Source organism: Molothrus ater, chromosome Z (assembly GCF_012460135.2).
Source record: "Molothrus ater isolate BHLD 08-10-18 breed brown headed cowbird chromosome Z, BPBGC_Mater_1.1, whole genome shotgun sequence".
Lineage (NCBI taxonomy): Eukaryota > Metazoa > Chordata > Aves > Passeriformes > Icteridae > Molothrus > Molothrus ater.
This window is the reverse complement of record NC_050511.2, coordinates 8,671,094-8,903,606: the sequence shown is the minus strand read 5'-3', so window position 1 is coordinate 8,903,606 and position 232,513 is coordinate 8,671,094. Positions and strand designations below refer to the sequence as shown.

Sequence of the window (232,513 nt, the reverse complement as noted above, 5' to 3'; positions counted from 1 at the left end):
CGATTCGGAGGGGTGTCTGTGCAGGGGGCTGGAGCTGGCACTGTCAGTGGCGTGCTGGGGGAGGGATGGAGTGGGGATCTGGACTGTTTTTGGGCCACCAGCTCCGAGCAGAGCTAGAGAGCTGCAATGTTGGGCGAAGAAGGAGGAGGTTTGACAGTGATGTGGGGTGTGCTGGATGAGCAGGGCACTTAATGGGGCTGCATGCACCTGGGGGTCCTCGGAGCGGGATGTCCCTGGCACAGGGCAGCACAGACATTGCAGCTCTTCCTCTGCTCCATCCTCAGGCTCAGATGAGGATCATGGGCTCCACACACCTCCCGGCTCCTCCTTTCTGCTGTGGCAAAAGGACATGTTCAGGTGGTCTGCAGCATCCTGTCCAAGAGCTGGTCTCCTTCTCAGCAGCCCAAAAGGACGGAATTTAGGGACCATAGGGTCTCTTCCCCTTTCCTCTTGAGCAGAGAGGAAGCGGACAGCTCTTGTCCAGGCAGATCAAGGCTTGGACATGTGAGCAGTCATCTGGAGGTTGAATTACACTACCACAAACCCACGCAGGACAAGCTGAACTGGGCCATCACATAAGAGCTGTGTGCTGCCCTCCCTCCCTGTCCGCAGCTTTGTGTGCCTTGCTGCTGCTGCTGTGTGCTCAGGGATGTCCTGAGATCTTTTGCCAGAAGGAAGCAGTCACATCCATGAGCTGGGCTCCCATGTGCTAGGCTGGGTGAAGAGATTGAGAGGTTTGGGATCATGATCTTGGGACCTGGAGCCGGGCCAGACTTGAAGTGAGATGCGTCATGCTGATGTGCAGGTGCCCTGCCATGATGATGTGCTGAGGGATGGGGACGCTGGTCCTCAGCCCTGCTGGCTGAGTTAGCACATGCTGGATTTCTGCCTGTGTGATGTGAGGGGAGCAGATGCATGGATGGAAGAGGACTATGGGGACTGGAGATGAGTGCATCTGAAATCTGTGGTGTCCTCTCATGGTTTCTGTGCAGAGGGGACTGCCACAGGCTGTGTCTCCTCATGTGCAGGCCTGGCTGATGGTGTGAAGACTCTCCCAGTACCCATTTCAGAGCTGCCTGTCTGAGGATCCTCTACAACCCTGCAGCCTGGGCAAGGATGGGGCACGCACATGCCCTGGAAGCCAACTCCAGTGACCATTCCTGACATCCCAGAGACACAGGTGATCGTTCCAAAGGTGCAGGTGCCTGCTGGATGAAGGGCATCTTGGGGCAATGGGGCTGTGCCCTTCAGCACCAGTGTATTTGCCTTGTGTGGGACTTGCCCTGTGAAGCCTCCTGCTCAGTGGCTTTGCTCTGGCTGGCTTGGCATGTGTCCAGGCTCTGGCTGACGTGCTGTGGGCATGGCCCTGTCTGAAGTGCAGGCTTGTTGTGTGTTTACCCTGGCCAGCCTGAGGTGTACAGGAAACCAGAGAGCTCTGCTCCCTGGCTGTCACTTTATTTATTATGGTCACAGTTTGGGCTGCCCACATTGTGAAATGAAGGTAGCAAAAACCCCAAGTGCTGCAGTGCTTGCCCTGCCAGCCCTGCTCTGCTCTGATTCACACTATCAGAACTATCACACTATCCTGGAGCTGGGATCAATCCTGTCCTGGAGCAAAAGGCAGGAGGCTCAGTGCTGTGCAAAGATCATCCTGTTTGAGAGTAGGGTGGCTTCTCCCAGATGTGTCCAGCCACACTGTTAAGTATTAAATTCCTCTATTTTCCTGGTGCCTTCAGGCTCAAGACCTTCATCTTCTCATGATGCTGTGCCATAGAGAAATTGCTGATGGGTGACAAAACCAATGTCCCATTACAGTCATTACCTGTGCTGACAGCTGAATGTCTCAGTCTGGCTACATCTTCTCTGGTTCTTCACTTCCACTCTGCAAAACAGTAGTGAGCATTGCCATAGGTCTGCACTGCTGCTGCTCCAGGGATTTTCATCCACCTCACCTTGAAAGGGGGTGTGGGGAGCACTGCCCAGCTGCCACTGCAGTGTGCAGAGCCTGGGCTCACTCTTTGGACCCCAGTTTTTTGTTGCCTGTGGTCCTCAGCTTCACACAGCCTGTTCCGTCCCTGCTGCTGTGGCAGGTCCTCACCCTAGAGAGGACACCACAGTAGTGACTACAGTTGCTTTAAGGGTGGAGTTTAAGGTTTGGAGGCTGCTGAGGACTGGGAATACCTCCATGTGGGGCTGGGGACAGATGCCTTTCTGGGGACTTGGGCCACCCCAGCTGCTCCCACCACTGTGCACTGCAAGCAGCTGGGAGGCAGCATGTGAAGTGCAGCATGCTGAGAGACACAGGCGAGCTCTCAGCTGAGGAGTGAAGCAGAGAGAGGTGACTTACAAACATGGCTGTTTACAGGGACTGCCCTCCTGCCAGGGCCTGACGGGCAGCAGCAAGGGCTGGGCTGGCATTTAGGGAGCGCAGTCCAAAACCACCAGCCAGCAACCTGGGAACATGAAACAAAACCTCCCCAGCCCTCAGAGGTCAGTCCCCGCAGGGTCACATGGCTTGCTGGATTGCATTGCTATTAAAGGGAGAAAGTGCTAGTGAGCTGATAAACAGGGGAAAGCCAGCCAGCTCCTGAAACCATGGACAACTTGGCAGCCCTTCTCCCAGAATAGGCAGCTGGGTGCTGGAGCATGATAAACAAGGCTCAACACTTGGTCTGAAATCATTGACGCAGTGTTTTGAGTCACAGAGAGTTAAATCTATTGAGGGGAGAGAGATATTTGCCTTTTAAGGAGGATTTTAAGAGCTTGATATTAGTTTTGTTGTATTTAGGCATCTTAAATTTCTGTGTTTTTTACCAAAATAAAGTCGAGGCAGATATTCACTGAAGGACCATGGCAATATTTGAGTATGACTTTTTGAATGCATTAAATTTACAGGGTGAGATAGCAAGCAAAAACCAACCCAAAGAACATGAGAATTTATTTACAAAGGAAAAACGGGAATGTTCTGGAGGGTGGATTTTCCTCCTGGCTCTGGGCAGCATCTCCCTGGTGCCAGCCCTCAGCATCTGGATGCTGCCCATGGAGCCACCTCCGGGGCACCACACGAGGAGATCCTGCCCATGGGCAAGCTTGGCTGCTTCCCACAGCCTTTAGTGACAGTGTGCAGACTATCTTTTGGTTGTTCAGACCCAGGAATACACCAGTCACGTTCCTGCTCCTCAGACTCACGGCAGAGTAACTCTTCATCTCTCCAGCAAACCCCAGCAGAGCTGAGATGCTGCTGATCCTGCTGACGCAGCCATTCCTGGTACCTGCTGACATCTGTGAATCTGGGCAGGATGGGGTTTCTCCTTCAGCACCTGCCCCTGGAGGCTGCTCCTGGTTTGTGGCTCACATGGGATGGGAAAGGTCCTGATGTTTCCTACAAAAAGCCCCATTGCTCCTGCCCTCCACAAACCCCATTCCACGCCTTTGGAATGGGGGTGACGCTGTAGCATGGAACAGAGCTGGGAAATAGGGATAAGATGGGGAGACTGAGAGCCTGGTGGTGAAAACCCTCTGCCCTGTAGGATCCCGGCTCCATCACCACGCAGCGGTTTTGCTGAAGGAGAGGGCTCACCTCGGGACGGGCACGGCGCTGGGGTGCGCATCCCGGCGGGATCAGCCGCCCCTCGGGCCGGGCGGCGGCGGGGGAGAGGGAGCAGCGCCCGGCGAGGCTCGGGATGCCGGCATTCCTCCCGGCCGCGCTGCTCGGGCTGCGGCTGCCCTCTCCCGGCTGCCGAGCAGGGCTGAGCTCCACATCCCGGGCAGCGTCCGCCTGCTCTGGGCTCCCGCACTGCTGCAGACCTGCGGCTCGCAGATCCCTGTCCCCGTTACCCGCCCCATGGGACCTTTAGCACCCAGCAACTCCGACCCATCAAACTGCAGCTTCCCTGGGCGTTGTGTGACCCCACTTTTACTGCTGAGAAAGTCACGGCAGGGGCGAGGGCAGCATCAGGCTTCAAATGGCCAAATGCTGCTCCTTGCACTTGATGACAAAGAGTGCTGGGATGCCTAATGGCAGGGATCTCGTAGAATTACAGAGTGGTTTGGGGTGAAAGGGACTTTAAAGATGACCTTATTGCAGCATCCCCCTGCCCTGGGCAAGGTCACCTTTCACTAGGCCAGGGGCTCAAAGCTCATCCAGCCTGGCCTTGAACATTTCCAAGGACAGGACATCCACAACTTCACTGGGTAACCTGTGCCAGTGCCTCACCACCCGCACAGTAAAAAGATTTCTTTCTAACATCTAATATAAATCTTTCTTTTAGTTTAAAATCATTCTCCCTTATGCTATTACTATCTGCCTTTGTGAAAATTCTCTCTTTTTAAAAGCCAAGCTCCCTTTAAGCCATGATGTTGTAATGGCTTGTTCTGTAGAAGATAACAGATGCATGTCTCCTTCATGCTCCAGGTCTCCTGGTTTCCAGGAGCTCAGGGGCCCAGTACTGCTCAGGGGTACACGAAACCCTGAAACAGTCAGAGCACTGCAGACATCTGTTGGGAGTTTTTTACTCTGAGCAAGACCCCCCCAAAAACCTCTGAAAAGCCAAAGTTTTGGAAGTGAAAAATCAGGAAAACTATGGTGGAAAGGGCAGTGGTGCTGTGTGGACTGTGTCAGGTATAATTATTGTCCTAGACAGAATAGAAATGGGCTGGGGTTCAGGTAGGCAGCACAGAGGATGTCTTTGAGACAGAGATTTCCTGAGAGGGGCCAAGCCACACCCCATCCTCACTCAAAACTTCACCAGGGTTTTGAATTTTGCTGTTATATCCTCCAAGAAGTTCCTTCAGGCAACAGCTTTCCAATATTGAAAAAGGGAAAAGCATCCCATTTGACCATTTTGTTTCAAGCTGCTGCTGCTGCTCCATGTGGCTCCAAGCAGAGTGGGACACTTGGGAGAGAAGGAGCATAACAGCTGAGGATAACAGCATAACCTCTGTGGCACAGGGTCACGAGAAGATGAAGGTCTTGAGGCTAGAGGCACCAGGAAAACAGAGGAATTTAATATTTAACAGCAAGCATCACTAGAGCAAGGACAGGTCTAAATGGAGAACAGACCACCCATAGGAGAAAGAGAGCAACAGCCACCCCTGCACCAGGGGGAGATGCTCTGGGCTGGGGATTCATGTGAGGCACCAGGAAAATCTGATGTTTGCCTGTGTGTCACTGGGTTCACACCTGCTCCCCATGAGAAATGACACCTGTGGAGCAGAGGGTGCCACTTGCAGTGGCAGGAGCAGCATGGCAGGGCTGTACACGGGGAGGAGGGCAGCAGTAGGGCAGATGAAGAAGTCTGTGACCAGAAAAGAGGGATTTATGCAATATGTCAAAAGCCACTGTCTCAAGTAAGTCCCTGGAATATAGGTCATTGTGGAAGCTGGTCTGGGCCTCTTTCTTGGAATCAGGATGAGAGGGTGATGTGGGAGAGGGGGAAGCATCTCTCCTTTGGGGATGTGTCTGCCCCTCACTGGGGAGGTGTGTGAGCTGCCCCAGGGCAGAGCACCTCCTGCAGCTGCCACGGAGTGTCCCCGAGGCGGGGGTCCCTGCAGACATCTCACAGCAGGGTGGCATTGTTGGTAAATCCACGTCTGCTCGGGGTGTGTCAATCCACGTCTACTCGGCGTGCCCTAGAGGCTCGGTGGTAGCCAAGCAGCGCAGCCTGTGTTGGTGCCTTTGCTCGGTTTGGAGAATCCTTGGAGCACTCCCAGAGCAGCCGTGCGAGGGCAGCACAGACCGCCGAGAGCAGGAGCAGGAACAGGAGAAGGAGAAGGAGAAGGAGAAGGAGAAGGAGAAGGAGAAGGAGAAGGAGAAGGAGAAGGAGAAGGAGAAGGAGAAGGAGAAGGAGAAGGAGAAGGAGAAGGAGAAGGAGAAGAAACAGGAGCAGGAGTAGAAGGAGAAGGAGCAGGAGCAGCAGTAGCAGCAACAGCAGCAGCAGCAGCAGCAGACCAGAGCCTGCACACCTGCTTGCCAACAATTCTCTGCACAGGTCCTCTCAGACCTTGCCCCGTGCTCCCTCGCCCCAGCAGCCAGGGCTTGCTCAGGTTGAGTGGAGCTGCTGCAATTCCTGCTGCTGGCTCAGGAAGTGTTTTATCTCCTTTCTCTGTGGTGGGTGAGATGCGGTGACCATCCTGGCTGGGCACACGTTTCTCCAGGTGTATGTCGTCTGCCTCAGGCTATGTGAATCCTGCTCATTCATTAGGGAAATGAGGTTGAAAATGGGAAAAGACATGAGAAAACAAAGTCAGCTCTTTGGACTCTGCATGGGGAACCCTGGTCACTGAGAATTTACGCTGTGCACCAAGAGGCCACATCTCTACATGACAATGGGGAGAAGGACTGAAAGTTTCTGCCAGTTTCATGCTGGCAAAACCCTTGTGGGTTCTGGAAGGGTGGATCTGCTCAGCCCAGTGCCCCCTCAGAGCCCTGTGGAGGGGAGGAGAGGATGTCCACAATGACAGAAGCCTCTCCACTGTGACAGGAGACCAACTTTGCTCCTACAAGGGATGGGGAAAGAGGCTGGGGAGGGTGACAGGGCAGAAGACGTGTGGGCTGTGAGCTGCAGCGGGAGCAGCAGGCTTTTGGGACCAGCAGCAGTCAGGAGGCTGAGAAGGTAAAAGTTTGTTCAGGATATGGCTGATAATCTGTCAGGTATTCCTTGTTCAGACACGGTTCACTAGAGACAGGAAAGTCCAGGGGGTTTTCCAATGTTTCCGAGTTCCAGATGGTGTCTGGGTGACTTTTCTCGCAGGAAAGTATCCCTGGTGGACAACAGAACTGGACTAACTATTTCTGGAAGGAGAGCTAGGATGGTGTGAGGATACCTCTCAGAGCCATCCCCTGATCAGTCCAGACTGATCAGATCCCAACAGTTTGTGATGGGACAGACTCTGCTCTCTGCCTTTGCCAAAGAACACCAAACAGAGGCACTAAATTTGGGCAGGGATAGCTTTATCCCTGATTCAGTTACTGGGAAACTTTTGGGAAATACCCATCCTTCCCACTACAACAGCAGGCAACAGCACCAGGGGGGTGTCAAGAGCCTGGATAAGTTGTGGGTGCTCCATCCTTGTAAGTGTTCAAGGCCAGGTGGGACAGGGCTTTGAGTAACCTGCTCTAGTGGAAGTTGTCCCTGCCCACGGTAGTGGGATTGAAACAAGGTGGTCTTTAAGGTCTCTTCCAACCTGAACCCCTCTATGATTCCATGGTCCTTATGCCAAGTACAGAGAAGGCTGCTCCATTTTTGCACCAGGAGATCATCTACCCATCAGCTGCAGCTAACCTTGGTACCTGCCTGGGTTATGAAGTTGTGCAGAATTGCAGCAGCTCCTCCCTGGATTTGACCTTCCTTTCTTTATGGTTTCTGGAAATATTCCCTCACTACAGAAAAAAGTGCTCTTGGGAGTATGAGATATTTGAGGATATGGTTCTGCGTGAATCTAAGAATACATGCAAAGTAAATACCAGCCCTTCACAGCATGGTGTGTGGATGGCAAATGAGGGTCCTCCCTGCTGTGATGTGCCGCGGCCATTGCACAGCAACTCCTGCCCCAGCTGCTGGGCTCAGGGACAGGGCATCTCTGAGAGCTGCCAGCTCCAGAAAACATCTGGGCTTCTAGAAAACCAGGTCTGGTGCTACACATAGCCTATGGATGGGTGAGCTGAGAGTGCAGCTATGGGCCCATGTTTCCACTGGGATCTGCAAGGGGCTGCTCTGGGGTTCTGTGTCTTGATCCCTTTCCCCTTCTCTACTGGTTGACTTTTTTCATCCCCCTACTCCACTGAAGCATAAAGTATTGCTCCGTCCTGCAAACCCCTCCCCTGAGGGAGCACAAGGCAGTGGAGAAATAGACATTTGCTACTGCCCCTGTTCCTAAGCCACAGCCTTGTCCTTACTAAAAGCTCCAAGGTGATGTACATGCAAGTGGTTGATCACACCAATTACTCCATTAAAGACAGAGCCACCACTCTTGTCTCAGGCATGTCACTGCCTGGCATAGCCTGATAATGTTGCTTATCCCTGGGGTTTGTCAGACACTATTCAGAGAACCTAATTGTGGGGCAAACAGCTCCTGCTGGGCAGGTACTGTCAAAATTCTGGCTGAGTGTCTGAGACTGGGGAATCCATGGCTTCCCCTGATTTCCCCTTCCAGGTGATTTGCAGATCATGATGACACCCAGGATAGTTTATTCTCAGCCATCTGATGCTTTCTCTCTTGAACATACCCCCATGCTGAGGTAGTGTTCAGCAAAACATACTTCTGGAAGAGAGTCCCCTGAGACTGCAAGAGTCCATGGGATTTATCTCTGCAACTTATAAAAGTTTTACTACAAATCTTCTGGCCCAAGCGAGCCAAGAGCTTGCTCCATAAATTACTACCAAGCTAGGGATTAGGAGCACTAAAACAGACGTACTTCGCAGCTAAAAATAAGGCACGGCACAAGCTTGAAGATTTGTTCTGCCTGGAAGTTTTATTGCACCCAAACTGTATGAGATAATGTGCAAGAAAGAGCCGCTTAGCGGATCCATCTGCTCTTGGACACATTCGCCTGCTCAATAGCTCTGGAACGAGGTAATGAATCCGTGGAAGAAAGTGGAGTTAGACGGTGTTACCCAGTGCAGCAAAACTTTCTCCAGACAAAGAGAAAGGCTGTCCTGTCCCACTCCCAGCTCTGCTCTGGGGATGCTCTGAGGACCCTGAGCTTAGGTGGTATTTGGGGTTGCTGACAAAGCAGTGAACCCCACCGGTGCTGGTGCCAGGTGTTGCTCTTGCTGGGCTCGTTTAGCCTATGGATGTAAACAGGCTTTGAGGAAGTATTCTCCCTTCTGCTAAGGCTTGGCCATGTCTCCAGAAGTGCCCAAGTTCTCCTGGCTGGGTAACTGAGTGTAGCCCTGTCAGCCTCCAACCTGCAGGCAAACAAAAAATACAGTGCAAAAGTTGTAATGCATGTAAAATTTGTAACATAATGCAAAAATTGTAATGTCTGAAAAGTTGCTCACAGAATCCCAGAATGGCAGATGTTTTCAGGGACATCCAGAGCTAAACTTTGTTTAATCAGGGCCCAACCAGCTAGAACTGGTTGGCAAGAACCACATCCAGGAGGCTTAGAATATGTCCCAAGATGGTAATCCACAGTCTCCTTAGTCAATCTGCTCCTGTGGCTGGTCACTTGGGCAATAAAAGAATGAGTCCAGTGCTCTGGTTTGGCCCATTGCTTCTTGTCCTGTCACTGGACAAGTCTCTCCCATCTCTTCATCATAGGAGAGGTAATCCAATCCCTTCATCATCTTGTGGCCCTTTGTTAGACTCTCCATTATGTCTTTACCTCCCTTTTATTGGGATTCCAGAACTGGATACAGGGCTCCAAGCTGTGTCCTCACCACTGCTGTGTAGAGTACAGGGACCTTCTCCCTTGACCTGCTGCCAGCACTTTCTGCAATTCAAACCAGAATAAGTCTTTTTCAGCAAGAGCACAATATTCACATTTACTAATATTCAGCTTGGTGCCCACCAGGATCTCCAGCTCTTTCCCTCTGAGTGGCCCCAGTGTCCATCAGTGCAGGGGGTTGTTGCTCCCCAGGATCAGCTTCTCCTTGCTGAATGCCATAAAGCTCCTGTTGGGCCCTATCTCCAGCCTGTCAAGGCCTTTTAGGATGGCAGCGTGGTCCTCTGGCATTCCTGCCACCCCTGCATCAGGACCAGAGGTGGGTGAATTCCTCTTGCCACATTCCCAGTCTGGACCAGGGATGCCTGCGAGGAGTGGGGTGGAGTATTGTGGTGCTGCCACCATGCAGGAGGGGTGAGGCTGGTTGGACCCCGTGTTTGTTGGGTGTGGGTGTGCATGAACTGTGGATCCCTCAGAGATGGAGTCATGCTGGCTGGTTGCATACTGAAGGTCTATATTCTTGTCAGAGAACCTCTGGTGGCACTGACAGTTCTGGGAGCAAAGTCCCCACTTTAATCAGCCTCTCTGGGGTCCCCATGACAGAGGCAGGCTCCACGGTGTATGCCTTTGACCAGAGGACCCTGTTCTCATAAGGAGAAGCAGGCAACAGAGTGACTTAGGGACTGCCTGTCTGTATGTCCCTGGCTCCTCTGCCACCTGTGTCTTACTTTACATCTCTTAAATGTCACTGGGCCTGAGCTTTTCCAGCAACAAATTAGAGGGGACAGCAGATGTGTGGCTGAGACCCCAGTCCTGTAGTGAGGGTCAGGCCAGGCTTTTTAATACTGCAGCAGCTTTTGAGGAGCCCTGAACATGCCCTGACAGGAGTTACCTGTCTCAGGATGAGTTTGGGATGTGAACCTGGGCACAGGGGAAGGTGAACACTGAAGCAGCCAGGGGGTATGTGACTTTAATTGAGCTGGGAATCACAGCTGCTCTGTTAACCTGTCCCTTGTCTGGGACAGAGACAGCCCTGTCCTGTCACCCTGCTGAATGACAAATGTGCTAGCAGCATTGCTGGAACCACAGCTCAGGAAATGCGGCACTGTTGGACTTCAGCTGGGGCTGTGCTGCCCCTCGGTGTGAAGGAGCCCAAGCACTGATCTGTGGTGGTCCCTTCGGTCACACCAACAGGACACAAACGTGCACCTGAGGCACAGCCCCCTGTGCATCCTCGTCATACATCTGCATGCCTTGTGCCAAAGGGCAGAGGAGTAGGATGAGCCACTCTTCAGAGTGTCTGTGTGCCTGTGAAGGGGTGGAGAGAGGCAGAGAGGCAGAAAAGGCTTTTCTGGGAGAAATGTAGCAGTAAATGACACCACAAGCCACCTCCCCTCAAGAAAGCTGCCAAGCATCCTGTCAGCTCTGGAGGCTGTGAGCTCCTCCTGTGTGAAAACCCAGTGAGCAGCAGAAGGAAGACAAGTCTCCTACTCTCCTACTACTGACCTGCAGACTGCCACTGTAGCCCCAGTCCCACAGCAGCACTCAACCACCTGCACAGACCCTCATGTTGGCCACAGCACTTGCTGCTGCTCCAGGGATCTGCAGCCTCAGGTGTGCCCAGGTGTTCTTCAGGGCCACCATGAAAAGGGCAGCCCTGGGAACACAGCCTGCACTGAGACCAAGCTGTGGCGCACGGTGAAGCCATCTGTTTCCATCCTGCAGCTGCTGTCCTTCCCATTGCAATTTACTCGGCCTCCTATAATTTATTCATCCCAGGATGCAGCTTGTACATCTGCAGTATCATTACTAGAGACGCCATTAGCTTTAAAATTTTATAAACCTCGGTGCAGGTGATAAGTTGAAAAGTTAAAGAGGGTAATTGTGGCAGGAAAACAGGGGTATTTGCTCAGTGTTCATCTCACACCAGAGATGCAGACTCTGGGGGGGGCTTTGGAGGGAGATCAGCCGACTGGTGTGAGCAAGTGAACTGCTGCCAGCTCCCTGTCAGCTCACCCAGATGTGAGCCCATCCCTGCTGGATCCATGCACTGGGCAAGGCACCTACAGGGATTTCCACATGTTTCTCTCCTGCCTTCTCAGCTGCACAATTTCCTTGGGTCAAGGACGAGAGGGGCTGCACAACCAGATGTTTGCATCTGGATGTGTTGCTCATGCTTCTGTGAGGGACTTGACAAGGGACTGGCAAGGGTTAGGACAATCCTGAATCATCTGCCTGCTGTTTGTTGGTCTGGATGCTTCAGGACTCTCCAGCGAGCCGGGAGAGTCTCCACCGTGTAGATACTCACCACTCTGAGCATGCCAGAGTCTCCCAGGCTGCATGTCCTGCCTGCAGTCCCCTCCTGCCTCTCTGCTTCCTGACCAGGTTCATGTGCCCTCATTCAGGAGCACAGCAATTAAGTCATGCTGAGCAATTTTCCTAGAAAGTTTCCATGGCTGGGGCACAAAGGTTCGGCAGGGAAGCAGGCATGGGAGACTTCCCTGGAGGAGCGTTGCACCCTTTGCAATGAATTAAGAGCATCCTGATCACTTCTGGCAGCTAGAGGTCTCTGACAGCTGAGCTAGGGGGATAAATTCCCTCTCCCCAAGGCCAAGGGAGATATGTGTACAAGGATGATTTACAGGGTGCTCACAGGGAGTGATGAGCTGGAAGGCTGTGGGGAGCAGGGTCAGTGCCAAGCAGGGTAGGGCATAGAGGAGTTTGAGGAGTGGTGGGATCCCAGCTACCCAGTGAGGGGTGGCTGAGACCAGGGATGGAATGGAGGAGACAAGGTCCCAAAGGTGTCCTGCAGTCTCCAGACAGCTTTCCCTCTCCATGCTACAAGTGGGAACATCCCAAATCCCCCCTCCCACCCTGGTGAGCCTGCAGCTCTGCTCAGTCTCCTGCAGCCTGAGAACTTGGGCACTGTTGTCTGACCCCAGGGTATGGTCATGGCACAGGCAGCTGTGAGTGCTGGGGACAGGCTGCTCATGGGTCTTGCTGGCATTATTTTATCCCATCTTGTACATATTTCCATGCTGGCTAATGAAAACAGCCTGTAGCTGGGTAATTTGACTTCCACCTGTCCTTTTTGTGAACCTCACCAGTCCCTCATTCACAGCATCACTCTGTGTCCTGTGGGTCACTGTCCTGCAGGATAAATTAATCACACTCTGTGCAACGGTATTATCCAAGCCCTGAGCCCTCAGTGAGCTTTGCCAGCAAGCAGTTGGTGGCAGTCCTGGTTCAAGCTTCAGGAGGCATTTCCCCCTCCATTCTGCAGGCATCTTGTGCCTCCTTCCATAGTTATGTTTCCTAGGATGCTCCAGCACCTACTGTGAAAGGATACAGGATCTGAATGCTCAGCCAAAGGGAATTCACAAACCCTTGAGCAACTGGAGGGGAATGAAGCATGGAGAAGTCTGGAAGACACATCAACCCCATCAACCCAGCTGAGACTGACCAGTTCCCAGCTTGTCCTGCTCTTCTGACATAGCCAAATGCCCTTTTCTCCTCCAAATGACACCCACACACACATTAATTTTGCTGCTGCCCATTCCTCTTCACGGTGACTTTCTGTCTCTGGTTTACTGTGGGAAATTAGCTTGAGATAGGACTGAGAAGCCTAAAATGGCTTTAAGTAGGAGGACAGGCTCATTCTGCTGCCTGCCTTAGGTAGCCATGATCTGCTGGGGTGATTTTGCCCCATGGCAGAGTTCCCATTTGCCTTTTGGGGCAACATGCCATGGTCTGTAAGCATCATCATTCCCACATTCACAGACCTTACACTGTTGATACCAAAACAGCTCAGCCTTTCTGACAGGCTGCATAATTCACCACAAGGACCTTTTCCTGGTTTTCTCCACAAAGTCCTGGCTCCCTGGGATAAGACAGTGAGTTCCTAGCTCACTGTCTGGTCATTGTCTGCAGAGTGTAGTCCTCTTAAGGACTTTACAACCCTCAGCAGCTTGGATGGCCCTGGATTCGACTCCATGCATCCTAGGAAGTTATGTCAGAGATACACCCCTGCACAGCAATTTCTTCTGGAATGTGAAGACCAAGCAAGACCACACTCAACAGCCAATTTTGGCAGCCAAAGCTGGCTCCTTGCTCTTCTGCTTCATTGGCTTCCTTCCCCCCATGCTGCTCAACTTCCATCCCCTCATACACCAGGATGAAGTCTTCTCTAACTGTTCCTGACTTCAGCATGCTGCCAGGTAAACAATGTGGAAATTAGTGGAGACAAGTAAATAATTTGTAAACAATCATTTATTCATTACTTTCCCCTCCTTTCCCTGCGCAAGCAGATTGCAAGGTGCCTCAGAAGCACTCGCAGTTTGGAGTGAGTTCTCTTGTAAGGCATTTCCCACTCCCCATGAATAACTTATGAACAGATCAGAGTGAATATTAAGGGCCTGAAAATCCAGAGACTTGGGCTGCTGAGCTGAGTGAGTACCACTTGAGCTCCTCCAATAGACAAGGTCTCTAACTAAACAGCACTAAGTGGATTCACTGTGCTGTAATTAAGGGGTGTGCACATCTCTTAGTCAATGGGCTGCCTGTCAGGTAGGGTAAAGTGGCCATGCAGCAGGGGATGGCATGCCTGAGAGATGTAGTCTGTGACTGGGATACCAAGTCTTAGCATTTACTCTTGGGGTTGATTCATATTGTACAGTGTTTCTACTGAGCTGTGGATGAGAGGCAAACATGACCCGACCAGCTGGACTGGGTTCATGCAAGATCTTCACAGAAAAAAATTCTGAACAGCCTCACATGTCTATAAATTACCCAAGCATTGGTAGAAGGCACACACAGAGGGCTTAAGCCCAGACTGACAGGGAGCATAAGAATGTACTGACTTCAAAGAGTCCAAAGTTAAGCTTGTGCTTGGCTTCAGTCAGGTGCTCTGTGATGGGCATTTATCCACCTTCGAGCTCAGCCACCTGCTTTGTGTTATTTTTTTTTTTTTGGAAAGGTGATTATAATTCACTTGGGGAAAGGTTCCCAACCCCCTGCTTGGCTCCTAAGGCAAGGATTCAGATCCTTGAATGGGGGAGGTGGGCTATGAGCTAAAATCCCTTTTGCTCTTGCAGAGGTCGCTGCCAGCCCTGCACATGAAGTTCCCCATGTCCCAGACTGGCAGGACCTACTGCCCAGGTGCTTGTAGAACTGAGGGCTATGTTGATGCCAGGTACCTTTTCCAGTCTAGGCCTCAAGCATCTTCCAGTGTTGCAGGGAGGTCAGGAGCCCTCAAGGCTGGAGACATCACCAGTATCCTCTCTTGAGGCCTTTGGCATATCATCTTTCATGCCACCATGGCTGAGACATCAGGCCAAATAGGGACCTAATAGGTGATCTCCTGTTGCCTTCATTACAGTAGCTAGGAAGTCCTGGATAGGATTTAAACCAGGGGTGAATGTGAGGCACTAAGCTATGGATTCATGTTCCAAGCACCTGGGGTACCCAGGGGATGCTGTGGGTAGCCCCACAACGCCATGAGTCTCCTCTGGATATCCTGCAGCACATCTACAGTATGGTGCAAGACTTCCTGCATCCCTGAGCTTCTCCATGGCAGGCTGTGTGCAGGCAGCCCTGCCAGGAGCAATGCAGCAATGCAGAGCAATGCAGCGGGCTCCGGAGCAGGCAAGGGAGATGGACCCAAAGCAGCACACAGCTTGAGGCCGGCCCCAGCTCCCCCTTGCTGGATCCCCCATGCATCTGCAGTCTTTTCCGCTCCCCGGCAGCCTCGTGCACCTGCACTCCTAGGCCAAGGGGGATTTATCCTGCCCCAGGCGCTCAGAGTGAGGGGTCAGCCCTCATAAACCTCTCCGGCACAGGAGCCCGGCCCAGCTGCCTTGCTTGCGCCCACAGGGAGAGCCTCTGCACCTCGGGAGGGCTTTTCTATCTGTTCCCCAGGCCAGCACCCATCCGGCTGGGTCCAGGGCGTGGCATGGTGGCACATGGTGAGGATGGGGCCCTGTGCTCCTGTGCTCCCCTCCCCACACCAAGCACTTTGGGTAACCCCCGGTACGTGGGAGGCGGCATGAAGTCATTCTGGTCCTCCAGCAAACCCCTCCAGCTGTCTGGAGCCAGTGCAGATTGTGGGACGTGTCTGGTGACTGACGAGGCCTCAAATCCACGTTTGTGAGAGATGATATCTAGAGTTTTAATTTTTTTACGAGCGAGGGGTCGGGGGGAGGCAGGGACTTGCAGGGGAGGCGGCAGTGTGTGCATGTGCGTGTGTGAAACACTTTTCATCCCACAGCTGCAGGAGTCCTGCACAGATAAAACCAACATCCTGATCCTGTCACCTCCAAGCAGCAGGGACCAGCTGGGGAGGAGGTTGGACAATGGCAGCTAACAGGGATGTGTCAGCAGGGCTCAGTGGCAGCTCTTGGATCAAACCCTCTGCTCAGTCCCTCCTGCACATCACCCAAGTCCTCTCTGGGCCTTGCCCATGGAGTTACTCCAGCCTGGGCCCTTCCTCAGTAGATGAGCTCCTGGGAAGTGTTTTTGGAGCTGGTCTCCTCCTTCCCCACTGCTGAGACCACTTGATGGAGTACCTCCATGTGACTGCTCCACCATCCAGAGTCTGGTGAGATGCTATGGCCACTGTCAAGCCCTACTGATGCTCCTGGAGAAGCTGCTCTCCTGCCCTGCAGTCTCATGGGCAGCTTCTGGTGCTTGCTGGTGGTTTCCACAGGAAAACCCTGTCTACAAACTGCTCTGCCCTGCCTTAAACCCAGCTAACCTGCATCAAACCTCACCACACCATTGAGGAGTAGGTCAGGGTCACCAATGCTTTCCAGCTGGTCAGAAAATTGTCTGGTCTTTCATCAGGCAAGAGTGAGGCAAAAAATGAGCCCAGGTGAAGCCATGATGACTGCTCCCAAGTGCACTCTCTAGGATGGGATTCTGCTGGGAAAGGACCTGGAGCAACGTCTCAGCCAGGAAATCTTAGAAGAAGGCTCTTTCCTGCTGCACACCCAGGGTCAGCGTTTGAACCTGTTCCCACAGCTACCTAAGGTGACTTCCAAATGTGGGGATCTGGCAGCCACTTGCCATCAATGTCCCAAGGCCAAGGTGACCACCAAGGTCACAAGCTGCCATCCATGACTGCAGGGTGGTGCCTGGCTCTTTCAGTGGGAAGATCCTGTCCCCACTTCCCACAGACAGTGGGGATGGAGGAACCTCTCCTCGAACTGGCCAGAGTGCCTGCATGCAGTGACTCTCACCCGGAAAGGAGGAGGGGGGCCGAGGCCTCTTTGTAACCCAATCTCGTCTGCATGGGCCCCTTTGTTGTTATTACATTTATTTATTGATCCCCCTTGGGAAAAACCTTAGCGGTGCTGGACTTGCCGGGGCTTTATTAATGGGGATAGGGAGAGAGGGGAGGGAAGGGGGGCCGAACAGAGCGCTCGGACCATCTGTTCCCACCAAAGGGATGGAGCAACAATAGCCATGTTTATAAAACTTCTCTGCGAGTCATTGTGTTTGCGAAAGGAGAGCTTCCACATCAAAGGCCATTTCCGCTCCCACTGCTCAGGGGCCCCTCCATCTTCCAGCATTCTGCAGGGATCGCCCTGTCCTGGTCCCTTCTCCTCCCAGCCCTGGACACATGGTGAGGTGATAGTGGCATCGCCCACAGAGGGACCACCATGACTGGGGACATCCCTGCCAAAGCGAGTGTTCGTCACCTGCCCGTATCTGTTGTTCAGGGGGACTTTCCAAGGAGGGGCTTCTCCTGGAAGCAATAAAACTATCACAAGGCATTGGATAGTGTTTGCCAAGCACTGGTGTTGGGAGCAACAATATGTCCAGTACTAGAGACCTGTCTCCTGCATGGTTTCTTTCAATCCACTGAAACAGCAGTGTTCATGAAGTTGCTTTGGTTTTCCTCAAATTTCATATGTGGTGAAAAAATAAAGGAAAAAAACAAAAAAAGGAAAGGAGTGGGGTTTGGCCACGTCAAAGCTGGCTGATGGGGTCCTTCATAATGAAACAACTGTGTTTGGCTTTGCTTGAGGCTTGTATTAGATTATCTGCTACAATCAGACATGAAATAAAGACCATTAAACAGCTATGAAATATTTTGACTGAACCAGTATGTTGTTTTTTCTTCTCAAACTGATCTTTATGGACAAGATGAGGGTTTAGTTCTGGCCCAGATCAAAGCCAAATGCCTTCGTGAGGACTTGGAGTTGTCAGCCATATCCTGACCACGATCCAATCCTGCAGTTGGGGACAGGCTGCTCTGGGGTGAATTTGCAGGCTGGAGGTTTGGGACATATCCAGGCTGTCACACATCCACAGCATGACCCTGAATGATGGCACGTCACCTCCTGGGACTGCATCTCCTTCCCTGTTTGTTGGTGCTTTATGGCTCCATGGGGTAATTCACATGTGAGCTCGTGACTCTGCTGGGGTTTGTGACCACTGGGTGTGGCAAACAGAGAAACTCCCTAGGGATGTAGAATTATCTCAGTCCAACTTTGGATAAAACTGAGACCTCTGGAAGATGCTGCCAGCCTGCAGATGGGCACTTTGGGGAAGGCTTCTCTCTGCACCATGTGTTTGTGCAGGGCCCTGATTTCCAGCTGGCAGGACAGGCATCCTGACAGCAGGCTGGTGGCTGGGCAGGGTTCAGGCTGTCTCACACCTTTCAACCATCCCTTCCATCCTGGAAGGGGGAAACCTTCCCAGAGACTGTGTGACGCCTTCTCAGGAAGCAGTCCAAGTCCCTGTTGGCTGTGTCCCCTTGGCCAGGCTGCAGGAGGAGACCTGAGCATGGTCCCTGATTGCTTTTGGCAGGGCGCAGGGAGCATGCTGCTCTCTCCCAGCACTTAGCAGCTTCCCTGGGAACCACGCAGGAAAGGAGGAGAGGAGCCCAGACTTGTGGGAGACACTTTTCATTTCATGCCTAAGCCACTACTCTGCTGCTCAGCCACATGGCTCCATTAAGTCCCTTTCTGGCTGTCTTCTTTCCATCAATCACTCCGTCTCCGCAAGCAGCCCAGACACCGGATCTGGGTTATAAATAAGACAATCAATCAGCGATGCTATTAGATAAACAGAGTGGCAGAAGCCAAATTAATGCTTGGCTTTTTCTTGAAAGGGAGGAAAAAAAGAGTCAATTGCTTATTAGAGGACCCTGGTGTGGTCTGGTCTCCACGCTGCAGCTGAGCTGGGTGGGCTGTGCTTGGCTGTTGTGTCTGCGTGTAGGGAGGTTTGGGATGCTGTGAGCACATAATCCATGTGGGTCACCCTGCCCAGATCAGGGAGGGGCCTGGGGCAGACTGGAGGTGAGCAGGGAGGTTGTAGCACTGGGGCAGTGATGGGAGATGGGAAAACAGTGATGGGAGCTGCCCATCTGGGCAGTGAGGAGGTTTCAGGGTGGATCTAGTGGGGAGGGAGGGGATGAGGCTGCAGGCAGAAATGTGTGGGGACCAGGAACACAATGCCAGGACAGACATTGAGCCAGTCAGGCTGGACACAAGGAAGAAAAGCATCACTGCTTGGAGGCTTTTCAAACAACAGGCAGTTTCTTCTGGAGGTGAATCAAGTTGTTGTCTGGAGCCACCAACAAATGAGATGGTCCAAGACTGTCATTTGTGGTTTGCTGCGACGATCTGTTACCTCTTGTTGCTACAAACCTCTGCCCTACAGCATTGTGAGGGTGCCCAAGGCTGTTTTTACCTCCAAGGTCTGCACCTGCAGCTCCATCTGCTTCTCTGTGTGGTGGTGACTAATTAACTCAAAGCTCCCGGGCTCCTTCCTGCACCAAAGGTGTCAGAGAAGAGGCTTTCCTCATGGTGGGATCTTGTTGCCTGAGCTACCCCTCCTGGGGAAGAAAGCCCTAGGAGGAAGGCTATAATCTGCCAGAGGCATCTAGTGTACAGGAGACATAAGCTCTGTACAGGAGACATCAGCTTCTTCTGAATGAATACCCTGTGCTTTGGGCTGGGCCCTTGTATTTGCTGGACTTGACACTAACTGCAAGTTGAGGACTGGGAGAATCTGGGCTTCTCCAAGTCAGGCTGACTCTGTTTACAGTCTCATCCCTCACAGATGCTGCTCTTTATGCTTTCATCCCAGGGACTGCCTTTCCACCAGCTCCTGCTGCTTTCACCTCACCTGACACTTCTCCCATTTGTTGTGAAGGAGGAGGGTACCTGCCCCTGGAGGACCAGATCTTCCACTGTGCAAATATGCAGCAGCTCTCCTCTGCCAACTGGCTCAAAAGATCCCACCTGGAATTTCCACCCGGCCCAGCAAGCTCTCAGCTCGGTTCTGGCAATGCAGCTATGGGTGTGCTTTCTCAACAGCTGAGCCTGCTTTCATTCCCCATTCTCACCTGTGACTGTGCCAGACTGCAGCTTTGCCAGAGCTGAAATGCACAACACAGTACCCACTGCTCCTCCTTCCTCCACCCCATCACAGGCTGCACAACACATTCCTGTCAGCCTGATTTGGGATAAATAGACTGGTTTTTGTCCCCTGGCAGATCCAGGCTGTGGATGGGAGGCTGGTGTGGGAGGAGGCAGATTTTCTGACTATTGGGTCAGGGAGAATGAGGTCTCTGCTAGCACCCGCTTAAGGGAAGGATGCAGGAGATGCATTCAGTCCCATTCCACTGTTCAGCTCCTTGCTCAAGCATGGGGAGTTCCTGCTTCCTCCAAGGCTTCAAGTCCAGGAAATAGCTCCTACTTTCCAGTCACACTTCTGATCCCTCTTGCAGAGCTTGGGGAGCTCCGTGCAAGGCTGCTCTCACATCAGCAATAGCCCAAAAACAGCACCTAAGGTGGGATTTACTGCCACATATGTGCTGGGAAGATGCAGGGACCCATTGCACCCGGGTGGTGTATTGGATTTCAGGTTATGTGATGCACAGGTTTCTCTGAGCATTGTAATTCCCTCTTTCTTCCTGTATGGATTTATACTGCTAAGTGGATGGATTTTCTGCTTGGCAGGGATGCTCCCCTGGGACCTTCCCCAGTTTGAAACATCTCTGCACATCTGTACATAATATTTCTGGGGCACTTAATGAGTGGGCTTTTACGACACCCCTTGCTTTATAGACTGCTGCTTAACGTGGCCAGGAACCACGGAAAGGCTGACAAACAGCATCTCAGAGCTGGCAGAAAGCCGAGTACCAACTCCAGGTGCTGGATGATGCCTGGGGCTCTGTGTGAAAGCCACTGCTCTCAGATGGCTTCTCACACAGCTGCCCTGAGCAGTGGAAGCACCACTCCCTTGGTTCCTGAAACAGCTTGAGAGGGACGGGTTTCTTTTGCTTAATAACCTGAGGCAGCATGCCTCTGGACCAGCTATGGAAATCCTGGGAGGAGATGAAGGTGATCTGTCTGTCTGGGATGATTCCCCCTAGCAAGGGCTGGGCCTGACATTTTCATCTCTGCTAAGAGCTGTCCCTTCCCCCTGCCCCAAAGAGCCATCTGCTATGGTAGATTACCCCAGCTTTTAGCACTATGAATCCATAATTAGTGCATAATTAATTACCAGATGTTTTTAACACTAATGAAACATTAATAAATGACGGAGGCATGTTGTCTGGTAATGGAACATTAACCAGTGAACCAAGTCAGCGCTGCCGCCAGCATGGCCAAGCCAGAGACAGGTCTGCCTCTGACGGAGCTCTTCCCTAAATAGAGCTCCAACATTGTTCAAATCACAGAAAGTGCCTGGTGGGAGCAAGTGACCAGCTTGGTGCTGCCTTAAGGCTTTGCTTTGTGGCTCCTTCACCTCTGTCTTTCCTTCCTTCCTTCCACCCACTCACTCATCCATCCACCCCATTCATGTGTCCATCCAGCCAGCCAGCCAGCCACACACACATCTCCCTGCTGTAGAGACTTAGTTGGGGCACCAGAGAGGTAATTTTCTAAAAAGTGGAGCTTTTCCCCCTGGGCATTGCTTGATGGCACCCCTGCTCCAGGGGGTGCTCCCAAGAAAGGCACATAGGGAAAGGACAGACTCCAGCAAGGTACTTGGCTGCATCCATTGCCCCCACACTGGGTCCCTGTGAGCTCTGCCCTGACAGAAATTTAATTCAGAGCATTTGGGCCAGTGACATTTTCCTAACATGAAATTATTAATCAGACATGGGAAGTGCATTAGTTGTGACTATATGCCACCTCCAGGCTACAGTGAGGCTCAGGCAGGTCTCCATCCTCCTGCCTGCCCGAGAGATGTCAGGGTGCAGCCAGAGCTTGGGGACACAGGGGACCCTCCGGGGCTTATGAGTGGGGAGATGTGGCACTTCCCCATCACAGCAGAGGTGTCATATGGGGTGGTGACAACCATCTCCTTTCCCTTACCAGGAGTCTCCAGGCTGGGCACCTTCTCAGCATGTCCTGAAGGGCAGCTTTTGGGTCTCCCACCCCTCTGGGAGGATGGTGCTATGGTCTCAAACACCAGAGCAGGCTCCAGGGTGTGTGTGTGTGTCCACTCAATGCTGTTCCCATGTCTTCCCCAACTCAGCCAGCACCAGGCATGGAAGAAGGCAGCCAAAACCCCCCTCCCCAGATGGAAGGGAAATGACACCCAGAGCCGCCAGTCATCATGAAATGAACATTTAATGAAGACAGTCTCTCCTGGTGTGTGTGTGTGTCTGTGTGTGTGTGCGTGTGTGCGTGTGCGTTGTCTCTGTGAGCTTAGTTTTATCCCCTCTATTACTTTTTTTTTGATTATTTTTCTTTTTTTTTATATATATACATCTATAAAAAATTCAAATACAGCATGTCAACAGTGGGAATACTAGGACGTATGGTATTAAATACTGCGCTTGGGTCCAGGCAGGGCCAAGAGGAGGTGTCTTTACAAAACAGGACTTCGGGCAGGATGGGGAGGAGAGGAGAGCAGAGCAGGCATGGGGACAGCCAGGGACAGCGGGGGACAGCGGGGGACAGCGGGGCACAGGTCTGCAGGGCTCCAGCTCTAAAGGCAACAGCAGAGCTATTCTGCTTTTGTTGGAATATGAGACAAAGACATCAATGGGGGTGATTCCCTGTATCCAACACGGTTAAAAGTTTGGGGGTGATGTTGGGTCGGGGTTGGGGGTGGCGAAGGCTCCTGCAGGGTGCTGTGGAGGGGGAGGTGGAGGGACAGCTCTCCCAGGTGCTCAGCAAGGGGCAGGGGGGTTTTTATCGGTGTTTCACTGGCTTTTTTTTTTTTAATCCCATTAAAACCCCGCCAGCTCCCTGCTCCCCATCGCACTTGTGAAAGCCACCAGCTCCCCCCTCCACCACCCCCTCGGAGGGGACCCCCCCCCGCCGCCCCCGATCCGTGCGCCCCTCCAGCTTCGCCACGTGGTCGAGAGCTCAGGGGAGCGAGTCCAGTCCTTGGGGGACCCCCTTTTGCCATAAGGGGGTACAACAGCTTGGAGCATCATTCCCCTCACCACCCCCCCGTTTTCATATCCCCTTTTCTCGGTGCGCGGCCGCGGGGGCGGCGGGCACGTCTTTGGCGTGGGGGGGTTTAGCTGTATGAGCGGGACCCTCGGCTCGCTCCCCTCGGCTGAGGAAAGGGGCACGGACGCGTGTCTGTCTCCTCGCTGCGGGCCGGGAGAGGGATTTTGCGGCTCTCCAGGGGGACGGCAGCAGCTCTGTCCTCCTCCGAAGTGGCGGCGAGAAGCGTGGTACGTCCTCAATGTGTGCAAAATCGAAGAGCGAAGAGACTCAACCCGGGAGCGGGGCGGCGGGGCGGGGGCGGCGGTGGGCGGTGGGGAGGCGGCTGCGCTGGGCGGCGGTGGATGGACAGATGGAGATCTGCAAGCAGGGAGAAGAAGGGTCACGGTGTCGCTCCGAACTCAGCTCTGCTCAGCCATCGGTGGGACACACCCAGCAGAGTTTCCTTTTTCCCCTTTTTTCCGGCCTTTTTCCGCAGGAGAAATTCACTCAGGCACCCAAATTTCCACCTCCTCCTCCCAGGGCTGGGCCCTGCCCACCCTGCCCTGGCTGCATGCCACCACCCCTCCTGGTGTCACACGAGACTGTCAGAGGGGAGCAAAGAACCCCCTGCCCACAAGGATCTTATCTCTGGGCACCAAAGGAGGGGTGGCTTATCCTTTATCTCCTAAAAGTGACATGTGTGGGTGTTTCCAGGATCTATCCCTGTCCTTGGGTAATATAGGGACAGAGAAAGGGCATTTGGGTGTGACACCCATGAGTTAGCAGCCCTGGTCTGTAGAGGAGAGGGGCTTTTATGTGGCTCTCCAGGCTTTCAGCTCCATCCTAAGCCAAATTAAGGACATTTTTGAGATGCAATCTGAATTTTTTGATCTCAGACAATTTTTCTTTCATCATTAAGCAAAGGCCTTAGATTTCCATGTGGCTTCTTTGCCTCTTAAAAACGTCAGCAGAGAGGATGGGAGAGGGCTGCTGAGAACAAGACATCAAAGACCGACCACTTTGCCAGCTTTGCTTGAAAAGCCATTTTTGAGACCTCCAGCCGAATATCTATCTGGAAAAGCAGTCAGACTTGGTACATTTACAGAACTGCAAGAAAAACCCAAATGACTTGTTCCCAATGCCCTTCACCCACAGTCTGGCCAGAGCATCCCCTTCCCACCCACATTAGAGCCCTGAGGGTCCCCATATCCCTGCCCCATCCCAGCACCCACCTCCTGCCTCTTATGCCTCAGACTTGGGAGATACTCACTAAATAAAGAGGACACTATAGGCAGCCACGACCAGTCCAGCTGTCCAACACACTGCCATGGCCCCGCTGCCCACCATGGCCCCCTTGTCACAGATCTTGGTTGTGGGTGGTGCCATGAAAGAGGAGGTGCTAGCACTTGTTGTCTCTGCAAAAAAGAAGAGTGGGTGGTGAGGAGGGCTGGGATGCCCTGGGATTCATCCCATAGGAGCAGCCCTGCTCGGCTGCTGGCGTGGAGCGGACCCGGCTCCAAATTGCCCTTTTCAGTGCTATACCACACTAGGGCTGAGGTAGAGGGCTGAGATGATTCAAGGGATGGTGTGATCCATGAGACCTCCCTGGCTGTGATGGTGCACCTACTGCTTGGAGATGTTTCTGCCATCAGGCAGACTTCTCATCCCCATCCTGACCAGCTGAGCCACTCTATGCACCAGGTCTGTGGGAATCTTAGCTAGGAAGTCACAATGAGCCTCTAGTGCTCAGCTGAGAGCATCCCTCGCCCACAGAACACGCTACACACAGCAGGCTGCATCTGCTGGGCTGGCTCACAAGGTTTGTCCTGCTTTGTCCTGAACCAGATGGATTGTCTGTGCCTGCAGAGGGCTGAAGGATTGCAGGGAGTGCTTGGATGAGCAGTGAGGCAGGGGCAGCTTTGGCTACATCCAGATGGCCCCAGCATGTCCAGGCCAGACCGTCCGGGCTGATGCTGGGGACCACAGAGTTTGTCTCATCATCTTTCAGACTCCACAGAGGCGTCACAGTGGGGCTCAGCGTTGGAGTTGGGGTGTCCCACATCAGCCCTGCCTGTCTGCACCAGGCACACAGGGATGTGTGTGTGAGGGACACAGGTGTGCCTGCACAGGGCAGGTGACACTGACAAGGGCATTTGTATTTAGCACAACGCGCGTGGGAATGGAAGCAAAACCAAAACGCTGACAGTAGCACTGCTGCAAAGTGCTCCTGCACTCCTTGTGGGGGCTTATGCACCTCGGAATGGTGGGCAGGGCTGCAAATCCCTGCTGCTGCCTGAATATCCAGGTGCTCTACCAGGTGCTGTTTTAAAAAGGGGGTTTTCTCTGCACAGGAGCCAATGAAACCAGTGCAGGGTCTGCTCCATCTTTTCTGGGAAATGGAGGGCTGATAACACTCATTTGGACACAGTCCCAGCTCTTTCCTAGAAACAGACTTGGTGTTAACTTGGTGGCTTTTATTTTGAATTGGCATCCCTTTGAGCCAGTGTGAGGGGTCAGGGGTGTGGAGGGGGCAGGACTGGAGAGGGGGGGGAAGGCTGGAGGGAGACAGCACTCCAGGGAACAACAACAACCACCCACAACCACAACAGCAACAACCACAACAACAACAACAACAACAACAACAACAACAACAACAACACTAATACAGTGGCCAGCCTCATTGTCCTGCCCCAAGTATCCTGGTGAGAAGGATGCTGGATCCAGATGAGCTGAGTCAGCATCCTTCGGCCATGGTTGCACCTACTGACAGGGCCACAGGAGGGGGCAAAGTGCAGCGTGAAGGGCTGCAGCTCCACGAGTTTTTTGGGGCTATCCTTGGCTGTGTGCAAGACTTGCATGGAGCCAAAGAGGAGATCCCTCGGCCCGGAGTCCTGTGTTCCTCCTGCATGAAGCCTGTTTGTACTGGGAGGAGGCTCTTACCTGTGATCTGGGCCTCCGTGGTGAGATGCTTGGGCTCCTCTGTCCAGGGGGTGGCATGAACAGCCACGCTCCAGTCACTCCACGTGCCGATGTCGTTGTCTTTGGCTGCCACCTGGATGATGTATTCCTTGCCAGCGTAAGCATCCGTGATGGTGTGCGATGTCCCATCCGACAGCTCGACCTGAGGGCAGCAGCAGGGAGAGGAGGGGAGTCAGAGGGGTCCCCGGGAGGTGTAAGGCAATTTAGCTCGGCTAAAAGATGATAACAAGGCTTTTGCAGCACTTTTGGAAATACTGAGGCGTTGTGGGCAGAGGCACAAGCCCAGGACAGGGAGGGAAGTTGAGGGAGATGCTCCAGCTGCAGCTCCACTAAGGGTTTAAAGACCTGGTTCCACTCCCAAACTCACGGCGTCAGAGTGGAGCAGCTTCCTCTAGAGGTCACCAGAAACTAGCAGATGTGCGTGCGGGCTCCCTCGGACACGCCAGGGCGGAGCTGGGAGCTGGGTATTGCAGGCAGTGGCTGGGACGCGCAGCGCGCTTTCAGGGCACCGCTGCCAGTGCTGGGAGGAGGCTCCCCCACCAGCAGCACCTCTGGCCAGCCTGCTCCCGTGCCTGCTGGCATCCCGGCGTTTTGGCTTGCATCTCTCCAGCTGGGCCCTTGGACAAGTATCAAGTCATGATAGATGGTTTCTTCCTAGAAACCATTCCCTCTGCCTCTGCTGTCTGAGCTGTCTGAGCTGTAGAAGACCCTGCTGTCCTTTGCTGCAAAGTGCAATGGTTTAACCCCATTTAACCTTCCAAGGGATCTCTGATCCATTTGGAGCTTGGCTCCAGGACAGAGGGATGCAGGTGCTCAGCAGAAATACACCCTGATGGCACTGACCCCGGTGAGCAAACACACGTGCCTGACAGAGGGGGAGGGCTCAGCATCCAAGGGACCAGGGCAGGAGTATCTGGAGAGGCTGAGTGGGATATTGCCCTCCAGCCCACCTCTGAGACTGAGGGCCAACATGCTGCCCACTCGAGTACCCTCCCGTGCTGCTGCTGTGCATGGTTTGGGGGGCACACAGGGCATCCCCTGTCCAGACACATTCCTAATAAAGATGCTGCAGGATGAGGGGTGGATTGGGACTGACACAGCCCAGCTGTGAGCACCAGTGCCCAGCCAGGGGCTCCAGCAGGGCAAGCATCACATCATGGGTGGGGGAAGCTCCATGGTGCTACACACGTGGGGTTCTCCACATGTCCCCAGCCAGCCAGGAGAAGGTCAGGCACAGAATCACACTGTCCTGGGGAGCACCAACAGCTCAATGACAGGAGGAAGATCCAAACTTTTTCTTGGTCAGGAAGAGAGGGGGGGAGGATGGGAGGGCTGCACCACTGGGGTGCCCAGGAGGTACCTGGGCCAATGCACCTGTGGGGTGAGGCTGCCCTGGCAGTGTGGCTGTACACACACAAGGGATGTGTGCATGCCAGATGGGCAGTGCCATCATCCCACAGCTTGCAGGGGTACCTTAAAAGCAGGAACCCACCCTGAGAAAGAGCCAGCCCTTTTCCAGTGCCTTCTGTGCAGCACATGTGACAGCTCAGCACAGATGCAATCCCTTTGGCATGAAAGCTGCAGCCCCCTCCAGGCTTTTACTGTCACTCTGGGGCATTCCTAACAGGAGGAGGGGCATTTTTGCTTTCTTGCTCCAAGTGAAAGCCTTTCCTTTCCTATTCCCACTTCCAACCTTCTGCCCAGGACATCAGATCCCTTGGGTTCTGCGCTCCCAGCTGCTCCTGCCACCTGACCTGAGCCCCACATCTGGAGCACATCTGGATGCAGGCCTGGCTGGTATCCCCCACAGCCACTGGGAGCCCGGGCACCTTGGGGTGGGTAGGCAGGAGACCCACCAGGTTGTGAATCATCTGATCTGCTAGGCAGGGCACCTCCCTACAGTGTAGTGGCACAGTGAGGCTTTCTGTGCCACCCAGACCTTGGGAGCTCTTTGGTGGCACCCACCAGTGTGGATGGCAACACCAAGGGAATCAAGTTAAATTAATTCCTAATGATAATTAAATGAAATGAAACCTCACAGAGTGAGCTGCCAACACCCTGCTGATTTGACTTGCTCTGTGCTGGGGTATGGCTTGGAATTGGAGAATGGGGACAGGGCTCTGAGAGACGCTGGGATTATCCAGCTGGTGTATGACTCTGTCCAGGACTTCCAGCATGCTCTGAACCCCTGGCTCCTCCCTGGGACCTGCACCAAGCAGGCTGCAGGCAGGCCAGCCCTACTAAGGTCCTGATGACCTGCCCAGGCTGCTTTCCCATCAGGAGCATTTTCCCCCATCCCAAAGTCCCTCTCAGCTTTCCCTTGGGAGCAATTCCTGCCTCTTCCCACCCACAACCAACCAGCAGCTGAGTGTTTGTAGGTGGGCTGTCACAGGCACAATGAGGTTAAATCTGTGCTTTGCCTGGGCAGGGGGAGGGTCCCCCCAGGACCCAGACCTTCCTTGTAGGACCTGGGAGGATGTTGCCCTAAGCTCTGCTTTGCACAGCAGTTAAAAAGAGAAAGCATGGATGGTATCATCCATCTCTGCCCACACAAACAACCTCTGGATGCAGAACTTCTGAGCCGGGCAGCCATGGATACATCCAGCATTTTATCATGGTGGGGAGAAAGCCACCACATGGGTGCTCATGACCCAACACAGAAATGCCACCATAAATGGGAAAGCACAGGGAGAGACAGAACTGGGGGAAGACACACCGAGGAGGCTGTGGGGGGACGGGTGGACACACAGCATCAAAGGCAGAGGGAGAAATTCCTTAATCCATGTCCTCGCCACACAGAGACAAAAGTTGGAGGAAGGCTGTGCATGGTAATTTTTTTGGCCGGGGTGGGGGTTTGTGTGTCGCTGCCTGCCTTTGTGCACCTGCCAAAAGTCACTCTGACTGGCTGTGAAGTGCTGCCCAGATTAATGAGGGATCAGTAGCCAGTGCAATGCAGAGCTATTAGCATTGCAAAAAAAAAAAAAAAAAGAAAAAAAAAAAAGAAAAAAAAATAAAAGAGAGAGAGAGGAGAGAAAAAGAGAGGAGAGAGAAATGAAAAAAAGCCCTTGAACCCAAGTAATTCAGATGACAGCTTGCTGAGGACAACGTGGGCTGGGGTCCCATTCCCTGCCATGGTCACATACCCCCACATTCCTTCCTGGAAAGATTACAGATTACTGCTGAGTGCCCACCCACAGCCCCAAGTGCCAGGATGAGCACAAGGGCCAGCGCCACATTGATGGGATGGAGACAGACTCTTAGGGAGAACTGCCTGCCACTTGGCTTTCCCCCTGTCCATGCTGTCCACACTCCATCACCCATGCCTGCCCTCCTTCCAGTCCCTGCCTGCAGACTGCTGTCCCTGTCTCAGTGCTCAGCACAGCAGGAGTTAGGGAAGCCATTATCCCCTCTGAGCTCCCCTCATCCTGCTCCCAAGGGCCCCAGCCCACCCTGCCAGGCTGCCCTGGCAGTAAAAAAGAGCAATGTGCTTTGTTCCCACCCAGGCTCTGCTCCTGGTGCAGGGTGACCAGGTAGCAATTACTGGTGAACAGGGTGATGCATGGGCAGGTCTGAAGCCCAGATGGCCTTTGGAAGGGGATGGGGAAGGGAGGCAGGGAAGAAAACCCCACCCTCCTCTGCTCTGACAGGTGGGCTGGGGGCTGGTGTGTGTTAAAAGGAGGTGCAGGGGCAGAAGGGGGGATCAGATGCCTCCTTTTCTGCATCCCACGTGAAGATGCGTTTGCTGGCTCCCCTGTGGTGGCAGTGGCTCTGTTTTCCATTCCTTGACAGCTCCTGCTGTCCAGTGCAGCTCCTAGAGTGGGGAGGGAGTGCTCCACTGGCAGTATGGGGACGAGGACTGGCACCCCTCTGTCCCAAGGCAGGGAGGCACTGTCTCTGTGTGTGTGACACCTGTCCCAGGTGCTGTATCAAGCCTAGATGAGTCTGCCTTCCCCAAAATAAAAGGAGCACCCTCCCTGGCTATTGTAAGGTGAAGCTGGTGTGCTCACACAGCATTTGCTACCCACAGCACTCGTGGGAAGAATGGGAAGAAACCCCTTCCAAGAGCACAACCTGGAACTGCCAAACATCTGGCATCCTTGCAACTCCTCCTCTGGATGCTACTGAGTTTATTGGATAATGGGGGAAATTGGAACTAGGATAGGGATGGGACACACAGTGAGTTCTATTTCACAGACACTCTATTTCCCTCCAGCAATGGCCAAATCCTGCCACTGGGCTGCAATGAGCTTTGCAGAGACTCAGCCACAAAAACAACTGATGTTTCAGGTGCCTTCAGGCCCTGCAAGTGCAGGGGGATCCCAGCAGGAATTCCACCTGTCCTGGGGTACAAGATAAAGCAAAAGCAGGAGCAATCTCCAAACAAACTGCCCTGCCATTGGGAAGTTCAGGAAGGTCACTGCAAATGGACAGTGCAACTTGAGAAAAGATGTCACCATGTGGAAAAGAAATGTTTGCTTTTTCCCTTTGAAAGACATGCCTGGAGAGCAAATATGAATGACAGTGATCACTAACAAAGGTACCCCCAGATACCTCCTCCTTCTGCAGAGCTGCAAGAATCAGTCAGTATAACCCCAGACAAAACTTCCTACCTGGACTCTGGGATAATTGAAGGTTGGGAAAAATGAATGACTTCTTATTCTCTGCCAGCCATGTAATGGAAGAGCCACTTTATCAGGGTCTGAGCTGTGCTCTCTGCTGTCAGCCCCTCCTGGAAAGGCTGCTGTGGTGCTGCACAGAGCCCAGGCCTGCTGTTTTGGAGGGTTTTGGAGAATGAGCTATCACGGGGCTCCTCTGCAGCCTGGGCTGTGCCACACCAGATGCAGCTGAACGGATCCCTTCTGGCTCAAAATAAAGACCATCTTTGAAAGTGGGGGCTGTTGCAGGAAAACAAGCTAAGAGGAAGCTTTCTCCAGATGCGCTGGCCCCGTCCTGCCAAGTGACAACTGTCAGAAGTCACTTTTGCTTGTGGCTCTGGGGAAGATGGGATCAGGATTGCTGAGGGCACTCAGCAACAGCTCTAACCTGGCTGGCACTGGCGTATGCTGCCTGCAGATGCCTCCACCATGCTGATATGGCTGAAAGCAGCTTGTGCATGGGCATGGCAGAGCACAGACACCTGCCCAGTGTGGTCTGCATGTGGGCAGGGAAAGTTAGGCTTGCCAGCACCTTCCTATCTGCTTGCAGCTATGTGAGCCTGCAGGTGAGGACATGCACGTGTGAGTGCTCTGCTGCACTGTGGGACCTTCACAGCTCCCAGGTGCTCAGTACTTTCAGGTCACCAGCAGCTTCCAAGGGGGCTGAGAGCTCCCAGGCAATGCCAGCCAAGGGTCCTGAACCTGCTCTGTCCCAGAAAAAGTAATTTCTGGGCATTTCCCACCCCTGGCCTCCTTTGAGAAAACCTCTGCTTCAGCCCTGCCTGCCCCATGCTGAGCTGCGAGTGACACTATTGCAGCCTAAATATTTTGCTCCCACTTATTAATTCTTTGGATTCCATCCCCCCCCCCCCCCCCTTCTTTTTTAATCACTGACTTTGTTTGCAGCCAGGAGGGGAAGGGAGAGAAATGCTGCAATAAAAGCTACCAGGCGTGAAGTTGTAACCCAGCTTGCTCAGGGTGACCTCCCTGCCAAGACTGCCTTACAAAGAGGGGGAGTGCAGGCAAAGCAGCAGAGGCACAGGGGGATGCAAATGGGCACAAGGAGGCACTCCTGCTGCAAAGTGACATTGCCACCGTGCTGGCGGGGACACTGCTGTGGCAGGCAGTGGCACTAATTGCCTTCCTACCCAGCTTGCTCCATCCCTCTCCTTGCCCATCACGGATAGGATATACACATTAGCTCACACTTTCAGGCTATTTCAGGTTGCTCCAGGGCAGGAACTTCTAGAGACAGCATGTAAGATTCACCTCTCTGATGAGAAAATGTCGCTTTGCCCTGGGAGACAAGCCTGAGCCCACCCTGGCAGCCACTTCCAATATGGACAAGGGAGGTCAGTCCAGGGGACAATGCCATCCTTGCACCAACAAACCCAACACTAAGTATTTGGAAATGCCCACAAACTTTTCAATCCTGTCCCCAAACCCCCATCATTTAACTGCATCAGAGCAGGCACAGAAGTCTGCGTGGGGTTTTTGGTTGTTTTTTGCCCCAGCTCCTAAAACCCTGTGATGGTGGGAGCACTTCTGATTGCACTTCCAGAGAAGGACGCTTCCAGCCTTTGCAAATGCTCACGAATATGGCCTTAATGCTTCCAACGCAGAAGAGGAAGAGAGAACTCAACCACATTATTAGCTTTAAATATCTCATGACCTTTTACTGCAAATCTCAAGATCTGAGGTGCAGCCCGCCTCATGGTTCGTTAACATTTCATGTTGTCAGCGTGGCCAATGGGTTCAATTAGGCTTCAGGACGGCATCTGCAAATTGCTGGCAACCCACAGTAGGAAATCCTCCCTCGGTCTGGCCACCAGCTCTGACGCTGCACAAGAAATACCTTCTTGAGCCCTGCCACATTCCTGGGATGTGCATCGAGCTGGCAAGCGCTCAGCGCACGTGATCTCCCTCCAAAAACTGCGAGAAGGGGGGATGCAGCTCCAGAAAATGCCATGGGGAGGGAGCGAATTGGGTGCAAGGCCTGCCCATGGCTCCCCAGAGGTGCTCGGGATGGTGTCTGGCCACCCGGCTGCGCGCAGGGGTGAGCGTGCAGATGTGCTCGCAGGGAGATCGCATGTGCGAGCGCCGCGATCGCTGCTGCTGCTGCGAGTTAACTGAAGGAGCCTGTAAAACCAGAAACAGGCTATTAGCAATCCATTAGGAAAGGGTATCCAGTTCCAGCCTAGGTAAGCCATTAGAGGAACATCTGAGAGCATTAGGAGAGCTCGCTTGGGGCCAGGATGGGGCTATAAAACAGAAGAGGAAACCACGCTAATCTGGCTTGAATTACAAACTTAAAAGCGGGAGAAAAATAAAGGATACCCTAAACATTTAATGTTTTATATTTGGGAGACAGAAGGGGAGATTTTGCCAAAAGGAGAGAATAAAAAACCTGTTTAGACTACAAATATCCATCTCTCTTCTGGCAGCAGAGAAACCACTAGCCCCTCTTCCAGAAAGGGAGGAGTGTGATTTTAAAGTTGCTTGAGTTTCAGAATGAGCTCAGTGCTGATGGGGTGGAGGGGACTCTTTGGCCACATGATGTGGCATGATGTGAGATGGCTGCATCCCCAGAAGCTAAGAAATGCTTGTGCCCAGGTTCAAGGGAGCTGTTGTGCAATCTGGCACATGTTTCACTGCATGCCCATGTGAGAACTCATCATCATCATGCCTCCATGATAGTAATTCCCAGAGCACATCACCGTAATTCCCAGAGCAAACTGCAACATGAGAGCCGCTAAGTGGAAAGGTGCTGCTGAGCAGGGGAAAGGGACTGCAAATGGCACACTGGGGCTCAAACCCAATTTGCAAAGTGCTGGGCAGGGGACAAGGGTGTTCTCCCCACCGCTGGGTTAGCCCCAGAGATTGCTTCATGGCGTGGGGTGCTTGGGCCAGGCACCCCTGGACTTTCTCTGGAGCAGGGGAAACTGCATTTCTGGCCAGCTCACACTGTGGCAGCCTCGATAAGATCCACTGCTCCCGCCACGGATGGCTTCATCTTCTGGTGCCAAGCCCTGGCATTATTAAAATCCTGAAAGGAAGAGCCTGGAAGAAAGCAGACGCTGATTGAATCAGGCCCTATGGTATTCGACAGCTCGACATCCATCTGATCCTATTAGTGCTCATTGGGTCCTGCCTGCCGAGGTGCTGTGCATAAATCAGACCCTGCAAAGATAATGGGAGGTGGAGAGGTGAAAGAGGAGCTGCTTCTTCTGCCAAGAAACACCCACGTATGAGCAGGGCCTGCATGGATACTCTGTCTCTGGGCAGCCTTGGATGCTCCTTTGTGGGAGCATCCTTCCCACAGTGCTGCCAAGTACATGCTTAAAACCCACAGCAGAGGTGGGTTGCCATGAGGAGGCAGGGACAGGGTTCAGCCTGTGGACCCTGGGCAACAGGGATGTGCCAGAACATGAGGTTACCCAACTTCTCCTGACTGCAGGCAGGGACATCTGCTCTCCCTGCTGAGCTCCAAGCTGCCCCATTGTCAGCCTGCAGGTTGTTTGGGCATAGAAAGCAAGGACTTCTCTGTGCCAGCTGCCAGTAGGCACAGCAAGAGCCAAGGTGGGGAGCAGCTCGTGGCAAGAGACCTGCACCTCCACAAGAATTAAGACACCTCCATGCAAGCATCACATGTGTGACCACCTCATCCTCTCTCAGGGCACTCGTCCCTTTGAGCTGAGACCCAACACCAGCACTGCAGGGCAAGAGGGACAGAGGAGCCAGACTTGGAGGTATCAAACTGAGTCCTTCCCTCTTCTGTCTTGATTTGGGGGAGCAGGGACACACTCCAAAATAATAAGAAGGCAAACAAAGAGTGCAGGGAGGCTTGGGCATGCTCTCAGCATGATGACATTGATGGGGTTAATTTTAGGTACAAACACCTGCATTTGCAGGGTCCTCAGCTGGGCTAAGCAGGTTGAATGTACCAGTGGGGTCTGGGGTCAGGGCAGCTCCAGCTGCTGCAGCACTGCCTTTCTCTAGTGTTTGGGAAATGATTGAATTAGGCTTTGCAAATAATTCATCTGATGAATAGTGGCAGTTTTCCTCAAATCATCCACAAATCAGATTTTTCATTAACCAGCCAGCAGGGTAGGGAGTCGGAAAACAAGGCTGGCACCTCACTCACTGAATGCTTGTACTTGCTCACTGAGCAAATTATTCCCCAAACACTCTTCTCCATCAGTCAGTGATGAGGAACATGTCTTTTGCAAGGGGATATTGATTAAAAGCTGTACCCAGGACTGCTGCACCTTCCCGAAATGCTGCCGTCCTTGTACCCACCAGGAGAGCTGGTACCTTGAGGTCTCTCTGCACCTCAGGGTATTTTTACATAGAAGAAGTTACGTTTTTACTGCCCAAAACCTGCCTTTACCAGCTAGGATGGCCCTGCCACCAGTGTCACCAACACCTCCATGTATTTCCCACTATCACTGCCTGCCTGACGGCACTGATGGAGAGGCCACAGCATCCCCTCAGGGCTCTGCAAGAGGGGACTGGCATGGCTTGACTCTGCAATTATGGTACCCCACACCCAGTGATGGAGGGACCAGCCACTCCAAGGGTGTTGAGGTAGGAGGTAGCTCAGTGGCTACCCCACCATTTTGGGTGCAAACCAGGATATTTGGCTGTGGCAGGGTAAAACCATCAGCTTTTTCCACAACAGTTGCACACCTTGTGAAAAAAACAGTGTTGTGTTTGGCAGTTCCCACTAAATTTTCCCCTTTTTACACAGATTCTATAGTATGGGCATTCCTTCCCCAGATGAAAAAAAAACCTACAAAAAACTAATAGCCAATCTCTACTGATGCTTTCTAACTCCTCTGGATGCTCCACAGATGCTTTTCCACTACTAGGAAAGAAGCAAAGGGCAAAGAGGCAAGCAGGAAAACCCTCTTATTTTCAGAGCCATCAGCAAGCAGGAAAACCCTCTTATTTTCAGAGCCATCAGCAAGTACTGCAATTTGTAACACAACCTATGGTGCTGCCTCATCAAAAAGCCCAAGCAAAAGGAAAAAGTCATCGAGACACCTTGCAGAGCCACCAGCAAAGCCTCCCATCCACTCTTCCAACATTCCTCTCCCAAGGAAGTGCTGGCTGGAAGAAAATCCCACTTGGTTCCTTGATGTAGGTACCCAGGGACCCAGTGCTGCCTCTTATTTCACTTTTGGTTCTTTTAGCAAAATCCTTTATCAAGCAAAGCACCTTACTGGTTTTCAACTGGCCCAGCTTGGGCACAGAAGGGATGCTGGATGAGCTATGCCAGAGCAGCAGCACCTCCTCTCCAGCCACAGAATGCTTTCCTACCCAACTTGAGTATAAAAGCAGCACACAGAGGTTTAAAAAAAAAAAAAAAAAAAGAAAATCCCGTTTGTTGTCTTCCTGCAGTAACAAATGAAATCTGTCCTCCAGGCTACCAAGGATTTCACTGACTATTTTTTTTAAAGAAACAAGGAATAAAAGTAAGAAATACGATAACATCTCAGCAATTGCTCAGTGACTGTGCTCTGAGTTATGGTGAGCGGTATTTTATCTCCAGTTCAAAATCTAAATGTGGCAGAGGCACATTTAAATGTGGTGACATTTATACTTTAAATGCCTTTTACATCTCGTTGGCAAGTTTTATATAGAACATATGCATGGAAAGTAGATAGGGGCCATGGATGAAAATACGGAGCAGGAAGAGGCTGCAGAGCCATTTGTAGGCAGAGTGTGAGCCACAAAAAAGGTGGAGAGGAAGGGAAAAGCAACGAGAAAGAGAAGGAGAGGAACAGGCTCCAGGTTGCCTGAGCAGTAAATATACATATTTTTTGTCCCTGAACACTTTTTTGCAATGCAGCTTGTTCCCAGTGAGCAGCTCGCCCCTCTCCCTCGCATCCCAGGCAGCACAGCGTCACTCACATGTTGCCACTGGTCCAGGATGAGGGGCCGATACCGCAGGAAGAACTTCAGTGGGAAGGACTCAGGGTCAGGCCACGATGAGGGGTTTTGCCAAGACACCTCCAGTCTTCGAGGGTTATTGGGCACAGGTTTGGCCACCACACTCTCCGGAGGGTCTGGCTTTACTGTAAGAGAAGAAAAGAGGGGGATTGGCAAAGCTTTGCCTGTGGCTTACTCCCTTTACACCCCTTGGCAAAGCTGACTGGGCTTTGCACCATGTGCTTTCCAAGAGGAGCAGCCAACATGCATCCTTTCCCCAAACTAATTAGATGCAAATCGCTTTTTGCTGTCCAGGTCAGTCATATGGCTGTCCTGGCTCAAAATACCACCATCAAGGAGGTGACAGCACTGGAGACACATGGAAACAACCGGGCCAGGGCAGAGAGCGTCCCTCCTACACAGGGCTAATTGGATAAGGATGAGGAGCCCACCAAGCCAAAATCTTGCACTTTCGTTGCAACTGCTGTGAGCTGTGATTTCTGTGAGTCTGACACACATTCAAGCCTCACAATAATGTGGCAGAGTTTGGCCCCTGGGCTCAGGGCTGGGGTTTTGAGGATTCAAAGCATTGGCACATTGTATTTACTAAAGGGGAAGGATTGCCCTGGTCACCTTCCAACCCAGCTCTCTCTCTCTCTCACTGCCCTGCTCTGCTTTTGGGATATGGGAATATTTTCTTGCTACCTGCCATGTATTTCAGGTGAATATTAATTGGCTGTGAGCTATACAACGTGCTTTGATGTTGCAGCTACTTCCAGAGTGCCGGAAGCTCATCCCAGACAGGCTGTGATGGATGTCACTGCCTGTTGCAGAGCAGTCCGTGCTCCTTGCCAAGGGTTTGATCAAATCCTGACAGCTCAAACTCCCAATTGCAACAGCAAAGCTAAAAAAAATTGTGTACGTCCATGCTTATCCTTTAATCATGGTCAGGAAGGAGCTGGACACATGGAGCTAGGCACACAGCTGTGCCAGAGGTGGATGAGGGCTCTCTGTGCACTCCAAAAATAGCAATGCACATGAGTCTTCCTGTCCTGGGAAGGCACTTAAACCCCCTTCCAAGTCCACATGCAGGCAAGTGGATCCCACCTGACCTGAAAATTTCTGGATTGAACAATGGTCCCTGGGCTCTGACCACCTTGAGCAGAAGCCTGTCAAGATGTCAGCGTCAAACTCCCCTCCCCAGGATGGGGGAGGGATGTGGAAGAGGAGCCCCCTTCTGCCTGGCAGAGCTCCTGCCCTGCAGTCAGAGGTCTCCATGCTGACTCCAGGGTGCACCTGCTGTGGGTGGGAAGTGATGCCCCCACAGGGGCTTTGCTTACCCTGAGAGAGGAAGGAGGTGGTGGTGACTGAGCTGCTCCCAAATCACCCGAGCCTGCCTGCAGCGCTGGCCAGTGTGTGAAGAGCATCTTTCCCTTACTCAGATGGGATCAGGTGTTGATGCATGGCCAGTCTGGGGCAGGTGCAGTCATATGTGAGCTGCTTGCTGCCACCCCTGCTCCAGAATGATGGTGGCATTGCAGCAACTGTCCCTGCACTGCCACCGCTTGCTCCTCTCAGGAGAAACCAGCCTGTGATGCTTTGGGAACACACTTCCTTGTCTGCAGGTAAGGCAGAGAGGGTGCTGAAGTGAAGCCACAGCCCAGCTACCTTAGTGGGACCTGTTTCCCCTGAGACATGGCCCACCACTACCTCTGTCTCCCCAGCCTCCTCTTGCTCAGCACCCTGGCACGCACCCTGCTGTGTGTGTGCCATCATCACCATCATCTTCATCACCACCCTGGCTTTCACCACCTTCCCTCTGTCACAGCGAGTGCCAGGAGGGCTGGATAGCTTCCTCCTTCCCAATGTCATTTCAGGCTCAGAGGCTGCTCCCAGAGACTCTGGCAATGGCTGGTCAGCTGGTGAGCTTGGCCACAGTGCCCAGTTCCACCTCCCAGCTCCCACAGACTCCTCTCTGTGGCAGGATGGGGTGCAATTTTCCATTTACAGCTTTATCCTCGGCAGCAGGAACGTTTCTCTGGGGCTGTGCTGTGCTGAGCTACTCCAGATGGCTCTGCAATTCCTCTGCTCACTCTGAATCCCAGGGCTGGGGCTGGACATCAGCTTCCATCGACAGGGACTTGGAGTCCAAACACATACGGAAAAGTATAAATCCAGCGTTGGCTCAGCAGGATGGGTTTGCAAAACAAAAGTCTGTTTGGCTGAACGAATGCAGATGACTGTGAACTGCAGCTCTGCAGCGAGGAAGTGGGAAGGAAAGTGCTGGGCTAGGGATGGATGCAATGGATACTCCCTGGGGTAATGCAGGGGGCCTGGCCCTGATTTTTAGTATGCCAGCCTGAAGGCATGATTAAATTCAGTTGGCCATGGCAAATGTGCTTGGGCAGCAATGAGAAATACTACTGTGACTGTTAAAGGAAGCCAGGAAAAAAAGTGCCCTGAGGCTGAGGTGGGAGTCACCTGCCCATTTTGCAGGGATGTGACCCCTAGCCCCTCTCCTGTGAGTTGGACACTGTTGCTGGTGCACAGAGGAAGGCTGCCCTGGCTCCAGTTTCATGTTCCCAGCTGCTATGAGCTTTCAAACAGCTCTGCAGGTAAACAGGAAAACCAAAAGTCCCTGGTACCTCCTCATGTGTCCCTCCATCCACAGGATTCCTGCCCAGGCCAGAGAGGACAGCAGGGCCAATCCCCCCAAAACTACAAAGCCAAAACTGTTCCTGCCATGTCCTTCCAAGGCAGCAGGGACACAACAGCCAGGAGAGGGGACCTAACTCTGGCAGCCAGTCCAGAGAGGACAAACATATATCTCTTAGGACAGACCTCATCCTGCTGTGCTCATCATCCAGGGAAACACCTGGACTGGTCCCACAGGGGCCAGCTGAGGAGTGAGGGGAGACAGGCTGTGTCCAGCTTTCTGATTTCTATATGACCTTGAAGGAGTCCTTTATACCCTGCAGACAGGGATGAGTGCACCTCCTTCCCCAGCCTTTGTCTGCCTCCATTCAGCCTGCACATGGTGAGGCAGGGGCTGTCTGGCTGTACATCAGCCAGCATAATAGAGCCCTGTCCTCACTGAGGGCCTGCAGGCAGTAACGTAATAAAAGCAGTAATAGTAATAATAATAATGGATGATGGGCATTAGGCTGAGTACTGGTTAAGCGGCTATAAAACCAGATGTAATATTATCCTGCGGAGCTAAGGGAGCATCATCAGAAATTCCTGGGAAGGGGACTTGGCCAGGAGGCTACTCACAGCTCTTCCCTCTTGGTTTTTGGCTGCTGTGTCTAAGACAGGGCTTGAAGTGCAAGAAGAGCATCAGGGAGCAGCTTCTCCTTAAGGCGCTGCATGCTCACGCCTGTTAACTGTGAGTCTTCAGCTATCCATCGCCCCTGGCTGTTGTCAGACACGTCTCAGAATGAATCTGGTGGTTCAGAAAGGCAGCTGAGACCCTGTGGCATGGAGCAGCCCGTCGCCCATCCCGTCTCTCCAACAAGCACTAAAATGGATCCCTTGCGGCCATTAAATATCCCCTGGCATTTTCCATGAGCAGAGGGATATTAAACTCCATGTCTTAGCCAAATGTCAGTCTAGGTAATTTAATTCTGCCTTCCTAAGTAGTATGAATTGAACTGACCTTCTGCTCAGGCAACTGTATACCTGTGTTCAAACACTCTGAATTTCATACAGACATGGGCATCATGCAGCCTCTCCGAGATGCTCTGCATCTTCATCAGCCAGAGCTGGAATTGGAAGGATCAGATGACCTTCTCAAGGTCACACAAGGCACGGGCAGCACATTTGATGAAGGTATCCACACCTGCAAGGCCCCATCCAAGGCTGCCTTCCTCCTTTTAATGCTGTGCATCTTCTCATATTTTTCCCCAGGATTGTATGAGGAGAAAGGTGCTGAGGCAGGATGCTGATGTTGCTGCATGGTGGTGCTGTCCTGTCTTTCCTGGGGAATGCAAAAACACCTCTTGGGCTGAAACACAAGTGAGGAAGTTGTGGCTGTATCCTAGTCGGCCAAAAATGTCCCCATGCTGTTCCAGCCATCATGAAGAAGGTGGCAGCTCCTTACACATCACCTCACTCCTCCCCGGCATCTTCCTCTGCCTCCAGGTCCTCTTCCCAACAGTCCCTTTTCCTCCTCTCTGAGGCTGGAGCCTGATGTCCATAGGGCTCTGCCGGACCTCCTCACTCTCACCTTTATTAATATTAATACTTTTGCAGAAGATGTAATTATGAAAACAATTTGCAGGAGCAAGATGAGGAAGAAGGCAGTCTGGATCTCCTACCAATAGGAGATGGGGGCCAGAGGGCCGGAAAAGCTTTTCCAGTCATCATTAAAATGACAATGCAGAGTGACCCTTTGCAGCTGGCTGCTAATAACCAGCACGGCATGACTGCCAGCAAGGCACGGGCTCAGGACAGCAAAAGAAAGTACCAGTCATTTTCCACTCAATTAGAGACCATCTTCCCAGCAGCTGGGGCAGGGATTTTCTTCTGGCGACTTCAGGGATGGAGAAAGGAGTGAAGAGGCAAAACCAACGGAGGTCACTCATTCCCAGGGGGTTTTTGTGCTTGCCCAGGATGGATGGGTGGCCTGACCCAGCAGAGGGTCCTCTCCCAGCTCAGATGGCGCTGGGAGGGAGAGCTGCCTGCCCTGCACTGCTCTCTCCTTGGCTTTGGATTTTGCTCTGCCCCCAGCAGGGCATGAGATTCGGGGGGGGCTACATGGTTGCACTTTAACCTCCATGCAGAAGATATGATGTTTTTCTCTAGGCTGAGAGGGAAACACAAGGCAGGCTCTGACAACCAGAGCCCAGGGATTTCTGGAGAAGCATCACACAGGTCCTGGCTGACACTGTCTCTTCATTTTAGCAGGATGTGTGCAGATGTTGCAATGTTCCCACTCAGCATTTTCTCAATGAGCCAAAGCAGTGGCTTTGCCCTGAGCCATAGGTTTTCCACCCTCCATCTAGCAAAGAGAAACCCAGAAAAATCTCCTAGATGAGAGCTCATTGGGCCAGCTGAGATCCCCAGAGAACCTACTGGATGCTAGATCCACACCTCCGGCACTCCCCACGCTGGGACACAGTCCTGGGTTGCAGCTGCAGAGAAGAAAGCTGGAAGAGACACTGAAGCTTCAGTGAGGACTGCAGGCAACCTGGGGCAAAACTGCCTAGCAAAATGCAGCAATGCAGTGCACTTCTTTTAACACCAGGATGGCATGAGGAGAAGTTCCACTTGGGGTGGGTGGTGTTGTCAGCAGCAGCAGATGCTGTAATGATCTGCTAAGCCTGTGACTGCCTGCTTCAGCACTCTGTCACCTCCCTGTCTGTGCTGCTGGTGCATGGCACCCATACCAAATCCTGAGGAGGAGAATTTCACAGTTGTGCAGAATATGGAGATTTTAAGGCCACTGGATACTGAAGTGGTTATGGGAGTGGGCTGGTGCAGGACATGGCCTCTCCTATCAGCATCAGCCCATCACCCCTTCCCCAAATGCCATCCTGGAGCCAGGTGATGCCAGAAGGTGTGACCCCTCAGTGCACTGCTGAGACGTGTCCAGGCACCCTGCACCCTTCCAGGCACTTGTGCAAGAGGCAGCAATGGTAGACCCATGCTAAGGGCTGGCCCAGGGCAGTGCTGGCCTCTGCTCACCACTCCTCCTACCTGGGCCGAGTCCAAACTGCTGTGCTGGATCCAGCTTTGTGCTGGTGTTGGGATGCCCGAGGCTTGCAGCTGGGTGTGCTTCCCCAGGAGAGCTGCCCTTGTGTGCTGGATGGAGGAGCAGATGTTTGGGAAGCTAGGCAGGGCATGGGTGGGATACAGATGTTACAAGAGGGTGCCCTGAACTCCTGCAGGAGGGAATGCAAGGAACTTGGAAAATGTTGCTTAATTGCTGTCCTGGGTCATGCAGGTTGGAGGTTACCTTCATTTTTAAGGAGTGTATCTTCCACAAACACAACAATTTCCATTTAAAGGCACCCAAGTGACTGAAATTCCACCACTTCCCTTCTAAGTCTCTCCCTTGTTATCAGCATTCCCAATGCACTGATGAACACAAGCTTCAGGTATGGGCCATGCCTGCAGACACATAGCAGGACAGTCCCCACTCCAAAGTTATTTCCCTGTTCTGTTCAGAGCTGGTGCCTTGTTAGATATTTTCCAAGATTTGGAGTACAAAAGGAAAATCTGGTAGAGCAGTGGAGCTCCTCTTCCTGCACACCAGTACTTCCAGCTTCTCCATGCTGTGATGTGTAGCACATCAAAGGCAAAGACCAACCACTGGCTGCACTTTAATTATTCACTTATTAGTTTTTTAGGTTCAGTAATTGCTACACGCAACCAGAAAATTATTTTCCAGCGTATTCCTGAACTCCATTCTCTCCTATTTTTCCTCTTCTTTGAGGATGTCACAGCACCAGCTGTAATCTGGCTTTGGATGGTGGAAAAAGCTCCCTGCTTTGCTGTGTTTGGCACTGGATTGCTCAGTTCATGCCCACCCTCTGCAGTCAGGGCAGTTTCTCTGCCCTGGGTTTGGACATGGTTGGGAAGCATCCCTGTGGGACAGCTTGAGACATGGACACCCCAGCCCAGAGGGCCTGCTGCTCCCTGTCCCACACTGCTGTCCTGGTGGGGCAGTGAACAGGTGCAAAAGAAGGAATAGGGTTTTTAGGAGAATATTAGGTAAGGGCCGGGGAGACTTGACTATAGGAGAGCTTTATCCTGCCTGAGGATGGAGACAAGAGAATGGGACATTTTAATTTCTCTTCCAATCGTAATTCCCATGACTCTGCTTCCAGCACAAACACCAAACTTCTCCTTTAGGGACACTCTGAGGGGTAAGAATGGCAACACCATCGGACCTCACAATTTTCACAGCTCTCTGCCCTAATACATGTCAGCTTTTTTCCCAGCACCCCAAACAGGGAAGAACTCCACAACCATGGGCGATCTTGACCACTGGGAGTGGGATCACACATGACACCAGGCCACTGATGTGACCAGCATGGAGGCTGCCTGTGGGCATCCTGCCCGGCTCCCCCAGGATGCTCAGGCACCAGCAGGGCCCTGGGAATGGGAGGGGGCTCAGGGAGGAGGCCAGAGTGGCTCAGGCCCCATCTCCACGGGGTCTGAGGATCCAGAACCTCCACCTGGAGAGCCAGTCCCTTCCCTTTCCCGTCTTCCCAAGGGATGATGCAAAGCAAGCCAGCCCCAGCACCGCCTGCTGCTGCTGTGGAAGTTACCTATGGCGAACTCGTCAAAGGTGAGCGTGGTGAAGTTTTTGCCCAGAGGATTCGTGACTGTCAGAGTCACCTTGTACTTCACTGTCGAGAAGAGCTGGAGGTATCTGATGTGACACCTGTTTTTGGGAACAGCATCCTTCTCACACACCATGTCTTTTGTGCCATGTCTGGAAAGCAGAGGTGAGAAGAGCTGTTACCTGTGGGTGCTGTTACCCAAGTTGCTGGAGGAAGGAGGCAGACTGTGCAGCTCTGCATGCCCACTAAGACAATGGTCCCCATGCACCAGCCCTTGCTGTGGTTGCTTTCCTCCTGCCAGGGAATTGTGTGGGCTCCTGTGTATGAGGTTTTCTCCCAAGCCTACACAGAGGCTTCAGTGAACATCCTCATGCTGGCCCCAAGGAAAGAATGGGACCCTGCTGGGGTTGGGTTTGGCTCTGGTTCTCCCATGGGAGGAACAAGGTCTCCTGATGGTGACACAACCTCAGAAGATAATACATGGCATCAGCCTCTATAAGAGCTGTGCCAGAACTCTGGTTCAGGATAGGGAACGATGCAATGCCATGGCCATGCCATGGCTAGTTCTAGGTGAGAGACACTGCTGCTGCCCAACAACATCCAGCTTACACCAGGAAAGAGCATGGATGTGCCAAATGTGCCAAAAAACAGTGGGCATAACATCCACTACAGACAAGTGGTGCAGGGACAATGGTCTTGGGAAGCACAGAAAAGGGACCAGGGGGATGGGGACTTTCCTGGTCCCTTCTAAGGAAATTTAAACTTTCTTGGTACAAAGTCCTGGTTCCAAACATGCAGTTTATATGTCCTCAGAAAATCCTTCCCCATGCCCATTTCTGGGACACTGATGTCAGATGCTCAACCCAGGTCAGACCCATTGCCCCAAGAATTCATGGCACTACCTGAGACCTGCTCCAGGCTGCAGGGACTGAAACTCACCCTGCTGCACCCTTTATTCCCAGACACTTACATGACAGAGATGTTGAAGGAGTTGGGGATGTAGGTGGGAGTGGGCAGGTGCCAGCTGCAATAGAAACCCTTCGGGTAGTTGTTGGACCGGCACATCAGCACTGGCTCCTTTGGGGGGGCTGCCAGGGAAAGAGAAAGGGTAATTAACCTAATTAATAAGGTTAATTAATTAATAAGCCTACCTGCTGAGGTGGGCTTATCACCAAGTTCTGAGCAAAGGGACAACCCACCACTCCCAGCTGCTGCCAGACTGGGAGGGGAGAGTTTGCAAGGGGAGCCTGGTCTGTGTTTATCAGATGCTGGAAGGATCTGGGGGTCTTTGTCCCATGTCTTCTGCTGAGGTCCTCCATGGCACCTTGCTTTGGGCTCGGCAGTGCAAAGCTCACCTTCTCCTTGGGCAGCTCACTGCTTCTAATAAGGGGTGGAGTGATAGAGATGGTTTGCAGGTACCAGGGGAAATTGTCTTCAAGGCTGTGACACAGATGTTGCTGATGAGGAGGAGGTGCTGCTCTCTTGACCCCATTAATCTACACTGCTCACAGCTTTCTCTGCCACATCCCTGGGGAGTGATAAACTTATCGAGGGATGATCCTGCAAATGATCAGAGGTCACCAAAGGGAGGAAGAAGGACCATTGGCAAGATGAGGAGGAGCAATGCAAAACCAGTGGAGAAAATCCAGCTCTGCAAGAGGACTAACAGCGTTAACACTTTTGGCATGAGGAAGAGCATCTCTGACTCTACTGCACTGCCTCCAAAGAAACACAGAGGCAACAGGAGACAGGACGGGAGCACCCAGTGGGAGCAACCTTCCTCTGGTGTGGAAGCTTTGGGAGGCACCTCCTAAATTACACCCCATTGGCTCCTTCCCCTGCTCCTCTGTCTGAACATAGGTGTTCCTGAGCCACTCCCCCCCATTTCCCTGACTGGCCTTGATCTTTGTACTGCCCTGAGACCAGGGTCAGCCCCCAGACCCCTGGAGAAGGTAAGGGGGACTCTCCATATGTGTGGGCTGGGACCTGAACATCTCACCGCACAGCTGAATTCAACATCTGTGGATATAATACAGAGGCCATTTTTGCTTCTTTGCCTTGGGCTTTACTAGCAGCAATTTAGGCTGCAACACTCTGGCCTTGTCAGCTGATCCTAGAGGTTGGAGGCACAAGGGGATTTTAAATCCAGTGAAGTGTTCACACTCTACTTGGCTTTCCTGGATGCATGGGCAGTGCACTCTGCTTTCTGCAGGAGCACAGCAAGGGCTGCAGGAAATCTCTGCAAAATGCTGAGGGAAGGTGCATGAGAAGAACAAGATTTGATACCTTTCGGCTGATAAATTTTGCCTTTGTTGGTAAAAACCTTACCTGATCTGACACCGAAGTCAACTCCTCTTGGTACCTAGGCACTTGCACTGATAGTTAAGAACAGCACCCTGGCACAGTGTCTTGCCATAAAATGCACTCTCTGGGCTGGATGCGCACCAGGATTCCCCTTGGAAAGGCTGTCTGATGCTGTGGTTCTCCCTCTTTCCCTTCCTTTGTTAGCCCTCATCCCCATCCATCTACTGGGAATATTCCAGGATGTACTCTTCTCTCCCAGCCAGCTCTTTGAATCAAACCGAGCAGACCCGGCAGCCCCAGAGCCCCTCCAGCCCCGGGGCCCAGGTGTCACTGGCATGACACACCAGGGGCACAGCTTTCTCGGGAATGAGCCCCAGCTGCGACTGGAATCTACAGCCTACTACGGTCTACAGCGGGGAAACTGAGGCACAGGCTTTGCGCACCCCCCAGCACCCCTGGGGCAGGGCTTAGAGGCAAGCAGCTGATAAGGGAGCCAAGTGCAGCAGAGCCAGGGAGCAGGGAGGAGAGGGACAGGGAGCGGAGGGGGCCGTCGGGAGGGAGGGAGGAAGGGCGGGCTGTGCCGCTCCGCTCCGCTCCGTGTTCCTCCTAATGGCCATTTCAGCCTTCAGCCGGCAGACGAAGGCCAGAGCCTGGTTAATGAGCCTCCGGGTTAAATTATTCAAGCAGACCCTCCACATCAAAACAGAATGGCTAATCGCAAAGCCAGAGACAAGGGCCTGATCCCTGCTCCAGCCCCATTCTCTTCCTCCTCCCCGCAGGCTCCTTAACCCCTTCCCTGCCTGCCCTGGGCAAGGGCAGCACTGCTGTTTGCGGGGTGCAATGGGGGGGTCGGGGGCTGTCCCGGGGGGGCTGAAGGGGTGCAGGGAGGTTGGGGACAGCCTCTGGGTGCCGGGTGACCGCGTGGTGGCACTGTGGGCTAAGAGCACCTGCCCGGCGCCCGGCAAACCGGGATGGGCTGGCATTGCTGCTCGGGGATGCTGGGGATACCGGGGATGCCACCGTAGGCGACTCGCACACTTTCTGCTGTGCTCAGATGCTCCTCCCGTGACCGAGAGTCGCAGGGAAGCCGGGCTGAAGCAGGCGGGGTTTTTTCGAGCATTCCTGGAGTCCTGCAGGGTGCAGCGCTACCGGCACGGCCCAAGATGCTGCACTGCTATGCGCCACAATTAGTCCACCTCAGGATAATTTATATCTGTTGTCTCCAGTATCACGCCGGATCTGGCTCTTGGTGATCTGTGCTAATTCCTCCGCTGAGGAGGCTGGGGCGGGCTCACTCCTCCAGGTTCGTTTGGCTGGGAGGAGGAGGGAGGGCTGCGCATCCTCATCCCGCTTCGATCCCCACTCTGCAGCAGCCTTTGAAGGTGCCCCATTTCCACAGCATTGAGCGCCGTGAAAATCCTGCCCTCTGCTTCAAGGCTGGCCCCCAACAGCAACCCCAGCCTCTTGTGTCCAGCCTGCTCCACCTCTTATCCTCTGGTGTCTTTCAGCAAGCCAGAGGTGGAAGGAGAGCCCGGGGAAGGGAGACGAAATGATCCTCGCATCTCTGCCCTCCTGATGCAGAGTTCAAGGACAGATGCAGCCGAAGGGAAGCTGCTGTATGGAGCCTGTCTCAGCCCAACCTTTGTCCTCTTTATCTGGGCAGACACAAGCTGTCTCACATAGACACTCCTGCAACCTCCATCTCTGCAGAGAGCCATCAGCCCCAGAGCTGCAGGCATACCCAGAGGGATTTGCCAGGCAGATAGCCCCCTTTCCACCCTGACAGGCAGAGGGTTCATGGCAGAGTGTGAGGCCCGTGCAGTGTGCCACAGGGGCTGTGACCATGACACCACATGGGTGACCATGGCCACCACTGCCAGGCACCACAAAGGATGGAGCTGCAAGCCCCTTCCCAGCTGCCTTGCTGCATCAGGAGGGCTCTCTTTGCCCACCCAGCCTTGGTGTCTTCTCCAAGCTGGTGGCAGGTTCCTCATCCCGCTATGGGAGATGGTAGCCTGCAACCTTGTTCCTCTCCCCTCCTCTCCCAGGAAAGGCGCTCACTGGCACGGCTCATGCTGCCCATCAAAGGCTCTTAAAGACAGCAAATAAAATTGCAGGCTCCAATCGATCCAGCGTGCTGTAATGCTGTCTTTGGAGGTGGGCCAGCCCATCAGGCCAACAGAGAGAGTAAGAAAGGCAGTGGAGGAAAACAAAGCCATCAAGGGAGCAGCGTTAAAGGCTTTTTCTGCCCTGAGGTTTTAGGCAGTGCTGCTGGGTGTGGGGTGTCCTGCTCCAACCTTCTCCATCCTCCCCCAGATGATGTCCAGCTCTCAGCACCTGCCCCACACCACAAACAGCCTAAACAACAGGTTGAGCTACTTGGGCACTCCTCCCTGGGCTCCTGCACACAGCCTCCCTAATTCTGGCAAATATTTACATCTGTGTTGTTTCATGGAGCTGCTGAACTCTGTAAAAGCAGGGCTCTTTTCCTTTTGCCACAAACAGCGCCTGCCCTCTCTAATCTGTCTATTAACCTCTTGCATGGCAGGGAGCCACTTCTCCTATGTGCTCTGCTGATGTCCTCTCTGAAAACCCAGCATGTTTAATGCCTGGCTGTGGCAGCTTCCCAGAGGCTTGGGTTGCAACCAGCCTCGCTGCAAAAGCCCTGGGTAAGGTGAAGAAAGGCTCACAGCTGAGCACATCCCATCTGGGCACATGGCTCACAAACTATGAGATGCTCCTGCAAAATCTGGGTCTGCCACAGCAGTGAAAGCTGGTGCCAGGGTCACTGTCTGCGCAGATCCCTGAAAAAACAGTGGCAGGGATAGAGCTGGCTTTCCCGCCGCACAGTACCCCATGCTTTGCATCCATTTAACTCTGTCTCTACAGCTTTTTGGAAATAGCTGTCACTTGACCAGCTTCAGGACTTCTGCTCAGCTGGGGACAGCACCACGTGTGGTCCTGGGGAATGAAACAGCTCTGGATACACCAGCACAGAAACCGATTTTTGTTTCCCTCCTCATCTCTAAAGCCCAGTTGTCCTTGTACCCTCAGTCCCACTGTGCAGGGGAAAACTGTGACCAATCCATTTTAGAAACCACTAAAAATGATCTACAAGAGCTTTTCCTAGCTCTGCTAGGTCATGAGATAATGGACATTAAAATCATGACACTTTTATATATAGAAAAGTTATTTTAGGTCACTTTTAGAGGTTTCTGAAATGGATCAGTTATAATTTTCCTCTCCTGCTGAGGGCTGAATGCACTAAAGATGCCTTGCTCCACAGGTGGAAGGATACAAAAAATAGCACCAATAAAAGTTTTAAGAGGCCTCTCAAACACTTCTGTAGGAGGTATTTTTTCTGGTGCACTCGGGGCACATTCAGGCGCTGGGCTGATGGGGGATAATGAGCCCATAGTGTGCTTTTGGGGTCACCTGCATAACTCATCATCTCAGTCTGGGGCCAGCAAAAACTCCAGGGTCCATGGCAGCAGCATGTGCTTGAGCTAGAGGTACAGCTGTGACACAGCCTGCCTGCACATGGGCAGGAGCCCTGTGCTGCCCCACACGGGGGGACAGCCCCACAACCAGTGCTGTTCTGCTGCCAAACTCCTGCTGTTTGCACCCCATGTGCCACAGCAGGACCAGAGGGCACTGGTCCAGTGGGCACGTGGGGTGCAAACAGCAGGAGTTTGGCAGCAGGAGTTTGGCATCACCTAGTGACCTTTTTTTCACACCAGTGGTGTGGTGTGAAATACAAAATACAGAGAAAAAGCCACCCAACTGACCAAGAGCAAAGCTGCAGAGGCTTGGACAGCACAATAGGAATCCACCTGGGCATGAGATGCCAGCACTGAGCACGTGGGCACAGGAGGAGCAGACCTTGCTATTCCACACACGCATCCACACAGATGCTTTTGTTATGCACATGCTGGCTGCCAGCACGATGTATTATTTATCTAACGCCGCTTTTCTAAAAGCCTGTTTGTGTACAGGGGGCTGGCAGGAAACAACAAAGAAAACAATGATGAATAAATCATATTTCTACTGCCAGGTGTATCAGGGGGGCATCTGTCTGCCATGTGCCACCTGTGCTGGAGTGCAGCATGGCTACGGCTGGGGACAGTCCCCTCCATGGACCCAAATGTTTGGGTGCAATTGTGTTTTGTTGCTGGAGAAAGGGAGGGAGGTGAAGCTTTGAATTTGGTCTGTTTCCCCTTGACCATCTGTTCTTCTTGGGTAAGTGTGAGGATGAGAAGGGGTGCAGAGGACAGCAGGTGATCCTCCCTACGTTCTGGGAACATCATGCTCATAACCACCATTTCTTCAAGAAGGATAGAGCAGGTGTTTTTAATTTGTTGGTTTTGTGTTTTTGGTTTTTTTGGTTTTTTTTTTGTTTTTTGTTTTTTTTTTTTAGTTGATGCAGCAAAATTCATTTGAGAGAGAATTAGAGAACCCAGGGGTGCAGGGGCACAGGATGAGATGGGTTTGTTTCTCACTGACCTCCTGGGTGACCTGGGCAAGTGATGCAGACAGGGTTTATGTCTCTCCCTTTCAGTCTAAGCCACCCCAAGCTTAGCAAATGGACATCTTCAGGGGGACATTCCTGATCACCAGAGCTGCCCCCATTCAGCCAGCATCTAGCCCAGCCCTCAGACTCAACACTGCAGCACCTCCCTGGTAGCTCCCAAAATGGGCCAGGGACACCTGCAGCTGTAGCCAAAGACCCCTGACCCTGCTGCCACCTAAGAGCCATCTCCCCAGCTGCAAAGAGCAAGAATTTATTCCCCAAGAAGGTGCTGGAGAAAAAAGTGGACTCAGCAACAGATAAATTTCTAAAAGGCCCTGTTTTACACTGATTGGGGCTCATAAACCAAGCTATGGATTTTCTCATTTCCCTTGCAGAAAATTCAGAGAGCATAGCAAGAGGCAATGCTGTAAATTTTTGGGCAAGGAAGAGAAGAGAAGAGAAGAGAAGAGAAGAGAAGAGAAGAGAAGAGAAGAGAAGAGAAGAGAAGAGAAGAGAAGAGAAGAGAAGAGAAGAGAAGAGAAGAGAAGAGAAGAGAAGAGAAGCATCCCACTTTGAGCAAAAGTGGCAGGGGAAGCTCCCAGTGTGATCACAGTCTCACTGGAGTTTGCTCCATCCTGCAGTGCATGAGGCCGTGCTGCTACCAGCACAGCAGAGCTGCTCCTCAAACCTGACCATTCTCCAGCCTTCAGAAAATTATCAAGCAAACCTCACAGCATTGATCTGTGGGAGGGAAGAGCAAAAGAGCAGAGGGGCTCTGGCAACCCTGACACAAGGTGGGCTGTTTGTTGGGAATGGCAGCCTTTGCTGGAGGTGCTCCCCAAGGTGCAGGATGCTACAGGAAGGTGATTTAGGCAGGAGAAGCCACCTGGCATCCCAAACCCATGACAGACTCTCTTGTTCCCATTCCCTCTGGCAGCGCTGGTGCTTGGCAGCATTGCTGTCCCAGGGAAATGCCCATCCCGCTGAGCACACCAGCACTCCAAGCCCAGCTGTGCTCCTGGAGGTGACTTTATTCCCGTGGGGCAGCATTCTAGGCCGGGTGCCTTAGGGAGTGATGCACAGCAGGGATGCAGGACACCTCTACCCTTCACTTGGGACCACACCACAGCAGGAAATCCCTTCTGACCCACCCCAGTCTTCCATCAGAAACCGAAGAGCAGCTTTCCTCTGAAACAATATTAAATATTGAACAAACGAACGCAAACCTGTTATCTGGGATAATTGTGAGTAAATAAAACATTTAACCAAACCAAATGCAGCTGTTTCCACTTGGAGCCGGCACAACAGCAGGGAAGCCAGCTCAGCTACTCTGCATCCTCGTTACGGCAGCTGATTATTGTTTTGTGTATAACAGTAGCACCGCCAGCCCTGGAGCGGGGCCGGGGCCGCGGTGCTCGCTGTGGTACCCCGGGGATGGGTACCCGGGATGCGGTGGGATGCGGCAGCGCAGCGCCGGGCACGGGAAGTTCGCTGCTGCGCTGGGGTTTGCTCATCACAGCCCAGGGAGTTCACGGCGAGGCCGGCTTTTCCTCCCCCAACACCTCTGCGAGGGGATTTGCATGTAACATAAACCATTTCAGAGCCAGGTCACTGGTTCGCACATAGCCCCGGGCAGTAATGACCGAACCTCGTTACCGGCTGCTCTGGGATTGACTGTGCCGGGCCCCCGTCCAGCTCCTGGAGACCTGGAGAGCGGTCTGGGGTGAGGGAGTGTGCAGCAAACGAGGGAAAAGTGCCGGCAAACGGGGCCTTGGGAGGCTCCGGGGATGGAGAGCATATCCCTGCCTACAGCTCAGGGCTGGAGCATTCCAGGATGCCAGTCTGCCATGCCCAGGCAGCGGGGAAGGGACAGCAGGGGGCTGATGTGCTCTCAGTTTCTGCACATTCTCAGGGCTTTCCACAGCTGGGAATTGGAGAGGAGAGCTTCATGGCCCTGCAGATCCCACCCACCCAAATGCAGGGCCTGTCTATTCTAAAACGGCTGGGAAAGATGAAGGGCATGAATTACATGGGGTTTTCCAGTCCCTGCCAAATTAATTTCTCCTTCCAGGGGACTGTTCTCCTCGACATGGGGCTGGATGCACTGTGCCCAGGCAATGCAGGCACAAGATGCTTCCTTGTAACTCACGGGCTCCCCAGCAGCTGCTGCGCACCCCAAGGAGGTGGTGGTCAGGGCACATGGGAGCACATCACAGCCCTGGTCTCCAGGGAGAAGCAGCTGCCTTCCTTGATAAAAGGTTTGACCAGAGCAGCCTGCAGACCCCTGACAATCTCCTTTGGGAGCTCAGCTGGAAAAGCCACAGAGAGGAAACATCCCTGTGTGCTGAGAGGGAGAGCTGTGCCTTTTTTGGTCATGCAGGGGGAATGCAGGGTGATCCCAAGAGTTCTTCAGGTATTGAGGACCCCGAGGGTCCCCTGCCTCCATGTCTGCTCTGCATGCAGCAGAGAACTCAGCACTCCCTTCTCCCTCTTTTCCCAGCTCCAGGCAGAAATTCGCTGCACAGCCTACACCATGCAATGCCCCTGCCCCCTCCACCACCTTATTTAACAGCTGCAAGAAAGCAATCCATCCTCTCTCCAGATGGAGAAGACAGGGAGAATACCAGGTGTGATCAGACACAACTGGGACCATCAACAGCCATGTATCCTTGGCGAAGCTGTCCCACCAGAACTCCTGGAAGTTGTATATTTATCCAGGAGGAGCCTCTGGAGGGAAGCCATAAGCACTTTGTCATGCACTGAGCAACAAGCTAGCCACGAATATTACCAGCTATCTCCCCGTGGGGGAGTGTGGGCTGCCTTTAACAGGCAGCAGCTCTCCAAAAATGCCTCCTGTCTCTTCATCTCTCTTGACATGCAGCTTGGATATGTCCCCTTCCCTGCTCTTCTCTTCCTCAGTGAGGGAAGTACCTGCTGGCAGAGAGGCCTCTCACCCCATTGGAAATGGAGAGGAAGAAGTAAGAGGTTTCTGACTCTCTCAGCAGCAGAGGAGAATATTTTTGGTTTTCTCCTGTCTGGGCAGGAGGAGCTGATGGGAGTGGTTAGTAAGCAGATACACCCCCTTTCTCCTCACACTAGCACTGGCTTTTGCATGTAAAGTTCCTTTCCTTTAGCACTTATTGAAAACCACCCTCTCCTTCCTTTCACCCACATGTTCTGCTAGGAATATGCCACAGTCTGTTCTTCCATCCCCTCACAGGACAGACCCATGGTGCCCTTGAGCCTGTACTGACTGCTCTGCTTTGGATTCAGCCAGGACAGCGGGCTTAAAAGTGGGCATCTGTATCACACAGTGCAACAGATGTGTGCCCAGGCAGAGGAGCCATTTGCTCATCCTGTGTTTGGCCATCCTGATTGAATTTGGGTCTGCTCACACAGACTCAGCATCCCCTGGCCAGTGACACACATCCTTGGGGCTGCCCTTCTGCTCCACACAATGTCCTGGTGAGATGCTGCTCTGCTCCTGGGGCTGATCTGCAGTCTGTGCCTGTCCCTCTGCTGCCAGGACCGTGCTGTGAGTGTGGAGAGCCCTGTCCCCTGTAATGCTGGTGGCTTTGCCCAGGTTCATGTCATTGTTGCAGTCCTGCTGGGAAACCACCTGCAAGCTCCTTGCAAAAACAGCTGGGCTGAAGCCGAAGGAGATGCTGGAGATGGGTGTAGAGAACTGACCCAGGACCAGGACGAGCTACTCCCCATGCTGTTCCCACCCTGGATATGTGAGAGTCCTCCCAGCAGCAGTCAGCCTCCTTTGGTACATCCAGAGAAGTACCTGACTCATCCCACCTGCGCTTCTGCATGATAAAGTCTGGAAAAATCACAGCACTGGAGCTGAGATGGACACCACAGGGGGTGGCTCTGGTTTGTGGTGCTATTCTGGCTGCTCAGGGATGATGATAGCCCAATAATGACAGGCACTTGGGAAGATGCCTAATTTATCATAAGGAATGAGGTCTCCACACCAGTCCTTATCTGCTCACTCTCTGTCTTTGAGAAAATATCAGACATGTCACTAACAGTATGAGTGTTTCCAGTTCAAGCTGAAATCTCCCCTGTGCTGTTGGTACCTTGGGGTGGAGGCAGCAAGAGCATCAGTCTCTGTAGCTCACCCAAAATGTGTCCTTCAAGCAGATGAAAAACAAAAGTGTGTGACATTTCTGGAGGTGTTGGGCTGCAATACCAGCTCAGCTAACAGCATTGCTCAATACCACTGCTCTCTTTACTAATGTCTGTTTTTTTATCCTCAGGCCTCAATCAGACCCTGGCCTCATTCTTTTCTTAAGGCAATGAGGTCCTTGGGATGATGTAAGTCACACAGCTCCGAACTTCACTGCATTTGGAAGTAATAGCCGTGTCCTTAACTCAGCTGGCTTCAAGGGAGGTTCCATTATCCAGCCCATCTGTAAAGAAATCGAGCTAAAAAAAGGCCCTTTGCTTTATGAACATGACGCTCATCTTCCTCAAATCCTGGCTCGACGCTTAAATCCCCACCAGCAGCAGTGGGCAAACCCCAGGGGATGTTTGTGCCATGTGCTGCGGGGCAGCTCCAGCTTAGGGAGCCCCTTCCCATCGTGTGTGAGAGCCCAGCATTTGCAAAGCAAAACGTGAGGCACAAACCAATTCACTTACAGAGACTGTTTCCACCTGCTCTAATCACCACCTTTGCAAGGTTGTTTTCATTTTGCTCCCTCTCTACCATCCCCAGCTCCACTCCACAGCAAGCACCTCACTAAATTCCCCTAATCTCCCCTTTAGGTCATAGGATATCTTTTAATTCTTTAATCAATTTTCCTCTGGACTCCCTGTAATTTATCGATGGTCTTTTAACAATGAAACCCCAGAAGCAAACACACCTTCCCTGGGAGCATCAGCACCGGATCAGTGGCAGTAGCAGCATCCTTGCCAAGCCTGCCCCACAGCGATAATCTGGATGCTCAGCACAGCCTCTCCCGCCTCCCTCGTGGAGGACAGCAGCCTGCCACGCATCCTCTGATTTGCTTACAACAAAGAAGAAATAAAAAGCACTTAAAGCACTTATTGCCATGTAAAAATATTGCTATCAGTGTTTTAATTATTTCCTGAGGAATGGTGGGAACCCCCAGCACAGAGCTCCCCGCAGGGTGGGCAACCTTTCTGCACACTCCAAGCACCACAGCAGGGAAGGAGCTGTGACCCAGAGGATCACAAACATTTTTTGGGCAGGATGAGTGGACCAGGATGCTGGGATGGACACCATGCCCAGGTGGTTGGGGCACTGCTGCTTTTTTAGGGAACACATCACACTGTTCATGCAGCGTCACTGCCCAGCACAGTGGGAGACGCTTGAGAGACCTGGGGCAGAGGAGAGAGGAAAGCACTGTGCCCAGATACCCCACTGATGGTCTGGAGAGATTTCTGGCTGTGTTGTGGTCTCTGCAAGAGGCTCAGCAATGGATCAAGTAGTTTGGCAGGGAAGCCTAGAGCTGCTCTTTCTTCCCCTCCCTTTCTCACCCCCTCCAAGGTCAAACAGTCCTGGACTCTCAATAAACTGTCGCAGGGGCTCCAGGGGATTTTAGGAGGCATTTGCTAGGATTTCAGCAGACCTGAAGCATGACTTCACAGGGATGGGGGGGAAATACCCTAGAGCTTTGGAAAGAAATGTTATTAGAGTCACTGAAGGATTTTGCTGTGCTCTCTGAAGCGTTTCACAGAAAATTACAGGTGAAGAGCAAGCCCTGTGGTCTGGACCTTGCCAGCAGCATAAGGATGCTGTGGTATCTGGGCTCACATGAGCCCCACTTCCCTATCATGAATCAGAAGCACACTGCAAACACCTCCTGCAACAGGGACTCTCCTCTTGGTGCACACAATCCTTCTGAGATGAGGTGAGCAGCTGGGACAGGTCTGAGAGCCAGGTCTTGGCTGCAGATGAGAGCTGCAAGGGTGTGCTGGCAAAAACCAGACAGGGCAGAGCAGTCTGGGTTTATCCAGTAGTTTGCCATCCTCAAGTGGAGCGGAAAAAACACCTCTGACTGGGTTAATGCCAATGCAGTTAGGTCTGTCCTGTGGTGTATAAGTCACCAGCACCATGGGAAGGAAGGCAACACATCTGGAATAAGTGGGGAAATGCTGTGGTGCTGCCAAAGTTTTGGCCCTTTCCAGCGGTGACGAGGTTGAACCTGGCCAGGATCCAGTATGGGAAGACTTGGGGTTTGCCTGCCAGAGGGAGATGCTGGAGGCACAGCACAGGTAACCCGCCCCATGCCCAGAAGGTTGTTCAGAGACGTTTCTGGAGAGCAGATCCTGGGAGAGCAGATCTCACAGCAGCACCCATGGCTTTATGGCAGAGCAGCTTAAACCATGGCCCAGCACAGTGAAACTCAAATGACTTTTGAGGTCCTAACTCACACATGCATCTCGGTGGCTTTCTATCCTGCTTTCTGCACTAATATGGGATGAAAAGGCAAGAACTGGGTCAGGACCCACCGGGCAGATGCACTGTCTTTGTTTCACCCCCATGCTGATGGAAGGGTTTCATCCCCCAACTTGAGGAAGTTTGTAGCTCGAAAGCAGCTGTCTCTATGAGCCAAAATGGGTTGCAAATGTATTGGCATGAGTTGTGTCATCTGCAGTGTTTAATAGGATCCATTTTCCAGGGAAGGAGAAAAGGAAGAAGAGGACGGGAATGCTTAAATCAGCAAAACAAACATTCACCGCCCCTTCCGAAGCACTACACCCAAGGCAATAGATTATTTATGGAAGTTTGGTCTGGAGCAATAACCTGCAAGGGCTTCTCACAACAATGCAGCTGGATTCAGATGTCAAACCAAAATCCTTAGCACTTAATACCTTCAAAGTCTGTACACAGAATGGATGCGTTGCTGGTCCCAGTGGAGTTATTGTGGGATTTGTCTCTCATTTCACCACTAGCCCTGTTAACATACTAATTCCTGCTGCCCTGGAACTGGGCAGTGGGCCTCCCTTCCTGGTGACAACTACACCATGCCTAGGCTCTGAAATGATGCAGGAGTTGCTTGCCCATGTGGGAATTGCTGCAAGGCTTGGGAAAAGTGGGAGATGGGAGGAAAGCATCCTGTGCCACCTTACAGTCACCTTACAGGGAAATGGAGGCACAGAGCAGTCAAAGGAGGGCTACTGAGGATGGAGAGGCTGGCAGAGGATGCCTGTTAAACCCCTTAGCCCTGAGAGCAGTTCCCAGGTGCTCAGACACCTCTGCAGGCATTTGAGCACTGCTGAGCTCAGCACCCATGGGTGGCTGAGCTGCCCAAGCCTCTGTCTCTTGCCTGGCCCCAGGCAAGGCTGGGAGATCCCTCCTTGCCTGCCTGGCTTCCCTGCAGCCCAAGCAGATGTTCTGGGTCCTGTGTCCCGGGACAGATCCCAGCTTGATTTATTACTGGACGTGACTTCTGGAGTTTGTCAAAGGCACCCGCTCCCCCTCCCCTGACTTTTCCCACACCCTTCCCATTTTGTTTTACGTTCACTTTGTGGTCTCCCCACCATAGCTTGCAATAAACAGAAACTCATTTCCAGTATAAACAACTGCACACTCTGCCCCAGCGAGCCGTACGATCCTGCCTTTCCCGCTCCCCACCCCTGACTGCTTTTGAGTTCTGGGAAAACAGCCTCTTTCTTCTGCTTTTTTTTCATGCCCTCCCTTACACCCCCCAAGTCTCCTGGCCCTTTGCATTTTTTTTTTCCTTTCTGAGATTTATAACGTGCCAGCCAGAGCTGGAGTGGTCTATCCCACTCCACATCACGTACATGCTATTAAAAGTAAAGCTGCCAATAGATCTCGGTAAGGAAAACCACCTGAGCTCTCCCTGAGCTGAGGGTTTACAAGATGGGACTGCTGGCCCTGACATGGCCAAAAGCCTTTCAAGATGTGGGATGTCTCTCAAGGCAGAATTTAAAAGAGTTGAATCATAGAGTAAAGACGTGAAGGGCAGATCTTGTCCTCCCCAAGCCCTGAGTCAGGAGAGATGCCAGCCTGATGGGAACCAAGCCTGGTGAGAACCTTCACAGGAATGCCATGGAGAGCTGGATAGTCACCTCTCTGAAGGGCTGGGCTGATGCTTTCAGTTGCTTTTATCTATCTTTAACCACCTGGAAAGGAGCTGGTTGGGCCAAGCAGTCTGTCTTGACTCTTTTTGTGCCTGATGGGGACAGACAGACACTTGGGGACAGCAAATTGAATCTTTCCTTTATATGGAGTACACACCTGTCAGCAGAGTTTTCACAGAAGCGTGGAATATGCTGAGTTGGAAGGGACCCACAGGGATCACCAAATCCTGCTCTTAGCTCTGCAGAGGATAGCCCTAAGAATCCCATCATGTGCCCAAAAGCATTGCCCAAATGCTTCATGAGCTCTGTCAGGCTTGGTGCTTGCTCTCCACTTCTCTGGGGAGCTGTTCCAGTGCCCAGCCACCCTCTGGGTGAAGAACCTTCTCCTATTATCCAACCTAAATCTTTCCTGACACAACTTGAGGCCATTCCCTCAGGTCCATTCCCTCTGGGCACCACAGAGAAGAGATCAGTGCCTGATGAAAATGCATAAAACATTGTAAATGTTTTTGACACCTGGAAGAGCTTGCTGAAGGCTCAAGAGGATTCCCTGCCGTTGGAAGTCTTCATATCAGGGCTGAATGCTTTCCTCACAGGAAAAGCTGCCCTTCAAAGAGGGATCTATTCAGGGCAGTGTCCTGCCCTGCAGGGGCCACACAGCAGGGCAGGCAGCAGCCTTGGGCCCCCAGGTCTTCCCCACATCCCACATCACAGGGATGATGCAGGGGGTGCACACATCTGCCTCTTCCCATGGCACAAGGATATTGGGGTCAATCATCTTTTAATGCTTGAGGACAAAGCTGCTTGCTTGGCCAAAGCTCTCTGGTTGCAATTTTATTCTCTATTACCCCTCTTTTACTCTCTTCTGCCATCTGCCTAGGACAAGCCAGCCCATGACCACCAGTGGCCAGCAGTTTGTCATTTAATTCCAGGCAAGGAGCTGGTCAAAGCAGCCAGTGGTTTAACTTTTTTGCTGGGAGATTAAGAAAAATGAGGAAATGAGGTGGGTTAGTTAAAATCTGAACCCAAGTGGTTTAGCTGGAGAGAATCCCAGCATTGTAAGCTGGCCTCCAAGAGCGCTGGAAATATCCTTACCCCTGTTGCAGATGCTGACATTGTGCTCATACTACCACTGGCTTGGACTCACTGACAGTAAGGCTTGTGCAGCCCCACACCTGGATTTTGATTGTGCTCCTTTAGTTTTGCCCCATGTGGGGTTTTCCATGTAGAGATAAGCTCCTTGAGGAGTTGCGCAGAGTGCAGGGGTGCTGCTGGGAGGGCTGCAGCACTGCACCGGGATCCTCACATCTACAAGAAGGTTGTGTTGATTCGGAAAAAAGCCCCACACATGTAATCTACAGGGACATTACACCTGAGTGTCTCAGTGTAGAGTCTGGGTGCAAAGCAGAGGCTGGGGTACCACAGAAAGCAATGGGGAGCTCCCAGCCACAGCTCCTGGCACCTGACCACTCCCAGCAGCCATTCCAGTGCAGGTGAGTTTGCTCATTTAGCCCTGTCCTCAGAGGGAAGCTGATCTTGATCAGGTGTGTGGTGCTGCCAGGACAGCCCAGTGGGCAGGATCAGGGCTGGCTCCAGGCTGGGTGGGTGTCTCCATTCACTGACTGTAATGTATGAATGTGCTGGATTGACCCTTACACATGCTGCTCAATGCCAGAACCAGGCTGTGAGCTGGTCTGAGGGAAGCTGAGTCCTCCCAGAGGAAGGGGGCTGCTCCAGGTGGTTTTAACTCCCTTGAGCAGGGAGTGACAAGAGATCTGGTAATGCAGATCCACCTTGTGCTGTCTGTGCAGCAGGTCCAGCAGATGGGTCTGCATGTATTCGATGGCAAAGCTGAAGGGCATGGGAGGTTTGCCCTGCAAAACTTCCAATTCTCATGGAAGCACGCTGATCAGATGGAACCACACAAAAAACTCCACACACAAAAATCCCCGGAGTGGAGAAACCCTTCTGTTAGGTGCTGAGACCTTCCCTGCCATGACAGCTTGGCTGTTATCTCGCATCACATCTCTGTTTGCTGACAGCACATCATGACACGGCTCCATGCCGTGCTGGGGACAGCTGGTGTTGCAGGTGGCTGTACCCATGGCAGGAGAGTTGCAGCCAGCTACAAGGAGCTGCACGGGCCCGCAGGATTCCCTAACAACAAATCCATACCGATGGATTAGCTGTCTATGGAGACAGTTGGTAGCATTTTATCACCCCTTCACGCCCCATTGATAAAAGCACTCCTGGTATGAAGGGTGGCCAAGAAACTGCTCTGCTCCTCTCCTCTCCCATGGAGGAGCTGCTGAAGCTGTCCCCAGCTGACCTGAGACCCTTTGTGCTGTCCACCCAAAGCGAGCATCCCCAGCGCAGTTAATCACTGCGAGCGTCGGGGCAGGAGGCAGCTGAGGCCGCTGAAGCCCAGCGCAGTTGGCTGACCCTGGGGAGGAATGCAGCTGACTCACACCACGGGAATCTGACCTCCACGGGGGCTGTGCATTGGCTGAGATCATGGAGAGCCATATCCTGGCACTGCGGCTCCCAGCAGAGCTGCAAACAGTGCGGTGTGCCCCCGTGGGTCACGGTGGGTCCAGCCTCTCCCCTCACTGCAGTGATGTTTTGCAAGCATCCCAGTGTGTGCTGCACACCTGGCACAGTGCCCGCTTCCCTGTCCCTGTCCCTGCCTCTGTCCCTGCTCAGGAGCATGGGCAGCAGTCCTGGCTCTCTCCAGCGTGATATTTCCAGCTAGGAAATGCTCTGAGTGTGGCAGCACAGGAGCTCTGCTGCCTCTGATTCTCCTCCAAGTGACCCACAGGGCCCTGTTAGAGCTGCTGTTATGGTGATTTTTATTTAAATCAATATCTCCCGTGTTATCCCTCAAGCGCTCACTACTAATAACCTCTCATCCTCTCAGCATGCCTTCAGTGGCCGTCAGCTTTGCTTTGCTCTGCACAGAGCCCTCAACACTTCCCTGCAACTCCACCTCTCTGCCCACACCTCCTGGGAGTGAGGCTGCTCCCACCCCGGGTGCAATTCAACCTCAGCAGCAGTCACAAATACCTATAGGACTCCCAGCTGGTATTTAAGTTTCCAGTCATTGTGAGGGGAGGAGAAAGCCCTGAAAAATCTCATTTCCAGAGACTTCTTTTTGAGTGCCAGCCCCATGTGGGATCTGATAAGGAATATCCCAAATTGTTTGAATAGCAGGTTTCAGGTCCAGCATGTGGCTTTTGAATCACAACATTTATCATTAATATTCCTGGAGAGAGCAGGGGTTGTTGCTCTGTCTGGAGTTTCTGAGCACAGAGCATGGAAGAAGTCTGGGTCACTTTGCTACCCACACCAGTAAAAAGAGGGAGGGGAATGCCCTAGGGAATGATGCAATCCTGCTAACCACACAGGGCACAAAGAAACACCCTGATTTACCAGCATCTCCAAATTACAATGATAAATCTTCACCTGTTTCATCTGAGCACATAAAGGTCCTTTTCTACCAGAGCTGAAAATCTTGGTGAATCTTCCCCGGGGTGCCAGTGCGGCTCAGCCCAACAACCAGAGTGTGACAGTCCTGGGGCTGGGGACCTGCCAGGGTCAGTCGTGGGGTCAGCAGACAGGGATCCCCCATGGGCACATGCTGCAAAGCCAATCCTTGCTGCCAAGCACCAGGGGTGCTGCAGCCCCTCATGGGAAAGGCCCCTCAGAATAAAGCACCAGCCACCATCTCGCTTCCTCTGTCTTCCCTGGCCACCCTTCCCCAAATCCCTCCCCAACAGCTTCCCCCAGGCTGCAAAAGCCAAAACCAACAGGGGGAAAAAGTGAGGCATAAACCCGCCATTGTGATGGCAGATTGGCATATTATGGATTTCCCATGTCAAAATAATGGATCAAAATTCACGCTGCCACCCTGGCTCCAGAAGGGCACCACTCCTCCTGCCCATGGTTTATGTTTGATGAAACTGAGTTAGTAGCGTTTTTATCTGTCAATTAGGGACCATGAAACAGTTATTAAATAGAGTCAGAGCCCTCCTTGCTGCTCTCCTGGGCAGTGCAGGAGACACATAACAGCCTGTAATGAAGCATTAAGCAGCAGCAGTTTTGTTTCTGATAGGATTGAAAATGATAAGCCAGCGAGGCATGGCTGGATAGGGGGAGCAGGTCCCTGGCTCAGAGGACACATAGCAGCAGCTGCTATGGGGAGGTTCAAGACTGAAATTTCTGCCCCCTGCCCCAAATAAAGTCTCTGTAGGACTGCCATCATGCTGCATCTGCTTGATGGGGGAAAAGCAAAGGCCTGAATTTAATTATCTGCTTTTCCTGGTGCAGCCCTGGATGATTTCCATGGAGGCATGAGGGCCTTCGCCTGTGAACAGCAATGATATCCCAGCCCCAAGGAGAAAAAGAGCTGGTTTAAACAAGTTTTAAGAGATAGGGACTGGGCTGTTCACAGAAGGGAGATAACACAGGCACAATGCACTTCTGGAGGTCATCAGAGTCCAGGGAATGCTATCACTGCCCTCCCTCTGCAGATGAGAATGCCCTAATCAGGCAAAGTTAGGATGTCTGCTTGATCTCAAGGACTCTACGTCTGAGATTTGACACAGGGCAAAGCCAAATTCTGGGCAGAGTGATGGTAGTCCTGCACAGAGAGAGTCACCCATGGATGGGAAGCATGGAAGGGGGCAGAGTTCCAGTGTCAATGGATGAATTTACCTGTGTCCTTCCCACCCTCATGTCTCAGGGTTTGGCAAGCCCTTGCTCTGCACCCACACCAGTCCCAGGTGGCTCAGAACAGCATTTGCTCACCCACCCATGGCCATGGACCCACCCTCTCCCCAGCAGGACCAATGTGCACCAGGGACCACCCAAATGGGTACAAAGCAAACTGTCCTACCAGCACCTTGCCTGGGGCAGCACCACAGATCTGGCTATGCCAAAGGCTTTCAGACATTGTGACTGCTCTGCAGCCTGTTTGTTCGCAACAGAAACAGGACAACAGCAGGGGGTTTTTTTGCTTCTGGTGATTTGAAATGAAAGGTTGGATTTTCAAGGCTTTTCCTTTTGGAGCTCCCTCTGATTTAATTAAAAACTTCATCAAGCCAAAATAAAATGAGCAAAATCTTGAACACAGAGTGCTTAACTCTATAACAACATACAACAAAAATTTTCATTTGGGTCTGACTTCCAGAGCATTTTTCCAAAGTGGCCAGTGATTCGCAAATCCCATTAATTTCTTCTTTCTGGGAAAACTGCTTAGGAATCTGAAGATTAGCATCTCCCAGTGCAATCAGGGCTCCTGCTAACTCCTTCTCCAGTTGCCACCCTTTCAGAGAGCAGGAGGGATGTATGCTGCAGTGTTAGGCTGGCTCACTACACACCTACACCATCCAACCCTCTCTTCTCAGGGACTTTTCAGAGTTTCAGTGTTTGCAAGACACTAAGGGGCTCCTGGAAAAGTTGCACCACCCCACCACACTGTCCTAAGTCCTGCCATCACAGTATTCACATGGCACAGTTCTCAGTGCCTGGCCTCCTGGCTAAGCCCTGTCCTTCCCTTCCAGTCTTGAAGAATGAGAGGGAGACCTCACCTCAGCAGAGATCTGAGCTCTCCCTGCATGGAAAAATGTAGCTGTAGTAACAAATAGCTCAGAGCTGCAAGGCAGTGATGCACAGGTTTCAGCAAGGCAGATGGGAAGGCTGCTGGTGGATAGGATGATGTGAGAGGAGTGTGGAGGCCATGCTTCCCTAGGGAAAGAGCCTCCTCACACATCTCCTGTTCTGCTGCATGCCCATGCCATGGGCATGTTGTACCAGCATGAGGCTCTCCAAACTTCACAAATAGACACAGACTTGCTGGGTATTTACTGCTGCCAAGCCATCTCCAACACCTTCACCTTGCCAGGATGAAGGAGGTGCCCAGAATATGGCTGAAGCATTTGTGTTGCCTCTACAACCTGTTTGCAGAATAAAAGTGGGGAAAAACTTGAAGTGTCAGGAGAAGCAACAGCTGCTGTAAAAGTGAAGGAACCCAGGAGACAGGAAAGGCACAGACCTGTGTCTGCACACACCAGGCCCTCTGAACTGCAAGCTGCTTCCTTGAGACAATGCTACCTTGGCCCCTTACCATCTGTTGGGATGGATTGGTGCCCAGAGCACCAATTTCCATCTCTGTGCCGTGGTGGGATGCTCATGGCTGCAGGCAGCACAGGAGCCTGATATCACCCAGGCTGAACTTTATCCCAGCTCCTGCTGGGAGAGGCATGCAAGCCCCTGGAGTGGTCCAGTACCACTGGAGCTGTCACACACAGCTGGGCTGGGCTGCAGAAAGGAACAAGGGACAGAGCAGGGACAAGAGAATGGGAATCCCTGGCTGCTCTGATAATAGGTGGTGAGAGGTTTTCAGCTCACTTTCCACTTGGACTGTGCCTGCAAGGTGGCCAGGATGGAAGGCCACTGTGGGTTGCTGAAGAGGGGCACATCTGTATCCAGCACACCAATGTCAGGACAGGGGGTAAGGAGCAACCCAAGTGGTTCTCCCAACACTATCCCAAAGAGGATGCAAAATTAGGGCCAAAGGCAGCCCAGAGTCCTTACAAAACACTTATCACTCTCACCTGGCTGGGAAAGTTGGACTTTGCAGCACTGCAGAAGTAGCCTGTTTCCCTCACTGCACCTCTTCAGAATAGAAATCCCACATGCTCCTCAGGGGTCAGTATTGGCTTTTGGAAAGCAGCCAAGTGGCTAAACTAGGCTGGAGCCTACTGCTGGTGCTACAGACCTGATCAGCCAAGAGACAAACATGGAGCAGTGATAGGGGCACCAACATCTGCAGGGGCTCTTTGCAGCAGTGGTGAAAGGGCTCTGAAATGCCTCTATCCTAGTGTCAGCATCCTCCAGCTGGGAAGAGGGGCTGCAGCGTGACCTGCTGTCCCTGCCTGCTTTGCACCCAGAAGGGATTCTGGAACTGAAGTGAGAGAAGGTGGGCAACCCCTCCTCCTGCACCTCCCTGGCTTCCTTGAAATTTGCCCTAGAACAAACTCTCTGGGATTAGCACCAGCCACATCCTGGTGAGAACAATATTAAGGGATTATGAGATTAGAAATACCATTTATGCCTAGAGGAATAACTCTAATTCTTATCTGATTGTCTACAGATGTCAGCAATCAAAGCACCTCTTTCATGCAAAGCAGGGAGCACTGTCGAGGTGCGAGGTGAACACCAGGACGTGGCCCCCTCCTAGCAGGAGCCAGCTCCTCCTGCTGATACTTGCCCTGGATTGTGTTTGCCAGCAGCTGCTGGCATGTTAGTTCCTTTGTGGGGAAAAACTGCTCAGCAGGAGCCCTGTGCTGGAACTGCATCCCCTCCTCTTGTGTCTCTGCTGGGCTGCCCTCCCAGGATATGCACAGCTGTGCCTGCTGCTTGCAGGGTGCTGGTGGAGAGCCTGGGGGAGTGAGTGCTGCTTTGCCCACAGGCAACACCATCCTGAAACTCCAGCTGCAAGAGCACCACAGCCCTTTTGCTACCGTGGGCCACCAGTTCCTCTGGCAGTGGGTAATGGCCCTGTGAGCAATGCCAGCACTGTGACATGCAGGGTGCATGGCCCCCTGTGACTGATGCAAGGCTTTTCCTGCTCCTGGAGGGGTCAGACAACTTCAAAAAGAGACAAACTAACCAGGTCTGACCCCAGACTTGTGTGCTGCCCCACTGTACTCTCAAGGGTCTGCCCTACACCCAGTTGGAGGGGCTGGGATTCTTGGGGCTGGAGCATCACTGGCTTTGTGGCACTACTGCTCCTGGGCTGGCCAAGCACTTTGTGCCAGCTCGCCTGGGGACGCAGCTCGTAATGGGGTGGCCTGGGAGGCTCTGCCTGGCCATTAAGGAAGGTAAGTGCTTCTGGGTGCACTATGCCAAGCTCCTGTCTGCATGCTGGAGGCAGAGTTCATGCTGTTTGATGGCACATTATCTCCATTCGGCTCCTCATCAAAAGCTCTCTGTCAATTCCTCCCTCGAAGGAGGGCTGTGAGAGCTTTCTGTCCTTCATGCTAATGCTTACATGAGTATCTCCATTCTATCTTTCTTCTTCCTTCCCTTTCTCAGACCTGAGCCACCTTGTCCCATTTTGTCTCATTTTCTTTTCATGCCTTGCCCTGTGCCTTGCAGACACCCCAGCACTGAGGTAACATTTGTCTCCTCCCAGCCAGGAGCAGGGCGCACAAAAAGCCAAGACATCACAGAGCTGGGATGGAGCAGGGTGAGGAGCATCCTAAGCAGGGACAAGCAGCATCCTCTAAACACCTCACATCCTCCTGTTCTGCAGGTTTTTCCTTGCAGCCCTGATCTGCACCACCAAACACCGGAGCCACACTATCCAATGAAAGAAACAGCAACTGCGAAGCTAAATCTGCAAGACAGGGATATGTACCTCCCTCAAGTCACTGACTTGAAGGCCATGGGAGAAAATTAGTTCATCTCACCTGACCTCCTGGGTTGCACAGGCCATTACATCCCTCCATTACCCCTCTATTGAGCCCAATAACTCGTGTTTGACAGAACCATCTTTCAGCAAGGCAGCCAGCCTTGCTCTGCAGATAACAAGCAACAGAGGAGCCAACACGGCTTTTGGCAGTTTGTTCCAATGCTTAATCATTTTTTCTATTAAAATTATGAGCCTCATTTCTAATTCAAATGTGGTTGCGGCTCAGCTTCCAGTTATTGGCTCTAGTTATGCCTTTGCTCGCTGGGTTAGTACCCAGTATCTTCTCTGCTTGGAGGTAATTACCAAAAGGAGTCAAGGCATCTTTCCAGCTTCCCTTGAAGTCACTGAACAGACTATTTTAAGTCTTTCTCCTTTTGGCAGTTCCCCCTGCTCCCTTCATGTCCTTCTTTACTCCTGTTTTCCCAGGGTCCTTCTCAAATAATTTCTTAGATAACATCACGGGAACTAAGCAAGGATCTAATATTGTCTTTGTTTGTACATATGCAGCAGTTGGCAGAGCTGGCTCAGTCTTGGATCCAAGAGTCCCCTTTTGGCCAGCCTGTCACAACACAAACTCACTGAGTGGGGCACCTCTATCCTGGCACCCTCCTGCAGGAGCTGTCTTCTGTGATCTCTGCTGTTTTGGTTTTGTTTTTGTTTTTGTCATAATTAAGCCCTGGAGGTGTATAGCAGCACACACCTCATACTGCCACTGTTCCTGGGCAACTGCTCTGCTCACTCCAAGTGGGAATCACCCCTGAGTTTTGCTGAGAGACAGGGAAGTGGGAGAAGGAAATGCTGCAAAATGATGCCTGCAATGACTGTGTCTCACAGCAGCTTTTAATGCCTATGAAAAAACCCACTGCTCTTTTCCACTTCTGGACAAACCCCCCATGGGCTGACATAGCAGTCCTCACACCACCATGGCAAAAATCACATCCATGAACACTGCTTTGGCAGCTAAAAAAGTGAGTGGCACTTCCCCTCCTGAGCCTTTGGAGGCAGTGGGAGCATAGTTGGTGTGGTTATGCTGCTCCAGCAAAGCAAAGCGGGGTTGGCAAAGGGGCTATCACCACTGACACTCGCAGCAAGGAAAAACTTTTGCACAGAGCAACCCAGCAGCACAATCACACCTGCTTTGCATCGATGTGAACAGCAGGGGTGCCCACAGTACCAGCTCCATGCTCTTTGCTCCAGGAACTCAGGGGTTTCTGATTTTGGACCTGATCTGGCCACTTAAGTGCAATGCTTCAGGTCAGCTGGAGATAGGGGAATTCCTCTCTCCCCAGAATTCACAACTCTGTGAGCAGAAGAAGCAGAAGCAAATGCACATGCTGGCCAGGAAAGGGAGGAGGAATGGGAGGGAGGACTGGATGAGGAAGGCTGTGGCAGAAAGGGCCCATGACACATCCAGGCTGGCTGCTTGGGAGCTGTCCCACTCCATGGTGTGATGCAGAAACATGCAGACCTGTGTGATCAGGGGTCCCTGGGGTGGGCTGAAGTGGGTGGGAGTCCTGGAATTGGGGGTGTCCCAACCAACACACCCAATTTGGGAAGCCTTGGAGGATGAGGATGGCACAGAATCACCCCACAGGTTCTTAAGTCCAATTTTGTGGCTTCAGAAAATTTGTCCCCAGTCTGTGTCTTAATTTCCCCTTCTGTCTTTCCATTTAGACTGACATCTCTGTTTTCCACCAAGCTGGGGGAGGAATGAGAGGTAGCTCAGTCTGCCCTTTGTCCCCAGTGCAGCACTGGAGTCCATGTCCCTGAGTTCCTGTAAGGGCAAGAGAGAAAGAGGAGGAAGAGGCAGGTGAGGCCAAAGAGCCTTTTCAGAGGGCAGCTGCACTGGCTGGCAGCTCAGGGAAGTCAGGCACAGAGGGAAGGGGAAGCAACTTGAGTCCATATGGAGAGAGCAGGGATGAACTCTGCACTGGAGGGCTGACCAGCTATTTTCCCAAAAAAGTGAATAGCACCCCATCAACTGCAAAGACAGCAAAAGATGGCAAGTTCTAGGTCATCCACCATACAAACCAAGTATTTCACAGATCCGTGGCTTCAGCCTGCTGGAAGTAGGCACTGGCTCAGACCAACACAGGTCACACAGCATCCAGAAAGCAGCCAAAAGGCAGAGAGCTGCTTGCAACCCTCTACTTTCTTCCCTGACCAAGAGGACACAATGCATCCATGATATGGGACATGCCATACCATGCAAGGCTGCTCCTCGTGGAATGTGCAGAGCTGGGGTGTGCCCAGAACAAAGCTATTCACACTGTCCAGCTGTGGAGAGGAAAAACATCCACGGCTGGGAATGCTCAAGACAAGGCAGCCCAACATGAGCAAAAATGCAGCACCAAGGTCTGAGCTACAGCTCCAAACCTCCTCTTGGTTTCCTGCCATGGACCCCTTGAGTGATCTCCTGTACTCCAGAGGTGAACCTCTAGAGGATCCACATTCTCATCCTACACATCCAAACTCAGCCACACAGGACACTGAGTTTCTCTTTGAACCTGACTCTGGTCCAGTCATGTTTTTGTGATCCCTCTGTCCTCCACATCTGCCACTTGGAGCAAACTGCAGCGCTGGAGAGCCACTGCTGGTCCCTGCTGACACAAGGTTCTGTGCACACACTGCTGGGCTCTGCCCTGCAGGTGCCCAGAGCGAGACCAGGTTTCCCCACACTGCTTGGCACATCAGCCTGTCACTGCTCACTTGCTTTAGGCAAACACCCCCATCGCTCCCCAGCATCATCAGCAGCCAGGCTGCCCAGGCTGGTACCTGTGAGCTGGTGGAGAGAGGGGCACACGGCCTGACATTACCCGTGCTCAGCAGGCTCTGTGTGGCTCCTGTCAGTGCAGAGAAGACCAGCCTGAAGAGAAAACAAGCAGCCATCACCCTGGGGGTGGTATCATAAACCATTTTAATAAGGCACGTTGCTCTCCCTCCCCACCACCCTAACTCATGTGAACGCTGCCTTGTTCAGTTGGCAGCAAATGATAAAGACCCCCAGGGAGCACAGGAGGGGGAGAAAAGGGACATCTGTTTAGAGCATTTCTACTGCATGGCTCTCTCAGGCTATTTCTATCTCTTCTTGTCAAAATTTATCAACTGCGTAATTGTTTAAACAGCATTAAAGTGCTTGCAGCAAGAGCAACTGGAAATTGTCCTGCAGTTGCCTCTGGTACTGATGCTGACAGCTCAGGAAGGGACTGGGGAGGTAAGGGATCCATCGGGCATGGGAACCCTCTGACTCCTTTTCCGGGGGGGGAGACACCACCCTGTCCTGCTAGCAGGAGGAAAATAATCTCACTTTATCCTGGTGCCCTTCCCTGCTGTCCAGGCCCAAAGCTCTGCTCCTTCTCCTCTGCTCCCTGTCCTGACCTGCTGTTAGCACACATTTGGTCTGCTAAATTATTTACAGCAGATGCAGCGGCTCGGGAAACCACAGCTAATGACAACGTCTCTCACGCTGATGTACCCTGGGCCTTGCCCTGACCCTGCTGAGACCTTGGCTGGCACCTCAGTGCATGCTGGGCCCCACTGCTGTTCCCAGCCACTGCCAAAAACTTCAGAGAGCGATGGAAGAGCTTTGCATACTGGTAACTGCTGCCTGCCATCTCCTCTCCTCCTGGCAGGAGGGATGTGGAGACCAAGGATCTTCACTGAGGATCTTCCCATTCCTGGTGACACTGCCTGGCCTGGGCACCTGCAAACATGGGCACATGTGGGCAGTGACAGGCAAGAGTCATACCCTGTGCTGGTGACATTGGTGGGGTTTCTTCTTTCAGCACCCTCTTATTTAAGTACCACAGCCCTTTGGAGCTCTGGTGGAGAAAGGAAAGCAGCATTCACACATGGAGAATCGACTCCTTTGCTCCTTGTCCCATAGCTGCAGTGGCAGGAGGTGGCTGTATCCTGGCCTGTTCCTCCCCTCCTGGGACCCTGGGAGATGGGGAACATTGCTGGTGGGCGGCAGGAAGCTCGCACCAAATATTTTGACAAGGGGCACTTAGGAGCAGCTCAGATAAAATCCTTCCTGGAGCAGAGGCCAGTGCAAACAGAGAACCAGTGTGTGTCCCCCCAGTCACGGTCCCCACGCATGGCCACCATCCCCCAGCCAAGGAGGAGGGTTTGTCTTCCCAGCCCTGGGCATCCCTAATTCCTGGCACTGCAGAGCAAGGGTTGTGGGAAGCTATTTAGGCTGGACTTGGGATTCTTTAATTACAGAGCTGTTTTTGTCATGTTGGGCAGCATAAACAAATCTCAGGAGAGCAGAAGGAGGCTGTGCTCCATACACCCAGGATATGGGATGTTGGTGCTGCATGCAGCATTTGGCAAGGATGAGGAAGGTTTTCCAGGAAGCTGCCAAGCCCCCAAATCCTTTTTCCTTGTCTCCTCCAGCCCAGCAGCTGGAGCCAGGCTCCCTCTTCATCCTATCCCATGATCTTATTCCCAGCCCAGCTGCAGGAGAGGATGCACAGGGGCTCATTTCACATGGAGTTCCAAAGCTCAGGATGCCACATCCACTGAGAGGGCTCTTGCATCTTAAGCAGCCCCTCTCACTGGCAGACGCTCCGTCCCTGGCTCTGGCTCATTGCTGGCAACTCTGGAACTCTGCTACTGAAGGAAGATGGCAAGGGAGTGACCACCTTCTCCCCTTCTCAGTGCCCTCGTGCCACCTGATGCTCCTGCCATGACTCCACCATGAGCTCTCCACAGCATCCAACACGGCATGAGCTCATCGCTCACTGGGGTCAAGTGTGCGGCCACATCCCTTCAGGTACCAGTGGTGGCAGGACATGGGAATGGGACACTGCATGCATTGGCCACCTCCTGGGCATGGTCTTCCCACAAACAGCATTGGCACAGCCAGGGCAGAGCTGCTGGTGCTGTTGTTGGCTGCTCATAAATGCCCAGTGGGGCTCCGCTGGCCCCACCACCGCGTGCTCCTTGCTGTCCCCAACTCCCCCGCGGGAAGAGGGGAGCCGTAAAGATGGGAGAGGGGATATTTTTATTGTTTCTGACACCGGCTGCCCCAGATTATCATGTTTTACAGAGCGAGCCAAGGAAGCATCACTCTGCTATGCTGCAGCTGGGCTGGCTGCCCAGCCCAGCGAGGGGAAGGAGGAGAGGAGCAGCGGGGCGCGGGTGCGAGCGAACGAGTGTGTGCACGCGTGGGCCATGGGGCACGGCTCCATTCAGCCCTTCCCGCTGTGGCATGCAGCCTGCAGCCCACTGCACGGGGAGGAAAGGTCGCCTGCTGCCTGCAAACGTGTTTGTTTTTCTAGTCCGGCTCCTAATTCGATTAGGACTAATTGCATTTGGGAGCGTGGTGGGGTTTTTGGGTGGGTTTTTCTTGGCGTTCTCTTTAAAGAGCCGGGATAGTAATTTGCATACTGTTACCCAGTACGCCTTTTCAGCTCTCAGCCGGGCCAAGACCCAAAATCTGGTCGCAGGCAGCAGCACAGTTCATCCACTGAATTTTCCCAGCCATGCATGAGCAGCACAATGTGGGAAGGCAGTGACAGGAGAGCCTGCGTGCCTTGTGAAATAAAGCCGAATTTCAAAGAACAAAGCATACCTGCAAGCTTGTTGCTGCTCCCTTTCTGTGGCTCTCAGGAATCGGGGGGGGGGTCATGATTGGCTGTGAATCACCCCAGGACCACTGCACCTACCCAGCCCCCAGTGCTGCAGGCACATGGGGAGAAAAAAACCTTCCACAGTAATGAACCCAACAGCTCTGGGGTGCATCTCCTGATTCTGGAATGTCAACTGTCATTTAAATTTATTAGCTCCACCCTTTCCATAGGTTTGGTCCGTGTTGATGTAGTCCTGCCCTCAAGCACTGCCTGGGCACAGCCTCGGGGTTGCCCTTGTGTGGGACTATCCCCAGGGGGTAGGAGCACGCTGGGAGGGAGAGAGGGTTGAATCAAAGGGGTGGGTGCTGCTCCCTGCCAGTTGGCCCTGGTGCCAGGGAATGGTTGCAGTCATGTTTAACATGTTGCTCCTGAAATAGCCTAACTTTACATCACCACAGGAAAGGATTGGAAGAGTTCAGAGGGGAAAAAAATCTATCAAATGGGCTTTCTTAAAAATAATTAAAAAAAAAAAAAAAAAAGCTCTGCATCACAGATACACGAGCAAGGAACTATCTGCACATGCTGACCCCAAGCCTGTGCTTCTCCAGCAGCATCCAGGCAGGAGCACCAGCCTGGTGCCACCAAACTTCTGTTCTCCCAAGCTGGCATGTCATCAGTGCCCTCCTGCAGTTTTCTTCCACCCAACCAAGCCATGGAAACAGGCAGGGACACCAGTCCCTGGGACTGCCTTCCTCCACTGTTTAGCCAGTGCCCATCATGGGATGCTCATGCCTGCCCTGGAGGAACCAGAGGTGCATGCCTTATGTGGAGAGGTCACTGCCTTCTTGTTTTGCTTCTTTATTTTGGATAGGTGAAACAGAAAAAATGTTTTAAAAATAACAAAAAAATATAGATGCAAACTTGCAGCACAACCCTCTGGTTGCAGCTGGAGCCCAGCTGGGAGGAAAAAGACTTCTAAGGCAGAGAAAAGGGAGGCTCTGATTATTTATTAGTGGCCGATGTTTGATTGCTTGCTAATCAGTCCAGAGAACACTCAGGCTCTCCTGGCCTCCCCGCTCACATGTGGTTCCTGTTGCTTTGCCCCTTTCCCCCTCCCTCTCCCTGGTTTTGCTTTGTTTGTTTTTCTGTTAATTTGGTTGTTTTTTCCATGTCATTTTCCGTCAAACCGCATGTTTTTTCCTCTTTCTCTCGCCAGCCACTGCAGTGACAGACATGGAGGAAGCAGGCCAGCCTGGGACTGCCTGTGCTCTGCCAGTCCCTTTCCCACATCCATGGCCTGGGAGGCAGCAATGCCCATGGGACAGTGCTGGGGCTGGCACCAGGCTACAAGACCCCGGGCCACCACTGCAACATGGAAGACAACTCCACTGCCTGCATCCTGATCCGTGTCCCTGCTGCTGGAGGGGATTCTGCTGTATTTCCTCTCCCATGCTTGCACTCCATCCCATCAGGCAGCAGCCTTTTTGGGCAGCAGGCTGAATGATGAGGGTCAGATGCATGTCCACCAGGGCTTGGACAACCCCAAAGCGGGACAGAAGGGCAAAGGGGAGGAGGGGCTGGGTCGGGATGGAGATAAGCAGGTTAGAAGGGGATGGAGGGATGGGAGCAGAAGGAGGGTGCCTGCCCTTGCTGCCTCCCTCCCTTCTCTGCACACAAGGCCTCCCCGCTCTTGTGTGCACTCTCCGGCTTCTGGCAGCCTTTCCGACGTGCGTTTCCACTCCTCTCTGGCCCATTAGCAGTATTTTTATAACATTCTGTAACGCACAGCGCCGTGTGCCAAACCTCAAGAGTGCATTATTTCCCAACGTCTTTGTTATATCCACCCCCGGGCCCTCCGGCTACGCGTTTCCAAATCCAGAGCTGTGGCTTGTGGGGGCAGCCAGGAGCCCGGCACCACACTCCTGTTACCCAGAGCCTTGTGCTCCCTCCTGCCCTGCTCCTGGTGCTCAGCCCTGGGCTCAGGACAGGGATGCCTGGTGTGTAAAAAGAGCTGGACCCATCTCCTGCTTCTGGTGGGTATCTGCTGCTGTCAGGCTGCAGGGCAGGTGATCACTGGAGATAAACACCTGGTTCTTCTCCTGTGCTTCACCTCATGCTCAGCTGCCTGAAGAAGGGGGCAGACCAACAAGTCACCAGGCTGCTCAAAGTGCCCTGGAAGAGGTTTCCCCTGGAGAAATACCAGCTTCCTTCAGGCCAGTTTGTGCTGAGGAGGATGCATGCCTTGCAGGGGGCTGACCTGGGACCTTTAGCAATAGACAAGCCTGGGGATCCCTCCTCGCCATCCCTGAATGCATGTGCACCAGTGCTCCCATTTCTGCAGTGAGTGAGAGAGCCCAGCTACCCCCAGCCTCTGCAGGGTGCTGCTGGGCTCCCAGCCACATCCCCCATGATGTGCACTCAGGTGTCAAACCCATCTAAGGGACCAGATGAGTTATCTGTGCCTTCCCTCCCCCCTGCTGAAGTACATTGTTAAAACACCTCCCCACATTTGTGCCTGCACCATTAATGTAGCATGTTGGTCCCTTCAGCATGAAATCCCCACCCCTGATATCCTCTTATCCCTCCTTAGCCACTGGCATATCCAACCAAAGCCCCTGGTCCCTGTGGGCCAGAGCCATTACAGATAACATTGCAGAGAGTGGCCCAAACACAGTCCAACCATGGTGCCAAAGTTTCCCCGTCCCTTCCAGGAGCTCCCCCTTTCAGCACAATCTGATCCCCTGTAGCTATTTCCTAAGCTGTGTTCCAATTCTCATACTAATCCACATTTTCTCTGGTTTAACTCATAATTTCCCATGTGGCACCATAGCAAATACTTCACTGAAGTCAAGACAGATTACACTGACCACATTTCTGGGCTTAGAAAACCAGTTCCCTTATCAAAGAGAGCTATCAGGTTAATCTGCTGTGATATATCCCTGGCAAGCCCCCCTTATATTTTTTTCCCATTTTCCATTTTTCTCCATGTCTTTAATTGCTCCCCCTTCCAAGTGCACCGTGCGGCCCCACTGTGCTGTGGGGTCAGGCTCTCTGACGAGGACCTTTCCTTCGCCCCGGCACAGGAGACACGTTGCACTGGGTACCACCACTGGCCTCTCAGCTGCTAATGAGCCTTGCTAATGAACAGATGTCCTCACATGGGGATGAGGTGCTCCCCAAGCCCTCAGTGTATTGAAGGTGCCTCCACAACAGAGGGTAACCTCCAGGTTTTATGCTCCCTCCTCTCCCTTAGCCTGTGCTGCCCTGGCTCTTGCCTCTGCATTGCTGCTCAGACCTGTGGGGTTCATTTGGTATCGGGCTCTGCTGAGCTTATGTTTAATCTCCCCTGAAACCTGTCTGCAGAACCAACTCTGCTCTTCTCTCCTCGTTTGCTCCATATTTATATGGCTAACCCCCCTTTTCATTTCCTCTGCAAGGTCTCACTCAGCTTGACTCCTGGCAGTCTCCCTTTATCCCTGTGCTCGCTGACCCCCATGACAGAGCTTGCTTTGCTAATTGACACCCTTTCCTGGTCCTCAACGCTTCTCTGCTCCCTCTACACATCCTTCCTGTGGTGTTGTATGCTCAGGAGCACCCCTGCCTTGCCTGGGGAGCACATTCCAGGTACCATCATTTATTTGATGAGATCCCCAGCACTTCTCCACGTGCAGCCCCAGCCCCTCACCCTCGCTGCAGTCACCTTTCTTGTTGCCCCAGCAAAAGAGAAAAATGCAGGCACAGGCCTGTTTTCATTTAATTTCCCATGCAATTGAAACGAAATGAGTCCAAGATCCCCCAAATCCCAGGCCTGGGCTCCCAATGCACTCAGCTGCAGCAGCAATGCTACCACAGGGCCATGCTGCAAACCTCCCACAAGTCACCCATCTCCACCTCCATGCCCAAGCCCATCCCCATTCCCTGACGGGATGCTCCCAAATCCATTCCTTTGCATGAATCCTCACACCTCCAGGGAATCAATCCTTTCCAGCAGAGCCAGGACACCTAGGGTGGGGTGGGGGAGGCAGGGGCTGGGGATGCAGTGCTGCAAAGAGAAACCTCAAAGAGAGCGTTAAATTAAAATCCAGACAGTTAAATTAATTACCACTAAAAGCATCTCACCTGATTAGTTCCTTGCACAGTTAATTGTGTTAACAGCACCAGACACTTGTTTATTTATTTGTCACCCTCTCTGCGGGGGCTGGTGGCCCCAGCGGCGTCCAACTGGGCTTCTCAGCTGCCCAGTGCTCAGGGGGCTGTGACTCTCCAGCAAATGGGAGCACACAGTAATAGGGAACAGCAGGATTTGGGCTCTAACGCTGAGCAATTCCCACGGGTCCCTGAGCGGATTGACAGGGATTACTATTAGCGAGGTGCTTAGCAGATGGAGGAGCCATTGCAAAATGACAGCGATGCCACAGCTGCAGAGGAGGTGGTTGGAGGCTGTGGAAGTCTCCCCACTCCCCTTGTTTCCTGTAGGCCTGGGCTGCAGCCCTCTGTGCACTGGCTGGGAGCTCTCTGCAGATGGGTTCTGGTGAGCACATGCCCAAGCAGAGGAACTGCACAACCTCCTTGTGCTGCTGCCTGCACTGGACCCAGGGCCTGCCTTTTCTGGCTCTGAACTAGCTGTGAACACCTCCTGAGCACAGTGCAGCTAAAAAGCCCCTGACTCATTTGCTGGGCAGTGGCAGTGGCCTTTTTGTCTGCCATGCTCCCAGCCCCCACACTTGCTCACTGGTGTAAACCCTGCCCTGTGCTGTCTGCTTCCCCTCATCTGCTTCTCACACTGCCTTCCAGCTCCTTCCAGCATCCCTTCTCCTTGGCCCAGACACCAGGATCCATCCCACAAAACCTTAAATGAGTTGGACACTGTAGAGCATCTCTAAAATTCAAATCTCTAGATGCAGTGAACCCTCATGCTTTATTTTCAGGGCTTACACAGACCCTCCTGTGACCCTCTGTCCCTGGAGCATGGCATAGGATGGAAACACCACCCTGGCTCTGTTGCCAGGTGCAGAAGGTGAAATAAGGAGTAGAGAAAGACTCGTCTGTGTCTTCCAAACCTGGGAACATACAGCCACCTACATGACACATCCCTGGATGGCGGGGTTCCCAGCTGGGAATCACAGTTACCATCCCACAGCCAGCCTTGCCAGCTGGTGCTCCCAGACACCCACGGCTGCCAGTTGCACACGCCGTGCTGCAAAACACACAGTTGTTATCTGCTGTACAAACACAGCAGCCCTCAAATAACACAGCTGCTATCAGCTCTCAGCATCATGTGAAATACAGCACAACTTTTATCTCTCCTGCTGAGGCCCGGGAATCAGCGCATCCCATGCTGGAGATACGCAAAATGCTGGGGAATGAGCAGCTGTCCTCCAGCACACCTGTGCACCCAGAATCCTGCAACACCTTTTGGCTGCTCCTCTGAAGCATCCACACTGCTGTAATCCCAGCCAGGGCTTCTCCTTGCTGACTGCAATCCTGTCCGACAGCTCTTTCCACCTACAGAGATGGTTGTTGTGTCACAGGGCTAGAGGAGGAAGCTACATCCCTTCTCAAATTATTCCTGAGGCATCATTTAAGCTGCTAGCTTTGATCCAAAGCTTAGGACAGAATGGCTGATTCCAAGTGGGATTAGTATGCCATGAGGACCTCATACAGCAGTGTTCAGTGGACAACCCTATGTATGGAAGGTAGAGGGGCTGGCATGGCAGGAGGGGGGTCTGTGGGGACTCAGGATGGGAGCAGAGACTGTCCCCCTCAATGTGACATGCTGGGGTACTCACTTCCCACCCTCAGGTTGGTCTGGTATTTGAGGTGCCAGGAGGAGCCCTCGTAGCAGGAGTACTGGCCGCTCTGGGACAGGTCAACGTTCTTGAGGATCAGGTAGGAGCCGTTCAGGTGGGACTCGTCGATGTCGGTGCCGTTGGCTGTCCAGGTCACGGCTGCATCCCAGTCCATGGAGCCACACTTCATGGTCACATCTGCACCTACCCGCTCGTACTGGGTGTGGGTCTCTGTGGGAAGGAAAAGGGGAAAAACAGTGAGCTCAGAGCCCCTCAGCACAGTTGCCTTGGGGATAAGATCTTATTTTCCCATCTGGGAAGTAAAGAGAAGGACTGGGGTGTGGACTGACACTTTGCTGGTGGACAGGGAAGCCGAAGTTCTGCTCCTGTCCCCAGCCATGATTTATTTTAGACCAGCTGACAAACACCAGAGGATCATGGACCACCTCCACCCACAGGATGGCTTCCTCTCACCTTTGCTATGGTGAACACATGTTAGGGCTGCACGTATGGCTCAGCAGCCAAACACCCCACAGCATGGCCAGACACACAAGGCATTGCCAGTCGTGTGTCCAGGTGACATGTTGCAGGACACAAACCAAACACGTGTGTCAGAAACTCCCAGCAGAGAGATGACACAGCCCCAGGATTCGTCACCAGCAAACTCCATGTATTTACTAGCGCAGATGGGAAGCAGGTAATTCTCCTTGCAATTCCCTATCCAGTAAACCAGGCAGGAAGACTGCAAACTAACTGTGCTGTGCTGTGGAAAGTCAGGAAAGTCACAGCTGCTTGGTGCATGCAGGGCTGTTTGTCTCCTGTCTGGGTTTTCTTCCCTTTCCACAATAACATGATGCTTGCTGAGCTGTTTGATGTAACAGAGTGGGGCAACACACCTCATTGGGCACCAGCTGCCTAATTGAATTTTCTCAGGTTTCTGGACAGGAGCTGGAGCTGACATTCATTAATGATCCTTAGCAACTGAATATTTCCTGTGTTGCTACACTTGGCTGTGCTGAGCTGTATGTGGCAAGGATAAAACAACGTGAGTGCGTGTGTGTGACACAGGGTGAAGCAGGACGGGAGGATGAATGGGGATGAGGTTCCTTCAAGGCTTCATCAAGCCTTTGTGCACAGACAAGGGTGGTTCACTTCTCAAAATTCTCCTGGGCTTCAAAATCACATTTGACAAGGTGCCTTCCAAGGAAACTAAGCAGCTCCGACACATGGGGAAAGTCCTTGTGAGGATTTATAGCAGCTAAAGTCATGAGATCAAAGGTGAAAACAAGCTGCCAAAAGTAGCAGTAGAAGATGTCACTGCTGAAGTCTGATGGAGATCCGAGCTGGATCAGTTCAGCCCGACACCCCCATAACTCACAGGTAGAAGGGGTCAGGGCAGAGAGAAGACAGAGTGCTGCTGAGGCAGTCAGGGCAGCCAAAGCCCAGCTGGGCTCCAGAGTGCTGCAGGAGGACACCATGGTACAGACCACCAGGCAGTAACCCTGTGCTGATTAACTCACAGTGGAATGCATGCAGCCTTCCTTCCCTACACACTCGTGGTTTCAAATGTGCCACGGCCTCCACAGGAACCCATCCTGGAGTCATCACCCTCCCTTCCCTGAGAACATCAGCTCAGTGGTGACCAAGAACTCAAACCCAAAGTGGAAAGCACTGTGACTCAAAAGCCATGAACAAACCTGTCCCCATGCTGTTATGAGCACAGTATTCCTGAAGCAGGGCAAAGGAGGGAAACAAGAACAGCTAAGGCTTGAAACAGATTCCATGTGAAGATGGTTTAGTAGACTCTAACCCTTCATCCATAAAAGGGGGAGAACCAAGCAAAGACGTGACAGACACCTTAGCAATGACGAGTGGCATGAAGAGGACAAATAGAGAAGGACTGCTTGCTCTTTCTCCTAATAAAATAAGGGGGAGCAAGACAAGCAATAGAAAGTGGTTTTTTTCTTTTGCACAAATTGTGATTAAATTACAGAAATCTATATCCATCAGATGCTGTTGATGTCAACACAGGAGGGGGGAACAGTGTGTAAATGAATTCACAGCAAAAGATGACCTACAACACCGAGCTGCCCAGTGAGCCTTGGGAGATTGCAAGCAGCTGATAGTGGAGACAGATGGGATAAGCACCTCCAAGGCTTCTCCTCTCTTTTTTCCCTCTCCAGACGTCAGCTCTTGGGTCGCACTGGTAGGTGGGACCACATGTATATGATCCAGCATTCCTTGTGCCTAAGGCCACATCCTCATCCCATCTGCAAGGCTGGCTCTGGAGGAGTGTCTGGCAGGTCTCAGCCATGTTGCAGATGGTCTGTCAGGACACCTGCTTCTGACAGGAATAGAGCACCTTTGGGGATGTTATCCCTGCTGGGAAACAGGGTGCTAAGGACAAGGAAAAAATGGTTCGTTGTGGGTTTTGCTGGTAGGATGCCCCAGGACAATTTCTGACACAAGCCAAGGATGGAGAGCTTTGGGAAACTGTGCTGACCAGAAAAGTGCAATTAAAGGGTCTTTAAAAAAGCTGGGAGAATGTACTGATAGGGAGAAAGAGGGGAGAACATCTAAGATGAAGCATCTGTGTGAGGAGGGATAGCTGGAACAGGACCAGATACATAGACAGATAGGCAGAAGTGGAAAAAGACAGTGGATGGATGGATGAATGTGTGTAACCACAGACAGATGGATGGCAGGCTGGATGGGCACAGATGGAGTGGAGGAAAGGAGGCATGGAAGGACAGTGAATGTGAGTGGTGTTGGGTGGATGGCTGGCTACTTGAATGGCTCTGGATGTGGATGGATGGTTGGATGATGAACGGGTGGACCAGGCAGATGATTAGGTACATGTGTGGAGAGACAAATATAGATACCAGGTTCAGTAAGAATTCATGCACCTTACTCAAGTTCTCTAATTTATTCTATTGCATAAGGTAAAGAGGTTTTGTCTTCCTGTTTCCTGTTGGCTCACAAGACCATTGACTATCCTGTCCTTACACTTGGAATTCTGCTTATCAGAGACACTGGAGCTCTGATACCCACCATTGCACCACCCACCAGCCTTGCACAGAGAAAGGCTCAGTGCAGTGATGGATCCACAGACCTGCCACCCTTGCCTGGCTCCTGCCTGCCTGGTGCTTATTTCCAGAGAAGGACTGAGATGAGGGGAAAGCTCTGGGATGCTCAGCTCTGCCTCTCAGGACGGTGGCTGAGAGCTTGTCTGTAGCTAGTGGCTGAAGGACTAAGTTGGGAAGGAAAAAAGTCACCTTGAGTTATTTCCTTAAACACAGTACAAACACACTGGCATTCATCCAGAAGGGCTGAGGGAGCCATTCCTGGAAGACAGGTCTTTGAAAGTAATGCTCCTTTCCAAGGCAACAATTTAAGGTTCCTGATGAAGGAGAAACCCAAAGCACAGCTTCAGTGGAGGCATTTCTTCCAGGAGGGTTTGCTGAGGATCCTACTGGAGCAGAAACAAGTCCCCATGTCCTCCCTTGTCCCATGCCAGGTGTGGGAGTCCCACCCAACCACAGTGACATCAGATGTGTGGCAGCCCCTTTGGGAAGGGGTACCATGGGGACAGCTCCCTTGGAATGCTGGAGAAACCTGCAGCTCTGCTGTAGGATGGGGATGAGCAGGGGTGACCAGAGCTCTACTGGGACTCTGAACTTTCTGCAGGCTAGGAATGCACCCAGAGCTCCACAGCTCCCTTGAACAGGGAGGGAAGGGAGGTTTGTCCACACTCCTGGTCACCGTGTCACTCACTGGTAACCTGTGGGGTTAATGATCACGATGGTGCCTGTCCTGCAGGGCCAGCCCTTTTGGATGGATATCAGCTGGTGATAGGAGTGTCCTGGTGGAAGATTCAAGCTGGACATGGAGGATAATTTATTCTCCTGGGGGGTAGCACAGCACTGGGACAGGTACCCACAGAGAGGGGGGATTCTCATCCATGGAGTTTGTCAGGGCTCTGCTGACAAAGCCATGGCTGATCTGGTCTTCTGCTGAGGACAGAGCTTTTCCAAGTGGGGCACTGGACTAGACACTTCCAAAGATTCCTTCCCAGCAACATGGACGTGATCACTGGCTAGAACTGACACTTCAAGATGCTGCCCTGCCCTGTGCCAACACCACCCTGCTTCTCCAAAGCATGCTGCCTTTGGGTCAAGTGACACCACAAGGCTGTGATGGCATCATAGAGGGGCTGCACCCCAACCAGCAACATGGCTCTCAGCATCCAAGCCCACCAAGGGCCACATCCTCTGCCAGGCACAGCACACCTGCCAGGCACAGCATGAAGTCCCAGATCTAGAAAGGAGACATGGTGATGCATAATGGGAGAAATTACAGCTTTGCCTACATCTCTGCAAAATTGCAGCGGAGGGAAGATGGGAATAAACATCAGAGCTTCTAGTTGTGGGATAAACATACACATTCTAGTAATGTTAAGCTGGGGCAGCTTGGTGAAATGAGCTGTGAGCTGCTTTGCTGCACTAGCAATGATGAGTGGCAGCTTGATAGGTCCTGCAGCTGCAACAGGGACCAACAGGACAGCAGACAGCAGTCCAGCAGAGAGATGTGGAGGGAAAATGAGACAAAGCAGCTGAGACACGGGACCCATGGAAATATATTCTATGCTTCCCAAGCCCATCCAGCTGGAAATCCAATAGAAACCTCATCCTCATTTTCCTCCTTCATGAAATCTTGACCTACATAGAAACTGGAAGGGCAACAGCACAAGGAAATCCTGCAAAAAGGTGAGCACTGCCCTGGCACGCACTGTGCTAGGAAGAAGCAGATCTCCTCTTGGCACCTTCCATCTCCACTCCTGTGCCGTTGCTCCAGCTGAGGCTCCCACCCAGCCAGCATGGGCAGCTGCCAGGCATGGCTGGAATGCTGCTGGGCACTGGCATGTGTGGAGCCACAGATTGGCACTGGAGGTCTGTGTCCAGACGCCTGAGGGGTCACTGGAACAGCGAGCAGAGGAAGTGGAGAGGACAGTTTGCATTCCTGGCACCAGAGCTCACCACAGCCCTTTAATGGGGGTCTTTCAGCCAGGGCCTGTGGCAAGACAACCTCCAGCAGACACACACAGGACCAAAACCACCCTCTCTGTCACAGCGATTTGCAGGCAGACTGGGACAAATATTCCCTCTGAGCCGAAATGCACTGCAGGCTTGTGGCTTGTGTAAGCACAGAATGAGCAAAAGAAAGGCACTGCAGCATTTCTGGGGAGAGGGAAGAGCACTCTGCAGGTTCCACAGCCTCTGGCTCTGCCCTTCTTTTGCAGATGATGAAACCAACACAGTGAGAAAGGCCAGGTGCCCACTTTCTCTGACAGGACATGGAGCACTTCTGCAGTGGGACAGAGCACTACATACATGTCCTTGGACAGAGGCCTTCACATCACCCCGCTGGCCTTCATGTGTCCCTCCCACAGCTGAGAAACCAGCCACAAATAATTGTCTCAGCAGCTAGTTATATGTCTGTGTACAGAATAAATTACACATTTAATATTTACACAGTGCCAGGGCTATGCCAAGAGCTTTCCAAGCATATAAACCAGAAGGGTCTTTCATTCCTCAACTTCCCATGATAAATGAGATGAATCAGCCCACGGAGGAGAGGAGCACAGAGCCCCAGAGGATGGAGAGGGCAAGGGGACAGAGAGATGGACTGACAGCCTCTGTGGGAGGATGTTCCTGGCCCTCTCCAGCCATGGGGCAGGGTAGTGGCACAATCCTATGGCCTCTCCCTTGCTTCAGGACCCATGCCCACTGGCCTGAGCAGCACCAACTGTGTCCAAGGAATGCCAGTGGTTCCACTCCCCTGTGCAGTCTGACAGCCCCTGAAGTCTGCCCTTCTTGAGATGAAGCAGCTCCTGGCCATGGAGGGGGTTTCCTGACCCCAGCTTCCCAAAGCGCACCTCACTCTTGATCTCACATCTATTCCCTGTGACGCCACTTGGTCTTTGCAGAGCTTTTCTTACCAGCAGAAATCTTCTTTCAAGGAGAAGAAATTTCATGCTTAAGGAGGCACTTCTTCCACAAGTGATTTAAAACTGGATGTATCTTTGTAAGGAAACAAGCATAATTAAGTGTCATTGATGTAGCCAAAGATATGGACTGCTCCAAGTTAATTTTGTCCATTAATGAAGAGTTGCAGAAAGCAGAGACCGCATTTGTTTGCTCTACTTTGGTAAATCCCTGGTGTCAGCAGCTTTGCTCTTGACAAGAAAAAATAATTAGAAAGAAACTTTAATTAAGAGATAACAGATGGGTGCTAAAGGACTTGTACTCAATCACACCACAGTCGCCTGGAAGCAGACCTTGGTTTGCTTCAGGACTGTTGTGAAGGAGGGACTTGACCCCTCTGACATGCTTGGCTGAGGGCAGGATCCAATGCAGGAAAACCTCTTCCCTCAGCCTGGATGTGACCACAAAACATCCTCCTAAGGGTGTTGGCAAAGCCCTGATGCTCCTGCAGAAGTTCTGCTCCAGCTCTGCATCAGCCTCCCCTTTTGCCTCCCTCTGAAGCTGCCCCCAAACCCAGCTGGGGATGTCCATGGTGGGGTGACCAGGGCCTTCATGGCCCTTCTAGCTGCTCAGCTGCACAAGGCTGGTGCCTCTCCCGTGAGCCTTAATGCAACATCTTCTGAGAATGAAGGGACACTTTTACCATCAAATGTTCCATTGTCACAAATGGTAATTCAACCTATGGGCTCCCTCCTAGACTTGATGGTCCAGCAGTGGGGAGGTGTGATGCCTGCCCTGCCATGAGCTTGACACGCCATTGCCCAGGCTGAGCTCCAGGTGACAGGAGCAGACAGGATGGCAGCACCATTAGGACGGTGTCACCTGAATCACTCGTGCACAGGGGCCAGCAAGGCTGTGCAGTGGCAGAGAATCAGCACCCTCCTGGGGAGAAAATACAGTGCTAAACCCAGCAGGAAACCACAGAACAGAGACCCACTGCTGGAAGCAGAAGACACACACTCTCACAGCAGAAGTGAGGGCCAAGTCCTTGCTGCAGCACTGGCTCAGCCCATGGGATGCAGCAGCTCCCCATGTCTTTTGGGCTGCTGGCCAGTGGGGAGCCCTGGCTGGCAGTGACTGTAGGAGGATGGGGAATGCTGCCTTAGCAGACAAGTAACTCAAGTGTCATTTTTCTGCTTGTATCATATCATCAGACTGGCTGAATCAACAGCTTTGGTCTGGTCTGAGTGGGATCTCACCAGTGCAGAGGGTGTTCTCCCTGTGCCTAATTATGTCTGTGTCTTGTCCTGGTACTGCTGCCTTTTCATCACACCCATGTCAGGACAGAGCTTCTCTAGCAGCTCTCTAGACCTGCCAAATCACATCAACCCAGAGCTCCACACTGGCAGTGCTCCTGGCTGCAGGCCAGAAGGGCTCTGTGTCAGAGGCATCCTTGTTTTCCTGCACACCATCAAGCCCAGCTCTCGCTGGGAGTAGCAGGAGCTGTACAGCGATGTGGTGCCCCAAGCACAACTTAACCCTGGTCACAGGGGTCAAGCAAAACTGAGTACAGCAACCAAATCCATCCTGCCTCTCTAAGAGAGTCTCCTCAGCCATGCATGGGCAGGAGAGCACAAAGAAGCTGTCCTTTCCCATGGCTTCAGGGTAGGAGGGAGCTCTGCCAGAGGGTGCTAAGGCTGGTGCGCACCTGCAATGGTCGATACCTCTATACTGGATCATGTTGTGTTGACACAGCTGGGACCAGGAGCAGATGCTGCTACTTCTGCTCCTCTGTCTCAGCAGCTCTACAGCAGAGAGGTCTGGATTCTTTTGGGCTGGTGATCTTGGCTTTTTAGTTTTTTTCCACAGGATGCTTTGGTCTTGCATCCCAAGAGGGGACCTGAGTTCATGTGTTGACCTGTTTCCTAGAAGGTCTTGATAAGGCCATCAGTTGGATGTCTGTCCCAGCTCTTCTGGTCCCTGGGACTCTGAGTGCTCTCCTTGATGCAACTGGCTGAGCTGTGACACCATTTTCATCCTAAGGCAAGGCTGGATGGGACCTTGCCCACTTGGCTTCCTTGCGGAGTCAGCTTGAGATGACTCATCCTGAGGAAGTGCAGTTGCTTGGCAAAGCAGCAGCTCCTCCAGTTCCCTGTACTTCATCAGGCTGCTCCAGCATGTGGGGTGGTGAGGAGGGAAAGGTGTTGGAACACCAGAGGGAATGGCACTAAGGGGAACCAGCACACAGCAGGAAAATCCCACCAATATCCTCCAAGCTTGGCTCACTTGAGCCTTCAACCTTCGCTGCCAAATGACCGGTGCTAGCACCATGGATGAATTAAAGGCTTGTTTTTTGGTCCTGCTTTTTCATGCAGACAGGACAAATAACTCTAAGCCACAGAAGAGTGCTTAGATCAGGCTTTTCAATGCTGTTTAGGGGGAAATCAATACAATTCAGAATTAGGTGCCCAAATCAGAGCCGTAAACACAAGAAGAGCTCATTGTGGTCCAGCAACAGCGTGAAGATGCCTGTATTTACTGAGGTTTGGGGAGGGGGAGGTGGGGGCAGAGCTGGATAGAGACGCAGGGGTGCCTCACTCCCCGCTGACCTCAGCCTGCCTTTCCAGCCTGGTGCACAGTGCACACCTCCCCATCCCTGCTTGCCAATGCCCACACGCCTGCCCTCAAACAGCAGCCTAGCTGCACTCAAATACACCGGGGGCAACTGCTGTTTGTTCACAGAACAGCCCAGCTCCCGTCTCACCCCACTCAGGGCTGCGGATTAGCATCAGGCATTGTGCAATGTTTTTTTATTAGCACAGAATTATGGAAGTCAGAGGCGTAAAAGACCTGTTGGGTCCCACTCAGTCCATCCTCCTTCTGCCAAGACAGTATTGGTCCCTGCAGCATATTTACTATTTCTCCAGTCTAATTTTACATACTGTACAATCTGTGCTGTGCCAAGTTACGATCCCTGTGTGAGAAGCAGAGCTCTCAATTTCCAGGCTCTTGGGTGTGTAAAATCACAACCGCGATGCTAAATTAACTTTTTTTCCCCTTGCATTTAATCATTTAATAGCTCTAAAATTCAGCCCCTCAGGCTCTTTCTGTCTGTCTGTTGGCTTGGGTTCTGCCTGCTGTAGGCCAGTGGCTTTCCCTTACAGATGTAATGCTCACGCCCCTGGGTGGATCGGCAGCAGCTGGGCTTGAAGCTGGGGTAACTACAACTTAACACATGAACTTCTGTGCCTGAGGATGGAAAAACTCCTCTGCTTTTTTAATCACAGGTACTGGGGGTTCATCCTCCTCATTTTTGCTCAACCCCACAATGAGGAGGCACAGAGTGCACTGCACACAGGGACAGGACTCAAAAGCATCACCAAAGCTGGACTGAGAAATCCAAACAGGGGTGGGTGCAGCTTGTAGCACCAAGACATGGGGGACAGGGCACTCCCTGGGGCTCTCAACAAAAGCACCACTACTTTTCTCTCCACCTGTACATCTACTGGAGGTTACAACACAGGGCTTGTTTCTTCCCAAAAGAAGGATTTCTTCCCCCTGCACCAGCACCAAGATTTTATTTGTGCATGTGGCTACAGAATAGAGGAACTGAGCTGCTGCCAGGGCAGCACAATGAAGAGGGTGAGAAGAATAGACACTGATAAAATGGGAACCATTTTACCAAGTTTGAGAGCCTTTTTGACCCAGTCACCATCACTCCTCCAAGTAACACATGCGTATCTGGAGTCTGGTGCTGTTTCAAAACAGTATTAAAAATAAAGCACTCATCTTCTCTCCCCTGTAGGGGCTGTTTTAAGAACTAAGACAAGGCTCGGGATTTGCATTGGTAACAGCAAGATACTACATTCACATTTGATGCCTTTCACTCTGAAGGATCCTCAAGCAAAGCCAGGCCTGGAAAGGATCACCTGCACATGCCGAGCTGTGTCACAGCCAGCAGAGCTGCAGCCCACCCATCACACAGAGCATCTGCTGGCGGCAAAGGTGGGCACATATCAGAACCATGGCATGCTGGGAAGAGTTACTTACCCCAGAGACACAAAATAAATTGCTGAGTATAGCTAATGGAGCATTACAGACCACAAAATAGGAGCCCAGAACAGAGCTCCTGGATCGTGAGCAGAGCTTGGAGACAGGCTCCAGCTTGGGGCTGAATCAGGCTGGAAAGTGTATCTGAACAATGGAGGTCATGATGCAGGATTGTGGTCCCCAAATGGTTTCTGAGCTCCTCTTGGGGGTCAGCGTTATTCAGGAGCCCCATAAATCCACATAACAAAGGCCTATAATTTGTAAATACTCACATAAAGGATATGTGAGTATTTACAAATTACTCTGCAGTCAGAGAGCTATTGAAGGTGGCAGTGTCTTTTGGATTTGTCTCTGAGCAGGTAGGAGAGACAGGGTTTTAGAAGTAGATCCATGAGAGACCAAGGGACTGAAAGTGCTCAATGCTTTGGGGCAGACAGAGCCTTTGCATGCCTTCTTGTGCAGATCACAGGACCTTGGAATGGGTTGGAAGGGACCTCTGAAGATCATTAGTAAAACAGATGTGCACATATCACAGAATCATAAATTCGATACATCCCGTTTGCATCTATCTGCAAAGCACAGTGCAGAAGCTCAAAGGAGATCACACCAACTCAGGACAGAGAAGCTTAAGATGAGGCCAGTGAGCCAGGAGCTTTCAGCAGGGTTGGTCCCATTCTCAGCAGCATCACAGAATGCTTTCAGAGGAGGGAGCATGCAATTCCTTGAGCACTTGTTAACTGAGTCCTGGCCCTGCTCCCTTGTTGGTGCCCTAAGCACCAATGTCCAGGACCCTTTCCATAACCTGTGAAGAAGGTGCTCTTCATTAAGCAGCTCCAGAGCACTTCCAAAGCAACTCACACTGGCTGGCTGGTGGCCTCATCATGCAGAACCCTCATGGCTTCATCATGCAGAGCCCCAAAAAATATTGCTGCAATTTCTATTTGATATTGAGGCCTCTCTGCTTCTAGAAATACATTCTCCTTCTCCCCCTCCCTCTCCTCCTCTTTGACACAGCCTTTTCCTGCCTGTCTACCCACTGCTGTTCCCTTTCCATACCACTTTTGTTGCCATCCATCTGACTAAAGCAGAGAGCAGCGCTGCTTTTGGGAGCCAGTCTGCCTTTCAGAGCATCTCCTAACCTCCAATTACTGATCCTGCCATGTCAGAGAGTCTTCAGTTTGGTGCAGGTTTTTTTATTGCCTTCATTGGGGATAATAAGCAAATGTTAGCTCAGGAGCAGACATTCATTCTTGAACCAATTGGGCATTATTTCCTAAATTTCAGTGTTTAAAAGCTGTAAGTGTTTTACTGCAAAACAACTAAAAGGCCAGTTATGTTTCATTGACTGAAATACAAGTAAGTGTGCCCTGTTCTCTGGAGAGCTCTTGGGTTTGAAGCAGAAGATTTTAGGGAGGCATGTTTTCTGAAAGTAAGACTATTCAGAAGCTTGCCATATCCACAGCTCCAGTCATCTGAAGGCAGTACTGAATTACAACTATTATTAGCACAAGAGATACTTGAAATCTGGAATTTCTGTAAAACGTTTTGAATTCAGGTTCTGAAGCATTTAAAGGACTTGAGAAAATATCTTTGGCTCCAAGTCAGCAAAGCACTTAGGCAAGGCCTTAACTTTGAGCATGTGTTTAAGTACCTTGCTGACTTGGGGCTTTTAACCCTGGCAAAAAGAAATCAAAGAGGAAAGAAAAGCCAAGGAAAAAAATTCTGGTGTACATAGAAATCTCCAGACAAGCCAAAATAATAGAGGAATCTCCTCTGGAAAGTAAGAAAACAAAAAATAATAATGACTTGCTTTAAAATTAAACACTAGAGGAAGCTTTCTGGAGGAGGGTGGAGAAAGACTCCCAGAACAAATGGAGTATTTCAATGTAGCCTAACGCCAGCTTCACTCTCCTGCCTCTTCAGCATTCAGAAATTATTTATTGCTGAAAAAAAAAAATCCCAAACCAAACCCAAAACCTGCTTCCTCCTCCCATTTCCAGACGAAGTGCAATGGGAGAGAGAAAAATCTTGGCTTCGGCAGTGAAAAAAACATCTCTGAAATGAGTCAGCTGTGAGAGACTGTCTCCATCAGGAAGAGGATAAGGGATGAGGGACTGAAGGGTAGTAATGAGGAGGAGGAAATTGCCCAGAGGCAGAAGCCTGCAAACAACCACATGCTCTGCCTGTGAGGGGGGATACCAGAAAGTCCTTAAGGAGAGAAAATCAGTTTAAATCTATGCACACATGCATGGAAAGCAGCTACAAGCAGCAAGCCACGCTTCCCCCACCTCCAGCTTGAGGTTATGGAGAGAAAAACTGGAGCACAGCAATAAGAGCATCCCCTGCAGCCCACCCAGGATGAGCGGCTGCAGAGCAGCCACGGGAGCGGGAATGGGCCGGAGGAGATTCCCCCTGCTGCTCCAGGATCCTGTGCTTGCAGCCCCCGCCCGCCAGCTCTGGCACGGCCAGGGCAGGCTCAGGGTGCCACGAAGTGGAAAATGCTGCTCTGCCTCCACCAGGGCGAAAGCCAAAATTTAGAAATATTTTCTTTTAAAGAGGAAAAAAACACCAAAATGGCCAAGTTCCTTCCTTCAGGAGGAAACCATAGGTTTTCATGTGTTTTAGGGTTGTTTTTCAAAATTTCTATACTGAGTTGTACAAAAAGCTTTGCAAAACATTTGGTTTTTTAAGGTGGAAGGGGGTGTCAATTCAAAGTGAAGAACTGAACCATTTCTGAAAAACACCAAAAAGACAGAGTGCAGACAAAAGATAACTTTCTTTCAACTACACTTCATCTCTTTTTTTATCTCCCCTGACAGAGAAATATGATTTTGTAAAACATTTGGATGTTGATGGGACTTAACAGAAAACTGCTCCCCTGAGGATCCTCCCCATCAGTTTTGCCCAGGACAGATTGGCAGCCAGCGCTTTACTCCCTGATGGAGATGCCCCTCATGGGAAGCACAGGATTCCAGCACAGGCGATGGAGGCAGCTCTTCCTCAGAACTCACACCCTCACAGTGCCTGCATCCCCTTGTGGATGGCCACCCTGTCATCCACTGGTTGGTGCTGGCACCCAGCAAGATACAGCTCCTGCCACAAGGATCTGACAACCGAGTGAGACAAATGAGGAGAGCATCGTTCTCCCTGTCTTACACATGGAGAACAAGTCCCCAAAGCAGATAAAATGACTGGCCCAGGAGAGCTGTTTTCATCAGAGCTAAGGCTCTGGTTTTCCTCCTTCATGTGATCCTATGACACCTGGTACATTGACAGCAGGGTTTGGTGGGGCTCTCCTAACCCTGCTGAAATACAAAACCACAAAGCACTGAATTAACTTCAGCTGGTGCCTTTTTATCCACCTGTGACCCCTGTATGGCCCTCAGGATGCCAGCACTAGGGCACTGCAGGGATGCAGTGCTGTGGGGCTGTGAAACGGCTGCTGCTGTGCACACCAGTGACTCCCTGTGAGGCACCAAAGCAAAAACCTTCCATAAATACTGGTTACACTACAAAACTCCTCAGGGCTAAGCAAGTTAAGAAAAATGGTGCAAACTCACTGGAGGAAGGAAAACACAATTAAATCACCCAACAGCCCATACCCACTAATCCCTTCTGCTACCAGGCTTGACTCGAAGGTCTCTCCCTGCTGACATGCACTTCCCACCCCTCCCCCAGCCCTGGCACTGCTTTTCCAGAATCCTGGCAAGGCGTCTGTGCATTCATGTTATGTGGGAAAGGAAGATCCCCACAGTCCTAGCTGGCAGCACACAGTCCCAGCCCAGCACGCTGTGGGACTATGGGCTGTGCAGGGACAAGCCTCTGTGTTGGGGAAGATGAAACAGGAAAGCTTTATAAATATGATTGTCTGGCAAAAGATTTTGAGGATATAGAAACTATAAGTGAGATTGAAATGAAAGCAAGCTTTGAGATACCTTAGTTACTGAACAACTGGAAAACAATGGTGTGGCCAGCTGAAGGTAATCCCCTTTTGATGAAACAATACCCTCTGCTTGCAGACAGGTCCAAGGGTCAGAGCAGACCCTGCCAGCTTGGCAGAAGGGGTCCAAAGAGTAGGTTTTGGGGTTTAAAATGTAACACAGTATGGTAATGTAATGATTCCTATAGGCTGTGTGTAAATGCTATAGGATTTGTATCTTGTACTAGAGAATTAGAATATTCAACACAGAAGATTTATTGTATTGTAACAGGAACCTCACTCTCTTACCCTTTTATGCTGTTACATTTTTTACTCCCTTACGCTTTTACCCTCTTACTCTCTTACCCTCTCATCCTCTCTACCCCTCTCTTCTCTCAGTCCTGCTCTGAGCTGTGGCTGGCAGCTCCCAGCAGGGCCCTGCACCCAGGCCCTCTGCAACAAACCACAAGCTCCACGACCTGGCTTCAGGGATCTCTCGTCTCCGTCTGTCCCGACCGTCCTACCCCCCGACGCACCTACACCTGGGAGCTGCTGCTGCCCCATGCCACAGCACAAATCAAAGGCACTGAATGTTTTCAGGAGGGTTCAGTATTCACCAAGCTGGGAGACACCTCTGCAACACCAGGTAAGAGCAATAAAAGAGCTGTGAGTGCTCATGGGGGCTCTCGCTGTGAGGTTCTTCATTCTGGAGCTGTGATTTAGGACACGATGAAGAATGTGGAGGGATTAAATCTGTCTACCTAAATCCTGAAGTATTCCTTCTGGGTTTGCATCCCAACGTCCTTCTCATAGATCAATAGAAGGATGCTCAGGCCCACCTCTCTGGAGGTGCCAAGAATAAAATTGCAAAAATATGGGGAAAGAAATGCATCATGGATACAAAAGCCCACAGACTCAGAGAGCTCAGTGGCATTTCTGGATTTGCCCAGATTACAGAGTGAGTGGGTTCACTGGCACAGAGGTAGGGGCTGTCCATGGGGTATCTTGCTCAGGGGGGCAGGAACTCCCACTTTAAAGTCACTGACTGAGCCCTGCAACCTGCTCCAAATTTCCTGTCAGATAAGGCACTTCCCACTTCTTAAACAGCACTTCTTAGTAGCCCGGAGGTGAACTGGCCCTGCTGCCATGCAAAAGACATGAACAGCACCTTTGAAAAGGCTGAGTCAAGCTAAGGCAATGTCAATCACCAGAAAACAAACAAACAAACAAACAAATAACTAAATAAATATTTTTTAAATAAAAAACCAAGACATTTTAAAAACCCCAAACCTGCACAGACATACAGACAGATGTTTCCTCGAAAATGACAGCTTCCAAAGTCCTGTGTTGCTACTACTCCCCCTGGGATTTTCCTCTCTGTCTAACATGCTGCCAATGAAGCAGCTAGGTAACTTTTGAAGAGCACCAACCAGCAGCGTGGAAATAGCTGCAGTGATTATATTGCAACACTTCACTGCTTCCCTGAGCTGCAGCTCCCTCCTCCACTGTTGGAAGTACAATCAATGCTAATTAATTAAGGGCCAGAGCCTGCCAACCATGGTCACACCAACTTCAGCACTGCTTCCTGAATATTCAGGGCTCACACTCCATAAAAGCAAGGATCAGCCTCCAGCAACTTGGGTTGAAAGCAACAGAAACTCTGTTTGCAAACCAGGAGGGATGGACAGGCATGTCTGTGTCAGAGCTGAGAGCTGGAGGAGTCCTCTGAGCTGGGGCAGACCCCGGTGAGCTGCAGCTGTAAATCAGCAGTGAGGCATCCTGCAGGCATCCCTAAAGGCTCTCTGCCAACAGCAACCACGGAGCTGGCACAGCTTTTACACCCAGCAAGACTAAGAGGAGGGTGCTTGTGTGGGGCCAGAGACAGAGCACAAGCACCCTCCAAAACCAAGGAGGAGCAAATTCCTTTGCCTTAGTGCCCAAAGATGAGAAGAGAGGAAGGCAAGGGCTGGGTGTTAACAGACAGAGATAGGGAGGCTCCTTGAGAACAAAGGAGACAGGGCAGAGTCCCAGGAGAGTGAGTGGACTTCAGTGGAGCACCAGTAGGAACAGTACTGGAGCTCACTAGCAGGTGAGCCTGTGGCCATGGTTCCTAACCCTGCCAAAAGGGCTGCTGTGATGCTCTGAGAGTGAGACGCGACCAGTGGGGAATACCAGCTCCTGATCTGCCTCTCCACTATGCCATATTGAGGGACCCTCACACAAAGGAAAAACACAAGACTCTGTGCTTTTCACCACAAAGGTAAAATTACTTTTCAAATCTGCTGAGCACAGGAACTTATGCTATGAATATGAGCACAGGCTCCTGCCTTGCTGCATCCTATGGAATGCTACATGCCCTCCCAACAACAGGAGCTCCTGCAGGGCTCAACAGCCTCCCACCACTCCCCAGCACATCACTGGATTGTCATCACTTTGCACCCAGCCTCTCCAGTTGTCCCAGCAGCTGGCACAGGTTGTGGCAGGTCTCCAGGCTCACAGTTATAGCCAGTCATGGAGCTTCCCATGGGAAATCGCAGGAAAGGTCTAGACTGACAGATATTAGCTTCTGGATTTAACACACTCTCACTCCCATGTGCCTCGGTTTCTCCCTTGCACAGCATCCACTCATCTGGAGCTACCACACCACAGCACAGACAAGCCACGAACTCAGTGGAGTCCAACCTGCCAGGGCTCGTGGTTTGGCTGGAGTCAGAGGCTCTCTGTGACTCATCCTGTGCAGTCTCGAGTTCATGGCTGTGGATGAGAATCCCTTTGAGAGCACTCCAGGCTCAATTTACACTCCCTCTGGGAGAGGATTTGTGCATAAACAATGCAGATGATGAACAAAGCCCAACCACCTGGTTGGAGAAGATCCTCACTTGGATGGATGAATGGATGTGGGGCTGATGAGGACAAGCTCCCAGCAGTGGAGTCCTGTGTGTATGCTCTGCACCACCCTAGTTTTTAGCTGGTGATGCTGTTGTGAACTCCCCTTCATGCCATTCATTCAAGGAAAAGACCCTGATCCCCCCCTGGAACTCTGTTACATCTGTGAGGGATGCTCATCAACTTCCTTGGTTTTATTTCAGTTTGGATACTGGAGGCAGCAAGTGTAGGATCACTGTGGGTGGCAGAGACCAGCTGAGCATGGAGTGGACTTTTCTCCAGAGAACAGAAGTGCCCTTTGGAGGAGCAGGGCATCCCTTCCCCACCATCCCCCTGTGAGCAGAGCTGTTATTCAGCAGCACACTCAAGGCCTGGACATCAGAAATGCATGCACTTGTGGGCACACCTCACAACACCTCAGCAAATCCAGCAGGAATCAGGCAAGATGGGCCACGTGCTGCAGCCCTGCTTGTGCATCCCAGTTAATCCCTCAGTGTGATGGTGCCAGCTCTCCTCTGCCTACAAAGCACAGAGCTCTTGGCTGGCAGAAATCCCACAGGCTCCCGACCTTGCAGGTCAATGTTTTCTAGCATCAGCTCTGTAGACCTCTGGCTGTTTTGCAAAGCTCCAAAATGGATGACTAAGAGCCTGGCTACTGGCAAATGATTTAAATCTGCTAACACAGGTGTGGTCTGGGGGAAATGCTGCAGGTTTTGCAAAACAAAAAAGCTAGGAAGGTCAGATGTGTGGAACCTGGGATGAAAGGCACTACCTTTCTGTCAACTGTGTGCACCCTGAGGTGAGGTTTTGTCCCATCCACAGGGAATTTTGAACTGAAAAGTGGATATGTCTTTCCAGGGACTCTCCCTGCACACAGGTGCACAGAACTGTGTACAGAGAATATTCTATCCCCTTCCTCTTGTCTTAAGCAGAGACGAAGGCTGTTTTATCCCCGTGCTGTGAATCACACCCACAAATCCCTTTCCCCAGCACCAGCCTCCCCAGTGTGGCTCTAATCAAGGGAAGGCAGTGCAATGAGGCTCCAGACTGCTCGGCTTCAATTAGCACCTGCTAACAGCTGAGCCTGTATAGCAGTCTTTTCCAGCAAATTGTACACCAAGAGATCAATGGTTCATACAGGACTAATACTGCTGTAACCCCTCCTGCCTCCATCACTGTCAATTGCCTTGTGGTTTCACTTCACTTCTCCACCTGATGGGCCTTCCAGGAGCAGCCATTACAAGGTGACACACATCGCTTTTCCCCTCTGTAACGAGCCTGCCACCACCCCTCCTCAATCCCTCTTCTCTTTCTCCTTTTAATATGCCACAATTATATTGGCTTCTCTGCATGGATCCACCCCATTTAGTGCTGCCCAAGGCCACTTATCCTGAAAGACGCTCTTTTCATCCGCAGCACAGACTGCACATCTTGCAAGTTGTTCTGTATACTTTTTACACTCCAGCATCTCCTGGACTGATTAGGAATCTGCTATTTCCCTTTCCACAGAAGCACAGTGTCTGCTCAGGGAAATTAACCCCACCAAGGACCCTGATAACAGAGGTTTGTGGATGTTGTGTCCCAGCATCTGCACTCCTGAATATGCTCCATGGTATCTTTGCTCTGTTCCCACCCCAGAAAATCCTGAGGAAGCAGAGATGATGATGTTTGTACTCAAAGTCTTGCTGTGCCTGTGTTTCCATTATCCAGGGCTTTGCTTGCTCCCAGATGTGTCACAGGTGGGCTGAAGTCAGCAGCAAGTGATTCCATGCCCAACACTACAAATGGATGTGCAGGACCTGAATGTCTCAGCCTTTCCTGACTTTTTGGTCCTGGGTTTTGCTACACACAGCTACTGTGACATGCCCTGTGGAGGATTGGTAGCACCCACTGCTGAGGCTGTGGGCTTCTACAAGTGGTGCCCAGAGCTGCCCTCAGGGCTGCCACATTTTGCTCTTTGAGCCTGACTGGAAATTGGCTTTGCAGTCTCAGAGCATCCAGGACTTCAGACACTGGAAACTCTTCAAATGGGATAAATAATGAGCGTCACATTCAGTCCAAGTTCTGTTGGACACATGGGCTGGTGGGAGCAGGCTGCTCTGGAAATATGAGATACTTGGTTCACTGGGATGGCCACATGTGACTTCTGAGGTGAGACCTTTCTGAGCTTTTGGAGGCTAATTGAAGCCAAATCCTTGAAGCACTGAAGGTTTCCACTCCACCTGTTACAGTTTTATGCGATCTTCCATTTCTGCAAGCCTTTGAGATTGTAAGGAAAGGATGAGGATTGCTTTCTCCCCCACCAAAAGGAGCTCAGTGCTCGACAGGACACAGTTCTTTTTCAGCAGTCAGCGCTCACGTAAAGAACAAGGTCCATGGCTATTCCCTCTGTGCTGGGCTAAACCTCGGCTTCCTAAGGGCTGAAAATCTGTGCAAATGAGATTTTGGCTTCTATCAGACTTTGGGGGTTCCAGCTGCTGTGGCAATGTGTCCATTTACCACTACGTGTCAGCAGAGGAAGCCATGCTACTGCTCCATACAACAGGAAGATGCCATGCCAAGAAGGAAATCCAAACCTTTCTTCACAGCCTCTCCCCAGCAAGCAGGCCTTGCTCAGCACTGGGTTTCAACAAGGATTTATTGGCAAGGACTCTCTGGCCTTATGTAGGTGATCCACAAATTTAGTTCTGCCCTCTCTGCACAGCCACAGCCTGGCAGGTCCTGCCCCCACCCCTGGGGTTGTGGCAGCATTGCCCTGTGTTAGCAGAATTCCTCCACTTGAAGCTTCTCCAGATGTCTGGGTGGTGGACTACAAATCCCATTCCTCCTCCTCTGTTGTCTGTTGATGTGTAATGAAGCCTAAGAAACTACTGAGACATGTTTTTCCTTAACACTGGCAGAACTAATGAGTCCTGGCAGACTGTGATCCTCCTGGCAGTTTCTTCTTCTCACCAAAGACATGAACTATTTTCACAGGTTTTGTGGGATCACAGGCTTGTACAAAGCCTGATAGATCTACCCTCTAAAGCTGTGTTTTCTTTTTTATTTTCTGTCTTTGATTCTTTTGCAGATTTGTGATCTGCTTCAATACACAGGACCTATTTTTGGGAAGGGTTCCCTTTTTTGCTAGCATCACAGATATTGCCAGCTAGGTTTCCTTCCAAGCTCTTGGATGGCTCACGTGGGACAGATCTCCACTTTACTCCAGAATTTCATCAGCTCCATTTCAAACAACTACTTCCATTTCCAGAAAGTGGCAAATTCAGTTCCAGTGACTCCAGACAGAATTGTACATGGAAAGCAGGCAGCTTCTTCACAATGTACACAAACTTTGGTAATTTGCAAAAAGCAAGACATCAAAGCCCTGAACCATCAAGCTGTGTTTCCTCTCACCTCACTGCCAATCCCTCTACTCCTGTCCCTCCCTTCTCTCCCCCACTTGCACGTCTAGAACATTTCACCTCCTGCATCTGACAGCACTTAGCACTACAGGATATCAATCTTATTGCTGACCTGTGGCTATTTTTCACTCACAGGTAAGAGCTGTGAGCTCTCCAATCCCTGTCTGACAGGCACGAGCAGTGTGTCCCAGCAGGACAGGCCATGCTGTACCGTGCACCAGCGACTCTCTGCAGCACAAAATTAACAGACAATCTGTGGAAATGAACCCTCTTGATTTCCCAGCTCCAAGGAGGAGCAAGCCTGAGATGTGCTCCTGACAGGGCTATCCTGCATTGCTGGCTGGACCCCTGTGGGATGCTCGGCTCTGGAACCTGTGGAGTGATGAGGCAGTGGGCAAGAAAGCACAGGCACTAAAAATAGGCTGTTTGCGGTAGGGGCTGACCACATTTATTAGCAAGCCTCTGCTCTGGCTGACCACAAGGTCAGCTGCCTAGAGCTTGGCCGTAATTCACTCTGTGTCTGGGCAGGAAATCTACTCGAGCTCAGGGGGATGTCCAGTAATAGAAAAAGTTGTTCCAGGACCTTGGGCTATTTTTGCTGTTTTCTTTTATTTTGCAGGCAGAGAACTTTTCGGGAGATGCATCTTGTGCTGGAAAAAAAGAAAAATAAAAGCCAGGTGCTCATGAACAGAGGTAGAGGTAGAAATGGAAAGGGGAGGATGCAGATGTTTGTGCCTGTTTGGGTCTGGGGTTCTTCTTCTTCTTCTGATTTTCACCAGGGAAGATCAGAGCAACAAAGGGGACTTAAACACCCTAACAGTGTGCAGCAGAGTCCAACAGGTTGCAGCAGGGGTGTCCCTCCAGGTGGGGTTGCTGTCTCTTCTGCTTCCCTGCAGCTGTGGGCTGGCAGGGAAGATGGGGAGGCAGTGGGAAAACCATCACAGTAATGAATTCTCAAGGGTGGAGATGATGGACCTTCCTTGGAAAGACATCAGAGGGCAACTTGAATTACAGCCAGTTTGTACCTCTGGCCAGCATGGGATGGGCCAGCAGATTGTGCCCCAGCAGATGCAGTAATCCCACTGGGAAAATGCTGGTTCCCAGCGGGTGGCCATGAGCCTGGGCTAGCTCAGCTGTGAGTAGCAATGAGCAAGAGGAGGCAGAGAGCAGATGCCTGCCCTTGAATGGCAGCCTTCGGAATGATTTAAGCAGGCTCTGCTGAATGGGGCTGCAGTGTGGAGTGAGGCTGGTATTTTCAGCCAGCTGGATAATGAGAGCATCCAGAGTTATAACAGGAAGGATTAAAAAATGTAATTGCTAATGGGGAATTAATTGTTAATGGGGAATCATCATTGCAGGAGGGTGTTCCCAGTGTGGTCCCGCAGGGATATGTTCTTGGCCAATTGCTAATCACTCGTCTTATCAATTATCTTGAAGGCAACATAAAACTGTTGCTGGCAAAGTTTGCCATTGACACAAGGGCTGATGTATATAATGGGAGGGATGAGTCCATCACACACAGAGTCCAGAGCAGTTAATATACGAGCCTTCCCTCGGCATGAGCATGAGTTTTATGCAGCCAAACACAAGTCCATTCATCTCCAGTGGACGAATGTAGGTCAGACTGGCAGAATGCAGGATGACGGAGGACAACACTGATAAGGCTTTGTCAGGAGCCACCTGGAGATAAAGTGGCAGTGCTGAGAGCAAAACTTGGCCAGAGGCAGAAGGAGGAGGTGTCACGGAGGTAGGAAGGTGCTATGTAATGAGTAGACAGAGCTTTTTCCTGAAGTGGCCCCAGCCTGAGCCTGGAAGAAGGCACCACTTCCAGCCTCTCAGCCAGCCACTCTGCACACACTGTCAGTCCCTTCGACCTCGCCTGCCCCAGAAACTGCCTGTGCCTGGGCAATTACAAAAATTTCAGATCACTCTGTTGCACACGCAACTCACCCTGGGGAATGGGTGCAAAAACAAACAACACATGACAGATGTTTGTCATGTCACTTAATGCATGACTGAAGGACACTGTGACAGTGCCAGGAGGGGAGGAGAGGAGAGAGGAGAGAGGAGAGAGGAGAGAGGAGAGAGGAGAGAGGAGAGAGGAGAGAGGAGAGAGGAGAGAGGCGAGAGGAGAGGAGATACTTCAAGTATACTTATGAATGTATATTTGTAGATAGCAGTCCTGCAGAGCCATCTTAGGATGCATGCACAAGGCCACCCCATCACGCCTCTTGAATCCAGTCACCTCAACTCAACTGCATTTGCACAGCAACCAAAGCCTACACAGATGTCTACAAAAAAACCACACAGCCTGATGTGAATGTACAAACCACCTCCTACATAGCAAATCCAGAGAACACCTCCAAATTCAAAGTGTCTGGTTTAAGCATGCCAGGCAGATGGCACCTCCCTGGCATGGGCTGACTTACGTGGAGGAAGCAGAGTTCAGAAAGAGCTGGTGACACCCCTGTCAGCCAGAAAATGCAACACAGACAAGGCTGGGCAATTCTAGAAGGGGAAAGAGGTTTTCCTATCTACAGCTGGTTCCTCTTTGAAAAGCCAATTTGCCTGGCTTTGCTGTGCATTTTGAAGGCTATTTACTGGTCCAGGCTTTGTCATTGCAGCAGCATTTCTAACAAGGTATGTGCAAACTGGAGCCCCCGGGAGGCTTTGCAGCAGAACCGACTGCAAAAGATTAGTCAGGGCTTAAGAGAGCAAGAAAAAAGGGAGAGCAATGAAACAAAATCTCTCTTTTCCTCGGCTGAGGAATGATGGGGGCTAATTGCTTGTAGCTGGTGAGGAAGAGAGGAGATGGGAATTTCTTCACCCATCAATAAATTAACCCCAGCATGTGACATCTGAAGTGCATTCATTTCCAGAGCCTTTTATCTCTTTGTCTCCTCTCCTGGGTGAAAACATAATTATTGTTTAAACATGAGTTAATTCAGCAAGGTGAGGATCAATAAAGCAGAATTACTCCTCTTTTAAAAGCAAAGAAATCTCAATCTGGGACAGATGTGGACATAACTCTGGCAGGGCTGATGGATGGGGCAGACACCTTGGTCACAGCAGAGCTCCCTCTTCCCAGGACTGCCTTAAGCATTGAGTTTAATAAGAACAGGTAAATCCAGCAACAGGCAGTCACAGCACTCAGTACAAGAAGCTGAAATCACCCATGCATGTACCCATTTTGTAGCCTGACATGTGGTGAGGCATCTCCGCCACTCACACACTTCCCACATAAGAGCTTTTGGGTTAAACCCCAAAGCTTGTGCTGTGACCTGTCCCAGACCTTTGAAGGAACCCAGACCCAGCTAGGAAGGAGGTCACTGCACTGCAGGGACCCTCACCAGCTCTGCTCTCACAGAGTGGAGGCCTTGGACAACCAAAGGCGTGAGTGTCACAGCAGACAGCAATTGCATCCGTGCTCTGCTCTGCTTCCCCCATCACCTTCCTCCATTCTGAAATAAATTGGCAGCAGCCACTGCCTGGAGAACAGAACACAGGAAGGAAAACTGAGCTATCCAAAATAATGGGAAGTTGATTAGAGGGCTAGAATACCTCTTTTATGAGGAAAGGCTGAAATACTTGGTGTTTTTCAGCCTGGAGAAGAGAAGGCTCTGGGATGACTGTCCAGTACATACAGGGGCTACAAGAGACCTGAGGATGGACTTCTCACAAGGATATGCAGTGACAGGACAAGGGGTAGTGGCTTTAAACTGAAAAAGAGTAGGTTTAGATTAGATATCAGGAATAAATCCTTCACTGTGAAGATGGTGAGGCACTGGCACAGCTGCCCAGAGAAGCAGTGGATGTCCCATCCCTGGAAGTGTTCATGGCCAGACTGGATGGGGCTTTATGCAGACTGGTCTAGTGAAGGTGTTGCTGTCCATGGCTGTGGGACTGGAACGTGATGATCTTTAAGATCCCTTCCAACCAAAACCATTCTGTGATTCTTTACAGAGGGCCCAAGGCCCTCCCCTTCTCTCCAGGTCTTCTGCCTGTTCTGCCTGCTGTGTGCTCTCCCATTCTTCCTGCAGCTCCTCTCCATCTGTTGCAGACATATTTTATGAAAAATCCTTTTGCCAGGATCTTTGCTCCTGAGAAGCTGAGAAACTTCAGCTTCTCCATGTTTTGCTGCTTTGGAATGTGATCTGGAGGACTGTCTACCCAGCATGTGAAATTGTTTTTACTTGATGACCAATGACAGCCACCTGTGTTGAGGCTGTGAGCAGTCACACGATTTTATTATCATTACTTTTCATTCCTTGCTAGCCTTCTGATGGAATCCTTTCTTCTATTCTTTTAGTGTTTGTTATAATATATAATTTTCTTTTAATACAATATATATCATAAAATAATAAATCAGCCTTCTGAAACGTAGAGTCAAGATTCATGTCTCTTCCCTCATCCTGGGACCCCTGTGAACACCATCACATCCATCCCTCCATGCCAGCTGGATCTGTGCAGATGGGGACAGCCCTGTGACTGTCCAGGGCAATGCCCATCTCTGCGGGCAGCTTGGCCCAATCTGGAAGCCCCATCTAAAGCTGTTTATTCATACACTGGGGATGACAGTCCTGGACACGCTCTTCCATAGCCCCTCTGCCTTTCCCTGCAGCAGGACACCGCAAACCCACTGCTAGAGCCAGAACATTAGTGCCAGCCTCAGAGCATGCCCCTGGAGCTGCCCTGATGGATGTCTCTGGTCTCCCTCCCCCTGGGAACTTCAGTCCCCAGCTGTGTCATGCACGTGAAACCTGAGCAGCCTGCCAGGCATGCAAAGCAAGGGAGCTCTGTCACCCCAAAGGTCACAGAAACCCCAAATCCACTGACCTCTGAGCCCCTCCACTCCCTTCCCCCAACAGTGGGGATCATCCCAGGCTTCTGCATCCCAGACAGATGCTCTGCCAGCTCCAAAGAGAAGGACTAAAGGTGAGCAGCAGAGGGGTTAATACATGAACAGCCTCACCTTCACCAAGCCTGATGCTGCTTTTATTAATTCATGTGGCACTTTGCAGGACGCTCCAGTAATCACCGTGGTGCATAGGAGAGCCAGGAGAGGGTGGCCAGGCTCCCTCCGCCGTGCTCATGCTCACTTAACAGCTTGTCACATCCTCCTCACTCAAGTATTCAGTGCTAATGCATCTCTTAGAGTGCTTCATGAGCTATTAAAGTCGAACGTGCCTCAAGTGCATGATAAATGGACTCTGTGCCAGCATCTCCCCACCACTCCACCGGGTCCCTGCCACCAGTGGGATTAATCCATCCTCCCGCCCCATTCCTGCTGTGCACTTCCAGCCCCAGCGCCCGGCTGGCGGGGGATGAGCTCTGGGCTTGGCTGGTGAGGAGAGGCTGCAGCAGGGGATGGACTCTGGCTGTGAGGCACAGGGCACAAGCTTTGGGTCTCTGGTGTTGACCTGCCTGTGTGCAGCCTCTCTGAGCCGGGCACGGTGGGGTGGGAGGGAGATCTGCTGCTCCAAAGCTCCTTCCCAGAGCCTACCTCGGAATTTCAGAGAGGTGCCCAGGAGGGACAGATTGAGGACAGTCCTGAAGGTGTCCTACTGTTTCATAAGTAATTTTCTGACTCTGTACTCTTTTTTTGTCCCCCAGTGAAGCTGCTACAGATGGGAAGAGCCCTGCCACACTTCTCACACTCCATTCAGGCAGTTTTTGATGCACACAGGCCTCTGCAGCTTCAGTTTTCTGCTGGTGCCCCAGAAACCTCCCTCCCAGACACAGGCAGGCATAGGAAACAGGGGGGACACGAGGACATGGGAGGCTATGCTGCTGACCCCCTGAATCCTGCTGTATCACAGAGCAGAAGGTGACAGTCACTGCAGCTCTGCACCAGCTGTCAGTGGCAAAATGTCTGGTCCTGCTCACTGGTGAGCAGCAGCATTTGTTCTTCTCTAGACAACACAATTCAAGTGTGTGCAACCCTGAAGTACCTGGCACTCCTGTGTTTTGTGCACCTCCCTGTGCAGCAGGTCTGGGTTAGTATTCAAAGCATCCAAAGGATGCTCTGCTGTCCTATTGCCAGGTCCTTTAAAGCTCCCCAGGCAGTGATCCTGCAAGCACAGCAGGAGAGAGCAGCTTGCTTCTCTGCAGGAAGCATCATGCCACCATCACATACAGCCCAGCACCCAAATGCTTTGAGCAGGCACCCTGGGAAGGGGTTGGGGACCTTCCTGGAACACCAGCCAGCGAGATCCTTCTGTGTCCAGAGAGTGGCTGTCCCCATGCAATGCGGATGTGCTGCCAAACCCTGGCTGCTTTGTGTCCAAGGAAGCTTGTGGCAATGTAAACCCACCCAACTGGATTTAAGGCAGCTCAGTGGGCACTCTGGCTAGATTCCTCAATTTCACAGAGCCCAAGGATGCATAGATGTCTTTACTGGAGTTAATGAGCAAAATTCCCCGCCAATATCTTCTAAAAGGTACTACAGACAGGCTGCCAGAAAAAGCAGGGAATTCTGGAGATTCCCCATTTTTTCCTATTTTTGCAGAGCTTGACTCTACACCAGAACCCAACCATCCTTCATAATCCTCCTGCTCCTGCCTAGACCCCTGATCATGTGGGGCTCCTCAAGTTCCCAATGCCACCAGTGACTCTAAAGGGTGATCCCTCTAAAGCCACCACTAAAATAAGCCCTGAATCCTCTGCCAACCCGGAGAGAGGTGAGCTAGGGGTGGGCACAGATGTGTGGTGGCAGTGGGGATTAAGTCACTCCAAGGAGGTGAGAGCAGGGTGAAGCATCATCCATCATTTTTGTGGGTCCAGGCATCATGGAGCTGTCAAGGGTGTTCAGAGTTTGGAGCTGTCAGGCTGATGCTTCCTCCCAACTCCTGACTCCTTCATGGGCAGGCTGCATGGGGCAGCATCTACAAAAGAGTGGCCAAAGGAGTCCAGAGCAGTAGGGACACAGAGAGCCGTGGGCAGGGCAAGGGGCATCAGCAGAGGGAGATGAAGGATGCCCAAACCCCACAGTGCTGGGCTGGAGGGGACACTTGTCATGGAGAGAAGTGATAACATGCCTGATAAATAATATCAGTCACACATGGAGGGTGCACCCAGATTCCCCCAGGAGAGAGGGGCTGAAGGAGCAGGATTCCCATTTTTCAGGACCCCCAGGGCCTGGGAGGGAGGCGTGAAGGACTCACCCAGCTGGCTGTGCCTCTGAGCGTACACCACCACCACCGCGGCGAGCACCACGCAGCAGGCTGACGGCACAGGGTTAGCCATCTGTGGAAGCAAACACAGGCAGGAGCAGTCAGGGTTTGCCCCCAGGGCTGAGAGCCCCCAGTGATGAGACTGCAAGGAGATGACTGTAAAACCAGCTCCATTGCAGCCAAGGGGAAATTCACTGCAAAATAAGGCATTTTGCTGGGGCACGCTTCATCACTCCATAGCCTGTGGCACTTTCTGTGGGAGGTGCCTGGAGGTGATGACATGCCTTGCACAAATGCTTCATCTTCCCTGTCTCATTTTCAAAGTTTTCCTTAGGAAATCCAGTCCCTGGTGGGGCTCTCTTGGCAGATGCAGCATCATCCCAGGAGCCAACGCTGCCTGCAAATGGGTTGCTGAGGGGTTTTGAGGAGATGGGAGCACACCCAGGTAGTTCACAGTTGATGCTGCAGGATGTGCAAGATGTTGATCACAGCAGAGACCTCAACCTCAGCCATCTGCCATCAATATCTTTATGGGCTACAGTTGTCCCCCATTTCTCTGGGCTGGGAGAGGGGCAGAGGCTACTCTGTCCTGGTGAGCTGTGCCTTGTCCCAGGGGATGCTGTGGTGCAGGGAGGTGTGGAGAGGGTGACAGCTAAGAAAGCAGGTGATAAAGACATCCTGCCTGCACCAAAAAGCCCCTCCAGGAGTGGGCAAATGGCAGCAACAGCTACAAGGTTACCCTGCACGGCCCTGCCAGGCTGGAGATGCTCAAGCTCTCATTTTCTTGCAGCCAGGGCTGGTAGAGGAGACCAGAGCCAGGATGGAGCTGCTGGGGACAGCCATGGGGATGCAGGCCCACCCACCAGGAAGTAAATTGCACCATGCATGAAAAGCAAATTGCACCTTCAAAACCATTTAAGCCTCTCTAATCTCCAGTGCCGTGCACAGGATTGCCTTTTAATCTAGAACATGAGTATGGGCTCATTAGCCAGATGGCATCCATTTTAACCTAAATAAAGGGGGAGCTCCATTGGCGAGAGAAAAATATCCAGCAAAACATATTCCATTACCCAACAGGACTGTTGCAGGAGCCCAGATGGCCTCGGGCTCACAGGGAGCCTTTGCAGGGCTGGAGGGAAGGCAAGAGCAGCTGGGTGGGATTGCACGAGCAGATTTTGGGGTGCAGCTGAACCAGCCTGATCTCAAATGTCTCTTAGGGGCAGGGATGCTGGGGGAGACAGTGGGTCTGAAGAGGATGAGCCTGGAGATGGGTAGAGAAGGGATCCATGTCCTTTAATACTGATCTTTCAGTGCTGAGTTTGGGCTCCAAGGGCTGGCAGCAAGAGCCATTCCCACTGTCCTGGTGCTGCAGAGCATGGACAGGCAAGACCCAGACCCTGCTGATAGCCCTCACAGGTCACCTTGAGCAAATCACTCTAACTGCCTTCCCCGTGCCTCAGTTTCCCCATCTGTGAAACAGAGATAATGAAGGTGACCTTCCTCTGACAGCTCTAGGCGAGGAGCGCCAAGTGCTAATTACAGTCTCCTTATCACTCACTCTTCTTCTTCCCCCCTGCTTCTCTCATGCCTGCTCTCCACTGCCTTTTCCATGTGTCCCCTCTGTGCCCACAGCATGGCTCCCTGACTGCCACCCCACCTGTGCTCCAGCTGCCATCACAAGAGGCACCTCAGGGAGTGGGTGACAGCTGGAACCTGAGGCAGGTGGCAATGCCACATCTTGGGGCACTGCTGGCATGTGGGACCCTGAGCAGCTGGGAAACCACCTGCAACCCAGGAACCAACTCCCCCTATTTACACTCAAATTTACTTTCCACTGAATATTCCTTTTCTACAGCCCTGGGGGCTGATGGGTGGCACCAGGACTTGCAGCAGGCAAGGAACCAGGGGCCATGGCCTCCCTTCACCACAGCCCAGATATCTCCAGCTAGTGCAGCCACCCCATTTCTGGGGACAATGTCAATGACAGGAGGTGGGACAGGACCCCCCAGCAACCAGCCTGCTCCTTGGAAAGTGTGAGATCTCCTTGATGCAGCCTTCAGCTTGGCTCAGTGCAAATATCATCAGCAGCATCACCCGGCCCTGCCAAGGAACAAAGCCACCTGCTGCCCACCCCCTGCTGCTCCTCCCTTGTCTCATCAGCTCTTAAAATAATTACTGCTGCTCCTGCCCATGCACCTAGGCCAGCATCAAAACAGAGTTATGTAGCAGGGAATGGTTCTTGTCCCAAAGCACTGATGGTCTCAAGGGATACAGGTGGAGTAAGAGAGAGCAGAGGAACCCAGATAAGATCCCTGAGGACTCTGTGGCATGGCCAGGACACAGGCAGAGGCTTCCAGTGACAGCACAGAGAATTCACCATTTGGCTGCTTTCACCCTGGAAAACCTCATTTCTTCTTAGAGATTAGCCCTGGGACCAGGGAGGAGAGAAGCTATTTTAGGACAAAAATCTAGCCAGAAAACCAACTTCTTCTCACTTGAATTGCAATTTTCCATGCAGTATTTGCTTTGTTTGACTGTTTTGCCCAAAGCCATGTTGATTTTTTTTCCCCCAAGCACATAAAAAAGCCTTTGCAATTTCTGCAGATGTTTCCAATGCAAATTTCTGTTGCTGTATTTGCTTGCTTATCTGTTTCTCTAGTAAAAGCCAGCACCCTGGCATTCGGGTGCACAGGCCAGTGAGCAGCAGCTGACCAGGTGTGCAGAGTCCTGAGCTATGTCCCCATGGCAGCAGGGAGCAGTTTATAGGTGATGGAGGGGAACCACATTTATTACACAGCAAAGCCCGCAGTGTGAAACTCAATCTTCTGTGCAAAAGGTAAATTTTGCCCAGTAATGAATAATTTCTTGGAGGTAGAGAGGAAAGAGGAGCCTGGGGAGGAAGAAAGGGGGAGAGGGAACATATGAAGTGGTGGACCAGCAGCTCTGGAGCCGTCCTCCCTGTCCCCAGCCTCCTGCTTGGGGAGAGAGCAAAGCGTTGATCTTTCCCTGCCTTGTCCTGGATACCAAGAATAGTGAGGGCATCAGTCATTGTCACTCTTAGCAGAAGGCAACTCAACACAGACATGGATAAGGTCCCCTCCAGCAGCTCTCAGTCGAAACCAAAGGTTTCCAGGCCTGTGTTCCCTGAGCTGGATCAGGACTGAAGGGGCACAGCAATGTGGCATTAGCTGTTGTGGTGTGATGGGGTGAGGACAGTCCCAGGCAGGGTACAGCAGGAGTGAAAGGGATTCCAGGCAAGGGATTCCAGTGAATCCAGGCAAAAAGCACTTTCTGCTGAACAGTCCCAGTGTCCTCTTTTGAGTAGGCAAGGGGATGGATCCCTTCCAGCTCTCCCTTAAGATAATCTCCAAAGCTTTAGCAATGGAGTACCAACTGGCACCTGGAAACAGCAGCTCCAGGGCAGGGCTGGTGAGGGATGTGGGCTGCACCCCAGTCACCCACCACAACTCTCACCTTCCACAGGCTGCTCTCAGCAATGATAAATAAATAAACCCCTCATTCTAGAAGTGTGTGGCTACCACAGAAGAAAAGTGGTAGTTTCAAAACCTAGTGTTTCCATGACAAAGTCTTCCATCAGACAACTCACCACCAGGAGCTGTTATGAGGTCTGGCTCTGAAGTGGTGAACTGGTGGAAAACAAACTCTGTTTAGTCATTTCCTTCCCCTCCAGCTTTGCCCTGAGCCTTCCAAAGGAGCTTTGTAGCACCTGTCCTGCAGGCAGGCACCGCTGTGTGACTGCACTGCCCACAGCGACTGTCGATGCTGTGCTAGAACCTCTGCTGCACACCTGGGCTGTGCATGGACACCTGTGCTGCACACCTGGACTGTGCACGGACACCTGTGCTGCACATCTGGACTGTGCATGGACACCTGTGCTGCACACCTGGACTGGGGATGAACACCTGTGCTGCACACCTGGGCTGTGCATGGACACCTGTGCTGCACACCTGGACTGTGCACGGACACCTGTGCTGCACACCTGGACTGGGGATGAACACCTGTGCTGCACACCTGGGCTGTGCATGGACACCTGTGCTGCACACCTGGGCTGTGGATGGACAGCTGTGCTGCACACCTGGACTGTGCACGGACACCTGTGCTGCACACCTGGACTGGGGATGAACACCTGTGCTGCACATCTGGACTGTGGATGGACACCTGTGCTGCACATCTGGGCTGTGGATGAACACCTGTGCTGCACACCTGGGCTGTGGATGGACAGCTGTGCTGCACACCTGGGCTGTGCATGGACACCTGTGCTGCACACCTGGACTGTGCATGGACACCTGTGCTGCACACCTGGGCTGTGCATGGACACCTGTGCTGCACATCTGGGCTGTGCATGGACACCTGTGCTGCACACCTGGACTGTGCACGGACACCTGTGCTGCACATCTGGGCTGTGGATGGACACCTGTGCTGCACACCTGGGCTATGCATGGACACCTGTGCTGCACATCTGGGCTGTGGATGGACACCTGTGCTGCACATCTGGGCTGTGCACGGACACCTGTGCTGCACACCTGGGCTGTGGATGGACACCTGTGCTGCACACCTGGGCTGTGGATGGACACCTATGCTGCACACTTGGGCTGTGCATGGACACCTGTCTGCTGACACAGGCTGTAGCTGCTACAGTTCCCCTGTACTGCAGACACCAGCAGCAGGTGCTCAGGTACCACCTGTACTGCAGCTGCCGAGTGTAGGTGGTACTGCACACCTGCACCACAGGGGCTGGCTGTGAGTGGTACCCAACACCTGGAGTGCAGATGCTGACTGCAGGCACTGCAGCACACCTGTTCTGCAGGCCAGGTCACAGTCTGCCTCTTGCTGAGGTGTGGTACTGTGCCTGTAGAGCAGATGCCAGCTGTAGGCATCACAGTGCCTCTGCACTCTCAGCAGGCACCTCCTGGGCCCAGCGTTACTGAAGGAGGAACAACACCCTTACCAAAGTCACTCTCAACTCCTGAGCCTAGGCCAGAGATGCACAGCTTCTCCCAGTCCTGGGGATCCAGGGTGCCTCCTGTGGCATGCCATCCCTCCCCAGGGACAGGGTGTGGTGCTGCTATGAGCAGTGAAGCACCAAAGTGTGCAGGACACCCTCCAGCCCCAGGTTCCCAGGTGTTGCACCATGTGCGGGCAGCTCTGCTTGGGCACCCGACAGCACTGAGTGCTGTCTCCTCCTTTCAGATCATCCCTGGCAGCAAGACGAGGGAAGGAGACGAAAAAATAGTTGTCACTTAATATCAGACACTTGCTAACAGTCCTAAAGCCTTCGGGCCTTACAGTGCCCTGTCAGCACTAAACTCCTCTTTGCTGCCTACGAGGAAGAGAGAAAAGAGGGACTTTATCATCTCCTTCATATGTGCTATCAGAAAGCCTTATCAGCAGAGACAGAATCCCCACTGCTTGAAAGGCTTTCTTAAATCTAATTTAAACCCCCACTGTCAATAGAGCAATTAGTACTGCCCCCCTGGACCATGAGTGCCACAGGGATGACTGGGGCCAGATGAAATAAATTCACTCTTGGCTCTCGTGGACTGTGACTTTCCTCCCTCCACCTCCTCCCTTTCTGGTAATGAAGAAAAGACCCCAAGGAGGAGGATACCCTGGAGGAAGGAGCACCCCACAGCAGAGCTCCTTCATCACCCTGCCTCTGCCATCCAGTGAGCACTGCTGGACCCCTGGATGGCAGTGCAGGGGGTGCCCTCATGGTCTAGGAGATGGGCAAATGGTGGAAGGGTGGTCCTCACAAAGCTTCCCAGCTGCTTGGGTTGAAGGTGTGCCCCCAAAGGCAGCTGTGGACTTGCAGAACTCTTGGTTCCAACATCCCTGCTGAAGGTTGCTCCATCTTCCCTGGATGCCACTGGCAAGGTGTGTCAATGTGAAAAGCAATGACCAAAGCTGCTCCCCATATCCATGGGGCTGAAGAAAGCAGCTCTTTGGGAGGGAGCATCAGCCCAGATTAAATCAGAGTTCCTTTTCAGAGGGTGATGCAGAGATTAGGAGCTCCAGGCGTAGCTGGGATGGTCTAGGGAGGAACAACCCATGAAAAGACTCAGGCTGTTTGAGAATCCCCCAGACTGGCAAGCTGGCTCCCAGGTAATTTCTTGCTTCTGTGGATCATGGTGACATGCTGCCACTGGGGCAGGGAGCTGTAGAAAGACCAGCAGACTCCTGAGAGTCCCAGGAGTGAGGTTGTCACCCTGCAGCTCCAGGGGCTGGGGGACTCCTGCTCCAGGAGCAAGGTAGGGCTCTCACCTCACATCTTGCAGCTCTTCAAACTGGTGCCCAAAAGCATCAGGACAGTGCAGTCCACCCCTGGGACACACTGGGGTGCTATGATCCCTCCATGGCCCCATGACAGGCAGGAGCACCACGTCAGGAGAGCATGGGAACAGGTACAATCACTGGGCACCTCTCCAGTGAGCCTGCCCCTGGTGCCACATCCATTGTGGGGCAGTGCTGCTGCACAGGCAGCTCCTGCTGGTGCCCATTCCCTGTTCCCGCCTGGAGCCTTCTGGGAGATGTTTCTCACAGCCCATACCTGTCCTCAAACTCCCACCATGCCTACCAATTTTTCCTCATGTGGAGGGCAGCACTCCAAGGCCAGCTGTCTGCTCCAGCAGTGATAAAAGCCAGCACAAGGAACAGCATTCTAATGAGCATCACACACCTTCAACACCAGCACTGTGAGGAGGCACAGCAGGGCAGCAGGGGCTTGAATCTCCATGGCAGGGGAGCAACACTGTCCCAGGACTATTCCTCAGAGACACCAGTGCCACCTGGGCAGGAAGTTCAGCCGAGCTGCCATACCCCAGCCCGACCCCTCCGCAGCCCACAGCCCCACCCAGGCAGCCTTTGAGATGCAGGAAAGCTCGGACCAATAATGGAAAATGAAATTTTCCCTCTCTTTTTACTCAGCTTTCCTCTGCACTGAGCATTTCCTGGCTCCCTGCAGAGAGAGATTGCAGGAATCAATAGGATCTTTGCTTCCATTAAAGAGCAGCCAGGACCAATGCTTTTTATCTGGAGCCTCTGTTCAAATGAGGTCCTGAGCAGTGCTTTTTCCATAGATGGTGCCATGTCAGGGACAGACAGAAGGGATCAGACAGAGAAGGGAGAGAGAGTGGAGATGGGAGATGCTGGTGGTTCAGGTGCCTCCCAGTGCTCCTCTCTGGAAGCTGGAGAAATCACCTAAGATGGGCATATTTGGGAGCAATTCCTGCTCGCTCTGAGTCTCCAGGATGTGGTTACTGTGGGATGGAGCTCTTGGTGTTATGCTGATTTTTGGCACTTTGATTCCCAGCCTCCACCCACAAAAGCAGAAAATGAATGCTGCAGAACAAAACCAAAGCAACCCCAGAAAATCAAAACCAAACTCCCATACACTGAGCAAACCACCCCAAATACTTTAGGAAGGTCCTGCTGTCTCACACCAGGTTCAGTTTGTGCTTTCCAGGCAAGTGCTGACAACATTTCTTATTTTTGTCTGCGGGGCTGCATTGCCCTTCAGTCCCCCAAGGATTTTGTTCACAACCCTGTTTTCTGCCTTGGGGAGACTCTGTAGTGAGGCTGCTTTATGAAATACCCAACATCCCTTCAGATCCAAAGCTGCAGGGCAGAGAAAAGCAGCCTAATATTAAAATCTGGATTGTGGCATAGTCATGTGCCATCCTGAGCAAAAGAAAGAGGAAAGGGATGACAGGCAGGGCTTGTCCAGACAGACTTCTTCTATCAGCTGGATGCCCATGACACAGCAGACATGGCACAGAGGAGCCTGCTGTTTCCTGTGGTCACTGCTAGGAGAGATTTTGGGGCATGTCTGGCCACAGCAGCTTTAGCATCCCTCTCAATAGCACCTGCAGACACAGAAACATTATTTTGATTGAAACACAAAGGCTGCATATCTTACTAGCCCAGTCTTGCTCCTCTGGAGGGCTGTTCTCTGCAACACCCAGGCAAGGGGCTGGACACAGTGTGGGCACTGTGTCTGAGCTTGCTGGCACTGGGGTTATGTGAGGTGAAGAGCACAGCACTGCTGTGGAAACACAGGGGCAAGCAGGGCAAAACTGCCAGCTGCAACCCCAAACAGTCTGCTGGCACCCTGCAGGACCCCTTTCCTCCAGCACAGGCAGGACCATGCTTGCTTGGCCCCAGCAAACCTCCTAGTGGTGATGTCCCCAAGCCAGGACAGCTACAGCTCATTCCTGAGTCAACAGAGGTATCCAAGGACTGAGGCCACAGCATTGCTGCTCAAGCAGCAGGACAGGCTTGCTTTTTGCCAACGTGCTGAGAGAGAGCTGGAGGAGGATGACAGCCTGAAGTTGTGTTGCAGGGGCTCAGGGACACGAGCAGATTGGACTGAGGAGCACTGGAAGAGATCTTGGTAGATGTCTTGTCCAAGGAGGGAAGAAGATATTGGCTTAGCAGTACTAGAAGAGTAACTGATGAAACACCCTGTTGTACAGAGCTTCTTGGGCATTTTAATTTTAGCTTGGCTTTTTGCTTGGGCTTTCTTTTTTTTTCTAAGCTGTTGGCACAGAGGAAGACATTCCAATGACTCTAATGCTGCCTCCCCAGAGATGCCTCAGGAACACAAAATCATAAAATCAATCATTTAGGTTGGACAAAAGCCTCATCAAGTCCAACTGTAAACCTAACACTGCCAAGTCCACCACTATACCCTGCTCCTAAGTGCCATATTTACATGTCTTTTAAATACCTCCAGGGATGGTGACTATGGCTTGTGTTGCTTTGCTTCATCTCTCCTCCATGCCTGCAGTACAAGCTGGCAGGAGGATGGGGTAGGCAGGAGCCAGGCAGCTTCCAAGGCCCAAAGAGAGCATCAAGCGCTGCTGGAGGTGGACAGGGGCTCAGGATGCTGGGGACTGTGTGCTCCCCACTGGTCCCTGCTTGCTGTCCTTCCCTGTCCAGGTTCCACAGGAGGTGCTGTGTCCCCACTGCCTCTAAAGCCTTCAGACCACCAACTGTCCTGGGGTCGCTGTCCCACAGGCTGCTGAGGCATCACAGGCCACTGCAGGGAGACAGGACAGATGGGACAATGAGGACATTTGTCCTCCACCTGCATATGGGCTGCCCCCTGCCTTCCTTCTCATGCAAGAATACTGCTCAAAACCTGGGCAGGAAAAAGAAGACAGGAGGGAAACTCAGCCCACCCTGCACACAGATGGGGTTTGCAGGTCATTGCTTCACCCAGTTCCATCACCACTCTCACCCCATGTGGTTCCAGAGGTGCCCAGCATGTCCTGAGCAGCCTTCTGGGGTCTGTGTCCGTATGTCACAGCAGCACCCAGCTTTTGAAGTGGGCGACTGAAGGGGGAAACTGAGGCATGTGGATTCTCCATAATGCCCTGATGACAAGTGACAAGGGCAGCCTTGCAGGCAGGAGCTAATCCCACCCTTGGGTGAAAGCAGCCCATGCTGGCTCCAGTGATGCTGGAAGGGGCTTTCTGCTGCCAGCAGCCTCTTCAGTAGGCGCAGGGGTCTGCCCCAGAACTCAGCCCAGGCTGGCAGTGGCACTGGGGTGATGTGCCTGCACTCTTCTCCTTGCAAACACCCTCCTGGGATAGCAGGGGGTAGAAAATGTCCTCTTTTTGCTCTGAAATGGCCCTAGCCATAGCCAAGCTCCACCACATGACAGCAGCTGCCTTGGCACCACTGCTGCCTCAGTTTGCAGCAGGACCTCCCTGGCCCCTGCTCCCTTGCCCCCTCTCAACTTAGCATTGGCTGGATGCAGCTGGTGGAAAGGGAAAAGCAGCCACGAGAGGCAGAAGCAACATTGCTGAAACAGGCTGGGGGTACCCCAAAACCCCAGGCTGGCACTCCTCTCCTGGCCTCCAATTGCTGCCTCTTTGAGGGACTCTGACTGCCAGAGCCTGGAGCCAGCAGAGCATGTGGGGCGAGACCAAGGGGCTGCTGAGGACCCCTCTGCAAACCCCTGGGCATCCTCGATCTCCCTGGGATCCTGCCCCAGGCCTCACAGGCAGTGTTTGACGAGGGCAAGCAGAGGATGAGGAGGGAGAAAAGGAGCTGGCTGAAGGCAGCTGTGCTGAAATAAAAGTCAAGAAAGTATCTCACCCAAAACTAGAGGAAAGTTTAATTATCAAGGACAAAACACCATCTGTTTGTGCCGACTGTGACCTCCCGCTGCCCCTGGGCTTTAACAGCTCTTAAATTAACATGTTTGTTAGAGGTATTCCCTGCCTGACATCAGGGAAGCAGCTCCCACGGGGCAGAGAGGAGGATTGAGTGATTGTCCACTGAGACCCGGGCTGGGATGGTGTGGTGTGCTCGGTGGTGATGGGGAAAACAAAACACCCTTTTGGAAATGAGGATTTCTACCAAGCATGGCTCTGGCAAGCCCAGCATTGCTGTGTGCTGCCTCTGGCAGGTGAGGCATGGTGTGAGACTGTATTTGAGTCTCAGCCTCTTTCCAAAAAATGAAGCCAAGAAGATGCACTCTTCAAGGAAGACTTTGCCATACAAAGCCAGCAGAATTAAATGAATACCCAATAAAGAAGAGGTTGGACTAAAATCCAATTTGTTTTCAGCCCTGTAAGGGAGGGAAGATGCATTCACTGGCACCAAGCCCCAGAACTGATTTAGTGATGTCAAACTGCTCAGTTCCCTTCTTTATTTTCTTCTTTCCTATTCTTTATCGGATACAGGATCCAAAATGGACATGCCATCACCTTCCTACCCAACAACCTGCATGAAAGGAGTCAGAAGCCAACCTGGCTATATAGGAGGAAAACAACTCAGCTAGGAGAATTCCACCTTGCAAGACCCCAGAAGCGTTTTCTCCATCCCCTGAGCTTTGCCCTGTGAACTCCCACTCTCAAGCCATGTGGCTGTCACAAAGGAGGCTGGAGATGAGGGCAGCTGCTGCCATTATTCCTGCAGCAAGACACATTTTCCACTAGTAAGCCCTCAAAGCCAAACATTAAACATGAATGCAGTGGCCTCTGTGATCTGCCATGAAGACTCACAGCCAAGGAGCACAGATCCAGGTCTTCATTTACCCTAGGGCAGTTATAGGAGCTGTGACTCTGGAGGTGGTCATGCTACCAGATTCCAGGAGTAAGCAGGGGAGTGCTTGATAACTTCTCTTGCTTGGCCCCACACTCCCTGCACAATCACCCTGCCCCACCATCCAGGTTCTCACTGGACTCTGGGCTCTCCTTTCCTTCCAGGTCACAGAACCAGTGCTGATCTCCCTTTTATGCCCCTGATAGCCGCTCTCCAAATCTGCACCCCATTCACATGCCTTAAAACTATCAGGACTTTTTGATCCTGTGCTCAAGACAAGTGCCAGAATCAAGTCTCATCTTATGCATCTGCCTCTCCTCAGCAACCACCCCTAAAATCTCTTCCATCCCTAAAATTATACCATGGCTTTGCTCATTCTCACCTTTGTGGGCAGTATATGAAGGACTGCCCTTGCAGTGCCAAATTTGACTTGGAAATCCCCTTGCCTAGCTGCACCCCAGTGATCTCCCCCACCAGGAGGCTGGTGTGCTTCAAATCTTCTGTCTGGAGCCTGCCCTCATTCCTCCCTTCTCCTGGGGGCCAGGCAGCAGGCAGGAACCAGGGTGCCACCCCTGCCTGGCAGGCTGCCTTCCACCAGGCATGGCAGGGCAGATGTGAACCACGTATGCCTTTTGTCTGAGGACCCTTCCTGCAAGCTCCAGCACCGAAGGAAGAGAAATCCATCAGCCAAGAGCAGCCATGGAATCCCCAGTGGGCTCCAGCCCCCTCCCAGTCTCTGGCTCCACTCCATCCACTGGAGCAAGGCTCAGTTTAGGGGAGGGCTTGTTTTTTAATTAGAAAATATTCATCAGCATTTAAAAATAAAATAATAAAAAAAGTGTCAACCAGCTGGGGCCACGAAAGCTGGGGCGTTTTTGGCTCCTGACCAAGCACTTTGATAGAAAGACTTTTTGGAAAATGCCGTAGAAAACATTAAATTTCTCCCAAGGCCTGCATATGGGGCTCATCACTTGCGCATATTGCACAGGAATATTCATGTGTGTGCTGGCCTCCTGCTACAGGATGACGAGGGTTCTCTGGTGCAGTATGCAAAAGGGGCTCCTTCCCTTCTGGTTTTTTTTTTTTTTTGGTTGGTTTCTGGGTTTTTTGTGGTGGTGTTTTTTTTTTTTTCCTTTGGAAGAGAAAAGCACAGTATTTCACTTCAATCCCCGAATATTTGTCAATGGCAGAACAAAGGAAAAACTGAGCCAGGGTCAGGTCTGCTCGTACTCATCAGCTCGCTGAGCTCACCACAGGGTAGAGCCACAGATGAGCAGCAAATGTGGGGAAACAGATTTCTGCCCCTGCTTTTGCTGCTTTCTGGTTGCTTGAGCCCATTCTGATGCTGCCTGGATGGAGAGTGGGAGCCTGGCTTCTACATCCCTGGCACAGCAAAAGGTTTCAATTCACGTCCCAGCTCTCCACTCCAGGAATGTGGAGCTGGCTCATCCTGGACTTGCCACTGGGCATATCTGTTAGCTAATGCCCTTCTGCAAAGCTAAGGAAGGCTGAAAATACTCGCTGTGGCCACAGAGCTGAGCCTGACCCACCAAGGGGATGACTGCCATGGCTTGTTTGGTCCCTCATCTCCCCCCAGTGCTGCTGGCTCCCCTCCTTCACCCTCAGCTGCTCTCTCAGCAGCATTGGCTTTTCTGCAAGATGTCAATGAGCTCTTCTGGAAGGAGCTAAGCTCACCCTGAGCATCTTTGCATGCTCTCACTGGGATGCTCACCTCCAGCAAATGCTCCCTTGCTCCCCTTGAGTCCCCCTCTTTCTGTAAGCCCCTACCTCTGTCTCCTGCTCTACAGCCTACCTGGACCCCAACCTTCTTTAACCTTTCCTAAGGCATTTGTGGTCTCTTTCTCCAGCTCTGGCTGCATCCCTCATTCCTCACAATCTGCTCTCTACAGCTACAGCACCTCCCAGCACAGAGTGTACCAGCCTTGTTGGAGCAATTCTGACTGGCCCCAAAAAAAGCTTCCACCTGGCAGATAAACCTCAGAGCACTAATTAGGAGAAACCCTGGGCAAGGGGAGAGGAAAGGAAAAGAAACCATCTGATCCCACAGTGTCTGTGGAAGCAAAGTCAAAGACAGCTCGGGAAAAGGGCACAGCTCCTGCTGGGGTTGCAGAGGAGCCTCTGAGCAGAGCTTTGTGCAGGGCTCAAACTGTAGTTCTTAGAGACACTTGTGAAAAGTATTAATAAAAAAAAAATCTACTGAATGTTCAAAAGAGGAATCATGCCTAAATAAGTGTGCGCACTAGCATGCACACACACACACACACAGACTTTATTAATTTTCATATATTTTGGCAAGCTTTCCCAATGGGAAAGGGGAAATTTGATGCCAAGTGTATGCCTAGGCAGGCCTGTAAGATTCACTATGGAAAAAAAAATAAATGGAAAAAAAAGTCCTTAAACCACATCTGGAGCACTGTGCCCAGTTTTGGGGCTCTGGTATAAGATTGGCAATGCTGACCTCCAGTAAGTCCATGAAGGGTGGTGATGAGGCTGGGGATGAGGACAGGTTGACAAAACAGGGCTTGCACAGCCTGTAAAAGTGATGGTTTTGGAAGGATTGAACAGCAACCTGACAACACCTACCTAGAGATCACTGAGGTGATGGAGACAGGCTGTTTCCTCCATGGTGGGAAGATGAGAGACAACAGGCATCAACTGCAAGAGCTGCAACAGGAGAGGTTCAGGCTTGCCATAAGGAAGGCATAGTCTCATGACAGTCACCTGCTGGAAGTTGAACCCAGACAGGTTGTAGTACCTAAGCCTGAAGGTTTTCAAAACCCAAACAGGCAAAGTAAACTGGTCCACACTCAGTATTCATCCTGCCAGGGGCAGGATTCTGGACTAGAGCTTCCTCAGTCCATTTCTTAAGCTGGTTGGACAGATGAGCATGCCACTGGCAAGAAAAACTAAATTTGATGAAGTCCCCCACAAATTATGAGGGGGATGGACCTGCTCGGTGCTTGTTTCAAATACTGGGAGGCAAAATCTGGGTGAACACATCTGACGAGCTCTCTGCCTGGAGCGGGACGTAGAGCATGGAGACGAACAGAGACCGTGGGACTGCAGTGTGTCAAGGCCAGATCCTGTGCTCAGCTCAACCCCACTGATAAAGTGGAGACCAAGGAGATGTCTGTGTGTCCCCTTTCCAAACTTCCTTCTGGGGGGACCGCCTCGCACGACACCCGTGAGTGATTAATGAGCGGCCAAGCCCGTCAGCACGCAGCCTGCGTGCATAGGTGCTTTGCATGTGTGCGCAGCGCTCCCCGGGACTCGGCGGGGAGGGGAGCTGGGGAGAAGAGCGCTGACAAGCAGATGATTAATTGAAATGCAAGCGGGAGGAAAAGCCATGTCCGCTAAAACTATCAGGCGTCGCGAGCATGGGAAAGGAACTCGGAGACGCCGTCTCCATCTCTGCTCCGCACGCATGGCGCCTCCCAGATCCAAGCTGCCTGCCAGTCCTTTTCCTGGCTTCTATTTTTGCAGGTGCAATTTCGTATTTGAAAATAACCATGCTGCACACGCACATAGATATATATATATATTTTTTTTCCTCGCCGTCCCCCGGCTCATTACACACGGAAACGGCAGCGATGGGAGAGCAAACCTCCCAGGCTGCAGCGCACGGCAGCAATTAGGCATCCAAGCACTCGTTACCCCACGCCTTGGGGTGGAGGCGCCCAAAGCCCGGGCTCTCCACGCCGTCTGCACCTTCCAAGAGACACAAGCTCAAAAACACACACATAAAGTTACCAGTTTACGCTAAAATAATAAGTTTAAAAGAAAAAAAAAGAAGAAGAAGAAGGAAAGAATGAAATAAAAGAGTCTGAAAGCTCATGTCTGGCTTGGCTCCGACCTGTTGCTTAGAGTCCATAAATTATATCCCAGTGCTGGACCTGGTGTGATTGCACTATCAGCCAAAAGGGCAAGAAAGCTTCTGTTCCTCATCTCATACAAGCAGGCTCAGCTTGGGTCACCGAATAAATACAGTGGAGATGTAATGTGGTACATACAATTCCCCTGAACCATGGCTAGGAAAAGCACAGAGGGGAAAAGCAACAGGAAAGGGATGTCCTAGGGGGAAGTTTGAAGGGGCAGTGAAGGGATTCTGTTATGGCCAAGGTCAAGGACAGCACCTTGGAAATATTCTGCCTCCAGCTCCTTCTCTGAGGAGAAAGACCAAAGAGAAGACCAAAGGGTCATCCTCTAGAAAGGAAAGGATCCTGTGCTTCAAAGTTTTGGGATGAAAAAATCCAGGGATGTGAACTTGCTGATGGCTTCTTGGCATAACCGTAGTGCAGATGACTTAACACCAGATCCTTGTCTGAGTGAGCAAAGAGCAAGTGAGACTCTACCTAAAACATGACGTGAATATGGGCTGCTGGAGCATGGTTATTAACAGGTTTTGCTTGGCAAGCTGATTCCCAGCCAAGACAACTGGCTCGAGAAATTAACTTTTTGAGTTGTTCAGCACTTTGCTGCTCAGGTAACGAGCGGACCTGAAGGCGATTGGATTGTAGGACTCCACAAACTGCTTGTACCATTGACATGGTTTAACAGACTGCTGTTTATGAGACAGAGCAGTATTTAAAAGACACATTTCTCTCAGAGCTGCACATAAAATTTGAGAGCTAAATAGCTGTAAATGCTACTGAAGTCTGACAACTCAAAGAGGAATCAAGGGTCTGTCATGCGGAGTATCCGCCAATACACCCGGCCCCGCAGAGCCAGTGAGACTTCCAGTCTCATAAAACCTTTTTTATATTGGAAGTGAGAATTTGTGCAGCGCATATGAACTCTCTTTTATTGGGCTGGTGTGATGCTGAGAAAATGCAGTTAAAGTTGTACAAGTTCTCCTTGGAGCGCCATCGGGTGCCTATAAATCAAATGCTTTATCCTGGAATGGGTTTACTAAATAAACCTTCTTTAATTTGGGCTCGTGCTGAGCAGCAGGACCACAGTGGGAGGGGGTGCCTCCCCTTGTCACTGCCCATTTGCACTGGTGGAGCGGGGAAAGCCCTGAGTGAGAGGTCTCTCACTCATCTCCCGACTCTTGGAGCCAACACGAGCATCCCAACCACAGAGCGTCCCAACCACAGAGCCTGGCACCATTCTCCTCTCCTCTCATGGGAGTTTCACCCTCCCAAAACACCTGTGACTCCCCACAATGCTCCCTGCTCAGAGTCCCAGCCCATCTGCTGCCCTGAAGCCAGTCCAGATCTCCATGCCTATGCAGTTGATTCAGAGAGCTCCTGGGAGCATCCTGGGTTGGAAGGACCACAGACCCACCTTCAGCACCCAGTGGAAATGGAGAATTTCCAAACCTTCACAAAGGCCTGGAGTGCTTTGGCTGGGGAGGAAGATTTGGGCCAGCTCCCTAATTCCCCAAAGGCTTCTACAGCTGCATTAATTATTTCATCTTAGTCTGGCTTCCTCATTAAGCTAACCTAGACGGCCCGTGGCTGAGTGACAGCGAGCCAGTCTGCAAGAGCCCAAGCCAGCAGTGCTGGAAACTCTGGGCTTGATGTGATTTACGTGGACTAATATTACACATATCTCAAACACGCAATCTTTAGAGGACGTGAGGCTGCTCTCTGGGTGGAGGAAAGCCCACGCACAGCCAGCAGTGCAGCATCTGGATCAAGCCTGGGTATCAGCCTCTCACCCCACACTTAGCCAGTGGGGTAAAGCCTGATGGTGGGAGCAATTCCCTCACGGATGCCCTGAAGGCACAGGGAGTGGAAAGCTCCGGCACTGCTGCCAGTGGGCCTGAGCGTGACACAAAACATCTGTGTCAAAGCAAGGGCCAGGGAGCACAGCTCCTCCGGCACGGGCTGCTGGACAGCCACTTCACCCCACTGATGTGGCTGGGAATTCAGCTAATTTTGGCATTGGGCTCCCCTTGGGATGTCTGGCTTTTGTGGGCTGTAAGAATGATGCTTCAGGGCATTACACAGATCCCCTTTTTCCAATACTGCCAAATCTGAGGCTTTTGTGCGGATCCACTGTATTTTGCTGTCTCTGCAAACAAGTGTATAGAAATACAAGACTTCAGCCCCTTAGAATCCTCCAGGGAAAATTCAAAGCAATGAAGAAATATGAGTTGTTTTTCCATGAACCTATTGAAAAAAGAAAAAAAAAAACCCACCCTGAAAAAACCCACATTACTTTTCAGTCCAGTTTTGCCAGCAGTACAGGTCTTTTTCCCACAGTCCAAGGAATCAACACATTTTCAAATCACTCCTTCTTATGGTATTGAATATCAGAAAAAGATTGCCTTTCATTCAGCAGCTGTTTTGGGACACCGAGAGAAAAGGCAAGCAGTCTAAACTTAGCAAAACATGAAGAAAAACATCAGTGCATTTAAAAACTAGTCACAGGGACTGGAACAGGGAAGGAGGGGGCTGCACGGGTGCATGAGGAGTGTTTCAGGGTTGCAGCATCCTTCTACAGCCCAAATATCCCATGATAGCATCTTAGCAGCGCTCCACTCCTACAGCTCCTTGGAAAAACTTAGGGACATGTCCTCATTTCCTTAGGAAAATCAGCAGTTACCTCCTGATTTCCAGACCTACAGCCTTTCTGACACATAAATGCACTGGCATGTCTGTTTTGCCAGTGGGGAGTGGGCAGCTCCAAAAATAAACCGAGCAGCTTGGTGTATTGAGAGGAAACCCAAGAGAGGGAATAGCAATAGGGGATGGAGAATTTGCTGAAATAAGTTTGCCCTGAAGCACTGGAAGGAGACAAGCCTTGGTTTCCTACAGGCTGGTGCTATTTAATCCCCCCACGCCCCCAGCAATAGCTCCAACCTCCTCCTGTGAATTAATTCACTGTTCCCTGTCTCATCCATAGGGATGAGACCAAAACCTCAGAGTTTTCCTGAAATAAGGGCATGGATCTGGGTACTGACTCCTGTGGCTTTCTCTGTCTCTCAAACCTGGGTGCCACCAGCCAGCAGGACAGCGAGCCTTCACTGGAGAAGGCTGAAAGCCCATCAGTCACAAGAAGGGGTCCTAAGGGAAGAGAGATGAGGAAGCCAAACGTGGCAGATATCAGCACTCAAGTTGGGTGATGCAGCACATCAACCCTGGCTGGACATGCCCAAAGACGCCCTTGGGCAAGGGATCAGCGCCAGGCATGGTGTCCCCATCCTAGCTGACCCCTGGTCCCAGCTGGCCCCCACAGAGCCACAGAAAATTCTTTGTGCCACCAGGTAAGCAAAGAGCCATGACCGCCAGGCCTCTAACAAAGACAAACTGCCTCTCTCCTTCCTCCCAGATTGCAAGCAGATGTGTGCTTAAATTACCTGCTGCTGACTGCGACGCTTAGCGAAGCGCCGTGGTCTAGGAGCAGAATGAAGAAAAAATGTGTGAATCGAGGGAAGGGAGGATTAGCAAGAATTCAGCTGGCTCTGGAAGGGCAAAGTGTCGTCATTGCAGGAAACAAATGTCACTTCCATTGCAAAACAAGCATTCGTGGCACAAGGGAAGCCCTCACATTGCTGGAGTCAGTGACAAAATTAAGAAGGTTTAGGAAAAAGCTGCAGGGCTGCATCTGGGCTTCCCAAAGGGAATTGCTCCCTGGCCACAGAATGCTACAGGAACAGCCCTGCCTGTGTTACATGGCTGTGACTTCCTTTTCCAAAGAAACTCTTGAGGCCTGTGTTCCCAGCTACCTGGGTACACCCTGGCTCCAGACTGCTTGACATGGATCCTGCTGGTGTTGCCCCCTGTGGTGGGCTGCAGGTCTTCATCCTGTTTCATGAGTCTCACCCAGTGATGCCATGCAAGTGCCCATGAAGCTCCTGTGCACAGGAGGGCAAAGACACCCAGGGCCCATCTTGGAGGGGCTAAGGACAATGCTAATAGAGAAAAGGCCTGGAGATGTACCCCTGTCCTGCTGGTCCTCTGTGATGCACAAGGAAAATGGGCTCTGCATAAGGAAAATAGCTCTGCCCCTACTCAGAGCCTGCTTGTGCTTGTATCAGTGACAACTATACCCTCATGGGAGGCTGCCCAAAGCCTGCAGTTTCAGGGCAATTCTTTGCACCAAAAGCAAGACTCCAAGCAATGCCTTCTCAGAGAACTGGGATGTGGGTAGAGGCCAGGAGAGCCCTGACACAGTGCTTCTTCTGTGAGGGCAGCAGGTTACTGCGAGGATCCGCAGCCTTCAGAAGAGCATCCAAGGAGATGCCCCATCTCCCAGAAGTGTCCTGCACGGCAAGAGAGTGCTCTGCAAATGGAGCCATAGAAATCAAGCCCAACCTGCTCCCCTTCCCCCTCGCTGCTCCTGGCTTGCTCTCTGCCGAGCCCTTGCGGGTCACACGTGGCGTCCCACTTCCCGGCACAGCTCCACCGGCTGGAGCAAAGAGCAGAGACAGACCCAAATTGCAGATTAGTGCGTTGGGTTCATGCACGGGAAACAAAAGATCGGAAATCTCTGAAGTGCACAGCTGGAATCCACACCTCGACCATGTTTTTGTGAGATATCACGTACATTTTTAAAAGCTATCTAGAGAAGGTTCTGCTTTAAAACAGCCTGGCGGCTGCTGCACTGACACCACCTCCTGTCACACTGACCAGAACCTTCAACTGTTGTGTGTCCCCCACAGGCCATGCTCATCTGTAGCCTTTGGCCTTAGGTTATGAAATTATTCAAAGAAAGGATTAAATGTCCTCCTCTGCATTTGTTCAACACCAGCTGTGGAGGGAGGGTGGGAAAGGAAGGACATGTGACCCAGAAAAATCACTGTGGGATACTACCTGCCAACACCCTGAAATGGTGGTCCCCAGAAGTGCTGGGGTTTCTCTCTCCATCATATGTATGGCCTCACAAGGTCCCTGCAAGGGGAATGCTCACGAGTAGCCTAAAGATATCCACATGGCGCCATGAGGAACGTGGACAGCGAAAACTCTGATCTCCCTCTCACACCCCAAATGTGGTTTCTCCTCTTTCAAAGCTCCTGCAACATCAACCATATGGTGGGATGCTAAACTATGAGCTCTTTCTTTGCCTTTTTCCATGTACCAGGCTTTCAGGCTGAAAGTGATTCAAGGTAATATCAAATATCCTTGTAGGATGCTTAGGTTTTCTGTTCCTCTCTACCACTGATCTCCAAGAAGTCCTCCAACATGCTGCAGGAGTCTGAGTGAGGATTTAATTCCCCTTAGGGCTTTGTTTCTTCCTTGTCGCCTCTTCTTCCCATCTCTCATATTGTCTGAGTTGCAAGCTGACCCCTCAGCTTAGCTCTTCAGGATGTTTGCTTCACTTTGATTCAGAACCTCCCATCTGTGAGCACTTTCTGCCTGCACCACCAGCCAGAAATGGCAGCCCTGCCTATGCCTGCTCATTTCCAGGCCTCCTCTGCCCCAAAGCATCCTCCATGATAATTCAAGCATCCCCTTCAGAAAAATATGGCTTTCTTCATTTGAGCTGACTGACCTGGGTAAAATACCAGCTCCTCAATCCTCCCTGCCCCTTTGTTTGGTCACGGAGAATTAGCGCGAGACATAGCATTTCCAATCAAAATAATTAGTTAAAAAGTCCAGCACGAAATTAAATTCCAACACAGTGACATGCCACAACCAGCCTTCCTAGGAAGGGAATGCCTTGGGACCCTCTCCAGTGATTGCTTCTTAGAGGCTGTAGAGAAGGTGCAATGTGGTAATGCCAGGATTCAGCTCCAACAGGGCAGCCACAGGCTCACACCAACACGGGAAAGAGCCAAGCCAACCTGGGACAGAAAAACTGTGTGAAACCCCCTTCCAGCAAACACAGGGCCAAGGAGGAGATGCTGAAAGAATGTGAGTCATTGAAGGAAGGCGCCTGCTTCTTCCAGCACACATGTGGAGTTACTCTCACCTGAAATCAGTTTTTGGACAGCTAGAGAGCACATGCTGTTTCAAGTTGAAAATGCCTCGGTTGCTGTCCCAGGCAGGGAGTTATCTCAGGGTTTATTAATGGGGAAATCCACTGCACTGACATGCCTGAAGCATTGGGGTGAGAGCAGCAAGGAAGGAGAATCAGCAACACCTGCTCTGCTTCTCCCTAGGGAAATGATCAAAAGAAGGGAAAGACCATTGCCCACAGCCAGGGATGCCCAGCGTTCTCCAGACGGCTCCGAGCACAGGTTGCTCTCCCTCCCACACCTAGATGGGAAACCCATTAAACACTGAGAGCAACAAAGCCTCCACTGCTCCTCCCTGGAGGCGTTTTCACGGTCAACTTGAGGAAATTGTTCCTGATATCCAGCCTAAATTTCCCTTTGTTGATTTTCAGTTGAGCAGCGGAAAGGTGGGAGCTTTAATGAGACAAGCGGGGCCACTGGAGGGGAAGGAGCCGTCAGTTTGAGCAAGGCAATGCACAGAGCTGTGGTTTAAGTGAAACAGCTATTGCAAAAAGCCCAGAATCCTACAAACTTGGGATGGAAAATGTCTATTAACTTTCCCAATGGACTAACATGAGATTGTTCCCCCATTTTCTAATGCTTCTCCCAGTCCAGCTATTTGATTGGGACCAGAGCTCTGCAAAAATATGAAGGGCTCATTCATTTTATTATTTTTTTTCAAAGGAATTGCTGTATGTGGAATAAAACATTGGACTTTATGGCCAGATTTTCTTGTTTCATCCAAGGGCAAGGCTTGTGCTGTTCTGCCTCCTCACACAACTTGTTCTACCCTGCAAATCACCACCCCTCTCCACCCTGAACTCTGCTGGTGTATGAGGACCTAATGTGCACAGCAGAAAGTCACTACCAAATTGTGTTTGAAGGGAAGAGTGTTTTGGGGTGAGAAATATAACACAAAACTGCAGACAACTGCTTTCTGGGATAGGCCTGCTGCTCTGCAAGGCACCTCGTGCACTTCCTCGCAGGAACCCAGCACAATGCTCCACAGCAAACCAGCAGTGGGAGGAGTCCACTGGATGTGAACCCAATGCCACCCCTCACTATTTTTTCCACCTCTAATTGAGGAAAAGGCTTTTCATCAGCCTGTAAGACACTGCAATGCTCACAGGAGCATGCCTGGGGTGTACACACGTGTGAGCTATGTAAAGGAGCAATGGTGCAGCCAAGTGGGTTTGGCATGACATCTGTTGCTTCCAGCAACTAGAACATCAGGACCTAAAAATCTAGCCTGCGAGATGTGATTCAGCAAGCAAAGGAACAATGGGTTGGGGAGCACCAGGCCCCTCTGCCTTACACACCTAGAAAGCATGAGAATTGTACACTCGTGAATCCCAAAAACTGGCTGGCTGCTCTCTGGGGGAAATAAAGCTCCCAGGCTGTGAGGCACCAGTGCAGGCAGACCCCTTTCAGTGGGCAGGGGTTTACCCAATATAGCCACAGACCCTCACAGGATCATGGAAACAGAGGCATCACAAGAACAGGATCATGCAGGGCTGAGCAAACAAAAGATGTTTGCCTCAATTGCACATTTTTTTGTTAGATGTCAGATGGCTGTATGGCAATAGAAAGATTCTTTCCCACCCTATTGTTATGGGCTTGTAAAGGCAGAGTGGCTGTATGCTCCCTGAAAACATCAGGCTCTCTTTTGCTGAGGACCTGCCCCCTGCAAGGTTTTACCAGCAGAAAGGAGAGCAGTGACCTTGGTGGTGGTGCAAAGGGAGGGGATTTAGATGGGCAGATGAGCCCTCCTACCCCTTGGACCCACCCTGGGCCAGAGCAGAGCACTGCCTTCTGACAATCAGTACCTAACGTGCCTTGCAGAAAAGGGCAGAGGGATGGCACTGTCACGTGCTCTGCCCCACAGTAACACCAGGGTTTGGAAGCTCATCAGGGAACACACTAAAACTGAGCAGGCAGCCCCAAGGTTTCCCTGCTGCAGCCCTCCCAGTGCCCTTTAGTGTCATAGTAATGCCCTTGCAGGATAAGGGATCAGCACATCCTGTGCTGTAAAACTACCATAAGAGAGATCCACACCAAAACATTAGAGAAATCCTACCTCACCCCCTCTGTTTTAGCAGCAGGACAAACCTGAGTGCAGGGCAATGAAATAGAGGTTTTTTTCCCCCATGTATACTTCCTAAGCATCAGGCAAGGGAGCATATTGCATGGAACATTGTAAGCCTGCGATGTGGCAAGACACCAGCTACATTTTATGTGTTGCAAAGCCCCCTCCTCTGTGGCAGCTGAGATTTCAAAGCGTACACTCTGACCTTGGTAATATATTTCACATACTGAGTCACTGCTGACACGGGACATAAAAGGGGAAAAGGGCTGGGGCTCCGAAGATTTTAATGCATGGTTGGATTTGCTAAGAGCTGGGACAGCCCCAGCTGCCAGCCTGGCCCTCCAGCCCTCTGCCACTCTTTAACATGGGCACAAGGCAAAAATGATCTGAAAGGGTGTAAAACACTGGTACACCTTTCTAGGCAAGAGGAGGATGGGGATTCAAAGGAGGATAAGAAACATACTCTGCTCTGTGGGCAGCCCTAAGGGTGCTATGTGGGTGATTCCCCATTTTTTATCAGCCACTTCCAATGGAGGATGGCTTGAAGAGGACAGCTCCTCTTTTTCTCCTATGGAAAGAATCAGGACAGGTTCATGTCCTTTGCCTGTGAAGGCAAACATCCCAAAAATGAGGGGAGGGGAGAGAAAAGACTCAGCAGAGAGCTTTTTCACTGGAGGGGGCAAAGATAGATGGGCAGATGGATAAGAAAAGAGAGGAATCCCTCTGACATGACATCGTTCCCCATCTGGTCCCTTCAGGCTGACTCTCAGCCTGAAGGTTAACCCTCCTGAGACACTTTAGCAGATACATAATTTGATTCCTCAACTCTCTCCATTCTCCCAGCAAGCGAATAGCAGTTTCCTATAGCCCTGATTTGCTAAATAAAACACTCCTTGATGGCTCCTCGCAATAACGTTTGCACAGAAAATTGACATTCTTCCTCCTCCCATCAGCCCTGACACTGTTTGTTTGTGAGTTAATAACTTGAACACTCAGCTGGGCTATTGATCCCTCCTCAGAACAATCATTCTTTAGTTCAAAATAAACACAAAATAAAGGAATGAGATTGCAGTGGCAAAATGAACTCAATGCTTGCATGTGGCCCCATGGCACTGGCATTGCAGGGGGACTCAGGTCCTTCCCAGATGCTCATGATACCTTCTGCAGACAGAACCTACAAAGCTGCATTTATTTCTCTCCACTGTCAAGGAAGAGATGTTGCAGTTTACAGGTAGAAAGTGAGTTTTCATTAAGCAAAATTTATCATTTAGCTTTAAGTATTCGTCCCCCAAAAGGGGCTTCATAGAAGGAGAGCTGGTGCAGGTAGGTGTCCATGCTAGAGAGACGCAGCAGCAGCCATGTGTGGGTACCATCACCTCCTTTCCTTACAGGAAAGGCAATAAAAAAAAGCACTTCAGAGCCTTAGTTCCCCAGCTGAAGGAGAGAGGGTAGCAGCAGATCAGTGCTTCCATCCAGGGCATGGTGCTCGTTGGGCTTTTGATGTATTAGATAGGACCTGGCATTCCAAAGGCAGAGCAAAGCCCCAGGTTTCCTCCATTCTCTCCTGACAGCACTCCTTTGGAGTAGATCCCCCTCCACCACCCACTCCTACAAAACCTAATTAAAGGAGACATTAATGTCACTGCAATGCCCTCATCCTCCTTAACCACTCCTGTACCAGCAGGGCACTGCACCACCCCTCCCAGGGGAACCCTCCCTCCCCAGTCATGTTTTCCTTTGCAATCTGTTTGCATACCTCTGGCTAATTGTTCTTCAGACTGCTCTTTTCAGGGTGGGTTTTCATGGCAAATTTTTCCCCAGTTGCATTTTTTTTTTCCTTCAAAGCCTTTGATGTCTGGGAAAATAACAGGCAACCTCAACACACGGCTGAGCATCAGGCAAGGGCTGGGAAGCACTAAGCGGAAATGCATTTAGTTGTCTGGGTCAAAAACCATTTCCTTTGTTAAATGATTATTATTGTTCCAAGAGGATTTCAGTGGGAATTGAGGGTGCTTAGATAGATGGATTCACAGGTTTGCTGAGCTTCTATAAGGGTCTCTATATCCTCCACCATAATTCTACATCATAACTTCCAACACCAATAACTCTTCTATGACTCCCAACAGATATTCCTGTGCCTTCCAAAGCAATAACTTCTCAATGAACTCCAGACCTGCCAAATCGACTGTTTTCCCCCTGTGGACGCCTGCTTTTTGGCCCTTCTCACCACCCCCCTGGGAATCTTGACCCATTTACCTCTCCTTCTGGTTCCAAGCCCAGCGCAAGGGGAGATGAGATCAGAAAGCGATCTGCTTCAGACGTCAACAAATAGCTCTGGCACTAAAAGCTTTCAGTCATCTCCCATTTTCCTGACTGCTCTCAGCAGCCGAGGATCCAGATCTGGGCCTGCCTGCACTTCTGAGCAAACCTTCCCTCGTCACATGCTGCCCTTTCTCACAATATTCATTTCTTCCAATTCCTACCTGAAAATTGCTACGAGCATTGCAGGTCTCCCCCGGAAAAATTACTTAGGTTACACTGGGGCTAAAGAATAAACACTCAAATAAGAAATAAATTGTGATGCATTTCTTGGGTTGCCACACCTCCCAGTTCACCCATAAGAACGTGGTGCCAGGCACAGTGACACGGAGCCATTACCTCTCCACACACTTGATCTTAACGATTTGCTAATTAAGCTGAGGTTAGAGCTGCTTGTTACCTCATTATTTTTGTTCCTATCACAGTAATGCTCAGTGGTCTCAATCAGTAATAGAGTCCTTTTTCCCCCCTCTCTCCTTTTAAGTAACAAATTATTTCAAGATCCAGTAAAAATAAATGCACACAAGCAGACTCTGCTCTCTTCCAGGGGATTTTGCTCTGCGAGGGAGGAAAGGTTTTAACAGTGTGCTTGAATCAAAAATGAACATATGCAAGAAGGGAGGAATGACATGCATCAAAAGTTGCCCTTTTTTTGGTTGAAAAAGGATTTTTTTAAAACAAAGAAAAACCCCAAAAGACTAATCTTACAACACTAAGTGCTGTGAACAGTCAGTTCATGCTGCATGGTGAATATTGAGCAAGCTACAAAGCTGCCTAGAGGAGGACAGAGGAAGGATAAATGATTTGGATCCATTTTTGGGCTCTCCAGTTCCTATTCCACTCACCGACCTGCAAATTGCTCCAACTACTGGGACCAAACGTGGTAGGCCCCCTCTGAGGTCATGCCCACCCCATAAGCACCCAGCAAGCAAGCAGTGCTTCTGTATAAATAACCAAGATTCAAAAGACAACACCAAATTTGCTGAAAAGCATGTTAAAAGAGTGTGCTCTGGTGTAGGTCCTCCCTTTGCCAGGCTGCCTTCATGTGGGTGCAATGAGCTGCCAGCTCTCATCAGATCCATGATGAGCTGCCATAGGCACTTTACCTGGAGAGCAGGTATGAGGGGCCGGAGCTCTGCAGAACAGTCTGAGAGCAAATGGAGTCCAGGAGGGAAAGGCAGCTGGAGAATACCACAGAGGAAATATGGGCAGGTCTTCTTGACACCAGAAGGGATGCAGGTGCTCATCCTCAGGGGGTGGTGCTGCTGCCCTGGGAAACTGGAATAACATTCCACATTTCCACTCCCTCCTAGTCAGGGGGAAATGAGCCACATAAACCAAGAGTCATAGAGCCGTTAAGGTTGGAAAAGAAGACTTTTTATCTCATTGAGTTCAACCATCAGGACCTCTCACACAGGAGCATCCAAAATTTCTAACACTGTGGGCACCTCTGACCCTCGTGGCTGCCAGGTATCCTCAGATGCTGGTGCAGGAGTCCCACTGTGAGGACAGGCTTGTCACAGCCCCCAGCTGCACTGCACTGCCCTGCGAATGACCTGGCCTCTTAAAAGATGCCATCACACCCACAGAAACCAATTACTAGGAAACAATTAAGCTGATGATGGACCTCAGGACCACCATGGGAAAATGTAAAAAGGAGCCACCTGTTCCTACAAAGCCCAGTTTCTGCAAGGCATTTGCAACCCAACTTGATGTCATACGTCAAACAGGAGTCAGGACTCCTCTTCCCTGGTTTTCAACCAAAATTGGCCTATGCCTGTCCTGGCTGCTTCTGAAACATCTCAAAAATGGAAATTAAGAATTGAAACCTCTAGAAACTCTTAGTGTGTGTTTTCCCTGCCCTGTGCTGAAATTGTCACTTCTCTTTGCATTCAGTGCTGCTACCCTCCGTGGGAAGGAGCTGGTTCTGTCCCAGAATTTAACCCTTGACGTCAGAAAACTTCCAAAAGGGAAAAATAAGCACTTCTTTTGGGGACAACCCATAGGAAAAACACTTTGGAGAGCCTCAGTGATGTTTTAATGGATAATGGAAGAGAAATGGCTCTGAGAACTGGGGTGAGAGAGGACTTTTCTGGGGAGCATGGTGTCTCCTAAAGCAGCAAGTCCCGTTGGAGCTGGTGTTCCAAAGAGGTCTTGCAGCACAAAGCAACGCAGGCAGACACACAGCAACTTACTTGGAGGCTCTGGCATCCAGGCTTCGAGCAGGAAGGCGCTGCACAACTGCACTAATTATCTGCTGAACATCTGTCTCTCCCCTACTATCGCGGGGCCAAAGGAGTCCTCCTGCATAGCTGAGGATTAGCGCTGGAAAAGATTTTGTTGACTGTGTGATTTTGCATAGGAGGGGGAGAGAAAAAGATCCTCATATTCCTTGGAAAAGGTGGGTGCTTCAGGGAGAATCTCTTGGGCGAAGGAAGGGAATTTGTGGTAGAAATCAGAGACCTTGCTGGAGCAAGAAGCAGGGGATTGCCCTGATGTGGCTTAGGGATTTAGTCCCCTGCTCCAAACTGGGGGGAGCAGGAACTTTGCCCCTGTGGTCCCAGTACTGCAAGTAACACCAGGGCATCTATTACAGTCCAGAGGGTTCTCTTGTCATGGCACACAGCCTGCTCTGTTGGCAGCATAAGTAAATCACCGAAGACCAATCTGTTGGTGGCTTTCCAGGGACTGCTTTGCTTCCCTGGGACAAAGGGGGATTCCCAAGCTCACCAGTGGCTACAGAATTTAACAATAAAAGTAGTAAGACTTTCAGTTGTGGTGTGGTACCCAGGGGAGGTTGTGCATCTTTCTTGCTGTCTTGGCTGGGATGCAGTTCTCCCAAAATTCCTCTATATCCAGGGACAGAGACAGCAGCATAAAGGACCTTGGACAGGCTCCTGGCATAAATCACTTCCTAATAAACTGAGGAGCCTCCTTCCTGTAGAGGCAAGGGAGGGGATCTGGAATAGCAGGAAATGGGACTGGGTGGTGGGAATACATCCCTAATCTTCAGTCCATAACCCACCAACTTAGAGAGGAAAAACCTTCCCAACTTTGTATGACATCTACCATCCATATTAATGAGGTTTGTAGAAATCTGTGTGCAAAAAGCCTGACAGAAGCCTAAAAGCCAAACCCATGGTGAAGTGAAGCAAATTCCCTGCTGTGTAATTAGTACAAATGTCTTGTGAGCTGGGAACGCGGGGTTTTCTTAGTTTTTTTTTTTTTGGTGCTTTTTTTCTTTCAAGACCATCAGGGGCCAGAAACTTGCACAATAACACAAACAAAACATCCCTTAAAATCAACTGGTGCTTTTGGCCAAGGAGAAACAGTTGGGATTTCCAAATATGGCCCATGGGAACAACAGCCCAGGCATTCTCGGGAAGCATCTTGGAGCCTAAACTGTCTCCCGAGAATAAAATCCTTCAGTCCAGCCTGACAAAAGAGCCATTGCATGACAGTCGCTATCACAGAGGCACGTGAATTAAGCAATCAATCAAGCAAGCAATGCCTGGGAAAAGAGCAGCACATGAGGCACATCCTACCAGCAGCAGAGCAGGGCAGGCCTGTGGCTGCCTCCCATCACACGTGGGCTGTTGCATCCCTTCTCCACCAACACCACAGCAAGTGGGGTTTCCCTTTGGTTGTGGCTTTCTAATCCAAGTCTGAGGAGCAGGACCCTTTCTTGGAGAGAATACAGGTATCCAGCATTTGTTTTGGACTTGGATGCTATATAAATCAATGGCTATTCTGTGGGGCCATGACAGAGCAAAAAATCAGATGTAAAATTTGCCAGACGGCAAGAAATGAGCTAGAAATTGTTGCCGTCTCTCCTGGGTTAGGGAGGGAATCCTGTCTCAAAGGCTTGGGATTGCATGTGTGCCGCCAGCTTCACATAATGACATTCCCTGAGGCAAAAAGAGAAAGAAGACTATTTAAAATCACCCATGACTTATTGCCTTCCACCTTTTTTAACTGGTTCAAAGGACAGGGCCACTGCCCATGCATGGATTCAAGCATCAGGATGTGATTTTTGGAGCTAAGCCGTGCCATCCTGAGAGAAGGGCTGAGCACCCAGAGGCCCAGATATATTTGCAAACAGATTGGGCAAACGGCTGCATGTTTGTAAGTGTATTTTAAAAATCAGATTCTGTTGGCAGGCAACTCTCAGACAGCAAGCGGGGCCAAATCCCATGAATAAATTGCTTGGAGCGAGTAGTTTGACGCGCCATTATTCATAACTAATGCAGTCCTCGTAAACAGAAAATGGAGGCCAAATCTGCCTGTATAGACACCAATGACCTCATCTATTTTCATCCTACTTACTGAGTAAAATAGGAGCAGAAGAAAGTTACCACCATCCTCTAAAAGGGGAAGTGGAGGGACAATATTCCCAACAGCTCTGGAGCGCAGAGGGAGCCTGGAGAGCAGGGACCCAAGATGAATTCAGAGTCAGAGCAGAAATCTGGTCCCACCAATGCAAAGACACAAATAAAGCCAATGTAGTCCTTCTCCCATCTCTGATCAGCTCTTGCTCAGGGTTATGAAGAGCACAGCTTTCCTGAGATAAGAGGAAAGCCACAGCCAGTGGAGGGGGCACGGCACAGGGCACCGTCCCAAAAGTGGAAGCTCTTCTTCCACTTCCCAACCAGCATTTCAAAGCAGGTTATGCTGAGATTTTCAGAGGTAGGCAAGCTGCAATACAGTTCCCAACCTCTCCATAGTGAAGTTCTAAGCAAAACAAACAAAATAAACAGGGAAGTGAAAAGGGAGCCACAGGCTGCTCCTCCACCCAGCGCAGCAATTGCAGGCTGCTCAATACAACCATCAAGCAGTTGGTTACAGCAAGCACAAGACACAACTCTCATGGTATTTTATTTCTGCAGGAAACATCAGAAATCACTGCCAGGGCATACTATAGGAAAGAAACACCCATCCTGATTGCAGATGGGAAGGGACCTTCATGGAGCACAGGTCTGCTAATGCTGATGCAGCCGCCAGAGCAGCAGCTGCTTCCAAGAAGCCGTGAGGCTACAAACCAGAGCACAGACGTGCTATTTCTGCCACATTTCCTATGTACTTTAGGAATTACATTTATTTCAATTTGGGCAACATGGAGGGAAATTGTGAACACGGCTGTGATCACTCTTCCCTTGTTTCCTTTCCTAAATAATGCAAATTTTAAAGGATTTTGCTTGCAAGCTGCTTTCACCCTGAAGGGGCCAGCTCAGCACCTCCTGAATTTACCTTAGGGAAAACTGGAACCACTGACCTGAAGACTGCCACATTCATCTTGAACACAAAGGGAAATACTTCTGTAAATGACAAAGAAAATTTATTATGCTGCTTACAAGTTACAGCCCATTAAAAAAATTGCCCTGATTTGAATCATTGACTTTTCAAAATAAATACAATTCTTTCATCAATAAGTTCAAAATACAAACTAACCACAAACCCTTTGGAAAAAAAAAGAAACATAAAAATAATATCTTTACACATTAATAACATTTATTGATCTAACTGCAAGCGTATGTCCACATCCATAATTTTACCATATCTCACATGAATAATACTCTACACTTTTTTCATATTAAACTATGCTACTCCCATGAAACCAAAGTCCTAAGTCTTTCCCTAAAAAGGCCCTTGCTATTTAAATGCACAATGGTTACATTTCAAAGTATTAACACTAAGAGCATATTTGGTTATGCAGAATGGCATTAGCCATTCATAAAATGAATGGGGCAGCAATATGCGCATGTCAGAGAACAGAAACACTTGTACTTGTAACAAAACCATGAGAGTTTTCTCTGTCTCCTTTTGTTGTTACCTTTGTCATGTCTCACACCCTGAATTTACTAAGCAGCCAAAGCAGCTTGGACTGAGCTTGGCACTGCCAGGTCTCTGTGTCTCGTGGTTTTGGATGAGGCTTAACATGCTATAATCTATTTATTAATGCTTTGAAGAGGGGCTGAGCAATGAGAAGGAAAAACTGGCAGATGATAATACTATTTAGGCTAATCAAGAATACAATGGATAGGGGAGACCATCAAAGTCAGCGGCAGTGCCAGGCACTGAGGAAGCGTGGTGTGATGATAAATGCAATGCACTGCATGCTGAAAGGGAGATTTTGAACTAATCACATACATTGCTGTGGCCAAAATTAGCTGAAAACAGGCAGCAAAGTGATGTCAGCCTTTGCTCTGTGGCTGCAGCTAAAATGGCAAACAAAATGTTAGGTGATATATAAAGGCCGGGATCGTATGTGATGCTGTAAATCAACGATACACCCTGACCTGGAACATTCTGATTAATCCTGGATATCCTGCATTAAAAAACTTAGGGCCAAAGAATATTTGTTCAGAGGTAGGCAATAAAAGCAATGAGATGCAGAGGAAGAGTGGAGCCTGAGATTTTAATTTACAAAGGAGGTGGATAAACAGGAAGAGAAAGGAGGTGCAGAGAGCAAAAAAAGGGAGCTGACAAATGCTCCTTGAATAGGGGAAGGGGAGGAGGGTCCACACTAAAAAGGAGACTTCAAGCTGCTTTATTTACACAAGTAGCGCCAGGTGCACAGCCAGATCTGTGCTGCCACCAAGGATCCTGTAGACTCACAACCAGGGGGAGTTTAGAACAAAAATTAAGTGCTTTGATTTCTAAAAAGACTTATAGGTGTGTGGTGGCACTGGGAGTGGGTGGAGGAAGAGTCATGCTGTGAAAAAGAACACCAAGGCCTAGAGAAATACCACCACAGCCAGCATGAGGCCTTATGGATGGATTATCCAGACAGGAAAATGGGACCTGTTTCCCACAGTAAGTAGCTCCTGGATGGACAGAGTCAAGGGTGAACCCATGGTCTGCAGGCAGGCTTTCCTAGGCACCTCTTTGGCATATTTAGGTATTTAATGAATTGTGTCCTCTCCCATGTCTCCCTCAGCCCATGATGAGAAACACCACTCTCAGCGTATCACTACAAATGCCATGTCCACACAGCTCCCCAGGGCAGCTGCTGCCCACAGAGGGGAAACTGAGGTAGAATCCCCAGCTTTCCCAACACCATTGGGATGCTCCTCAACAGTGCACTCCTCACATTCACCAGCTGCATCCTAGAACCATAGTTGCCCAGGGGTAGGTGGGCAGACACAAATCCTTGTGTGTCTCTCCCTCTCTCCCTCGCTGTTTTCTGAGGTCTGGTGATTTCCCAGCTGATGAACACATTACCACCTCATTCGGCAACGCCTCAGAGGTGCTCACGTTTCAGGCCCTGGCGAGAAAAAGATGAAGTATGAAAATTCCTTTCCTTTCCAATCCAGTCCTCCCAGCACTGGCCAAGGAGCAAACACAAAACGCCTCGGAAAACACACAAAAAACACCGGATGTGAGAAGCTGTGCCGAAGTCGCACCATATGCAGGTGTCAGGGAAAAAGGTCTCCTGTCTCCCACGCCAGGCTGCTATCTCCATCCCACAAAGCCTTCCCACGAGGGGTTAACAGCCAAGGATGATCCTTTCCCTCCACTGGCTTGTCAGTGAACTGGACTAGGTGGAGAAAGGGGAGGATTCGCCACGCTCATTGGCACCAGTAAGAATCTGGTGATGACACCAGTAAGAATCTGGCAATGACACCTACTCTGGAAGCCTTCAAATACATCCATGCTGACACAGAGAGCTGCACATATGAGCCCCTGCCTAAATACCATCTCACCATTCCACTGCAAGTGTGATTGGAGAAAGCACATTCTCCTCTCCCTACCCTCAGAGCCGAAGCAAGGAAAGGGACAAAGGTCAGGGCAGGAGTGAAATGCTAACACCAAAGGCATCTCCTGGCGGCATCCCTGTCAGCAAACAGCTCTATTCTTTTTTTCCACATGGCCTGCAGCATGTTAAAACCCAGGAGACACAAGCAGGACCTTGTCCCATTTCTCCAGCCAGTGGCTCCAGAGCCTGTATTTTGGGGTATTATTTAGGAAAAGTGAGACATGGGTGAGGGAGAGAACACTGGTCATGTTCCAGTATAAGGGAGCATGTTGGACAACCTTCATCTTCATCTAAGATCCTTGGTAAAAGGCATCAGCATCTCAGGCCAAGAGAGACTGATGCTTCTCAGGAAAGGTCATAATCCCTGAAAGGCTTTTTGGACAGGGAAGGGGTTTATAGCAATTGTGGCACTGTTCCTCCCTTCAACATTCTCACAAGCTCAAGCAGAGCAAAAAACTCCACAGCTCTGCTCCACACTGGTTTTTCACCCCATAAATAGAAATGAGCTGATCACACCAAATTCGTGCACAATTTTGTGGAAAGCGCAAAAGAAAATGGGACAGAGGTTTGTTTAGTGGTGACAGCCCAGTCTTGCCTCTTTGACATTTGCTCCAAACCAGTGAACTGCACAACATTTGAACTTTTGTTTAGACAGATAGGCCTGTGTATTTAGAAATCCTTGAAACTCATCCATCTGCAAAGACAGCAACTCTCCATAATGCAAAAGCTTTAGCTGGGATGCTGAGCTCAGCAGATGTTTCTACAAATGATTCCTATTAAAGTAAAAAATTACAATGCAAGCGTCTATTTGACAATCCGAGCCTGACCAAAAAAGAAAAAAGGAATTAAAAAACATAATATGGTTGTGCCAGTCATCTTTACATACCACTGTGGAGTTAAGGGAACACCCTCTCTCCATTGCCTGCCTGGTGCCCAAACTCTTTCAGAGGAATGCACCCTCCACTGCACCCAGGACCATCCTGGTGCAGTCATCCTGATTAGCATCTGCTCAGCTCTTCAATGCCTCAAGAGATGGAAAACCCAACTTAATTGCCTGGCAGTCAGTTTGGATATCTATCCATCTTTTCCATCAGGATCATTTCTTCTGGCACCCAGCCTGAACCTCCCACACTGTGTTTTACCCCTGTAGTTTATTGCCCCAGGAACTCAAGGGCTGGTTTCTCTGTGAGATTTTTGCATCTCTCAAAGCTTACAGCTTTTTTGGTCTTTCTCTTCTCCAGACTGAATGCTTCCAAAACCATGGCCTTGGGGATGTGGCTCATGCATAGGTCTTGGACTGACTGCTTGGACCAGCACCACCAGCACCAGCAGAACACTGAGAAACTCATCACAGGGGATGGATGCAGCCACACAACAGCAGTGGTCCTGATCTCACCAGCGAGGACAATGAAGTACAGCTACCAGGACCAAGGGAAAAAAAAAATCCATCCTAACTAAGAGCCTAAAGACCACCTGAGGTAGAGCGAACTGAAGAGCCCTCCCTGTGGTTTTCCCAGGTGGGCCAAGTGTGTGGGACGTGCTGGGGAGACCCTGTTGGCACCATATCCCTTCTCTGTCTCTGCACACCAGGGCAGCAGCAAAGTGCTCAGCTCGTAGCTCCCTGCCCCCCACAAAGCCTAAACCAGCAGATTATCACGTTAACGCTTCAAATGTTTAATTTCCTGCTCCAATTACACTGGTTTTGCAGCGGGAGAGCAGGAGGGGGGAACAAGTGAACGCGAGCTGGGTGTTTTCAACTAAACCCTGAGCGACCCCGAGACCACCAGGCTTTCTCTTCATCTCCACGGATGGGGGGTCAGTGCTCAGGCTGGCGAGGTGGCTGCATGTAGGCGTGGGAGCCACCTGAGCGTCGACCTCTCAGGCCAGCAGCGCAGTCCCTCTCCATCCCGCAGCTGAAATGAAAAGATCCTTTTGTTTGGTGATCTCCACAACGCTGCAGAAACATTTGCTGCACCACCAGAAAAACAAGGCAGCTGGTTTGGCAGAGCAAAACGGTACCCAGCTGCAGAGAGGGGCAGAGGGAGCATCAAGGAGAGAAAGGGAATAGAGTAGGAGGGCTAAAAACTGTGGGAGTATGGAGGGGAGTGTATCCGAGTGCAGGGTAGCTACAGAGTGAAATGAGGAGGGATGAAAAGCACAGAAGAAAACTGAGGGAGGGGGAAGGTAAGAGCGTGGAAAAGGGGGGCAGATAGTGGGGAGAAAGGGGGAAAGAGTGCAGAGAAAGTGAGGGTGTGGAGAAGGAAAGAGGGAGAGTGAAGAGGAAAGCACCGAAGAAAGGCAAGCTGTAGCAGCACACAGGCTCCCATGGAGCTACATCTGCCTGGACACTCTCCTTGCCACATCCACTGGGTTGCTCAATACTCCCCAGAGGAAAAGAGATCTGGAGGAAAAAAGATATCTCAACCCAGGTGTCTTTCAGGACAGCAAATCGAGCTTGAGTGACTTTCAAGAAATATTAAAAAAATAAACTCATCCATGAGCACTTACTCAGCCTGAAAGTCTGAATGGCTGCTTACAGGGAAGAGTGGGGCTCTGGGACTCAAAATCCCACAGAAAACACTCTATTACCCCTGGTGGGAAGGCAGAGCCCATCACCCTCAGCTGGGCTGGGGCAGGGGATCTTGGTTGCCAGCAGAGCTGGGGATGCTTTCCGCTCGGAGCCCTTCCAAGGGGTCATCCATAGCTGCTGTTATTTATAGCTGGCTGAGTGTGCACACCCTGCACTGAGCTCACCCAAGCACACAGGGAAGGAGGTGAGAAAAAAGGACTGACCTTGGGGTCAAGGCCAGGAATAGCTGCCAGCGGCCAGAAATAGCTAGTGCCATATTCGGCCCTGGTTCTTCGAGAGCTGCTGGATCAGAACATGGTGTTTCCAAGATTTCAGCTCCAGGTCATGATAGGATTGATTTCTCCCTGGGACTCATGTTCCCCCAACAAGACCCCTCCGTAGCTGCTCTCCAGCTCCAAAAATCTGCTGGGTGGATGGAGCAGGTGGGAAGGGGCAGGAAAGCAATCCAGCGGTGGGGAGGGGATGGCTGACCTCTGGAAAATGTGCTGGAAAAGCAAGGGAGGCAGGTCGCGAGGAGGGACGGGTTTCAGCACCTGCTGCGGCAAAGCCTGACGCTGACCTGGGAAGGGGCGACGCAGGGGAGAGGATTCCAGAGGATTTTGGCAGCGTGCAGCCATCAGCACACAGCTCGATGACTCCTTTGGGTGCCTGCGAGAATCTCAGCACATGAGATCAATGTGGACGGTGTGCAGGCATGAAGGCTGTCACGTGCACGCCGCCGTTCCCCCCAGCCCGGAGCCTGTGAGCACAGAAACCCTCTCGGCACCCTGCCCACCCCTCTGAGCACGTGCACAGATGAACACACGTGTCCTTTCGAGCAGGCAAACACAAAGCCTGGTGCAGGCCCACACATCCAGCCCACATGCAAAGGACTTTCCTGGCTGCCCTGGCGGGACCTGCCCAGGTCCCAGAAGCACACCCACATTGCTCCGTGCTTGGCTGTGCTGGAGCATCCTGCCCTTTCAGGTCAGGGAACAAGGGTGGAACCCTTCTTGCTAGGATCCCTGCTGGTTATGGAGATAGTGAGAGACCATGGGAGTGGGAAGGTCAAATCCTGCTCCCTCCAGCACCCAAAGCTCAGCCACTACTGAAGGCAGAATTCAGTTATTAACCCTCCAGTACCAAATCCAGGGGCTAACACTCTGATGGGTAAGTGGAAGATGAAAGCAGACAGGGGAGCATGGTGGGGCCTGTACCAAAGGCTGAAAGCCCTGGGTGAGCAGTGCTAGCCTTGCTGGCTACATGGCCTGCAAAGGAAATTGTGCCTGCTGACCCAAGGCCCTCACCCTGTTCTGCACTGAGGGACTGAGATGCAGAAAGAGCTGTCTCCTGGCTTCTTTTCTGCATGGTTTGGAGACACATTTTGGATGTGGAGGGAAAAGCAGGGCCCACCTGGTCCTGCTCCTCATCTGGACTGTCACAGCACAGCACTAAACCAGTTCTGGGTGCTCCTTCTTCCCAAAAGCTCTGGAGGAGACTTCAAGCACCATCAGATCACTGCACAACAGATATCCCTAGTGTCAGACAGAGAGAATACACAACCCCTTGCTCCTTTAAGAGCCTCTTCTGCTTAATGCTCTGATCTGGATGTTGTTCTTCCCAGTCCCTTGCTGCTTTTGTACACCAGCTGTGTGAACTGTGAGGAGCAGGGCAGGGCAAAGCCGGCCAGGTAGGGAGGCAGCCCGGGGAAGTCTCCCTGCCCAGGGGGATGTGTAGCATCAGACAGCTCTCACCAGGTGGCAGTAGGTTGTGCTCACACGGCCGGGGAGTGAAAGAAGAGTCGGAAAAAGCAGAGGGAAAATCAGAAAAATAAAGCATGCTCTAAGCAAAACGGTGAGTAGAAAACACACGGTGCTTGTCGAGACTTTCCCACTTCTCGTGAAAATACACACAAATGCAGGGTTTTTAAGGGGTGGCTTGCACGGGGCTCCTGCAGGCGTTACCCATCACCTCCAGATATCCCATGCTCCTGTGGCACCTTCACACACAGGTGTGCAGCGCCCCACCGGCTCCACATCCTACGAAGTGGCTCAAAGAGACAGGAGCTGCCGGGAGCTGCCAGGAGCAGGGAGGAGGTCTGCAGCACACACCAGCTGGGGGAACTCATCTGTCCCCCCGTGCCGCACCAAAGCCCCAAGGTCCAGTGGGTGGCACACCTGCTCATGGCAGGGAGGGATGGAACTCGATAGTCTTTAAGGTCCCTTCAAGCCCACAGCATTCCGTGATTGTATGAGAGCCCACTCCTCAAACCCATCGAGGAGCAGCAGCATCCCCTCGAAGCTTCTCCTGCTTGCAACGTGCTTCTAAGCCCGGAGCACATCGGCCCAAAGGCCCGGAGAGAAGCGTCTAAGCTCCAGGAGAGCCGTGTCCTAGTGGGACCAGGACAGGAGCAGGGGCGTTTGTGCATGCACATCTGGAGCAGAGCCAGTCCCCGGGAGCCCGTGGAGACCTCCCTGCTGCTCCAGCATGCAAAATTCAGCATCTGGTCCCAGGGTGCGTTGTTTTTTTTAAGTTTTTTGGGGTTTTTGTTTTTTTTTTTTTTTTTTTTTTTTAAGTTTAACAAACTACTCTCCAGCCTTGTAAGGCGAATCCCCACCGTGCCCAAATAAGCTGAGTATTTTTGGCTGCTCTCCCCGCAGCCTTGGGCTGGCCTTTGGGAAATGCATACCCTCCGGCCCTTCATGCCCTGGAAATTGAAGAGGCTGCCTCTTCTCCGCGCCAGAAAAGGGATTACAAGACACGCTTAAGGGCTTGAATTCATAACCTTCAGCGTCCCCCGGAGCTGGGGACCCTCCTGCCTGAACCGCGGCAGCGGCGCCACTAGCCGGCAGCACTGCCAGCATGTCCATCCCAGGCATCCAAAGGGCATGGACACTGTTTGGGTTTCAAGCTGGGACAGAGCATGCCGACCCTCTGGGCTGCTCGCAATTAACAGCTTCTGAGGCTGCACGGAGACAAATTACTATAATTTAACAAATAGACGTTATCTTAAAACGAGTGCCTTAACCAACACCTATTGATTCCTGCTCCACTTCCAAAGAACTCGCTGCAATTAAGTTGTCACATCTCTAATGCCCACGTAAAAATGAGTCAGCTCCAGTGTCTCCCAGAAAACCTTGTCTGTGCAGGATTACAAAACCCAGCTGCCGAGTTTCCTTTTTGCTCCTGAATTAGCCAGAGATGAAATTTATCTCTGTGGTAGACAGCAGAGCTTTTATCTGCATCCCTCTGGCTGCCATGCAGCTCACAGACAGCTCATGCTTTACCTTTCCTCTCTCAAACTGCCAAGGGTTTTGTCCTCCATAGGCAGGGCATTAGGGAAAGCAGAAACTCTGTTTCTGTGGGATTGCAACCTCTGCACGGCTGATCTCGGCTGCTGGAACAGCAGGGCATGCTGCAGAGACAGGGTGGAGTTGGTAGGACCCCATCACTCCTCAGGGCTGGCACAGGGATGATGCTGTGGGTTCTGCTGTCCTATGGCCGGTCCCTGCCCTGCTGGGAGTCCTGCTGGCCTGGGACACAGGCTGAGCAGCCCCAAATGCATTGCATTAGCATGCTGTGCCTCAGTTTCCCCACTGCCACAAACAGACTGAGAGCTGGTGACACCTTTACCAACAGCACCATGCTTTACCAAGCAGGCAGCAGCAAGGGTCCCAAGAACATCAGTCCCATTTTGAAGCTCAGGGGGGATTTCCTCCCTGACAGCAGGTGACGGGAGTGTGAGAATTGCTTTTTCCTCCCTCAAATGGTCAATTAAACTGCTGTTTTGATGCTTAGACTAGGATCACCACCATGACACAGCCATGTTTCTCTTGCTCCACAGTAGAACAGCCAAGGGTTTCCATGGTCAGCCAAGGCTGGTCCCCCTGGACCCTGCCAGGGACCCCATGGAGCAGGCAAGACGCTTCAGAGAGATGGAGGCAAGGTGAAAAAGCCCTGGTGATTCAGTAGCAACTCATAGTAGGATTGATTCAGTTCCAGGACAGCCAGCAATGTCTCCAGATCCTGAGGGTTTGCATTTCCAGTGCCCCAGACTGGGTCAAGAGGAGGATTCCCACCCCACTGCTGCTCTCCAAGAGACAGGGGAGGGCAGCTGAGGGGCAAAACCAGAGCAGAAAAACAGCAGCAGGGGTAAAAAGCCAGAATGAGACCATGATGCCAGAGATTAGGAAGGGATCCTTACAGAAACTGATGAGCTAAGACCTTAATTACACACCACGCACTTGGGCAGCGAGCCACCAGCTGCCGCTCATTTCACCGATGCAGCGGATAGATTTGATAATCACTGCCATGTAGTAGGGCTAATCTTCCCCTCTGCATCTCTGGACACTTCCTTCACTGCAGGCAGAGTTGCAGCCAGCTCTGCAGAGAGCTCTGCACCTGTGTGCAGAGCCAGGGAGGTTTAGGGGTGCAGCTACAAGCACCCAGAGGGGCAGGGGGGCATGGCCCTCTTTGTGGGTCCCCAGTGGGAGCATCCCACTCCAAAACCTCCCTGCAAATGGGGACTCTGTCCCCTTTACGGGTGAAGCCAGTGTCATTTATTGATAGCATCCTTGTGGAGCAGGCAGGAACTGAACGAATGCATAAGAAAGGGTCTGCAAAGCATCATAAAAGCAAGAGGAAAAGCCACACTCATAAAACACCAAATGCCAGGAGTTAATAGGGGGCACTAGGGGTGTCATGGCTCTCTCCTCTGCCCTGGAAAGACCTCGAAGGAGCTCAGCATTGCTACTGTTTTACCTATGGCTTGAAACTTGGCTATTCCTTTCTCTTTCCTACGAGGAGAAAGTGGCACCCAGCAGCAGGGCTGAGTCCCCTCTGGGGCAGGCATGGATCAGAAAGCCCCCCCAGCCCCCAGCTCCCATCCTCTCTGGAACGTCAATCAGGCACCTGCCAGCGCAGCCAATTCACTTCCATTTGGAAAATTAAAGAAATAAAATGAATCGTTTGCTTAATTTGAAAGGGTGGCAGGAAGCAAAGATGCCTTGGGCTGGTGCCAGCGTGCGGAGCTCTGCTCATCCGCAGGGTTTTGCTGGGGCAAACATCAGCCTCTTCCCTTCCTCTGCCTGCTGGGCCCAACAGCCCCTGTGCAGGGGGCTGCAGGGGCTCTCAGCCTGCTCCCACTAGTCCCTGTGCTCCAAAACCGGGCAGCAGCTGGCAAACACAGCAGTGCTCACAGCAGTGACGTCCCCCAAGAACTACATCTGAGGGTCTTGGGGACAGCTGCCTTGGGAATTCCATCCCACCACTGGCTGGGAGGGTGAAAGCACTTCCTCAGGGGCACCTGAGGTTTGAGCTTTTTTGGGGTTTTTTTGTGCCTTTGATTTCTTTGACCTCTGCTGGTCCCCTGCACAGCGCAAGGCAGGAAAGAAGGAGCAAAGGTGGAGGTGAAAACAATAGGAAGGTACATTGCAAAAACCTTCCAAGATGTCATCTCTCTGCATCCCCACAGGCTCTGCTCTGGAAATGCAAAACCCTCCTGCTGCCCCAAACTTTCAAGATTTTGGGGACATGACAGGAAATTCTCACTCTCTCAGCTGGGCTCGTCTCCGGGGCAAGCTTCTGCTCACCAGAGCTGGCCTCATCCTAATTCTGCAGCCGCACAGCCTGCAGGATTCACTCCTGCTCTGTCCCAGAACAGCAGAAAGAGCCACCAGGATAGGACCCCATTCTCCAGCTGACTCTCTGAGACCCCACTGAACCCTGGGCTGTGTCCTTCCGCTGCCCCAGTGTGTCCTACTCACTTGAAAGACACAACCATCATCTCTTTGCATTTTCCCCCTCCACCCCCCTGCTCTCCCCGCTCCTGCAACAAAGGCGAATCCCCAAATCCCAGCTCCTTCCTGCCAAAGACACGTGCACCTGCAGAGCAGCTGATGCCAACATCCAGAGCACAGCCAAGCACAACAAATGGGCTAAAGAGCCCTCACTGCACAGAGACCAGCTTACAAAAACAACTGTATTTCACCCAAACTCTATTAAACTGTCCTGGGTTATTGCTTCGTTTCCTTTCCCACCAGTGAGGATCAAATGAGATTTCTGTGGCTACACAAGAGATGCTCTCACACATCTACCTTCAGCTGCCCCTTCTGTGCTATGTGCAGGGTGAAACTCACTGTGGGGTGGCACAGCTTTGCATGCAATTAATTTCCCTTCCAAGATTACTTTTTCACACTGGGAAGAATACAGCCAGCAGCACATTCCCATGCACAGCAACCCAGTGGGGCAGCCAAACCCACTGCAAGAGCCCAGAGAGTCCTGAGTGCTGGGGTCTCCTGCAAAGCCTGAAAAATGGGGTTACACAGGCTTCAGAGCCAAAAAGGACTGGTGTGATGGTGATAACCACCGGCACAGTCCTGACACTTCACCACCACAAGCTCCAAAACTGCTATTTGTGCAGCAATTAACAAGGTATTAATCACAGAATACACCATAGCTCCCTTCCCCTTCCCTGTGAGCATCCCATAGTTTTACCTTCAGCCTTCTGGGTTTTCCTCTGGCAGACTTTGAAAGTCAGCTGCAAACTAGGCTTGTTTACAAGTCAGAGGATTTAAGAGCCATGCAGGAGATCCAAGCCATGGCTCCCATTAATTTCACCAAGTTTTACACATCTAAGCCTTAGCCATCAGTTCCTAACAGAAAAAGAGGCTTGCTTCGAGGCAAAAAAATAGCAAAGGAAAATGAACTTTACTTCCAGAGGCTTTTCGAAATGGAAATATCTAAAATGCAGAAGTTCTTGCAGGTACTTGCCAGGCTTTGCAAATAGATAAGGGTGTCTGGAAACGAAAACCTCAAAAATTTCCACTGCCTGCCCTGTCCCATAATATCTGCACATACACCCCCCCACACGAGCTCAGCCATCATCAGTGTCTGGAGAGGAAATGCAGAGAAAAAGTCCAAGAAGTTTAATGAACTGTCACAGCTTAACAAACTAATCCCTGCTTATGCTCACCTCATCCCAAATGAAAAGCTGGGGGGGGCGGGGGGACGTGTACATCATGAGGCAGCTATCTCTTATCTGCTCCACTGCTCTGCAAGGGCAGAGGACTGAGCAGGGGCTCCTGGGTCAGGGTAAGGCACTGCCAGCTCCTCCTCAGTGCTCACACAGCACTGAGCAAATACCTCGCAGTAATTTCCCATGAACAGTTTGTGTCTGCTTCCCAGAAAAAACTTCAGCCAAAGGTAAGAAATGTGCCTGGGAGCAGCATGGTTTATGAAGCCCTCATGGAAAGATGGCTCTGAACTCAGACACGAGTGTGCATTGGCTGCAGAAAGCCCCCGGTGGTGTTTGCTCGTGGCACCAGACTTGCCCTCTGCAGAGAGCAGGATGGCAGCTGTGCAAGCAAAGGTGGAGGCAGAACCAAAGGACAAAACCAGGAGGAGGCATTTTCCTCCTGCTTCCACTGAGCCCCCCAAAGGTTCTGGGGAGAGCACTGAGTCTCCAGAAGAAGCTAAAGCAGGAGCTCCTGGCACATCAGCCGTCCTCCATGAAGCTGCAGGCTGCCCAGTGCCTTGATCCCAGTGTCCTCACACCACCAGCAGCCAGAAAGAGGGATGTGAGGCAAGTTCCTGCTGGGCGAGCTGCTCCTGAGAGATGTAAACACTTGCTGGGAGGAGGCACTGAGTAAATATCTCACAGCAGTGCAAACAACAGCAAGTAGCATTTTCCTGGTAAAGCAGCACCCAGGCTGTCAATCAAAGCTCAGGGCTATTTTTTCTTTGGCCCTTTACTGAGCCGAAGTAAAAGGATCTAACAAAAAGATTCACCTCTCCCATCTCCCTTATAAATATGCACACACACACAACTAGCTTCTTGTCCCCAAAATCCTTCCCCTCTACATGAATGGTTTCATGGCCATTCCTACAGCAGAGAAGCTCATGGCATGAAATATCATCTACCTCTGACCAGCAGCTCTGATCTCCATAAAAACCAGTGCCTGCATCACACATCACACAGCATCACATTGTCATTGTGTGGGCACTGGCTCACAGATGCCTGTAGGACAGCTGGTACCAAACTAGAAATGACTGCAGTGACACCCTGGTGAAGGTTCAGCCAAGCAGAAAAGCCTGGGTGCAGATGCAAAATCAGCTGGTAACTCTATATTCCACTGAGAAGGTGGGATTTGTTTGGTTTGGGATTTTTTTTTTTGCTTCTAGGCAATACTTTTCTGACATGGCGAGGAAAACTCTGGTTCCATCTGATGATGGTTTGCTTTCAAGTAGTGGTAATACCAGCTCTATTGTCATTCTGTCTCACAGGGGTGACTTTTGCCTTCCCTTTCTGTACAAGTTTATAGGAATAGCTTAAAAACTTTCCAGAAGAAAATGAAGTGTACAGAACAGCACAAAAAGGAAGGAGCTGGGGAAGCTGGTGGTGGTCCCCTGGGGGGTGGCGAGGAGGTAGAAGTTTAGATCACACAGCACAGATTTGCTTTTCACATCTTCTTCAAGAAGACATGAGTGGCTTTGGCTCAGCCCCCCATCGCTGCTAACACAACACCCTGAAGAAATTATTCTCTGCAGGAAAGCAAACAGGGTGAATGGGATCTGCTGCCAAACCCTTACATCTCACAGTGGGAGAGAGGGGAGACCGAGAGGAAATGAAAAACAAATCCCGGAGCCGGGGATGTGCCGAGGGGTGGCTTCGGCGTGGTGTTATCTTTGTCGGCAGGGTGGGCTCCGCGGGGGTCACCGCGGGAGAGGGGATTAGGCACTCACATCCAGGCACGCCTCTGTAAAGGCAGAGGAAAGGGGGCAAATACTCTGGAAACCAACAGGAAGGCAGAGCAGCTCTCACTGGGGTGGTTGTATCCCCGTGGGTTCCACGGCTGCCCGAAGCAGGTGGTGTTGCTGGTGGCCTCCCTGGCAGCCAGGCTTCCCACAGGGGACACAGCCCCTGCCGAGGGATGGTGCCTGCCTGCTCTGCTGCAGCCAGCCCATTGGGAGTGAAAGGGACGCACACAGAGGAGGAAAGGGAAGGGGAAGAGGTGAGGTGGTAGCATTAAAATATAAATGAGATGATACAGCTCTGTAGATACTTTTAAAACTTCCCAGATGGAAAGCCACAAGTAACCAGGTCCCCAACACCCTTAGCACATCACTCATTAACCACCCATTGATGAAAGGGCTGCAGATAGCACAGTCCCCTCTTCTATCACTACAAGGAGGATTGGCTTTCCAGCCAATCCTCCTTCCAATTTCATTGCAAGAAATTCCCCCAAAAGCTAACACCTGAGAGCTGCACCTCCATTTCTCGTTTCCTTTCTTTCAGCCAAATTTTTAACAGCAACAAACATAAGCAGAAGCAGCTCTACAGCAAGTTTCTGTCTAGTCTTTTTTCCATGCAGGACTTTCTTGTGCACCAGTGGAACCCCAGAATCCCTTTGGAAATTTTCATATAGCTTCTATCTCTGGCTCTGCCCACAAACACACAATGAAACTTCACTTTTTTTTTTTTTTTTTTTTTTTTTAATTCCAGGAAAATTACTTGCAAACTGAGTCCTAGCCCCTTAGAACAGTTTATGTCTCTTGCCATTTCCTGAAGAGATTCAATGGGCCAGCAAGCTGTGTGCAGAAATATTTGGGTTTCCTCCATAACCTCTGTGGCTGACTGCCTCTTGTGCTGTGAATAATGCTCTTAGAGAATAATTCTGCATTAATGTTGCAGAATACTACTAGTATTCTACTACTAGTATGTATATCTTCCAAGACATGAGTATTTGTACTGCCCTTGTGTTGTTTCAGACAAGCAGCTTGCTTCCTGGATCCAGTAATAATTTCAGCAAAACCACAGGAACAAGAGATGTAGTTTTGGACTAAGAAAGCATCTCATCACTCCGCTATTTATAAAATTTTTAAATTCATGTACAAGCATAAAAACACCACCCCCTGCTTGCACACATACCACCTTATTTGATCAGACCTCATAAAAGACCAGATGCTATCTTGGAAAGTAACTTCCTCGGGAAAACAAACTGCCTGTAGTAAATCCCAGGGCCAGCACGGGCAGCTGCCCCAGCGTGCTGTCTGCGCCGGGCTCGCCACTTTGTGGAGTCTCGGGACAAATGGGGCAGGACTGGAGCTCTCTGCAAAGCAGGAAAAGAACAGAGAGGAGCCATGAAAACCTCGCAGCGCCTGCTGGCATGAAGATGGGCGTCATGCTGGGGTATCGGGGTGATGGAGGCAGCCGAGCAAAGGAGAAAAAACCCACAACCCACGGATGTCAGCAGGCTGTCAGCGTCCCGGAGGCAGCGCCATAAAATCCGCACGCAGGGAAGGGCTCGGCTGGACAGCAGGAGGGCTGCCGAGAAACAAAACAGCGCGGCGGGTGACAGCGAGGGCTCTGCGCAGGGAGGCTGTCAGCGCCCTGGGGTCGCAGGGAACCCCCTGCTCCCACAGCCTGGCTGCCGGGAGTGCGCTCCAAGGCGGCATTCCCACGGGCAGCGCTCTCCCGGCGCTCCCGAGCAGCCCGGATGGAGCTGCCGCCGGCCCGGCGGGATGAACGGAGGGCCAGCCCCAGAGCTCGGATGCTCGGGCGAGGCTCCCCCGGCTCGCCGACGGAAATGAAAGTGGAGGGATGGATGCCTGTGCCGGATATTCGGCGCGGGGAAGAATGTGGGGTTCTTGGAGCGGGCACGGCCACTCGCAGCTGTGCAAACAGCCCCGCAGAGGAGGTGACTTACCTTGCCCCGCCACTGAGGTCGCACACCGCCCGCTTGCAGGAAACCGCTTCCCTTGCCCAGAGACAGGACAAGCAAAGCCGAGGGCTCTTTCTCAGCGGGGAGCTGGGTTCTCACAGGTCAGAACGTTAAATGAGCTGGCTGGGGTTAGCACTGAGCACCGGTACCCGCCACCAGCCTGACCCAGCCTAGCGCACAGCAGTTGCTCCTTTAATTTATCCCCACAACAGAGGTGAGTGAGTCCTTTTGCCAGCACAAAAGCAGCAGCAGGGGCTGCAGGTGAGAGGTTTTGCTGCCTTTTGGGTCTCATGCCCCGCTGCAGCATCTCCCCAGGGCTGCAAGCCCTGAAGGGATCCCGCATCCAGTTGGACAGGCAGGAGGAATGCAAGGCTCCGATCCAGGAAAGCACATACTGATCCGTCAGCACCCGAGTATTCCTGACCCTTGTCTTCCAGAGGAAACTAACTTCAGATGGTGAGAGAGGGAGGAAGGGAGAGTGATCAGCATCAGCTCTGGGGAGAATTGGATACCCCAGCAGTGCAGGCTGGTCAGAGGTCACATTGGAAAATGCCATTCTGGAACCTGAATGCAATCCTGAGTGTCAGCAGGTCCCAGCATGGTCTTTAAAAGACCATCACTGGTTCTGCAGGTAGAAGAGAAAGAAAGAGAAAGAGAAAGAGAAAGAGAAAGAGAAAGAGAAAGAGAAAGAGAAAGAGAAAGAGAAAGTGAAAGAGAAAGAGAAAGAGAAAGAGAAAGAGAAAGAGAAAGAAAGAAAGAGAAAGAAAGAGAAAGAAAGAGAAAGAAGGAGAAAGAGAAAAAAAAAAAGAGAAAGAGACTGCTCTGGGTATGGGTAATGCTCCTGGCTCCACCACAGGTTCCCAGCCCTACCCTTCCTGCCTTCAAATAGGGAAAATGCTACTTTTCTGCTGTTTTGCTTCACCAGACTACCTACTGTGGGTAATAGACAGAATCTGTAGGCCCTACAGTAAAAAAAAAAAAGGTGGAAGGGTTTTAAATTCCACATTTCCATGGATTTTTCAGAGATGGGGGTGAGAAGGGGGATGGGGGCAGCACAATCTCTAAATCTTTATTTCCTCAGGCTCCTTCAGCCTGTTTGCCCCCCAGCTTTTGTAGCACTTCAACCCTTCAACAACTTTATTTTTGGAAAAATAAACCAGAACAAATAGTAATAAATACAGGCAGGCTTAGAGGAAAGCGGCTGGGATTGCTCTGGATCCTGGCAGAGACCTTCTGAACAATGCTGAAACCCCAGGGCCCGTTTCTACCCACTGGCAGATGTGGCCCATGGTGGGAAATGTGGACCACAGAGGTTTCCACCAGAGGAGCCTCCTGCCCTGGCCAGGGAGAATCTTGTCCAGCCCCAGCCAGGGAGGAGCTCTCCCCAGGCTCCTGGGCTCGGTGTGACTTTTCCCCACAGGCAGATATTGGATCCAGGTGGGCAGAGGAGATGAAGAGCCACCAGGCTGTCAAGGAGCAGCCACAGCAAGGAGGTCATGGGGTTTTGTGGCTTGACCCTGAGGATGGAGCCTGGTCTGGTGGCAGCAGAAATCACCAGGTGCAGCAGATTGTGTGGGTGGGGGCTTCCCTCCCAATGCTCCTGGGAGAAAGAGTGATGCTCTGCAGCCCTCATGCAAGGCTGAATTCAGGGTTTTCAGGGTTAGGACCAGGGATGATGTTCTATCACAAAGCATTAGCTTATCCAGAGCATGTCAGCCCCTACAGGCAGACAAAATCCTACTGCTCTGAGGGTTCTCATTATCACATGAATCTACATCTATGATGTTTTCCGATGTCTCGGCTTTGAGAGCTCTCAAACCCTTGCAAATGGTAGCTAGCAGTGGATGAGAATCTCAGGCAACTAATGTCTATTGATAAAATGTAATAAATATTCAAGCTAATCAGAAGGATAAAATTGAGAGAGGGAGGAGGACCCTGCACACACTACCTGCTGCCTGCCTGAGAACACCATCTTAAAATGATCCAACACCAAGCCATCACAAACAATGCCAGCTACAACCACACCAGTTTTTCTTCTCAAAGCTCTTTTACAAGCTTTGAAGACCCTCCAGTAAACAGCACACTGAAGTCTGTGCTATAGATAAAGGAAAGAAAAAACCCCAAAGCCCAAGAACACAAGCCCTTTGCTCAGCTTCATGCCTGGACTCAGGGAGACAGCTGACCTGTGAACCCAACACCAAGGACACATGAGCTGATGGCCACCCCTTGCTGACCACCATAGCCTCAGCATGTCTTTACTTCACCTCACATCTATGACAGTCTCTCCATTCGTCTTCTCACCCTGGACTGTATAAAAGAAGTTGACAGGAAAAGAGTAATAAGTCACAGCCACTACCCTGAGCCCACCCTACTGGGCACAGCTCAAGTGACACCAAGTAAATGTATTTCCTGAGCAGGGCAAGGTAAGTGAAGAGAGCACAATGAGTAAGCCAGGCCACACAGAAGAGAAATGGGCAGGAAAAAGACCAACCAAAAAAGCCATAGTTTTGGGATGGATTTCAGGACACAACTCTGGCAATCAGTATTTTATTCCTGGAATAGGTTGTCCATAGAAGTTTTGGATGTTCCATCTCTCTAAGTGTTTCAAGGCCAAGCTGGATGTGGCCCTGAGCAACGTGGTCTAGTGGAAGGTGTCCCTGCTCATGGCAGGGTTGAAATTAGATGATCTTTAAGATCCTTCCCAACAAAAACCATTCTGTGATTCCATGATTCCAAAGTCAGGGACTGTCTCTTACCATATCGGCTAATGTTAGCCCTGCCCTGGGGCCATATATCCTTCATCACACAGGAGGTGACATGCCACCTTGGTGCTGGCGCACTCACCTGAATTTATTTCCAACAACAAAGACCAACACTACCACCACCCCCCGCAAAAAATCCCACAAAAAACCCCTATTGTTGCAGAACAGAGGGTTAAAGTTGCGATTACAGAATTGGTAACACAGTTACCCAAGAGAAAAATAAACCAATTACAAAAAAAAAAAAAAAAGCCAAAAACACAATCCCAGATTATATTTAACACTCAAATTCCTCCTTAATTGCTCCAGTGTCTCAGCCAGTTTGCAGGGGAGGAGTGGGGACTGGCAAATTAGCTCCCCCCGGGCTGCTTCCCCCTGGGGAGCTTTCCCAATTTACATTCACATTGTGTTCTTTAATTAGTACATTCCTACAGCTTTTCTGAGAGTCCCAACACTTCCAGGGCTGTGACAGTACTTTATAAATAATAAATCGGAGGGAGTATTCACTGTACCCTGCTTCACTCCTCCCAGTGTCCCAGCCGGTGTCTGGCAGCTTTTGCAGGGACCACACACAGCCTGGAGCAGCCCACCACTGCCAGCCCCAGAGGCAGCCTTTGGTGGGGACATTAATAACCTCTTTCCATCTTCCTACCTTGCACAACTTATCCGGAGTCCTGCTTCCTGCACAGGATTCTCCCAGACGAATCGTTTGGATTTCGTGGCATCCCCATCAAGTGGTTCCAACGCAGGTGAGAAGGGCTGGGAGAAAAGCTTGAGAGAGAGCCCTGCAGCCCTTTGTCTGACCAGAATGATGCCCAGAGGCAGCCCTGGACCAGCCAGGTTCTACCTGGAGGCATCCCAAACCCACAGCATCACCAGCGCGGAGCACGCTGCTCTTCCACAGGAGGACACAGGCAGCGCCCTCCAGCCCGAGATTTCTGGCACCCTAGGGACACGTGAACTTGTCCCTAGGGAAAATAAAAGGGGAGAAATGCATTTATTCTGCAGCACATCAGCCTGCCTGTGCCAGGAGCAGAGCCCAGGACTCCTTGCCACTCAGGAAAGCCTCCAGTGCCTTCAGCCTCACAAAGGTTTCACACAGATAACCCTGGAAACCAAATGGCAGAAAAAGCCCAAAGTAAAGGGAAGACAACGCAGTCAAGCCATGCATCAGAGCTGCAACCCAACGTTTTCCCAGGTCTCGTTAGGGATGATTTATGAAGGCTGACACCATCGTTAACCTCTGACCATGTCCCCACTGCCTGCAGGGCATTTCACAGCCTGCCTGCGACTGTCCAGCAGCAATGTGAGGGATGACTGAGATTTTATCTCCCCTGTTAATGCAATTAGATGGCTTGAAGGAGACCCATTGGATCATCTTACCTGCAGCAAACCAGCCACTCCATTTGCTCCAGGGACGAGCCCTGGCCGCACTGCGTGCTTGCACACACGTGCAGCACTGCTTGGCACTGGCACCGGGCACTAATAACCTGCCATTTGCAACCCCATCTGGTTCTGACATGTCCATTATTCAAAAGCATTTGGCAAAGACCTTGGGCAACTCATTTGCAGAGTCCGGGTCAGTTCACAAGCTCATGAATTCCCAAACTATTTGCTGGCCGTACTGGTAGCCAAGCTGTGAATAGATTTTTGGCAGATTTGAAAGGAGACAGTGTTTTCTGAAAACACCTGCCCTCAGACGCTGCAAAGGCTTAAAGATTTCCATTCCTATTTAAGATGCATATCCAGCCCTCTGTAAAGCTGTACTAAGATGAAAACCTGACTTGTCTGCCACTATAGAGAATTCCCTATTTTTACCAATCTCATGGGAAATCAAGTGACATCAGAGTCTCTCAGGCAGGGATGCAAATCTCACCTCACCTCACCCTTCTGTGCCCCCCAAGGGCTGGAAACCCAGCAGAGCAGAAGCATCTCCTGGTCTGGGACCATCCCCAGATCCTTAGTCCGGCCCCTCTCATCCCACAAATGCTGCAATTGGCTGACTCTTCCTCAAGCCAAGCCCAAACCCAGGGATGCCCTGGCAGCACAGGCAGTAGTAACCTTGGGCGCTCCTGGTGTTACAGCTACTGCATCAGGGTAACACATCAGCTAGAGCATGAGAGCAGACCTGCGAAAAGCACACTTGGCACCTTTATTTCCAGCCAATTCATATAATGCTTTGCTCTGCCTCGACCCACCAGAGCTGAAGACCATTGGGGTTTGCTGCCTCTCACGTGCAAGGATGCAGCAAGTTTTCCCTCCTGCTCTGAGGCTGAGGCTCTTCTCTCCTCCCAGCTGCCTCGCTGGTGCAAATCCTCTCAGTGGGCAACCCTTCCACACTGCAAACAGCAGGCCAGAAGGCTCCCGGAGATCAGGCGGCACCGCACACCCTCTCGGAGAAGCAGGAGGCACAGGCAGGGGAATACGAGACGTGATTTGCTCGGAGACAGCTCTGTGCTTTTGGCAGGACTCGAGGGCATTTGTTTTGAAGCTGTGTTTACATGCCTTTGATCAGACGTGTTTAACTTTTCTGGTGCGTGACAGCAGCAAAACAAGTTTGAGACAAGGATAATGAAACACATTGTGCGCCCGTACATGTAAACGGCTACAGCCAGGCTGCGCACATCAGCAGCTCGAACTGGAGCTGGGGGCGGCGGGAGGTGGGTGCCAAGACGGGGACATGCATCATGATGATGCCAAACCAACAAGCTGAAAATGACCAAAAAAAAAAAAAAAAAGCAAAAAAAAAAAAAAAAAGCACTAACCCAGCAACAACAGCTCAATCTCAGCTCTCGGAATTGGCCAAGTGAAGTCTGTGCGCTGAGCCCCGGTGCAGAGGTTAAACTCCACCCGACATTGCAGGGAGCTTTTCCTGAGCAGGTAAACTGCTCCCATCATGGCTCAGGGTTTGCTCTCAGCAGCATCTCATCTAGGGAGAAGCCCATGCTTTCTCCAACCTCTGAGGTTCATCAGGAGCTCTCAAAGTCAAGCGCCACCTTTTAAGAAATGCCAGCACATGATCAGAGAGCAAAATGGCAAGGCAGCTTCCAGAGATGCTCCTAAAATAGCTCCTCTCTGAAACACTATGGGCACACCTGGCACAATTAGCAAAATTGTATCTACATATGTATAGACCAATAATTAGATCATTGAATGCCCTGTCATCGTTTCAAGCCTCCCAGCACCCTAAGGAAAGGCAGAGAGTGCTGCCTCATCCTTTCAGCAGAGGAGAGTGCATGGTCATAAACTGGGAAATGTTTCCCGATGCAGCAACGTAAACAGCCCCACACTGAACCGCTAATGAAGACCCTGGCATGGGGCAAAGCCTCAGCACAGACAGAGGGCCACTCCTACTGAGAAGTTTGGATTAAATAATCCTATTTTTGAGGTTAAAAGAGACCTGGAGGAGTGTGGATGATCCAGCCCTCTGCTAAAGAGCAGATACAAGCATCTTATCCCTAGTATGTTTAATTTAATAGTGCAAAACGCCAGCAGAGAGACTTTATAATACAGTCCCATGCTGACCATGCTTTGAGATGAGAGATGCCACCATCTCTTTGTGCTTAGCACAGCAAATTAGTAAAGCACGTTGGCACAAGAGGTTTCCTAATGGCATGCCACCTCACTACACAACCTGTCAAGCCAATGCAGGCTTAAGCAGTGGATCTTAGTTGGCAATAGTGGGGGAAGTGAATACTCAGCTGTGATAAATATTTAACGTGCTTTTAGTCCTGAAGAAGTGTAGCACTGAGGCCATCATCCTGTAAGTGAAAACCGAGGCTGATTAATGGGGGAAGGTACTCCCATTTATGGGAGGTTAGGATCAATCCCAATTCTCAGCTATTTGTTGAATCTTTAATGCTCTTTTTCGATAGTAGAGTTCCTTGGTGAAGGGCAGCATCCTAATAAGGCTGCTTTAACAGCAGGGATGTTAAGGGGGCATAAATAAAAGACCCCCGTAAAAAATAAACAGAGAGGTAAAAAAGGAAGGTTTCATATGGTCACTGCTGTTGGGGGGCTTGGAAAAAAGCAGTTTTCAAGTCCCCACTCTTCTTTGGAGCCTGGATTTACTTCTTTTGGAGTTTTCTCTGTCATCTCAGAACTGAGCCCAGGGTTAACCCTCAGGCCAAAGACAAGAAGTTGCTCTGGGAAGGAGGGAGCATCAGTGGCAGCACAAAATTCAGTGTCTGAGCTTTGCACATCCTTCATTCAATGCTAGGTCTCCACCTTCTTCCACACCTCAGCCCTCTTCTCAGACCCACAGTTTCACCACCTCATGCTCTAATTCTTCCTCTTCTGAGCAAGGTACCCCCATTCCACCTTCCATCTCACCAGCCACGATTAATCTCCTGCCTCCCCTGCTGATGATATCAGCATCAACCACTCCCCTCATATGCTCTCAAACACTCCACTTCTCCTTTCTCCAGAGTGAGTACCCAGGGTGAGCAGGCAGTTTGCATTTATGAGGCATTTGCCATCTCCCATCAAGAAGAGCATCCCTCTTTGTCCCTTTTGGGTCTTCCACCACATCACCTTCGTGCACCCCTCTACTCCCATGCTTGCTTCCCCCAGTAAATCCCCTTCTGATTTTCTCCCGACCATCCAGTAGGACCAGCCTCAGCTCCTGCAAGCAGAGCTCTCCCTGCACATCTCTGCTTGCTAGCCATCCCTCCCTTGCTGGCAAGCAGCACGGAAGCAAGACCACAGACATCAGCCTTGTAATGAAGATGAAGAGCCACACAGCCTTGCCGGCCCTCTCCATCTGCCCTCACCTTTCCGGTTGCATTACACCTTATGTTGTTTCTTGTCTGAAACTAAATATCAGCTCCTTCCTGGCTGTGCCGTTACTCTCACCCGAGCCTTGTGCCAGGGAGGTTATGGCATGAAAGGGAGGGGATGAAAAGTGAGACAGGAAAGGGGACAGCAAGGGACAGTGGGGGAGAGAGTACAGCAGGGTAAATACAAAGATGCCAGAGCCAAGTGTAGGCTCCCAAGTGTGACAGGCACTGGTATATCCCTGATGAACCACTCTGGCTCCATCAAGGCATCAGCTAGAACAGATCTGGTTGTCTGAGCTGAGAAAGGGTGCTGGCTTCTGCCCAGAGTGACAACAGGATGAGAAGACAATGTCACCCCCAGGCAGGAGATAAGAACCTCTGGCTCCTCAAGCTCTCCCTCTTCCTCCACACTGCAAGGAGACCAACATTTAAAATCCCTTCTGTCCCTCCAGCTGCCCTATATCTGCTGTGGCGGAACAAAAATGTGGTCCCTTCATCAGTGAGACTGGCCCAAAAGCAGGCAGCATGGCCAGACAATTTTCCTCAAGAGCTTCAAGCACTGAAAGAGTGAGGGAGAGGGCTGCACCCTCTCAGGGCTGTGCACACACATGCTACACACACAAGGGATGTGCACATCCCCTTCTGCTTCCACCGAGGACCACTCCTCACTAACCAGGATCATTCAGCATCTCTCCCCTCAGCTCCCTTCTCCACTGTAATTGTCTTTTCCCATCCACCACTGTAAACAGGAATTATGAAAAAAGATAAAGAGATTAAGCCTCTGCTGCAGATAACCCTGCCATTGTCCTCAGTGACAACAGGTGCCAGACATCTGCCTGTGCCCTGTGAGGATCCTCAAACATGCTTCCCTGTATTGACATAAGATTTTCAGGGAGATAGTATGAGACGTCCTCCTCCACCCAACCTTAGCAAGCTTTACCAAGCTTTTCTTGTGCTCCTGGCAAAAAAACCCAAGGAAGCGGAACTATTGCACTGTGTGTCCCTGCAAGGCGCCAGAGACAGAAGCTGGGATGCAACCTGCTGGCATTACAGGAAAAAAATAGCATCAGAGAACGAAGCCAGGCCCTCAGGTGAACAGCTTTATACCTGATGCCCCCGTGGGACCCTGCACACCCACCCTCTGCCAAGCAGCACAGATTCACTGCGTGGCAATGCCAACAGAGGAAGGATGCTCTCATCCCATGGAAGGCACAACCAAGCCCTAGTCTGCAGCCAAACTGCCCAGGTGCCCTGGCTTCTCGCCCTAAACCAGGATACCCTTTGGCTGAGCCACATGCTTGGGAAGATGATGCCTGTGCAAATGTTAGAGACAGGGCTGCTTTTGTTTACAGGCTGCTGGCAATGGCGCTGCACACCCCACATCCTCCCCCGGCCAGGAGCGAGCTCCAAGAAAGGAAATTACACAAGCCAGAAGGTTTGATGGAATGAACCCATTGGGCGGCTTGAAGATAGCTATTAATGGAGAGCTTTCTCTAATTGCTTTTGTATAATCTGGGGCTGCTAGGCGGAACTGGGTAATAAATGAAATCCAATTACATTTTCTCTCAGTATTTATTTTATTAAGTAGAATTCATCAGCTGATGAAGGGCCCCTCGAGGTAATGGCTCATGACCTAGTGGAAGGCACTTTTTTTATTATTATTATTTTCCCCACTTGGGGAAGCAGATAATTCCATTTCCCAGTAAATGCAGAGTGTCCCCCCTGCACTGTGGGAAGCACAACAGGTCCCAGGGCAGCACAGATCCCACACCGTCCTCCTGAGTGGGATCCCTGCTCTGACTGCTGGAGTCCCAGTGAGCACAACAGGTGATTAAAGCCCAGCTTCAGCTTGCCAACCAGAGTGGAGATGGATTTACAGTGCACAGCATGCAGAGCAGGGACAGGGATCAGTCCCACTGGGAATGCAGCAAGAAGCCATGTCAGTCCACGTCTGTTCCCCTAGAGGCTGGACTCTGGTGCCAGTGTCGTTTTCCTAGGATGAATCTCCTATGCAGGGCTCACCGTGTGAGCTCAGTTTGGGTCCAGAACCACAACTGAGCAGCCTGAAAACACAGTGAACAGCAGCAGCCCAAATCCATCACATCCAGCCCCACACTCCAGCACATCCATGGAGCCTTGAAAGCTCTCCAACACAGCACCTCAACCACCCCCTACTGCTGTTTAAACCCAGTTACTGGTGGTGTAGACACAGTTGCTGCCATGAAGGCCGCCCATCAAGGTCACCAAAAGCACTGGTCCCACACAGAGATGCCTAGCCAAGCCTTGTGCCAGCGTTAGCATGCTGGCATCAGCAGACAAAGCATGTCAGGGATTTCTGGTGCTGGCAGCATTGCAGGGCACTCCATCTACCAAGCAGGGTTTGCTGGAAGCTGTAGCTCTGCAGAAGAACAGAACCCAGGCCCTGGCACGGTGCCTTTTCTGTGGTATGAGAGGCAGCAAAACCCAGTGTGGGTCAGGAGAGGTTGCTCCAAATGTATCCTTACAAGTTCTAGCCAGCATCCATCCCTGTGGAGTAGGATGGCATAAGACCCTTCCTCCTCCTGCCTTCACACCAAAAAGTATCAAGAGGGCTGGGGTGGGCCAGGTAAGCGTGGGGTCTGGTGCAGCACCGCTGCGCTTTTGCTGGAGCCCACAGCAAGGATTCCTCCAGCACGGGCAGGCAGGATTCCTCAGGGATCTTGCAATCAGCTGCTGGGCTTTTCACCATCCCTCTTCCTATCCAGTTATTGACTGACGTTCACCCCTGGCTCCCAAACCCAGCGCCGACAGCCGCAGCTCGCCCGGCTTTCACTGCCATCTTGTCATACAAACAATTTATCACCCGCCAGTGAGTGCTGTTACAGGCGACAGACTCCAGTGTCCATTAATTAACAGGAAATACTGAGAGAGGCATACACACATGCACAAATCTGTCTGAGAGGTTTCCTACAGCATCCACTGCGGATGCACCCATGTGCTGCCACGGTAAGCACAGGCTCCGGGAGCCACAGCAGATGTAGCCAGCAGCAGCCAGGCTCAAAACAAAGAAAAAGCAACATTATGACAAAGAAAACCAGCTATAGAGGTGATTGAGTAGCATGGTTTTATTCCTGAATAGTAAGAAGCTGCTCATCCTAAGAAATCTAAGTAAAGGTGGCGATTCAAGAGCAGCGGAGCAAGCAAGCCACACCCCAGCTGCTGAGAGTTTGGGGTGGAGGTGACACCACAGACACATCCAAAGGGCTTGCACAGTCTTGTGCATCAGGAACAGCTAATGCTTTGCCTAGCCTTGCACTAGGGCTGAAGTGTTCTTGGCTGCTGTACCCTGCTTCCAAACCTTCCAAGGCTCCATCAAGGCAGGATAAGCCCGGTCCCCCATCAGGGCAGCAATTCCAGCAGCCTTACACATCCCAGACCACAGCTCAGCAGCAGTGAATGAATGCCTGCCAGAGCCTGAGCCCTCATGCTGTTGGGCCAACTAAAAATAAATGAGGTGTGGGTTCACAGAGAGTCAGCATCAGGTTTTAGAAGTGCTGTGTGTCGCTGGTTTTGCTGCAGAAGCCAGGAACAGAGGATAAGGAAAAAGGGCTTCAGAGGGCAAGGAAAAAGTGTTTTAGAGGAATCTTCTGAAACTTGTCTGGCTTTTTCATTTGGGAAGAAAACCTAAAACCAGTTGGAAAGGAGATCTAAACATCATGTCAGAATCCAGCTCTTTATCTTTTTTGCAAGTGGGCTTTCACTTTCTTCTGTGAGGCTATTTGGCAAGCACAACACAGAAACACAAGCTATTTGCGTTGATCCAAAACTATTTTTCACCAAATAAGCCATTCATCTAAAATCTTTCTGCCCAGCTCTGCTGCAGGAGAAGCTATCTGCTCATGGCAGACCACGATTTATGCTTAAATGAGCATTTGTGACTAACAGACAGGCTAGATTCATAGTAAAATGCATCATCAATAAATCAGTCAATCACTTATGCCCTCAGCTCAAGGCTGAAGTCTGAAGTAACTACTCAGCACTTTGTCAACCTTTACTCCAGCAAAGTCTGGGTAAGAGACCTCAGGATTTAGCCTATTGATTGCTTACCATTGTTTGTGATGCCCTGCATGCTTCAGACAGGCTCCCTTCAAGCAAGATTAAATACCTGGCTTATGGCATTGGGATTCAGTGGAAATTATCTTTTACAAGCATGGGAACAGACAAGTCAAATTGCCCTGTGCAATGGTCCAGGTGGTGCAGAGGTGTCCCCGAATCCCCTCTGTGCTGCCAGCAAGGGGGGAACATGTCAGTGCTGACTGTCCCTGGGGCTGGCATGGTGAGCCCCACGGCTGTAGCACATTTCTGCAAGTTAAATGCAATTTTGGCTGTGGCTCCAGAGCCTTTGAGGTTCTCAGCTCTGCCAGTAGTGTTTTGTTGCAAGAATAATAGAGTGACAGCTCCCCGGCAGCTTTGAGTAGCATCCCCTGCTCAAAGGCACCCTTAATACCTCTGCCAAACTCCAGCCTGTCAGTTTTCACGTTTGTTTGAAGTCAAGCTGATCTAACTTGGGTGAGTGGATGCAGACAGAGTCGCTCAACCAAAGCCAAAGAATGTCTTGGACACTTCTCTGCCCAAGGCCTGGTACTTGTTCTCCACACACCATCAAGGATATTGAATGTATTAATACAGATGTAGGTAAGTGACCATGCTGCCCCCCAAAAAGGGCAAGATTGGGATACTTGCACCCTCCACAACCATAAAGTAAGAAAATATAGCGATCATTTCCACAGCAAAACACCTCTTAATAACCTTCTGAATGCCATCACCTCCTAGGAATCCCCACATCTCCCTGCAGACACCACCCAGAAGACAGGGGAAAAAACCAACAACTACAAACCTGCCATTTCTACAGGAAAAAAAAAAAGCTGAAAAAAAAGAATAAAGAAAAAAATGAGCCTGCAGAAGGGAAGGACCTGGAAATTTAAGGAGAGGGGGGAGAAAAAGAAAGTTAAAACCAAAGGATTTACTGAATCCCAACACAGACCACCAGCTGCTCTCCCATCCCCATGTCATGCCCATGTACCAGAGATGGCATACTGATTCCCAGGTTTCCCCCATACATCCCACTGTAAGGCAAACTGATTTCTGATGCTTGTCCCGCCTTCTTTTATTTCTGCCAGACCTCCCCCTCTCCTCTGGGTACTTTTCCTGCTGCCATTTGTTCCTGTCCTTTACAGCTCTGCCTGCTGTCACTCGCATAACCTTGCCTGTTTGGTAATTTGTGGCAATAAAGTGTCACTGTGGGGAAAAAATACAGCGTCGCAGCAGCATATAAATCTCTGATCCATAAATTGTGCTGCTCCCCACCTGCATGCTCCTCCTTTTAGATATAAAGTGCAATGATTTGGGGCAAGAGAAAGAAAAAAGAGCCAGTAGTATGTGATCTTAGTGAAGGGCAGCACTGAGGTGTCCTCATTGGGGGCTGTAATGAGTGCTGAGGGACTGGTGTGTGCTGTAAATTGCCCTGGAGACATGGGCCCCAGTCCAGGTTTGCTGGAGCTATCCAGAACTTAAAAAGAGTAATCTTAGAGGGGGAAATAATAAATTAAACATCACTAAAGAGTGCAATCAGCGCTGCTGTCTAATTCCTCACATTGGTGCTCACAACACTGGGAGTGCCATGGCCATGGAAGGGATGCAGGTGTGTGCAGAGGAGCTCCTCGCTCCTCTTCCCACCTAGATGTGGGATCCTGCCCATCTCCATCACAGCTGAACAGCTCCTCCCATAGATCCCCACCTCCAGCCACTCTCCCTGGGCACTAAGGGGGACTACAAGGAGCTATGTTTGCACTTTTCCCTTCCATCTGGTACCACAGATGCCCACTGTACACACACATATGCCCTCCACAAGGCTGACAACAGTTCCCCACGCCTCAGAGCCAGGATTCAATGGGGTAGCTGCCACCCCAGGCAAATGCATCTCATGTTTGTGGCCCCATGGTTTCCAGCTTTACTGGGCAGAGTAGCAGGCATCCACCACCAAGGCCCTCCAGGAGCTATGAGACCCACAGCATCCATGACACCCTCTGAAATGGCTTTAGAGGAGTCCAGCCCTTCTTGCTGATGGTTATTTCTTTGAATTGGAATACACAGCTTGTCTCCATCAGACCCCTCATCTACTGAATCATCAGTTGGTCACACTGTAGATCAGCATCCTGGGCCAGCTGTAAAATGTTACCCCCAGCACTGCTGCAGCCACTCTCCCAACCATGGCTCCTGCTCCAGACCCAGCAGAATGTCCCACTCCTTCTCCCCTGGTTCTTGACACGTTGGGGTGTCCTCCACCATCCATCACAGAACAGGAAGCAAGGAAGGCTTGCATTAAAGCTTTCTCCTGAAACTGACATCTCTCTTGACATCTACAGCTCACCTGAGCAGCTAAGCCAATGCTCCTGTGAATATAAACAAGCAGGAGGGAAAGTGCATTCACTAGACAGATAGCTTGGGGAAGTATCATCACCCACTGAAAGCCCATATGTGGTTTTGTAACAAAGGTATTTGCTTCCTGTCTTGCCCACTCATCAGAGGAATATACGAGCAGGGCTGAGCAGCACCCTGGAGACAGAATAAAACCAAACAGTGCTCGGAGGCCTGTGCAGGAGCCGTGCAGGAGAACACATTATGGACACCCTGGGGAAGAGAAATCTCCTTTGTCCCAGCCTTGGGAATGGCCCACAGCCAGGATCCATCATGCACCTACCCTGCACCTGATCAAGATTAAATAAATGTTAATAAGTGTTAAATAAATGAATGAAGTCAGGTCTTGTCCCCCAAGCCTGTCCATATACAACAGCTTCCCTCCCGGAGCCACAATTCACTGAGGCCTAAAAAAGAGCACTTTCTGTGAAATTCTCCAGCTCATTGCTGTGGTTTGGTGTGGTATAAGAACACCTACTCTGTGCCAGCATGGTCCTGCCAGCTGCCTGCCCAGGCAGCAAAGGCATCAGCAGCAGGCTGGGCTGTGGGAGCACAGGCATAGCCAGCATGTCACACAGCACTTGAACCACATCAAGACATTGCCCATAGTTTTGGGAGCCCCAAGAGATGTCCCAGTGTTAATTAACCAAAGGAAATTCAGCCAGGTCCACTGAAATATCCAGGAAAGCTGTTGAGGACACCAAGACAGGCTCTTCACAGCAACCCATAGCAAGGAGGTAAGTGACAATGGGCATATCTGAAACTGAAGGTTCCCACTGGATGCTAGGAGAGGATTTTCCCTCCTTTATCTAGGGTCAGAACCAAGAGAAAACCAGCAAAGCTCCTTAAACAACAACACTCAAGGCTAAGCAGAATGAAGCCTTTGCCCTTCTCCCATTGCCAAATTCACAACTACTGAGATAGACCAACATATGGAAGGAAATTAAGGATAGCTCTGTGAAATGAGCACCAGCACTCCTTCACACCTGGAGCAGAATCTAGATTGGCTAACCCATTTCACATCACCCTTTTGGCCATTGCCTCAAAAATCAACCGCTCATGTAACATGTATGTGCACACACACTGCAAGACCTGAGACAACCTGGCCTGGGGAACCACTCCAAATATGCAGCTTGCATGACTGATCCTGATTCAAATATCCCTGAAAGCTTTTCATAAAGAAGGAGAACTCATGAGTTACAGCATGTCAGCAGCTACACACCTTGGTGCTTGGGAGGTTTAGGGTGAACAGTAGGAAAAAATCTCTTTGCTGGGAGGGTGGCACAGCTGAGAGCCAGGTGCCCCAGGAGATGCTTAAGCCATGAGCCCTCAGCTCAACAGCCACACAGTTCAGATGTGACATCCTTGGCAGCTCTGCTCTGGAGCTCCAAAGTCTCTGTGGGTCTATGCAGATGCAAGAACAAGATGAGGGACTATGGATCTTGGTCACCAACTCCAAGAAAAGACCTCTAAGCCACTTCATCCTTACTATCTAAACATCAGGTCCCTTCTTGAAAGAAGGCAAAAGACCACCTAGAAGCTGTACTGCTTGGGGCTGTGCCTGGGGGGGACAAACCTCAGCCACCTTCAGATCCAAGCACTCAAAAACTGCATAATCAAGTGACAGCAGCAAAGCTTTGGCAAGACGTCTGTCCATCTATAAATAGAGCTTAACTGTGTGTCCTTATCACAGGGCTTTGATGTGTCTGGGGAGAATATTTTCTTCCCCTTCACCACCAAGTCCCAGGCAGCACAGATAATGGCTTGAATCGATCCAGCTCAAGTATTGCTAAACTTCCTACCACTGTGGCAGCATGCCAGCCTCAAATAGGACAAGAGAACATGTGTCTGTTCAGAGCCAACCACAAGAAGCAGGCAGAAAATTGCTTTAGGCTTAAAAAAAAAAATAAAAAAGGTGCTTTTTGCAGATTTGTAGATCAATCTACAATGTATTTTAGAGGTTTAAGAAAGTCAATATAAACAAGATATATCATAGCTGCACAAGAAGCTGAGAAGTTGTATTTCTATTTATGCTGCTACTGGCATTCCAGCTGCTAGCTCTATGTCCTGCTGCAGTCTTACACCACTACTTCTTCAGCAGGGAAATTGAGGGAAGGGGCTCCTTCTGCTGCTGCAGTTCATCCCCCCATTGGTTTTAGCAGGACAACTCAGCCCTGGGGCTCTGATATACCTGAAGTGTGTCACCACTGTCACCATGTGCCCTGCTTGCAGCAGGAGGGCAGCAGGAGGACACAGGGACCAGTGGCAGCGCCCAGGCTGACCTCCCACAAAGGGCAGCTTGTCTCCTCCTCTGTCCCCACAGGCTCAGCACACAAATTGGCTCAGCTCCCTGGGGATTCTCTGGGCAGTGCTGAGACAATCCCTTGGCATTCGTTTCTCAAGCTGATGCTGCTGCAGAACTGCAGTGGCCTGACCTCCACAAACCATCTGGATTGGCTAACCTATTGGCTAACACATCCCCAGGGATGTGACAATTTGGTTCCCTCCCACAGACACGTCTGCCACGTGCCCACCATTCCTCTTGAACCATCCTGGCATGAGTTGGAGAGGCCTTACAGAGATGGCTCTGCCACCCCTCTGCCCCCTTCAGCTCCACTGCAGGGCACTACAAAGCATATTCAGAATTTTTCTCCCCCTTTGTTATCATAGTGAGTCACAGAACATGCCTTATCAAACCAGACCTAAACCATGCCTGTCTCTCCCCAGATCCAACGTAATATGTCAGCCATTAAACATGCAATTTACAAATCCATGAGAGGCTCTCATCCTCTCATGGGCAGGAGCGCTCACATCCCTGTGGTGGAGCCTGTCCCAGTGAGCCACCAGGAAGTGGATCCCACTGGAACTGACTACACCCATTTCCAAGTCTCCATGAAGCACAAAACCCCATTTCCTGGCTTCCACCCTCTGCCTCAGAGGGTGAGGAATAAAGTGTGCCTCTGGATGGGAAAGAGTTGGCTGTACACCCTTGGTCAACAGGAGGAAGTGCCTGGGCTGTGGGATGCCCAGCTCCAGACATCCTTCTGCCCCAGAGCCCATCCAGGCATGGGAAAACAGGTCAGCCTGCAACAGAGGAAGCAGAAACCAGCTTCCTACCCTTCCTACACAACTAAAACTTGTGCAAATGCCTGCCACACATCCCACCAAACCCCTCGGGAGCAAACCTGGGAGAGGCAGCCAGGGATGCAAGGCAGGGATCGGCTGCTGACGCAGCAAAGCTGGCAGGAGCACCAGCCTGCTGGTGCTTCTCCAACCCCCTTCCCAGCTCTCTGCCAGGCCCAAGCTCCTCTAGCAGCACATCATCTGGGCTGGGCTCTTACTCATCTGCTGCCATGCACAAGCAGGCGTCAGGGGACGTATCACTGCTCGAATCTGAGGAAGAAACAAGCAGCATTAACTGGTAGCACGTGTGCATGGAGACCCCTCAAACTCTTTTTTCCCTTGCTCCCATCTGCTCTGCTCTGGGCCACTAAATCCAATTCAGCAGTGCTCAGAGCTTGTACCAAAGCTGCAACACATTTGTCAGATCCCTGACTAGACCCATGGCTAATTTTACAACGCTAATTTATCTCACCATATTATATCACTTTCATTTCATCCCCCCAGGATCCCATTACTGCCAGTGTACCTTGTAGCCAGCATGTAACAGTAATTGGTATTATTAGCGACGTACCCTGCTCGAGCTGCTCTATTTGCAGAGCTGCAAGGAGTCCCGTGGGTGGGCTGATCCACCTCGAGGATGGGGAGGGAAGGAGTCCTTGTTCCATGCTGCTCCATGGATGCCACCAAGGAGCAACGCCAAGGGTAGGGTTTTGCTGCTGCAGAGCACCTCTGCATGCCCAGACCCCAGCCCACTCCCCACTGTGGCTACATCAGGTGTTGCCCGCCCCTGGGATCCTTAGTCTTGACCTCTTAACTCCAGGGCAAACAATCAAGTGTGCACACAGAGAGCATTTCTGTCCTCGCTTGTGGCTCAAAGGATAAAGGACTCGCTTATCCAGGGTTAAAGGGGCTTCAAAACAACTCTGGGAAGCATGATGCAGGGGTAGAGGGCAGGGAAGGGGCACAGGGAAAATTCATTATTCATGCTATTCTGGTCAACAGTTTCTCCTCTAGTAAAGTATAAGCTACTACTTTCTAGGATCAACATAATTAAAGCCATGCAGTTTTAGCTAAGTGAGAGGCTGTGCTAGTCAAACGGTGACAATTCCCACTTAAGACGTCCTTGTCTGGCATTTAGAGACTTGTTAAATTTTAATTCATCATTTTCCTTTCTCAGGCACAGCACCAGCAAGCACCAGGTATCCCCAGCACAGCTCTGCAGGGTCTGCATCCCCAGGTGGGGCAGCTCCATATCCAGGCTCCTTCCCTGCTCCACCATGGCTCAAAGTACATGATCCCAAAGCCCTCCTCAAACAGCAGTGTGTTACCACAGCCCCATACTGAGTACACATGTAACAGGCCTCAGAAGTGGGGCAGCCTCTAGCCCATGGCTGCTGGTGGTGATGGTCTCCTAGGGGATGCTTTCCTTTCCAAGCAAAGCCCATCCACCTCATCCCTGATGCTGCAGTCTGCCAGGGCAGGAAAGAAAAAGAAAAAACCACCCAGCAGACATGAGAGCTTCAAGCTGTGCTTGCCTGCAAGAGGTGGCACCTCACCTTCCACCACGTAGCTGGGCTGGGTGACACTTACCTGCTCCAGAGTGGTTCAGCCACAGCATGGAACCTCTGCCACTGTGGTTGGACTGTGCACCTCTGAGCTGCCCAAGGGCTTTCAAGTGGGAGAGCTCTTTTTAGAGAAGTTGTCCATTGGCAGACCATAACATGGGATTTTCCAGGCTGTTCATCCATACTTGCCTTTCCATGTCCTAAATAACCACTCTCAGCATCTGCCCTCTTTGCACAGCAGCTAAAAGGCTTCTCACACGCCAGAGCCAGGAGCAGCCTTTTGCCACACTTTAATAAACACCACCATCCTCACCAGAAGACACGTGTCCTGCACTCCAACAAAGCACACTAACTCAGGACAAGCTGGGTGAGCAAGGTTTTTAACCCACCTCTTACCTCTCCACCAGTCTAGAGTCCTTGGGGTGTCCCCAACTTCTCATAAACGCCTGGGCGATTCTTCTGGCTGCTCGTCCAACCCTCGCTGCTCAGATCTGGGATTTTCTTCAACAAAACAGAAGAGACATCCTGTCAGGTTACCAGGTGAAACTCTGCCATTGCTTCAGGTTCAGCAAAGAGCCAAGGAGAGGGGCATCTGTTTCCCAGCCCTGACAGCTGGGGGTAACCGGTGCAAACACAAAAATGGTTAGAATGAGAGCCCTCCCACAAGAGCGTCACAGTCCAGCCCCAAAGCACGTATTTGCTTAATTATTTCGATTCAGAGACGTGAAATGGGAGAGGGGAAAAAAGACCCCTGCAGCGTGGGGCATCTCTGAACTTCTTTAAAGACAGACAGCAATGCTCCCCAGACAGAGCAGCACAGCACAGCAGCACCACACTGCCAGCCCGGTACCGAGCCATTCACCCATGAGGTCCTCTGCTGCCTGAGCCCTAATCCTGAAAAACCCCACATACGTGTTAAACAGTGCAGGGAGAGGCTAGCCCCACTGAACCCAGGAGTGTGGAGAGGAAAACATGCCTGTATGGCTTTGCAGCAGAGACACCAAGGACTGGAAACGGGAGGAGGACTTTCTGTGCTAGGTCTGACACGCTGTCTGGTGAGATGGAGTCAGAGGCACTGGTGTAACCAGTGGTGCCCTTCCTTACAGCAGGAAATACGCTTTCTGCGTTAGACAAACAAATTATCAGTTGAGATCTGTACTCATTATCCAGCTCTTGTGCTGAGGTTGTGTTGCTCCCCCTACTTCTTTTTAAATGCTTTGAAGAGAAAAAAAAAAAAAATCAAGTCTTGTGGCTCTGCATTATTAAAAATGAAAAATAGGAGCCAAAACCCACTGGCAAGAGAAAAGTCTGGGACTCACTCCTGCAGAGATTCTTTCCCAAGGGTGACAGTGACTCCAAGCCTGGAACACCACACGCTTTAATTAGCACCCAACCCTCAGCTGATGAGCTTTGCCAGAGTTCCTCCCAGGACCTCATGCAAAGCCTGGACAAGCCAATGGGAGGATGCTGCAGAAACCCAAACTACAACCCCCCCTCCACCTCCTGCCTGCCTACAAAACCTAAATAAATAAATGACCACCCCCTGAAACTACACTGGGCTCCTGATGGCGAAACCCTCATTTGCAAAGTGCTTGGAAATAATTGCAAAATTTTCTCAGAGTTTACAAGGAGGGGAGCTGACTGTTTGTCATGCCAGCAGCCACGGTGTGCCGCAATTTATCACACTTGTCAGGTGTCAGCCACCAAGAAATTTAACTCCAGCTGCCCCAAGCTCAGCACCCACAATGCCCCATCATTCAAAACCTGCTCTGCCAGGCACCCCAGAGCTGAGGAGTGACTGGCAAGGAGGGGAGGGGGATGCTCCCCACCAAGCCTCCTCTCGCTCTGCAATGCAAATGTAACTCTTTGGTTATTTGGAAGCATTTTTGGTTGGGGGTGTTGGGTTTTTTTCCCTACCCACAGATGAAGCAGAACAGGAAAGGAGACCAGGCTACAGCAAGAGATGAGGCTCATTTATCATTACCTGCCAGAGACCCTCCTAGGCTCTAATTCCAGCTTGGCAGGGACCTGAGAAGAGAGACTGAGCTGAGCAATGAGAACCCTCAGGGAGAGAGTGCATTATTGTGGGTGCAAAGTGCAAAATCCCAGTGCCTTTTCTGAGAGACATCTCTGGAACCTGTGGAAAGGACTGACATTCTCTGCCACCTCTGTGCCCTGCACTGAGCCAGATGAGCCAGCTCTGCCACAGGTCCAGCAGCCCAGCTTTCCACATGGAAATCAAGGCATGACTTGCTTTTGTAGGGGCTTCAAACTGAGGTCAAACTGGATTTTGGTGGAACTCAGCATGTCCAAAACAGGTCATCAGCTGAAGGACCTGACTTGGGGCACGAGTTACTGCTGAGCCAGAGGGAAGATCTGTGAGCTGTGCTTCCCCATAATAATGGGACAGCCTTGGTCACAGCTCAGGTGGGCTCACATAAGGAGCAAATATCTTCATCCACAGAGCCAGAACAAGTCCTGGGTCAGGTTTCTGCAGGAGGGCTTGCATCAGTGCTGAGCTCACCCTGCATCACCAGGACATCAGCAATGCCATGGTCATGGCACATCATCAGTGTGACACCTGTTTTATAGGGTCTGTCTGGGCTGCCCCACAGAAATTCTCCTGCTTTGGCCATTTCTGTAGCAACAAGCTGACTTAAGAGAAACCTGCCTGCAAAAGCACTAACTTTTTAAACAGGTCCTTGAAAAATGCTGGAGGAAGCTCAGCACTCATGGCATGCTGCATGTCCCACATGATGCATCCACATGGCACAGCAAGGGCTAATGGATAACTGAACCACTTGTTTAATGGAAAAAAAAAAAAATGAAAATCCAAACACACATCATTTGCCAAAAATCTTTCTCTCCACCACAAGCTGGTCAGGGATCCACGAATTTTACTTGCACCAGCAGAAGGGGCCCAACATTTCCCAGCAGCGAGGCATCCCTGCAGGAGCTGGGGGCACAGGTTTTGCAGAGCAGCTCCTGCTGCGGGGATCTCCTCGCACACGCCGTGGGTGACACACCCACACAGCCCGCGATTCACAGCCTCGCCACTTGGCGCGGGGAAGGCGGATTTCTGTGCCGTCAGCAACAAGCAGAACCCTGATGCCTGGCTCAAAACCTTCCCCAAAACTGTCAGGCTCAGTCTCACAGTGCAAAGATACTGGAATTTCTTCAGCACAACTGCAAGAATTTTTCTGCTTCTTTTTTTTTTAATTTTATTTTTAACTGTGGATAAACTAATGCCTTTTTTCCCCCAAACCCTGTTCTGAGAGCAGCTTAAAACTCTCTTTGCTAAAATTTTCCAAAAAAATTCAGCCGGAGGCAGAGACATGTGAAGTTTCAGTCCAAATGGTTAAAGGCTGGCGTAGTTTCAAGCAACTGAAGACAGGGGTTTATAATCAGAAGTGTCAGGCAGCCTTAATTATATTATTTCCTGAAGGAAATAGTTTTCCCTGCTGAAGTCCAGGAGTTATTAAAAAAAGTTGACCTCACTGGAACCAATCAAGATGGAGACAAGAAGCCTGTGATGGATTCTTAAGGCAGGCGTGTTCATGCATCTGTATTTTCAGGGGTCCAGGATTTTAGGACAGGTATTCCCAGACAAGCCTGGCTTTGCAACAGCTGAGAGCCAAAACCCAGGATGCAGAGCCCCCTCCCATCCATCCTTGTGGGTGCCCTGGGCAGGGGCACGTGGGAGCCCGATGCATGCAGGGAGGGTGCTTGCCTGTGCCCAGATCGATTGCCTCGCCAAGGCGAGCGAGGAAAACAGCCGGATGCTTTGTAGCTGTCAGGAGCACACAGGCTTTTTGTCCGTGTCTTCCTCTGTGCCCATAAATAAAACTGACAGCAACTTTATTTAGGACTTCTTCCAGTTAAGAGGGGATGGAAGAAAAGTGAAAAATTAAATCGTAGCTCAGCAGAGTCAGAGGGGGAAGGTCCTGGAGGCACAGCTCAGGCTGTGCCACTGCTGCAGCAGCCTGGGGTGGTAGCAGCTCTCAATCTCCAAAATCAGCACCTCCACATCTCTATCAGCGCACCCCTCTCCCCTGCCCTTCCAGGCACAGAAATCCCAATCCCAATCCCACACTGCAACCTCTGCCTTCTGCTGCCCATCCACTCCCCAGTGCAAGCTGAGAGGTTCAAGAATCTGGAGTGAGTTGAGGTGGAATAACCATGTCTCCTTACGTCCTAAAAGAGACTGAAGCAACCCTCAAATAATCCAGAGGAGAAAGTCACTTCTTCCCTGCTCATGGGTAAAGGTTGTACTTGTAGCACCAACAGCTGCCCTAAAAAGCAGCTCAGCCCTGTGCAGCTCACCAGCATGGCTGAGCGGGGAGTGCAGCATCTCCATCAGATGCTGCACTTCACTCCATCAGATCTCCATCCACTACCACAGAATGTCCTGTCTGTTTGCTATCACCTCCAAGGAGTATTTTGCAACTGAGGAACGACCCCTCTTTCTATAAAAAGCATGAGAAGAGACTCAAAGAGCAGGAGAGGAGGGAAGGCTGCTCTGCAAGACAGCTGAGCACCCTGCAGACCCAGCCCCCAGCATGAGGGAGCACAGCCAGGGTTTGACCATTCCAGTCTGGTCTCCCCCAGCTCCCTGCAGCCTCTCCCAGCAGCACAGCACCTCGTGTCTCACAACGGTATTGCAACACACTGATAACACAAGCTTTGTTTCAACCTTCATCCTGCTCGCACCAGTGCTGAGCCTGAGCTATGCCACAAGCCAAGATCCAGTTCCACAGGGACTGTATGATTGTGCTATTTCCCAGGTGCTTAGGGCCTTGACTGCAGCTCGTCTGGAGTCATGCCCTGCACTTGCACACAAAGGCAAAAACTCAGAGCAAGTGTGTAGGAAAAGAACCCCCTCCCATCCCAGGGATGAGCCCCCCCCATGCAGAAAGGTTTAGGGTGGAAGTTGTGTGCAGGTCCCATGGGAGAGAGGCTGCCAGTGACCTCATGGGTTTCTTCCACTGCTGCCCTCTCCGCTGCCATGAGTCAGAGATTAATGACAGGCCATTTGTCAGCACCGGTGGCATCATTGCCAATCTCATTTCTGAGCAGACATCTGACCTTGCTTGCCTCCCTGAGACCCATGTTACCGCATGGCTCCAGCAGCCTCCTGACAGCTCCCAGGGGAAGCAACAGAAGGCAGGGAATGGGGCTGTGACAGCTTGATCCTGAGTCAGGATGCACAGACAAACAGCTCAGGATGAGCAGAGAGTGTTTGTCAGCTTGCCCCACTGCCATACCCTCCTCTCAGCTGGCACCCAAGAAAGGGCTTCTCTTACCAAGCACTGGGCTAGGTTATGGAGAAAGGAGATCTGTGCCCAAAGATGGGGGCATAGGCAAAGCAAGCCTTGCCTGAAACTCTGGAAGGAAGAGGAAGGAGGGTGTGGGGGACATATGATCTTTTCCCCAAGTCTGCAGTATCTGTGTCTCTGCCCACACTACCCAGCCAGCTGAAGGGATCCGTGTCCAGTTCCACCTGTGGCAACCAGACCTTCTCCACAGCCAGCTGTGGCCCAGACTGAATCACAACCCACTCAATGAGGAGACCAGGTAAAATCCAGACACAGATCCATCCTGCATTCCTCAGCAGGACTTGTACCCATGTCTTGAGCTTTAGATGACCTATGCCACAGGGTCCAGCACTCCTCTGCCCCAAACCAGGCCGTGTGGCCACTGCACAAGTCCACTGTGTGACTGTCACTTGGTCACCACACACAGTTCTGGTCCTCACAGAGAAGGAGTAGAGGCAAAAGGGAAGGGGAACAAAGCATCTTCTGCATCACGGCATTCCAAGCACACCAAGGCTTTTCAGCCTGGGAAGAAGGAGGAGGCAGGGCTTACTAGCTACAGGACCTTGGGCTAGGCACACTGTATTGGCCAAACCATAATGTCCACGCTGCTCCCTATTAAACAACAGAAAACAAATTCTCAGAGGAGCAGAGAATATTCAAGAACAGGTCTTCTGACAAGTGCTGGTCCTGATGCAAGCTCTGCCTCCACGCAACCCTTAGCCTTAGACAGCCAGATGCATCCCCACCAGGAGGGATGAGACAACCACCAACACAACTCCTCCTCTGTGCCAAGTCAAGCCAGTCCCAGCTCTCATGCTTCTCAGAAGGAGAACAAATTAAAATGATGTGGGACTGGGAAAAGACCCACTTGGTTAAGATGAAGAAATCAGTGCCATTAAACGTCATTAGAATAATATGCCCAGAAAGCTTCATAAAAGGAGATACCATATGATTGAATGCTCTCCAGACCCTCATTTTACACAGACCCAAAACATCAGCCCAGAGCCTCTTCTAACAGCCAACTCTCACAACAATCAGGTTTTAGGTTTTGTTTTGTGATGTGTTGTTTTTTTTCCTGAGGAGCTTTTGGGTCTGCAATTGAAACTACAATTCCTTTAGTTCCTGGAAGGGGGAGAAAATAAAAATCATTTTTCATTAAGCTAAAGCAAATGGCATTTTTGCTTGTCAAAAATATTTGACACAACTCTGACAGACTCGACCAGACATATAAATAAAAGATTTAAATCCTTCTGCTTCAGAGCTTAAGAAAAACCTGCTGTCAGTCCAGTGCTAGTACAAACTCTCTCCTACAGGTCACACTCCCTGGGGGTTGCCAGCACCACCACGCACTGATGCTGGGATAGAGGACAGCTACCAGCCACACCAGCCTTTTCAGGCAAGTAAAACCCCACCAGTATCCCTCTGCTCTCTCTGAGACAGGATCAGCCTCCCCGGGCTCAAGCAGCACACAGCTGGCTCCAGCAGCAGGGAGGTGAGCAGCATCGATCCCTTCCCTCTCCTGCCACCATCTGTATCTGATGGCAGCATCGACCCAGCAGCACTGGATGCTGTATTTCCTCGGCCACCTGGGCTGTGCAGCAGCTGCCTTCCCCATCCGTCGTGTCAGCGAGGTGGCCACAGAGGCTGTGACAAGACACAGAGCGGTGTCGGAGCCCATTTCTAAATCCTTCTATCCTATTCAAGCCAGGGAGGCTTATGTGTATGGATTTATACTGTTTGCCCCAATATTTAGCTACTGAGCTGACTAATCTGTGTGCAAGAAAAACCACGGTGGCTCAGAGGCTGAGCAATCTACATCATTCATCATTTAGATTAGCTATTGTCTTAATCCTCTTTAAACTACTGTATAATACATAAGGGAATGGATGTCCTATATGCTCAGGATATGCAGGAAAAACCCAGGCTGAAGCTCAGAAACTTGGAAAGAAGTGAGAATGACAAATCCTATCAAGCCCCAGAGGGAAAAGGAAACTTGTTGAAACCCCTGACAGATGGTTTAACTTCTTCATGCTCTCTCCACCCCACCAGCCTTTAATTATTTCCTAGACAGCTTCCCAATTACTTCCCCGGCAGCTTCCTAAACTTCTTCTGTCCTCCCCCTTCATACAGCCCCATGATGAGCTGTGGGGCCCAACCTGCAGCAGCCCATGCCACATGGACTTGCTGCCGCCCCAAGGATGTGCAGCCCTGTGCCCCGGGAGCTGGGACATCCCACTCCAGCCTCAGCTGTGGCTGTGCTGCCCTCAGAAAGGCTCTGCTCAAACGGCTCTGCCCAGCCCAGTGCCACGCTTTGGGCCCTGCCTGGCAAACAGGCAGGCTCAGGTCAAGGATTAAAGCCTTGCTTGGCTATCCAGGATCATGCCACACATTGCTGCAGTGCCCGGCCAGAGGATGAACAGAACCAGGTTTCTTTATGGCAACAGCGAAGAATTCAGGGGCAGAGGGAGGGACAGCAACAAGGCAGTGGCAAACAAGGCTTTAGTTCACTGCCTGCCGGAGCTGAGGGAACTAATAAACAGACAGATGAGCTAAATTGTCTTCTGAACCTCTGTATCAGTATTCACATTACAGAGCCTGCTTCCAGCAATTCCAGCATATTAATAATAAATGCTACATAATTACAGCAGACTTGCTTTGTCCTCTCTTTCTGTTTACTGTCAATGTCTCTTTAACCCTTTGCAGTCCACAGCTGGCTCTCCACTGGCACCAGACCCTCCACAGATGGCACAGCCTTGGCATCACTCATGGGCGTTTCTCCCAGCTCCCTCCTGGGCTGGTCAGGGTGCAAGGGGAGGTGAAGGAAAGATCAAGTGCTGATACCACTCAGTAGGGATCACTTTTTACCTGTCAAAGCCCTGACACTCTTGCTGCAGGGCATGAAAAAGGTGTATTTGAGGCCTCAGGAGCACCCCCAGGCTGGGATGAGCTGGGGACTGCGCAAACAGCATCTCCAAGGCCCAGAGTTGTAACAAGCCACCAAGAGCCTCTTAACAGCAAAGAGCGTTTATGGCCTCTCGTGGTTTTGATCCCCTCCAGACTTGCAGCTGGATTTGCCTTCCCCACACACATGATTTTGGGGTATCTGTACCCCAGCCCTTTGGGACCCTTACTGCTGCACCCATGGCCCTTGGGCTGTCAGTGATGACAACCACCTGGGAGGCAAACACACACTGCTGGGAGCTGGAGGTGGGCTCTGGAGCAATCCCTGAAGGACATATTCCTGAGGACACAGAGGAGATCATCCACACAGGTGCCAAGTCTGGCACCCAGGCAGGGAAGAGCAAAGGTTTTGGATAATCAAGTTCAAACCAAGCATCTCCTGTGTTTGAGCGGTGGTCACGTTCCCCATTCTCAGCAGCACCACAGCCCCACACAGCTGCTCTTCCCAAGTCTCCTTCCTCACAGGCAAGCTGTGCCAAAATGCCTGCCCTGTCTCATCACTTCATGAGCTGATCCAAATGAGAGTTAAAGACCCTCTGGCACTTTTCCCCCAAATTTTCGAAGTATTTAATCCAATGTAGCTGCAAACTGAACTCTGGAGCCTGCTTTACTTCCCACAGGACTCTTGCTAAGTATTTCTTCCTCAGCTGGAAGCAAAAAGCCCCAAAAAACTTTGAAAAAAGGCCCACATTAACAGTGCAATAGCAGTTTTTATCTGACCACAGGTTTAATTTGCACCTTTCAGGCTAGCTGTCTCTTTTCCAGCCTTGCAGGGAGGCTGCCATGGCTCCTAACACGGCTTCAATAAGAGAACAAATACCTCAAATGGGATTTCTGGAAGAAACCAGCATGCAAAACAAAGTATGCCTGCCTTCCAGTGCAAATTAACTCAGCTTCTGACCCGACTGCAGACCTTTCCAGACAGGAGACCCACTGGACAGCAAATGAATACCAAACAACTCAGATGCAAATCTCTCCCTGCACAGAGAGCCTCAAATGCTAAGGGAACACTTGGCTCAAACAGCTGGGCACTGGAAAGCCTTGGAATGGAAAAACACAAACAATTTAAACCCAGTTACATCGCTCATACAGGGAAGGCTAGGCTGGAGTGACAGAAGAACATCTATCCCTCAGACACCCTGTCTCCCACTCCACCTGGGACACACAGAGCATCCCCCAGTGCTGACATCCTGCCATCATTTTCCAGTGGTTCCCACAGCTGCACACATCCTCTCTGTATTTTCTGTGCCATCTCTCCTCTGCCAGGTGAAGCACAGAAGATTTTTTTTTTCTCCTTGTACACAGACACTTTTTTTGATTTCTCAAAGAATAAAACAGCAACTGATCATTCAGGAATAATTACTAAAGAAGAAGGAAGACAGCACTTCTGTCCTAAAATGAGTAGAGGCTCCAAAAAAAGTGGGAGGGACAGATGGGAGCAAGACACAAAGGCAGGAGTCCTCTGTGCCACTTACATGGAGCATGCATGCCAGAGAAGGATGGAGCAGAATGGGGATTGGGAAGAAATGGGATCATCATTGTTACATCCAGCTCTTCCTTGTAGGACAGTACCAGGAAGCCTACTTGGAGAGCAACATACTACACGGTTAAAGCTAGCAGATCTCCCCAGGGCACAAAGAAGGGCACGTTCATTCTGCTGGGAGGCCCCCTGGGTTGATTGTATCTCTGCTGTCTCTTCACTCACTGCCACTTTTGGCAAGCAGCTCCAATTTCTACACAGCAGGGACCTTTGAAGAGGGCACCCTGCAGGCTGGAGTCCCCTCACACTGCCCCAGGATGGGACAGCCAGCAAAGCAGCCATCCATATGGACAGGAAGGGAAACCCACAAAGAGCTGCAAGGAAGATGGCATATGTCAGCCCCAGAAAGGAAGATCCTGAGCTGGACTGGGGCACAGGCAGCCTGTGCTGCTGGAGGAGCTCCCACTCACAGGGGGAAGAGATGGATGGCCCTGCCAGCCCCTCGCAGCACCCGCCAGACACACGGGCAGCCCCCAGCACTGCTGAGCTGGCTGCCACTGAAGCACTGCAAGGGTGGAAGTGCCTGGACTGAGCCCTGCTCAGTGACCAGCATTTACCCCAGGATTACTAGCCAGCACTCATAGATGCAAAACCAGTAAAGCATTAGTGTCCTGAAGTCCCAGACTCATCTCCAGGACAGCCTGCATCCCAATCTGTAGGAGCGTCGGGGGGTAGGACGGTCGGGACGGACGGAGATGAGAGATCCCTGAAGCCAGGTCGTGGAGCTTGTGGTTTGTTGCAGAGGGCCTGGGTGCAGGGCCCTGCTGGGAGCTGCCAGCCACAGCTCAGAGCAGGACTGAGAGAAGAGAGGGGTAGAGAGGATGAGAGGGTAAGAGAGTAAGAGGGTAAAAGCGTAAGGGTGTAAAAAATGTAAGAGAGTAAAAAGGGTAAGAGAGCAAGAGCGTTAGAGGAGTAAAAAGGGTAAGAGAGCCCTGTTCCCATTACAATACAATAAATCTTCTGTGTTGAATATTCTAATTCTCACTAACTAATCTAGTACAAGATACAAATCTTATAGCATTTACACACAGCCTATAGGAATCATTACATTACCATACTGTGTTACATTTTAAACCCTAAAAACTACTCTTTGGACCCCTTCTGCCAAGCTGGCAGGGTCTGCTCTGACCCTTGAACCTGTCTGCAAGCAGAGGGAATTGTTTCATCAAAAGAGGATTATCTTCAGCCGGCCACACCATTGTTTTCCAGTTGTTCAGTAACTAAGGTATGTCAAAGCTTGCTTTCATTTCAATCTCGCTTATAGTTTCTATATTTTCAAAATCTTTTGCCAGACAATCATATTTATAAGGCTTTCCTGTTTCATCTTCCCCAACACCAATACCCTGCCAGGGCTGTTTCCCTGGTCTCTAACAACACCCATGTCCAAACCCACCCCACAAATCTCAGGATGCTCCTCGGCAGTTGATGGCAGCACGTTGCAGGCTGGGTGACCCTCCTGTATCAGCCCCCTCCGAAAGCCATTTAGAAAAGAGACAGCAAGTTATTAATTACAAATTAAGCTGCTAATTGATACTAAGCTCTGTTAGCTCTAGGGGAAACAGAGGCAGAGCTGTGCCCCTCACACTATGGTTCACTGACTGCAAGTGCAATATGAGGGGCCTGAGCTGCCCAAGAGAGCTGCTGAGGGCACAGTCACACCACTTCTAGCCTGAGCTGTATGCCTCAGCCCAGAGATCTCTAATGCTGCACTCCCTGCATCCCTGACCTGCCTCCAAGCACTGTGACCACCAAAGGTTTGAACACCCTCTCCCAGATGAGAGTCAGACCCCAGACCACCTCCCACAAGCACCAGTGGTTGCCTCCATCAGACTTTTTCTATAACACAGCACAGGAGTCACAGGCCCAAGGCTCGCCCCAAATAAAGATTTCCTCTCTTGGAGGGGATGAGCAGTTTTCCTATCACCACAGCCCAGCAGCAATTCAAGGTCTGCACAAAACCCCCAGGTTTTTCTGGTCCTGTGTGGACTCCATCTTGCAGGGAATAAGGAGATGATGGCCCATGCAAGAAACAGCCTGTGCCAGGCAGGAAGGATCACACCATCTGAAATCCTAGGTCTTATCCCTCCTGCCAGAAGTTCCTCAGCTCTGCCTTCTGAAAAACTAAGGACACAGTGCAGAATTACCTTCTCTCTTAATAGGTAACAGGTAATAAGTAATAAAACAATAATATTAGTAAATAATGAGTAAGAGGCAGTAAAATTCTAAAGTATTTCACCCCTTTGCTCCAACTTTGAAGCACATGGGAAGTTCTTCTCTTGCAAGAGAAGCTCAGCACTTGCCTGCTTTGGACAGACCTGCCTTGTCCCGGGGCTCTGCTGGAGCAGGACCAGTTCTGCTGGGTTTGGCACTCAAGCAGCTGATGCCAAGGGTTCCATCCATCCACTCTTGTACTGCCCTTCTCCTCTGGCAGCTCAATTAAGCCTAACGAATTACATCCAGCACAAGTCATGAGCAAACACAGGAAGACTTGGCGGCCGCAGTGCTGTGCAAGCAGAAGGTGAATAAACAAAATTGACTCGAGTTGATAGAAGATGCCAGTTCAGTGGTAGAGAATCTGTAGTGAAGCATCTGTTTGGGTGACTTTGGCTCAAAAGGGGACAAAACAAAAATGACACAAAAAGCAAGTTCTATCTTTAAATGGGAAAAACTCCAGAGAAGTTTTATACTACTTCAACATTTAAGTTTTAGTCTTAAAAAAAAAAAAAAAAAAAAAAAAAGGAGTATTTGTAGTTACCAGAATGGATTTAGGATCTGAGCTATAGAATAGTGTAGCCTGACTCAGATCTCAACTCAATGCCATGCAGGGGGCACGAGACCAGCCATCTCAGGTACAGAGGCTCTGCAGGTCAGGGCTGAGCATCTGAAAGATGGGACTTTTTCCCATCTCCTACTCCTGTTGCAGTGTTTGACATGGGGACAAGATAATTCTCAATGCCTGACTGGCTGACCCCAAACTGGGCTGTGGTGTGTGTCCTGTCCCTTGGTGCTTACAAAGACCCCTCCATCTCCTGCCTCTCCCTGCCCGTCAAAGAGTTTGAGATTGTCATGATGTCTCTCAACATCCTGCTTCACCCTCCCTCCCCGGGCTGCACAGATCCACTGCTCCCAGCATCTCCAACATCATTCTTCTCCGCAAACCCTCCGAGTTCCCCTGCCCAAAACCACCCCAAGGAGTTTTGACATCTCATTCCCCCAGGAGATGGTGGTGGGGAAATCTACGAACCAAGACAAACTGCACAGCTTCCTAACAGATAAGAAACCCCTCCCAAAACTAGTTGTATCCAGTTGGAAACAACTGCCAGAGTTTTCCCTTCAAGAAACAAAGAGCCCTGCTCCATGGTGGCACAAATAGTTGCCATTTCAAGACAGTTTTCCCTCCTCCCCTCCCCTTCCCTTCCGCGTTCAATTTGAAGTCAATTACAGGAAGGTTAATGGGGCAGAGAGGATGCCAGTTGGCTGGGTAATGATGTCAAAGCACCTGGCATTGCCTGGGCAACAGCTAGGCAGCAGAGATGCAAATGAAGGCACAGGATTGCACTTGGTCCCTCAAAACGAGCTGATGCAATTGAGCGTATCAGCATTAATGAACATGGAAATAACGAGAGAGTACCCAGAGAAACAAGACACTGATGGGGGGTGGGGCTGTGCCCACAGCAGGGAGACATGGTGACGGGCACCATGTTCTGGCTGTCAATGAGAGCAGCTTCCACAGTGCTGACATTCTCCCAAGGTTTCACCCAGACGTACTTTCCATGGGTTAACACTCCAGCTCTGCACACCCAAGACCAAATCATGTTGATCTGCTGAAAGCTCCCCTCGTGCAGCTCTTGGCTCCTCTCCAGACAGTCTGTGACAGGAAGAGCAAGAGGGGAGAGCGTGTGCGTCAAGAGGCCACATCTCAGAATGACCTGATAAACATGGGGCCAAGGCAGCAAAGACCCAGGGGCAAGAGGTGCACAGGAGCAGGGGGGTTTGAGGGCATTTCAGTGCAAGGAGCAGTGACCTGCTCAGTGGGAAGGCTGTTCCAGCAGTGCAGACCAGATTCTCCAAAGTTTGCAGCCCCCACATCATCTGCAACTGATATTTTGAAGTTTTCAGGCAGAGGAACAGGAGCCTCTATATGGGGTGTTGTCTGCCAGTACAGCACTTGGCACTGTGTGCTTCCATGGACCAGGACTACAGAGCAGCACATCACAGTACTGCAAAACCCCAGACACCAGCAGAAAGCCCTTTCCAGGTTTGCTCCACCATCCAACTGCTGGATCTTCTCCTTAGTGCACAAGTTCCATCGGATCCCCTTCAGCACATTTACCACTTGCAAAACCTTCACTCCAATACTGTTCAGTGCTTTTCTATCCTTGGCCTTTAAGACCACTGCATGCCACCGCTCTCCCTCTTTCCTGACACCACCTCAGACAGCAGCACAGCTCCGGTGAAGCAGCTGCCTTTGGTCCTCATGCAGAGTTCATCCGTCCCTCCAAATCCCAGCGCCGCAGGTGCTGGTGCCCCTGTCGTGCTCAGCCTCCTCACACTCCACCCCCAAAATACCCTGCAGGGCAGCTACAGCTCCACCAGGAGCCAGAGCCAGGTCCCACAGGGAAAAGCCGTGTTAGAGGGACAGGGAAAGGCTGACAGCATTTCTCACACCAGTGACTATCAGAACTTGCACGGTTGAGACGCAGCTGTGCAAATGAGACCCCAGCAACCACCCCCCAGCCCCAGTGATTCCCCACAGGCGTGAAGAGCAGTATCAGGGACACAAAGAAGCCGACGCCACGGGGAAGCACTTGGGTCACGCATCCATTTACAAGGTCATCGCCCTGTGCCTCTTTAAAGCACTTCACTTTCGCCAGAGGCAAGTCAAGGTGACTCGGACAGACCGCGCTGCCGCTGCCCCCATTCCCACCGATGCTCCCTGCTATCCCTGGAGAGCCCCGGGGAGCCCAGGGCATCCTTCTCTGCCCTCTGGAAACGGCCCAGCAAAGCAACAACCCCGGCCATAAATAACACTGGCAATGGGTAAAAGCAGAGCAGCCGTGAGCTCTGCAGGGACGGGAGCATCCCTGGCTGATCCATACGCAGGCTCTGTGGGATGCAGCCCCTGCCTCAAGCAAACACCTTCCGAACATCCTCCCTGCCCAACACAGCGGGACCCGGCACGTCTGGGCTCACATCCCAATGCCAGGTCTCTCCTTGAATCTCCACATGTTGCTTTTAAATGTCAGCAGTAAAACCTGCTGCAGAGAGGGAATTAAATGGAGGAGGGGGAGGAAGGGGAAAAAAAAAAGGAGAGAGGAAGACGAAAGGGAGAAGAGGCAGCTCTGCTAATGAGTCAGCTAGAAGTCTCAGAATCCACTTGAAACACGTAGGGCTTAATTTAACTTAATGGTTTTGTCAAACATTGGCACTCTGTTAAAAGCACAGGAGAGCTGGTAATCCAAATGCCAGTGGCTCTGCCTCTGCTAGTCACAAGAAAGCTGCTGTTCCAGTCCCCAGATAGATCCATCTGGTTTCATGCAGGCAGCAAGTATGGCCCTGGCTAATGCAGTCACTCATGAGGGTAGCTCTGTATTTACTTAGCACCGGCAGCAGCTCTGACTTTGCCCAGAACACAAAAAATAAACAGAGCCACTGCATTTCTGAGCTTGTACATGTCTTAAGGCAGCTCCAGGCTTCTCCTGAAAACACGGCTTTGTCAGGGGAAGAGAGATTTGCAACTTACCCTGGGGAAGACAAAATGAAATCTCTGACCTATGCGGACTTTGGAAAGGAGTTGGAAGAAAAAAAGAACAGCAAACCCTTTGCTCACAAGCAGGCAGAGAAAGACATGAACTGAGCTGAAAAAGCAGCTGGTTCCCCACCCAGCCCTGCTCTCCCTCCTCTTTGCAGCAGCCCTAGGTCAAGGGCCCCAGCAAACCCCATGACATGAAATGGGACTCAACCCTAGGGCAGCACTAGCTCTGCTGCTGTCAAATCCCCTTCTAGAGGAAAAAGCAGAAATTTCAACCTGTCATTTAAGATGATCTTCCTTCTGCAGATTGAGCCGATCTTTACACACAGTAAGGACAAGGAGAGAGTGCTTAACACTCCTTGCCTGCCCTGACACCCTATTCTGGCAGTAGATTGGGAATTTGGGACATCTCATTTAGGTTTTATCCCCTCTCCATGGGCACCAGCAGATGAATTTCAGCACCAGGCACTGTGTGATTCAAGCCACTGAGCCACAGGTACACCAGGGACAGCAACCAGGGCACTCTCCTCTTTGGAATCACAAGTCCAGCAAGGTCAAGCTTACCTGAAGAGTCTTGGGAGGAGGCTAAACCATCACTTTTAGCCTTGCAACCATCTCCAGGACATCAGTCACTGATCTGTCCTCCGTACCCACATCCTCCCAGGCAGCAGCAGCCACCACAAACTGGTGAGACCAGAGATGCTGCTGAGCTCTGCCCACCTCCCCAGCCCCATATGCTCCCAACAGCAGATCCCAGAAACCTTCCCTTCCCTAGGGAAGTCTCCACTTCCCAGCATATTCCTCAAGCCTTGCTCAGAGGACCACCTCTGCCATGTACCCCAAGGCAGAGGGTGGTTCAAAGGGCCAGCACTAAAGGAAGCAGTGCTGCCAACCCCCAGAGCAGAGGACTACAGAGAGAAACAAAGCCCTAAACTCCAGGGCCATGGGCACATTCCCTGCTCCACACAGTGCAGGTGGGGAAAGGACTCCAGGAAAACTCAGGGGGGTCAGTGGAGGCTTTTGAGCCCCTGCATCCCCTTAAAGCTCCCCCTCCATCCCAGGACCTGGATTCCTGTTTGATTTAAGACACAAATGGGATCGAGTTTAAAGGTCTCAGCCTGGCCCTTGACTCCTTGGTGGGAGTCTTTCCACATCACAAAACCACCAGACAATTCAGGCTGATTGACAGCCTTTCAGGCAGAGGGGCCCAGAGCTGAGGGAGGGGAGGGGGCTGTGGGTCAGGGCTAAGGGGGGGCAGCCAGAGCAGTGCATGGGGCTGGGAGAGCAGGGGATGGCTGTGCAGTGGGGACAATGTTCAAGGTTTGTGCTTCCACAGGAGAAAGGCTTTTGGGAAAGGCTGAGAGGCTGGAGTATCCTTGAGGAGCTATTAAGTTCCACTTAACACAGGCAAAATCCGAATTGCAGATAGCACAGGCAAGGGGGAAATAGAGATTAGGTACAATGCACTCTTTCCTGAGGTAAGGGCATGGCAACATACAGCAGAGAAAGCAGGAAGCAGAGGGCAAGGCAGAATGGGGAAAGGCTCACAGACAAGAGAGGAGTCAGTGACAGGCAAGACTCAGGAGACATCAGAGATGGAAAAACAAGAGAGCAAAGCCAGAATTCAGTGACCCTGGGCTCAGCCACTGGGGCTGCAGCAAAGGCTGAGATGGCAGCACAAAAACACATGCACATATGGACATGTGCCATATTCTGCCTTGGACCCTATCCCTGCTCTCCATCTCCAGCAAAACCCAGCCCAGTGAAGGGCCTTGACCAAGTTATCCCTGCAGCAACAGGCAGGACCCCAGCATGGCCAGTTGCAAAGATGAAGTGCTTCCTCACCTCCTCCACCCTTCTACTCCTCACACTCCAGCTCAGGAGACGTGGGCATAGTGGTCAGCTCCCTCCAACACGGCTCTTCCCCCTGTTCCAGGGCTGATGCCAGCAACCTCCATGGGTCTGCAGAGCCCCATCTTCAACAGGTTGTGGTCAGGCCCTTCCAAGTCCATTCACCTTGCTAATTTTGGGAGAAGGTTCCCTTGAAAGTATTCTCACCTTGCAGTCTGGGTCAAACTCATGTTTGCCAGCTCTTCTCAAGAGGGCACTTGTGCAATAGGATGAGAGTCATCACTTGGGGAGACCAGGCAAGGGAATGCAAGAGGACCACAGATACTTGTCATGTTATCTTATTTATACCCCCTTTTACACACAGGAAACCCTTTCTCCTACCTTTTTTTTTCCCCTCCTCTAAATAAAAGAGAAAAATTTTAAGCTGGTGCTCTAAAGCACAGCAACCGCCAGCCCATCTCCATGGCTTGCCAAGAGAGCAATTCATCCTCTGCCTCTATTCTGCAGTAGGTAAAGCCCCCCCTCTCGCTTTTGTTCATCTCCCCGCTCTTTTGTCTGGCCCTGAAAGCGTTGATCACTCCTGCATGAGGAATGTGAAACTGATGTGATGTGATAGGAACAATGCTCCAGCCCCGGTCCTTGCAGCCACATCAAAGTCCCCATTTGCATGGCTTCCCCTTGCCTGCCTGTCCCCCTCTGCCCCCGGCCGTGCTCTGGCTGCTTCAGCGCCTTCATTGTCCTCCCAGCTTCCAGAAGCAGCCTTGGCCTCCTGCTAAAAGGCACTCGATGGGCTCCCCGTGCCTGCCCATCTGTGGGAGATGGGATCCACGGGCAGCATCTGGCTGGTAGGAGACGTGACAGTCGCAGGTGGCACTGTTGACTAAGATGCACCAAGGTGCTCCCTCTGTTCATCCTGCTGTTGTCTGGTTCCCCAGCTTCCATTCCCCAAAGGATGCTTCTCCCCAGAGCACTGCCAGGCTGGGCTGGGGGCCTAAAAGATGGAGAGGTAAGGAAGACATATCTGGAGGTGTGGGGCAGTGGGGCCCAGCCCTGCTAGAGGAGAGTGGGGAAGTGCTTTAGCACAAAGATTAGGATATTTCTAAGCCAATGAAAGGCACAGAGGTAGTTCACACTGAAAATGCTCTGCCCTTGCAGTATCAGAGAGAGGCAGGACCCTGTCTGTACTGCTGGTGTAGTGGGAGAGGCCAGGATGCAGACAGTCAGTGAGGACACAGCCTGGCAGCCGGACACCACCACACCTATAAGCACTTCCAGCCCCTGCAGCACCCCCCAGCAATGGCAGTGCCACAGGGCTCTGAGAGTGCTGCAAAAGCCACTGCAGGAGCTTCATAACCACAGCTCTGGGTCCAGGCAGCCTCCTGCCAGGCTGCTGAACCCAGGAATGCTGTCAGCAGTTAAAAATCCTGCTGCTGCTTTGCAACAGGCAGCTACAACCCAATGCTAAGCAATGCCCTTCCCAAAGCACACTTCACAAGGAGCCCAGCTTGCCAGACTTCATCAGGTCAAAGGCTTTAACCCAGCAAAGGAGGCTGGTGAGAGAAAACAAGCCCTACAACCAGACATAGAGCCTGTCCCACAGCAGCTGTGGCTCCATAGCAAGCCTCTGTTGACATGACAGCAGCTAGAAAGTCACCCTACACCTCCCCAGGGCACAGTCTGCCTCTAAATCCAATGGGAGCTCCAGGCAACCAAGTTCCCTTTCCCTTCAAAGGGCATCCAGGTGCCTGCTGACAGGCAGGGAGATACAGGCAGCACCTTGGCAGGGAAGGGGAAATCCAGGCAGTGGCCATGCCAGCTGTGGAGCAAGGGAGAAGCTGACATGGAATAGGTCCAGAGGAAAGCAGTACTGGGGCCACAAGGAACCCTGTGCTGGGAACAGCAGGGACACTGATGGCTCTCCAAAACTGAGGGCTGCTGGTACACCTTGCAAGCTGAAGGACTTAATTTTTGGCAATGAGGAAATAAACTTAGCTCAACCTTGCCATCAGGGCCCGTGTAAGATTGATTGTCCATCCCTCTCATCCTGGAGTTTCCATTCAGCCTTGACACCAGCCATGATGCAGAACTGGTCTGTGCCACCAACCAACACAGAGATGGCCAGCATCTGTCTGCTGAACAGCAGAAGCTTCCAGATCCAGCAATTTCCAACACAGAAGGCAAAGTCTAGGTGAATATGTGAATCTGCAGTCAAGGCCTTGAGCCCAAGCACATCTCCACCTTGCACCTTATACAGGTCAGTGATGAAGAGAGACTCCAGTGTTTTGGCTTCAAATGCACAGAAAACTTAAATAAAATGTCCCAGAGCCATGCATGGATCATCAGCCCTGAGATCCAAATGCACTCACGGGTTACATGTAGGGTGTAGTGCTCTAAGGTTAAACAGGCACTTCTTAAGCATTTCCCAAGCCTCCTCTTCTCAAGCAGCCTCCCTCATCTTGAGATGCCCTACCTTTCTTCAGTTTTTATCTGGTTTTACTTATTTTTTTTATAAGCTTATAAATGGTAAGCTTTATAATTTGCTTATCATTTGCCCCCTATTCAAGTGCCTCTGCTCCTCATCTCTGGCTGGAGCTCATGAGCCTGCCAAGGGACAGAGCACTGGCAACAATTCCTGATTTTTACTGATGGAGAATATAACTTCCCTTTACTAAAGTAAATAGAGTCTCTACCAAGAGGCAGAGCACAATATTTTTTTTATTAATGAGCATATTTCTGCCTCAGTGCTCACCGGGGAGGCAAGACAGCCAACATGGAAGAGCTAAAACCCTCTTCCTAACACTCTGGGTCACATTTGCTACACAAGGAGCCTGCTGTTGTGTATTATACCTGGCCAATGTCACTCTTGTTTAGGAAAGAAGTCTCTGCTAGAGGAGTATCTTGGGGTATGATTAAGGAGGATATTTTATGCTGGCACTCAGATTTTCCCTACCAAGGTGGTTTACCTTAGGATGACACCAGAAAGGCTGTTTGGCTGTAGCTGTCCTCACACACTAAACAGAGCCCCCAGCAGTTTTGAGGCTCCTTCATCACACTGGGAGAAGCACAGCACACCCAACCATGCTGGCCTCCCCTCTGCTGGACTCCTGCCTGGTTATCCCCAGGGGATGAAGCTCAGAGTTCCCTGTGGTGGGCTGACCCAGGCTGGATGCCCACCAAAGCTAATCTATCACTCCCTTCCTCAGCTGAACAGGGAAGGTAGAAAATACAGCAAAAACTCCTCAGTCAAGATTAGGGCAGGGAGAAATCATTCACCAATTACAGCCATTGGAAAACCAGACTCATCTTGGGGAAATTGATGTATTTTATTACCAATTGAATCAGAGTAAGGTAATGAGAAATTAAACCAAATCTTAAAACACCTTCCCCTCACCCCTTCTTCCTGGGCTCAACTTCACCCCCAATTTTCTCTGCCTCCTCTCTCCCTGAGGCTCAGTGGAATGGGGATTAGAGGATGCAGTCAGTTCATCACATGTTGTCTCTGCTGCTCCTTCCTCCTTAGAGGCTGGAATCCACACTCTTGCCGTGCTCCAGAGTGGGTTCCCTACCACAGGAGTCAGTCCTACACAAACTTCTCCAGCATGGGTCTGTCTCACCAGCTACAGTTCATTAACTTCTTCAGCACAGGTCCCCTCCACAGGGTCAGGAAGAGCCTGTTCCAACGTGGGCAGAGTCCCAAGTCCTGCCAGCAAACCTGCTCCAGCATGGGCTCCTCTCCACAGGCCACAGGTCCTGCCAGGAGCCTGCTCCAGTGAGGAACACAGCCTCCTCAGCTATGGCATGAGGTCTTCCACAGAAAGCACATGAATATCTGCCCAGGAGGGACTCCAAGGGCTGCAGGGGCACAGTTGCCTCACCCTGGTCATCACCATGGGCCGCAGGGCAATCTCTGCCCTGACATCTGGAGCACCTCTTCTCTCCAGGCCTTTGCTCTCTGCAGAGCTGCCACTCCCACACACCCTCACTCCTCCCTTCTCTGGCTGCAACTGCATTTTTTTTCCCCCATTTTGTAAATCTGCTATCCCAGAGTCTCTGCCATAGCTGCTGGTGGGCCTGGCCATGGCCAGTGGCAGGTCTGTCCTGGAGCCAGCTGTTTTTGGCTCCGTCGCAAACAGGGGAAGCTTCTGGCAGCTTTTCTCACAGAAACCACTCTGCAGCTCCCACCCCCACCACCAAAGCCTTGCACACAAACCCAATACATTCCCATGTCCCTGGCCCTGGAATATTGTTTTTTGTAGCTATAATGGTACAAACAAGCAGTTTTGCTCAGAGCCTGCAGGGCTGCAGGACGGGAGCCTTGTTCTCATGTTATGGCAGTGAGCTGTTGCAGAAGAGGGCACAGATAAGATGCTGTAGATCTCTCCAGTGCCCTATCTCCCCAGCCCTCCACACAGCTGGGAGCAAGACAGGACTGAGGTCCCACTCCTTGGGGTGGGGTCCTTGCTGTGCTGCACCAGGAACAGGGAATAAGTGCTTTGTGCCAGTAAGGGATACAGAGATCCCCACACTGTGCTCACTGGGCATCACCCTGGAATCACCCTGGAATCCTCACACTCTTCCCATGCTCCAAAGTGGGAAAACACTGCAGAACCTCCTGCCCCACGAGCAAGGCTGGATATCACTCTTCCCCTGGGGGTCAGGGACCAGGAGACATCTGACCTTTTCCTTTGCTCTACCCCAGCAGTTCTCCCAAGCTCCTGGCCACCTCCAGCAGGTGATGGTGACCCCATGGGATGCTGCATCTGGAGAAAACCCCCTCAACTTACCTACACCAGCACGGCAGCATGCTGGAGCTCAACACTCCTAATCCTTCCAGCCCACAGAGAGCAAAAATGCAGCGAGACAGTTCAACAGAGCCACCCGGCTCACTGTGTCCAATTTTCATTGGAGTCATACCACAGGTGAAGAGATCTTAAATATAGCTGGACAGATGACGTTTCAGGGCTTCCTAGTTCTCTGTCCTTAATTCATTCCTGGTTTCTGCAAGATGTAGTTAATTCTTGACCAGCCACCACACGTGCGTGTTCCTTTGCTTTCAATTCGCCCAGCAAAATCCATTTACCCTGCCTGTCTCATCCGGTTTCCATCAAGCCTGCTGAATTCTCCTCCAGTGAAATAAGCAAGCTTACTGTAACACCCTCTTTTGTGAGAGCATGGTGAAAATGACAGTCTTTCTGGTACCTGACTATTTCCCTTCACAGGAGCTAAACATTGCTCGTTTTCAATTGTGTGCTGTTCTGACTTCTTAAAATGCATGAAAGTACCAAGAGAGTCAATTCAACCTGGAAAGAAGTTTCTAAAAGAGAATATTTACTTGCTTTGCAGTTTCCTGTGGAGAAGTTTAGGCTTAGAATTTACTAGCCAAGGCTGTGGGGGTCTGCAGGCAAACATGAGGGGGAAGCAATGCAATTCAACATCTGCCTTGTCCAGAGGCAACCATGAGGAGACAGAGATCAAATTGTGGTTTAAGATGCCTGGTTCCAAAGCCCCACTCCAGTGGGTCTGTGGGAGACAGAGCAAAATCTCCCACAGCTTGCACAGCCTGGGTTTTTTTGACTTTTGATGGCAGAGGCACAAGCCACCTTTGGATCTAGCAAAACACAATTCCAGTCCTCTCCAATGTATTTTTCACCTTGAGGCGCCTCCTTAGGGTTTCTCAGACTGAATTTGAGGCAAGAAAGAGAGAACAGAAAACCCAGACCTGTTCCTCCCATACTCCCTGCTCCTTCCTTATTGCTTTTCTGGTGGCACACACCCATGACAAAGGAGCTACAAGACACCAAGGTTATTGGCTCTGTGATAAATGCTGCCAAAGAAGCAGCTTATGAGTCAGAGTGACCCTTTGACCCAAAACCAGCCAGGGAATCAGGTCAAGCTGCTACTTGCAAGTACCTGGAGGACCCACAGTGCTAACTTCAGCCCAGACACCAGCAGCCTCAGAGCAGGGGAGAGTCCCCAGGGATGCACACCAAGAAAGGAGACCACCAGAGAACACTCCCCCCATCCCCACTCCTGCCTAAGCAGGGCAATTGTACATCTGGAGCCAGGCAGCTGATGGGAACACAGCATGGTGCACACCAAACTATGCAGAAAGAAACCTGGCCCCTGGACTCCATTTGCAAAATGCTTGAAGTCTGATGCTTTCAGCACAGGAAACATCTAAACTCCTTACACTTTAGGATTTAATTTCCCTCCTGCAGTAGCCTGGAGTTTTCATTTCTCATCCTCTCTTGTTTTGGTTTCCTTACAGTCTTTACACATCCTTGCCTGTTTTTTCCTTTTTTTTTGGCGGCTCCTCAAGTTTCATTCTCTTTTCCAAGTTACACAAGATGAATTTAAGACTTCTGCCATCCTCCCTGCTCATTAGCAGACATAAATTAAAAGCAGAATTAAAGAGATTACTTGCAATGCCACTTGAGACACCTTCAAGCCTCTTATTGCTTTACCATGTACTGTGAATTCTGACCTACCAAGGGACTTTACATTCAGACCTTGCCAAATGTTTATCTACTCCCTGTTAGATAGGTTGGGGGGAAGAGCCCCCATCCTTCTCAGAAATATAGTCAGATTAAGACTTTGCTGGAAGTTCTCCATTCCTGCATCAAGTTTTGTGGTGAAAAAAGTTACCACATGCTAAGGCGTTTTGACACTAAATAGCGGATATGACCCACTTGCAGGGGAAAAAAAAAAAAACCAAAACAAAACAAACATGCAATGAATGATTTTTTTTTTTGTTTGTTTGTTTCATGGAGTTTGGGTAGGATGTTCCAGACCTGTACTGGAAACAGCTACCACCTGCAGGATCCTGGTCAGCCACAACCTCCCACAGAGACCACAGCGACAGGGATCCAAGGAAAATCACTGCCCACCAGCCTGCTGTCAGGACCAAGAGCATGCTGTTGATTTCTACACTTCCAGGTGACAAACAGCTGAGGATCTGAAGACTTTTATTGCTATGCTCAGCTGCACCTATCACCTCCCCTCTTGTGATCCTCTGTATGTCAGGGAAGAGGCTGAGAAAGATGCCACTTGCTCCATGCTCAGTGGTGTGCTGACATTTGCACCCACCAGCCCAGGGGCACAGTCTGAGTGCAATCACAGTTATTTCTGAAGTCTCATATGATGTTTACAGGTACAGCCTCTGCTGTTAAAAGCTCAGTTGGCACAAACCAAAGGGCACAGGAGTTACAGAGTCCTGCCTGTCCCACAGCACCATCTGCATCCGGACATATCGATCCAGGCAAGATGCAAAACTGAGCTCAAGTGCTGCAGGGATGGAGGTCAAGGCACTCAATCACCAGTGGGAAAAGAGCAGCAAGAAGGACAGAGTATGTGTCAGGAGATATTCTACCACAGCTGGTCACCGGAAAGGGGCTGGGAGTGATGAGGACAGAGCACAGAGCCAGCAGCTCAACAACTGTCAGCTCAGAGCGCCAAGGCACGGCGAGTGCACACGGGCCATCGCTGCTACGTAAGGCACCACATGCCTTAATCTCTCCCAGGGGAGAGAACCTCCTCCAGCCCAGACTGTTTGTGTACTCAGCTAATTTTGTTGCCTGACTTTCCACCTACTTGCTCAGCGGAAAACCGATCCTCCCCAGTAATCATCACTATTCTGTCCCTACCCTTGGACCTGAGGCCATGGCACAAGCAAAACCCTGCCACGCTGCATCAGCTGCACGCCCAGTGTCACAAGGGCAACTGGCTCTCCTTGCTGTGTCCCCTTGGCTGAAGCTCCCCTTCCAGGCTGAGCACCACCTATGCCAGCACAATCAAATACTGCAGTCCACTTGTTAACTTAAACGAGCCTCCTATATCCCAAAATGCTGCTCCAAATCTCCTCTGCGGCTCCTACACACAAGTCAGGCTGTTCAGGCACAGTAATATAATTAAGGGAAAAAAATGCCCTGCATACACCAGGGAGTATCCTTAACAGCATGAGCTTAGTATTAGCTCTTGCTAGAGCACAGTGAGACTATTCCTGGCTACTGCCTCCAGAGCTGGTGTCCACACTTCTGGAAAAAAGGAGGTTGTGGAAGTGGAACAGCTTCCAAAAATAATTAGGAGAATGAATTGGGAACTGGAAAGCCTGCTGTGCAGACACAGGCTTGAGCACTCGATTGGTTCAACTAAGCCAAGAGATGATCAGGAGAGGACTTAATCACCCCCTGCAAAAGTGCAGGGAGATATCTGCTGGCAGTGGGACTCACGTCCAGGGCTGCCCAGATTCCACACAACAAAGGCAAAGGAGAAAACTCAGCTTGTGGGTCACTTTTAGAGGGTGAACTAGCCTGGGGAGGCAAGTATTGTGCCCAGGTCTCAGCTGCATCTGAAAGCCACCAGACCCATTAGGGCCTGAGCTGTAACAGAGGAGGTCAGATGAGTACTGGAGATGCCCTGGTCCCCTTCCCTGGACCAGCCAAAAAGATGAACCAGAAGCCAACCTGCATCACAACACCAAGGACATCTACTGACAGCCCACCCTCAGATGTCCCTCTGCACTTTCCTTTATCTCTTAATTTCACATGTAAGAGACTTGCCAGAGGAGAAGCCCATGTTCTCAGAGTCAGGCCAGTGGAAAAAGAGAAGGCAGATTATATTGCTTTCAAAATGCAAGTCAGCCATCCTGACTGGATCAAGGGGAGGATCACTTTGGATAGACCAGCAACCTCAAAACCTCAAAAGGTCAGAACAGGCATTCAAAGACTTTCACCATCACTTTGAAGTCTCACTGTTCTTCCATTCCTGCTTCCATATGGAAACCAGTTTTGTCAGGGAAGCTCCGCAACTCTCAAACTCATCTGCAACACCAAAGCCTGGTCTTCACTCGTCCCTCCAGCTGCAGCTCACTTCACCTTTAAGGCACGGCTGCCTGGGATGCCTCTTTGAGCTGAGTAATAAATGGCACGGATCTTTCAGGCTGGGGCTGTAATCCCATATCAGAGGGGCATCCTGGAGCTGAACTTGCACGTGAGAGTGCAGAGACATTACACCACTTCATGTGGGGACAGGATCAACTCACTGGGAGCCCTTCTTGCCCCTCAGACTGGGGCGTCCTTTGCACTGTCAACACCCCTGGCACCAGACTACCTTCTTTTTTTAAAGCAAAGGGACACAGTTATTTAAATTCTATCATTAATTCCCTTAATGCCCTGAAGAGTATTTGCTGAGGTTAGCCAAGCATTTGAGATGCTTTCAAAGTACCCTCAAGCTTTCCTTAATAGCTATTTCTGTATAGTCATGTTTTGTTCCCAATCTCCCACACATCTCTTTGGGCTTTTTTAGCCTTGCTAAAGACAGGTATAAAGAGATGGCAAGGATCTCAATCTTTTCCTCTCTCTCAATTTGAGAGAGGAAAAGAAATTGGTGAGAAAACAATTCTATTTAATGGACTTATTGTCTCTCTTCTATTTTCTTCTCCCTGGCAGTACTGTGAAAAAGCTTTTCTCCTTCCTTCCATCACCAGCTGGAAAGGCTGAGATCATGCACCACAGACACTTTGACACTTAGAGATTCATCCCATTGTGAACTCCAGAGCATCCACACTCCTCTCTGACATCTAGCATCCTTGCTAGATGACTTTTTAAAAGTTTGACTGTTCTTCCCAGGCCTGCAGAAATCCTCATATGAGCACACTTCTTAATTTTATATCCCTCACTGCTGCATGTCTTACAGTTTTTTTTCCTTTCCTCTCCCTGATGCAATTCTCCAGGGCCACTTCACACCTCTGAGAGTCTCCCATTTCAAAGTCCACTTTGTACTTCAGTTTCCCCAGATACAGAATTATTAACCTAAAAATGCAACAGGGCAAGGTATTCTGGGGACATAAAGCTTCCTACAACCTCACAGCGAGAATCCTGCCCCAGGCACTTTTTCTCCCACAAGAGTCCTTCACTGTTTCATCACAGCTTTCCCATCACCTTCTCCTGAAGGCAGTAGAACCAACACAAGTTCTTTGGTCACCAGACTTCTGCGTGCTTGCAGTGCTGCCACTCTGCATCAGTGCTGAGCCACCCTGTCCCCACCATCCATTTCCAGTTGTGTCTCTGCAGCAGTCCCAGGGCCTTCAGCTGGACAGCAGCTCCAACACCACTCACACAGCAAGAGGCCCTGCCTGGAAAGATTTAGATAGAGCCTGTGCAGATACAGCAGCAGTAGGGAAGGAAAGAAAAAAACCAAAACAAAAAACCAGGTTGGGAGAGAGGAAGGCAACTTGTTGCAGGGCAGCAAGCAGAGCAGGCTGTGTGCTCCCTCTCCACTGCCTGAGGTGCTCATCTGCAACCATTCCTGATGGAGACTGGAGCACAAGTGTGGCTTCCGGGCACCAGGGCAAAGAAACCTCCCTGAGAAGGGAGGAGAGGCTAGAAGAACCAGCCAAAACAGGCTGGTTTGGTTTTGCATGAGCTCTACCCACCCTTCACCTTCAGGGACACTTCCTGCCCTTGCCACAAGTAACAAGCACATATAATTGAAGGAAAACATCATTTCCCAGAGCACTTCTGATCTGTATTATCCATGCTCACTACAAGCTGTGAGGCATGTCCTGGTCTCCGTCAGCTCCAAGCAAACAGGAAAGTGTAGCACAGGGATAAGGGGCAGAACTGCTGCTGGGAATGCATAAAAACCAAACCAAAACCACTTAGTAGCTCTTGAAGAACCTGCAAAGACACATGGGTTTGTGCTTAGGCCAGGATATCAAAGCACTAGGGCATTTGCACAGCCCAAGTTGCTTCCTTGAGCTTATCCAAGAAAGTAAATTTAACTGGGCAGTCCTGGGGTGTCAGAGCCAGAGTTCAATTCTCATCTATTGACTTTCTGGGGTTTTGTCCTGCCCTCCTCTAGGTTGCCTCCTAACCTTGGCAACAGTACCTCACTGGTCAGTCTGACAAAATGAGTCCTTGGAAAAAGGAAGAAGTTTTTCTTCCTTTTAAAAGGAAGACAGGAAAAAAGAAGAAGTTTTTCTTCCTTTTAAGTCATTTTCTTAAATTTGAGGAGGGATTTTTTTTTTGTGGTTTTTTTTTTTTGGTTGGTTGGTTGGTTGGTTTTTTGGTTTGGTTTTTTTAATTTTTTTTTTTTTTTGCCGTTACATATGGAGTTAGTTGCTACTAATCTTCTTCTGCTTCTACTGTGCTGCCATGGCTGGCTGGAGCCTCCCAGGAGGTGACTGGACAGACACATGGGATGCAGGCCATGCACCCCAGCACCTCACAGCTCCTTCCCAGTTGAAGAATTTTCAAAAAGGTGTTCAAGAACCACATTTCACCAGCTCACTGCAGAAAGGCCCTACACTCATCAGCAAGGCATTAGCAGAAAAGCAGAGAAAAGGTAGATAAGCAAGAAGACTTAGGGGGGAAAAATTTTGCTTTGGCAGCACATTCAAAGTCCCTCTCTCCAGAAGATTCAGAAAGGATGCTGCATGCAGCTCATTTTTATTTTAATAACATTAGTCTCAATCAAGGAAGCAGAAGAGGCCTGGCCAACCTGGACAGAGAGTAACTGCAGATGGAACTACCCACAGCAATGCTGTTTTCCTCTCAGGGATGGCGGGAGACACAGATCTGGAAACATCACCCATTTCCGAATCATCTCCTGCAGCTGCTGTGACAAATGTGGGGACAGATGGGGAAAGAGTGATGGGAAGCAGCAGTGACAGGCTGCAGCAACACACCACCTTCCTTTAATCAGCCTCTCTGTGTGGAGAATCAGGGTCTTGCTTGCTTCATATTCACCCCTACCCAAAAACCATCTCCCACTCACTCAAACCTCACCCCCCTCCTCTCTTCAGCCCTTCTTGCTCCTTTTCTTCCTTCCCTGCTCCCATCAGGGCCAGGAAACTCTCTGGTTCAGCACCTTCCCTTTGTGAATTATGTGACTTATACCATCTCCAGCATGGTAAACTATAAGGTATTGGAGAGGATCCAGGACTGCAGGAAGTGTATCTGCCTTGGCAAAAACAAGAAACAGAGGAAGAAACTGGATGGGAACTAGATGGGCTCTTCCTTCACCTGGTGCCCCAACCTCTCTTTTCCAAGCCGTGTGATTTATCTCTCTCCAGACCATCTCTGCAGGAACCAGGTCCATTACAGAAATTAAAATGTGCCTCTGCCAGCAGCTGGCAAGATCAAACCCTCAGCACGCCTGTCCCCTCCAAGCAGGGGTGGCAGACACCACGGAGCTGGCAGCCAAGCGCAGCAGAGAAGGTGCCAAGAGCAGCTCCTGCACTGCGCCCCCGTGGGCCACCAGCTCTGAAGCCTGCTGGCCAGTGACAACACTCAGAGGGCCAGGCAGCTGCCAGTGTGAAGCTGGATTCTGGCACAGCCAGGCTTCCAGGAGCAATGGGACAGCAAACACAGAACTGCCACTCCATTGCTTGCTACCCACGGCACCAGCACATGCAAGGTGTTAGAGAGACATCAGGATGCTTCAACACTGAGACCCAGCTTGGGGTGCAAGGAGAAGAAAACCCTTTCCCTTCACCCCACAGCTTCCCTTCTTAGGGAAATGTTCCCAGTAAGAAAATACCTGAATCAAGGAAAGATTCACCTCCCAGGACAAATAACCATCACAGGAGGCTGGTAGCTGCAGGTACTGCTAGAATATGTGACCAACCAAGAGATCCTTTCCCCAAAGAAAGGATTCAGCTTCTCTCACACAAGAGGAGCCCTAGAAGAGGCATTTTGATATCTCGTTGACTGCAAACACATCAAGATCATTATCATTCCTTACAAAAATCTTTTTTGCTCATGTATTTCCAAATGATAACATGAGAGCATTCAATCTTGAAGATGTTTGTGCGCTGAGCTGGTGACAGCTCTGGAGAAAGCACAGGAATAAATGCCTGGGGAAGCGTATTAGAAGGGCTCAGAGCTGGCAAGGCAGGCACAAACTTCTCCTGAGCAAGATGAGCTCAGTCAGGCATTACTGACTGAAACAAGAAGAGAGAAATGCAACCCATGCTGGGAGGAGACAAATTCCAGGTGCTCCATCCCAACCCCATGCAGCAGCACGTTGCTCCCTAGGACCAGCACTCCTCAACCCAAGACACTGAAGGCTTCACTGAGCAGCCCAAAAACTGCTGCAAAGGCAAAACCTCACAGCAACACAGCAGCACTTGCACACACGAGCAGCTGTAGGAGAGGGAGAGCAGCTTCGTGAGCAGAAAAATGTTGGAATATATAATAAAACAGCCCGTGGATTTTTGTCATAAGAGACAAGGTGGCCCTTAAAAGTCAGGGAATGCTGTCCTGAAGGCTCAGATCTTCATGGCCACAGCAAGACCACAAAAGAGAGAAGCCTTAAAACCAAGGCACCTTAAAACTCCCACTGTTTCCTTGATGCAGAGAATGCAGAAGATGTGCACAGACCCTAGCCTTAACAGTAGGACAAGGTGCCCTTGTGCACTCAAGCACTAAAACAGGAGCTTGTTCCACCTGAGGTTCTGCTGGCCTAAGGTCTTGAATAACCAAAGGGCAGATAAGAAACCATCAGCTTTGGCAGGGTATCAGACAATTTTGTTTTTCAGTAAATTTCCTGCAAACAGACTTCTTGCTGGTATTTTCCATCGGTTAAGACAAAAGAATGGAAGCTATCATCTGGACAGTCAGAGTACTGCCATGCCAACAATCAGCCTAATCCCTCTGATTGGAAGAGGATTTGGGAAAAAAAAAAAAACAAAAACAAAAAACAAAAAAACCAAACCAAAAACAACAAAAAAACCCCACAAACCAGGAAGGGAGATTTGCTTACTTCCTTCCTCAGTATTTCAAAGCAAACCACTTCGTGCTGTGCCACAAGGTAACCTTTCACCAGGCTGTCCTCAGCCCAGCCAGACATGACAGGGCACTGAGCACTCTAGCTAGGGCCAGATAACTAATTAAATGCCACTGACCATGCCCTGCTAAAGGGATCACAGCAATCTGCCCACACAACAGCAATATCCTCCTGCACATCACCTGGGAGAGCCTGGGGTGACACTACCCTGGGCTGGATCCGAGCCCTGACCTCCCAGTGCCCTTTCAAACCTTCTGCACTCTGCTCCCTGCATTGCCACGATGCTCTCACTCCTGGTCACAAGGAGCCTGCCAGGATTGCTGATCAGCTGCATGATCTGCTTATGAGGGGAAGATCAAAGCACACCAACCAGCTCCTTTGCAGCTTGTGCCATTTCTGTCCCACTCCTCTCAGTTCTCAGGGAAGCACAGGGTCAGGCAAGTGCAGGTAGCACTGGCTGGGCTTACCCATGCCTGTCCCCCGGGAGCTGGAAGATGCTGGAGAAACATGGCATCTTTGCAAACAAATGCAAATCCAAATCCCCAATCCAAATGTGGGAAACAGCAGAAGGGAAAGCAAAAGTACCCTTTGGCAGGTGCCTTTCTCCCAGGGAAGGTCACACGGGCCAGCAGATGGGGGGAGGCGTCAGAGTGGGGCTCTCCATCAGCTGTTGACAGCACAGACACTTCATCTTCCGCCAACAGGAACGTCTGGGCATAAGCTGCATAAGCTCCTCGGGTACTCTGGACCATCACCAAGTGACAGTTCATCCTCATCCTCCCATCCTTGCCAGCCTTCTGACCCATCTAGTCCCTAAATAGCTTGGATCGAGGGATGGTACAAGGAACAAGAGGTTAAAAAAAAATCTTCTCCCTCCCTCACCTGCCTGTGCAGCATCTCGGTCCGAGGCTCTGGGTCAAACAGCCTCCTTCAGTTCAAGGCAGATGGAATCCTGTGATTTTTAAGTGACCATCTGTGACCCAGAGCTGCAGCGTGGAGAGACTGGATACAGACCTGCATCTTAAGTAGATTGGATTTTGTATTACACTTACACAGCACAGGCAGCAGAGAGATCCCCCAAAAGGCTTCACAGCCAGATGTAACAGCAATGTGCAAGGCTTAATGCCATGCAGGGAACATGCTCTCCACTGGCTGCTCAGACCCTTCCCAACTGTGGGGAGCAGGAGCCAGCAGGTCCTTTGTTTTTTCCATAAGGAAAGAGCTACAGCCACTCAGGTTTTGGTTACCCAAAAGAATGTAGGCACACTGCTACCAAGGAGACAATGCACCACATCTGCAGGCTAGGTCCTGGTTAGGGTTATCCTAACCTGAAAGCACCGAACCAGCCTGCCATGATCTATACAAGGAGCAAGAGACTACACTCAGCTGGGGAGCAGCAGCAAAAGGCTCCCATCTGCCCCAGCATCACTCCCAGTGAAGCACAATGGCAGAGCTGGGAGCACTCAGCATCCCTCCTGCTAGTGTTTCCCCTCTGGATAAAAAACACAGTTCATCTCTGCTCTGCAAACATCCCTGCGTGTCACTGGCCTGGCCAAGAGCTGCGTTCTGCAGCTCAAGGGCAAGCAGATGGTAGAAAGCCACACTTGCAGCAGGAGCAGAGCAGGAAGCCTTCGAATCCGGCTACAAATGCGATATAGCCACGACTGCTCCAACTGGCAAGCCCTTGGCCGTGCATAAGTGGAGTCATTGCCTCCCAGCACCTGAACATTGCCTTCAATTTACACATGACGACAGTAATTAGCACCTCATCTCCAACGGACTAAGGCTGGATGATCAATTTAGCGATCACAACATTACTCCATCCCCAGCATAACTTTCTGCCATGACAAAGTCACTCACTTTTCTGCCTGATCACAAGGGGACTGCCAAAGGTTTACCAGAACTGGTGCTGCCAGTTCATGGGTCCTCCTTCTGAATTTAAAGTCGTGTAGACAAATCTGTGAGGTATTTTTCAAGCCAAGATGTTGACATTTTATTTGCCCAGTATGAGAACCTTCAGTTGCTTTATTGCAGAGGTTGAACAAAGCACCAAGAACAGGAAAGGGATGTGGAAAACCTCTGTGAAGTGCAGCTGGGATGTGTTGATCTTAGAGCTGTCACACATCAGTGCTGAAGATGTACAACCAGATTACTGTCATACAGCATAAAACCTGTACCTGGAGACGCTTGACAAGGCATGTCTAGGCAGAGGAGGGATGCACCATGAAGCTGGAGTGCACAGCACTACCAAGGCTCCTCAGAGCACAGAGCCTTGCTGGAGGGCACCTTGCAGCTGCAGGTACAGAAACACAGGCTTTGCAGTGGTGGAGGGTGAGGGATGAGTACCCATGAGCAGCTGAGCTCCCACTGAAACAGGGAGAAAAAGCCAGCTCAGCCAGGTCCTCAGATCTTCCCAAGAGTGGGTGGGTGGTGTGGTGATGCTGTGGGTGATCAGGACTTGCTTTCTTAAAATCGATGCACTTAGAGACACTCACAGCAGAAGGGAAAATAACCTCTTTACTTTTGAGACTGTCAAAGGCTGGAGTTATAGCACATGCTTACCCTGTTATTATGCCATTCCTTGCATGTCCAGTACTGTCCACTGCCAGGGACAGAATCCCAGGGCATTTGGCTGCACTGACCAAGCCATTCTCAAGGAATAAGCCGGCCTAAAGCATGCAGCAGGAAAGCACTGAGGCAGATATTTTGATTCACATTTGCAAGGGCTTTTGACAGGAGCAAAGAAAGAACATTTTAAGCATTCCTTTCAGCCAGCATGCATCCCGGCCCATGAGACTTTTCCTAGGGCAAGGCACAAGAACAATCTCTTTGAAATCAAGGGCTCCTTTGTCACCCTGCTGCAAGCCATTTGACCTTCAGAGTCAGAAGGAAGCTCATATCACAAGTGGTTTGATGGGCCTGGGCTGGGAGCGAGTCCAGGCACTGGAGAAGGACCACAGCCCGGCTGCCAACCCCAGCATCTCAGCATGGAGATAAACAGACCCCGAGCTGAGCACTCAGCTCTGGAAACACTTGCTTCGACTCAGCACATTTCCTCTGACAGCCAGACGCAGAAGGTCACTCAGACCAGCTTTCCATGTACAAGACATATCCTTGCCAAGAAAGAAAAGTCCCAGCCAGGCTGTGCCACAGGTGTCCAGAGCACGTTTAAGCCTTTGAAACAGGCTTCACTTCACCAACAGTATCTTCCCATTTCTTTTAAATGCATCAATCCCCCCTGCACTCCCTGCTCTGAGGAGGGAGATTGCACACCCCTCTTCACTCATTCACTGCTCTCCCTGAAATTGCCCCACCTTGAATATTTGTAGGTCTCTTCCCTACATCTAACTGCAGAGGTATTTCTTAGGGAGCACAGGACTTCTGAATGATACATGGACACAGCTGATCCCACAAAGGGCAAGAGCCAGCAGAATTTCTGCCCTAAAATTCACCAAGTGGCCTGGTGCAGCCTTTTGAGAGCTGCTTGCTATAGGCAAGCTCTCCCCCACAGCAGAAACCTCGACAGAGTTAGAGCTAACACAAGTTGCTATTGCTGCGACACATCTGACCTGCAGCTGTGCTGCCAGGGACTGCTCTCCCTATGGACCGTGCTTCCTGTTCTGCACCCAGGTGGGACCACAGCACATCCAAGCCACTGCAGAGCCCAGCCAGCATCCAAAATGCTGTGTCTTCTCCCAGCTTTCAGCTGCCAGGTCCTAGCAGAGGACCGCAAGCCAGCTGAAACTCTAAATGTGTGCCTCAGGCATCTGTATTTACACACAGGAGTTGCTTCTTGATGCATAAACTACAGAAGGGGACACTGAGCCCCAAGACAGGGTTCACTCCCCAGCATTAATCCAGCTACCCCAATTTCCATACCCCACTACTGCCTTTTGCCCGGTGCAAGATAAAAAACAAATCTGGGCTAACACCAGCCCAGCCAATATTCCCCTTCAAACCTGCCCTGCAATGACTCAAACCATGGCAATAACAACAGTTTTTACAAGGAGACAGGAAGAATCTGGACATCAGGCACCAGCCAGAAGGAAGTCATGGCTCCATGGGCACTGCAGAGAGCTGATCTTGGACGGTGCCTGGGCTAGCGTGAGCAAGGCTTGCACGCCAGGTTCTCCAGAAAAGGGAAATGTGTGACAGATGCATGGTGTTTATGTAGCAGAACGGCCGTGCCGCTCCCACAGAGCCCTGTCAGCCTGTCTGCACACAGGCACACCTCAGGCCTGCGTGTGTGTCCTTCCCGGCCTACCCAGGCAGCGAGGTGTTACAGTACACATTCAACTAATTCAATTACTAGGAAAAAAAATAATAAAGAATTAGGGCACACAGCCTGTGATTAAGAATTTCTTTCTCAACATGCTGGCAACATGCCTGCAATTACCGAGCCCTTGATTCTCTAAATTCCCCGGAGATCAACAGCACCTGATACCAGCATGTCCTCAGGTCTTTCATAACCGAGAAAGCCGCTCCCCCACCCCGCCGTTTCAACACTGGTGAGATTTTTCACACCTTGCAGCTCAGAAACACTTAAACCTCGGACATCCAGCCCGGCAGGTCACACCAGATTCGCTGGAGTAATTGGCAGCACAGGTGGGCTGCAGCTGACACAAGCCAGGGCAAAAGCACTCTCATTAAAAGCAGCAAAGCAAGGCCGCGCTCGGTGCGACGGGAGGGAAATTGCTCCCCACACCGACTGTGCCGAGCCAGCCACCAGGAGCACGGCAAAGGCTAGAGCTCCAACAGCCCTCCCGCTAAGAAGATCCCCCAGAAACGCGAATGATGGCCAAAGTAGCTGCGTGAAGGCAGGGCAGGAGGCTGCGGAGAGCCAGATGGCTTTTCCCAGCCAATAACCCCAGGTGCCATGGGGTTAAATCAATGCGTGAAGCTATTAAAGGGGGTGGAAGTGTTTTAACACGGTTGAGTGAAATTCCTCACACTTTTAAGTCGACAAGGACCCCATTGGGGTTTAATGGGCTAGCACAACCCGTCCCATTACAGGTCGTTAACACGCGCGGGAGCCTTGGGAAGAGGGGCAATTAGGGCTCCCCACTACCTCTGCCAGAGGGACTCCCTCCCCAGCTTTGAATCCCACCGATTGCCAAGAGGGATCCAGGCAGAGACCAGCCCCTCCTCTAGCCTCTGCACTTTCTCCACCTGGGAGGGGCACACACACATCGGAAGCTTGCAGGAGGTTGAGCTCTCAGCAGACTGAAGGGGCAGAAAAACGGTCCCCACAGCCAAGCACAGAGCCAAAAGCTCCTAACACAACCTCCTCTGCTGGAGGACATTGCTCTGCCCCACTTTCCTGCCTCCAGACTCAGGGCTGAGGAGCCACTGTCCATCATACACCGAGCAGCAAGAACAAGGAGATACCAACAAAGCATCTGTGCTGTAGAAGCAGTGGGCTGCTCCCCAGAGGTGACAGGGCACTGCTGGGAGTACTGCAGCCCTCAGCTCCTGCCATAACGGAGTACGGTGTTTCCAGCCTAGAAATAAAGTTAGGACCTCTCAGGAACTTAATAGGTATACACTGGTTATTTTCCACTGTCAAGAAAGCAGTAACTAAAGCTGAAGTAAAAGGAAAAGCAAAAAAGACTGCATTGCTACCTAAACTACCAGGTTACAGCACCTTGCTCTGCTCTTCTCCAGACATCCCTGGGGAGGGCAAGCAGTTCTGTTGGTATGGTGGGGTGGGAACCCCGAGGCTGCAGACCTGGAACTAAAAGTGGGACAGAAGTGGCCCCCAAATGTGGCTGCCAGCTTCTCCCACACAGCCAGCTCTGGGGAGGGTCCTAAATACTGATCTGATGAATAGTCTTTACAAATTCAGAAACAAGAACAATCCAGAGCATCAATGCCTTGTTCAACCCAGAGCAGAGAACAAGCTGGGAAAGGCTCTGTGACTGCAAGAAGTATTGTGGATGGGAGATTGAGACCACCCATGAGGGAGAATGCCTGAAACAGTCTCCAAAAAAGTGAAGAAAAATCCTACAATGCAGAGTGAAGACAGCCTTGGACACGATTATTTGGCAAATAAGGATTTTACTGTGATGGAACTGATACATATTTTTCTTCCCTCCCATAAGAGGGTCCAAAACTCCCATGGAGACTATAATAAGAAACAAGCTCAAAGGGTCTGCTTCCTCAAATACCTATTCCTTTGGACTTCCAGCCCTGCCCACAATCTCAAGATCCCCAGCATATGCAGCCCATCAGGGCTGTGGTCTCTCTCAGGTGTTGTTTCCCTTCTTGCCTGTCCCAAGAGTGGGGTAAGATCTTTGCAGTGCCACAGTTCACCACGGGCAGTGACACCACTCTGGACTTTCATCAATCCAGCGAGTACTCAGCTCCAGCTCTTTCCCTCCTCCTCTGTATTCAAACACCTACCAATATTGAGAAGACCTCGCTCAGAGCCCTTTGCTGGCTGTGTTGCAGCCGTATAAGTCTGACTTACTCCTCGTGGAGACATAGCTGTCACTTCCAGTTCAGCCCAGGACAAGCCAATTTACCAGTTCAGTCTCCACAACAACTATGTTCTCACCCTGACCATCATCTGCTCACCATGCTGCTTCCCTGGCATCACGTGTAACACCACTCCACCCCTCTGCATCCAGCTCCTCCAGGCTCCCACTTCTGCACATGTCTTCCTTGCAGCTGCCTTCCTCAGGCAAACAGACCCTGCTCAGACCTCTCCAGCCTCCACTGCAGATATTCCCCACTTTGCATCCTCCTCCAAGTCTCTCCCTAGCATCCCCTTCCCCCCAAAGTGCTGCTCACCAACAGTGGCATGGCTCCTGAAAGTGCTTGCAGAATTGCCCAATATTTAGCTACCAATCACTTTGTACTTTTCTCCCATCATCCTAGTAGGCACCCCAGGAACACCAACAGAAATATCACCCCAGCTTCAGGTTTGCTTTGATGCCTCAGAAAGGACCAAGCAACTGCTGTGAAGCCACTTGCAATGGCCTCCGCCCCACCTGCACCAGAGATGGGCTGCACTAAAAGCAGAGTTTAGGGCAACAGCCCAGCAGAGATCCCAGCCAGGAACAGTTTGCAAGCTGATGTCTTATTCCTGCCTCTGGCTGGGGAAGGGCAGAAACACCTGCAAACCCCAGCGTAGAAACAAACAAACAAACAAACAATTACAAAAAATTTATTTTCTTGCTGTCCCCATCTTGCACAGGGACAGACCCAACTGGAAAGGACCTCAGTGACACATCTAGTCTATGCCTTATATCCCTGAAAACCACTCTAATAGGCAGGGCTGGAACAAGCAGCATTAGGAGACACCCAAGCCCCTTCCAGAAATCCAGGAGAGGAACTGGAGCCCCTTGGAGAGAGGAGTGCTTGACTAGGAAGGAGCCACATCTTGCAGCAAACAATTTGATGTTGAACTACTGGCCAGGTTGCTCAGAGAAGATGTGGATGGCCAACATCCCTGAAAGCGTTCAAGGCCAGACTGGATGGGGCTCTGAGCAACCTGGGATAGTGGAAGGAGACCCTGCCCATGGCATGGGGGTGGAATGGGATGATCTTTAAAGTCCTTTGTAACCCAAACCATTCTATGATTCTGTGATTTTGCTCTGCAAAGACTAGGGTGAGCCCAGCCTGCAAAGGCTCCAGGGGTTGTCATAATGCTGTTTCCTGCCAGAGTTGGAGCTTGAAGGCATTACAAGGACAAGGGTTTCTTCCCATCACCCCACCCACCCCCAGGAGACGTTACCTGGCCTCTTACAATTGCAGATGTTCAACAGAGAGAGAAACCACAACAGGGCAGTTGAAGGGACCAAGGGAACTGCCCTAACCTCATTTTTGCCCTGCTCTCACAGGAAGCACTGCTGAACAAGCTCATGGCCTGGTCTGTTCCCCCTGCTGCCGCCACGCTGCAGTGCTGCCCGAGGAGCGCAGACCACTTCCCTGCCTGAACCACCATGCAACATTTGCTTTGCGTTCCAGGCACTGGCAGGTCTTATTTGTAAGATGATGAAGCAGTCTGAAACCTTCCACACCTTCCATGGCAATTAGATGCCCCAAACGCCGGGCTCAGTGGAGGGTCAGGTGCGTGGTGCGCCGTGCTCAGCCCCGCGTCAGCCGCGCTCCTCGATGGGATGTCTGAGGAGCACTGGGAGCAGCACCCGCTGCTTGCTTTCATGGCTCACAAGGAATTGGCTTAAAACAGGCAGGGGGGGCTGGAAATACAAGTTTAGGGTTTTTTTTGTTTCAAACAGGGAGGCCAGACATATAACAGTCTCATAACTTCAAGCTGTTTTGATCCAGCCAGCCCCTTCTCTGCTGAGTTCTGTCAGGAGACAGGCACAAAGCACCAATTAAAGACGAGTTATGCTTTTTCTGTCAAGCAAAAAAGAAATGGCGGGGGGTGGGGGGGGATGGAAGATGATGGGAAGGGGGGAGAAGAAATCCAGCCCTGGAGTAATTTTGCTTTCAAAGCAAGCTGTCAAGGCAGCCCCCTGTCCTCCCATCTCCAGCAGAGGAAGAGCAAGGGAGCACCCGTGCGCCTGCTGCGACGTGTGGCATCAGTCATCAGACCACAGCATCAGTCACTTGGCATATCAGGCCGAGCCATGCCCTCACTTTCCCTTGGGCATCTGTCAAAGCCCGTGACAGGGAGCCAGAGCAGCAGATTTTTAGTGAAGATGGGCTGAGCACAGGCCCCACTAGCTCTGATGACAAGAATCCCCACTTATGAGCAATTAGACTGGGAACAAAACAAAACAAAAGCAGCAAGGACTCAGGGCACTAACTAGTTCGTGTGGCCACAACATCAGCGCTGTTTTTCCATGGTAGAGGCATGCACAGCCAGCACAAGCATGCAAACCCTGCCTCTTCTGCCATATAGGTTACCATGTTTGAAGGCTCCCTGCAGTTCTCTTGGCTCGCAGCTGAGCTCAGGACAGAGAGCTGAAAGCTTCCCACACTTCCCACACAAGGCTACCTGCTTTGGCAGCATACTGCCAAGGAGCCACAGCACCAGCATGGACACAGCAAGCTTTCATCACCTTGGGCCAGTACCATCATCCCTGAATCTACCTTGAGCACTTGAAAGCTATTCCTAAGTCTCATCCAGCAAGCACCAGTCTGCAGCTAGACAGATTAAGAAGATTACAAAGGTCCCTCTGGGCTTTATTGTTGTATGAGGAAGATAAATAGCAAGCACAACCCCTTCTAGGGTGAAAAAGGGCAGGCATTTTGGCACTGCACAAGCACCAACCCCAGCTCTAATAACCTATCAGTTTCTTTAGCAAAGCACCCTTTGCAGAACCCATTGGTACTGATTACGGCATCAGCTTCACTCCCACCTCTTCTTTCCTGGGCTTTCTGAAAGCCTCACCTAATTACAGCAGCAAAGGTACCCGTAGGAGATAATGCATATCCTCATTTAAGCAGGGTGGCACTCGTGCTGGACTGACTGCTCGCAGGGAGGGGATATCCTCTGCCTGCTTGACAGGACCTGGTCTTCTGGGCTGGATCCATCCTGCAGTCAGCCCAGAGGAGGAGGGGAGAGCATTTCTACTCTGGTTTAGCTCTGCTTGGGCTGGCTGCACACACTCCCAGCTCGCTTGCAAGTGCCCTGCTCATTAGCATGGGGTCACTCAGCTGCAGCAGGGCACAAGTACCACTTAGCTATTGCAACACCACTCACGTCCACTGCTGTGGAAGTGTTGAATTTCTTTTAAGAGCCCTGAAGATCTCAATTTGAATTTAAGGGAGGAAAAAAAAATCTCACAAAGAATTGCAGGATCTCTGTAAACACACCAAAGGAAAAAAGAAAGCGAATCTTTGAGCCTCTTGACCTTGACAATGTCCTTATAATTACAAGACTATTTATTTTCAGTTAAACCCCAACTATTGAACAGACAGTGTTGAGTTGGTTTTTTCCTGAGCAGGTGATTATCCTGCCTGACTAATCTAATGAAAATTATCAGGAGGCTACTGACCTTCTGCTACACACACTAAATAATGCACAAAGCTTCAGGATCAGACAGGCAAATCATAACCCTGCCTTATCTTAATCACTTTCTATACAGCTCCAGGTCTGTTCCATTCCTGGTTGGCTGTGTTAGCCAAATGCTATCTCAGTGGAAACCACAGCAGAGCCAGCCCTGAGAACTGCACAGCAAAAAGTTACCTCCTTAAGATTTATTTCTGTAAAAGCCAAGAGCTGCAGAGGCAGATATATTTAGTGTTTAAGCTGCTGTCTGACTCCTGAGCTTATGGCAGGAGGCAGTGGTCCCCTGGTACCTGGCTTTGGGAAAAGCAGTATTTTCCTGCTTCTTTGAGGCAGGGTACAAGGAAGGTAAGGTCTAAAAAAGAAAAAAAAAAAAAAAAAAAAAAGAAAAAAGTGCACAAAGGGGCTCATTGTTCCAGATAGGTAAAGCAACCTTTCCACTCCATCCTCTTGGAACCTTGTGTCAGTCTCCTCCTGCAAACAGGACTGCTCATGGCTTCTAAAAATGCCGCAGCACGGCATGAGGACTAGGGCAAAGCAAGAGGAGCCAACAGTGGGGATGCTCTGTCCCCAGCTCAGGGCCTGAGGATCTGCAGCAAACCTGTCCCACTCTTTGCAGCATCATTCTCCTTCAGGAGAGACAAGTGCAGCAGCTGGAAGAGATAAAAGACTAAAAATATCAATTAAGGACCATAGAACTGAAGAAGGAGACATTAAAAAAGAAGTTATCACATACTCCCCACACAGACTCAGCTTGAACAGCACCCACAGCTAGACAAACAAAATACATTGGGGTGGCTTCAAGCCTAAAATAAGTTTCCACTTGGGAATCTACAGAGAACGGTGGAAAAACACAGCTAAAGGACAAACTGACTAATTTTTACACACCCTGCTTCCCTACATGGAACCCCAGCTACAACACCCGAGAGAAGACACCCCTTTTACCCATCCAGCCTGACCTTGCTGCCTCATCCTCAGCACCCATCATGTGTGGTTCTTCAGACCTCCTGCAACAGGAACTCCCAGATCTCCTCCCATCACTGCTGCAGCCAGGAGCTTCACCTTGCAGCCCTCACAAACTGCTGGCAGCCTCAGCAGCCTGCCCCTGCCCTGAAAGGCTCTCCCCATCCACAGGACACCTGGCTGATCTTCCCACCCCAGGAGTCTTGAGACACTTTTCTCCAGCTGGGGATGTGCTTAGCACGATGTGGGTGGACAGATTCCTCATATTTTAAATGGCACTTTCTTCCAATCTTATGACCTTTCAGAAGAACAGGGGCAGTTTCTTCTGGAGTGAGCAGAAAAAAAACCCAGGGTGGTTTTAGGCTTGACAGGAGAGGGAGCAAGAGAAAGCACAGAAGGACAGGCAGGAAATAGCACAAGCTTCAGCTTTGTGAAAATACCAGCTAACACATGAAGGGAAAATGATCCATAGCGTAGATATTCAAAGGGAAGCAAAAATCCGGGAAAAATTAATGTTCACAGCAGCAATTGTTGGGGGGACAGTGATCAGGCAGGGCTTTCAAACTGAGCAGTACTGAGCCAGAGTCTCTACCAAGGGCAGATCCCAAATCTGCAGATGGAAGGGTTCAGCACTGCTGCTCTGTGGGCATGGCCATGCCCAAAGGTGTCTCCAGAGAGATGGTCCTGAGTCCCATGGAGCCTGGTCACGCCATCTGAACATGGGATGGCTAAAAGGGTTAACTGTCCAGGACACAGCAAAGGAAAAATCCTGTGCTTTTGGTCTCAGTTTTAGAGAGCTAGCTGTTGCTGAGGCATCTGAACCACTTCTGGAAAGGAGTTAAAGCAATAAATAAATTCCTCCATCTCCTAGTCTGGGTAACAAGAGCAACCTCTGGCTTTTCTGGTCACTGAAGCCAGCGCTGTAAGTGCTTGTGTCACACAGCCTCGTTCCATCCACATAGACATGACTCTGCCCTGAAAAGCCAAGGTGCAGGTCAGTGTGTGTCTCTGCTGTCTAGCAGCTGCTTGGTATCCCCCACAGGCACAGAGGGGGTTGCCAGAGGGCCACTGTCTGGGTTAAACTGGCAGCACCCCACTGAGTTATGGGGGACCCTCTTGAGCTGCCATCCTTGCTGAAAGATGCTGCTCAGGGACAGCTGAGACAGCTCCCAACAGGCACTGGGCAGGGTCTGGTGAATGTAGAGGGGAAGGTGAGAGATTGGCAAAATCCGGAGAACTACAGCTGTCTCAGGATTAACTTTGTCACTGTGCCTGCTCAGGGAGGAGCCTTGCACAAGAGGAAGGGATGGAGTTGAAACCACATTGCACAAAACCCTCAAAAATGCTCCAAGGACTAAAGCTGGAGCTGGCTGCTGGTGCTGGGATCAAGGGATGGCTCCAGCTCCAGCTCCAGCACCTGCAGCCACTCCTGGCTCCCTATTCCAGAGCGGGGTAAGCTCCATCCTCTCCTCATGCCAGGAAACAGGCACTGAGCCTTCCTGCTCACACAGTGGCAGGAGGTTGTGACTGCCTGGGAGGGACTGCCACACACCAGAGCTTGCAAATGCATGTTCTGGGGAGGTTTCTCCACTCCCCAAGCTGACTTCCAGCTGGAGACACGTCTGTGCTTGTCCCCAAGGCAGACAGCAGCAACAGAGGCATCCTCTGGTGCCGCTCCCCACCAGCAGAGCACAGCAAAGTGTTGGAGTGACAGCCTCCAGGGACACGGGAGCAATTTCCTCACTACACACAAAGACAGCCCTCGCCTTCCTTGCTGAAACCCACTGGGTCAGAGGCTGATTGGTGCCACTCATCCTGGCTGTCTCCAGACAGACAGACAGCCTGCTGGGACTCTGCTGAGAGCCCACCAGCTCACAGCACACGTGCCTGCCTCTGAGACCTAGGCCAGGCTTAGGGAGGAGGAAGAGTTTGCCTGCAAGCCTCTACCACTGCCCTCTCCACCCCAAAACATCTTTTTCAGTGCAAACCTGGCTCTGTCTGCTGCTTTTGAACAGCTGCTGCTAACTGAGCCTAGAATGGCCTGATCAACAGGGAGAAGAAGGAAGCTAAAATCTGTTTCTTTTCTCCTGTCCACCAGCAAAGCTGTTGCTCCAGCCCCCAAATGTTAATGCCAGTGATGGGAGACAGGAGGAACCCAGCTGGACTCCTCCAAGGCAGGGATGCAGCAGAGTGAGCTGTTGCTGGGCCAGCACTTAGGAGAAAAGAATCTTCAGCTTGACAACTCAGCAAATTTGATCTGAAACCGGCAAGAGAGAAAAAAAGTAAAGCCTTTAAATGTCGTCTTAGGTTTGACTGCCAGAAGCACTACAGACAGACAGACAGATAGACAGATAAGTATAAGTACAGTGCTGCACAAAGAGCCGGATGCCCTACTTTGATCTACTCAAGTGTTTACTAATGTGTCCCACAGCTGGCAGGAGCTGTTAGCAACTCAAGAAATCTGGTTTTCTGCCACCAGCTCTGCTCTGGGACCTCAAGGAAATCCCAAAGCCACTCCAGGTTTCAGCTTCCCCTCTTTGAAGGCAATGATGCTTGCCTCCAACCCCTAGTGGTGGCAAGGTTAAAGGCTGACCCTGGTAATGTACCACAGCAAACAGCCTTGCGGAGCCCTCCAAGCCTAAAAGCAGATGTGCAGTGACTTAAACCTCCAGTTTGGGTCCTACACCCAAACACAGGCCAGATCAATTCCTTGGGAGAGGCAAAGTCAAAATCATCAACACAAATTCTTTGCCATTGTCTCTTTTGTAAGCCATCATCTCCTTCCTTCCTCTGGAAGGAGCTGGGGAGATACCAGGTCCATTTGTGCAGAAATGGCTCTACCCTGTGCATAAGGCAGCCCTGCTTGGGAAAAAAACACCACCATTCTGGCCTGACCAGAGGTACAGATTTACCACATCTAGGAAGCACAAATGCTGCATGCCCCTGAAGTCGAGGACCCACCATGGCTGCTGGGAAAGTTCCTCTTCATCCTTGCTTTGCAGTTGAACAAGCCAGGGTGAAGCTGGAACTGCTGATCCAGATCAAAGAGGGCTGGGGGAGAGCAGATGTGTCTGTACAGCAAAAAGCAGCTTGCAGAGCAGGGATGATCGATGATCCCCATTCCAATCCTCCTCCCATCTCAACAAGCCCCAAAAACACGGTGTGCCTCAGCATTGCTGGAAGATGGCAACACGCACAAAACTGGAGCCCAACAGGCAAATGTGCCAATGGGAATGACTGATGGTAGCTTGTTGGACTTCTGAAGGATGGACACCTTCACTGAGAGTCGTCAGGTGCATGCCTGGAATGTCCTCAGCACTCAGGTTTCACTGAGCTCAAACTGAACCTTCTGGCAAAACAACTCCAACTGCAGATACAAGGGAAGAGTCTCCAAAATGGTCAGGAAGTTGAGACATTACAGAAATGCCCCATCAAAAGGGCAAAGGGTTTCTGCCAGGTGGCAGAGCACATCTGAGGCACGGCCAAAAATACTGTCCAAAAATACTGACATCTGTCCCTCCTGCACAGATGTCAGAATTAGCTGGTGCTCTGTGCCCTGTCATAGCACTTACTTTCATGCACAGAATAAAAACTAGACTCGCCAGCATACCCAATGGGCCTGTCAAACTAATCACGTTAGGAGAACTGGAAACACACCAGCAGCAAGAGCCGGCCCCTGCTCCAGAGCCCTTGCAGAAATCACGCGTCCAGGAGACGGAAAAGCCTCTGTCGTTCCCGTAACCAGGTCAATAAAAGCACAGACAACTCCATCCAGAGAGAGACTTTTTTTTACGAATCACAAGAAAGAGCAGCTTCAGCTCCCCCAGCTGCAAATAGGTGGGCAGGCACCGAGAGGCAGCACGGAAATGTGTCTGTGCAACACGTGTGGGGATCCGGCCGCCCCGCACATGGCCGGGACGTGGGACGAGAGGAAACCGCTCTGAACCCAGCCGGGAGAAACAGTGGCGGCAGCTTGGTGGGACTTCTCCCACCCCCACCAGCTGGGCTCCCACCCATATGTGTGTCTGGCATGCTGGGGAGAGGCAACAGGCTAGACAAGGATTGCAAAGCGGAGAGGTCCCAGGCTGCTCTGAATGGCTTTGGATTCATGGAGTATCCATGAACAGTAACTTCCCCTCGCTCTGGGGGGAGTAAAAATACCCAAAATGAACTTCAATACCCAAAATGAACTTCAACCTGGCTCCTCAAGAACAAAGCAGTCCCGTCCCCAAACCCACAGTTATCTGTGGGTGCACTTTGCTGTAACACTGTTATTTCTAGAGCTCATCGTTAAGTGAGAAGCCCAGAGGACTGGACAGAGGTTTTTTTGATCAAATTTCACAGCACCAGCAGCCTTTTGTTGTCTTTCCTTCCTTTTAACATATTTGTTTTTCAAGCCCTCAGTTCAGTGGCACAGAGGAGGGTAAATCACACATTGGTGGTGAAGTCTAGCACAAGCTGCCTCCCCTTTGAATCTGAGAACCACACTTTAACCACAAAAAAGGATGTATCCTCATTATCACCAGCATTTTTAGGCCCTAGACAAAAGGACTGTGGTGCAGGGTGTACCTAGAGCAAAAGCAGAGATAAGGTTGTTTTATTATACACGATACTGTTTGAATTCACAACCGAATCTCGTGCCGGGCGCTGAGGTGCCCAACCCAGGCTGCTTCCCCAGGCAGGAGGGCAGCAGTGCAGGTCCCTCCCTCTGTGCTGATCAGCTTGTGACACCACAGCACAGCGAGCAGCTCCCCATCCACCACCTATAACACAGCACCCTAAAATCCAGCGTGGCCCCTGCAGCACTGGCACAGCACGGCAACAGCTCAGGAAGAGCTGCCTGGGTCAGCCCTGTGTGGCACTGTCCTCCAAGTTACCAAACCCAGTCCCCAAGTTATGGGCACATGTGCTCCAGAGTCTGGGAATGCCACCAGAGACCAGGAGCAGTAGGAAAATACCAGGCTGCAACTTTGTGAACAAAATGAATTCACTGGCTTAACACCCACATAATTAAAAGCAGGCGCATCCCTTGGTAACTGTTAGCACAGGAGTGTGCCTGGCTGTGTGTTTGCATTTGGGGGGCTGCAATTCCACCTACACAAGCAAAGAGAGTCCCTTTGCAGACCCAGGCGCCTCACAGCACTGATGAAGCACACAGGGAACATCCTAGCCCCAGGATCCATTTCATTTCCCATTGGCACAGGAGTAACAGTAGCTCCTTCCTGCCAAGGAGGTCTGAGCTACCCACTGCTCTCTCCTGGCAATTCAGAGGGCTCTGACAGCCACGGGGACCTCAGCCCTGAGAGAGGAGAGCATTCTTTTGCTCTCTGCTGCTGAGATGGCAATGGCCCTGCTCTCCACACTCATCCACCAGCCTGGCTTCAGGTGGCTCCTACTGGCTTTTGGCACCACTGCTGGGAATAGGCAACTCCCACTCTCCTCTCCTTACAGGGCTGACTGAACAATGGTTTTGATAGATGAACAGCAGGCAGTGAGAGCAGCCCCAGAGGGAGCAACCTCCAGCCCCAGCTCTCAAAAGGGAAACAACACCCACCATCCAGGTGTGGTCCAGCAGAGGTGCAGGCTGTAAGCTCCTTCCAACATCAGAGAAAAGCCTTCCCAGGAGCCTTTCCCTCTTACCCAGCACTTCTTGTACTGCTTCCTGCACCAGTTCCCCCTCACAGGGTGTGTTGCATAGTATTTAAATACAACCAGGTCTGGGCAAGCCAGATTTCAGTAGATCCCATGTCCCCTCTGTCAGGCAATGCTAAGAAAGGGGTCACGATTCCTCCACCAGCTGTTAGTACAGCATCACTTAATGCAAATCCTCACAGCCCTCCTCCTCCAGCCTCCCCCCAGGCAGAGAGCAGAAGAAAGTGATCCCCCTCAGGGAAAAGAGAGGAGATTTCGCACATAGTGGGCACCAGTATTAATTCTTCCTACTGCTGCAGGCTTTCCTTTCATTCTGTGACTTTATGAACATCACTCAACGTTGGCAGCAGCCCCGGAGGGTATCACGAGTCGCCTGAAAAGGAAAAGAGCCTCTTCAAGCATCTGGGCTGCCTCTGAGCCAGAGGGCGGCAGCTCCGGCCGTGCACGGCCACACTGACCAGACAGCTCACAGCCACGGCACTGGATCAGCCATGCCTCAAGGGGGCTTTGATAACATCTTTAGGGTGTCATGGCTAATTAGAGCCCTGACTACACCCTCTAATTAGGTAACACTTTCAGACAAATCACCCTGTCCCCTTCAAACCACTTCACACCTCCAGACACATCCCTAATTGACTTGAAAGTTGACTCGGCACTTCTTCCCGGACCTCCTTCCAATTCACAAGGCATTTCAAAATAAACAAACCCCTGCTCCTCAGTCCTGTCTCAGAAGCCAGCTGGGGAATTGCCCTCACATCCGCACAGGCAGAGCACCTGCACGACCCGACACAAAACCTCCGTCTCAGGCACAAAGCAAACGCTCTGACGCAGCGGCAGCACCGTCCTCCTCTGATCTCTCCTTTCTACCCATCCTGGCGCTACTTCCAACAACAGCCAGCAAAGCTTTTTCTCGGAGCACAGGAGTGTTTGCGATGCATCAGTGTCCTACTAAAAATATTGCCCCGGGGGCTCGCGAGAGCAGCACGGCTCCAGCAAAGGAGCCTGGTATCTGGCAACGGAAGGCATTAGAAAAAACCCTAACCATTGAGAAATTAATATGCCAGAATGATATCAAGTGCCAACATTTCAATCCAGAAGCTTGACTTCTGTTTTCATTACCTAATGAATAAGCTGAAACGATCCAAATGTTTTCAGTTTCCCAACAGCACAAAATCTGAAGTAGATAGGCAAACCCCCCACCACCATCATAACTGCAAACATGCTGAACAAAAACTATCAAAATTCATAGAAGATAAATATTGAGCCCTTAAAAGCTTGCTATGAGAACAATGTCTCTTTATTTGCTTTTTGTGAGGTTTGTTATAACAAGAGAGAAAGACTCCAGTATACAGTGCTTTAATATATATACACGCATTCACAGCTGGAATAATAGATTTTAAGGACTCAGGACAATATTACATCTGGATGTATGCAGAAATGCATAAACATACCTTCAAAAACATATTCTTTGCACCCCACCCAGATATGTAGATGGACACACATATAATACACACACACACATACACACACACACACACACACACTCCATGTTTCAAATCGATCAGAACCATTCATTAAATCACTCTCTAAAGTTTCTGCTGCTTTGGGAAAACATGACCCTGAGGAGACATCATGCATGAATTTAACAACCAGCAGAAAATGAAACCATAACACGCTGCATCTTGAAAGCCAGCCCTGAATCTAACTTAATCCCTGCTCTGGACAACGCCTCTAGAGAGGCATTAAAACCATGCTAAGGTGTTTTCCTGGATTTCCCAGATTCCCCGGAGATTCCCTGGCACTCCGGCTGCATCCACCACCTCCTTGCTTCGGAGATGTTTCCGGCTGACCGCTTCCATCCCTATCCTGCTGCTTCCACGGCCAGTGAGGGCAGAGCCAGCGGAGCAGCCTCCGGAGAGCCGCGTCCTGCCCTGGCGGCAGGAGGAGTTACCGGGACAGCTCGTGGGGTTTAACACTCCTAATTCCTACAAAACGTGCGGGGGAATGATGCACGGGGCATGAAGGGTCAAGAGCAGCTTTCCAGCCTCATTTCCCATCCCCAACAAAGGAATTCCAGCAGATCTCGTGCCCCCTAGTGTCATCCTGGCGAACGGGCCGGCGCCGGGCACCGCCGAGCACCGGGTACCACCTGGCCCAGGGAGCAGCACCCCTGCTTGGCCACGCCGTGCAGAAGCCACCGTGTCCTGCTGGCTCCTAGAGCACGACATTCACAGCAGTTCATGCAAGGGAGAGCGTGAGCTCGCTGTCCCTCCCCAGCACCCCGGGGTACCACTGCCCAGCAGGCGTCCCCATGCCCAGCATGGTGCCACCTCTGCTCGGCTCTGCTCGTCCCTGGAGGAGCCCCGGCAAGATCGGCCCATCCAGCAGAGAGCCCAAAGGGTGTCCCTGGAGAAGGGCCAAGAGGAGGAGGCAGAGAGCATCTGCAGTGGACACTGTCCAGAATACAACTCCTCCTAAAAATAGACAGATCCTGGAAGGGCACGGCCCTTCCAGGGAATGGGAATGCTCAGTCCTAGGAGCTCAGGGTTTGGCATGATAAAACTTCAAAGTGCGCGAATGCAAGGCACTTTGTTACCCTGTTTCTTCCCCATGAGAGCACCTGTGGCATCAGGCTCTGGCTACGAGCACGAGAAGCAATGAACAAAATCAGCTCAGAGCCCAGCATCCCTGTGTGCCAGCCTGCTCTGACCAAAGATCCAGCATCTCCTCGAAAAATGCCCATGCCAGCTGCAACACTAACAAGTGCAACCACACCCCACACACAGAGCACCTAAATAAGAGCTGGAAAGATGCATGGGAAATGTGCGTGCATGTGCCTCAGTTTCCCCATCTGCCCAGCTTGCCCTCTCTTATTTTCCTCATCCCTCCTGTTCAGCTATTAGTTCTTGTGGGAAGAGGCACCCCAGGAATACACCTAGACCACCGGCCCCTTCCAGCATCTGCTACCAGCCTGCAACCAAACCTCAGTAACCCATCACCAAAATTTGGAGGAATTCTCCCCAGGGCACTGACCTGAGTATGCTGCTTTCTTCTGCAACACCGAGCAGGGACTATAGCTTAGAATAATGGGGAAGTAACTCAGTTCAGTGCTGACAAAGCATCACAAGCCCCAGCGGGGTGGGAGGGGAGGAGGTGTCCTTCCCTCACGCTGCCATGCCTGGTATACATCATGTTTAGGGCCAGGCATACGTCACCGACACAAAATGGACAAATTGGAGGGATTTCAGAAAAATGAGCGACAAAAATTATCAGGAGGCAGAAGGGATTGATTTACAAGGGGAGATTAAAAAAGCTGTGATCAGCCTAGCTGGGCTGAGCAAGTACTGACTGCAAGAAGCAGTTGGATGCTAATCTGCAAATGGGATGAAAACAATATGGGAAGGAGCAATTTAGCATCTTCATCAGTGCTGGGATGAAATGAGGGGGAACTCAGGGCTGAGTAGGCAGGGGAAAAAAACCCAAACCAACCCATAAACTCCTTTCCTAGTTATGCATGACTGTCTCCATCAAAACACTCGAAGTCCCCAAAACTCACTCTGCCTCGGACAGGGACCCTCGGGAGCAACTGAGCACACACAGACACACACACACACACAAACACAGCCCTTTCCCACCCCTGACTCACACTCAGGAAAGCAGAAGGGCTGCCACGATAGCCGGAGAGGATGGAGGCTTCACGCTTGCAGGGAAGCAGTGGCGAGCGGAGGCTAGAGCTGGCGGTGGCGGTGGGGAGGTCCCCGCAGAAGGACGATTTGCACTCCCAGGCCTTCACAGGGGAAAGGTGCTGAGATGGCTTCCTGCAAAGTGGCAGGAGTGAGCTCAGCTGCGAGCACTCAGATATTTACACACAAACAGCACATTACTCAGCAACTCTCATTTGTCAGGCATAATGGCAGCGGCAGCAATAATAAACGACAGAGCTGAGAGACAGGCTCCCCAGGCGCACACCCAGCCCCAGACTGAGCTGGAGCAGGATGCGTGTCTCCAGCTTGCAGGGAATTAAATGAGAGTGGCCAGGAGCTGGGGCTTGCACCCACAAAACTCCTGCTGCCAGCTTCAGAGAGTCAGTCACGTCTCCAAAAGCTAAGCCTTGGCTGCACAGTTATTTGAATGTGTGTGTGCATCACAAGCTTTGTGGCTCTGAGAGGTATCAGGGCTTTTCCCAAGTCCAGAAGCTGCTGAGCACTTTTCAGGGGAAAGGGGATGCAGAGTCCTGGCACAATGGGGTCCTCTTGGGGTAAATCAGACCAAAGATAATGTACAATCATTAGATCATGGCTTGGCTTGCTCTGACAAGAGGCTCTGATAAACTTATCTTGAGGAGCTGTCGCAAGGAAGACTGCCAGGCACGAGGCTCTCATTTCTAAAGCTCAGCCTGTCTTGGGAAAGTCCTCCTGGTGCAGTGAGCCCCAGAGAGTTCTGGTCCCAGGACCTGGTCTCAGCATGCTGCCTGGCCAGACACGAGCATCCCTTGCACATCTCTAGACATCACAGCAAAGCTCTAACTCCTCATGGAGGGGCAAGGCAGGGATCCGGGAGCAAGATCGGCTGCTCCCAAATATTTGCACATTTTGCAGAAAGCAGCCAATGTCAGTGCCTCACTGCCTGAACACACGGCCAGTGGGACTGGCAGCAGCATGTGCAGGTCCTGTCCCTCACACCGGTACAAAACGTGGTGTGCTGAGAGTGGGCACAGCCAGTGAAATTCGCTAAATCCGAGGAGATGCCAGCAAGTTCCCGAGCAAAAAGCAATCCGAGGAAAGGACCTCCTCAACCATCCCACAAATTAAAAACACAAAGGGATGGGGAAAAGAAATTGAACAGCTTTGCAGGCAATCCCCTTTCTGTAACCTGTCCTCTGAACAGACCCTGCACATGTGTCCGTAAGCTTGGGGTGGGGAACGTAAGAGAGTAAAGAAGTGCCGATCGTTAGACCAAAAAAAAGTTTAGTGGTTAAGGAAACAATTGCCAGAGGAGCCAGGGAAGCTGGAACATGCAGACCTGGTTCTGTCTTCAGTGAAGACACCACAAATTGGCTCACGAGCTGACTGGAGTCACAACTCGTTTTCAGGATTGCAGTGGGGGAAGTCACCAAGATGTGGAAATGTCAGGGAGTTTTGAGCAGCATAGGGATCGGTGTGTATTATGCAATTCTGGAAAGCAGCCCTTGTACTCACGCTCGGGATGAACTGTCTGCCTAACCCAGGGAGAGCAGTTCCCCAGAAGCACCATGCAGACACTTTTCTTATAAAAATCACACTTCGGGGAAAAAAAAAATTAAAAAAATAAAAAAGAAAAAATAAAATCTGCACTGCCACAGCAGAGAAGAAGGCAGGTTGCGCCTTTAGAGAGACGGAGAAGAAGCCTGCTCTCCCGCCCAGGAAATCCACGGGCTCCGGTTTACAAAGAGCCGCCCCGCAGTCCCAGCCGCTCCAGCCCCGTGCACTGCCGCAGGGAGAACTCATCCCTCCCAGCCCTCAACCTGGTGCCGGCCGCGATGCCCTCCCGGCCGGGCAGGGGACGGGGGTCCCGCCGGGCAGGGGACGGGGGTGCCACCGCCGCGCCCCGATGCGGACCCGCTGTCTCGGAGGGTGCGGGGACGCTCCGGCCCCTCGCCCCCCATCCGTCCCCGCCAGGAACACGCGCACGGCGGGGCAGGAAAGTATTGAGCTGCCCAAATTGGTTCCTCACGGCGGGGCGGACGCGCGGCCCACGTCGGGGCGCGGACACACGCGGGCGCTGGAAAGGTGCGCGGCTGCGGGGCGGGAGGGAGCACAAGACCGGGAGCGAATGCGGGGGAAGAAAGCGTTCCCCCCCGCCTTCCTGGGCGGCGGGCCCCGCGGCTCGCCGCCGCTGACCCCCGTGCCCGCAGGCCGCCTCCCCCGTCCCGCGGGTGGGGGTACATCCCGTGCCGCCCTCCGGCCCCGGCCGCCCGCTACTCACGGCGCCTTCCTTGCCGCCGCTCCCGGCGCTACCCCATGCAACCACCGGCTGCTTCTGCACCGGCTCGGGGGCTATAAGCTCTTTTAAACTCCAGCACATAACCCATGTGACCGCAGAAGCCACTGGTAAGGAGCGCCGGGGAGCCAGCGATGAGCTCAGCCCGCACCCCCCGGCACAGCGCCGGGGACGCGCTCCCGGCCCCGCCGCGCCGCGCGCACCCGCCCGCAAACACAGCACACACACACACACACACACACACACACACACACACACGCTCGCAAACACAAACACACGCACACCCACACACGCACCCCCCACAGCCACACTGGTCCACGCCCCTGCGGACACGCCGCCGCCTCCCTCCCCACGGATGCTGAGCCGGAGGGAGGCACCGCGCACACAGGCGCGCCCCACCGACCCCCGTGCAAATGCACACTCGTGGAAGCACCGTGGGGACGCCGCTCTGTGCACACACACACACATCACCAGCAGCACACCCTGCAAGCCCCCCCACCTCCCCAGAGTGGAAGCAGCAGGGTCGTGGTCACCTCACACGTGCCCTGTGCACACGCACACAATCACACACACACACGCACACACACACACGGGGTCGTGCACAATGCACCCTCCACATGCACTGTCCCTTCCCTCCACCACGAGATGCAGATCCAAGAGAAGGAGCCACACTTCCATCTCCGTGCACATCCTCCCACACACCCCACTCGTGAGTGCCGAGCTCCCTCACACCAACACCCTCCTGGAGTGCGCAGCAGCACCCACAGGAAGATGCACACTGTCACGAAAGCCTCTCGCCCCTCTCACACACACTGCACAACCAAACACCCACCACACGTTTGGGCTGTGCTCCTCTCGCACAGCCGCTGCAGCCACACCTGCACCCACCTTCCCCACTGCAATAAAACCTGCTGCTGGGTGCTGAACATGCCCACATTGCCCATCCATCACAACCCCAGCCTGTGAGGTCCCCTGCAGCATGTGGGAACACCGCATTTCCCATCACAGATAAGGACAGAGAGCTGTCACATGTGTGGGTGGGGTCTGCAGGGCAAAAAGGACAGATGTCCCCCTGTGCTGTGCTCAGTTACTCCTGATGAGGGGGAAGCCCCAGGGGTGGCCATACAGCTGGGCCAGGTTGGCCACTTCAGCCACGGCATAAGAGGATTGGGAGTGCCAGGCTGAGATGTGCCAAGCGGGGACGGGAGCCGGGTGTGAGGATTTGGTGTGCAAAGGGCTGGGACAGGCAGGCCTGGCCGGGCAGGTGCAGGCGTGTGCTGCTGGGGCACGCCAGCAACACGTGTGAGAAGGCAGAGCTGGCAGGCAGAGGGCTCCGCTGAGAGCTGAGTTATGGAAAATGACTCTTTCCAAGGAATTGCTAAAATTAAAGCAGCAGTGAGGCCAAGCAAGCAGGAGCCAATGGGGAGGGTGAGCAAGGACAGCCAAGCGGCCTCAGGGCAAGGAAGGGCAGGGTGGGCAGGAGGCCGAGGGGAAGGCACCCTTGAGGGGCATCCACCCTTGCCTCCTGCCCGCTGCCCAGGCAATAGCAAACACCTTGTGGGGAGGATTTGGGGAGAGGCTGACTGGCACCCTGGTGGCACTGGCTGGAGGATGCCATGGAGCAGGAGGCCTGGGGAAAATAGCCTTCCCCACTTGGCTGCCAGTGTGCAGAAAAATACCTCTGTTTTCCCAGCCTGGAAAAGACAAATGCCCATGAAGAAACAGCCTGCTCCCTGCCAGGGGCTAGCTGCCAGCAAGGCACAGGGAGCAGTGCCCACAGGCGATTTTGGGGAGCCCTGCAGAGCCCTGAATCCCATTATGCACATCCTCTGCCCTTATCTCCAGCCTAGTGACTGTGGCAGGGGTGCTGCTCCCTGGACATCAACATTCAGGTCGGCAGTAAGAGCTGCTCCAGCTTCCAGATATCTGAGTGTTCCCAGCTCAAATCCCCGTGACTCAGGAAACAACACATGCGAGAAAACTCTGCAGAGAGACTTGGGAGAAATACTCCCATTGGCAGGTTCCCACTTTCCCTGGCATCCCAGGACTTCTCCTGGTCTGAAGAAAACAACAGTAGTAACAAAACAACAGAGCTTTCTTCCTGATCTTCCTGTTAAAGAAAAACCCAAAAACCTAATATTTGGGCAAGGCTACAAAAGTAATTCTCTTTTGTTTTAACTAGATAAGTGTTGATCAAATCAAAGCTACCACCTCTCTTTGCAGTTGTGGAGACAATGTCACACAGGCAGAGGAAGGGGGCTGGGTGGGAGCCAGGTTTTTTCTGGTTTTTCACTGATGCTGCTAAAAGACATTATTAATTGGATGGAAATAATGATGTTTTGTCTCAGATGAAAGTGCACAATAAATTATTATTGTTAGTAGTTTTATCCGTGAAGAATAACTAGCATGTTGGGACTCTGGGGGAATCTGTGATAGCAAGTCCTAGGGAAAAAAAAAAGAGACAGAAAAAAAACCCAGGAGGGAAAACTAAAGGCAAAAGCAGATGTCTCCAAGGCTTTTCAACAGGATGCAGCAAAGCTGGGGAGTGACCCTCCTGCCCAGAAAGTCGGGATTGGGTTGAAGTAGTCACAAAATGGAAGAAAAGGAAAAAAAATGCCAACCCTCATTCTCCCTCTCCACCCCTCCCTGCTGTCAGCCAGGATCAGAGCTGAAAAAGAAGGAGTCAAAGCTCTGTGAGAAGCAGCAGCTCTCTGATGCCATTGGGAAGTGTGTCAGGAGAGCAGGTGGTTTTGTGGGGACAGAAATGGAAAGATACCGGAGCTTTAATAGGTCCAGGCAGAGAGCTGAACCTGGGGAAATGATTCTCCATTAGCTTATGAGCCAGCATCAGTCCATCACCCTGGGCTGCCTTCCCCATCCACAGCACCCCAGAGGGAGCCACTCAGAGAGAGCAAGGGGCTCCTCACAAGCCTGTGCACTGACATCCAGCCAGGACACTTATCACCAAAAATGCCACTCCAGGGCATTGCACACCACCCCCAGCCTCCAGCAGCAGTGGTACCCCAAGCAGGAGAGCAGATGCTTCACAGCTGCACGGCAAAAATACAGTACAGCTGAGCCATGGTCACATCCTGACCTGGCCAGTGCCAGTTGAAGCTGGTCCTGGCCAGCTGTAACTCTCTTGGACACCTGAGGCCAAAGCTCAGGGGACAGCACTGGCCTGGTTTACCCCAAAGCAGAGCATATACGAGGTGAGAGTCTGAGCCAGTGTCTTTCCAAAGCATTTATTTGATACTCTGTGGCAAACATCTGACTAAATTACTCACAGATTATTCAAACATCAGGAGAGCTGATTAAATGATTACTGGTGAATCATTTGTTCAAAGGAAAATGCCCAAATTCCTACACTGAACTACTGGCAGGCAACAGCAGATGAGTTTCAGCCCTCCAAAATCCCTGAGCTCACATCAGCCCCTGAGTCTACACTCCTTGCTCACAGCTTCCCCAAAATATCCGCCCCCTGCCCGACCCCTTGCCACTGGCAGGAGCAAGGTGAATAGGAGACGTGGGGAACCATTCCTTGAATTCCTGCTGGACTTCAGGCGAACAACAACTCAGCAGGCTGAGCTAGGAGCCTTGTCTCTCGCCTTTGCACAAAAGAGATTCTCTGGAGGGGGAAAAACCCCTCAACAATGGTGAGGAAACGTACAAGAAAACTGCAAAGAAAGCAGCTGACCTTGCATGCCGCAGGCCAGAAAAAAGTACAAATGTTCTTGCAAAGAAGCAGGAAAAGATGGAAGCTATGGAGCCGACAAGCTTTTTACCAGCCCAATTTAATCATCTTCTCAGCAAATGCTCCCCACGAGGAACAAGAGGGAAAGCAAGATCATGAAAAGATTGCAGGCAAAGGAATTCTGCTGGTACTCCTGGACTGATTAAAATTCCTCAGGACTCATAGCAGGAGAGAATATTTTATGTAAAACTTCACCTTGTCTTTATTACATTTGCCAAAATTTCTTCCTGTGTAGATAGTGGGAGGTGCATGAGAAAGACAAAGATGGAGATAATAAGCACAGGACCTGGCTGTGGCTTTCCAGCCCATTACCTATTTGCCTGGGAAGAGTCCTGGTGATGGTGGTGAGCATCTGCATGCATGAAACAATGTGTGGGCAAGGAGAGGCCACGGGGACCTCCAGAGCCTGGACAGAGTGTGCGATTCGGCCATGTGTGTGTACAAAGGTCTGTGCAGGAGAAAATCCTGTCCTTGGATGTAGCCCTGGTCGTGGGCATCAAGTGGCACGGAGATGAGTGATTAGCATGATTTGGGATGCAAGTGGTACAGAGAGAACCAGGTCTTGCCAGTCAGCTGAAATAAATGAGTGAAATCTCCATGTGCAACAAGGACGCCAGGTTCGGTGCATGCTGCTACCAAACCCACTCCTGGAAAACAGAGATTGGAATATGGAGAGACCCCTCACTGCTGCTGCTGCTGTTGCTGCTGCCACTGCCGGGTAAGATATCGATGACAAAGTATCGCCTGACACCTGTTATAAATAACGCCTGTCCCATCACCCACTCACCACATGACCCCTGGCTGCCAGCTCCTCACTCGGAAGGGGCTCAGCGTGGAATGAAAGCCATATTTATAATACATTTTTGCACATGTCTTTCTGAGTGAGGAACAAGAGGACAGGGGTCTGGAAAAGGTTTCCTCCAGCACTTTCTTTCCTGTGGTGCCAGAAGAGCAACCCCATGAAATCTCAGGCAAGAGCCGAGACATTAAAGCGATCATCATGTTTTGCACCACTTTGCACTGAATTACAGGATTAGTGTTGCAATGCTCCTGGAATGGGGAAATCAGCATCATAATCCTGTGTGTTTGCCAGGTCGGTTGTTTTTTCCCCATGGATCAGGACATCTTACAGGGGCTCACCACGGCCAGGGTCGGGAGCCCTGGAGGTGTCCAGAGGGAACGTGGATGGCATCGGGCACACCCAGGTTAGTGCTGCTCTCTGGAGCCTTCTGCCCTCTCCCCTCCGGCAGTAGCAGAACTGCACCAAACTGCCCCAGGCTCTGCATGGCAGAAACGCTCTTGCAGCCCTGGAGAGGGCAAGGATGTCCTGATGGTTGTGGCTTTGCCTGGATTGAGAGCCTCTGCCACAAAACCCCACCATTCTCCAGCCACGTGTGAGCCCTTCCCGAGCTGTGGCCGGTGCCAGCAGGGCGGGTTCATCCCCACGATCCGCCTCTGGATTAACACCTCGAGGCAAGCCAGCATCTGCTGCAGCGTGGCTCCTTGCTCTGGTTGCGGGACTGGCTTCTATCACAAATCATCTTCTTCACATAAGAAAGCAGAAGGCAGGGATTAGAGCGGTTTGATGTTTTTAGCATGAAAAGGTTGGGTTTGAAAGAAAAAAAGTGAAAGAGCTGCTTTTTGAATGTCTTTTGGTGAGGAATTTGAAAACCCCTGCCCCCATGACTTCTAAAAGGGTTGGGGGTTTTTGGTGGGGCTTTTTTAGATTGGCTTTACTTTTGGTTTTTTGGGGGTTTTTGATGGGGAGAGATTAATTTTGTTTCACTTTTTCTCTTTATTTCCTTTAGCTGAAAAGCACGATTTCCCCAGAAATCCACATTTGGGATAAATACAATATTGCAGTTAAAAAAATTCTGGGAAATGTCAGGAGAAATCAAAGGTGACTCAGTTTCAAACCCTGCAAGTCAGAAACACCTGGGAAACATCAGTGCCGGGTGTGTGGAGCAGGGGATGAAGAGAAGAGAGAGCTCCATCTCTAAAAGCAGATCCCATGAGCTGCCTTTGGAGGAGACAGCTACAATGGGAAGTTACTATCCCAAATATGATGCCTGTGAAGAGATGCCACCACCACCACCATTCCTGTGCCCTCCACTTTTTGGCTCTCAATGAATACAAACCTTTCAAAGATGCATTTTTAATAATGATTTGCTGGTTTATCTTCCTTAACTTCAAGGATAAATTTCTACAAGTCCAGAAGCTCAATCAAGCAAGTGAAACCCTCTTGGGCTGAGCCCCATCCTCACCCCACAGCTCCTTGGTGCCTCTGTGTGGGGTAGACCTATACCATGAGATGGATGGCTCCTGTGGCCACTGACAAAGTCAGAATGGACACTGCTGTGCACCATACAGTCCTTTCATAAAAATGGAAAAATGACCCCTCTTCTTTCTGCTCCTGCACCCTCTGCCATATTTTTTCTTTCTTCTCCATTAGCTGCATTCCAGACATCCCTGCCTTCACCTTCACCACTGCCAAGCCCAAAAGGGGGCAAATGTTTTCTTTTCTCTCACACACCTGGCACAATCACAGGGTGTCCAGCCCACCTGCCTGTTTACCCCATGTTGAAACGTTCCACTTCTGACCCTTCAACACTGATCTTCTTTCAGATTTATCTGGCTCCTTCTTTAAACTGAGCAAACTGAGCATTTCTCTGTAAAAATGCCAGAATAGGGCATCAAAATGCATAATTGCTTTTTATCATCTTCTCAGAGCAGGTAGGGCACCTCCATGTTCCTGTTCTCAAAACTTCAGATTTGAGAATTTCCAACTAAAAAATATCTCCTCTCACCCCATCCACCCCTTCCTCTCCCCACCTGCCCCCAAAAAGCAACAAACAAAACCAGCCAACAAAAAAACCAAACTAAACAAAATCAAACAAAAAAAAAAAAAAAAAAAAAAAAAAAAAACCAAAAAAACCCAAGGCCACATAGCCAACCAACAGTAAAAAAAACCCCAAGCCTAAGACAGCATCAGTTTGGAGCTTTTTATCTAAGCCCAAACAGATGTGTTTTCACAAGAGAATTGATGGGTGTCTTCTCACTGAGTTTTCACATTATATCCCATTTTGGGAATACCTTGCTGCCTGGGACAATGCACCACTGCAGAGCACAAACACCCATCTTGGGAGTATCCAACAACTGTTTGCCAAGAAGACCTAACAGTCCAAATATTCTCCCTGAAACGCAAAACTATCCTGACCAAAACTGCTCAGCTGTGACTTCCTGAAAGGTGTTGAAAAATCTGGCAGGGTGAGGAAAAGCCCATGAAATTTCCTTAGGAAATTGGGCCAGCATTGCAAAAGGCTGCCGAAATTTCTCAGTCTCGTCCAGGTGGAGATTCGAGCTCTCATGAGAAGCAAGAAAATCTGCATCTCCCCTGATACCACAATGTGAAACAGCGAGTTAGCAAAACTTCAGGTGCTGTAAATTTTGATTTCCTGACAGTCACTTTAGCAAAGCTTCCCACCTAGAGACGGGGAAATTAATTATGCTTGCACAGCTTCTTTATTTGAACTGAAAAAAAAAAAAGCTCCTAGGGAAGTTTTGGGTGATTATGGATCCAGAGGAGGCTGCAGTTGAAATATTCATGCTCTGGAGGGTTCCAGGCAGAGTCTGAGACTGCAAACCACATGTTTGGAAAGGGGTGTCTTCATCGCTTAAGCACAGGGCACAGACTTTTTCTGCCTCCATCCCTCTTTCCCCGGATGCTGACAGGGGATGTGGCAGCTACTCCCAACCATCCCTTGTGCACCCGCCGCCTCCTTTCTCAGCAGCGGGGTGAAAGAAATACTGCAAAGCGGCGAGGAGGCAGCGATCACAGGGGACGAGAAGAATATTTTTCCAGAGGGGTCTCTGGGGAAGGACGGGAAAGACCAAATAAAAGGATTGTGCTGGCTCGGGCGGCTGCTGCGGGCGGCGGAGCGCGGCCGATGGTTCTCCGTGCCTGCAGTGCCATCTCCCGGCAGGGCCCGCTCGGGGACCGCGGGAGGATGCTCGGCGCTCCCGAGCGGCCGCGGGGGCTCTCCAGGGTGGGCACACGTTCCGGCAGGGCA

At 51.2% G+C, this 232,513-nt stretch overlaps 1 protein-coding gene across 3 annotated transcripts; it reads right to left on the bottom strand.

The window, feature by feature from the left end:
* Window positions 1–21,959: 21,959 nt before the first annotated feature.
* Window positions 21,960–224,806, bottom strand: CNTFR (ciliary neurotrophic factor receptor). Of its 3 annotated transcripts, none has more exons than XM_054517960.1 (11): window positions 224,675–224,806; window positions 222,357–222,528; window positions 171,296–171,407; window positions 105,786–105,867; window positions 78,383–78,613; window positions 44,619–44,736; window positions 43,634–43,800; window positions 36,342–36,505; window positions 25,732–25,912; window positions 24,062–24,206; window positions 21,960–23,169 (listed from the first exon to the last, which is right to left on the bottom strand). In XM_054517960.1, coding segments are annotated over exons 4-11 (1,089 nt in total). In that variant the 5' UTR covers window positions 171,296–171,407; window positions 222,357–222,528; window positions 224,675–224,806; the 3' UTR covers window positions 21,960–23,168. The 3 variants fall into 3 exon arrangements, with proteins under 3 accessions (XP_054373935.1, XP_054373934.1, XP_036259601.1); XM_054517959.1 differs by having other exon boundaries at window positions 171,303–171,407; window positions 224,675–224,805; XM_036403708.2 differs by lacking the exon at window positions 222,357–222,528 and having other exon boundaries at window positions 171,303–171,407; window positions 224,675–224,805.
* Between the last annotated feature and the right edge of the window lie 7,707 nt (window positions 224,807–232,513).

Bases quoted from the DNA above. Each gene is read 5' to 3' on its own strand.
- CNTFR (XM_054517960.1), bottom strand. From the start codon at position 105,867: ATGGCTAACCCTGTGCCGTCAGCCTGCTGCGTGGTGCTCGCCGCGGTG. The intron at 43,801-44,618 runs GTAAGTGTCTGG...TCTGCTTTCCAG, and splicing joins TCCTTCAACATCTCTGTCAT to ACATGGCACAAAAGACATGG. The intron at 25,913-36,341 runs GTGAGTGACGCT...TGCTGCCCTCAG, and splicing joins TCCTGGACCAGTGGCAACAT to GTCGAGCTGTCGGATGGGAC.